This window comes from Haliotis cracherodii, unplaced genomic scaffold (assembly GCF_022045235.1).
Source record: "Haliotis cracherodii isolate W230 unplaced genomic scaffold, xgHalCrac1.p SCAF_5, whole genome shotgun sequence".
Lineage (NCBI taxonomy): Eukaryota > Metazoa > Mollusca > Gastropoda > Lepetellida > Haliotidae > Haliotis > Haliotis cracherodii.
Window position 1 is genome coordinate 49,988,748 of NW_027266308.1, and position 267,661 is coordinate 50,256,408.

Below are 267,661 nucleotides of genomic sequence, written 5' to 3' on the forward strand. Positions count from 1 at the left end.
CACGCTCCTAATTAAGCGCCTTCCCCAGTAGTCACTGTCGCCATCACTAGCGGAAGGGAAATAATCGAAGTAGGTGATGGTCACTGGGGCGGAGAGTGTCTCATAGTGGTTCGGGTGGGCTGAAAATAACCCAAACAAATCTCAATAGTAAGAGGGCACCCTCACACACATATACACGTAAACACAAATGTGTATTTAGGGACTGGTAATATATTATAGGGAGGGACAGCAATGGAAACGTTTTACATGTTTAGGAGTGGGGATGAAAAAATGTTACGTGACATAGTGTTTTTTGGTGTACAAACATTGGCTACACTGTATAGTTTTAATGTCGATGTGATATACCCTGTATATGCAAGAGCTCTCCGTGAAGCTCTAGTCATTAGTTTCAAAGGTAAAAGTTCATCTCCTACTCAATGTACTCTGAAACATTAGGTAACATGTTTACAATAGCTGACCCTTAAGATGGCTCGCCGGGGCATGACGTCTCTCGCTCTTCGCATTCAGCCAGCTACCCCTGAAAAGCCAAGCGGCGGGTCGGTTTGTATGGTCTTGGTCACGTGACAGTATGTATCCGCGAATGTGTAATCACAATCTCCCTGACCTGCGAGTGAACGACAGTATATAGGACGGGCCTCAACGCTAATCTACAGTAAACTGAATACATTCAATGTCGACTCTATTGGGTGTCGATCCATTTACAAGCGCCCCGATTTGTGTGGACATCCTCTGAAGATGTTGAAGGTTTGTGAACAGATCTGGGAACATTTGCAGATGACTTAGATCAGACTGTTAACTTGTATATCAACTGCATGATATGGACAATTACGCTTCAATTACACTGGACTTTCTAGCTGAGCAAAATACATCATCCATGTTGGGTATAAACTTTACAGTTCCATATCGCAAATTGAACTGAAACACGTAGTTTGATAAAACATGTCTCAGCAGACGACATTTGTCCGGCGTTCTTAAACAGACGACACAACCCTAGTTTAACACTTGACACTCCATGCGGATTGTACCTATTTGGATATAGGTTGTGCGTTTGAGTCTCTGATGACAACGGGTATATAGTGTTGTGACGGAGCAGACGACATTGCTCTGATTGCAAACATTTGGAATGATACCCACCCAGACGGCACAGAGTCCCGATATGCCAGGGGAGGGCGGACACCCAGACGAGTGGACGACAGACAGCGAGGACACAGAGGTTGTGACCCCTGGCGAGAATGACAGGAACCCCTTGATAGAGGGCCAACACCCCCATACAGCCAACCCCCAGACCAGACAGCTCCTTAAACAGGAGAAGAAAGAAAAGAAGAAAGTCCGAAACAAGAAGGTAAGTTCCCGTATACAAATACATTATCCATACGTTGTAAACATCGTTATTAGCGGGTGATTTTTCATTTAGGAGTAATTAAAAGAGAGGACCTCCCCAAACCATATATTATCTGTAGTTGTAAACATCATGGTGTGCTTATACAAAAGCATTATCCATTAGGTGTAAACATCATTATTAGCGGGTGATTTTTTCATTTAGGAGTAATTAAAAGAGAGGATCTCCCCAAACCATATATCATCTCTAGTTGTAAACATCATGGTGTGCTTATACAAAAGCATTATCCATGAGTTGTAAACATCATTATTAGCGAGTGATTTTTCATTTAGGAGCAATGAAAAGAGAGGACCTCCCCAAACCATATATCATCTCTAGTTGTAATCATCATTATTAGCGAGTGATTTTTCATTTAGGAGCAATGAAAAGAGTAATAGTATACTTTCGCTATAGTGTATATTGCTACGCAATTCAGTTTATGTGATTTAATTAAACTAGCTATACTGTTTATTTCAGAACAATATTTTAGTATTATGTCAATACTTGTGAAGTATGATATATTTCAGTATGATATATCCTTCAAGCAGCATTGAGTACACACTGATATGCGATGCACAAATGAAAAAATACACAACAAATAATTAGGCACGGAAAAGAAACTGTGTACAGATATAACTTTGACATGAAGTCCACTGACATGAACTTTCGTGAAAGTGAGATATATGGGTCTGAATCTACAGAAGTCCAATCTCTGCAGGGATTTGGGGGGTACGGGTGGCCCAGTCGTCTGAGGCCCCGCAATTTGCTGTGCAGAGTTGCGTCCCTTGTGCACACCAGAAACCTATGATCGTGAGTTTGATCAGTGAGTGAGTGAGTATGGTTTTACGCCGCCTTCAGCAATATCACGACGGGAGGCACCAGAAATGAACTTCACACATTATACTCATGTCGAGAATCGAACCCGGGTCTTCGGCGTGACGAGCGAACGCTTTCACGACTAGGCTACCCCACCGCTCCGAGTTCGATCAGCTCCATGCCTGCACCATCTCGGGCCTTCCATCCACACCAAGCTGACACGCCGTGATATAACTGGAACTGTTAAAAGCGGCGTTAAACCCAACTCACTCTCACACGGAGAACAGACGCGGGAACGATCTCCTATATATACAGGACTGGAGACTTTAAGATTTTGGTTATTGGTTTTGTTTCTTGTTTAACGCCGCACTCAGCAACATTCCAGCTCTATGAAGGCGGTCTGTAAATAATGGAGTCTGGACCAGACGATCCAGTGATTGGCATCATTAGGTTAGCATCGATCTACGCAATTGGCATACGATGACATACATCAACCAAGTCAGCGAACCTGACCACCCGAGTCGCCTCCTACGACATGCAAAGTCGCTTTTAACGGCAAGCATGGGTTGCTGAAGACCCCGGATCGGGGAGTTTCAGAGCGTTCCCTGCATGCATACCTGATTCAAACCTCGGTAATGATTATAATTGTGCATCATGCATACAGCACGCATAACGATTCACATGGAATATAGTCAATACAATGTGGTGATTACACCGTATATATGTGATATATATGTGATGTCGTGCATGCCAAAATAATATTCTGCATTATGGCTATTTTCTAAACAAAATTCCAATTTGCAGTATAAAAGATTGGTTTATGCGCTGATACCTTCTCTTGGTGTATTCAAAATTGTCAAATGAATACAAACAGCATGTTTCCTGATAATTAATACAACACACACAAACCGACAACACGAATGGCTAGTATGCAAGCAATATATCCTTGAAATATATTAATTTGCCGAATTAATATATTTTAAGGATATATTGTTAGCAAATGCTGTCCATTTATCATCGATGACACGCATCAACGGATGCACGTAACTGTGGTAAAGGAATGCAATGTGCTTTGTACTTATGTTATTTGACAATTCAAATAAATTCTCCAATACCAATTAATTAATTAATAATACATGTATAGAAAATTGCTGAACATATTTGACAGACCGATACGCATTAGTTTAATGCAACCCCTAAACAGGAAACAGTTTGACATTCGCAGGGTCAACCGTCACACAGATTTCACTAATGAATGACAAGGGTCGAATATTGAACAGTTTCTGTGAACATTGGCAGTTAATAAAATAACTTATATCATGCTGCTGGAACGCACGCATGTATGGCAACAAGGGCGGATCCAGGCTTCACGAACCCAGGGAGTCCATATTTTTGGATAGTTTACCAGTGTAAAATAACTCTATATTGTTCCAATATTTTCTGTAAATATTAGCGTTTTCTGTATGTAGTTGTATCAACCTGTATCAACTATAAAACACCATAATGTTCTAGTACGTTGTAGGTATATTTACAGAACATGATTTAATGCACATCTGTTAATTTCAGATCAGGAAGCGTATTCGCCGAGTGTTCCGCACCAGCTGGAAGTGGTTTCGACGGGGCTGCATCGGTTTGGCTCCAGCAGTGGCGGGAATAGGAACTGCCTTTGGTCCCGTCATCCGGCCGCACGCCAGCACCGCCACCGGCTATTCCGTGTATGGGGGCCGAGCGTAGGATGGGGGACGACATATTGTGCTCTTGTGTATAGGTTGAGAATGACGCTTGAGTGTTGGCGACAATTGGGTTTGGGGTTCAGACATGACCCGGGACTGAGGTCATGTGAAGGTTGAGCCTGGAAGGTGACTGACGCCATGTCGTGTGGCCAAACACAGGACGGGACTGAGGTCATGTGAAGGTTGAGCCTGGAGTGGGACTGACGCCATGTGGTGTGGCCAAACACAGGACGGGACTGAGGTCATGTGATGATCGAGCACAAACTGGGACTGAGACCACGTTAAGTATATGATGCCAGATTGGAAAAAAAGATTGGCTTCTATACATCCATGTGATCAGACCCTTTGCTCTCTTTGCACGCCAGAAACCTGTGATGGCGGGTTCGAATCCCGGTTCGCCCCTATTATGTTTCTAGGTTTGTCAGCACCATACCCATACTCATGGGTTTCACCGAAGTGGTAGACATCTGAGACCTGCATCACTTAAGGCCTCATACATTAAACTGATATGCCGTGATATAACTGGAATACTGTTAAAAGCGGCCAACTCACTCATCCAAAGGAAAGTTAAGCCCCAACACACCCACACACAAGATCATAACTACAAACACGACTGAGGTTGTTCCAATGACTTGACCAAACTTTCGTCAGTGAATATCATACGCGAGCAGGACAGTATGCTTGACATTTGTTCTACAGATCACGTGCAGTACAATCTAAACACGCATGTGCAGGTGCCCCATGATGCTCGCTCGCTACAGTAACGTTTCGTCTGCCGTTGTCCGAACACATTTTATCATATCATAAACAGTTTTATCAACAGTTGCACATGGAATAAGCGAGGTTTGAAAGACACACATGTGAATTTAACAAGGGGATTTTTTACATGGAACAATGATATCTGCGATATCTTGCAGTTAGTCACGATATGAAGCAGGAACGATATCATCAGGGGAACATCCATGTTAGCACATTCATGATCATGGCCGTGTCCGTCATTCATACTGTGGTAGCCCCTACAGTGCGGTCTCGTTAAGGATATCTGGAAGTGCTACAGATTTACAGAGACCATATAATATGGTCTCTGATATTTATAATGAAATAAAACCGTTTTATGTTTTATGCAAGGTCAAATAAATTGAAATTCGATAATGTGAATAAAATGTATGTATGTGTATCTGCAAACGTTGTTATGTCGAATAATTCCATCACAACTGCACCAATATCGCCAACATCCACTGCGTCTACACCAACACCGCCTGCGCCTAACCTATCGGCTCTGTACCAGACTTCTTGCCCAGGCTCCTGTATTTAAATGCCGCCATGACATGGCTGAATTTGATTGATCGAGTATGGTTTCACCAGCTTTTAGCAATATTCCAGCAATATCACAGCGGGTGACACAAGATATTGGCTTCACACATTGTACCCATATCGGTGTCTCGAACCTGGGTCTTCGGGTGACGAGCGAACGCTTTAACCACTAGGCTACCCGACCGCTCCTGATTGGGCTGGAATATTGCTATCAAGGGTGTTCACTTATTCATGGGTTGAATGTGATGAGCCATGCTCATTTCCTTGTGTTCTCAGTGAGCAACATATTTTAATATGGAACACAGATGTCAAGGACACTACACCTCCTGGTTAACTGGCTGAGCAGAATTGTGTCTCTTAGTCGTGCCATAAACCAATGGTCGGGGGTTCGAATTCCAGATTCGCCCCGATTAAGTTTCTAGGTTTGTCAGCACCAATGTGGTAATATGGTCATAGACCTGCATCACTTCCTTCACACACCAAGCTGGCACACAGTGATGCTTTGTTAACATCACACTCCTCAGTATTCCAGCTGTATGATGGCGGTCTGTAAATGAGCCATCTATGCAATAACATGAATCACCTGATGTTACTGAAATACTCTTTCACAAACCATGCACCAGAGCACATGTACCTTTGACAAGTGTAACAGTATCAAAGTATGTGGTCTTCAGTATGGAGTCTGCTACTACTAGCTGTATGTACGACACTGACCCTTGCATCAGAAAACATGTACCTATGACAAGCAAAGTCCAACAGTGCAATGATATCAAAGTGTGTGGTCTTCAGTATGGAGTCTGCTTCTGTGTACAACACTGACTTACCTGGTGACTAAATGACTATTGACAACCATGACTGCCTGCTTCAGTTCAGGTGGTCAAGCATCAGTACCAACATCGTCCCAGTTCATCAAGCGGTGTTCTCTATGCGACTAAGACCATGTGAAGATGCTGGTCAGGGCGACACACTGACATTCTAACGTTACAGGAAGTCCTACACACTAGATCAACGTGTTGATATATGATATCGTGCTGAAATGCCATCTTGTGCAAGAAATGGAATGAGTCAACAGCACACACTTGGATCTTGGATTCCAGATTCCTGTGCACACACAAAAAATATATATAAAGTAAAGGTCAGTTCTACCCCTAACAGACAGCCTGAACATGATGGTCTCTCCTCGAACCATATTACAACTAATATAGCATCCACCAATCCAATAAACAGTGGTGGGAACAAGAATGTTAAGTTTTAGTTTCATTCTTCCAGAGACTTCTGGGATGACATTTATTGTGCAAAGACATGCATTTGGAGAGAATAAGAACATAGTCAAAGGTCAAGATCAAGATAAACATTAAAAAATGGACGAGGGAGAGAGCAGGAGTGTGTTGAGTCGCAATACTAACTACACATATACCAAATTTCATTATTTTTCAAACAAGAAATGACTTAGTAATGGCCATAAATACCATTGGATTCGAACGTCTTGAAGAAATTGGAATTCCATTATTGGTGGGAATAAGCATGTGACGTTTCAGGCAGGACATCAGCTCACCTGACTCAAAGTATACACAAAGAAAAGAGTTAAGCACACCCTAATATATTTCATCATTGTTTGGTCCCAATATTTGTAACAGTCATAAAAGATATAATTACTGGAAGAATTGTTTTCTCGAGATGATGTAATCAATCAGCGTGACAAAAGCTCACGTGCCATGCATGGTGTGCTCGTGTAGCATGCTACCCTCGAGTGTCTCTAAAAGCAGTTTATCCAAACGTTAAAATTACTTTCTTAAGCTCGGTTTTAAACAGATATTCCATGACATTGTGTGACCATGGCACGAAGGCGATTATCAAACGCCACAAGATGGCAAATAATCGGCATGCATAACGCTGGAATGTCTTGTAATGCCACTGGTCGGAATTAGGGTTATCATCACACTGTCGTAAGCCGTTTAGTCCAGAAACATGCCCAGACAGTGATGTACAGATCCGGAAGACCTCCTGTGACGACACATTGCGAAGACAGTGACCTTCTTCGTCTCATACGCCGAGAACCCTTTTTAACAAGTACTCGTCTGAAACAGCTGTGGTTGCCCAATCGTCGTTTCAGCACCAGAACCGCCAGGAACCGGCAGAAGGCAGCAGGACTAAGGGCTAGACGAGTCATAAAAAGTCCCTTGTTGAGAGATCACCACAAAGCTGCTCGTTTAGCATGGTGTATTGCGCGACAGAACTGGAATCTGAGAACTTGGAGACGAATCCATTGGTAAGACGGAAGTTGCTTTCTGCTCTACGTCACTGATGGAAAAACGAGAGTTTGGAGGCACCGGAACACGGCCTACACCCCAGGAACATTAAACCGACTGTTGCATACGGCGGGGGCTCGGTAATGGTTTGGGGGTGTATGTCTCATGATTGCAGGTTGGATTTGGTCACCATAAGAGGCAATTTAACAGGGGCTCAGTACATCCGGGACGTTTTGGGGCCAGTCGTCGTTCCTCAGTTTGACAACCACCCTCTTGCTACTCGACCTCAGTACATGGATGACAATGCCAGGCCTCATCGTTCGCATGCAGTCGTGGATTACATGAGGGCCAATGTAATAACGACTCTACCCTGGCCAGCAATGAGCCCAGCTTTAAACCCCTTGAACATGTTTTGGATATTCTGGGGCGGCGTAAATCGTGTACAGGCACGAGATCCTCCTGTACACGATTTACGCCAGTTGGAAGCAGCATTGCATCAGGAGTTGTTGTTGTTGGATCAACAGATCCAACGTCTGACTGGAGGCATGAGACGTAGGGTAGAAGGCGTCAACCGGACACGTGGCGGTTATACCCGCTACTGATCTGTTTCACTTGTCATGTGACAAGGAACATTTTCACATGAAACATCAAACGTAACTCGTTTACTTAGTCCTGCAGCTCCATACTTTTTTTAGGTATTGTCTAAGGTCAAAAACAGTACCTGTGTTACCATGATGTTTTTGTCACTAAATTTCAACTACAACTCACCAATATCTTCTTTATTTGTTGTCAAATGTTTGTTCTATCAATGACATTGGTATCGCCCAGCTCCTGTGGTCAGTTATCCCATGCCATGATTTTTGCCATTTGTCATGGTTTAATCTTTATGTATATTTCATTTGTGTAAATAAACAAATATACAAATAAACAGAACTATAGAATTAGCTTTCAAATCTTTATTGTGATACCAGTAAACATTGCATAAATGAGACATAGCATACATGGTGGCTGCTAGAGCTCACTGTACACACATTGTAGCAGTGATATGACCCTCACACAGTACATCCCACCCACCCTGTGATGATCTATCCCCTATCAGACTCCCCATCCCTAGAATCTATCTGAAGTTGACGTTTGCTGCACACAGCATCCCCAACAGCACATAAGCCTCCTAAGCCTGATGCTGTAAACCCCTTGCTGTAAATGACAAGAATATCCAACCCCTTGTATAACAACAATATTCCCCCCTACTCCATCCCATAATACCAACACAAACTGGACAGCAAAACTGCACATACTTCATCTACACACATTCACACACTGTATCACATATAACACTTTGGAACAATGCAAATCAGACTTTCTCAGCAGCTCCAATGGTATTGTTGTCCTAGCAGGGAGGGGTAATATCAAATGTACATGCACCTATATGCAAGACCAAAGAGACAAAACAGATCATGCATCAACAAAGTGTCAATGTGTAAATTTGAGATCACCCCTCAATGTAAATAATGATTATCTTTCGGTCAACCATCAAGCAAAACATAATCACAAATCATGTTATTATATTAACATGGTCCCTATTACATAACAAATTCAACCATGATCAAATTTGGTGTTGTTAATGCCAAATGATATGGTCCGGCAGGACATTTTGGACTCACCTGAACACTAATACTGGCAGTGGTAGTTCCATGACAAAATCCTAACTACATAACTTCTCAAACATTCAGTTCTAATCCCATCTAATCCCTTCTAATTACTGTACAATGTTTCTATAACTAACATAACTAACACCTTACATTCAGATCGGCAACTCACCACAAAACTAAAAATGTGTCCTACAAATTTGCAAACAGAGCTCACATAGCAGGGTGCCGTTGTACAAAGCAATCTTAGCGCAAAGGTAATAGTAACTCTCATATCTTTACATAGACATACGACGGCGCAGTGCTAAGGTTGTTTTGTACAATGGCACCCAGGACATTTGATTTGGTGTTACTTCATGGTTATATACTACTCAAAAAATGTTAAGAACCAACCAACCAACCAACCAACACTTATATTACTATAGTAAATCTGTTATGCCATGTCAAATTACCTATAGTAATATGAAGTAACAGGTGGTCCTTAACAGTCATGAGTAAAATATTTGCAAGTTAAAAACAACAACTATTGCTTAATAAAGGCCGACTGTCGCTGCTGATATCACAGACCATGTAGTTGTTGCTTGTTCAAGGACTGTCACTACATGCCCACACAGAGTTACAGAAGTGGACACAAGGACATGCAAGCATGGCTACCTTCATGAGTTTGCAAGGCTGGTAAAATATGTATAGGAAATTCAATGCTTTTTACGTAAAGTGTAAATAACCCTACCTGACATGCTCACAAGCTGGGCAGTGTTTGTCTACCACTGCTACACAGTGATAATCATATACAGTAAAACCTTGTTAACTCAAACCCTTATCATTTGTTTACTGCTTAGACACCATGTTCCTGGCAAAATCTTTAGATTATTTCACCTAGTCAAATTTGGATGAGTCAATATAGTTGATTCCTTCCCTGCATCAAAATACATAGCAACTTATTGACATCAAACTGAAGTATCCATTCTTAAAACAGGTTGGAATATCTCACGCGCAGTGTACATGGTGCAGTCTGCGCCTAACTATTACGAGTCTACTTAACTCAAATTGGCTTTCGGCATGATTTTCAATAGACTTTTGTGTTATCAAATTGGAGAATTATAAATTTTTAAGTTGCTGGGCCAAAGAGACTGTTACAAGACTTGGGCTTTGGACTAGTGGCTAAAGTCACAGACCTATGGAGTTGATTGCAGGGTAACTAGTCAAGACAGGTACATGAAGTTGATATAGTTGTTTCTGATCAACTGATTGAAGCTGAGTTGACGTCAAGTGACAGAGGACCCAGGTCATCAGCGATGACACTTCCATGTGTGAAATATCCACACACATCTCGTCTTAAAACTAAGGACTGAGTTGACAAGGTTTTCACCAAAACATAATCCTGAAGTCCTCTGGGAATTATACATGTTAAATGCAATGCAAGTAAGAAGATTTTGGCATGACAACGTGGGTAACAGTAGTAACAGTTTGGTGTAATGACCAACAGTCTCAGCTAAGCATCAATGTGTTTGTGGACATGACATTGTTATTGCTGAATTTTCTCAATCTCTTCTTGCAAACTCTATCTCTATTCATGGTTAATACAGGAATGTTCATGAACTTGGTGAAAAAAAATGAACAAGCATTAATTTCTAACAATTTCCCAGTAATTTAACACATAGTGAGTGAATGAGTTGAACAGCATTTCAGTTACTGGTATAGCCTGATGATACTTAAAAGCCCTAAGTGATACAGGTCTTAGACGTTTACAACTTTTTTGCAACCTATGAGCACGGCTATGGTGTTGGCAATCCTGGAAACATTATCAGGCCGAACCAGAAATTCGAACCCTCGATCATCGGTTTCTGTCACACCTAAGGGATGCAACTCTGCACAACAAATTGCAGCAAACAAGGACAACTGGGCCACCCGTTCCCCCAATTTAACATACATGTATAACAATATCTAATAAGGGCATTGCATGCACTGAAATAAAAAGAATATTTGTTTCATACAACTAAAGCAATGGCTTCTGTTTATGTTAAAGCAAAAAAAATAAATCACCTACCACTGCGATAATGATACTTATTCACAAAATTGAAAGACGTTCAAGCACAGCTGACAAATAATTAATCAGTCACCATTGTTTAATAGTGGAACAGGAATAACTTCAATGTGAACACAGAAAATGCAAAATCTCAAGCGTGATAAAATGCTGGTTAGTTATTAACTCCAGGATATCCCTGAAACCTTGTTAAACTTCTCCAACCACTATTACAGTACACATGACTACACATGCACGAGGAATGTAACACCACCCATTGCAAGCATAAGAACACATGTGAGCAATCTCCTTGTTCCCTTCAATGTAAACATGACACTAGACCCCATACAGCAATACAGACACAGGAATAGACAAGGTAAATGGGCAGCATTTCACCCAACCTTTAGCCATGTTACAGCTATACACAATGTAAATTACAATTACTGGGCTTCGCTCATTATGCCCTCGAAGGGCTTCACACACCATACTCATACAGGGAATCAAACCCAAGACTGTAAGTGAACACAACTACTGCACTACTCAACATATACATTTAGAATGATCTATAATTGGTGTGCTAGGATATGAATGTTGAGCATGTTGAGTGGGTCCCAGTTAACTTAGACTAAAGACAGTGGTGATTCTTATCCCAGGGGAAGCAGTAGCAACATAAGATTATTGTAGCTGGCACGAGTAATGAGCAATGTGTGTGAATGAAGACCATGTTCCCAGATTGTGGTCAATGGAATGAAGGCAATTGCATTGTTGACACATGAGGACAGTTACTGCTGGCAGTGATGGACACCAGACGGGAATGATGCGAGTCTCGGCCCATTCCGTGTACGGATCAACTGGTCACCATCTTCTTCGGCAAAGTTTTACAAATGTGTTTTGAGGCTCCACAAATCACATACACAAACACTTTTGTCTCATGTGAGGCGACCTGAATGGCCTGAGCTGACAAACATCGTTGACACTGTTTGTCCTGGTGATAAACTCCCAATCCTCCTATACTGGCCTATAGTCAGTCCTCCGTCATCTCAGGCATCAGGTACTCTCTGTTCTCATATGTCCAGAAATCATTCAGGTCTATGAGGATACTTACAACTGTGTCCCCTTTGCCACTGGGAAAATAAAACATGTTGACAATTAGCAATTACTTAATGACTTACATCATTCATGCTGAACTGATACTACAAAGTCATGATAAATATGTTCAAATATGGGCGGTGCCTGTAATAATCCAATGTGGTCCAGACAATTTATGGACGGATATTATGAGAAATAATGCATGCCTTCGGGGTCACTGAGTCACCAATCATGCGAGTCTCGGTTCATTCCCTGTGCTGATCAACTGGTCTGACAACCCGATCCATTTAGTTGCCTCTTACGATCAGCACAGATTTCTAGCGAACTCGGTATTACTACAGAGTAGAAGAATGTAACGAAATCACTTGTGCAACAAAGTTGAGATCAATACTACACCTAGCATACTTTTTGAGTATTGCAACTGTAAAATTGCAGTGCACCAATCAGATGTCCCTTCATCATGTTCATTTACATTCAATCAAGAAGCAGTGGACTTCGTATGTCAACATGCACAACACTGAATAATCAAAACAAAAATAGAATAGAAAAAAAGCTACATTTGTCAATATACATGACATGCCATTGATGTCATTTGAGAAGATTACATTCACTGTTTTTAAGAGTAATGTACAGTATTTTGGATATTCCTGAACATGTTCCATTAATTTTACTGCTGTTAAAAAAGATTACTTGAACAAAAAACAGCAGATTTGTGCCTACCAGTTGATGAGATCTTGTAGAGACAAGGCCAGGGGGTTGGCTGGTTTGACCATGTCGAACACCTCGTCCTTCACATCCTGGAAAGACACAGGTTCCTGGCCATGTAGTTTCATCTGCTCCTGGATCGCCTGAAACACACACACACATGCACTGCAAGTGAGTACTGATAGGTGTTGGAGAGGATACATTCACACATGGAGAGTGAGTGGGAGTGAATTGAGTTTAATGCCGCTTTGAACAGTACTTCAGTTATATCACGGCGTGCAAACTTAATGTGTGAGGAAAGCTCAAAGTGATGCAGGTCTGAGATGTTAACCACTTTGGTGAAACCCAGAAGCATGGGGATGGTCCTGACAAACCTAGCAACATAATTGGGGTGAAGCGGAATTTAAACCAACAATCACAGGTTTCTGCAGTACCCAAGGGATGCAACTCTGCACAGCTAATTGCGGCGCCTCAGACAACTGGGCTGTGCCCTCCACACTATAGGGAGGTACTGGACATGCATGTATTGTAGAGAGGTACTGGGGGTCACTGTAACATACCATGGTCATATGTTTTAAAGTCATGTGTGTCTGGGTTTGAAAGGTTTCATTTGACACCCATGATTCCCCACATCCCCAAAATAGGGATGCACTCTGATGAAATGTGTTGTATCAATCAAACAATACAAAATTAATTACATGAATTCAAAATAAGATTGACCAACTAGTGGTTTGAATGTTACATGTTCTTGCATGGAACCCTAAGGGATCAAAGGATGAAGAACATTGGTTACAGCTCTTGCTTAGCCTATCAAGCCCTTCAACATCCTACACATGGTAAGGTGATATGAATCAAGACCTACCCTGAAGAAATAGTTGAGAGAGAAGACATTAAGATTGCTCCTATGTTGCACATCAAGAATCCGGAAGAGGTAACGTAGAGCTTGAGGTTCTCGTCTGTTCTCCATGGCCAGCACAAAGTCCAGATATGTCTTGTAGTCCATCTCTCCCTCGTACGTCAAACACTCCTGGAACACCCGATCGAGAAACACGTCTGTCAGGGTCCCTGTACCGTACCTAGATATAACAAAATCAGACAGGGTTTATAGGTCTTGTATACTGCTGCTATATTATATAGGTCTTATATGATCATGCTCCCCTGGAAGTTACGAGTCGAGTGACTATATTGAGGCTATATTTACCAGCATGTTACCAGCACAAACTGAAAGAAAAAATATGTGAAGATGTAGTGTTTAATACACTACTGACCAAGTTCACTGCTAAATAGCAACTAGTGCTGACGATTATTACCTAGATGGTAACCATGTGATCAAAACTCAATGTTTATTGCAAGCAAAAGGGATATTTCTTCAAAAGTTCACTTTGCAATTTTTGTCACTACTGTTAGTAATATTCCTCATTGCGGAATGGTTGTTTTCACTTTGTGAGAATTAGCACACATGCTGCTATCTTTGTTAATTAATCATCACAATGTTCATCACTATTTCAAGTGGCGAGGACAATAGTACATAATCCACACAGACCTCCATAAAAACACAAGAAACACCAAGCATTAATACATCTCTATCATGTAGGTACATGCTTGGGGAATAGAGATTATATTGTAATTCTTTAACCACTGTTTTAATATTGAAAGTATCCACGATACTTTCAATACTGGCACAATGGTTAAAGGATTGCAGCACTGAAAAGACAAAATCAAGTTAGAGTATGACTAGAATACATTTGCTGCCAACTCACCTCGCTAGTTCTTCCTTGCTGAGCATCCCGTTCCTGTCCTTGTCCAGGTTGAGATACTGTCCATAGACTCGCAGTGCTGATGGCGCAGAGAACCAGTTGGATTCTTGCATGTCTTTGGACAAGTCCTCGTCTCGCAACTGTTAGAACAGGAACAACTACAACTCATATCTGTCACTGTACAACAGCAAACATCACAGATTAACAGGTGAGGTGAAATGGGATTTAACGATGCATCAAACATTATTGCACTTACATAGCGGCGTGCATGCACGTGTGGCTGCTTGTACTAGTCCGGACTGAAGCCTTTTTATAAATTATAATGCTTATAGTATACTGACTCCAAGCCGACCAGTCCTTGTTTTAGCCCCTTCAAACCAAGCGCCAGACAGGGTAACAACAAGTACCATCTTTCAACGTCTGTTGGTATGACGCGGTCTGGGATCAAACCCCGGATCTTCTACTCTCCGTGTGGTTGTTCTACCACTAGACCACGGTGCCGGGCTCACAGATTAACAAAAAAATTCAATGCATTTATCTAAGTTTCAATCAAGACTTCAGTTAACACCAAAACATAAAATGCCACGACACTGTAGCTCACATAAATAAGTAGTCAACAGCTGAACATGTCTTAAATGTCAACAAAGACAGCAACTACCAAAATATCATGTCAGCAAATGTTTACAGCATACTGATGACTTAATAAAAATCCTAACGACATGTACAAAATAAATCATTGATAGGAACAAGCATGTGAAGATTGAGATGTATTGGTGCGGTGGTTTCAGAAGGGAAGATTTACTATGGATGATGGATGTTCTTTTTCGCATTTTCCAATATGGCTGCCATATGCCTTGAACAAGCTTGAGCCATGATTAGCATATCAGACTGTAATATATTGGGGGAATAAACAAATCAACAGTATAATCAATATCATCTTTTCATGCTTACCTCCAACAGATCATCTAAGAAACTGCACGCTAGTATATCTTGTATTTTGATTTTGCCAGTTCGCAGAGGGTCCAGGAAAAAGAAGAATTTTCTCACAGCTGTACAGACATAGAATGAGTAGAAAGACTTCTCCAGGCCATTCAGCTGAAAGAGATCAGAGACCATGGTGAATACAATACCATGACATGTCATACAGCAAACAACTTATTCCAAGGCTAGTCATGGAAGAAAACCAAACAAATTAACACATACACACCAGGACAAGTGAGTTTGTGCTAATTTGACCAATAGACCATAAATATCATAGCAGCCATCAACAACATACTAAACACATTTTATTAATTTAAGGAGGAATCAGATGACCTAACACAGGCTCCCTTCCGCTTCTCCCAGCACAACAGATCAATACAAGTAATCTCGTAAGAATTATCTCCCTTACCTGTGGCAGTGTTGGTATCAGTTCCAAGATATAGTTTTCTAAATCCTGAAAAACAAAACCACATCTTATAAGCAAAAGCATGGTATGAATATTTATTAATTCCCTGTACCAGGACAGTCAGAAGAGATATCTGCAGAATAATGGAACCTGTATACAGGGGTTTCATTTGTTTGTTTGTTGTGTAACGCTGCATTCAGCAATATTCCAGCTATATGACGGCGGTCTGTAAATAGCTGAATCTGGACCAGACACTCCAGTGATTAACATCATGAGCATCAATCACGCAATTGGGATACGATGACATGCATCAACCAAGTGAGCAAACTGATCCCGTTAGTCACCTCTTACGACAAACATAGTCGCCTTTTACAGCAAGCATAGGTTCCTGAAGACCCCTGGGCATACAGGGGTTCCAGTAAGTACATCCAGTGTCAGAATGTGGTGAACATACCGACTCCTTCAGATATCCCTGGCCAGCCACATCGTAGAGTGAGAGTCCTATCCGAGTCTGGTGGAGCCACACCTTCCTCATCACATAGTTGAAGAACTGCATGATGGAGATCCGCCCGAATGGATCAGACTGGAGCAGCTTGCTGAATACAGTTGCATGAAAAAATGGTCTGAAACAGAAACAAATATAACTCATGACACAGCTATGAAGCAGGTATTTAGCTGGAGACGCAAAGCAAAAGGGCATTACAACTATTTTGACAGATAATCTTTTTCATAATCATCATGATCATTAGTTCGAACAACACCTGAGATTTGTATTCAGAAACAAACTGACATCGACCTAAAAATGTTAAATGTATCTATATCAAGAATATGATCGCCTGAAGATATTGGATGGAAATATGGGATGCTCAGTCTAATAATCACTATAGAAATGAAACCATCTGTTTCCCATATCTTGTCCATCCTCCAAGTATTATTGTAGTCTTACTTGCACTTTAGTCCTGCCTCCTTCCCGACCAGTAGGAAGTCCTCATAGCTGATCATCTGTTCCTCGCCCAGCAGTGGTGGGGTGTGGTGCTTGTCCAGGAGGAACCACAGTTTCTGTACACAACAACATAGGTACTTCATTCATAATTCATATTCATAGCAAACCCAAACAATGTTAGGGATAAAAACATTTGTGTTTGTATGTTCTGGTTGGCTTTCAAAATTAGGGTCAGTCTTTACCATGTTAAAGCTATTTTGGTGGGCTATCTGCTCATGTTCAGTGATGGGGAAATACTGAGGACAACGGCATAAAGAAACCCATGAGAATTGAGACTGTTAATACGAACCTGTAGCTCATCATTGTCCAGTAACTCCCTGCTTCTCCGTTGTAGAAACACAGCCCTAAAAAGTAAATATGTTGTTCATTGATATTAAAAGTGTGGAATTAAGTAATGTTTGTTCCTTGAATACCCCTTGGACATCCATTTTCATATGTTCCACCTCTATTCCTTTGGACACCCATGTCTATATGTTCCATCCGTATCCCTGGGATACCCATGTCTACATGTTCCACCCCTACCCCCAGGACACCCATGTCTACATGTTCCACCCCTACCCCCAGGACACCCATGTCTACATGTTCCACCCCTACCCCCAGGACACCAATGTCTACATGTTCCATCCATATCCCTGGGATACCCATGTCTACATGTTCCACCCCTACCCCCAGGACACCCATGTCTGTATGTTCCATCCGTATCCCTGGGACACCCATGTCTAAATGTTCCACCCCTACCTCTGGGACACCCATGTCTAAATGTTCCACCCCTACCCCCAGGACACCCATGTCTATATGTTCCACCCCTACCTCCAGGACACCCATGTCTACATGTTCCACCCCTACCTCCAGGACACCCATGTCTACATGTTCCACCCCTACCCCCAGGACACCCATGTCTACATGTTCCACCCCTACCTCCAGGACACCCATGTCTATATGTTCCACCCCTACCCCTGCGACACCCATGTCTATATGTTCCACCCCTACCCCTGCGACATCCATGTCTGAATGTTCCACCCCTACCTCTGCGACACCCATGTCTATATGTTCCACCCCTACCTCTGGGACACCCATGTCTGTATGTTCCACCCCTACCTCTGGGACACCCATGTCTGAATGTTCCACCCCTACCTCTGGGACACCCATGTCTATATGTTCCACCCCTACCTCTGGGACACCCATGTCTGTATGTTCCACCCCTACCTCTGGGACACCCATGTCTGAATGTTCGACCCCTACCTCTGGGACACCCATGTCTATATGTTCCACCCCTACCTCTGGGACACCCATGTCTATATGTTCCACCCCTACCTCTGCGACACCCATGTCTGTATGTTCCACCCCTACCCCTGGGACACCCAGGTCTGTATGTTCCACCCCTACCTCTGGGACACCCAGGTCTGTATGTTCCACCCCTACCCCTGCGACACCCATGTCTATATGTTTCACTCCTACCCCCAGGACACCCATGTCTATATCTTCCACTGCTACCTCCAGCGACACCCATGTCTATATATTCCACACCTACCCCCAGGACACCAATGTATACATGTTCCACCCATATCCCCAGGACAACCATGTCTGAATGTTCCACCCCTACCCCCAGGACACCCATGTCTACATGATCCACCCCTACCCCCAGGACACCAACGTCTGAATGTTCCAGGACAACCATGTCTTTATGATCCACCCATACCCCCAAGACACCCATGTCTGTATGTTCCACCCCTACCTCTTGGGCACCCATGTCTGTATGTTCCACCCCTACCTCTGCGACACCCATGTCTATATGTTGTACCCATACCACCATCACACCCATGTCTGAATGTTCCATGCATATCCACAGGACACCCATGTCTATATATTCCACCCCTACCCATGTCTACATGTTCCACCCCTACCCCCAGGACACCCATGTCTACATGTTACACCCCTACCCCCAGGTCTACATATTCCATCACTACTCCCAGGACACCAATGTCTGTATCTTCCACCACTACCCCCAGGACACCAATGTCTGAATATTCAATCCATATCCACAGGACACCAATGTTGATAATATGTTCCACCCCTACCCACGGGACACCCATGTCTGAATGTTCCATCCATATCCACAGGACACCCATGTCTACATATTCCATCACTACCCCCAGGACACCAATGTCTGAATATTCAATCCATATCCACAGTACACCAACGTTGATTATATGTTCCACCCCTACCCACGGGACACCCATGTCTATATATTCCACCCCTACCCATGGGACACCCATGTCTACGTGTTCCACCCCTACCTCCAGGACAACCTATTTGTTCTACATCTAAGGATATTTAACACAATTGCTATTGCTGCAATTTACCTTGATTCTTCTCTTAGTTTCAACAACAGGGGCTCATCTTCAGAGGGCAACTGAAAAGGAAGATGAAGTGTTAATGTTTACCATCATAATACTATTAACAGTCACGATCAAGTTTATAAGCATACATATCTAATACATGTCACATGACTGTCAAAGCATCATATTCGCTTCATGTTCACTATGCCTTACCTTAGAACTGTTTTCAAATACCTTTATCATAATTTACAATTTGTTTCCTTAAATTAACTATTTGTGGGTGTCAACCTTGGTACCATTTTGTTTTCAGGTCTCATCTGAAATATCCTTCCAGACGTTGAACAACATTATTCAATGGCAGGCAAGAAAATATATATACAGCAATCTACAGATGGCCTGCAACATATTTTTACTTAGGCAAACATTGGGGAAAAAATATGGGAACTTTCCTTCTAACAGACTTCTGTATCATGTGTATTATAGAAAATACTGTAACATGGGAAAGATATCATGAACCATATGAATACTTTACCTTAACATACAGGCTTGGGACATTTCTGTAATTTTCACCAAGTCCCTTCCATTCTTTGTACAGTTTGGTGAACTCTTCTACCTCTTCATTGTTATCTTTAGGAATGGTTCGAACTACAACAAAAAGGCATCAATTTTACTTTCATCTAATACTTATTTTTTGACATTTCTAATTATCTACAAATATGAAGGATATTCAAGAAATGAGTTCATCTTTCAGGAGTCTGTTATGAGATCAATATTATTACACAAAAAGACAAACATATTTTTAAAAATTTAAAACACATCAGTATTTGCTTTTTTCTAATGTCCATGTTGTTGATGATCTGATGATGGAAACAGAATCTTATTATCATTTTTACTGAAAACATTCAAGTCATTATCATATTCATAAAAATGAACAATGTTAACATTGTTGTATTCATTTATGAGTGAATGTTAAACAATATCAATATCATAAGCCTTAGAGTGCTGGGAACCAACTGTAACCTGTGTCTTCATGGGGTCTTGTAGTCATGTTTTTGCCAATTATCATTACTGGGGCATAACAAATTTCAAGAAACAATTGAATACAGAATGGAGATTTATGTTTATTTTATGAGTGGTAATCCAAAGGACATGGAAACAGCTCAAAGAAACAAAACAAATATTCTTGTATTATGGGTTTTCTGACACTTAAAAAGTACAGTTTTCTTACAAATTATATGAATAACTGTATTACATGTCACTCACTTATCATGCTTATAAAAGACCATCTTAAAAACAAGCCATCTTCCTGGTATTTACAATGTCTGTGACGCAACACCCCTCGTGATAAAGTGAGTAATCAAAATAAACATGACTGTCAAAAAACATATGATGCACGAAAATATATGATTTGATGATAAATAAATCTCTTCTTGACTGTTTGGTTACAATAGTTAAACTTAGGGGTAGCCTAGAATTATTGATAACTGAACCCATGTCACACAAGTGCCTCATCTGCTGCACACAGCTCCCTGATGCAACTCAGATCATCAACCATCTCCCTTCTGGTTCTTCCTCGATAATAGTTATATATATAAACTTTTGCTGCAGTTATTGATGAATACCAAGAAATAAAAGTAGAAAAACGTCATTAATATTTGATTTCATAAGCTGCAATTCGCATTTGTTAACACAGGGACGTTAAACTTAAATTTAACGAAATGGATACGCTATGAAAAACTGCTATTGTTACACTTTCATTTGAGGCAAATATTAGTGTTAGTTCACTTTCAAATAAAAACAACACCCTTCGTGACAGATACAACGATAGCATGCCTGCACATATATGCATGATATTTAGGTTGAAAACAAAGCACCGTACCACGTTTAGCACTTAAGAATTTTCGCAGCGTGTTAGACCAGTCCATGTCATGCATTTTATGAAACTTAGTCAGTGTCATTACTGACACATGGAGCTGTACTCGTATTTTTTTTCACCATCCGGTGTCAATGTTTTGAGTCAATCCTCCATCTTTGAAATTTTCTGATCCCGCTCGAACACGATTGGTCAAATGAGTAAGAAGGACACCTAGCGGCAACTCCTGACGGCAAAGGTAGATAAGCTCAGTTGGAGTACAAATTTACATGTCATGACTTGATGAGACAATGGCACGCAAAACAAAATAAAGAATCTCTCCAGTGTCGTGTTTAATCAAAATCGATGTTCAGACTGTTTATCATACATATCTACACATGTTCTATCTATATTAAACATATAGTATAAAGCATAAAAAATAAAACGCGTGGCAAAGTGTGCACCTATATGTTATCAATATATAAATTAGACACAATTTATAGATAACCAATTCTTTATTTACTGTAATAAACATGTTTCGGTATAGATCCTTTTACCGTTGTCAAGCATTGAAACTGTTATCCATAAACTGTGTCTACTTTGTCATCCGCCAACTTCTAAGAAATGCCTATATCAATATATATTAGTCGTGAAATAAAACATGTAGGCCTAAACATGTCTGTGGATTGTAAACGTACCAACTTTACAAATTTTCATGTAACAAGTATAGCCTGTAAGCCCGAAACTCTACTTTTACAAGAGGACTTGAATCTGTCCAAACAATATACCCTTTAGTCAATAAACAATGTGAAAAAGTTGTTCGTATTTTCCGACGAATGTCTAACACTGACAAATATTAGAGTTTGTCACCCTGATAAATAAATATAAGACCGTTTACCTTGGTTACGTATTGATGAGAAACGAAATGAGAAGTGAAAATGTACTAAGATGAACATAATTCAAATATTTAAAAAAAAGTCCTACAGCCGTGTTTCCGTGGCAGCGTTCTGAGTTAAATGAACCAATGAACATGGTAGCAAGCTGAGGTATAAGCACATATACTGATATTCAAGGTTGTCCGATTATTATTTCTCTGAAATATCACTGACATCCCGTGAGGATTCTGGGACGGAATTGGATCCCATGCAGTAACCTGTGATTGTCGTAGGAAGGGACTGAAATGTATGGGGTGATCATGCTAGGTGACTTGGTTGATTGCTCGCCATCCTACCCCGACGACAGGGGGCGTTGTTCCTAACATGAACCACTAGCTTGTGTGGACTGGACTATTATTTAGAGACCGCCGAGATATTAATTACATACTGCTGACTAGCATAAAATAACCCCTCAGTCAATTATTAATGCAGGGTCAGCACCTGAGCTACATCACGACGACAAATAAGTAATCTTGTTTGGGACTGGCAAACGAGTTGTTGACAGCAGGAGCAAGGAGCAACGCCGTCTGGATACGATGACACACAGTTAAGCGCTACGACTATTGTAAGCCTATGTTAAAGTATGGGAGTTAAGATCATTTTAGCGCTAAGATTGCTTTGTGCAAGTGGGCCCTGTGTCACACATTGTAACCAGTACCAAGGACCCAATCATTATAAATTACCTGTAGGACCCCCTGAAGAAAGAGGCGACTAACGGGGTCGGAGGCTCGCTGACTTAGTTGATGCATGTCATCGTGTCCCAATGGTGTAGATCGGTGCTCATGTACATATATAGTATATGCTCTCTGCCCCATAGCATTCATTCACCTGCAATGGATGGATTAAGCATATACTCGGAAACGTTGTGTTCCTCATAATAAAGAAGTTGACATCCATAAATTCTCTTCCGGATGTTCATGATGTCAATCAGTGGATTTTCTGGTCCATTATTTACAGACCGCCGCCAAAGAGCTGGAATATTGCTGAGTGCGGCGTTAAACAACAAAGAAACAATCTTAACATAATTTTACACTAAATGAGTTAATGGGGACCATGCTGCCCTGGAACTACAAATGTTTTCTTGTTCAAGCGTACTTGTATTACTCCGAGGTGGGCGGGTATTTATTTGTACTATTTTATTGCAAAGAGAGTGATGAAACTCCACGGTCACTCAAAGGTTCAGGGGCGGTGGGGTGTGGTTAAAGCGAAGTGTGTGGTTGTGTGGGGGTGGGATGTGGATAAAGCGAAGTGTGTGGTTGTGTGTGGGTGGGGTGTGGTTAAAGCGAAGTGTGTGGTTGTGTGGGGGTGGGATGTGGATAAAGCGAAGTGTGTGGTTGTGTGGGGGTGGGATGTGGGTAAAGCGAAGTGTTTGGTTGTGTGTGGGTGGGATGTGGATAAAGCGAAGTGTGTGGTTGTGTGGGTCTGGGATGTGGATAAAGCGAAGTGTGTGGTTGTGTGGGGGTGGGATGTGGATAAAGCGAAGTGTTTGGTTGTGTGTGGGTGGGATGTGGATAAAGCGAAGTGTGTGGTTGTGTGGGGGTGGGGTGTGGATAAAGCGAAGTGTGTGGTTGTGTGGGTGTGGGGTGTGGATAAAGCGAAGTGTGTGGTTGTGTGTGGGTGGGATGTGGATAAAGCGAAGTGTGTGGTTGTGTGGGTGTGGGGTGTGGATAAAGCGAAGTGTGTGGGTGTGTGGGTCTGGGATGTGGATAAAGCGAAGTGTGTGGTTGTGTGGGGGTGGGATGTGGTTAAAGCGAAGTGTGTGGTTGTGTGGGGGTGGGGTGTGGATAAAGCGAAGTGTGTGGTTGTGTGGGTGTGGGGTGTGGATAAAGCGAAGTGTGTGGGTGTGTGGGTCTGGGATGTGGATAAAGCGAAGTGTGTGTTTGTGTGGGGGTGGGATGTGGTTAAAGCGAAGTGTGTGGTTGTGTGGGGGTGGGGTGTGGATAAAGCGAAGTATGCGGTTGTGTGGGGGTGGGGTGTGGATAAAGCGAAGTGTGTGGTTGTGTGGGGGTGGGATGTGGATAAAGCGAAGTGTGTGGTTGTGTGGGGGTGGGGTGTGGATAAAGCGAAGTGTGTGGTTGTGTGGGGCGTGGGGGTGGGGTGTTGTTAAAGTGTTCGCTCGTCACGCCGAAGACCCTGGTTCAATTCCCGACATGAGTGTAATGTGAAGCCGATTTCGTGGGACCCCCGTCGTGATATTGGTGGAATATTGCTAAAAGCGGCGCAAAATTCACTCAATCCCTTTCACTGTTTGACAAGGCGGATCATTACGCGCCATTCTACAAGATTACATAGCGAAGGATGCCGCTATAACGAATACAATTATTGTCAAATAACGTGTTTATTCCACATCTTTTATACTCAATCTGCCAATTTAAGTTAACTACAACCAGCAAAGTTCTATAACGGAACCTGAACAACTAATTAAAGTTGAGATTAATTGTAAACGGTTTAAAAAATGTAGTTTTAATGATAAATCCCGATACAGCCAGGCAGAAATACGCTTCAGTGTTAAGTTATGGCTTAATATTGATTTCGTGATATTTGATACCGCTGTGTGATAACTGCACATGGCAACAGGGACCCCCTTGGTCTTCGTTTCTATGCTGTTTACAAACACGCCTGTCTACCCATAGCAACGTACCAGGAAGAGAACACTGTTTGTATGCCTTAAATTATGACCTGGTTGTCAGATTTCATTTTGTATCCAGTATGATCCTCGTTTTAGTATACAACGTGCATATATAATACGTGCATCATGTCAATCATGACAACCTCCTGTATAGGATCTCTGCTTTAAAGTACAGGTCGATGTAACCACCATACCAGTCGTAGATGCCTCTTTCACAAGCTGTGTATACAATGTATGGGGCTTCCAGGTTAGCATCGATCAGGCGCAATACTTGCACAATACGCTAGATGTAGTTCCCCATCAAGCTATGCTTGTAAGAGGCGACTAAATGGATCGGTTGGTCAGTCTGGGCGAACTGGTTGACTGCGTATGGGGCGTTTCTTAAAATACCACTGGCACTGGTTTGACCAGACTCGACTGTATACAGGCAACTCCATATAGATTGAATCTTGCCGACTGCGGCTTTCAAGAACACATAAAACCATAAAGAATACATCAATTTTTAATTTGAAAGAAAGATTTTGGCGCTATTCTACAAACAGTATTGTAGAATCATTGGTGATACTATAATAAACCGCTTTGACTTTAGTACCAGTTATGATGGCTCATATTTACAGCTGCACCATTTTGAACCGAAAATGTCTACTGAGAATGTAATCTGTCTTCGCCGAAGTGGCACACGGTTGAAAGGTTCTCAGGTTCCATGCCGACAGATCGTTTCGTGAGAGGTGGGTGGCTATGTTGTGCGTGACAACGTCAGCAGGGGGTGACATAACGCACTTGCCCATCCTGAAATAAGGAGCTGGGGCTAGGACTACCCGTGGTCGTCAAAACGATCCACACCCTGGGCACGATGACACAGGTCATATAGCTGTAGTTATATACCGAAAGTCGGCTCTTTCGTCAATCATGCACAAGACAGTGGAAACATAATCTGCTCCAGTAGTCCTATGGCGTCCCTTTATTGTTTCAGCAATATGAAATATGATGCATATTAGTTGGAAATACAGTACTAAGGAAAATACAGCGGTTGTTCAACATGGCGGTCTGTAAACAATCGAGTCTGGACGATCCAGTGATTGATATCATGAGCATCCATCCACGCAATTCGGATCGATGACATGCATCAACCAAGTCAGCAAGCCTGACCACCCGATACTGTTAGTCGCCTCTTACGACAAGCCTAGTCACCGTTTACAGCAAGCATGGGTTGCTGAGGACCCAAACTACCACAGATCTTGACTAGTCCGAGAGAACAAAAAGCCCTCTCTATTGAAAGACTCAACTGCTACCATAGTTGGATCCAGAGGTGGGGTCCACCCCCACCCACCATAAAACCAAATGTAGTATGATGTAGATAGTAAAACTGACGGAGAGAGGATTTTGATATTTTGGACCCATCCCTTTTGAAAATGCTGGATCCGCCCTTGGCTACTGTCCTCAGTGTCCTAACAGGTTCAGGTGAAGTCTCCACAAAAGACAAAACAGTGTTCAAGTTAAGTATTGATCAATGCCGAGACCATACACTGATATATATTGGTACATGCCTCCGATGGCAATAAAACAGTAGACACTGTCCAGGTACAACATGTACAAGCAATTCCTAAAAATAACTTAGAAACAACAAAACAATAACTTCAAGTAGATATTTATTAAGCAATTTTCAACAAACTGGGAGATGTGTGTCAGTTTAACACCTGCATAATAATAAGACATGCTGCATGAAAGCACATGAAGTATGAAAACCTCTATTTCCACATACAACTGTACCAGTATTTCTTATGCTCTAAATCTGAATTGCAAGATCAAATTCTGTATAAGATTTCTTCACATAACTGAGCACTACTTTTAATCAAATTTTATTACAACATGGCAAAATAGTTACAATTTATTTCTGTTATATGTATTTCATTTGAAACAAAACATAAGCATTCAGGACTTCTGAAAATTATTCACTTGTATTTCAAAACAAGAACATCTAATAACAGTCTTGTAAGGTATCATGTCACTGAAATTATGACAAAGAACCAAATGTTTGAAAACACCAAGAGTTATAATAAAACACTCATTTGTATAGCGCAGTATACACACTTCTGTGTCTGTATGCGCATTTGTTGCGGATAATAATAATAATAATAATAATAATAATAATAATAGGAAGGACAGTGGAGATGAGTTAAAAAATGAGTTGTTGAAAAGTAGAGCTTTCATTTTCTTATTTTCTTCTTGACACTATTCATGACACATATTGTTGACAGGCAGGACTTTGCAGGTTCCCAGAAGCAGACACCAAGAAAACATGTATGAAAAGAAAATGTCAGGGTAAATATCTCCCTAGTAACCATCCTGGTTGAGGAGAGTTTGTTGCGAGACATCTAGCTGATGTCTGAACAGGTGATAGCGACTCCTCTCTCATAGAAGCTGTGGCCAGCTGCAGTCAGCGGTGTCGTTGGATCAAAGTCCAGTGTAAACAGCAGATGCCCCCTGGTGGCATTCAGGTACACTGGCAGAGTTACCTTCCCTTTGGATGGCTCCTTGCCTTCAAGTCTGGAAATAACATGAGCAGGTTAACATTTCACAGCCCTCACAAACGTCTCAATCAAGATCAAAGTCTATGTGGTAATTTCAGATTATCAAAAAAACCCATCAATTGTCTTTCTTATTGAATGATTATCCTCATTACAGTATTACAGTATTCCAGTTACATCACAGCATGTCAGCTTGATGTGGGAGGAAATCCTGAAGTGATGCAGGTGTTAGACATTTACACTTAGAGGAAAGTCACAAACACAAGTATGGTGCTGATAAACCTAGAAACAATCTTGGCGAACTGGGATTCGAACCCATTATCATAGATTTCTGGCAGGCCCAAGGGACGCAACTCTGCACAGCGAATCACGGCGCCTTAAGGGGCATTCACACGGTATGCAATTAGCTGTACGAACTGAAGTTGTATACAACTCGGCATTCACACGGGGGCGAGTTGTATACAACTCGGGTCTCGCGAGATCTGACAGAAAGCTTGTGATGCAACTCTGCACAGCCAATTGTGGCGCCTTACATGACTGAGCCATCCATGTCCCTATGTAACTATTTAACTAGTGCACAGTTAAAATGATCGTAATTTCAGGTCAGATACACATCTATGCAGTTACAGTGACTCCCCAGATCTTGAGGTAGAAGGGATTGAAGAAAAACTCATATTTAGTAATAATTATGTAAGGAAGCATTGACAAGTAAATTTACGTTGGATAATATTTCTACAAGAGGATTTAGCTGATGGCACCAAAATATAACATATGACTGAAGTGTGCATGATGCTGAAGTGAGGAGAGTACCTGATCCAGCGCAGGAGAGTGAGAGGCAGCTCTGTAGAGATGGTGGATGACAGCTCCAGCTTGTTGTCCTTGCACACCGCTCCCTGCAGCTTGAGGCCTGAAGCAAACATCCCATTGTTACCATCACACTACTACCTGGACCTGACCAGCATGTGTTGGTCTTTCACAAGTAATGCTGATGACAGTAAGTGAGCAAGTGTGTCCACATTGAAGGACATGTCAGTTGTATCACGCCTAGACGGCTCAGTGAGGGAGTGAGTGAGTGAGTGAGTGAGTGAGTGAGTGAGTACTGTTTTACGCCGCTTTTAGCAATATTCCAGCAATATCACGGCGGGGGACACAAGAAATGGGCTTCACACATTGTACCCATGTTGGGAATAGAACCCGGGTTTTCGGTGTGACGAGCTAACGCTTTAACCACTAGGCTACCCGACCGCCCCGGCTCAGTGAGGGAGGGAAACCTAACAGGATGTAGATGTTTACCACATTGGAGCAGCCCGTCAGCAATGGCGTGGTGCTGACAAACCAAGGATCATAATCAGGGCATATATGGGATTTGAACCCATGATCCTGGCACTACGAAGGGTGCAACGCTGCACACTGTTGTTTCACGTCACTCAGCAATATTCAAGCTATATGACAGAGATGTGTAAATATTTGACTTTGGACCACACAATGACATCATGAGCATCAGTCCACACAAATGTGATACTTTGACATGCATAATCCAAGTCACCCACTCCCATTAGTCGCCTGTTGTGGCAATTATGGGTTGTTGATGACCCAGATCGTCATACTGTACAGTTAATCGTGGCTACTAGGACCACCTGTAACCAATGCCGATTTCATGACCACAAACAGTCCTGAATGGTTATAACAATGTTTTAGTGTTCATCAGATCAATAAGGAAGACTTGTTGCTGGTGAGAATGTTCTGTTGTAAAAGCATCAGCTCCTACCTATTGCTCCGAAGCTGCACGCATCAAGAGCTCCAGCTTTGCCGGTTACGTTCACCTGAAAGGTAAAAGTGAGAATGTGAGATCCAAGTCTAATTACTAGAGGTGTGCCATACTACCGATATACTACAATTTGAAATACGAATCAAAACATACAATACATTTGGAAAATCCTGGTACATTTTGTTTTTCAAAATCATCTTGGCAAAGTTTACATAAAAGACAAGTCGAATTCAAATTCAAATTAGCAACCGAGTCCTGTGATAGAAAAAGTGAAATTTGTATATTTGTTTAGAAGTCATATCCCAAGCATTTTGGAATCTGTACACAATGTGAAAAGTACTTACATCAAGGTAGAGTTCTTCCAAAGACCATCCATTAGCCTGGGCCACGTACTGCCGTGTAGCCGTGATGTATGCCTCTGGGATGAAGAGTCCACCCAACCAGACATTCAAGTTCTGTAACACACCAAGCAGAACAGTGTGAGAATGTAAGGAAGTGGAATGGTCTAATGTCACTTTGCTTAATGCAACTCTGTACAGTAAGATCACCGAGTCATATTTATGCTGACATAAAAACATTCCAGCTCCATCAAGATTGAGACTTGGCCAGTCCAACCAGAGGTTGATAGCATGACTAACATCCACATTGTCTGTGAAGGATGACATGCAATCAGACAGGTCATACACTGTAACCAGCTGATCTACAGTTTGGTTTCTCCTATGACAAGCATGACGTACTTGGGGCCCACCCTGCCCTGGAATCAACACAGGGTTACACAGCATCATCGCTTTTGTCTTGGACTAACATGACTACCATGGTCTCTTTAGTTCTAACTGCCACACCCACCTTCAGTTCCTTAGCTCCACCAGAGCCTGTTGTCTGCACAATCTTCTGCAGCTGCTTGATACGCTGGCTGAAGTCAGTGATCCACTGGATGACAGTCAAACCATTCGGGATGATGTAGCGGCGCCAGGTCTCGGGGATTATGCCTGCATAGAAAAGAGTTTGCAATACAGCTGTGTAACACAGATACCCTGGACTTGAACATTTGATATATACATTTTTTTTACAACAGTAGAGATTGAAAATGTCTTCTCTTCAAACCAACTGAACCAGCACTAGGGTTTCTGAAATTAACATATGTCTGTTTGTCCAAGACAAGTAAAATTCATGAAGGACCATAGATATTTCCTGGTGGACCAATATTTTTACCATTAGACAGATTGTAACTCTGTAGCAGATAATTATTGTAGAGCAATGAAAATATTAATCAACTTCAGCCATTTAAACAGCAGTTTGACCTAAAAAGTTTAACTATATTTACAGGTAAAAAACTTTTCCCTAGATTTTATTCTTAAATGGTTGTTAGCTTATGATTGCATTACTAGTCCCAGAAATAACAAGAAAACAGAGTCATCCATATACCCCATCCAATCTTAAAGACAATGACATGGGCAATCAAATGTGACATTGTAAATGATCAGTTTGTCCACCTGCTTGTGGAAGAGGTTGAATACAAGGGCTGATGTACAACAACTCCATAAAACTTTGTATAAATATCTGCTCTGGCAAGACTGTAATGATAAGGACTTTCTATATCAAACACTTCGATGGGGCAGGGCATTAACATGAGTGAGTGAGTATGGTTTTACGCCGCTTTAAGCAATATTCCAGCAATATCACGACGGGGGACACCAGAAATAGGCTTCACACATTGTACCCATGTCAGGAATCGAACCCGGATCTTCGGTGTGACGAGCGAACACTTTAACCACTAGGCTGGCATTAAAATGAAACTGTATGGTTTTCATGGCACTTATAGAAATATTCTAGCAATTGCTTTCTATCCATGTTGGGGAATTGAACCCATGTTCTATGCAGGGCGAGCAAACACTTTAACCATTAATCTACCTCACCACGCAAATGCTGAATGCTGTTGATCAGTTGATGTGAAAACTTAGTATTTGTCATGAAATATTTTTCACAATAATTTGTAAGAAAGATTTCCTACCCTTGACAAGGTCAGCCATCATGGATCTGTGGTGATTGGTGGGCTTCTTGTCAGCGTTGCACACTTTCATCACGTCCAGGAGGTCTTGACGTACATCGTTCAGTAGGCGTGCTCCAGCGTTCACTTCGCGCTCAAAGAACCGGAACAGTGGATCCTTGATGTTTTCAACTGTTCGTTTCATGGCGCCCAGCGACTGAAAGGTCAACAAGCATTGAAAGCGGAATTCAAACTTAGATTTCAAAATGTTTAATGTACGACTGAACACAAAACTGTGAAGCTGAGAACAAAAAGTCCACACAGAACATCTGAGTTATGAAACAAAGTTAAGAACAGTTCCTGTGAAGGACGTGTTACAATGAGATTAAGTGTTACAGTCACATACAACAGGGTTAAAACACACATGCGTTACTGTATACAGAATACAAAAAATAGGGAATAGAAAATCTATTCCTGTAAATCTAAAACAATGTCTCACATATGAAATGAAATTAATTTAAAATATTTTAGTTTAAAAAAAAGTCTTCAAAAGAAGGTGCATACTTGTGGGTAATAAATATTGAGGTAAGAAAAAAGGGAAAATGGGTAAAAAATAAACAAAAAATAGGTGCTTCCACACAAGGTTCAAGTGACAGTTGACGGAATGATGGAAATATCAAGATGTAAATGGTAAGTAAAGCTGCTACTTGGGTGCTAGGTATTAGGTATTCCAACAGTTGATGAAAACACTTAGAGTGGCGGACATACAACAAGGCTTTGAAAATGGTGACAAAATAGTTTCATCCTTCACTCTAAATGCTTTCATATACTGTGTGGTGCACAGGGACAAAACACATAAAAGAAAAACTTTCTACTCTATGACTTACAGCAAAAGAAACAAAACCATAACTGAATCCCGAAAAAAACAATCCTCTAGCTACTCCTCTATGCAGCCTCCATCAGTCAGTGTATCTTCATTCTATTAGTAAATACCCTGGACCTATTCAGCACAATAGCTTGTTTTGAGTCAAAATGTCTTGATATGACCAAAAATAGGAGTCCAACAAAACACAGTGCTTACATGATTCAAACATGCAGCGATTTCATTAGCAGTCAAGAATCACCTCACTGTGTTTCCAACAGCTGAAGGATTTCATTTCCCTTCCCAATACTCAGGAAAATACTTTTTACAATAAGAGATAAATTCATAACACCCTTCTGATTTCATTAAATGTATCCAGGGCTTGCCTTTAACAGACCGTGATTTGAAATGTTGATCTATTCCAAACTTTTAGAGGTGTTTAGATTGGTTTTTAATTTCAAGCTCCATTGTGAGAACAAGTAAGAGATGGTGGGTGATGAAAACGAAGCTATGGTGGCAAAAGGGTCCAACATATTTAACCTGATGGGATGAAGATAAAATACACAGGGAAATCAGGGATGTTCCTCAGTACTGCATGTTTCCCATACAATAAACGGCTGTTTTGTTACCACAGGAAGTACATCCTGTTGCCCTATACAGAAACTATCCTCAACCAGCATCTCCAATACTATCCTGGACAAAGCAAAAAATAAACCCTTTCCGTGTGGACAGGAACGGCTACACTCACCACTGCGTCTTCCGGCTGTTCAGGAAAATAATTGTTGGGGTTCATTTGTAAACAAGTTGAATTTCCTTAGAAATGAGATTTGTTTTAATCTTATTGTGTATCTTGTACTTCCTGTACGGACATACAGGATACAGGTTTGTTTGTTTCTTAACACCACAGTCAGCAATGTTACAGCTATGTGATGGCATTATGTAAATAATGAAGACTGGACCAGACAAACCAGGGATTGATATCATGAGCAACGTCCCATGCCATCGGGGTATGATGACATCAAGTCGCCACACTGTCCAACTGATTCATTAAGTTGCGTACGACCAACAGGACGTGGACCAAATCTTTCCCAGAATCCCCGAGATGGATAGAAGAATTGACTAGTTAGTACGTAGGAGCTGTTCAGTGATACAAGAAGTTGGAACAGTTTCCTACAAGAGATTGTGAGATTATTTGAGATTATGAGAGACTTTGTGAAACAGCGAGCACCATCTATTGTGTTAGTGATCACACATCACAGAGTAGGGATGAAAATACATTTAGGATTAAACAAAGATTTGACGTTCCTGCAAGCAATATCTGCAGAGAAGCATTGATCTGCGTTTATATTCATTCAATGTCAAGGGTTATTATTGTGTATATTCATTAATTGTATACCACTGAACTGAAAATATTACAGATACAAATAATTTCCTTAAATACAAGATGTACAAATGACAAAACTGTTTGTTTGTTGTTTAATGCCACACTCAGCAATATTCCAGCTATATGACAGTTGTCTGTAAATAATCGAGTCTGGACAAGACAATTCTTTGATTGACATCATGAGCATCAATCAACGCAATTGGGATACGATGACGTGCATCAACCAAGTCAGCGAGCCTGACCACCCGGTCCTGTTAGTCGCCTCTAACAACAAGAATGGATTGAAGATCAATGCTAACCCCATCTTCACAGGTTATGACAACACTGATGTTTGCGACATGAAATCATCACTTGACAGTCTGCAAGTGGACAAATCTCGGCCTTGTGTAACACTGACCTGTGGCACCAGCTTGAGCCAGGTTCCTACAGACTGGTGGAGGGTCCTCATCCAGGCGGGGCGACCGTCGGCCATTCTGTGATCCTCATGGTCATCGGCCTTAGCGCCGATCACGTCATCTTCCTCCAACAGCTGCATCTTCATCAGCTTGGCAATCATGTCACTACCTGGAACAGTGAATGGAGTACTGAAGAGTGTTTCACATTTAGCAGACTTTGGTGAGCAAACACTTTAACACTACAGTGCTTCTCATCCTAAGGCAACACTGACAAACTGAGTGTTTAGTTTAACGCTGCTTTGAAATATTTCAGTCATGTTAACTGGTTAAGTTGAATGTGAATCCAAGTGAGAGAAAATGTTGTTTTGCACCTCACAATAACAGCCACATTGGGACTTAACAAATCTCAACAAGAGAAAACAGTGGTTGACAGCATGAGAACAAACCATGATAGGGCATGATGACCCATATTTTGTTTCCTCATTCATCCACAGCACTTTGCTTACTGTTGGGATGTCTGAAGGACAGGTGGAGAACGGTTGATGTACATGCTGTCTGTCCTTGCTTACCTCTAGTTGTCAGGAGAACCTTCTCTGCATTGTTGGGCAGCCCCAGCCAGGATGGTGTCTGCCTCTCCTCCATGTTATTCACAAACTGGACAAACTGTTCCCGTCTACAAGAGAACAGATTACAAATAAGAGTGAGTGAGTGAGTTGGGTTTAATGTTGCTTTTAACATTATTCCAGTTATATCACGGCGTGTCAGCTTAATGTGGGAGTAAAGCCCGAAGTGATGCAGGTCTAAGATGTTTGCCACTTCGGTGATACCCACAAGCACGGGTATGGTGCTGACAAACCTAGAAACATAATCGGGGCAAACAAGGATCCGAACCCACAATCATAGATTTCTGGTGTGCCCAAGGGCCACAACTCTGCTCAGCGAATCGCTGCGCCTAAGACGACTGGGCCACCCATGAGCCCTCACAAATAGGAAAGTGTAAAGTTCGCCTCAAGAAATACTGCAGCAGGCAGGACCACTTTAGGTATGGACGGATCAGAGAGTAACATCTTATTCTATACAGTGAATATACTACAAAGACCATGGCTGCTTGATCAATCAGTGTCCTGTGTCCTGTTCCACCGAGTGATCTCATGTCACAGTAGTCTATGTTGGAGTATGGGAGATACCTGAAGGCGTTCACATGAGAGCATACCAGGGTAACATGCTACCTACCTGACTCCATCTGGCATCGAGATATTCTTCCCTGGGACACCATCTACATTAGTAACCAACTTGTAGTCACCCTCAAAACTCTTGGGGGTGAACAGCTTGTCCACAAATGTGCTCAGGAGACGCTGGATGTAGAGGATACAAAGTAGATGATTATAACCTAAAGGTAAATACCAGGGTATGTTTGAATAAGACCTAAACAGTTACAGGGGAGCTAAGTTTGAGTCAACTGGCCGTCCTAGGAAGTGGAAAACCATTATGTCTGCTACATCACATTGTATCATGTGTATAAGCATTAATGGTTACCTTAATTTAACAGAGGCCAAGTCTCGGTACCACACACGGCAAATAGTCTAGGTCTATACTGGAAATGAGTGAGTGAGTGAGTGAGTGAGTGAGTGAGTGAGTTGGGTTTAACGCCCCTTTAACAGTATTCCAGTTATATCACGGCGTGTCAGCTTAATGTGGGAGGAAAGCCCGAAGTGATGCATGTCTCAGACATTTACCACTTTGGTGAAACCCACGAGCACGAGTATGGTGCTGACAAAACTAGAAACATAATCGGGGTGAACCGGGATTTGAATCCACAATCATAGGTTTCTGGCGTGCCTAAGGGACGCAATTCTGCACAGCGAATTGCGCCGCCATAGACAACTGGGCCACCAGTGACCCCTACTGGAAATGAACTATCGAGCCTTGCTCCTCTTAAGTGCTAATTCACATTTGTATAAAACACATGCTATGTTAAATGTGTTACCTGGTCAAAGTCATTATCAATCTTTCCACCATAGATACACTGTGACAGAAGAGTCTTGATGGCATCCCATGGGACCTTCTCTGGGGGCAGGTTGGTACGACCCTGACAAAATAGAATATCAAAATTAGAAAAATCTAAATATTTTTTTACAACTGTAGACTTATCCTGCATTACTCTTTAATGCATTTACTGCTTACTTTTGACAGAAAACGAAGCTACTGAGAAAGAAAGTTGTGTCAATGAAGTGTGAGGCAGGCAGGACCCAGCAAGCCAGACCACGTGACTCGGATGTGACGACATCATGTGAACTTCACATTACTGCTTGTCACCAGACAGATATGAAGCTCAAACAAATTGTCCAGTTTGGGAATAACCTGTGGTCTTTATTGCCATATTTGCATAAATATTAAGGAATAATGCAGGATAAGTAAAAAATTGTGTATTTTCTTCAGAAAAATCATCTTACAGAGTGCATGAGTTTCATTTGAAAGCTGCGTCAAATGGTATGTAAAATATATCACAATGTCAGCTTGATTGGGAGGCAGCTTATGATTTGGAAGCAGTGGTATGTTGACCACTTTGGTGAAACCTATGAGCACAGGACAGCGTTGACAACCCAGAAACTAATCCAACCAAAGGTTTCTGGTACACGTATGGGATGCAACTCTGCACAACAAAAGGCAGTCCCTCAGACAACTCCCTATGCCAGAATATAAGCACAGAAATACATACCAGGGCAACAGAGTCAATCCAGACGTCCAGCATGTCACAAGCAACCTTCAGGTCTGACTCGGTGAACTCGTACTTCTTGGCCCAGCCGAGTGGAGTGTAGCGCATCCGTTCCTGTACGATGGCATGGAACCAGGCCAGGAGGAAGTACAACCGGGCTCTCTCATTCGGCTCCTGCAGTACACAGTACATACATTTTGTGTCAGTGGAATACACAGTGTGCAAAATGACTTTCCTAAAGATAAGACAAGTAATGACAATATTTTTTTAATAGGGCTTTTGATGCTAAGGAGTGAGTGAGTATTGTTTTACGCCGCTTTTAGCAATATTCCAGCAATATCATGACGGGGGACACCAGAAATGGGCTTCACACATTGTACCCATGTCAGGAATCGAACCCGGGTCTTTGGCGTGACGAGCGAACACTTTAACCACTCGGCTACCCGACCGCCCTTGATGCTAAGGAAACAACTATATTTTCAGGGTACTTGCTCAAGTGATACTTGAAGATGATTTGCATGTATTGCAAAAACATGTTTGTGTATTTGTTTCTCCCTTCTCAAACTTTTATTCTTGATTACAGTTTCTATAAAACAAGGAAATGGATAAAAGATGGAAAAGAAATATTTGATATTTATCTGCCACCCAGAAATATTGAGTTAATCTTTTAGGTTTGGGGCTCCAGGAAGATTCTCAATAAGACTGGGGACGCTGTCGAAGGGGAAATTTAACATTGGATCATCTGCTTTGGTCAAACGGTCACAATGATGCAATGATATTCAATTATTTTCATTGGTAACAAGATGCCATATTCTCAGAAGTGATACAAAGGTTAAGGTTCACTGAAACTGAAGACAAGGATCACACTCACCCTGCACATCCTGGATGTCGGTACCGTGCTGAATGTCCGGGTGAGGTTGGCAGCGACACCTGGTGGGGGCTCAAACACAAACACACGACCGGCTCGCAACAGGTTGGAGGGAAGCTACAACAGGAAACATAAGAAACAACTGACAACCATACCATACTATGTTCTTTATCAGTGCATCATGCTGACTATATTGTAGAGTTTGTTTGTTTATTTAGCAGACTCAGCAATATTCCAGCTATATGACATGGTCTGTAAATAATCAAGTCTGGACCAGACTTTCCATGGATTGATATCATGAGCATCGATCTATGCAATTGGGATACGATCACATGCATCAACCAAGTCAGTGAGTCTGATCACCTAATCCAGCTAGTCGCCTCTTACAACAAGCATGGGTTGCTGAAGACCTATTCTAACACGGATCTTCACAGGTTCAATCTTGTAGTGAAATCTGAACAAAATGGTGAGTAGAATCATTGGCTAACAGTTACTCAAGAATAAAAAAAATCCATCCATCCAGGGTTTGAAATCAATTAAAATATATTGCAATGTTGCCAATAAGACCCAGCAATCAATATTCAAGACATCCTCACAGCCTGCATATAATGTCCACCAATCAATATTCAAGACATCCCAACAGCCTGCATATAATGTCCACCAATCAATATTCAAGACATCACCACAGCCTGCATATAATACCCACCAATCAATATTCAAGACATCCTCACAGCCTGCATATAATGCCCACCAATCAATATTCAAGACATCCTCACAGCCTGCATATAATGCCCACCAATCAATATTCAAGACATCCCCACAGCCTGCATATAATGTCCACCAATCAATACACAAGACATCCCCACAGCCTGCATATAATACCCACCAATCAATATTCAAGACATCCCCACAGCCTGCATATAATACCCACAAATCAATATTCAAGACATCCCCCACCGCCTGTTAAAAATGAAACCTGGATCAGATGAACTTGTGGTTGGTAGTATGAGCAACGATCCTCTGCATTAGGGTACGATGATACACAATCAGCCAGGTCATATGTTGTAACCACCTGATCCTCCTCAGTGAGGTCTACTCCGGCCCGATATCCCTACCGGGCTATATGTTTCAGCCTACCTTCGGGTTGATTTCCATGGTGAGGAAGAGCCTGAAGCTGGGATGAGGCGTGAGATTGTGGAGCTTCTTCTCCAGCTGAACCAGCCACTGTGGAGCCAGGTGGACGTTCTTCAGCATCACCCATCTTCCAGACTTGCTGGATGAGTTGATGGCTTTCTCAGCCTGGGTGAAGCCTTCCGCAGAACCTGGTAACAAGCAGTTAAAGAGTGGGGTGAGGTGAGGTGAGGTGAGGTGAGGTGAAATGGGGTTTAACATCGCGTCCAAGATTATTGCACTTGTAAAGCGACAGCTTGCACGTGTATGTGTGTGTGGCTGCTTGTACTAGTCTGGACTGATGCCAATTTATAGTGCTAGCACACTGAGATACCATGCCGCAGTTTAACATGAATACCCCACTCAGACACAGTATACTGACTCCGAGCCGACCAGACCTTGTTTTAGACCCTTAATGCTGAGCGCCAGACAGGGTAACAACAAGTACCATCTTTTAACGTCTTATGATATGATGCGGCTGGGGATCGAACCCCGCACCTTCCGCTCTCCGGGCGGATGCTCTACCACTAGACCACTGAGGCGGTCTCAGTTAAAGAGTGAGGTCAATCAGCATCACATAGATGATGTTTTGTCCTGCCTGGGAGACATGTCGTTATAAAATGCACTTAGAAAGTAAAGCCATTTAATTTAAACTTAAATTTAAGATGATAATCGTTGATTGATAATATGAGTAAATATTAAATTGATCTCACAACTTAGTATTTGTTGTTTTTTATTGTTGTTGTTTAATGCTACACAGCAATATTCCAGCTATATGATGGCAGTCTGTAAATAATAATTGAGTCTGGACCACACAATCCAGTGATTGACATCATGAGCATCGATCTAGGCAATTTGGATACGATGACATGCATCAACCAAGTCAAGCATGGGCTGCTGAAGACCAATTTTAATCTGGATCATCGAAGGTTCACATCATAGTCGTTATCAGTTATGTTTTATGAAAATGGAGAAGTGTGGAAACTAGGAAATCTAAATGAAACAATCCTGCAGTAGTTGATGTAGGGCCCAGCTTACCAATAGCGATGGATGTCAGTGGTTTGTTCAACTCAGCTGCCAGATCATCCACTCTACTGCTGGCATCATAACCAGGGACAGAGCACATCAGCACTGGCGTGTTGGCCTTTATCTGGTCAGCAAACAAAACATGTATTTTTTAAAGTAAAAATATCATTTATTATACTTATCCTGACTCATACTTATTGCTTATCTCTCTCTCTTCCGAATAGGTAGTGGAAACCTCATGTGCTGTTCCCAAAGAACAGAGAAAACAGCTCACCCAAACGCACCCTTATTCCGTGCATGCGCACCGGAACCATGTGACCAAGCCCAGTAACTCATCACTCTCTCTTTTTCGTGCCATCTTGGCTGCTGGAAATTTTTTCTGTGCATCATAATCCAAGCTTTCCATAAAAATTAACCCTTTTTAACAAAATCTTTTGCTTGGATTAATAATAATAATAAGCGATAAGTATGAGTCAGGATAAGATAAAATAAAGGTATTATAAAGGCGACATTTGATCAACAACTAAACACAATCACATACAGACATCAAAACGTGAATTCAGGGATTGTTTATTGAACACAATAATATTCTATTTCGAAAACAAAATGATCTACCCCAACAAATATAAAAAAGTTCACATTAAAAAATCTCATTCATTGTAGTTATTCTTGAAAATCAAGTAGCTCTGATTGCTAAGAAAAGATCAAAACTTACCACATTCTCTACAATCTCTCCCAGGTTGAGTTCCTTTTCTCCACAGTGAACAAACTCAGATGACAGTGCGGTCTCCACAAAGACTCGGGCCATGGCAGTAAGTCTGTCGGGCCGCAGGGACTGGATCACCAGCAGACCATGCACAGCCTTGCCGATAGGACCTACAACAGGAGTAATGGAGAAATAAAGGCTTTTTTCAACACCACAATCAGCAATGCACCAGCTTTATTTGTGAGGCTGTGACTGCTAGGCTGATTGTCCCACGTTGTAACAGTATGCAGACATTGAGCCATACTGGAAACCTATCCTGACTTGGAATTCTCATGGACAATCAAGTCACATGGTACTGAGAAGAACAGGGGATGAACCAGCCAGGAATCCCTCTTGAGGATGTGGTCACAACATATTCCCTGTCATTGATAAGGAGACACCACTCTTCTCTGATCCAATTGTCTGATATGAATGTTTCATGAATGGGCTACTAGCTGTATAAATGGCACTCAGGATACGCAACAACTTACTTAGAGCCTTGTCTTCACTCCACAGCCGAGGCACCGTCTGTTCAGGAGTTGCACTCTCCATCCATGTCTTCACATCCTGGTGGAAAAACAAACCAAACATATTGACAAAAATGTAAAATTTCTGTTCTATCTGAAGTTTGTGTAAAAGACACTAATATTGGAGGTGAGGTGAAATTGTGTTTAACGTCGCGTCCAAGATTATTGCACTTATATAGCGACGTGCATGCACGTGTTTGCGTGGCTGCTTGTACTAGTCCAGACTGATGCCGATTTACAGTGCTAGCTCACTGAGATACCATGCCGCAGTTTAACATGAATACCCCACTCAGACACAGTATACTGACTCCGAGCTGACCAGTTCTTGTTTTAGCCCCTTAATGCCGAGCGCCAGACAGGGTAACAAGTACCATCTTTTAACGTCCTTTGGTATGACGCGGTCGGGGATCGAACCCCGGACCTTCCGCTCTCTGGGCGGACGCTCTACCATTAGACCACGGAGGCGGTCTACCAATATTGGAAGAAATGAACTTTGTAAAGAACAAATCATTGAAAGTTAAGCATGAACAAATTCTGATGACTTACTTTGTTTCCATCCACCTCCTTGACAATGTTCCTGAATGCCGGGAGTTTGCTCAGACGCACCAGGGATGCTTGCTGAAAGGAAATGTAAGATAAATTACTTCAAAATTATGAAAAGTAGTTTACAAAGCAAGATCCATAGATGAATGAATATTACACTTAGACAATTTGTAGTGAGTGAGTATGGTTTTACGCCGCTTTTAGCAATATTCCAGCAATATCACGGCGGGGGACACCAGAAATGGGCTTCACACATTGTGCCCATGTCGGGAATCGAACCCGGGTCTTCGGCGTGCCGAGTGAAAGCCCCACAATGGTAGTGAAATTAATATCAAGTAAATTTCATGCATTTTTACCTTAAATCAGATTTCTTCATGAAATGATCAACAACTCATACATACTTATTCTTATAGCAAATGTGACATCAACGCTATTTTGTCTATGAGGCAAGAGATGTATAAAGTATGCTTCGTATCGTCAGTAAATGGTAAACTATGTCTGGTTCAATATTCACCTGTGATGGTGTAAGACCAGCAATGGCAGCTGCAGGCTTCTCAGTGAGGAGTCCCTCCTGGCTTCTCAGGAAGTGATTGAACTCCTCTGTGTATGTCGACTCTCTGAGAAAGAGTAAACACACTTTACATGCAGTCTGGATTTGGTGAATTGCCATTCATCACAGAAGTATTAATCAATTAAAAATGTAATTACTGAACTGTATACTGCTGTCAGTGTTACAAATGAAAACCGACAACATAATACCAAGGCCGAATTCTTGATGTTCTGGTCAAAACAATGAGCAATATTTGAGAGTAAGTTCTGGCATTCCAAAGTTATTTCCAGCAATAATTTAGCAGGATCATTAAGAAAAGGTTCCCCCACTTATTTGGAAATAAAAAGAGCACTGTGTAAACCCTTTTTTGACCATCGCAGCAATACTGAAGGTAGCAGTGAACATACCCTACAAGGCTTTGCAAGTGGATGCGACAGAGCTGGATAGCGAAGGTGATCCTGTCCTCATGAATCATGCCTCGCCCCACACGGCTGTAGGTTTCCTGGGGATGAAGAACACAACCTCATCATTCGAGGTGAAACGATGCATCAAGGTCACGCAATGAAACGTTACGTTATGTATCGCGATACGCATATTTACGTCAAATCGTGACAAAACTTCTTGACTTTTAATATTTTAGAGCAGGTTCAAAAGGAAAGGCTAGCTATTGACAAATGTTCATAGCAGCTATTTTTAGAAGTGAACTTGAAACGTTAATTACAACACATTTTGCAAGATTTGACTGATAAAAATGCTGGCAGGGTCATTAAACAAGTAGAAAGTACTATATTTTATTTGCACAGTTTTACCCCTAATTATCATATCTGTGTCGTCGGACCAACTACTCCTGGCTCGAACGTAACATGAATATTGCCCACATGTGGCCCTGAAAATAAAAACAGAAGTTTATCCTACCCTAAATAAGTCAGCTGTGATGATAGACAGTCGGGCTGCATATTCCTTCTGGTTCTTGAGTTGGGCACAGTTGAGAGTGGCGTGGAATATCTCCAGGAAGAATTGCAGGGAGTAGCCATACAGGAAGTGAACCTAAAATGTGAACCTATATGTGAAAATACTCCAACATACAGAATATTTTTCAACAGATTTTCTCATGCAATCACTCCCACTGTGATGGGTAAGTCAAAGCCCCCTTCTACTGAACCAGATGGGCCAGTCAATATCAACCCATTGAACTAGGCACACTACACCACTGTGCCCCAGACAGACTAGCATCCCCTCCACTGTGACCCAGACTAGCATCCCCACCACTGTGACCCAGACTAGCATCCCCACCACTGTGATCCAGACTAGCATCCCCCACCACTGTGACCCAGACAGACTAGCATCCCCCACCACTGTGACCCAGACTAGAATCCCCACCACTGTGACCCAGACAGACTAGCATCCCAACCACTGTGACCCAGACTAGCATCCCCCACCACTGTGACCCAGACTAGCATCCCCCACCACTGTGACCCAGACAGACTAGCATCCCCCACCACTGTGACCCAGACTAGAATCCCCACCACTGTGACCCAGACAGACTAGCATCCCCACCACTGTGACCCAGACAGACTAGCATCCCCCACCACTGTGACCCAGACTAGCATCCCCACCACTGTGACCCAGACAGACTAGCATCCCCACCACTGTGACCCAGACAGACTAGCATCCCCACCACTGTGACCCAGACTAGCATCCCCCACCACTGTGACCCAGACAGACTAGCATCCCCCACCACTGTGACCCAGACTAGAATCCCCACCACTGTGACCCAGACAGACTAGCATCCCCACCACTGTGACCCAGACAGAGTAGCATCCCCACCACTGTGACCCAGACAGACTAGCATCCCCCACCACTGTGACCCAGACTAGCATCCCCACCACTGTGACCCAGACAGACTAGCATCCCCACCACTGTGACCCAGACAGACTAGCATCCCCCACCACTGTGACCCAGACAGACTAGCATCCCCACCACTGTGACCCAGACAGACTAGCATCCCCCACCACTGTGACCCAGACAGACTAGCATCCCCCACCACTGTGACCCAGACAGACTAGCATCCCCACCACTGTGACCCAGACTAGCATCCCCCACCACTGTGATCCAGACTAGCATCCCCCACCACTGTGACCCAGACAGACTAGCATCCCCACCACTGTGACCCAGACAGACTAGCATCCCCACCACTGTGACCCAGACAGACTAGCATCCCCACCACTGTGACCCAGACAGACTAGCATCCCCACCACTGTGACCCAGACTAGCATCCCCACCACTGTGACCCAGACAGACTAGCATCCCCACCACTGTGACCCAGACTAGCATCCCCACGACAGTGACCCAGACAAGCATCCCCACCACTGTGACCCAGACTAGCATCCCCCACCACTGTGACCCAGACAAGCATCCCCCACCACTGTGACCCAGACTAGCATCCCCCACCACTGTGACCCAGACAGACTAGCATCCCCACCACTGTGACCCAGACAGACTAGCATCCGCACCATTGTGACCCAGACAAGCATCCCCCACCATTGTGACCCAGACTAGCATCCCCACCACTGTGACCCAGACTAGCATCCCCCACCACTGTGACCCAGACAGACTAGCATCCCCACCACTGTGACCCAGACAGACTAGCATCCCCACCACTGTGACCCAGACAAGCATCCCCACCACTGTGACCCAGACAGACTAGCATCCCCACCACTGTGACCCAGACAGACTAGCATCCCCCACCACTGTGACCCAGACAGACTAGCATCCCCCACCACTGTGACCCAGACAGACTAGCATCCCCACCACTGTGACCCAGACAGACTAGCATCCCCCACCACTGTGACCCAGACAGACTAGCATCCCCACCACTGTGACCCAGACTAGCATCCCCCACCACTGTGACCCAGACTAGCAACCCCACCACTGTGACCCAGACAAGCATCCCCCACCACTGTGACCCAGACTAGCATCCCCACCACTGTGACCCAGACAGACTAGCATCCCCACCACTGTGACCCAGACAAGCATCCCCCACCACTGTGACCCAGACTAGCATCCCCCACCACTGTGACCCAGACAAGCATCCCCACCACTGTGACCCAGACAGACTAGCATCCCCACCACTGTGACCCAGACAGACTAGCATCCCCCACCACTGTGACCCAGACAGACTAGCATCCCCCACCACTGTGACCCAGACTAGCATCCCCCACCACTGTGACCCAGACAGACTAGCATCCCCACCACTGTGACCCAGACAAGCATCCCCACGACAGTGACCCAGACAAGCATCCCCACCACTGTGACCCAGACTAGCATCCCCCACCACTGTGACCCAGACAAGCATCCCCCACCACTGTGACCCAGACTAGCATCCCCCACCACTGTGACCCAGACAGACTAGCATCCCCACCACTGTGACCCAGACAGACTAGCATCCCCCACCACTGTGACCCAGACAGACTAGCATCCCCCACCACTGTGACCCAGACAGACTAGCATCCCCACCACTGTGACCCAGACTAGCATCCCCCACCACTGTGACCCAGACAGACTAGCATCCCCACCACTGTGACCCAGACAGACTAGCATCCCCCACCACTGTGACCCAGACAGACTAGCATCCCCCACCACTGTGACCCAGACAGACTAGCATCCCCACCACTGTGACCCAGACAGACTAGCATCCCCCACCACTGTGACCCAGACAGACTAGCATCCCCCACCACTGTGACCCAGACAGATTAGCATCCCCACCACTGTGACCCAGACTAGCATCCCCCACCACTGTGACCCAGACAGACTAGCATCCCCACCACTGTGACCCAGACAGACTAGCATCCCCCACCACTGTGACCCAGACAGACTAGCATCCCCCACCACTGTGACCCAGACAGACTAGCATCCCCACCACTGTGACCCAGACAGACTAGCATCCCCACCACTGTGATCCAGACTAGCATCCCCCACCACTGTGACCCAGACAGACTAGCATCCCCACCACTGTGACCCAGACTAGCATCCCCACCACTGTGACCCAGACAAGCATCCCCAACCACTGTGACCCAGACAGACTAGCATTCCCACCACTGTGACCCAGACAGACTAGCATCCGCACCATTGTGACCCAGACAGACTAGCATCCCCACCTGTTGCAGAGCCTCCAGTGTGAAGTAGATGCTGCTGCAGGACTGGGCCAGGGGCACGTACTGTTGTGACACAGCCTCAACCTCCGCCATCACAATGTCTGTCTCTTCCACTTTACGAGCAACCTCGGCCGCCTCTGTCTTCAGAGTCTCCAGGTTACTGAGGATACTGTCATCGTCCAGGATCTTCCCCTTGGCGTCATTCAGAGACTGAAGGAGGGACTTCTCAAGCTGCCTCAGTCTCAGCTGGAACTCACCTGATAAAACAACCATGTTTTAGTTTTCTATTTGTACTACTACATCCTTGTCACAGCAAAAATCCAACCTAAAAGCAGCCCCAAACACCATTAAAATAGGGAACATAACTGACAAAGTTCCATCAGTACTGTTTTTGTTGTTGTTTGGTTTTTTGTTTAACGCCGCACTCAGCAATATTCCAGCTATATGACGGCGGTCTGTAATTAATCGAGTCTTGACCAGACAATCCAGTGATTAATATCATGAGCATCGATCCACGCAATTGGGATCGATGACATGCATCAACCAAGTCAGCGAGCCTGACCACCCAATCCTGTTAGTCGCCTCTTACGACAAGCATAGTCACCATTTACGGCAAGCATGGGTTGCTGAAGACCTATTCTACCCGTGAATCTTCACGGGACCCAACAGTACTGACATTAATGACAATACATGATGTTGATTCACAGGTAAATATTGATGGATCTGGAAAAAGGCTACATGTGAGAACAAAACATTGTTCACTTGACCAATGGCATCCAAAAAGAGACATATCTTGCAATCAAGTTGTCCATACCTTGCAGTTTGAGGAGGTCAGATCTCTTCTCGTCAACATCTGGTCTTTCAGCCTTCAACACCTGAAATGAGGAAGTGAGTGGGTATAGTTGGAGCTACAACTACTGCAAGTCCACGTTGAAAGGAGTTATCATTGTCCTGATGCAAAGATTGCTTTGTGGAACAGGGCACTGTTCATTAACAATTTAATCAGTAATGCTAAATCTTCACTGATCACAGTGAAGAGAGTGAACATATCATTACTGCACAACTTAAAATTTAACAACAAATTCTTGACTGAAAACTTGCATTGTAAGCGTTTGGAAAAGATCATTTTCAAACCTCCAAAAAAGTGTAAAAGTAGCTTTAAAATCTTTGGAGTGAGTGAGTGAGTTTGGCTTTACGCCGCTTTTAGCAATATTCCAGCAATATATCACATAGGGGAACACCAGAAATGGGCTTGAAACATAGTACCCATGTGGGGAATTGACCCCATGCCTTCAGTGTAATACTTTACCCACCTGACTAACCAACGGTCCCGAAATGATAAAGTATTCATTGTATCTATCACAGCAACGAATCGATCAGATTGTGTTTGATGGGGAAAACATAGTTTGAATTCCTTTTCGGCTTTCTAAGATTTCTTATTTAAACATTCAAGTAAAATATTATTTCATTTTAATGTTATCTTGTTGAAGTTGTTGTTTTTAGAGGTTTAACATGGCTTGTTCACATGGCATTCAATACAATAGTGTAAAGTTAATCCTCTTCTCTTTCTTGGTGCTATTATCAGTGGAAAACAAATCATCTCAAAGTAACATTAGTTGTACCTATATTTACATGAACTAGGAAATATTAATTCCCATTTGGGAATTTTCATCACAATTGCTGCTAACTTGCGTCCGAATATCAGCCTGGATAAATCCCTGTAGCTGGTAAAACACTTTCTGGCTAGCAACATGTTTTATTTTTGTAACATTTGAAACATGCTAAAATGTGGATGTTTGAGTACTACCCACCTGGTTGAGGCACTGGCTCTGAAGACTGCTGCGGGTGACGGTGAAGTTGACGAATGTGACTCTGGAGCAGATGTCGGGGGGGAATTCCACCTGGGGGATACAGCACCATCCATCAATGGACCTCATCAACAAACTGTTGGACGCTAACACAAACTCACCACACCTAAATACAGCAACATCCATCAATGGACCTCATCAACAAACTATTGGACGCTAACACAAACTCACCACACCTAAATACAGCAACATCCATCAATGGACCTCATCAACAAACTATTGGACGCTAACACAAACTCACCACACCTAAATACAGCACCATCCATCAATGGACCTCATCAACAAACTATTGGACGCTAACACAAACTCACCACACCTAAATACAGCAACATCCATTAATGGACCTCATCAACAAACTGTTGGACGCTAACACAAACTCACCACACCTAAATACAGCACCATCCATCAATGGACCTCATCAACAAACTATTGGACGCTAACACAAACTCACCACACCTAAATACAGCCACATCCATTAATGGACCTCATCAACAAACTATTGGACGCTAACACAAACTCACCACACCTTTGTTGTATATTGTACATTATTCTTCTGGGGTTTTGAATGGACATATTGAAAGATTAACAACTCGCCCCCCTTTACCTATTGTGTCCTGTACTCACATTAGGGTCCCTGGTAGAGAGGAAGATAGTGAAGGATGGGGACAAATCAATGTCCTGGTCTCCCAGGGTGATCAGCACACGGCCGCCTGTCCTCCGCAGTTCTCGGTTCAACACAGGGTTCAATATTGGGTCATAGCTTTCTACATCCTAGAAAACAAAGATGAAAAAATCAGTAACTTTTACTATGATACTGAAGCACAAATATAATTCACAGTTAAGATTTAACATTACAGACTGATTTTGTTTAAAGCTTTGAATAGTATTTGTTTAAGCACAGCATATCAGGTTAAAGTGGGAGGAAAAAACCTAAAGTGACAAAGGTAATAGCTAGGGCAGCCATTGGTAGAAACTCTAAAGGTGAGGTGAAATGGAGTTTAACGTCGCGTTCAAGATTATTGCACTTATATAGCGACGTGCATGCATGTGTGTCTGTGTGTGTGTGGCTGGTTGTACTAGTCTGGATTGATGCCGATTTATAGTGCTAGTCCTCTGGCATACCATGCCGCAGTTTAACATGAACACCCCACTCAGACACAGTATACTGAGCCGACAAGTCCTTGTTTTAGCCACATAATGCCAAACGCCAAACAGGGTAACAACAAGTACCAACTTTCTTCAACGTCTTTTTTGGATGACACTGTTGGGTATTAACCCCAGATCTTCTGCTCTCTGGGAGGACGCTCTACCACAAGACTACGGAGGTGGTCAGAAACTCTGAAGAGTGATTTCACAGGCCACCGGACCACCAATGATCCCAAAGAAGAAACTCCTCTACTCCTATCCTATCAGGCAATGACGCTTAATCTCTCTGGTATCCACACATGATACACTTAGTCCTGACTTTCAAGTGTGACATACCTGCACCAGCAACGGGTTACCGAATCTCAAAGCACTCTCCAAGTTCTTCCTGAAGGCATCGTCCAAGAAGCTGCAATGACAAAAGTAGCATGTTGCTGTAACATTAACACTTTAACATTCTACACTTGTACATAGAACTGATTTATGCACTGTATGTTACGTGAGTGAGTGAGTGAGTGAGTGAGTGAGTGAGTGAGTGAGTGAGCGAGCGAGCATGGTTTTACGCCGCCTTTAGCAACATTCCAGCAATATCACAGCGGGGGGACACCAGAAATGGGCTTCACACATTGTACCCATGTCGGGAATCAAACCTGCGTCTTCAGCAAGACGAGCAAACGCTTTAACCACTTGACTACCCGACCACCCCGAATGTTACATGAACATTGTCTAAGTGCTTGCAAGGAGGGATTGGAAACAGTGAATGAGAAAAGAGAGCAATACTCCAATTTTGATATCGGAAACGTCTGCAATATATTTTTTTTTATATTGCTGCTAGCTTTCCCACTTTCAAGAAGAAATAACATGCCCATGTTGGGTGTTTTTGCTGATATGGTTAAGAACTAATATTTTATAAATGTCAATCCTTTCAGTTTTGAGAGTACCCATTAGTTCCATAAGCTGAGGCAGGATGAATATATATACTACTGAACAGTGGCTAAAGAGCACACCATTGGCTAAAGATGGGTACAGTCAAAAACCCTTGTGTCGAAGGGACCTACATAAATGCTTCGAGTTACCAGAGGTTCGACAACTGATTATGAAAGAAGGGATACACAGGTCCATGTGCTTACTTCGAGACAAGCGTAAGTTCGACACATCAATGTTCGACACAACAGTGTTTGACTGTGTTTTTGGCAAAAAGTCGCGTAGTATATGTACAAATAACAAAGTGAGACATATGGTCAATAAAGCAATAACAGGAACATAAAATGAGGCCTCATTCGCTCAAAGAAACTACAGCTCTAAGGCTAGTGTAGATTCATGTTAAATTAAGGCAACAATAGTCGTGGGCCTAAGACAACTCACCTTGTCTTGGTGATCTTCCTGTCCCTGTACTCGTTCATGATGAACTCCGTGGCCTGGCCTGATGGGTCGATGATGAGTGGGTATCTGTTGAAGCGCTTCAACATGATGGCGTTCTCTGTACAGAGGTCATCAGTGGGCAGGGAGTTGGCCTGCCATCTCAGTCTCTCATCAGCATTCGACAGGTACTATACAGAGAAATAAGGTTCAAACATTATACATTAAGATAAGGTATCGTCAGATCATAGGTTTTCGGACATCATACGTTTTCTGACGACCATGTCTACGTGATCACTGGCGCTATAAGAAGGGGTGAGGTGTCACACGGACATTGTAAATACTCAGATGATGACCTGCTTTTGAGATAAAATCATCTTTTATAAGTGAGTGAGATGTTTTACAGTTTTTTTTGTGATTAGTGTGAAAACTATGCGTGCGAAAACCCATTACACGGGGAAACAATATCACTCTGACGATCAGCAGTACTTCTTCTGTGTACATCAATCTGCTATCTTGAAGACCTTATATCTAAACATACATCATATATCTAAACATATAACATAACTCTGCAATCTTAACAAACTGGAATGACAGGATGCTGTCAGTTTGATGTGGTTGGAAGTCCAAACTGATACAGACCAAAGACATTTAACACTTTGATGGAACTTTGATGGTGCAGATAAACCAAGCTTTACAATAAAAGCAAATATGATATTCAAACTCCTAAATAGCAGATTCTGACACGTCCATGGAATGCAACTCTCATATATGAAACATAGCTTACAGTGAGTGAGTGAGTTGGGTTTATCGTCGCTTTAACAGTATTCCAGTTAATATCAGGGCGTGTCAGCTTAATGTGGGTGGAAAGCCCGAAGTGATGCAGGTCTCAGACATTTACCACTTCGGTGAAACCCACGAGCATGGGTATGGTGCTAAAAACCAAGAAACATAATCGGGCCGAACCGGGATTTGAACCCACAATCATAGGTTTCTGGCGTGCACAAGGGACACAACTCTGCACAGCCAATCGTGGCGCCTTAGACGACTGGGACCAGTGCTACAGATATTGTCATTACCTCATGAGAGTTTACTGATGATGTTTTCATCACACACCTGTTCTATTTACACAACAGTCTCATCAATCATCCCAAGTTTCTATGGTTACCTCTGTTCTGGCCAGGTCATTCCTGAAGAGGATCATGGCCTTCTGTAGATGCGTGCACCACGATGTGAACAGGTTGTGTCTCATGGACTGGTCAAAGTAACCTGGAACAGCAGCAGCATAGCATGATCAACACAGTGAGGGAGGGAGTAAGTTGAGTCTTCAGGGTGTGTGTGTATGTGGGGGCAGAGAGAAGAGAGTCCAAAAGCCTACCCCAAATATCATAAACACCATGTAAACAATTATTAATGCGCATACAAAAAGTCATCAGATGTGAATAAAAGGGAGGTGGATGTCGGGTGTGTGTGACCACACCCAGAACCCCCACGCTGGATCTGCCACTGTGGGTGGCAACAAATCAGATCTGCAACAAATCAGGGTGAATCTGCTATTCCATTCCAAAATCAGCAGATCCAGCATAACTAAGGGGCACAACTCTACAAAATGACTTGAGGCACCTGAGACCCTGAGACCACTTTTATCTGTGCATCCAATCAGCATGGGTAGATCAAATCGTTTCATCAAAAGAAATAAGGTTAAAAGTCTGAACCGTGCTCCACAAAATGATACTGTAAGTCTCTTTAAACATTGAAATTCTGACAATCCTAGGGCTAAGGTTGCTGTGAGGAACAAAGCTGTTTATATCAAGTAGACTTTCTATGAAATTGTTCCAGCTCACCTCCGTATGCCATGAAAGCAGACGACAGGAGAACATCTCCAATAATGGTAGCAATCTGGTTCTTGAAGGTCTCACTGCCTGCCTCCCATCTCTGCTTCTCACTGCTAAGGCTGTTCAGAAGAGCGACAGATCTTTCAACCTGAAACAGTTACATTAATGATCACAAAATGTACATGCAATATTAGTACCTTCTGAAAAAACAATAGCATTGACCGTGACATGGATACTCCACTCAGACACTTAATACCAACTCCGCACTGACAAGTACTTCTTTCATCCCAATAATGCCAAGCTCCAGGCAGGGTAACAACAAATACCATCTTTTTATAACTTCTGGTATGACACAGACGGGGATGACACCACTGACCTTCCACTCTCAAGGCAGATGCTCTATCAGTTAGACCATGGAGGCAGTCTGTTCTTGAGGTGAGGTTTTACGCCATGTGCAAGATTATTGCACATATATAGCGACGTGCATACACGCTGTACTAGTTGGCTGCTTGTACTAGTTGGGACTGATGCCGATTTATAGTGCTAGTCCACCGAGATACAATGCCGCAGTTTAATATGAATACCCCACTCAGACACAGTATACTGAGCCAACCAGTCTTGTTTTAGCCCCTTAATGCCGAGCACCAGACAGGGTAACAACAAGTACCATCTTTTATCATCATTTTTGTATGACGCTGTTGGGTATTAACCCCAGATCTTTCGCTCTCCGGGCAGACGCTCTACCTTGAGACCACGGAGGCAGTCGGTCTATTCTTGAAATGACAAACAGGTGCTAGTACTGACCTTGGCCTCGACAGCAGCGAGGTCTGCCTTGATGGCCTGAGCTTGACTGATGAGCTGGGCGTATTCCTCCTTGTATTTGGAGATGCTGCCCTCCAGGTCGATGATGAGCTTGTTCACCTCCTCGCCCTTCATGCGGTTCTCCTTGGCCTGGTCCTCCAGAGCCTGCAGCTCGTTCCTCAGGGGCTCCACACGCTTCAACATCTCCGCATAGTTGATCTGCAACAGTAATGGATGCATTGCTATGTGAATGAGAGGAAATGTTGGTTTGTTTGTTTGTTGTTTAACACAGCACTCAGCAATATTCCAGCTATATGACGGCGGCCTGTAAATTATCAAGCCTTGGCCAGTCAATCCAGTGGTTGATATCATGAGCATCGATCCTCGCAATGTGGGATCGATGACATGCATCAGTGAGCCTGAACACCCGATCCAGTTAGTCACCTTTTAAGACAGGCATAGTCGTCTTTTACAGCAAGCATGGGTTGCTGAAGATCTATTCTACCCCGGATTTTCACAGGTCTAGTGAGGAAATGTGTCAGATGGGTATTCATGCTGCTCCGCCATTTCACAACATGGACATTGTACACAGTGGAAAGTCTAACCTGGGTCCTCACCATCATGAACCATAGCCTAAACCACAAGGCTACACCACCATCCCTTAGCATTCATTCATTCATTCATGAGTATGGTTTTACGCCGCTTTTAGCAATATTCCAGCAATATCACGGCGGGGGACACCAGAAATGGGCCTCACACATTGTACCCATGTAGGGAATCAAACCCTGGTCTTTGGCATGACGAGCGAACACTTTAACCACTAGGCTACCCGACCGCCCCACGAAAACATCTGGCAATGGATCTTTGAACATGGGAAGAAATGAATACTCAATGTCATTTAGAAAGTGGCCAAATGTAACAAATGTCACATTTGGGATAACACTTTCTTGGTAAAGTAAGGATTCTAGTCCTTTTTTTTAGTTTAGTCCCATCCAGGATTTGAACCAGCACTGCCAGAGTGAGGCATCTCATCGCCAGCACACAAAGTCAGTGATCTAACCCACTCAGCCACCTACGCTTCCACAAAAATGAAAGTCTGACAACTGGTAGTCTGGATCACATATTTTGTGTACTCCTCTGGGACTCAACCCCACTGGAATCTGTTCTTTACTAAGAAAGTGTTATCCCAAATATAACATTTGTTATATTGGGAAAAATTTAAAAAAATTCTAAGGAAATCTTATAATTTTGGTGGCCCAACATATACTTTAAACAAGTACAAATATTTCTACATGTACTTTCTACAAGGCTTCTACCAACTTGCACAGCACTGTTGCTGTTCATGACCCTGAAGGCTCACCTGAGCAATGGCCCATTTAACCATAGGTCCGCAGGCCAAGCTGGCTCTGTTGATCTTCTCATAGTTGTATTCAGGGTTGGCCAGGTACTTGGACTTCATCTTGCTACGGATGTCATCACTACAAGCAAACCGTAAGGCTGTGTATTGGCAAAGATTTGTGTAGCAGTATATCGTGATACAGGTATCTATACTGCAGTACATATTGCGATTTATTACCTACGAGGGCAAACATATCGGGGTTCATGTAAATCATATGTGCCCTTGGGTCATATCACGTCACGGGACAACAGTGTATTGTAACTGTCATCCGGACAGCATTTGTGATGTCATTTGAATTTTATTGTCACGTGAGGTCGGAATGACGTCACACTAGAAATGACATCATAGCTGAAGATTGTTGATGTCATTTGAGAAATTGTGGTTCCGCTTCTGTTGCAACTTGCTGTCCTTATAGGTAAACACTAAAATTTGTCTCTGTATGTAGACATCTTCTTCGGAAATAAATAGAACATTTTGTAGAATTTTCCTATTCGGAATATTCTATAAGTAATACGTTACCACTGTTATACCGAGGCTGTTGTCTCCCACAACTGCTGCTATAGCGAAATCTACCACAGAGATCTCAATTACCTAATGCAGCACGTGCGTAGCCACCTAGCTGCCATGTGACACCCTTCACTCTTGTCTCTTGCGAGAGCAAGTGCTCGGGGGACGGACGGGCGGGCAGCAGCCCAGTGGTAACGTATTACTTATAGAATATTCCGAATAGGAAAATTCTACTAATTACAGTAAGTAATACGTTACCACTGTTATACCGAGGCTGACTACCACAGTAGGCGGTGGGGAGCACCTACAACCCGAATCCTGACTGCTAGCGTTCCTTCCGACCAGCGGAAGTAAACACCAAGGCGGAAGCACTCGATGCGCATGCACCTAGCTAGGCGTTACCCTATAGGAATACCAAAGCACTGTCAAGCGCATACCGTAAGGCTCAATCGTCATTGCCAAAACGATTGGTGACTCCAAACGGCCCCACTGGATAGGTATTTCATCGCCACAGCGGATGAGAACACTGTATCCGCGTGAGCTTAATCATAGATCAGGTTAAACAGTCGAAAAGAGGGAAATTAATTTCATTCAGACCGTATATCCCAGAGCAAGCCTACTTAAAGTATGCATTAGGCGCGTGACCTAATTCCAGTATTTGTAAGCATGCATCACAAGGTTGGGATACACTACAGACAATTAAATACATAATTGTCAAAATACAAATAAGGACAAAGCACACAAAAAGCCGCCCTCACCTGTGGTGTGAGTGCGCTGGTTTGCGGGACCCCAACTCCTGAACCCACGGCAGTGGGAACATTGGAGACGACCCAGATTGACCACCGTGCAAGGTCTGACGCCTGAGGAGTTCGGAATTGCGCTGGGCACACCCCTTAGGTGCCCGCTTGCGCCGCGATCCGCGGGCCAAGACGGTGCACACTCTCCACGACGGCATCAGCGACCTGTTTGAGGTAATGATTGGCAAAAACCGAGTCAGAACGCCAGTAACAACCTCGTAATATTCTGCGAACAGAGATATTCGAGTGTAGGGCAAATGTTGCCGCTAGCGCCCTGATCTCGTGCGGGTTTGACCCCGCTACCGTTAACCCCCGAGACCGGTACGTCAGATTGATGACAGAACGAAGCCACAACGCAATCGAGTTGCGAGTTATGTCAACCGTGCGATTAGGGTTACACGATATGAACAGACGGTCACGCCCTTGTCTACGTTCATTCGAAGCCTTAAGATAATACTTAAGGGCCCTAACCGGACACAGCGCTCTGTCCTCAGTATCAGCAGGATGTAAGATTTCTTTGAGTGATCTTACAGTGAATTCTCTCTCCGTTTGCCCGATTCTCGACGACGAAGCCCATGAGCAGGCCCAGGCGGACCGCTCCTTCGTCACCCCTATCGAATCGTACCTTGGCGACATCGAGTGCATGAATTTCGGATACACGTGCCGCCGTGGCAAAGGAGAGGAGAAATGCTGTTTTCCAAGTCACATGCCGGAACGAAGCACTATGCAAGGGTTCATACGGAGCTTCCGTAAGTGATTGCAACACTAGGGAAAGATCCCAGGCCGGTGCCCGAAGGCGGCCCTTCTTAAGATCGTGCTGTTTGAAACCCTTGATAATACCCCGTATCACCGGCTCTTTGGAGAGACTGGTACCCATAGCAACGTCCTGTACCGTAGCAACGGACGAGACATAGTTGGCAATGGAACCCCCGGAGAGTTTCCGGGTCTCTCGCAAGTGAGACATGTAACGAGCAATATCCTGCACAGATACCTTATCTGGCGAATGAATGTGATGTTTACAACACCACTTCGTGAAAATAACCCAACGTGCATTATACACCTTCTGGGTAGAATCACGATGCATACTAACGTATGCCCGAGACGCCCGGCGAGAAAAACCTTTACTCCTCAGACGCTCGGTGACAACATCCACGCGTGCAGATTGAACTGCCCTGCGTTTGGATGAAGCTGACAGGTGTGAGGGTGGATCAAGAGATCCGGTCTCACAGGCAGTGGAAGTGGCGACTGCGTGACCTGGGTCAGCAAGTCGGGGTACCACGATCTGTTCGGCCACATGGGCGCGATCAGTAACATTCGACAGCGAACTCCTCGGAGCCGGCTTAGAATGTGTGGTATCAACGCTGTTGGCGGATAAGCATAAGCGTCCAAGCCCGTCCAGTCTAACGCGAGAGCATCGTGATCGATGGCCCTCGGGTCCGGGACTGGTGATACAAACAATGGGAGTTGATTGTTGAACCGCGTGGCGAACAGGTCGACCATCGGACGACCCAAACGTTCGCACAGCCACTGAAACACTACTGGGTTCAGCATCCACTCTGTGGGGCTCGGATCCTGAGGCCTCGATAGAGCGTCGGCCAGTACGTTCCGCACACCTGGGATGTGACGGGCGCGTATCTGGCACGGGACACTGTCCACCAGAGCGTAAAACTCGAACGTGAGATCGAGTAGCGAGTGACTGTGGGTTCCCCCCAGTTTGTTCACATAAGACACTACCGTCGTGTTGTCGGTCGCCAGCATGAGCCGGGCGTCGACGAGACGATGCTTCCAGTGATTGACTGCGTTGATCACTGCCTTGAACTCGAGACAATTGATGTGAAGACCTAGTTCGTCTACGCACCACAGCCCCGAGCTCACCTCCCCCTCTAGATGGGCGCCCCAGCCCACTAGAGAGGTGTCTGTATACAGGTTCAACGTGGCCCGGTAGGGCCGCATAGAGACTCCTGATACGACATTGTAAGGGACCGTCCACCACTCCAGATGCGGTCGGAGCCGATCCGGGAGGGCGACGGTCGCACTGTTCACCTCCGTAGCTAACAACTGGATTAAAAACCGTTGCAGCGGGCGGAGTTGGAGCCGACCCCGTTCGGTGCAGGCCTGGGCTGATACAAGTAGCCCTAACAGCTGTTCCCAAAAGTGAACAGTCTGTTGCACCGCTAAGACTTTGGCAATCATCGCCTGAATTTTGTGCCACCGGTCTGGGGGGACAAAGAGGCGATGGGACACCGTGTTGAACCGACCTCCGATGAACTGCAAGTTCTGAGAAGGGGTTAACTCGCTCTTGGGGAGATTGACAATCCACCCCAATTGCTCCAAGAGCCGACGTGCGAAAACGAGATGGCGTGACAGGGTGTCCGTCATTCGATTTGCTACTAGCGAGTCGTCCAGGTACGCGAAGTACCGGACACCCCTCCGGTGGAGGAACCCCACTATGGGGGTGGTTAACCGGGTGAACAGCCAGGGAGCGGATGAAAGACCGAATGGGAGTACAACCCATTCGTAGTGCCTGCCTTGAAAGACAAACCTGAGATACTTGTGATGATCCGGGTGAATCGGAACATGCAGATGAGCATCCTTCAGGTCGATCGAAGCAAGCCAGTCGGCCGGCATGATCAGTGCTTTCAGGTCCTCCAAGCTCAACATTCTGAACTTGGGCGGCTTGCGCAGGTAGAACTCGTTGAACGATTTCACGTTGTGAATCATTCTGAGTTCGGCACTGTCCTTCTTGGGAACTAGAAATATCCTGGAGTAAAACCCCGGTGTTATTTCTGGTAGAGCTAACTCCCGAACTGCCCTCTTCTCCACCAACCTGCCGATGGCATCGGCGAGGAAGGGAAGATCGGTTTCCGAATAGAAACCTGCCGACGGGGCAACTGTGAGCGGCGGATTCGCTTTGAGATCGAGCCGATAGCCGTACCGAATCGTGTTGACCACCCACGGGTCGTCGAACACTTGTTCCCAATTCTCCCAGTAAGTCTGGAGTCTGGCTCCCACTGGGGAAGGAAAGGGGGGCCTGACAGGCTGCGGCAGGCGCAACTGTTCAGGGCCAAGTGACTCGGGTTCGCCTTAGGGCCAACCAAAGTTGGCGCTGTCGGCATACGAACCCCTCCAATGAGAGTCACCTGGAGGGGCCCTTGCCGTCCTTAGACGACTTGGGCTTCCCCCAGTTCCCCGTCTTCCCGCGAAAGGGCAGCTGATTGCCCATACCGGAGCCCTCAGGGCGGGGCTACTTCCCAGAGGAAGAAGAACCCGACCCCTTAGACCTACCGCCGCAGCAGCCTGGGGCGCGCTCCGGTTAGGAGCGGCACCCAGGCGCCTATGCAGGGACCCTATGCAGTCCTCGGCAACGTACTCCAGGGAAGCATTTAAACTGAGCAGGCAGTTGTAAATGCGCTGGTCACGGTCCGTGGGAGAACCTTCGACCAGACTGGCCGCTGCAGCCAAGTAAGTGAGACATGGAGTGCCGAGCGAGGGTGTCCAGCTGGTGCAAGGTAGCTTGCGTTACCGTAGCAGCCGGTGGGGCACGGACACCCAACCGCTCAACATGGGCCTCCGCGGTAGGACCAGCCTCGGGAAAGGCAACGTCATGTACCGGGAATAAACCCTTTCTCCACGACGTCGGAGGCAACGGGAGACCCCGACCGGAGGCCGCCGCGAAGGCGTTCTCCAAGGAAGGCTTGATACCGCGCAGCAAGGTTGATGCGGGGAAAGCCATGTCGGAAGACTCATCGTATACCTCGGAGGAACCCACAGTCATGGATTCCCCGCGGTACCGGCCGGGGCATGTCCTCAAAGAGGTCATAAACCATGGCCACGCGGTCCTTAACCGATAGCGGGAGCAACGGATCAGGGGAAGGACCGGTGACCACGGGAGCCGCCGCCGTACCGGTGGACCCCGCGTCCGACCCCGCGGTCACCAAAGTGGCCAGGGACGGAACAGCCAGCGGCCTATCCTGAGATAAGGCCGCCAGCTTGGAGTCCACAAGTTATGCAAGTAATGCAGCGACGGAATCCCCTGACAGCCCACGGGCCGCCAAGGGATCCGCCGCAGCCGTGGTGGTGGTACCCGCAAGGGGACCCCGACCGGACGAGCCGGCCACCACAGGGGTGGAAACGGACTGCACATACAGCCGGTAGCGCTCGCTTGCGGCACACCCCGCAGCTCCTGGTTGCGGGGGTAGAGGGGGTGGAGGACGGCGAAACATCCATGTCAGACATTTTGTTTGTACTATGAACAAAGAGCAAAACATGGTTACAACACACGCACCACAAATAGTCACAAACGAGTATTTTCACAAGAAAATAAACGAGCAATGGGAATATAGAACATACACATATAACATATAGAGGAATAAGTGATGTAAAAACCCCAAGATCTACTAGAACAGGGGAACGTAAGACGCAACGTGCATACGAGACACCCCGCAAGTATATAGAAAAAAAGGGCGGGAAAAATATTTCCTTTTGGCGGGAAAAATATTTCCAAGCGTAGTTACAGCAAACGCCCCGTAAAAGCACAGTTTATTAGAGAGAATAAACAGTAATAAATATCACCGAATGGTCGGAGAAACAGGAACGCTTGAGCAGTTTATTGTACGTCTTGCTAGAGCAAGCGAAGAGACAAGAGTGAAGGGTGTCACATGGCAGCTAGGTGGCTACGCACGTGCTGCATGAGGTAATTGAGATCTCTGTGGTAGATTTCGCTATAGCAGCAGTTGTGGGAGACAACAGCCTCGGTATAACAGTGGTAACGTATTACTTAATGTAATATATTAGTGTTCATGTCATACCATGTTTACAACACTCGTGCCTAAATTCCAGTATTAGACACTTGTGTCATAAACATAGTATGACATGAACACGAATATAACATCCTCTATATATTGGGAGCTAAAGTGTTTGGCAGTCATTGATATCGTTTGTACATGTAGATCCTATATTCTACATACTACAGTTAATTGCTGTCATTTTGTAGTCATGGATACAGGGGAGATAAAGTGAGAGGGAAAAAAATAATCACTCCAGAGTTTCTGCTGTTTTGTCAATCAATTTTGAAGGGAAACATTGTTTGTGAATGAATTTTTGTTTAGATTTTAGGTTGTTGTCTAATGTTTTCTTGTGTCATTTGAAATCAATTTTGAAGGGAAACATTGTTTGTGAATGAATTTTTGTTTTAGGTTGTTGTCTAATGTCGTCTTGTGTCATTTGAAATCAATTTTGAAGGGAAACATTGTTTGTGAATGAATTTTTGTTTTAGGTTGTTGTCTAATGTCGTCTTGTGTCATTTGAAATCAATTTTGAAGGGAAACATTGTTCATGAATGAAGTTTTGTTTAGTTTTTAGGTTGTTGTCTAATGTCATCTTGTGTCATTTGAAATCAATTTTGAAGGGAAACATTGTTTGTGAATGAATTTTTGTTTAGATTTTAGGTTGTTGTCTAATGTCATCTTGTGTCATTTGAGATCAAAACTATGGACATAATTGTGGCACTTAATCTACCCAAGTCAAGATATACCAGCTTGTGAGTATGGACTTATGCCACTTCAAGCAATATTTCAGTAATATCAGAGTGGGGACACCCAAAAGGGTTTCACACATTGCAGCATAAATGCAGAGAATCAAACTCAAGTCTTCAGTATGACAAGCCGAAGCTTTAACCGCTATGCTAACACAGCACCCTCAATAAATCTGCAGAACTGAGTTTTGTAATGCTATCTGAAACATTCACCAGCCCCTTGATAGGAGATGCACCTGCAATACCTGAAAAAGACTCTCAACACACACAATATCAACAAAGATTCTCAGCAAGAAGAAAGTGAAACTGTGTCAGATGGAATGTACTGTACTAAGTGAATGGATCCTAATATCAGGACATTGTACATGCTTTTTACAACCTTGGTGGTTGTACATGAATACTTTGCGAATTTTACAATTGCCAAAAAAAGGTAACCATTGATTTCAGGGGAGAGTTGGGATGTCAAAAGGTTAAATGTCTGCAGCATGTGATTGTGGGCCAAATCAATTGTTATTTGCCAATTTTGAACACCATTCCACTTGAGACAGAAAAACTGGTAGAAAAATTTGTTTTCCAATTTTGCGAAATGTTTGGAATGACCACACATCTTCCACCTTTATTCAACATGGCTGTTTTTTGGCTTTGATCACTAAACTACAGCTTAGCATGTCTTAGTTTCAGCTTCTTCTCTACAAGAGTCTTGTTTCAACTTACGAGATGTCATCAGTTTTCATGTTGACAATATTTGTGATAAAGCTGTCCTTCATGACCACAGCTCGGATAGCTTTCCAGTCAGTCGTGTTCTCACCCAGCAACAAACAAATACCCTCCAAGGCAAGTTTAACTACTGGCGGTGGGTTGCCCATTGACCTAATCTCCACCAAGTGCTGCTTCTTGATCGATTTCACAGCTACACGCAGCATGGCAAGGGAACAAGGCCATTAGCATAAAGAAATCATGGAGGTAAAAACAGACGAAGACAAAGCAGGGTAAGTCACAATTCTTAAACATACGTAGAAGTCACGTAGCTTCCGACGAGTGTAATTAAGATTAAATCGGTAGCATGTTGTTCAGCTGGTCCACGCCAGCAGCTAAAAATAAATTTTTGGTTCCCTTGTCCATGAAAGTTCTCATAAGAAGCATAAATTAAAATGGAAGATCAGAATTTCAAGGAATAATTTTCTGTTAAAATCTTGAAAATATTGACACACAGAGAACTAAACCAGATTTTTTACCACAACCCCAGCTTGTGGAAATTGAAACTATTTTTTAAACTTGGTTCTTGTGACGTCTGCTGCTTTCATACAGCTCTTTTCAGGACAACCCTGGTTTGTCTTCACCGGTTCTCAGAATATACAATCATTATTTACTCCGTAAATTTGTAACTTACGCCATATCATCTGTGTTGAAGTTTACTACAGTCGATATGAAATTATCTCTCATCAAAATGCTCCTCTGTGCTTTCCAGTCGAGTTCTCCCTCTCCCAATAGAACACAAATGGATTCAACAGCCAACTTGACAGCTGCAGGGGGGTTAGCCAGGGATCGGACCTCAACAAGGTGCTGTTTCTTAATGGATTTCACCGCTAAACGGAAATAAGGAGGGAAGGAATGCAACAAAATGGTGCAAAGCAGGTGAGCTACAATAACCATTAAAAGAACAATGCTCCTTGTAGAGAATTCAGCAATAGAAACCAACATTTTAGTCCACTAGTCCTTATGATAACATGGCAAAACCATTAAAAGGGCAAATTTCTACTTGTCATTGGGTAGTTTCGGTTATAGGACTAGTGCCAATTCTATATCTGTAGTTGATCTTACATTTTGTATCTGAACTTCATGCAATGTTTTCTTTCTAAGACAAAAACACCATCAGTAGCCAGTGGATACTGTTTTATTATATGGTGACATTTAAGCTAGCTAACTCCCATGATTGATCAATAATTGTTTGGTAATTGTTGATCATCACTGTTGGGTTTATAATGCAATGCATAAAGTTTAGACCAAAATGCAATTCTGAATTCTCTGTTTACCACTTTGGTGAAAGCCACAAGCACTGTTATGGCGGTGACCAAACAAGAAACATAATTGGGGCAAACCGGGATTTGAACCATAATCATAGGTTTCTGGCACGCCAAGGGAGGCAACTCTGCACAGCAAATAGCAGAGCCTCAGATGACTAGATGCTTCTAAAGAGTATTTAAATATTGGTCTAGAAGTTGGTCATGGGGGGCTTCCTGGAGGGCACTCACTGGTGTAGGGGTTTTTCATAAACAACTTTTACAAGGAGCACTGTTAAAGACTACATCTTCACCAAACCAAAAATGGCACAGTTAAAAAAAGAGTATTTACAATAAAAACAAACCTTGATAGCCATCTCAAAATGATCAATCTCAATAAAATCAGATCTGAGTTTTCGCTATTGCTAAACAAAGATCTGAAGACATCCCATTACGGGTCATGTCAGAACGACCTTTCATCTGACCAAACAAAGCGTTGCTTACCAGATCATGAAAATGACAGTCAGATTGTGTTTTCTAATCGAGCAATCTCGAAAATGTTAACACAAGGTATTTCGAACGACAGTTACAGCCTGTACGACTGATTCCGTCAAAATTATCGTCTATCTCTCGCATCCGTGGGATAAACATTTGAACAGGGGCAGCGTTGCACAGTACGTGGGAAGCACTGCCATACAATCTTAACCATATATTAGATATTCCGGAATGTTCATTTGTTCAGTTTTCCAAAAAATAATAATCAAGAACTGTGTCGACATATCTTTCAAGCGTAGTCTGAAATGGAAGTCGGCAGGTTGAAACGAGTGCCGTAAAGCTCGAGGAAGCTGCTTACTAATTGGCTGATGTTGACTTCTTGTTAGTCATTTCAAAGTTAGTTGGTCAAAGTTCGCAAAAGGTCTTTCTGACGTGACCTGTAATGGGGTGTCCTCAGATCTTTGTTTAGCGAACTTAGATCTGATGTTAATGAGATTGCAAAATGATTAAAATACTAGAAAATAAATTCCATCTACTACAAACCTCAAAGAAATGCAACATTATGAGAAACACACATAGCACACTCTCAACATTAAATCTACATCATTGTGTCATTAGGAGTGCATATCTTCATAGTAGTACATCACATGCAATAGCCTTGTGGAATATAGTCATACTTTAACACAAGTCATTCAAGAAAACACATACAGTTCTATTAATTTTGAAATAGCTTTCATTCATATTCATCTTTACCATTTTCCTTGTCAAGAGACAAGCCTGACTTCACAAGTCCTTGTCAAGAGACAAGCCTGACTTCACATTTGTTTGCCGAGTCCTTGTCAAGAGACAAGCCTGACTTCACATTTGTTTGCCGAGGTCTTGTCAAGAGACAAGCATGACTTCACACTTGTGTGTCGAGTCCTTGTCAAGAGACAAGCATGACTTCACATTTGTTTGTCGAGTCCTTGTCAAGAGACAAGCCTGACTTCACATTTGTTTGCCGAGTCCTTGTCAAGAGACAAGACTGACTTCACATTCGTTTGTCGAGTCCTTGTCAAGAGACAAGCATGACTTCACATTTGTTTGTCGAGTCCTTGTCAAGAGACAAGCCTGACTTTACATTTGTTTGTCGAGTTCTTGGTTTTTAAATTCAGAAATGGTAAGCTATCCGTTACTGTTACGACATCAACAAGGCTAGTGCACTTCACACACATTACAATACACATGCAAAAGCCCAGGAAGGTGGGTGATAACTGGGCTCATCCACCCAGCACCTAGTTACCAAGGAAGGGTTGTGAGGTTGAGTATACACCAGGGAATATCTAACTTATCAAACCCCACATCCAGATTGGATCAAAATAGGTTACACGTTAAAAACAGGATTAAATTTTCCGTTTTCAAATACAACAAAACTACTCTAATTCAACCCCCCAACCTAATTACGATCCAGATTGGAGCAACACAGGCAACAATTCTTGTTTATCAAAAGTATATATTTGTCTTCAAATTGCTAGAACAAACCCCCACATTAACCTGATTGGAAAAAGAGGCAAGTGTTTTTGTTTAATCAAGAGGATTTAAGTCTTGCCTTTAAGTAGTATACAATCACTTGAGGCACAGTGTCTGCATCCCCCAACCCAGCCCAGCCCACACGATGGCCCCACTTACCCTGCTGGGCCTCAATGACTGCAGGTTCCACCTGGGCTAGATCTTGTTTCACGAAGGTCTTCTTCTCGTTGATGTTCTTGGTCTGCACGATGAGGGCCTGCTGGATCTCCTGGGACGTCACCTTCTTCCGCTCTGCTTCCTGCTGGTCTTTCACCTGTCGGAACATCCCAGCTACGTCAGTATGGAGGTGAGGTGGAATGGGGTTTAATGCAGCGCTCAAGAACATTGCAATGGATGTGAAGGGTATTCACAAGAATTTATTATCATTAGGTGGACCCCCAAACTTAGACAAATGGAACATGATTCAGAATGAATTGGGTCTCGCAGTGTTTTGGTTACAGCGGGAAGGAAGACGATGGCCCTGTACCAACGTTAAGGAACTGGACAAAAGACTTTTGGCACCTAGGTGTGAGTAATGAGAGTTAATGTGTCTTGCCCGATACAGCTTCTTTGTTGTGACCATTACATAATTTTGTCTGGACCAGGGCCCTGTCCAACAAAGTGATCGCAGCGCAACGACAGTCATAAATCTATGTTATAGTATTGGAGTTACGATCATCTTAGCGCTAAGATAGCTTTGTGGAATGGACTCTTGGTTCCGATACCACAAAGTGATCTTAGTGCTAAGATGATCATAACTCCCATGCTTTAACCACAGTTGAAGTCTCTTTATGGAAAAGGGTGCCATTATACAAAACAGCATAAGCACTACGACTGTCGTAAGTCTATGGTAAGTCTTAGTGCTAAGATCGCTTTGTACAATGGCACCCAGGACTGACACAAACAAGTGGCTGGTGACATGAGCCGAGATCCACACATGAGGAAGGGTTGCAGCACAATTAACCAGGTCACAGTTGTAACCATCTGACCCTGCTTTAGTCCAGCACAGTGTATGGAGGACCCTAGGACTCTACTTACCATCTGTTTGAGTTTGGCGTTGGCAGCAGCATTCTTCTCCTCAAGCTCAATACGCTTGATGGACAGGGACTTCTGTAGTTCCTCCACCTGGTCCACAGTTTCACGGATCTTCTGGAGACCCACGTTGAGATGGAGCTGCTGCTCCTCCAGGTCGGACCGCTTCTCCTGGTACAGCTTGGCCTGCAGTCACAAGGGTACAACACAGCAGTCAGCAGCATGACATCACACTGTACCTCACCCAGACAAACAATACTGTTGTTTGTTTGTTTGTTTGTTGTTTAACGCCCCACTCAGCAATATTACAGCTATATGATGGCAGTCTGTAAATAATGGAGTCTGGACAAGACAATCCAATGATTGAGATCATGTGCATCGATCCACACAAAAGGGATACGATGACATGCATCCTTTAGTCGCCTTTTACGGAAAGCATGGGTTACCAAAGACCTTTTCTACACCGGATCTTCACGGGTAATACAATAATGGGTCCACCATATGTAGCAGTCTCCAATGTTCCACATATCACTGTGACTTGTAATAAATGAATGTGGGTAAGGGAAGTTATTGTTTGAGAACATGAGCGACAATCCACAATGTTGAGATGAGATGACAATCAGCCAGGTCACACACTGCAAGCACCTGACCCTAATCCAAGTTGCCTCTGATGACAAGCATGGGATATCAAACACCAATTCTCTTGCAGGAATCGCAATGACAAGACTAAAAGGGAATTAGAAAGAGATAGGGAAAACCAGTTTCCCCATTACTGTCGGCTCTCATACAAGTGGATTCACTACAAGGACCTGTGGTCATTTTGTCCACCCAATCGTTCTTCAGTCACCTATAACAGGGACATGTTAATGAGACCTGTACTAGAGCCTAGGTTGGGAGTACTCACAAAGTGATTGATGAAGTCGAGGTAGTGTCGTGGTGTGATGGCCATGACTCTCCCACCTCTCTTAGCCAGTCTTGTGTTGGCCTGGTGCAGGGAGTTGTGGACGAAGCAGAAGGAGTTGACAACTGCATCACGATGAGACGGAGGCTGAGGCAGCTCCTCACACGCCCAGGGCATCAGGTTAGGAGGCACATACTGAAGATGATAGAAGTACACCGATTCATGATGATACAGTTCAGTTGCATCACACATCACAATACACACTCAATTTTCACATGATGAAATATCTAAATCACTTGGCAACGCCATGTGAAATACTGGTCGAGGCAAATGACCATTTTGAATGTTTGGGAAAGTTTGAGACTCTGATGTCAATGCATACATCTTGACAGTTATAGCAAAAATAAAATGGTTCAATGCAGCTTGTTTTTAGCCAAAGATGATGACATAAGCCGTGTAATGGAGAATGAGTAAAAGTGAAAAGATAGTCAGTCAAACCAAATGTTGGTTTATGCCTGTGTAGAGCTGTGAATGTTTTGCTCAGATCTTAATTTCATAACGGTGATGAGATATCTACTACAGATGATGGTACTCACATTTGCCTTCTCCAGATCAATCTTGTTTGTGAATTCCCGTCCGACTTGGAAGAGAGCACCATTGGACCAGTCACCGAACCAGTTCAAGACACATCTGAAGACAGTGTTGAAAATATTTACAATGCACATTATAACTATAAAAAAAAAAAACAATAAAAATAATCACACTATACACTACTAATATTATTTTGGAGAGTGAAAATGAGTGAGTGGGTGAATTTGGTTTAACACCTCTTTAAACAGTATTCCAGTTACATCACAGAACAACAGCTTAATGTGGGAGGAAAGCTTAAAGTGATGCAGGTTACAGACGTTTACCGCTTTGGTGAATTCCACGAGCCAGGGAATGGCACTGACAAACCTAGAAACATAATCAGTGTGAACTGGGATTCAGGCACATCTAATAGCGATTTAGGCACTGAACTATGCAAAGCAAATTGTGCCGCCTTAGATGACTGGACTAGCCAGAGGGAAGATGAGAATCCTCAGACTCCCAGAGGAGAGAGGGTGAGGATCTGTAAGCAGCACAGTTACCTGTTGAACAGAGCAGGAGAAGTGGAGGCTCGGTCCTTTAGTCCCTCCGATGACGGGTTCATGGTGAACACAACGTGGAGGTTCTTCATCACCTACAGACACACAGGACACATTACATCAGAGACTGGATGAAACTGGATGAAACTGGATGGTGTTGTTGGCAACATTACATATAGATTAAAGTGGACTGCAAAATGACCAAATATGCAAAAGCAATGGTCGATGTTAGCGTTGATCAACAGCTACAACATCAGACAGGTCATAGCTGAAGCCTCCTCTTTTTTAAAATTATGTTATACATTATTACTCTGCACTTATCCAGGTACTTGTATCTGCTCAAATGCGGTTTATTTGTTCCAACCAGTGGATCTGTTGCATTCCAGTTATCATTCTCAACTCCCAGGGGAGTATGCAATCCAAGCTGCCGTCAGGCGCGACAGGGTTTTTACATTGCCTCACATATAACATACAATTTGGCCCAGGGATCCATTCTTCATGAAATTCCCCGCCAGGATTTTCATAACAAATTCTTTTGCAGTCCATAGCATTAATACACACTTTCATTTCTCAAATAAAAGAAACAAATTGTTAAAGTGCCCGCTAGGAATGAAAACGCCGTAAAACTTGCTCCCTGATTTCTCCATCTCCTCACCTGCTGTGTGAACCACTTGTAGAGTTCCTCGGAGGAGTCGAGCATCATGCCCTCTCTCTGAGCTCCCTCCTTGCACTGGGTCATCAGCGTGGTGTACTCGTCTCCCTCAAACAGACCAGGGACCTCGCCGTTGGCCAGCAGGGTGTTCATTCTCTCCAGGAAGCTGGAGTCTAGCACATTCGATTCATCCATAATGAAACAGATCTTCTCATCCTGGCAGGGAAAGAATGGCAATACAGAGTCAGGTAAACAGATGTGGAAGAAGTGGAACACATTGACAAAACATGATCTTACGACAGGATACAATATCACTCTATGAAAAATCAAAATCAGCAAAATCTCGTGAAACTCAAAAGGCTGCTTTCCGGACAACTAATTTCAGGAATGTATATATACTACTCAAAAGAAGTTCAAGAACACCTGATGTTTTCATATAACTATAGTTAAACTGTCCTGTCATCAGATTAACTTTACTCATATGAAAGAATCAGGTGTTCTTTTACTTCTTTTGAGTAGTATATATGTGTAAAGGGGCATTGCATAGAACTATGCTTTGTAAGGAACTTGCCAATCTGGACGACTTCTTAGGGAACGGTACCATCTGGAATAACATGGTTTCTCTACAGGGTAGGGTCAGATTGTCTCATATAAACAGCTGTTGCCAGATCCAATCCACTCCGGTCAGAACGAGTCATCCATTATTATTTGGGCTAGAGACCATATAAAGAACGGAGGTTGCCTAAAGTATTCCATTATTTTCAATCAAAAAGTTTATTTTTCTATACCTTGCATCCTGATCTTCGGAGGCAGATCCTGAGATCTTCATCAAAGTCAAATGCTGTGTACTTGTTGTGGACCTTGATCTGGTACACGGACAAGCCATTCATCCAGGCTACGAACCTTGACAGAGTTGTCTTCCCTGCTCCACTCACACCAATCAGCAGCAGATGACCTTGTGGCTGGCGGAAGATTCGGTCAATCCTGAGAACGTGGTCCAGGACTTCATCGAACAGAACAAGGGGCACATCCAGCTCCTCCTCGTAGAAGATCTGCAGGACAAGGGGAAGGCTTTATCTTACCACATTTCATTTCAATCCAGGTCCAGGGCCCAGTTTCAACAAAGGATCTTGGAGCTGCAACTGTTGCAAGTCCACGTTGAAAGGAGTTATCATTGTCCTGATGCAAAGATTGCTTTGTGGAACAGGGCACTGTTCATTAACAATTTAATCAGTAATGCTAAATCTTCACTGATCAAAGTGAAGAGAGTGAACATATCATTACTGCACAACTTAAAATTTAACAACAAATTCTTGACTGAAAACTTGCATTGTAAGCGTTTGGAAAAGATCATTTTCAAACCTCCAAAAAAGTGTAAAAGTAGCTTTAAAATCTTTGGAGTGAGTGAGCTTGGTTTTTACGCCGTTTTTAGCAATATTCCAGCAATATCACGGCGGGGGACACCAGAAATGGGCTTCACACATTGTACCCATGTCGGGAATCGAACCCGGGTCTATGGCGTGACGAGCGACCACTTTAACCACTAGGCTACCCGACCGCCCTAAAATCTTTTGAAATAAATCATTTTGTTCATCATACATGGTGGTAAGCCATTTAACTACCATCAAATATTTTCCTATCAAAACAGACCACCTTCATATAGCACAGACCTTGAGTCTAGCCTTGGTGTATTCACGGAGAGCCTCCCTGTCAACTGGCACATAGTCCTTGGACAGCCAGTTGCTGAAGAGGATAGGACGTTCAATGGCCTCATCACGGTTAATGTTGGGAAAGTGTTTCAGAGCTACAGCATCTACATTCTGGTCTGTCCACAGTCTCTCTTCATCTTCGATCAATCTGGAAATATTTCACAAAACATTAAATACAAGGCAACCTTGAGAGAATGTCAATAATTAGGTCATCACCAAAATGACTTTCAAATGCTGCCGTAGGGACTATATTTACACTCTGACAAAAACTTCTTTGAGTACTTTTAACTAAAATTAAAAAAGCAGATAAACAATACAGGGTCATCTGCTAATTTTATGCTATGTGCTCTATCTCAAGTCTTATTAGACCAACATCATAGTATACCAACCCAAGTCTGTGCCAAACTCAAACATGTTTCTTTGAATTACTTCAGTAACTTTTAGTCTCAGTATATGGAAGTATCATCTAATCTCAGACTATCAAAAGCAACTTTCTAAACATTGGCTTTGGGCTGATGATAAAGAGTCACAGACTGCTATCTAGACATTAGAAAGGGTCCAATGTGACAAGCTACTTTGTCCAGGATGTTGCAGGATCCCCACTGTCTTTTGTTTTGGTTTGTTTGTTGTTTAACACCGCACTCAGCAATGTTCCAGCTATATGACGGCGGTCTGTAAAATAGAGTCTGGACCAGACAATCCAGTGATTGACATCATGAGCATCGATCCACGCATTTGGGATCGATGAGATGTATCAACCAAGTCAACGTGCCTGACCACCCGATCCCATTAGTCGCCTTTTACGACAAGCATAGTCGCCTTTTACGACAAGCATAGTCGCCTTTTACGACAAGCATAGTCGCCTTTTATGACAAGCATAGTCACCTTTTACGGCAAGTATGGGTTGCTGACCTATTCTACCCCGGAATCGTCATGGGTTCCCCACTTTTAATGAGGGTACAACGGTAATTGGTACCTGTCTTGGAAGAGTCGGAGAGCTTCATGGGCCCAGATCCTGACCAGTCCTTCCACCCCAAGGGTCTCCAGTGGCCGGAGTGCCTCACAGATACCTCGCACCCACCGGGTCATCTCACGGGGGCTGTACACATAGTGGGGCTGCATGTCCTGCGTGAATCTCTCCTGCAATACACACAGGATACTGGGGTACATAGCTGTAGTACACTATACAATACAGACCGATAAGCATTCGTAGATGCTGTACTCTACCAAGTTCACTTGAACTCCTTCCTTACTTGGGACATCATGTTGTAGTCTACCAAACAACGAACACTTGGACAGGAATATGGTAATTTTGTTCCAGTATTAAATGGTATCTGAATATACTATTCAACTACCAAGTTCTCTTAATTTCCTGGGAGGTTACAGGTGGCTTAGTCGTCTAAGGCGCCGCAATTCGATGTGCAGAGTTGTGTCTTTTGGGCACGCCAGAAACCTATGATTGTGGGTTTGAATCCCGGTTCGCCCTATTTGTCAGCACCATACCCATCCTCGTGGGTTTAACCAAAGTGGTAAACTTCTAAGACCTGCATCACTTCAGGCTTTCCTCCCACATTAAGCTGACACGCCGTGATATGACTGGAATATTGTTAAAAGCGGCGTTAAACACAACTCACTCACTCACTTAAACTCCTTCCTTACCTGGGACATCATGTAGAACTCCACCATGGCGTTGGTGAGAGGGTCAGCATATGGCTTCAGGCTGGGGACCAGTCTCAGCATGGCTCGGTTGAAGGTTCCATAGATCTGCTTGAGTGAGGTCTCGCCAGGGTAGTCAACATACACTACTGGCACATGACGCAGGAATCTGCACAGAGAAGTAATTAGAATCTTTTGTTATTACCGTATGTGACATAATAAGCGCCCACAGCGATATTTGGTAATATATTGGCTAGTGAACAATCCCAATTACCTCTCCTTCCGATTTATCATTGTACACAAGACTTATTTATTCGCGTATAATACGCACTCATGTGTTATATGCACCCTTAAGTATGGGGAATTAAATTCTGGAAAAATATATTTGTCGTACATAAACATTTCAGGCTGTCGGCATAAACCACAAAATTTATCTTTCAACTGTTTTTTCCCCACCAAAATAATATTCTAATAGGAGCCCCCTATTTCTAATTCAGAGAGCGCCTTAGGCACTTATTACGTCAAATACGGTAATTCTTGAAGATAAGGATATGCCACTCGAAGCAATACTGCTTACAAATGCCAAAATGAGTTTCACCCTCATAGACATTGGTCGAGAATATTTTGAATTTTGTTTTTTATTAAGTATGATGCAGGAAGTCACAAGTTCGCTTTGTCCTCCAGGCATGAAATAGCTGGCAGTCCCAAACAGCACAAGATGTGCTGTAGTTACAGGACTTCACAACGGCAACTGAACCAATCTGCAGACAAATCCCATCAGCCTGGTATTCCTACAGTGCAGAGTACCCACCTGTGTGAGAGAGGCTTTCTCCCAGGATCAGTGGGAGGGTTGCAGGCACCAACAAACTGGATTCTTTCAAACTTGACCCAAGTCTGGTCGGATGTTCGGAAGAAGCCTCCGTGTTCCATCATTTGGCGGAGGAAGGAGATGACACGCTGAGTACCTGGGAAACAACAATCCTTGCTTCACACTTCCATGGATATCATATTATAGGCAATAAGAGCATTATAAGTTACAAGTGTAGAATGTACATTGTGCTGCAACTTGTTCTCAACAGAGCTATTATTGTAAGGTTGATGCCATCATGGAATGAGTGAGTGAGTGAGTATGGTTTTATGCCACTTTACGCAATATTCCAGCAATAGCATGGCAGGGGACACCAGAAATGGGCTTCACACGTTGTACCCATGTCGGGAATTAAAAATGGGGTTTTCGGCGTGACGAGCGAACGCTTTAACCACTAGGCTACACGACCACCCCTGATACCATCATGGAATCCTAAGTGACACTTGTGTCTTCTAAAATGCATTGGAGGACTTATTGGGTCAAATAAAGCAATTGAAGCGAACCTTGTAAATCTCTCCTTGTATTTTGGGGTATCAAAAGACAAAACATTTTAGATTCAATGAAAATATTTAGTCAGCTCAGACACTGGTGATAATCTACTTGAATAGAATTCCTGAAATGTATTATACAAAACTTACCATATTTGTCCATATCTGGCAAGTTGATTTCATCACAGAAGAGTACAAGCCACTTGTTGAGCTGTACGGGCGACAGAACAACACCATTGGGTGTTCGCCGGAATTCACAGTAATGGTCGAATGTCTTCAGCAGAAGTTCAGGGGTTGTAGCACTGGAGAAATTCAGACCAACAACCTGGACAACCAACATGTTCATTGTTAAAGAATGGCAAAAATACCAGACACATAAATATTCTATAATGAAACATTCCGATAATCTGCTTCCTGACTTTTTTCAGTTTTCTTTTTACCAGGTATCAAAGCATTAAACCACATGGAAACAGCTCAGGAAAAATCTCGCCCAGATGGAAGTGTTTGGTTACAAACATGTGTTGTTTGTGAACAGTTAAATACATATCATTAAATAATGATCATAGCAATATTCCAGCAACATCAGGACAGGGGACACTAGAAATAAGCTTCACACATTGTACCCATGTGGGGAATCGAACCCGGGTCTTCGGCGTGACGAGTGAACGTTTTAACCACTAGGCTACCACACCGTCCTGAACAGTTGTAACAAACTAAGTCCACAGGTCCAGCTGATATTCCTTTTTTTTCAACTGGATATGTTATGAAACTAATGAACTCAGTTTGCTTGACAGTTATACATGTGATATTGTTCAATATTGTCAAGTTTCAAATAATGGTGTTGGCATTTAAAAATAAGATTTGCGAAGTGCGACAGTCACTATTTTCAAGGATATCAACATATATGGATAAATCTCACCTCCATGTCGGGCAGTGCTCGGAGGGCACTGAACAGCGTCATGGTCTTTCCGGAGCCCGGAGGTCCACACAGCACCAGGGGTTTGTGTTCTGCCAGCCATGTGTACAACAAGCTCTCATGACGCACGGTGTCGATGGTTGGGATAACTACATCAGGTGCTGCCACCTTGTGGGTCTCCACTTCAACTTGAGGCACCTTGGACTGCCATGGCACCCACTCTCCTCCAATACCAACCTGTGTCAAACAATCCACGGCTTGGAGTCACACAAACATCAAACATGTCATATGCATTTTGAGGACAAAACTGAATGTACCTTCATAGAGAAACAAAATGTCAACTCTTACAATTACCTAATAACACAAAAAAAATCCAAAAATATAATGATAAATAATGGTCACTTCTGTGACAAGTGAGTGAGTGAGTATGGTTTTACGCCGCTTTTAGCACTATTCCAGCAATATCATGGCGGGGGTCACCAGAAATGGGCTTCACACATTGTACCCATGACGGGAATCGAACCTGGGTCTTCGGCGTGACGAGCGACGCTTTAACCACTAGGCTACCTGACTGCCCCTTAAATGTGAGAAAATGTTATGAATTAATATCCAAGAAGACAATGTTCATTCCCCATTCATTTGTTGCTATCATTAATTATGTAGTCCTATACCTCAAAATCAATGATGGAGCCGGTAGTTGGGGGCAGTGGGATGGTGGTGATTCCTCGGATGAAGTCCCCGAGTTCTTGCCTCATCTTGATCCGTCCGTCCCCGGACATGGACCACAGGAGACTGTACACCAGATACTTGGACAGGTAGTGCTCAAGCTGGTCCGCCTGGGGGAGACATAAGCATCAGCACAATGTAACACTTTGTTGCATTCAACTTAAACATGTCTTAATTCAAGAATGATTCAAGATGATAATTGTTCGTAATATGCCCCTGTTCACCCAGCAGTGAATCGGTACCCAGTAGGATGAGATGATAATGTTACTGATAGCCTCACAGGCAGCTTGGATTGTATACTCTCCAGGGAGCTGAGAATGAATATCCAGTTACACTTATCCATTGACTGGGGTTATAATGTTAGCGCTATGAGCATACCTTGTGTACGGAAACATATAGCACAATAATAATAATGATAATGATGATGATGATGATAATAATAATAATAATAATATTTTTTAGCTCACCTGCATTGGGAAGTCGGCATGATTGTGGTTGTAGGCTAGGACGTTGCGGACACCCTGGTTCAGCATGGAGAACAGGGAGTTTAGGGCCCGGAGCCGGGTGAAGTCCATGATGTGGTCCAGTTTCACAGCAAACTCCAGGCAGCGGCTAGCAAGGCCGTCAGAGGAGAAGTAGGGCTGGAAGATGACTGCTGCATCGTGCTGAACCTGGACGAACGTAAGGTAATAGAATTACACTGGATAACTAAGGAGTGGACGACCAACAGAATCCTCACACTAGAGGCCATAATCATGCTGGGTGCAGATGCTGCACAGTGAGTGAGTGAGGACACTTTTATGCTGCTATTAGCAATATTCGAGTAATATCACAGTGGGGCATCAGAAACGGGCTTCACACATTGCACCTATATGGGTAATTGAACAATGATCTTTGGTGTGACATGTAAACGCCTTAAACACAAGGCTACCCTACCGCCCCTATATCACAAAGGAGTGACGCTAACACTGGTGCAGCCAAGCAGGTAAAAACAGGCCCACATTAGGTTCAAACAAACTTAGTTTGAAGATGTCAGTTTTCTTTCAATGTATAATGAGGTGAGACAAGAACAAAAATGAAAATCTGGTCTAGCACAACACATTCGTAAGGACATAATAAATTAATTGCTAAATTATCATTCCCTCCCGACTCATGGCTAACACCCCACCCCCACGACTAATTCACTTTATTTGCCAGAGTGAAATGTTTAGATCACTGTCACGACATCAGCTGTCAAACGGCCATTTCATGTTTACTACATGCAGTCAGTAAATGGCTAGTTATCCTTGCTGCAAGTTACCTGCATGTTGGGTGAGAGTGTATCGTCCTTCTCTCCTAGTCTGGACTTGTAGGGGTCTTCATCTGACTCCTCCACAGGGACACAGCGCAGCTCTTGCATGAAGTTATCATAGATCATTTCCGTAGACAGCACATCCTCACTGAACCACACCATGCCACATCGACTGACTGTGGCCAGAGTGGCGTACTTCAAGTCTTGAACTTCAAACATTATTCTCACCTGAAGACAGGCAAGATTTTGTTAATATTTGCATGTCATGAATCAGTGTGGTGAAAACTGCTTTTAACAATGCACAACATGATACATATATTTATAAAATTCATTTATTTATTGTGATTTTTTTTCCTTTAATGTGAAAAACAAAAGAAATGACTTGGGTGGAAATGATGCTCTTAAAGGTATTTCAGTCATATCACAGTGTCACGGCTTCATATGGGCCATAACATGATGATAGGTAAGCTACTGTAAGAACATGAATCATAGAACATAAATCCGGGATTAAAACCCATGAATAGTGAATCCTGGCAGAACAATCCGCATTGTGCATGTGTGGCATCTTACGCCACTGGACCACCGGTGCCATGAAGAAAGCGCTAAAAGCAGGCAGCATCAAGTACACACAAGTGAACACCATGTAGATAGATACACTCAATCTCAACTTGTTACAGGATACACACATAGTTGTGTTCTTACATTTGGGGGGATTCCCAGTCGTTCACCATTGGGCAGTGTCAGGAGCTTATTGTCGTCCAGGACGGAGTTGAGATTCTCCACCCACTCGGGGTCCACATCACCATCAAAGATGATCCACTGACGTTTTGCAAGTTCACCACGAACGTTGTCAATGATCCTAGAACATATTCCTGTTTATGAGACTTGAAAAAATACTATCGAGAAAATGCAAGTTCAAGCTTGTAATTTTCGTTTCCACTGTATGGTGTATGCTATGACAACGTGATCATCATAGCTCCAGATAAGCTTTTGGTGTTGTGGGTATTTTACCCATGCATTTTAAAATCATTGGGTATCAGTAATTCTATCTGGGTATTCAAGTTTCTGTTACCCACTAGTTTTTACATATGTGGGTATTTAAGTTAAATATTTAAAAACACTATTCATCTAGTCCCTGAAAACTGGTGTCGTGTGGGTTCGAGAGCTTTATAGGACTAAAAAATACCACGATACTTCCACAAGAGAGTGTGATGGCAAATGATCATGATGTAACTGTCATCGTGGAGTTTGGCAAGGTTGACGGAATGCCCGTTTATAATTTCAAAATAAGTTGCTGATTTGCTAATCGAATATGCAGGGTTACTTCACAATATTTTGATGATACGCGCAAGTTTTATTTTTGCAGCATAACTGTAATGTACGTTGTGTATTTGATACACTTGGATTTTATTTTACTGCATATTTCTGCATTTCTGATGCGTATTTCACGCAGATACGCAGCTTATCTGGAGCTCTGGATCATGTTACTTACTTTCTGAGAATGTGTGTGAAGAGACCGTCCGTCCATTCTCTGGTGTTGGGGTCAAGGTTACCATACAGGGCATCTTTGGAGATAGACTACAAACAGACACAGACACCATTCATAAATCAAAAAAGGCTAGTTCATGTCAGTAAAACTGCCAACTGAACTAGTTTACTTTGTGATGAATATTCCAGATTTTAGTCCCTTTTGCATCATTAGAGAATCTGGAGATCTATCTGTACCAAATTCTTTGAATCTATGTTATTCTAAAACACTGAAAGTTCTCCAGGGGTCTGGGGGACTTTGATTCATGTTTACATTGTAATGGCTTTGTATCACAAAAGTGATCCTTGAAATGAAATCCGCAGAATTTCTTTGAAAATTCTCATCCTTGCATATGGGCCCCGAGAACATTTGTTGGAATTTCCATACATTTTCTTTCATAGTTGAACTGAGCAGGACATCCTCCAACAGGTGAGGTGAAATGGGGTTTAACATCGCGTCCAAGATTATTGCACTTATATAGCGACATGCATGCACGTGTATATGTGTGTGTGTGTGTGGCTGCTTGTTCTAGTCCGGACTGATGCCAATTTATAGTGCTAGCACACTGAGACACCATGCCGCAGTTTAACATGAATACCCAGCTCAGACACAGTATACTGACTTCGAGCCAACCAGTCCTTGTTTTAGCCCCTTAATCCCAAATGCCAGACAGGGTAACAACAAGTAGCATCTTTTAACATCTTTTGGTATGACACGACTGGGGATCGCACCACGGACCTTCTGCTCTCCGGGCGGACGCTCAACCATTAGACCACAGAGGCGGTCTCTCCTCCAACAGGGCTACCAGAACAGGAGTCAAGATCTGAACATGGAGGTTACGCTGAGTGCAGGTTGTCGGCTATTTCAGTGTTGTGCAGTATCACCTACCTTGGGGTCAATGACGTGGGGGACTCCATCCAACCCCTCCATTCTCTCCAGCGCCTTCAGCAGGACGTGCCAGGCCGTGGACTTGCCGCTGCCACTAGGGCCGACCATCATCAGGCCGTGGTGGAGCTGTGTGATCTGGTACAGCTGTAGGACCTACAACACACCAGCAGTGGAGTGTCAAGTCAAGCTTTTTCAATCTATTGCTTACAACCTGTCAGACTTCAGAACACTATCAGAAACAATACATACTGCTGGTGCTGATTTTTTTAAAAACATTTTTATTTTGTTGTAGGGTTGGCTCGTAAAGTACGAAATTGATTCCTTATATATAATAATGATAATACACAAGGGTAATAATCTTTTTATCATATAGCTTTAGAAAAAGTATGAATAAAATGTTGGAGTGAACCTTTTTAATCATATAGTGCCAATGTGAGCCATGTTTGTCTACCTATCTAGCATATTTGGAACATTAGTCACTAGTTTGAGACAGAAGGCATTACATCGATGTACGGAGCTTCAAAGTTAGTCGCCTCTTACGACAAGCATAGTCGCCTCTTACGGCAAGCATGGGTTGCTGAAGAGGTACCTATTCTACACCGGATCTTCACAGTTCTGATACCATGTAGACTGGGTTGGTTTATACATCAATTATAAAAGCTATCATATGATAAATTGAACTAAGTGTTGAGCAAGCTTTGCTCATGTGAGCCATAAACAGTGTCCAGAGGCGTGCTCAGGAGGGCGAGAGTACAGTGAGGCAATATCACGCCTTTCTGAACGGGAGGCGCGTACTCGCTCTTGCGGCACAGCATCCAAAATGGCGTCGCCGGGGATCAAAACAGCCCTGTCCACAAGTGTCACAAGGTTCACACATTTAATTTCATCACAAGATTGATGGGTTCCTACTTTTGATGTTCATGATAACAAAGTGTTTATTTTTATTATTAGTTACATGTCCCTGTGCTGGACCAGACAATCCAGCAATCGACATGAGCATCAGTCTGTGCAATGGGGAAAGTCAGCGAATCTAATCACTCGATAAACATATGGGTTGCGGAAGACCTATTGTCTTCCCTGATCATCACGGGTCAATATATTGAAAATGCAAAAATTACTTTTTGATGGTAGATCTAGTCTAAAAGATAATGCTTTTGACATCGGTTCCATTCTCGTCAAAGGCAAACATTTGTTCAATGTGCGACGCCATCTTGGATTACGAGGCGAACTACCTCTCGGGCTTGATCGCGAGTACACGGATGCTCTTGCGCGGTTAGCCATGATGGCGCATAATATCGCTAGCCCCCGCCCTCCTGAACACGCCTCTGGCTCCAGTACTGACCTTGTCCACCCACTGTGCTCCGAGTTCGTCGTTCTCACCGTATGTCAAGTGCATTTCCTGACAAACTTTCTTGATCTCATTTCTGAGAGGCTTCATCTCGTTGGGTGTGTACTGCACACCAGGGAAGACATCCGACAACAGAGAGTTGAGCAGGGGGATGTCCTCAGCCACAAGCTTGGGCACCATCGTCTCCATCACACTCTGGATGAGGATCTACGACAAACATACACCACATCAACTGGTTATTTATTTCACATATTTCACTTTTTAATATATTATTTTAACTCAAATTCATAACAATATTCAAAATTCAATATTATACAAACCATGGGCGGATACAGAGGGGGGTTGCGGGGGTGCGCACCCCCCCTTTATATTTCGAAAAAAATCTTTATTTCTGTATAAATTACCACCAAAGACAATAAAAAGATCTTAATTGTGCACCCCCCTTTTCAAAAAAGCTGTATCCGCCTCTGCAAATATATATACATATTTATACACAAATAAATCTCATGTTCAATATTTTTGGCCAAAATATATTGCTCCATGTCTCTCACACTTAGTTTCTTTTTCCAAGATGTATGTTAACTTATCAGAAAAACAAACTCTTTGTATTATGACATAAATTTTCTCACTGCAGTTCACACATAGCCAGATATACAGCTATAATAGTTTTGATAGTTTTAGTGAGTGAGTTCGGTTTTATGCTGGTTTTATGCCGCTTTTAGTAATATTCCAGCAATATCACGGCGGAGGACGCCAGAAATGGGCTTCACACACTGTACCTATGTCAGGAATCGTACCCGGGTCTTCGGCGTGATGAGTTAATGCTTAAACCACAAGGCTACCTGACCGCCCCTTTGATAGTTTTAACTATCGTACATTGACTGCTTCATTCTTTCCAGTCATCATAACAATACACTTACCTCCTGTTCTGGTAGATTTTCGGCAATCGATGTTTCATCCACTTGCTCCGACCTCTCAATGAGTCCCTCCTTGACTCGCTGTATCCTCTCACGCTTCACATTGCCCGCGCTCACCAACACGCTCTTCAGGGCTCGCAGACCAAAGTCATAGTGAGACTGGGGCGACAGCTGCTCGTCACAGAGTCTGTAAGAAACATGGTAAAACATGGTAAAACATGGCAAAACAGAGTAAAACATGGAAAAACATTTAACTTCGAACAGGATTTTTTGTTTGTTTGTTTGTTGTCAAACGCCGCACTCAGCAATATTACAGCTATATGACGGCGGTCTGTAAAATAATAGAGTCTGGACAAGACAATCCAGTGATTGACATCATGAGCATCGATCAACGCAATTGGGATCGATGACATGTATCAACCAAGTCAGCGAGCCTGACCCTGTTAATCGCCTTTTAAACTTGATAGTTTATAGTTACTGAAGGCATTCACTTGTCAGTTATCATAATGAAGTTGTTCACTGTCATGATGAAGATGTTCACTTGTCATGAAGGTGTTCACTTGTTATAATGAAGGTGTTCACTTGTAATGGTGTTCACATGTCATGATGATGGTGTTCACATGTCATAATGAAGGTGTTCACTTGTCAGTTATCTTATTGTTTGTTGTTTAACGCCGCTCTCAACAAAATTCCAGCTATATGAAGGTGGTCTGTAAATAATCGAATCCGGACCAGACAATCCAGTGATTGACATCATGAGCATCGATCAACGCAATTGGGATCGATGACATGTATCAACCAAGTCAGCGAGCCTGACCCCGTTAATCGCCTTATACGGCAAGTATGGGTTGCTGAAGACCAATTCTACCCTGGATTCTTCTTGGGCCCCTTCGAACAGGAGGGAGATAACAGGAGGGAAATAGCAACAAAGAAGCCAATTCTAATGGCCTCAAAGTGTTTAATAGCATTATTTGTCACATAGACTAAAGATTTACATGAAAACAAGTGGTCATATAGGTCTTGAGACGAGATTTGACTGTAAATATCAAACATCATGCATGCACTATCAAAACACACAAGATGTTATTGACAGTGATATAAAGTAACTGGCCCATATGTGCATACAGTTATACTATACACTTCTGAGGTGGATGAGTGAGTGAGTGAGTGAGTTTACTGCTGCCTTGACCAGTATTCTAGTTCTATAATGGTGTGTCAGCCTGATGTGGGAGGCCTGAAGTGATGCGGGTCTCTGGCGTTTAACATTATGGTGAAACCCCAAACATGGGTATGGTGCTGTAAATCCTAGAAACATAATTGGGGTGAACTGGGATTTAAACCCATGATAAATTTCTGGGGTGCCCAAGGGACACAACTCTGTACCGCAAATTACGTGACTTAGACGACTGGGCCACGACTGCCCTAAGAGGTGGATGAGTACTGATATTTTATCAAATTACAATGTAACAAAAACATAAAACTTGTCCATCAACTTATGTTTTCAATTCATAAATATTCAGAACATGATTGTTGATTGAGTATGGTTTAACGCTGCTTTTTGCAATATTCCAGCAATAAAATGGCAGTGGGCCACCAGAAATGGGCTTCACACATTGTACCCATGTCGGGAATCGAACCCGGGTCTTTGGCATGACGAGCGAACGCTTTAACCACTAGGCTACCCGACCACCCCTATTCAGAACATGAAATAAATCTCTTACTTGAAGAACGGCACTATCTTGCTGGCCAGCTTCTCAGCCTGCCGGAAGCCCTGGGAGTACAACATGACCTGGGCAATCAGCTGGCGGTCAGGCTTGGTCATGGCCAAGCTTCGGAACAGTTTCTTCAAGTTGTCCGGCAGGTTGGACCTGCCAGCATACCCTGGGTTCATGGTGATGAAGATGGCCATGTCAGGGTTCACCTTCACCTGCTTGCCGATGATCTCCACAATAATCTGAGTTGCTGAGGACAGGAAATTTAATTCAATAAGATTACTTTTTATTGGTTATATATATCATATAACTATCACAAAACATTTCCTGTTTTCGACATAATAAGTGCCACGCTCTAATAAGCGCCCACGGCGATATTTGCTAATATACTGGCTAGTGAACAATCCCAATTGGCACCCCTTCCGATTGATCAATGTACACAAGACTTATTTTGTCGTGCATAATACACACTCATGTGTTATATGCATCCTTAATTATGGGCAATTAAATTCTGGAAAAATATATGTCATACACAAACGTTTCAGGCTGTCAGCATAAACCCCAAAATTTGTCATTCAACTTTTTTCACCAAAATAATATTCTAATAAGAGCCCCCTGTTTCTAATTTTGAGAGCGCCCTGGGCGCTTATTACGTCGAATATGGTACTTATACTTTGCATGTTACTCATCCAATCACCTATGACTGGTAACCCTAATCAATTCTCAGACCAATGTATCCTATAGCTGAATAGAACCTTATCTTTAACAGTTTGTTTAGATTACCCACAACTTCACATATAGGGACTAAAACATAAATATAAATCTTCCTACTGTAATAAAAGTACCGTCAACCAATATGGGAAGGGAGTAACTTCCACTTGTCATTCAAAGAAACACCCCCAGCATTAAATTTAAACTTGAGTCGAGTGCTGACATGAGCTTACCTTTGTCGCTCTTCTTCTCGGGTGTGTTGAGTTCCTTGAGCGCCTCCTGTATAGTCTGGATCTGCTGGGACACAGCTGACAACATCCTCTCCTCCAGTCGATTAAACTCATCAAAGCAGCCCCACGCTCCTACTTGGCACAGACCAACAAAGATACGTCCCATAGCCTGAAAAAAGACAAGCAACAATAGTTTGAGCAACATCTCCGTACTGACGGAGTGAGTTGGGTTGAACACCTCATTCAACAGTATTCCAGTTATATCAAAGTGTATCACTTTAATGTGGGAGGAAAGCCCAAAGTTATGCAGGTCTCAGATGTTACCAGTTTGGTGAAAATCACAAGCATTGGTATGGTGCTGACAAACCTAGAAACATAATCGGGGCGAACCAGGATTTGAACCCACAATCATAGGTTTCTGGCATGTCCAAGGAAGGCAACTCTGCACAGCGAATCGTGGCGCCTTAGACGATTGGGCCACACGTGCCAACGAATATCTGTATTAACTACATACGCAATTACACAAGGACTGGAATAGTACACAATACTCGATAGTATCATGAAATTGAAATGTTCAGCAATCACATTCACAGCAGTTCACTGTACCTGGAAATCGAAGGTTTCGTCACAGTTGAAGACCAACACAAATCGTCCCAGCTGGTTTCCTAGAGCTTTCACAGACTCAGTCTTTCCAGTACCAGCAGGGCCTGAGGGGATGAACAACACTTAGCATTCTCTACACAGAACCGCAGAGTCCCAATGTCATTCATTATGCAAGACGTAAATACAGACCAATTCTTGATGCGCAATGAAATTCAGCATTCGAGGAAGACGATGTTTCATGCTGGTGTCAGTACTGTTACAACTGGAAAGCTGTGTGTCGCAATAACCACCAGCATGACACATTAACTATAGCCATATGAAAAAAATAGGTGTTCTTTAACATCTTTAAAATAGCATATGTACCATCTTCCTGAGGCAAGAGAGTTAACTGACTTTAAAAGTCCAGTTTCCACCCTTGCCGAACTAAGCTGGAATTAACTGGGCTCGATCACAGCACCACCAGTGGCTATTACCAGTTACGTCCCTTTTAAGCCTCTCCTATGAACCAATCACTTGCGTTGGCTTCACACAAAATGGTGGCGCCCAGTCAGGACGATCTGATCAATAATCCAGATCTATATTGTGATCAAACGTCTTACATCGCGAAATGCATCAAATCACGTAAGCACCTTGATTAAAAACATGAAAATATTTGGAAAATATCTGCTGACAATGAGTTAGCGGTGCACATGCTTTGCAAATACTGCAATCGATCGAAATCTGCAACACAGTTTACGAACCGGACTTCGATTTCGGTGCGTGATTTTGATTGGACTATGCATAGACTCGTTCGTTCAGCCAAAATCGAACTCCATAATACGAGCCTAGTTCGGCAAGGGTGGAAACAGGACTTTTATGGTCAGTTAACTCTCTTGCCTCGGGCAGATGCATATGTACTCGCCAGATGACCAAGTTGAATCACATTCAAGAAGGCCACGCTCTTCTCCCACTTCCCCCTGCCTCTTACAATAAATATGTATCTGTTACTGCAGGCAAGAAAAATTCTTGAAATGAGGATCTACTTTGCCTGAAAAAAGTGCAACATTAATATCTGTGAACTGACCAAATGGTGATCCTCCAAGCCTGGCCTCCAAGGCCTGTGTCATGGTGAGGTAGCACCTGTCTGTGAGTGGGGTCTGGACAAGCTTATCTTGCACACCAAGGTACTCAAAGCCGTAGTTGAACTTGGCATTGGCCATCTGAATAGACAGCTGCTGCAGCACGTCGGAGTTCTTGGGGTCAAAGTAGAATCTCATCTGACACAACCAGTCAAAGGACTTGGGCGAGCTCACATTGTGTTTCACCAGCATACGAGTGATGTCTCTCTGGTGAACGAGTTCAGTGATCTGTAGAAAGACATTCAAACTGTACATTTGTACATCAATTCAGAAGACATATAGTAAGGATAGGCCAGTCTATAGGAATTATAAGGTTATTTGGTAATCATCAGTGTCCGAGGCAAGTTTGTAAGGGGAAGTTCCCATATTCATGTGGTAGACATGTTATGATGGTCCAATGACATGTGAAATGTGGATGAATGGAAACTACCTTAGATAATTAAGGAATAACCAATGAGCTGTGAGGAATGAGATTATCTGTCCAGAGTGAATGAATGATGTTGATCCTGATTCTTCGCTAAGGGAATTAGTATCTCCAGAAAGAACGCAGTGAGTTTCAAGACAATTATTCTATATATTACTCATTGACATTTTATGAGAAAATGAATTAACATTTGACCCTACAGAGTGAGTGAGTGAGTATAGTTTTATGCCACTTTTAGCAATATTCCAGCAATATCACGGCGGGGGACACCAGTAACGGGCTTCACACATTGTACCAGTGTCGGGCATTGAACCCGGGTCTTCGGCGTGACGATCTAAGACTTTAACCACTAGGCTACCCGACCGCCCCTGACCCTACAGAGAGACTTTGCTGAAGGCAGCCTATTGTTCAGATGACGTGTTGTTATCAAACTGGATGACGGCATATGTTATTTTCCTCAACAATGAAGCAATGTGATGTCATATGGTTTCAACTGACCAATCAGCATTGAGAATTGCTAAAATACACACGCAAATATCAGAAGGTTATTACACACAATCAGTCTTCGCTTATGGGGAATATTCAAAAGTTTAATACGCTTGATTGGGTAGCAAGGAATGAGCCATGTTAGAGGAATATTGAACACACAAGAATACGAGAAATGACTATCAACAGCTACTGAAGACGAAAGTAGACCAACCAAGCTCTCCAGCTTCTTCCGTCTGACTGGGGGCTGTTCGTACAGGACACAGTCGGCCAGCACGTTGAGAGTGGACTCCACGTTGGCTAACACCTCCTTCACGGGGCCGATGTCAGTCTTGGAGGCCGTCTGTAGGGCATTCTCTACACTCTCTGACCACGAGATCTGGGCTGACAGCACGATCAGTTGGGCCTAGGGGAGAGGGGGCATGTCAAAATGGTGTCTGAATGAACCCAAAATGTATTTAACATTGACTTGTTTGTTGCTTTAAGCTGCACTCAGCAATATTCCAGCTACTAAAGAATCCAGCCAGGAGTAGACAATCTGGAGATTGCATTGATTGATGACGTGCAACATTACAACATAAGTAACATAGAAGACAAAGAATAAACAATTGTCACATTTTACATTATATAAGAAAAATGCAACTGAAAAATATTTTTATTCATAGTGATCCATAAAATGTTGACTGAATAGAGACAAATCTTAAAAGTGAGCAAGTTAAGTTGAATGCTACAACAAACAGACTTTGTTTTATCATCATGTTGTGGGAGGGCAGCCTAAGATTGTGTTCATTTTTCTGGTATAGCACAGGCATAGTGCTGACATAATTGAGATGACTCAAATATGAGTGAGTGAGTGAGTATGGTTTTACGCCGCTTTTGGCAATATTCCAGCAATATCATGGTGGGGGGCACCAGAAATGGGCTTCACACATTGTACCCATGTCGGGAATCGAACCTGGGTCTTCGACGTGATGAGCGAAGCCTCTAACCACTAAGCTACCCAGCCGCCCCTGACTCAAATATGAACCCGTGACCATGAACAGCGGCCCTACCTGGTATTTGTCAGCCCACTGCAGGTACTTCTCGGGGTCGATCTTGCCGGACTTGAAGGCGCTGACATCGCCCACAGAGGCGGCCAGGTTCTTGGCCAGTGTCACTCTCATCTCCTTCTCAGTCAAGGTCAGCCACTCATTGATCTTAGGGTGGGCAGCGATGGACACCGGTGTGACAAATACAACCTGAAAAACAGCAGGGAGTTAGGGTTAAGACCGCTTTGACCTTCCTGGAAAGCACATACTTATAGACAGACCAAGGTTCTCGGCTAACACGAGGCTTTCTCACTGCCCCAGAGTAAATCATTACAGACAAATTCCTTTACACATGAGTGTTCTAAAATACCTGAGCAATTCATAAACATTAGTTGAAGTACATATAGTCGTACACCATAGCGATGTGCTAGGGCCATCTTCAAGCACTTTTATTAACTGTAAGTTGAACGGTGGATGTCCCAATACATACTGAAGAAATGTTTTTAGGGATCACAAATATTTTTTGGGAAATTTTTTGTTGTGAAGGCTGACAATACAATTTCATAATATCCCCAAAAATATTCACGATCCCTAACCTTTTTCTGTTCAGAAACAAACTTCGCCACCATTGAGCAAAGACCATGGCACAGTTTTAACAGCATAGTCAATTAACCAAACTGCCAAACAATATTAGTAAAATCTAAATATTTTTTACATTTGTATACTTATCCTGCATTACTCCTTAATGCGTAGTAATGCAGGATAAGTAAAAAAATTAGTAAAATCTAAATATTTTTTACATTTGTATACTTATCCTGCATTACTCCTTAATGCGTAGTAATGCAGGATAAGTAAAAAAATTAGTAAAATCTAAATATTTTTTACATTTGTATACTTATCCTGCATTACTACACATTAAGGAGTAATGCAGGATAAGTAAAAAAATATACAGTTATCAGCTATCAATACATCACTCGTGGGTTATAGCCCATACCCAAACTCTTGGCAACTTAATCAGAACACATTGGCCTACACTGCTGTGACAGTAACAGTTTGAGTTTCTGATTGTAAGACTTACATCTTCTCCCTCTTTGGATGTGAGACCAATAACTTGGGAGTCATCATCATTGAGGATGATCGATGCAACACCAGCAAACATCTTCTTGAAGTGTTTCTGAAGCCGTGGTATATTCTTGCTGTTACCGATAATCTCCAGGAGATCTTCATCACCAACAAAGTAGAATCTAGGAGAAAACAATTCAAAATAGAGAAATCAAACAATAGTTGCCATTGTTAATAATTCAAAGAATACTACCTCTATTATATCATTGCCAAAATTCCTGTATTTTGGTCTTCATTACTCCATTAAAATTTTCAACAAAAGTCATCTTCACTGACAACTATTCATAGTTAGTTGTGCAAGTAATAGTATCTTTCGACCCAATATGTTGCAAAACATCAATTCTTTCTTGTGTGTGCTATAAATATTTCAGACTTGTCATAGAATACTATATGTTTGTTGCCACATTGTTTTTATTTGTATTTGCTGGTAAGACTAGAGAGTTATTATCTGGCGAAACAGCAATAATGAATAAAACTGATACACCTCAAGAAATCTCCAACTCAATGTGGGTGATATCTAACACAATGAAACACTAACAAACAGGTTCCTAATTTTGTTGACCCTTGAAGATCCGGGTTAGAATAGGTCTTCAGCAACCCATGCTTGCCGTAAAAGGCGACAATGCTTGTCGTAAAAGGCGACTAACAGGATCCGGTGGTCAGGCTTGCTGACTTGGTTGACGCATGTCATCGATCCCAATTGCGTGGATGGATGCTCATGATATCAATCACTGGATTGTCTGGTCCCGATTCGATTATTTACAGACCGCTGCCATATAGCTGCAATATTGCCGAGTGCGGCTATAAACAACAAACCAACCAACCTAATTTTGTTGACTAATATGACAAGCATGGGGTACTGGGGATGTACCCTGGTCCTGATTGCCCTTGAGGTGAAAACAAAAGTGTTCCCATAATCTCACCGTGGGAAAGACGCTCTCTCCCTCTCCAGGTATTCTCCAAGAGCTTTCTGTATCTTCTGTAGCATGTCCGCCAGTCTCTCCAACTGCCGCTGTACGTTGGCGATGTTCAGGACGTCCATCACCAGCGGTGACCTGGTGACCTTCTTCATCAGTGCCAAGAACTCTGTGCTAACACTACAACAGAGAGGTTCAATATCCATCATGTAGCCATCAACTGAATTCATGGTAAAGAAGATATGAACATGACAAAACAAAATATCAACATCAGAGTTTTATGTTAACATAATCATTATACATACATAATCTAAATATTTGAACATTGAAATTCAGAGTCCAAAGGGCGACCAGAAAGTAGGTGTCAAAAATACTACTCAAAAGAAGTTAAAGAACCCCCAATTCTTTCATATTACTACTGTTAATCTGGCATGACAAATCAACTATGGTAATATTACAGCATTGGTGTTGTTTAACTTCGAGTCATGTACAAGCTGCTACTCTATACACTGTATTTTATTCTGACTGTTCAACATATACCTCAGGGATTTACAAGATGTGAAATCCTCCATCATATACACATAAAATTGCAAATGGACTATCCTAGGTAAATCCCTGATAAACCTTCAGTTTCATGCAGTGTAGCTAAGTGAGCCTACGACACATACCCCTGGAATCTAGATGTTTCCACAGGGAGCAGGTGCTTGATGTCAGCACTGCCGGTGAAGATACCTTCCAGGTATACCCAGCGTCTCTGGACATCGATCCACACATCAAACAGTCCATTGATGCGGTTCAGCTTGTCTTCCCAGGCCAGAGCATCCTCCTCAAATTGCTGCAAGAGAAACCATTACATATCAGTTCACTTCTACACACGTTTTATAGTTGTGGGATCTTCTAAAGAAGTACAAAGTATGTACAGCATGCACCAAACTTCTAGCAAAAGAATCTTATGACCATGGACTATGACAGGTGTTCACTAGATATTAATAGAGATGGGTCGAGTCAATTTATTACTCGGGTACCCGACCCTATACGGGTCCCTGCTGTAGGTCTAAAGAGTTGGGTACAAAATTTCCAAATGGTAGCCCCGGCAAAACATATATATATATAAATATACATATATATATATATATATATAAGTGAGAAGAAATGCATACATAGTCGTAGAATGAAATGCGAACAATAGAGACTTAAAATGTAACCATGACATTTTATTGTTACCGTCATTAAACAGTATGTCACATGACTAACCATGGGTCCACGTTGTCCTGTGGATTCCCAGTTCCTACTCAGGACCATCCTGACCTAGTTATCATAAGTTACCCCCATCCTGACCTAGTTATTTTAAGTTACCCCCACCTGCCCTAGTTATTATTGCCTCTGATAAAACCTAAGTAACAAGACAAGAAAGTATCATATTTTGAGGCTGGAAGTGTTTTCAAGATGCTTAGAAATCCCTCGGGGTGCTCTTGTGGTTACCATCTTAAACTTTAAGAAAGCGTGGCCATCAATCTATTATCAGTACATTACCTTTTTTCTGCTAATCAGCTTACTAATGCTATCTGTGTTTTATCTTTGACATGACACCTGGTAAAAGTGAGGTGAGGTGAGGTGAGGTGAAATTTGGTTTAATGTCGCGTCCAAGATTATTGCACTTGTGTGGCTGCTTGTACCAGTCCGGACTGATGACGATTTATTGTGCTAGCCCACTGAGATACCATCCTGCAGTTTAACATGAATACCCCACTCAGACACAGTATACTGACTCCGAGCCGACCAGTCCTTGTTTTAGCCCCTTAATGCCGAGCGCCAGACAGGGTAACAACAAGTACCATCTTTTAACGTCTTTTGGTATGACGCGGCCGGGGATGGAACCCTGGACCGCCGGGGATCGAACCGCTCTCCGGGCGGACGCTCTACCACTAGACCACGGAGGCGGTCTCCTGGTAACAGTACAACATGAACTATGAATGTACACACCTTGAAGTATGGGGACAGCTTCATGGCAGTGACGCTGTTGATGTGTTCCTTGACCTTGGTGAACAGGTCATCCCATCCTCGGATGAGGCGACACTTGTTTTGGTAGTTGATGAGGTCCAGCTCATAGCTTCGCCAAACCTCGCTGACCTGTAAGATGCAAGGTTAAGATGATACTGGCATTTCAACAAACTTTATTCCACATATAAAGAAACTACAATTAAATGAATGGTTAGATTTAGTCTGAGTTAACATGTTCATGGAAAAAATAATCCTCACTGTATTCCTTCAATGAGGTAAAAAATAGGATGCATAATTGGTTTGGTTTAATGGTTTGCATATAACAGGCTAGATTTATGTCAAAATTACTTGTACTTAGTCCCACTGAAAAGTGATGAACAAGTGCTTGTTGTAATATTAAAAACTCCAGTGACTTCAACCATTGTCATTTAGTTCTTTGAAATACCTCATGTGACATCATCCTATCGTATGTCCAAGGGATATTCAAAAGAAAGACCCTTTGTCCCAGAGTGAGTGAGTGAGTGAGTTGGGTTTAACGCTGCTTTTAACAGTATTCCAGTTATATCGCGGCGTGTAAGCTTAATGTGGGTGGAAAGCCCGAAGTGATGCAGGTATCAGACGTTTACCACTTCGGTGAAACCCACAAGCACGGGTATGGTGCTGACAAACCTAGAAACAGAATCGAGGCGAACCGGGATTCGAACCCACAATCATAGGTTTCTGGCGTGCCCAAGGGACTCAACCCTGCGCAGCGAATCGCGGCCCCTTAGGCGACTGGGCCACCCGTGCCCCCCCTTTGTCCCAGAGATTTACTTGGCATTTGAATAAAATACACATGACAATTCTAACTTAGGAAAAGTGAGGAATGATGCAAAATCTAAACAACAAATGTTACTTATATTTCAGTGGGATCGAACCTGTAAGCTTTGTATTTGTAAGCCACATAAATCTCAATTTTGTAAACTCTTGGGGTAAACTCTTGGGGTCAGGTATAGGACCTTCGCCTTGCAGGCTTTTCTCTCTCCACCGTATATACATTTTCAACCAAAGCCTCGTAGTCTTGTTTTATCCTTCACGTATACGTTCCTCTCACCTGTTTCAAGAATTCCTCGAGAGCCATCTCTCCCTGGGCGACGATGATGATGTCCCGGACAATGGACTCATGCTTCTGCAGATCAATATCCCACACATGGCCGAGTGTCAACTCAGACAGAACCCAGTTCACATTCAGCCGTCTCATCAGCTGCTTCCAGTGACGTTCCTTCAGAGCCTCTGACTTTAACTCCACAATAAGCACATTCACCTGTCAAAGAGATGAAAAAGTTAAGTGTGATCTAAACAATGTCGCTACTTCCTTATTCTCATCGGAAGGCATGAAACTTTATCGTACATGTTCGACTACTCTACCCACCTTGGCATAGCTCTGGAGAGTTCTCTTCACATGTTCGTACGATCCGTACGCTCTAAGCCGAGCCGGCAGTTCTTTCATCTGGTTCAACAGGGTGTCCAGCGATTGCCGTAACTGAAAACATTAATGAACATGAGTAATTATGGTTTCCACCTCATAGAAAAAATCAAGTGATTGAGTGAGTGATTGTTATGGTTTTACGCCGCTTTTAGCAATATTCCAGCAATATCACGGCAGGGGATACCAGAAATGGGCTTCACACATTGTACCCATGTCGGGCATCGAACCCGGGTCTTCGGCGTGACGAGTGAAAGAAAGAATCAAGAAAGATACTGGCAGGAAATGGCTTTACACATTTTACAGATATCGGGAATCTATGTTCTTCGGTGTCACATTTTAACCACAAGCAAATCACTGCAATGTAAATATACTCACCAACAAAAGAAACACAAATACCATACATGTTGTTTATTTCATGAAGAATTACTCATATTCAAGAGATATTAGATTAGTTCAATGCACAAAAGAACATCGTGGTATGTTGTATGAATTGACGCTCATTAACGCATGTGATGTCATAGATACATGACTCAAGAAGCACTATTTGTGTCATGCAGGATTAGTGCATAAAGTTTGGAAATCACTTGCAGCATAACGTGATAAGTATAGACACTCTGTTGTAACACTTGACTGATTGTTAGTTTTGTCATTGAGTGGTACACACTGGAAACATCTATCCTTAAAATACATACTTCTCTTACTTTGGTTCGCGTTTCTTTTGGCATCGAGTAGAAGATAGGTATGCAGATAATATAGGAAATAGATGACATATCGATGGGATGCTAAAATGTTGTGATTTTAGGGTGTGTTAGAAACAGATTACAGCACCTGTTCCTGTTATACCACACACATTTTATAACACGCTGTTAGGTAAATAGTATCTGACAGACACCTGGGCCCACTTGCACAAAACGATCTTAGCGCTAAGACTATCGTAAGCCTATGTTAAAGTATGGGAATCAAGACCATCTTAGCACTAAGATCGCTTTATGCAAGTGGGCCCTGTGTAGTAATCTGTTACCCACCTTTCTTGGCGCTACAGACAGCCATGGCTTCTCCTTCAGCTCGTCTATCTGCTCCCAGATCTTGGCCAACTCAGACCACACCCCCTTCAGGTCCTGCAGCTCTTCCAGGGCGACCTGCACACGCTCCTGGCTGGGACTGATGTGACCTGAAAAGGGAACAATGTCTTACAATATGGGTCCTAATCAGTGCTTTCAACACTTTCAGTTACATCACAGTTAATGTTAATTTTAGTCAACAAAAAATTCTAAGAAGTGGGATGTACCTTTTGTGATAGCCATTAGTCTGGGAACGAGAACTCACTGGACTATTCAGAACAATTTCTCTAGATCAGTACAAATTCAACACATTCTACAAGTCCAATAGTCACTACACCGATAAGCTGTGAGAGGGACACAGACTCACACACCTGGTTCAGCTAATTCAAGAGCCTCCTTAGCTCGTGCGACATTGTCCCTCTCTTCCTTCAGACGACAGAACTTTCCTTCGAAGATAGTGAGAGCCTTCAGAGCTGAGTCTGGTCTCAGTTCACCCTGAACACAGCAAAATTAGAATGAGTCAACACACAGGGTATAGCTTGTTTCTCGATAAGGCTAAGAACAACCAGTCCCTAGGCAGACAATAAATAGTGGATATATATAGAGAGATTACTATAACATAACATAAACATTATATATTAGGAATAATTTTTTTTATCATGCAGCCCTTTAGAAACTGACTGACTGATATAGGAGATTTAACGTGCGCTTTCCGACTGTAGCGTATTTCGCACACGGGCCCTTTAATAAGAAGGCATTGAATTGATGTACAGAGCTTGAAAAAGGTTCCTGTAAGGTGACCTCATTTGCATATTCATCACATAATGATACCAAGTTTATTGGATTTGTTTAGTCCATGGAAGCACTGTTATGTGATCAATAACATATCAAACTTATAACCTTCAATGATATTCCGAAAGAACAAGTCCAAAGCAAAGAGAAGGTTAACTGTTCTGGTTTTGACTTCCTAATGTCAGACTACCTGAGACAAGGTTAAATTAATTTGCTCGGTCACAGCTGCTGAGTGGTCTCTGAATGTACTCCAAATGGCCACTCACAATACAGGGTTAATGTGACCCATATTGTCTGGTGTTGTTCCCTGTAGTCCTAGCCCTGCATGTACACAATGGGATGACGGACTCACCTCCACGGGTTTTTCCTTCTCCCAGTCTGTGAGCATGTCACCAGTGCGGGTCTCCACCAGCTTGTCCTCCGACACAATCTTCATCTGCAGACTGGCCACCTGGGTCTGGATGGATGAGTCCTTGCGCTTCATGATGTCGCTGAACGCTCCCCACTCACCCTCGATGTTGTCGATGTATAGCCAGGTGGAAGGGAACTGGAAGCGCTGACGCTCCAGGATACGCTGACCCTCCTTGTACATCTGACAGCAACAAAAGTTTTGATTGTTTGTTTGTTGTTAAACGACGCACTCAGCAATATTCCAGCTATATTCCAGCTTTCAGTAAATAATGGAATCTTGATCAGACAATCCAGTGATGGATATCATGAGCACTGATCCACAAAAGTGAACTGTCATATGTTTGTTTGGTTTGTTGTTTAACACCGCACTCAGCAATATTCCAACTATATGATGGCGGTCTGTAAATAATCGAGTATGGACCACACAATCCAGTGATTGATATCATGAGCATCAATCCACACATTTGGGATCGATGACATGCATGAACCAAGTCAGCGAGTCTGACCACCTGATCCCATTAGTCGCCTCTTACGGCAAGCATAGTCGCCTGTTATGCTTGTTTAATTAACTAACCTGTAGGGATTCCAGGTTAGAATTGGTCCCTAACAACCTATGCTAGTCGTAAGGGGCAATTAATGGATTGTATGTTCAGGTTTGGTGACTTTGTTGATGACATCTGAACACAACCCAACGGTGTGGACCGATGCTCATAATATCAACCACTGAACTGTCTGGTCCAGACTCGATTACTTAGAGACTCATGTCATATAGCTGGAATATTGCAGCGTGAACAACAAACACAATGAAACCTCAACAAAAGGAAACTGTTATATTGGACATATGTTGACAGTTTTGTGTGCTCTATTGATCTCACATGTGAATGTTGTTTCATGTCACCGTCTATGACATGACAAACTTTATATAATTGAGTCTCAGTCTGGCAGAGCATTGGTCCCTGGGTTTGGGGTACGATGACACATTATCGACCACAGTGTAACCACTGGCATTGATCATAGTCAGCTCTTACGACACTCTTGAGGTACTGGGAACCTATCTGCCCTGGAATCCGAACATGGAGATATAAATGGCACTGTTGAGATAAGCAAAGCCTTATTTATACACAGTGATAGTATGTTAAACCACCAGTTGGGCACTTTTTTTCTAGAATGGCTATCTATTGATTTCAGATTCACAGCTTTGCCTGATGTTACATGTAACATATCTTAACCCAGTCCGTTAAATTAAACCATGTGAAAATTCAACTTTCAATTCTAACATCACTCATACTTTCAAGACAATCCATTTCAACAACTACATGTTTGTTTTTTGTTGTTTAATATTCCAGCTATATGACGGCGGTCTTTAAATAATCGAGTCTGGACCAGACAATCCAGTGACTGAGCATCGATCCACGCAATTGGGATACGATTACATGCATCAACCAAGTCAGCGAGCCTGACCACCCAATCCCGTTGGTCGCCTCTTACGACAAGCATATTCGCCTTTTACATGTATCCAGCAAGGTAAGCATCCCAGCATTATCGTGAGGATGCAGCACATCACGTCAGCAAGCTGTGACCTACCTCAACCTGCTTCTCCCAGGAGTTGACCTTGCGTTTGAGAGACTGGACGTGAGTGATGAGTCCAACAGCATCCGATGTGTTGGCAGTGTCGATGGACTGTTGCTCTAGGTCGGAGCGAGACTGGCGAAACAAGGACCATGTTAGTTACTTCCTAATAAGCAACAATACATCTTACCTTAAACAAATCTGAACTAGATTCCTGTAACTGGGGACAGAATATAAGGGACCATGTTCCACAACGTGTTGGTAAATTTGAGTATAGGTCAAGTCATTGTTAGATTTATTTACATTAACATTAAATAACAAACGTTTGACTTGAACCTCATTAACCCCTCAATAGGACATCTATAAAAAACACTGGGCCAAAGGATGAACTCTTATATCCCATTCCTGATCACTGAGCAACTTATGTTTTGAGAAAAAGCAACTATTTTCTGAAAAGAAACGCATGAATACCTTTGAGACGACTGTGTGGAACTCTGCCATCTCATTGCCAAGCATGGAGCCGAACTTGCTGAGCACCTCCTTGTGCCATGAGTCATACTTCAGTGTCACCTTAGACTGCACCTGGACAAGGGACAAAGATGAACAGTCTTTACAACTAAAAAACAAAGTCGATTTTTGTCGAACTTTGATTTTGGATGCTTATGAACTATCATTACCCACATCATGAGCAGAAAGTCACGGCTAACTGACGTAAACACAGGATGATGATGATGATGATGACATTGGAGGAGGGGAAGTGGAAAGGTGTTCATTCTGCACAATTTCTAGCCTTTACTGTTCTACAATGGCACTCATGAAAGCTACAAATGCACGTGAGTGGAACAGATACTTGTTCCTGTGATGCAGAATCATGCCAAAACTCAACTATGTACACCGAATGAATAGGTGTCAAACTTTCTATATGGGTCAGATTTGAGTTGAACATTATATTATCCTGGTGATATTATTGCCAGATATAAAATGATTCATAACCCATCATATTCTCTGAATTCTGCACATCTTATTTGTCTCCCTTTGTTTTTTGTCAGGGTTTAATCTGACAGTATAAAAATCCAAGTCTGATTCCGGGTATTAGGATTCAGTGTGCAATTCTCTACTGACTAACATTGAGAGCATGATTTTCATGCTTGAATCTTACCTTGCCGAACTGAACAACAATGGGCCCAATTTCCTTGGCAGTCTCAGATGTGTCAAAGGTCTTGCGAGAGGATCTGTAATGCAAATGTCAATACTCATATTCGTCACAGATTTAGAGATGTGTCCTATATATTGTAAGTATATGCCACATACAAGACAAACTATGGACTTTGAACTTATCAAATACGTACTTGATTTCTTCCAGTGTGGACATCCACAGTTTGAGGTTGTTTCCAAGACGACCGTACAGGACATCCGGGTTGAGATCCCAGAGGGACTGGTACCTCAGCCACACCTGTAACCAGGGCAACAACATCAGTTGACGTGCAGTAGTGATGAAATTCTTACACAAACAGACATAAGGTTGACAACAGAGACATTGCTTTCAGCATATTTAGTGTCTCCACACAAGAGCAAATGGTTTGTAGCTCATTCTTGCATTAGTGAATGTTAATTTAAGAACATTCCAGACATCATGGCAACCTGGAAATAATCAAAATTAGGCCAGGTAGAACAATGGTTGATAGGTTGAGTGAGTGAGTGAGTTGGGATTAAAGGCCGCTTTTAACAGTATTCCAGTTATATCACGGTGTGTCAGCTTAATGTGGGAGGAAAGCAAGAAGTGATTCAGGTCTCGGACGTTTACCACTTCGGTGAAACCCACGAGCACGGGTATGGTGCTGACAAACCTAGAAACATAATCAGGGCTAACCAAGATTCGAACCCACGATCATAGGTTTCTGGCGTGCCCAGGGGACGCAACTCTGCACAGCAATTGCAGCGCCATAGACGACTGGGCCACCCGTGCCCCGTTGATAGGTTGAGCAACATCTACGACATCAGTGCAGTGTCAGTGCATTGTAGATCCCTCATGACCCTCTGATCCTCATATGTCAACTCTTTCAGCAAGCATTTGATACTGGGGCCCAGGAATTTATCTAGATCTGCTCAGATATCTGCCTAAGTCTGCAGCAAGTGTCAGTCAAAATTCCCAATGTGAAAAAAACACTCCCCAATTCCCCAATTTACAATAATAACGTTAAAAACATCGAATTTTGAACAATACCACAATATTTTCCCAGTTTGCCTGCCAAGGGCACATAGTTTGGAATCCCAGATAAATCCTCAGGGACCATAGTCTTCCTACAAATCTGCCAGAGGGTATTATGTTAAAGGTAGAGGATTCAAGGTAACCGTGGACTCACATTGACATATCCTTGGAAGTCCTGCACGACCTTACTGATGGCGGAGTAGGCCTCCTCTAGGATGAGGGAGCCACCAGGCAGCTTGGTCAGCACGTTCCTGTACGTGGAGTCGGCGTCTGACTCAACTCCCAGACCCACCTGCAACAAGTTCATACAGTGTCATAACACACAGACATACAATAAGGGCACCTTTGCAGGGTTCATACAGATCTGTTGACTCTAAATTTAAGCACTTTTCAAGAAGAACATTTGCTTTCAAGGGCCAAGGCTTAATTACGCTACGTGATCATTGTAAATTTGGCAAGTGAATTCCAAGCACTGAACACACATTATTAGACTTGCAAATTTTGCAAGCAACATTTGGTCCACAAATATTAATATGTACTTAAAGTCTCATAATTTCCACGTACTGATGTTACTATGAACAACTATTTATTAACTGACTAAAATAGCCACTCATAAAGTGTTATTCACATAGCTAGTGGCCTCACCTGGTATCTGGAGTGTTGCAGACGAGGCAGGCTTGTCACAACCGCCTCCCAGCCAAACAGCTCTTGCATGATGTTGAAGCGGGCATCTTCAATTGGCGGGCTGACGTAGATCAGTTGGTTGGTGATCCTCAGCTCATGGACAAGTCGCTGAAGGGAGTGGAAAAGTAAATGAACAATTGTCTTCCATACAAATGTTTTGAGGAAATCAATCTAGAGTATGCTTACCATGTGAGTGCATGTTGTTGTACACTTGAGTCAGCAATAGCAGTGGACTATAACTAATTAACTATACTTGAGTCAGCAATTTCAGTGGACTATAACTAATCAACTATACACTTGAGTCAGCAATAGCAGTGGACTATAATTAAACAACTACACTTGAGTCAGCAATAGCAGTGGACTATAACTAATCAACTACACTTGAGTCAGCAATAGCAGTGGACTATAACTAATCAACTATACTTGAGTCAGCATATCAGTGGACTATAACTAATCAACTACACTTGAGTCAGCAATAGCAGTGGGCTATAACTAATCAACTATACACTTGAGTCAGCAATAGCAGTGGACTATAACTAATCAACTATACACATGAGTCAGCAATATCAGTGGACTATAACTAATCAACTACACTTGAGTCAGCAATAGCAGTGGACTATAACTAATCAACTACACTTGAGTCAGCAATAATACCCATCCTCATATGTTAGATGCACCATGGGTCAAGTCACACATTGTGTCTCCTGATCTTGAGTTAATCAGTTGTTGAGACAATCTAGGGACCAGTTCTGTCCAGCAAGCCGGAGAGTTGAAACCTACTGGTGAGTTGAAAACTGCTTACAAGTCGCGTACAAGGTTATTGCACAATGGTGCAGAACAGACCAATACCAACCAGATACTAACACTACTGAAATATGAACGTGAAATATAAAGACAGGATCAACTGACAGGACAACGGAGACAGGATTATAGGATCTTCTGACAGGACAATGACAGGACAATGACAGGACAGCTGTCAGGATTGTAGGTTCTCATGATGTTGGGTTCTCCGCCAGACTCGTGGGCCTAGGACCTACTGACCTTGATGTTGGGTTCTCCGCCAGACTTGTGGGCCGGCTGTTTCGGCTCGTCGGTGTCCATGGAGTGGTCCACAGCATCCTCCTCCTTTGTGTCCTCCAGCAGGCACTGGGTCCAGGCCATCAGGCCAGCCTCCAGACGCCCAGCCAACTTGTTCTCAACCTGATGGCAACCATAGACAGGCATAATTACCCAAGGACGGATTGAACTATATATGTGCAGAGCTTTCAACAAAGGAATTAATGTTGTGATGGTTGAAACCTGGGATGGATGAACTATTATGAACTGGAGTGAGTGAGTGAGTGAGTGAGTGAGTGAGTGAGTGAGTGAGTGAGTGAGTGAGTGAGTAAGCGAGCGAGCATGGTTTTATGCCACATTTAGCAATATTCCAGCAATATCACGATGGGGACACCAGAAATGGGCTTCACACAGTGTACCCATGTCGGGTATCGAACCGGGTCTTCGGCGTGACGAGCGAACGCTTTAACCACAAGGCTACCTGACTGCCCCTTCTCTTAAATATGCCTCCATACATCAGAGACCCAAGTAACATTTACATCATGGTTATATTCATAAGTGTGCAGGATTCCTCATTTGGGGCAGCTGAGGTGTTATAAGTGGACATGTTCCCTTGAGGGCTATGAACATGATGATGAAATGATTGACTACAAATAAAATTTGCCTTCACAAAACTTTAAGATGGCATGAAATGGACACCAACTGAGTTCCAGGGATAATTCTTGGGTTGGGCCTTGTGCTTTTAGCCCCTAAATTTGAAAAAAAGCACACATTTTCAAATACAATGGGGAATTTTAACATTGTGCTGTATGGGCAAGTGTGGGAGTACCTTGTACCTCTGGAATATTTGAAATTTTCACATAAAGGGGCCATGTCAGAAAATTCCTAGAGTGAACCCTGGAGTTGGAATGTTTTTTACTGTGTTTGTAGGCTAATTAACCATCCATCTGTTGTATCTCATTAGTATTTGAATATTTAAAGAACATGACTTCACTGAACACATGTTACTACATTACAACATTAGCGCCCTGTAGGTCGACTCACCTCCTCGTCCATCTTGGCCACCCACTGTGGCAGGTTGGAGTAGGAGTGCAGACTCAGGTTGTCCACAGCCTTCTGGATGCGGTTCAGGATCTCGCGGAATGTGTTGGCGTTGTAGTTGCACGTCTCCAGCCCCTTCACCTCCAGCTCAATCTCCTCCTCCATAGCCAGGAGGTCATCAACCTGGACAGACAGGGTTTACATATACAGGTGATACACCTGGACAGACAGGGTTTACATATACAGGTGATACACCTGGACAGACAGGGTTTACATATACAGGTGATATACCTGGACAGACAGGGTTTACATATACAGGTGATATACCTGGACAGACAGGGTTTACATATACAGGTGATATACCTGGACAGACAGGGTTTACATATACAGGTGATACACCTGCACAGACAGGGTTTACATATACAGGTGATACACCTGGACAGACAGGGTTTACATACAGGGCACAGGTGATACACCTGGACAGACAGGGTTTACATATAGGACACAGGTGATACACCTGGACAGACAGGGTTTACATATAGGAAACAGGTGATACACCTGGACAGACAGGGTTTACATACAGGAAACAGGTGATACACCTGGACAGACAGGGTTTACATACAGGGCACAGGTGATACACCTGGACAGACAGGGTTTACATACAGGACACAGGTGATACACCTGGACAGACAGGGTTTACATACAGGACACAGGTGATACACCTGGACAGACAGGGTTTACATACAGGACACAGGTGATACACCTGGACAGACAGGGTTTACATATAGGACACAGGTGATACACCTGGACAGACAGGGTTTACATACAGGAAACAGGTGATACACCTGGACAGACAGGGATTACATATACAGGTGATACACCTGGACAGACAGGATTACATATACAGGTGATACACCTGGACAGACAGGGTTTACATACAGGACACAGGTGATACACCTGGACAGACAGGGATTACATATACAGGTGATACACCTGGACAGACAGGGTTTACATACAGGACACAGGTGATACACCTGGACAGACAGGGTTTACATATACAGGTGATACACCTGGACAGACAGGGTTTACATACAGGACACAGGTGGTACACCTGGACAGACAGGGTTTACATATACAGGTGATACACCTGGACAGACAGGGTTTACATACAGGACACAGGTGATACACCTGGACAGACAGGGATTACATATACAGGTGATACACCTGGACAGACAGGGTTTACATACAGGACACAGGTGATACACCTGGACAGACAGGGTTTACATATAGGACACAGGTGATACACCTGGACAGACAGGGTTTACATACAGGACACAGGTGATACACCTGGACAGACAGGGTTTACATATACAGGTGATACACCTGGACAGACAGGGTTTACATATAGGACACAGGTGATACACCTGGACAGACAGGGTTTACATACAGGACACAGGTGATACACCTGGACAGACAGGGTTTACATACAGGACACAGGTGATACACCTGGACAGACAGGGTTTACATACAGGACACAGGTGATACACCTGGACAGACAGGGTTTACATACAGGACACAGGTGGTACACCTGGACAGACAGGGTTTACATATACAGGTGATACACCTGGACAGACAGGGTTTACATATACAGGTGATATACCTGGACAGACAGGGTTTACATATACAGGTGATATACCTGGACAGACAGGGTTTACATACAGGACACAGGTGATACACCTGGACAGACAGGGTTTACATATAGGACACAGGTGATACACCTGGACAGACAGGGTTTACATATACAGGTGATATACCTGGACAGACAGGGTTTACATATACAGGTGATATACCTGGACAGACAGGGTTTACATACAGGACACAGGTGATACACCTGGACAGACAGGGTTTACATATAGGACACAGGTGATACACCTGGACAGACAGGGTTTACATATAGGACACAGGTGATATACCTGGACAGACAGGGTTTACATATAGGACACAGGTGATACACCTGGACAGACAGGGTTTACATACAGGACACAGGTGATACACCTGGACAGACAGGGTTTACATATAGGACACAGGTGATACACCTGGACAGACAGGGTTTACATATAGGACACAGGTGATACACCTGGACAGACAGGGTTTACTTTTAGGACACAGGTGATACACCTGGACAGACAGGGTTTACATACAGGACACAGGTGATACACCTGGACAGACAGGGTTTACATATAGGACACAGGTGATACACCTGGACAGACAGGGTTTACATAAAGGACAAAGGTGATACACCTGGACAGACAGGGTTTACATACAGGACACAGGTGATACACCTGGACAGACAGGGTTTACATACAGGACACAAAATATAGATCATATATTTCACTTTATTTAGTCACAAAAAAAGAAACCTTTTCCTGCTCACAAAGGTCTGGCTTCATAGCTGTAGGAGTTTCAAAGTAACCGCGTCATGTGGAGCTCCAGTAATTACCTCACCATGCTCACATAGAACCAATCACCGGACATCAACCTTACAAATACATGATAACAATGCTAATTGTACCCACCTTCTCCTGGAAGTTGAAGACGATGTCAGCAAGCCTCTGTACATACGGGTCCAGCTTGTACGACTCCCACACCAGGCTGCAGCCCTGGGTAACAAAGTGTACTTGTCAGAGTTACCACAATAACTGCACAATTTGCTCAGCAATGACAAACTTCTATGTCAAACATCTGTATGAATGTCCCTCAAGCTGGATACATACTACATGATACAATGTGTCTTCTATTTATTCAGCATCTTTGAGTACAATATTTTATAAGATCACAAGTTTCAACAGCAGTCTAAAGTGCTTATCTAAATAGCTGACAATATCAATCAACTAGTTCTGCTAGAAAGCACCTTGTCAAAACAGCAGTCAAATCTTTATATCAATTCAGTTTGATGATGGATGGATGGATGGATGGGATGGATGGATGGGATGGATGAATGGGATGGGTGGATGATGATGATGATAATGATGATTATAATCTGTAAAACACATAACTCCATACACAATGTATGCTATAGGCGCTGCATTGTTATCACCACTGTCAAAGGATCAATGTTCACAATGTGCTGACGACACTCCAACGCACCTCAGCAATCAAGTTCTGCACCTCCTTCCTGAGCCCGGCTACCAACAGTGTAATGGATGGCTTGATCTCAATCTGTAAAAATCAAGTACTTGCTGAAAAAGCTGTTGATGATATGAAGGGAGATATTTTCCCCCACTTTGAACACATGCTTAATCAGATCACTCGCAAACAATGGACTGCTACAGATGAGCATTCATCTTATGTGAGATGCCTAGTTAAACATTTAGCAATGTTTTCAGCATATTTGATTAATTTCTGGGTTAGTTATGAGTAATATCTTACCTTGTCCAGTGTCCTCTCATACGTTCTGACACTCTCGATGAGGGAAATGGCAAAGGGGTAGAGCTGGTTGGCCTGGTGAGCTTTGTTCACGATGGCTAGCGGCACCCGGAATCCAAGCCAACGAAGATTACGCACCTAGAAAACAAAATATGTCATCATGGTGTCATATGTAAACAAGCGTATAGTCGACGAAGTCATCTATATCCCCCGCCATTTTAACACGTTATGGTCCCAAACTAGGTAACTGACCGAACATTTCTCTTAGGCAATGTCAAAATAGCTGCAATGGAAATTCTAAAATAAACATTTATAAAACTCCTAAATAGCAAAAGGCACCAGTTCAGTATGTGTCTGGTAAACATGCAATGCTTTGTAAGAGATTATTTAACGGTTTTTGAGTTACGTTCCGGAAACGAACAGCACCCTTATAGAACCTAAGTCCAACTTGTTGCCATGGAAACTTAAAAAATAAAAATGTATAAAATTCCTTAATAGGAAAAGGTACAAGTTCAGCATGAGTCTGATAGACGCACACACGCACGCACGCACGCACGCACGCACGCACGCACGCACGCACGCACGCACGCACGCACGCACGCACGCACGCACGCACGCACGCACGCACGCACGCACGCACGCACGCACGCACGCACGCACGCACGCACGCACGCACGCACGCACGCACGGAACCCATTTCTATATCCCCCGCCAACTTCGTTGGGGCGGGGGATAATAAAATACACCACTTACGCACATTTGATTTGAAACAATCTCATACAACTTATACACTTTTAAGACAAACAAACAGAAGAAAACCAATTGTTTCAAAACTAATGAAATCAATGTTCGGAGACATAAGCAAGGTAACATACCTCCTTGGATAGCTGTATGATCTCAGGCTGGAAGTTGACAGTCAGTCTCAGGACATTACCCTTGACAGCCAGTCTGGTGCTGAGAATGCCAAACACTCGCCCAGTGACATTCAGTTGTCGGTTTTGAACCTGTTGGAAAACAAAAATACCAAGCCATAAGTACATTAGAACATTATACATTAAAAAGGGGGTTGTTTAACCTTTGCTTCTCACACTATACAACTACACTCTAGTGAAACTAGGCAAATTCTCTTCGTATGTAAATCTTCAAAATATGTTCTAAAGCATTTTAACCAAACATATCAAAGAGAGTCCAATTTAAACATCTTAAACCAAGGAAGATACGTCTTTCACTCCATTTTCAACTGATGCAGTTGCCAAAGCAGAAAATTAACATACGACTGGTCACCAAGTGTTACATATGATTACAAGATGAGCTTTATACTATGCCAAATAGAAATATTCTCCAAATTTCAAAGGTTTGTTTACAAGCTGCAGGGGTTTTGACTTCACCCAAAATAATCTTGTCAAAGTTGAAACTGGCCTGGTATATCATAAGAATAAAATTGGTTGGTTGGTTTGTTGTTTAACGCCTTACTCAGCAATATTCCAGCTATATGACGGCGGTCTGTAAAATAACTGGACCAGAGAATCCAGTGATGAATATCATGAGCATCGATCCACGCAATTGGGATCGATGACATGCATCAACCAAGTCAGCGAGCCTGACCACCCGATCACGTTAGTCGTCTCTTACGACAAGTATAGTCGCCTTTATAGCAACCATGGGTTGCTGAAAACCTTTTCTACCCCGGATCTTCACAGCGGCATAAGAATAAAGGAAACAACTGGGAGGTGATAGGTTCCACAACATCACCAGGGCCACAGGTCCTCACATGTACCCACCTTCCTGGTCCACTCGTCAAAGACGTCCTGCGTGCTGAGTTTCTGCCTGAAGCTGTCTCCATCACTCTTGAGCTTCTGACCCTCAACGTGGCTCTCCCAGCCTTTCCCCAGCACATCCTCCACTCGACGCATGTAGGCATTCAGCTGTCGCTCAATCTGAAAGTAGTGACATACAAACCTTGCTTGAACAACACAAGAAATACAAAAATAAGAAGGGAAAAAAGTTTGGTATAGTCTGGTTTTCCATCCAATTTTTTAAGTTCTTCACTCAGGTATAATTCTATGGATGTCATTTGCGGGTACTCAGCCATTGTTAGAAAGGTAAGGTGAAATATCCCATTCAAGATTACTTCACCTGTATAGCGACGTGTGTGTGGTGTGTGGTGTGGTGTGGTGTGTGGTGTGTGGTGTGTGGTGTGTGCTAGTTCGCACTAATTCCGATTTAATAGTGCTAGCCCATTGAGATGTATTAAGAAACAAGAATGCATATATTTTTGCCAACAAACTCATCCCTAGAAAGGAGAGGTGAAATAATGTTTAACATCCCATTCAAGATTATTTCACTTATAAAGCGATGTGCATGGACTTGTGTGCACATGTAGCTGCTTGTACTGGTCTTGAGCCAGTTTTATACTGCTAAAGAACCGAGATACCATGCCACAGTTTAACATGAATACCCCACACAGAGACAATATACTGACTCCGAGTTGACCAGTCCTTGTTTTAGCCCCTTAATGCCTAATGCCAGGCAGGGTAACAACAACTACTACCATTTAATGTCTTTTGGTATGACACAGCCAGGGATCGAACCACCGATGTCGGCTCTCCAGACTCTATCCACTAGACAAGCCTAGAAAGAGATGAAGCTCTTACCTGTCTGGCCCAGATGATAGATCCAGACACTGGGGGCAGATCCCTTACTTTGCTCATTCTGCAAGCCTTGCTTTGGCCATACTGGACCTGAAATATTAGAAATGATGTCAACGTAAACTCAGTTCCTTTTCATTCAGTCTTTTAACTGCTAAAAAGATTAGGAATTTCTGCTATTTCACACATCAGTAACTTTACACCTAGAGTTGGTTGGTTGGTTTGTTGTTTAACGCCGCACTTAGCAATATTCCAGCTTTATGACAGCAGTCTGTAAATAATCGAGTCTGGACCAGACAATCCAGTGATTGATATCATGAGCATCGATCCAAGCAATTGAGATCGATGACATGCATCAACCAAGTCAGCGAGTCTGACCACCCGATCTCGTTAGTCGCCTTTTACGACAAGCATAGTCACCTTTTACGGCAAGCAAGGGTTGCTGAAAACCTATTCTAACCCTGAATCTTCACGGGTCTTACACCTAGAGATGAAGTCACAATGGTCAACCTCTCCCATAGATAATAAGTGAACAGTAATGCTATACAGCAATACACCAACCTTAAACTTCTCGTGAAGGGATTCAATGTCATCTTTCACTCTCTGAATCAGCTGTGTCTGGTACTCTCTGATGGCACCTCGGATGTGAGGCCTCACAAACAGGGCATTGAAGCGGGAGAAGATGCGGAACATCTCATTGGCATTTCTAGCAGTACCCAGTTGATCCCTCAGACGAGCTGTGATCCTCGTTTCAACACGGTCGATTCTCTCATCGTACCTGTTCATTACAAAGCATAACAAAACTTCAGTTTTGTATTCTCTCAAATTTTATTTCATGACCTAAAGCAGGTTGGCAGTGAGTGACGTTTATGCTTCAGTCCTCAATATTACACCAAAATCTGCAGTGCAGCTTCACACATGGACCCCAAGTGGGGAACACACAGGCTTCACACATGGACCCCAAGTGGGGAACAGACACTTCACACATGGACCCCAAGTGGGGAACACACAGGCTTCACACATGGACCCCAAGTGGGGAACAGACACTTCACACATGGACCCCAAGTGGGGAACACACAGGCTTCACACATGGACCCCAAGTGGGGAACAGACACTTCACACATGGACCCCAAGTGGGGAACAGACAGGCTTCACACATGGACCCCAAGTGGGGAACAGACACTTCACACATGGACCCCAAGTGGGGAACACACAGGCTTCACACATGGACCCCAAGTGGGGAACAGACAGGCTTCACACATGGACCCCAAGTGGGGACCACACAGGCTTCACACATGGACCCCAAGTGGGGAACACACAGGCTTCACACATGGACCCCAAGTGGGGACCACACAGGCTTCACACATGGACCCCAAGTGGGGAACACACAGGCTTCACACATGGACCCCAAGTGGGGAACAGACACTTCACACATGGACCCCAAGTGGGGACCACACAGGCTTCACACATGGACCCCAAGTGGGGACCACACAGGCTTCACACATGGACCCCAAGTGGGGACCACACAGGCTTCACACATGGACCCCAAGTGGGGAACAGACAGGCTTCACACATGGACCCCAAAGGCTTCACCCATGGACCCCAAAGGCTTCACCCATGGACCCCAAGTGGGGAACTGGGTGGGCCCTAGATCCAGAGACAATCCAGTGCCTTAAGTATGAGGGTGGCCTATTTCCCAGGACATGCTTCTCAGTATCAACCCCTGTACTACTATCTTTCCATATCATCACAAGCAAGAGGTATTCAGGATGTGTTCCATCCAAAAACATCCAAAGTGTCTTCATTAGAAGTATTGCCTTTAACAGTCAAATGATCCAAACATTATAACTCCAAACCCAAGATTCAGATGTGATATTGTCGAATGCACCAGATAACAATGTGGAGACAAAATGGCAAAACAACTCTTAATGAGAGGTTTGACATGTCATGATGTTGCTAGTAATGAAAAGCTCTATTGGACTATTAACATGTCTACAAGAAAGCAAGGTGCTCCCAGTACCCTCACCTCTTGATGGCGGCCTCCCAGGCATCTGTGCCCTCCTTGGTCACCTCCAGGACATCAACTTCCTTCACATTCTCATACGCAAGGTTAACTTCCTGAGGGAGGAAAACAGGAGGCATACACGTATTACAAGGGGTGTAACTAGATATAAACAGATGGTTTTAGCACTTTGATCACGTTAATCAGCTCAGTGTACTATTCCATATCCCAATTTCTGCTTTCCAAGTGGAAAATATGTCAAAAACATTCTGTTAACAGGTTCTCAAAACATAAAATGCAAGAATGCCAAATGTAACCTTCAAGACTTATATACTACTCAAAAGAACATCCGATTCTGTAGAGATTAGCGGGTATGGTTTTACGCCGCTTTTAGCAATATTCCAAAAATATCATGGCCGGGAACACCAAAAATGGGCTTCACACATTGTACCCATGTTGGGAATCGAACCTGAGTCTTCGGCGTGACGAGTGTACGCTTTAACCACTAGGCTACCTGACTGCCCCTCGGCAGAGATGACAGATTAACTATACCTATGTGAAAGAATCGGGTGTTCTTTAACATCTTTTGAGTAGTATATTCATGTTGTTCAGGAGAAACAAAACAAATTCAAGTTTCTTGTACATGTCTTAGTTTAAAACATCCTGCATAAACTGCATCTTGAAAATAAAACAGGAAAGTGAAAATTTATACCAAGACCATAGCTGGTCATGCAGTTACCTGACCTATCAGGTCACTGTTAACTTTCCTAAAGCTGTGTCTTACCTCGATAGCATTAGCATCAGCAGCCTCATCTACCACTGGCTCAGCCTTTGGTTCAGGCTCCTCGGCCATCGGTGTTCCAGCTCGGCCCTTGGCAGTTGAAGGTCGCAGTACTCGCATGATCACCTGACGAAGCTGCTCGTGCTGGCGTCGGAATCTAACATGGCAGGCATACACTTACTTGATCATTTGTTTCTCTAGAACATGCCTATCATCTTTTTGCATTTTCATGACAAACACTTTCACATCGAATGCTAATTCTTAAAAATGTTGTATCATTGAATAATATACTATTTATGATCTAATGGATCAGAATTTGAAATATTTATTGCTCTCATCAAACTCAAATTAAAGTAGCTTTATACCTTTTAATAGATGCTGAAACTAAATGAAAACACAATCAACTTTAACATGTTTAACTCAAAATCAGAAACAATGTGTTCTTGTGCTCGCATCGAATGGGACCGAACTTGTACAATGACATTGTTGTGTTTGATTATCTCAAGCCTAAATATCCAGAATTTAATTTGATTCGTGTGGCCTTTTTTCTTAAATATTACAAAAAGTCAATATGCATTTTCAAAGTGTCCCAGTAAAGCATGGAAACTCAAAGAGTGACGATTCGGAACATGTCACAAAAATCTGAACAATACTCGAGTTTCCTGACCTTGCCATTTACTTCCATTAGAAGAATGACCTGACATGCATGCGGAAAAACAAAATCAGACCTTCTTGTTGCCTCATCTAAATAAGTGATGCAAAAATATTATAAAATGTTATTTCTGTCTGTTTCCCTGCTAACAACTACTGACGACATTAACATTATCCTCACTTTCTCATATGATCCAGTCTGGCCTGCAGTCTCTTGTGAGCTGGATTGACTCGCCACACCATCCTCAGGTGCTCCTCTCTCTTCTTCTTCACCAGGTCTCGCAACATCCCCTGCAGCTTGTCGTACTCATCGTCCCACGTTCCAAACACATCGAAACATGCACTCAGCACCTGCACATTACAGACATAATAATCATAAACCGCACTCCAGAAGTGGTAAAGTGAGTGAGTGAGTTGGGTTTAATGCCGCTTTTAACAGTATTCCACTTATTAGCGGCGTGTCAGCTTATGTGGAAGGAAAGCCCGAAGTGATGCAGGTCTCTGACGTTTATCACTTCGGTGAAAGCCTAGAGCACGGGTATGGTGCTGACAAACCTAGAAACATAATCGGGGCGAACTGGGATTCGAACCCACAATCATAGGTTTTTGTGTGCCCAAGGGATGCAACACTGCATATATAATTGGTAAATGAGCCACCAGTCTCCCAGAAGTTGTAAAGAATTCCTAGATACTATTTTCATTCAGATGATAATCTAAGTAAGCTCTTACTACTCTTGAACTCAATGTACAATGTAATTTGTTCCATCAGTCCACTTATATACAAAAGGCCATAACTCCTTACCCATGATTTGTTAATCTTATTTATTAATTATTAATTTATTAATCTGGATGATGTTATTCAGAAATTATCCTGCTCGCATCAAAACTTAATAATTTAAAAACAGGTTGAAGCTATTTGTAACGGAAGCTATGTATCTGAAAAAAATTCTTACCTTCTCAAACTCGTCATACGGAATATGCATGAGTCTCCTTGTTCCGAGAACCTAAGATAAGAAACTTGATTAAAACAAAATAATATTTTCACAGAAAACTACAACACATAAATCTGAATACTGACACTGCAGAATCAAATATACTGAACTTAACATTTGGGACCAGTGAACAAACGCGTCGCTCACGTGTAAGTCTGAAAACATCTCGGTAAATTAGTCTGACCTTGAGCAGCTGTGAGCTGAGATCCCTGGAGATGGCCTCCACTAGCCTCAGAGCTCTCTGGATGGGGTACTTGGTAGGTCGGATCTTTCTCAGATGGAGGAATATGCCCTGCAGAGCTGTTCTAATCCGGTCCAGCTCCGTGGCTGACAGAAGGTCATTGATAGGGAAGTCCTTCATCAGCTGGTTGTAGTCATTGACTGTGGCCATTGCCTGCTTCAGACCTGCACAGAATGTTTGTTTGCTTGTTTATTCTGCCCGGGTTTATAACAGGGTGATCATACAAATATTACACTGACTGAGTATGGTTTTACGCCGTTTTTAGCATTATTCCAGCAATATCACAGCGGGGGACACCAGAAAAGGGCTTCACACATTGTACCCATGTCGGGTCTTCGGCGTGACGAGCGAACGCTTTAACCATAAGGCTACCCAACCAATATTACAAAAGATTTTTTTTAAATTTAAAAAGGAAGCAGTTGTTTCTTTCGCCTGAATTTATTCAACTTCAACTTATACCCTCACAGCACGAGATGACGCATATTTTTTCATTCTATGCATGCATTTGTCAACTGCTTATGTGTTAGTTTGTTTAAAGTCGCACTCAGCAATATTCCAACTACATGATGGTACACCGGTGTCCACCACAGTATTAGCCGATATATGTTATCTTGATAAAATTATGTTTGTTGTTAACGCCACACTCAGCAATAGTCCAGCTATTTGACGGCGGTCTACAAATAGCCATTGACATCATGAGCTCTGATCTTTGCAATAGGGGTACAATGACATGCATCAACCAAGTCAGCGCGTCTGACCACCCGATCCCAGTAGTTGCCTCTTACAACAAGCCTGGATTTGCTGAAAACAAATTCTAACCTGGGTCTTCATGTTTAAGTGTGTTGATGATCAAGGTAAAAATGCGAGCGAGCACATCTTCCCAATAGTCTTGTCCGATACAAGACTGTATCACATCAAAGGATATCCTTGTACACTGCTTCACAGGTTTCATGATAATTTGCATTCAGTTATCATTGACAATGTATGAAAATAACTAGAATTTCTCAACATTTTGTGAAAGAGGAACAGTATGAAATGGCCACAACATACCAGTGTCTGAGTCGAAGCTGACTGTGGCATGAAATCTCTTGCCATGCTTGAGGATCTCAAGTGTGAGTACAACCTCAAGACTCTCACGCTTCTCCTGAATCCTCAGCAGTGCCCTCTCCAGGTTCAGCCAGAAACTGATTTCCTGCAGTGCAGTTCCTGAGGCAGGGTCACGATCTAGCTTGGTCACCTAAACATTAAATCAAGGCCATCAATGAAAGTGAATGGAGCAGTAATATACCACTAAAAAAAAGAGTTAAGGAACACCTGATCGTTTCATATTAGGCTTACAAAAATAAAAGAATTTGTTCTCAGGCAATGGCTTTTGAAAATATTGTGTGAGCGGGCGGTGGCCTCTTGAGTGAGTAAGAGAGAGTGAGTAAGAGTGAGTGAGTGAGTAAGAGTGAGTGAGTGAGTAAGAGTGAGTGAGTGAGTAAGAGTGAGTGAGTGAGTGAGTGAGTGAGTGAGTGAGTGAGTGAGTGAGTGAGTGAGTGAGTGAGTGAGTTGTTCAAACAAGTCTGCAACCAATTAAATAGTTGTGTTATCAAATAAACAATTGTGTACAATCAACCTGGGAAAGGGCCTCCGTACATAGATATATACCTTGATGAGTAAAATACTGGATTACAGTATTTGACTGCTGTTGGACTTGGAATATTAAGGACTTTTTCGTTGTTTTTTTTTAAAATGGAGATAAAAACGAAACTTGCTGCAAATTTTATGATGATGCGGGCGGCGCCTGAGAACCAAGGCTTATTTCTTTTAGCCTTACTATAATTAATCTGTCATGGCATTTTCAAGACAGCTGCAATTGGGTAAAACCCCTGAGCACTCTATAGGTGGAAGGAAACGTAAATCTTTACAAGTTAAACAGTGGATAATACACCATGCCATGAATGTTTCAATATTGGACACAAAAATTTGTTTTCAAGAGTCCAAACATCCACTGAAATTTACAGACTTGATACTCATATATCCTAAAGTATTACCACTTGAGAGGGGTCAGGTAAGACACGTTTAGTCACATCAAGGCTAAGTATTAAATGGACGCCTACCTTCTGAATCTCTCGGATCCATCTGTTGACGCCACTCTGGAGACTGTTGAGGAACTGAGCATCTTCCACCTTGTCCCCAAAGTCTTCCACCTTGGCCTTGCGGCTCTCGTCACTGCACTTCTTGATGATGCCAGACACAGTGGGGTTGACCGGCAGTGTAATCTCGGGGATGTCGATGTTCTGCTGCAGATGAAGCAATCCCATCTCCAGCTCTGCGATCTTCTTCTCCACAGTGGGAGCCATCTTGTCACCATCCCTGAGGCGAAAACACAATGAGATAGATAATGCCCATCTCAACCATGTCAACTGTATTTCAATCATATCATCAGTCTCAAAATTCCCGCTAGTCCACAAGACTTCTAAAATATGCTGAGGACATGTTAAAATCCAATAATAGCAGTCCTTTATTAACTTATAGCATAATTCTGTACCAGTTCTCAATGCTTCCATTTTGCTTCAAATTGGAACTAGTAAGTGAGTGAGTGAGTGAGTGAGTGAGTGAGTGAGTATGGTTTTACGTCGCTCTAAGCAATATTCCAGAAATTTCTCAGCGGGGGACAAGACAAATGGGCTTCACACATTGTACTCATGTGGGGAATTGAACCCGGGTCTTCAGCGTTATGAGTGAACACCTTAACCACAAGTCTACCCGACAGCCCCCTAAATTGGAACTAAATATACTTGATATAACATGTGAACATTGTAAACAGTGTCCCGTCTGAATTTCTAAGGTTGTATCATGTGTCAAGTTTGAACGTAGGAAAGTGAAGTTGTCGACTTTTACACATCAGTTAGAATAACTGAATAAAGTGCATGAGCATGAATAAAGTGCTGACATTATCTAGCATTTGAACCCTTGACAAAAGGATCCTTGCAGTCAGATGCAACCATTTAGCAACATGCTGTGCTTTAGGCCACTAGCTATGGAACATCACTATCAAGTTTCTGCCTTTTCCCCTTAATGTATACAATGTTTATAGCATAACAAGAATTTTCTCATCAGAAAATATTTTATTTCATAGTTATTTCAAAATTGTTACAAATAATAAAGTTGATGTTCTTAAATATTAACTACAAACCCTGCATCTCAACAACTTCACATCTATACACATATATACATGACACAAGATCACAGTGAGTGGGTTTTACACCACATTAAGCAATATTCAGGCAATATCCTGACGAGGGACACCAGAAATTGGCTTTACAGATTGTACCATTTGGGGAATCGAACCCAGATCTTCAGTGTGACGAGCGAACACTTTAACCACTAAGCTACACCACTGCTGATACAAGCAACCGATTCTTAATAATCGTAAACTTAGCTAAATCAGAAATTGTCTTCTAAAGATTACCTTTCAGCTTTTCCGGTCTCTTTGATGTAGGACTTGAAGTATGGCCCCACGGCATTGGCCACATAAGCATGAAGAGTCTCGTAAGGGGAACCCTCGCTGAAGTTCATCAGGCGTAGTTGAGATGGGAAACCCTTGTCTCCTTCCACCACTGGACCACGCTTCAGCATCACCACACTGACAAACAACATCATCTACTTAGCAGGATCTGTGTCAAATGTTAGTCACATACATGTGCTGCTATATCAATATCATAAAACCTATTCATTTATCAGGAGTTTATCTCATGAAGAATAACATTAAAATCACAGCAATAATATCATAAGCTTAAAAATATTTTAATATTTTCCAATTCTCAGCAGACCTAAAACAAAAGCATAATATGCAACAGTTAATTTGCAAATTAAAATAATATAATAAAAATATTCATGATACTACCATTGCTAACAGTGTTAGAATCTAAGGATATAGGTCATTTTATGATTTTTGTCATCAAAATTTACAAAAACCATGTTGATCAATTCACTTTGATCTTATATTAATTTACTGATTAAATTAAATTGATGTAGGCTACAGGTAACACCTTCCTTTTGAGGGACAATTTGTTGAAGTTATCATCCGATTAATTGGGAAAATTGACAGCTGATCTGATATATTTTTACCAAGACACCTAAAATAGTTGTTGACTGGATATGGGTCAACAGCTAGTGCTGCACAAGGTAATATTATACATGAACACGATGATATATTGTTTGTTTCTTTATTAATGCCACACTCAGCAATATTCTAGCTATAACATCGGCCTGTAAATAATCAAGCCTGGACCAGACAAACCAGTGATTGATATTGTGAATGATCCACACTCTGAGGGTACAATGACATGCCACCAACCAAGTCACAGAGCCTAACCACCCAATCCATTTGGCTGCCTCTTACGTCCACCAGCAAGGTTGCTGGGGACCAATTCTCATCCAGAATCCCCTTGGAGATACTGCCTTGACTTGTTACATGTGTTAATCATTTTAATATTGGCATTTTACCTGCTCATCTTGGAGCTGCTGAAGCGAACATCATTGGTGATGATGTAGGATGCGTTGCTCTCGCCCTCCCCTTCCCCTCCTCCTTCTGGAACCTCTTCCTCTGCAAGGGCAAGAAACATACATGTGTATCCACTAGAAAAATTCTAGATAGTTTCTATATTTGTTTACTTATCCTGCATTAAACCTTAATGCATATTACTGCTTGTTCTTGACAGAAAAGAGCTGTGTGAAGATCTTGCTTGAAGAAGTTGTTTCAACTAGCTGAGAGGCCAACCCTATCACACAGCCCCCACGTTACCAGGGGAAGTGACGTCACGGATCATCACTTTACTCTTGTCACTTGCTGAGTGAAGACCTGTTTTTTATCTGCTCATAAAACTCACGTGTTTTGCTTCTTGGAATTAATGTTTCTTGTGCTTGTGCTGTGCATTCGGTTTGTATCTTGTACTTTCTATATGTTAATAACTTGTGCATAATGTTTTCTTATCTTGAAGCAAGATCTTCAAACAGATCTTTTCTCTGACAAGAACAAGCAATAATATGCATGAAGAAGTAAAGCAGGATAAGTAAAAAATAGATCACACTCACACTGCAGGATTCCTAACTAAGTGCCCATGGCAGGCAAATTGGGCAAAAATTGTAATGTTCTTATTTTCTTAAATTCAAAGCTGGGCCTTCAATAAAACATCCTATTTTGAGACTGCATTCACTGCAGTAAAATATGACTAAGAATTACAGACTATTCCCATTTATTCGTCCAGCTAGCAGTGAAATAAAGGTTATTTCTACAAAGCCATAAAAGCAGCTATTTGTTGAACATGTAAACTTCAATTATACTTTGGGAATTTTGACTGACATTTGCTGCCGACTTGGGGCTGAATATTGGCCTCAGAGCAGGTCTAGATGAATCCCTGACTCAGCCAAAGTTCCATGGCATTTTATTCATCAATAAAAATGAAAGATAATTTACATATCATCTGAATCAAGATTATCTTAAAATGTGCAATAATAATTAAATAATGAAATCAAGATCAAGTGTAATTTCAATAATATAATGATATGCAAGATTCCATATACATTTGTTCTATTGTCTGTTGCTTAATGCTGCATCCAGCAATATTCCCGCTTTACGACGGATGTTCCACATACATAAAGTCTATACAGAGTGTTTCCTTCTTGGTACAAGCAATCTTATAGAGCTGGGCTCAGTTTAAAAAAGTGACCTTAGCTCTAAGCTGATCATAAATCCCATAAAGGTAGTGCTAAGATCCGTTTGTTGAACAGGGGCCAGAACATCTTCCCAAGGCAAGAGTGTTAACTGACTATTAAAGACTAGTTTCCACCCTTGCTGTACTCGGCTGGAATTCCGCAGTTACATTTTGGCTGGACTAACAAGTCTATGCATAGTCCAATTAAAATTACATAACGAACTAGACATCAGGTTCGTAAACAACATGGATTTCAATTAGCAGATTTCAGTTAACTGCAAGATTTGTAAAGCAGGTGTACTGTCAACTTTGCATCAACAGATATTTTGCAAAACCTTTCATGTTTTTAATGAAGGTGCTCAAGTGATTTGATGCACTTTGTGCGGTAAGGCCCGTTTTACTACAAAATTGGTGGTTGGTTTGTTGTTAAACGCCGCACTCAGCAATATTCCAGCTATATGACGGCGGTCTGTAAATAATCATGTCTGGACCAGAAAATCCAGTGATTGATATCATGAGCATCGATCCACGCAATTGGGATTGATGACATGTATCAACCAAGTCACCAAGACTGACAACCCGATCCCGTTAGTCGCCTTTTACAACAAGCATAGTCACCTTTTACGGCAAGCTTGGGTTGCTGAAGACCTATTCTACCCCGGAATCTTCACGGGTCTAGATCTTGAATATTGATCCGAATGAGTTGACTGGGCACCCCCATTTTGTTTGAAGCAAATGCAGGTGATTTGAGAAATGGAATCTGATTGGTCAACAGGGCCATAGAAGGGATATAACTGGTAATAGCCACTGGTGGCGCTACGATCGAGCCTTAAAATTCCAGCCTTGTTCAGCAACGGTTGAAACTGGACTTCTAAGGTCAGCTAACTCCCTTGCTTCAGGACGATGGGCCCAGAATGATACTTTATAGATTTTCTCCAACACAAATGGCTGTCATTCTGGATTCAGCATTTAGGGTGAAAGTTAAAAGCAGAAACTTTGGGATTAATAAATGTCCCATATGTGTGCTCTTGGAATAAAAAATCCAACCAAGATATTAATCAAATGTAAAATTAGACTGGAGTAACGTTAACTGTTGTGCAATATCATATCTGGACAATGATGGTTTTTAACAGGTGAAAAGAGCTGTATATTAATAACATCTTGTTATCTAGCATTATATCAATGATCAATGAGCTTTCTGACTTGCAGCGACAGAAACTAACACTTGTAGTCCACTAGCCCTTACAATGATAACATATAAAACCCCTTAAAAATGGCAAATGTCGACTAGTCCTTAGGATACCTTAACTATTGGGCTGCTTGGCAAGAACTACAGGACTAGGGCCAATTTCTAACGCTGACTTGCAGCCAGACATGTGACTTGACATTTCGTCACATCTTCCAATGCTGTGACCCAACCCTAAATATTGATAAAATAATGAAAGCGTGTTCAATGTCCATGTTACATTAGTTTAGGTTTCTGAGGTTATCTTTTAGTTTTATGGTACAATTCTACCAAACTGAACAGGAAAACTTATCATGCAGAAATACTTTATTACAGGGCAAATATATCAGGGTTCATAAAAATCAGGTGCTCTAGGGTCATATCACGTCACGAGACGACAGTGTATTGTTTCCATCATCCAGATGGCATTGTTGACGTCATTCGAATCTTATTGTGACGTGATGTTGGAATGACGTCACACTAGAAACGACATTATAGCTGAAGATTGTTTACGTCATTCGACAAATTGTGGTTCTGCTGCTTTTGCGACTTGCTGTCCTTATAGGTAGACATTAAAATTTCTTTCTGTATGTAGACATCTTCTTCGGTAATAAACAGAACATTATATTTGTGTTCATGTCATACTATGTTTACGACACTCCTGCCTAAATTCCAGTATATCACTTGCTCTCGCTCAGGTAATACCGGAATTTAGAGAGAGTGAGTGAATATGCCACTCTTAGCAATATTCCAGCAATATCACGGCGGGGGACACCAGAAATGGGCATCACATATAGTACCCATGTTGGGAATCGAACCCGTGTCTTCAGCTTAATGAGTGAACACTTAAACCACTATGCTATCCGACCACCCCCGGAATTTAGACACATTGATATTGTGCAATGCACATGGGAAAATGATAACACTGAATGTTTCAAACTTCATGCATAGTCCTGATTATTATCTTGTAATAGCTATCCAGGTTGATACTACCTGGCACTTATCTGATGAAGCAAATTAGATATGATAGCAGGGAACTCAAATGGCCTGATAGGATTGTGATATTGTATCATCAGGCAATCATGTGATCTGTCACACATGCTGGTAATTAAATGTGATGTATGAGTGCATTAGGCTTATAGTGTACATACTTGTACTCATGCACATTCAGTTCTGCAAAAACAGAGTTCAAAGATAAATTTTGTGGTTTATGCTGACAGCCTGAAATGTTTATATACGACCGATGTATTTTTCCAGAATTTAATTGCCCATAATTAAGGGTGCATAATTAAGTCTTGTGTACATTGATCAATTGGAAGGGGTGCTAATTGGGATTGTTCACTATATCAATATATTGTTCATATATTAGCAAATATTGCCATGGGTGCTTATTATGTCGAATACGGACCAGTCGGTATTTGGGTCGGTCCTGAGTAGGACTATCCGAACCCGTGGTTAGTCATGTAATATATTGTTAAATTACAATAACAATAAAAGTTGCTTATGTCTGCAATTCTTTCTGACTTTTCTACGTTTGAAGAGAGATATAACTTTAGTCGACTTCATTGTAAGCATGATCTGACCGTTTTAAACGTTAATGTAAAGTGCATAACTCTTTAAAGACCTACAGCAGGTAGGGGTGGGGTCAAGTAATAGGGGGGTTGAGTACCGACTCCAAATGTATAAAATGTGACTAATTCAACAGGTCGTATTGATTATGCAGCCATGTAGTGTGGGCAAATGTCACCAGACAAGAGCAAATCCATAAATTATCATAATGAGTCATCGTCATATCGTGGTCGATGGGAAGCATGCTGGAGCGGCGTTCTAAACAAGCAAACGGCCATACCTTTAATTGCAACTCTTTGCACCAACAATGCTGGTGTTTGGACATCGCTGAGGAACTTCTTGACAATCTCAATGTTATTCTTGTCTTGCACCGCTTTCTGGAGCGAGCGGAGATCTGGGTCATCATCCTCGAGCAAAACAGGCACGACGCGTCGGATGTAGGCGACAAATGTTGATATGTCTGCCACTGACTGGACCGACTGGGGTTCACCCTCAGCCGTCTCAGACATCTTTGGCTCTGGATTCACTTGCACCTGCGAAAATTATAGTCGTCTTCCTCTTGGTGATCTTCCTCAAACCTTGCCAGGATGGCCGACGGAAAATTATCTCATTTCCGGTGTAAAGAGCATTTAGAGTAGTCTCCCTTGGACATTTTCCCCAAGCTGTTCACGTGCGCAACATGCGAGGCACGAGGTTTCTGAAAAAAACAAAACAAATATCAGATAACATGTTTTGACTTCCACAAGTATTTCCACAGTCATTTTTGATTGAGATTCTAGTGCTGCGGCGTTTTGCTCGTATTATAGATCACAAATAAGGTATGCATTTGTGATATAACCAGACACTATTACTTTTACAGTACTTTACAAAAAGAAAATACATCTGTGACAAAATGATTTTTGATAAACCGTCAACACGATTACAATACAAAAGTAATTTGAGTTAATCGGAGTATTGATGCTTAGTTCCGGACAAAGGGGCATTCGTGTGAATAAGATTGTATAATTATTTTACATAAGTATTGAAACCAGCTGGTAACGTTTTGACACAGGGTTTCGAGATTTTATGACATTCACCTCTCCGGAAGGACAATGTAATCTAATGTAAAAATACAAATATTACAAAAAAACCTTTCATTTTTAAAAAAAGGAACAATTTTATTCTTTCGTCTGAATTTATTCAACTTCATCATACACCCTCAGCGCGAGACGACGCACAATTCTTCATTCTATGCATGCATTTATCAACTGCTTATGTGTTTGTTTGGATGTTTGTTGTTTAACGCCGCACTCAGCAACATTCCAGCTCTATGACGGTCGTCTGTAAATAATCGAGACTGGACAACACAATCCTGTGATTGACATCATGAGCATCGACCTACGCAATTGGGATACGAAGACATGCATCAATCGTCAGCGAACCTGACCACCCGATCCCGTTAGAAACACATTTATTTGTAGAAAAGTAATACCTTTAGTGATAACATAAAACTAAATTCTCGATATCAATGAATGTTAAGTATTTATTAATATCACAGAAAATCCTCTTAGATATCTTAAGATGATTATTGTTATCTCTAAATTGATATAAGGATATGATTTGTAGCTATTCGCAAATACAGTATCGTATGTGAATCAATTTTATTTCGTAGCAAATAGAAAGACTTCTTGACATTTCAGCGCAGTAAATATGCTTGTAAATGAATGTTGTTTTACACCGCACCAGTCAGTTATGATCAAGCTACATACACGTACAAAACGGAAGCCCGTCAATACTGCAGTCTGGGCGGGGCAAGCAGGGATTAATAGCACGAGTCTGGGTACACACAATCGTGTAGCATTGTAACAACCTGAACCTAACTTTATAGTTGGCTATTAGAAAATGTCTTCAGCAACCCGTGCTTGTAAAGGGCGGCTGCTTGTCGTAAAAGGCGCCTTACAGGATCGGGCGGTCAGACTCGCTGACTTGGTTGATGCAAGTCATCGTATCCCTTGCAGGTGATGTGAATCACTGGATTGCCTGGTCAAGACGCGATTATTTACAGACCGATATTAATTATGGTGAAACTGATTTGCTCTTGCGTATTCCAGCTATATGACGGCGGTCTGACAATACTCGAGAATGGGACACACAATCCTGTGATTGACATCACGAGAATCGCCCAAGGCAATTGGGATACGATGACATGCAACAACCGAGTCAGCGAGCCTGACCACCCGATCCGGTTAGTCGCCTCTTACAACAAGCATGGGTTGGTGACGACAAATCCGAACCCGGATCTTCACGGGTCCCCTTCGGTTATCACCATTGGTCTGTCAGCACCACACCGTGGTCACTGGTGTCGCCGGGACTGTCCTCCTACAATTAGCTGACACGCCATGATTTAACCGAAATACTGTTCGAAGTGGCGTCAAACCTAACTCACTCACTGTAGACCGCAGTCAACGATTTTGTATATACAAAGTTCGGTCAACTTCGTTACCATACATACATGGTAAGTAAAGTGACACCCGACAGGTCCTGACCATTAATATTCAGCTATTAACGTATCGGATCCTGCCAGAGTGAAAAACCCATCAATATGTATCAACATCTCCCTGACCAGGACTGAGCAGGACCAGGTCAGTGGAATCTTGCGTTAAAGCAGGGTTCAAGTCGGTAACAAATATAGGAATTCTTATAGGTAAGTAAAAATGCCCACAAGTTTCTTGAATAATGGAAGAATGAGGATAAATTTCATGAAACAGTCACCTATAAGGTGAGTGAGTTTGATTTTGCGCCGCCTTTAGCAATATTCCAGCAATAGCACGTCGGGGGACACCAGAAATGGGCTTCACATATTGTACCCATGTCGGAAATCGAACGCGTGACGAGCGAACGCTTTAACCACTAGGCTACCCGACCGCCTCTGTAAGTAAGTATATACTTCGAAACGTTGTGTTCCTCATAATAAAGAAGTTGACATCCATAAATTCTCTTCTTTATGTGTATGGGGGGCACGGGTGGTTCAGTCGTCTAAGGCGCCGCGATTCGCTGTGCAGAGTTGCGTCCCTTGAGCACGCCAAAAAACCTATGATTGTGGGTTCGAATCCCAGTTCGCCCCGATTATGTTTCTAGGTTTGTCAGCACCATACCCGTGTCGTGGGTTTCACCGAAGTGGTAAACGTCCCAGACCTGCATCACTTCGGGCTTTCCTTCCACATTAAGCTGACACGCCGTGATATAACTGGAATAATGTTAAAAGCGGCGTTAAAACCCAACTAGTCCACGTGATCTTGATAAAATACTTAGCGGGTAATAAATCTTTTCGAGGGAGAATAAATCTCTTGTACCACGCCACGAGCAGTACAGTCTGCACGTGAATTTCTGAGAGACAGAATTAATCCCTGCTTCCAGCTCAGCTCAGTCGAACAGCTGTTTTCTTTCAATTTTGAATTTGTGTTAATTCTTACAATGTATGACCGCCTCCGTGGTCTTGTGGTAGAGCGTCCGCCCGGAGAGCGGAAGGTCCAGGGTTCGATCCCGGGCCGCGTCATACAAAAAGACGTTAAAAGATTGTACTTGTTGTTACCCTGTCTGGCGCTCGGCATTAAGGGGCTAAAACAAGGACTGGTCGGCTCGGAGTCAGTATACTGTGTCTGAGTGGGGTATTCATGTTAAACTGCGGCATGGTATCTCAGTGGGCTAGCACTATAAATTGGCATCAGTCCGGACTAGTACAAGCAGCCACACACACACATACACGTGCATGCACGTCGCTATATAAGTGCTATAATCTTGGACGCGACGTTAAACCCAATTTCACCTCACCACCTCTTACAATGTACAATGTCACTTTAAAACATGTCGGTAAGATAAATTCATCGTAGCAGGATAACTCGGGGTACATGGGCTTTAATGCGTCCCTCGTGAGATTGCATAAAACCCCATGTGCTACAACTTATATTGTGTCGTAGTACACTGTGCTTCTATTGTTACGATAAATAGGACAAGCTAAGAAGAAGTGAAGTGCAGACTCCAAATATAAACCGCAATGGCTAACTGAAATGTTTGAAATATTTCTGTCAATTTTATGACTATTAATATCACTACATCACATTCTCAGACGAACATGGACAATTTGACAATATCGAGTACCGTAATTCAAGTCAAATAGTATACAATTTTACGAAGTATTCAACGCCTGAATACATTACACTTTTTATGGATAGTTACTTTTTTGTTGTTCTTTGTCACGACGGCCTCGGGATCGGGTGGTCAGGTTGACGTGGTTGATGCATGTTATCGTATCTCAATTTGCTCTAATCAATCACTGGATTGTCTGGTCCAAACTCGATTATTTACATACCGCCATCATATAACTGGAATAGTGATGAGTGCGGCGTTAAACAACAAACAACAACCAACGTCATATTCTGACAATACAGCTGCTATAATATCTGGGGGTTTTCATACATTAATATGGACTACATTCATGTCTGCATATGTCACTTGTCCAGGATTTAACTCTATTTCCCCACAACAAAGTATTTAGTAATAAACCAAAAACTGGCATGAATGTAGAGATACAGTTATTCAATATAACTAAAAAAAGTGGACTTGCGTTGGCATTTGTGGTAGATTATGCAACCACAGAAACCAATTTGCAAGCCGACATCGTGATACTTCTACCCCCATTTTCAATTCTGTATGAATCCATTTTACATGTCAGCTTGCATCAATGTATTTCACTGAAACAAGTCGGGTATAAAAAAATAACTGTAGTTGGTCTCTGCACGGACTTTTATATAGGTCCGTGGTCTCTGGTAACACAAATATAAAATAGTAGCGAAGTGATGACAAAGAGAAAACATTCTAACTATAGTTAGCTTGGAGAACAGAAATAAATAATATCTAATTTTACAATGCTAAAAATGTTAAGGGAAAAATGCAGCATTAAATTTATAAGAATTAATTTGCTGTATGTACGGAAAGGGGGTAAGGATTTGCCAAGCAAGATGAGACGGTACGTGCACGGACATAATTGGATGGACAGCATTAAGCTCTGTTTAGGGGTCGATGGCCACACGGGGTAAGTAACACATATGGTTGGCATGAGAAAAGAAAGGTTGGTTATTTGGTTTGTTTTGTTGTTTAACGCCGCACTCAGCATTATTACAGCTATTTGACGTCGGTCTGTAAATAATCGAGTCTGGACCAGACAACCCAGTGACCAAAATCATGAGCATCGACCCACGCAATTGGGATCGATGGCATGCATCAACCAAGTCAGCGAGCCTGACCACCCGATGCCGTTAGTCGCATTTTACGACACGCATAGTCACCTTTTACGGCATGCATGGGTTGCTGAAGACCTATTCTACCCCGGAATCTTCAGGGGTCAGACAAGAAAGGATAAGATTATGTGTTGGTTTACATGATAAACTGATAGCGTTTATCATTGGGAAATTTCAAACGTGCCAGTGTACATTATTCTTTAGCAAGTTTTGATTACGGAGGGAAACGCATTGATCGCCATAACAGAAAACGGATATCAGTATTAAAATTAAATAATACTGGTGTAAACTATTTAGAGGGTGGGAAGAAATATAGTGTTCAGTTGTAATTATTTTATTTGTCATGGTAAATAACATTGTCTTGCAAGTCGGTTTTATACACATGCATACACTTACACATATATATATACACACTTATACATATGTGTGACCCGTGAAGATCCGTGTTTTAAAAGGTCTCAAGCAACCCGTGCATTGATGCATTTCATCGTATCCTAAATGCCCGGGTCTAATATGAGGCAGATACCCCCTATATACATATATATATGCCTTCAATTCATACGCTAATATCGCGATTAATATTAAGTGGTCGCACTGAGATATAATACACTTAATTCTCTTTTTTTAGGATAAAGAGCTGCTGAAATCTTTTAGTCGACAAAATATATTTTTAAACGCTGTTGAAAATGAGGTTATTGTGAATTTCAGCTCAAGATTCATCACCAAAGCGACTACTTTGCTTTGTACATATACGTCCAATTGTTATAAAGTAAACATGATGTTTCTGAAGAATAGTGTATTTGCGACATTCAAGAAAGAAGTGTATATTATTTTGTCGTGGATTTCCACACGAGCAGGACAAAGTATCAGATAAGTTTGCTTTGAAAAGATCTGCATTTAGGGAACTGCAAGAGCCTCAGACGTGTCAATAAAATGTTAGCTCTTCCGTTGCGGGTTAAGAAGTATGGAGGTGGAGCTGCAATAGCTGTTTTTATCATCTGTTTAAAAAAACAATTGACAATGATGTTGTACTTCTGTTTTCAGGGGGTAAATCATTCCATAGTTTGATTGAAGAAGGTATAAATGAATGCTTGCATATAGTAGTTCGTACATGCAGAATATTGTTCTTAGTTCGACTCAAGTTGATACTTTGGGCGGTAACATGACGTACATTATTTAGAATATTGAAAATTGTGCAAAGTATTTTGGATTGTCTTCTATTTGATAGTGATCCCAACCTATCTCAAAATATAAAATCTATCTTGAAAAGAATTTAGGGAGATCTGTTACTATGCGAGCTGCTTCTAGTTGAATCATTTTTCGGAGTTTTCTTGACCACAGTTATCCCCTAACTCTAGAGCATATTCTAATACAGGCCTTATGAAGGCTAGATAGATTTGGGACAGGGTTGGTCTATCAAGTAAATATGTAACGATTCTTGACGAACAAAAATTTTGGAAGCTAAGTGACAAATGTTATAAACGTGGGCTGTCCATTTCAAACCCCGAGAGAGAGTGCCTCCCAGATGTTTGTAAGAAATAGATGCGCTAAGTAGTGTTATAAATAATATCTGCAGGTATTCACGTGTGAGACATTTACAGTAATAAATATTCACGTGAGGGATGTATACAGTGAGAAGTATTCACGTGTAGGATGTCTACAGTGGCATGTATTCACGTGTTGGGTGTTTACAGTAATAAGTATTCACGTGTGGGATGTTTACAGTAATAAGTATTCACGTATGGGATGTTTGCAGTAATAAGTATTCACGTGTGGGATGTTTACAGTAATAAGTATTCACGTGTGGGATGTTTACAGTAATAAGTATTCACGTGTGGGATGTGTACAGTAATAAGCCTTCACGTGTGGGATGTGTGCACAGTAATATGTCTTCACACGTTTGGATGTGTACAGTAATAAGGCTTCACGTGTGAGATGTTTACAGTGATAAGTATTCGCGTGTGGGATGTTCACAGTAATAAGTATTCACATGTGGGATGTTTACAGTGAGAAGTATTCACGTGTAGGATGTCTACTGTGGCGTGTATTCACGTGTTGTCTGTTTGCAGTAATAGGTATTGACGTGTGGGATGTTTACAGTAATAAGTATTGACGTGTGGGATGTGTGAAGTAATAAGTATTCACGTGTTGGCTGTTTACAGTGAGAAGTATTCACATGTAGGATGTGTACAGTAATATCTATTCACGTGTAGGACGTTTACAGTAAGATGTATTCACGTGTAGGACGTTTACAGTAATATCTATTCACGTGTAGGACGTTTACAGTAAGATGTATTCACGTGTAGGACGTTTACGGTAAGATGTATTCACGTGTAGGATGTCTACAGTGGCATGTACTAACTTGTTGGGTGTTTAAAGTAATAAGTATTCACGTGTGGGATGTTTACAGTAATAAGTATTCACGTGTGGGATGTTTACAGTAATAAGTATTCACGTGTGGGATGTTTACAGTAATAAGTATTCACGTGTGAGATATTTACAGTTATAAGTATTCACATGGGGGATGTTTACAGTAATAAGTATTCACGTTTTTGATGTTTACAGTGAGAAGTATTCACGTGTGAGATATTTACAGTAATAAGTATTCACATGTGGGATGTTTACAGTAATAAGTATTCACGTGTATGATGTCTACAGTAGCATGTATTCACGTGTTGGGTGTTTACAGTAATAAGTATTCACGTGTGGGATGGTACAGTAATAAGTCGTCACGTGTGGGATGTGTGCACAGTAATATGTCTTCACACGTTTGGATGTGTACAGTAATAAGTCTTCACGTGTGAGATGTTTACAGTGATAAGTATTCACGTGTGGGATGTTTACAGTGAGAAGTATTCACGTGTAGGATGTCTAATGTGGCGTGTATTCACATGTTGTCTGTTTGCAGTAATAGGTATTGACGTGTGGGATGTTTACAGTAATAAGTATTCACGTGTGGGATGTTTAAAGTAATAAGTATTCACGTTTGGGATGTGTACAGTGACAGGTATTCATATGTGGGATGTTTACAGTGACAGGTATTCATATGTGGGATGTTTACAGTGACAGGTATTCATATGTGGGATGTTTACAGTAATATGTATTCACGTGGGGGATGTTAACAGTGACAGGTATTTACATGTGGGATGTTTACAGTGACAGGTATTCATATGTGGGATGTGTACAGTGACAGGTATTCATATGCGGGATGTTTACAGTGACAGGTATTCACATGTGGGATGTTTACAGTGGACGGGTATTCATATGAGGGATGTTTACAGTGACAGGTATTCATATGTGTGATGTTTACTGTGACGGGTATTCATATGGGGGATGTTTACAGTGACAGGTATTCATATGAGGGTTGTTTACAGTAAGATGTATTCATGTGTAGGATGTCTACAGTGGCATGTACTCACTTGTTGGGTGTTTACAGTAATAAGTATTCACGTGTGGGATGTTTACAGTAATGAGTATTCACGTGTGGGATGTTAAGCGGGTAATAAGTATTCACGTGTGAGAGATTTACAGTAATAAGTATTCACGTGTGGGATGTTTACAGTAATAAGTATTCACGTTTTTGATGTTTACAGTGAGAAGTTTTCACGTGTGATATATTTACAGTAATAAGTATTCACATGTGGGATGTTTACAGTAATAAGTATTCACGTGTAGGATGTCTACAGTGGCATGTATTCACGTGTTGGGTGTTTACAGTAATAAGTATTCACGTGTGGGATGGTACAGTAATAAGTCATCGCATGTGGGATGTGTACAGTAATATGTCTTCACACGTTTGGATGTGTACAGTGGTAAGTATTCAAGTGTGGGATGTGTACAGTAATAAGTATTTACGTTTGGGATGTGTACAGTGACAGGTATTCATATGTGGGATGTTTACAGTAATATGTATTCACGTGGGGGATGTTAACAGTGACAGGTACTCATATGTGTGATGTTTACAGTGACAGGTATTCATATGCGGAATGTTTACAGTGACAGGTATTCATATGTGTGATGTTTACTGTGACGGGTATTCATATGGGGGATGTTTACAGTGACAGGTATTCATATGAGGGTTGTTTACAGTGACGGGTATTGATATGTGGGATGTTCACAGTGACAGGTATTCATATGTGGGATGTTTACAGTATTAAGTATTCACATGTTGGGTGTTTACAGAAATAAGTATTCACATGTTGGGTGCTTACAGTACTAAGTATTCACATATTGGGTATTTACAGTAATAAGTATTCACATGTGAGGTGGGGTGAGGTGAGGTGAAATGGGGTTTAATGTCGATCCAAGATTATTGCACTTATATAGCGAAGCGCATGCATGTGTGTGTGTGGCTGCTTGTACTAGTCCAGACTAATGACGATTTATAGTATATTTTGCCATTAAACTAGAAAGGAGAGGTGAAATGAGGTTTAACATCACGACCAAGATTATTTCACTTATTAAGCAAAGTGCATGGACTTGTGTGCACATGTGGCTGCTTGTTGGTTGGTTGGTTGGTTGTTTTATGCCGCACTCAGCAATATTCAAGCTATATGACAGCAGTCTGTAAATAACCGAGTCTGGACCAGACAATCCAGTGATTGATATCATGAACATCGAACCACGTAATTGGGATCGATTACATGCTTCTACCAAGTCAGTTGCCTCTTGGGCAAGCATAGTGACCTTTGTGGCTGCTTGTACTAGTCTGGTCTTAAGCCAGTTTTATACTGCTAAACAACCGAGATACCATGCCACAGTTTAACATGAATACCCCACTCAGAAACAACATACTGACTCCGAGCAGACCAGTCCTTGTTTTAGCCCCTTTATGCCAAGCGCCAGACAGGGTAACTACCACTAGACCACGGAGGCGGTCGTATTCACATGAGGGATTTTAACAGTAATAAGTAGTCATTTGAGGGTTGTTTACAATGGGACATATTCCTGTGTGGGATGTTTACAGCGAGACATATTCCTGTGTGGGATGTTTACAGCGAGACATATTCCTGTGTGGGATGCAAGTAGTCATGTGTGGGATGTTTACCATGACAAGTATTCATGCGTACAATGTTTTATAATAGTACGTATTCACGTGTAGGGTGATATTCAGTTATGATTTACAATCAACAAATGGGCATTGTACCTTCTGTCATATCTGCATGAATTTATCTACCACATGCTTACTTCATTGTGATGAATTACACAGACATTCACTGCAGGCATTAAGAAGGGATCCATGTAACAATACCTATAAGGTGTTGAGACCTTCTAGACTGAAACATTGTGATCTGGGTGATAAACGAGATCTACTGGAAGTGCCTGTTCGGTGTCCAATATATGTAACACCTTGAAATGGGTGTGTGTGTAATCAGTTGCAAAATCCATATCACACACATTTAATCAACAAACCTATTGTTATTTTATTGACTAGAATCAAATATAAATTAGCAAGAAAGCTGCTTGCGATTCTGTAGGTATGCTAACTTAACAAATCTGACCCCCCTCCAGAGAGAGGAAGGTCTGGGGTTCGATTCACGACTGTGTCATACCAAAGCTTTAACTTGTTACCCTGGGTAGCCTGGAGCTCAGCATTAAAGGGGCTAAAACAAGGACTGATCAGCTGGGAGTCAATATACTCACTGCTCAATCATCTGCTTGGTCCCAAGGTTCTCAAATGCACAGATGTAGATACGGTAGTTAGAAGAGGGAGGAGGAAGCAGTTTAAGAAACAACACAAGATATTTCAATTTTATCATTTAATACTTTTCCTTTTACAGACATGACAATCATAATGACATACAAAACGTGACATTCACTTAGTCAAGAATCAACATTGTCTGCAGCCCTAGTAATCTGATGTCTGTCTCCAATCTTTCAAATAACACTTCATAACTACATTTTAGTTACAATAATTTACTGGTGCCTCACACACTTGTAAGCATTACCTCCATGTGGCTTAAAACATCATAGAATTACATTTCTAGTGAACTCCCATCCCAGCCCATTCACATTTTCCAGACTTTCAAGGTACACATGGTGGTGATGGTGGTTACAGAACAGAACTTATGAAGTTCTGATGACAATGACTGAAAAGTAGAATTATTTCATAGTTTTTTTGGGTGCCAGGACTATGGTGATTACTGAATCATTTTTCTCAGAATTCCATTACAGACAATGAAATTAAACTGACTTTTAGTGAAATGTCAACATGGTCAACCCTCACATCATTTACATGGGACCCATTCATAGCATTTACAAGAAATCAAGAATTAATATATGTAAATAAATAATAAATATTTTGAAACCTAACCACTCTAACCTAGGTTACTTACTGTCCCTATACTTACGTGACCTTCAGGCGGGTGATATGAAGGTCATGCCACTCTAAAGGATTCCAGCATCAACACTGCCCCATGAAAAAGCAAAACTAACAGCTAAAATGTGTCACATTTGTAATGATAATCAAAAAGGTTGGCAAAACATTTCAAAAACAGAAAAAAAGATGAAGAAATATTTGGAGGCAAATTTGCTTCCCATACAAAAATAAGAACAAAGAATAATCATTTCATAGTGGAATGTTCCACAACCATCTTTCTCAATCAATGTCAGTTACAAACTATCATGATTATTTCAAATGTGTGATGTTTGGCCAACATTATTGTACAAAATGAGCAAAACTGTACCACAAAATGTGAAAATAATCTAAGTTAACAATAATGCCAAAATCTGGCAAAAAAATTTTGAGTTCTCAGTCCATCTTGGTATCTCTTCTGCCCAGTCTTGACAGGATTAAGAAGTTGTCAGTCACGTCAAAAGTTAATGTTCAACATGTAACCCGTAACACTATCGAAAATGTTACCATGGTTACCACACTGTTATCAATGTATACTCTGTGTCCCTGCAAAGAATAGAGTGTAACTAGCAAATAGGTACTATAACAACATCTACACTTTCTCTTACCTTGTAATCAATAGTGAATAAACTTAAGTAATCTCATAAAAATACTAACCATTGGTAACTGTGAAAATAAAGAGATTGGGATCATCGCTTCTCAACCAATGTCAAAGGTCATTCATTACTGACCTCCCTGAAAAAGAAAAGAGAGAATATGGTTAATATCTCATCAATCGAAACAAGTGAGGGCTGGGAGTGGGGGAATTGAAAGATTAAGATGTGATCTAGCCTAATGCCTTATTGTTTAAAAAACCCAATCATATTTCATCTTACATTGTCTTACAATGGTGATGTCAGGTGGAATGGGGTTTAACGTCACATTCAAGATTATTGCACTTATATAGTGAGGTGCATGCATGTGTCTGTGACTGCTTGTACTATACTGGACTAATGTTGATTTTATAGTGCTAGCCCACTGAGATACCATGCCTCAGTTTACCATAAATACCACACTTAGACACAGTATACTGACCCTGAGCTGACTAGTCCTTGAAACTGCCCTTTAATGCCTGGCACCAGGCTGGGTAACAAGTAGTACCATATCTTAACGTCTTTTGGTATGAATACAACCGGGGATTGAACCCCCACTCTCCGGACAGATGATCTACCACTAGACCACGGAAGTGGCCTTTTATACAATGGATAATCAATTCCCTGAATTCTGACTTGGACAAGTTTATTGTACACATCATAAAATCATGATTTCAATATGGATATTCACTCATGAAGTATTTGACCCAAACTATATACACATTATACAGAAGATGTTTGTCCTTTACATTTTCATCTGAAATTTTCCTTAGGTTTTAACTACTGTTTCTACTGCCAGTAAGGGTGGGGACAGGGAGTGATTACAACATACATCAAACAAAGGAAAGACAACAGCCCATTTCCAACTGAACATACACATGACAGGAATTCATAGCATATCACATAAGGGTTACCTAATATAAATAGTACATTGCAAACATTTTCTAAAATGTAGCATGATGCCTTCTAGGGTCATAATGCATAAGTCCTTGGCATAACTTTGTATGTTGATTATAACACCTGAATTACTGCTGCCCTTCAAAATTGATCTGTTTGGAACACATATGGATAAAATTCATTTCTTTCGTTATTCAATAGGAAATTGGCTGTTTTCTTTTGACTAATGAATCCAATGTAAGAGAAACCGACCATTTATGTCTTATACTACACCGTCAATCCAGAAGTATTGCAACTTCATGTCTAGAGATTGGTCTAGCTTTGAAGGCTGGAAAGGTAAATGACATTGTTTAGTTTATTACCTACACATGTGACATCAACATCAATGCTGGACTTGTGAACAAGTGACTTGTCACAAGCATCGTCGTACTTAACATTTTACACACTCCATCAACCAGGAATACCCATACGACAATCCTCAATAACAAACCACTTATTCTCAAGGCATAACTAATATATACATGATCTTATTTGAAATATTCATATCAAAATAAGGCTGTAACAATTCACTTCTATAAAACGATGCATAATATCGTGCACTGATTCAAGTAAAACATGCACCTTTTCACCCTCTGTATATGAAAATGGGATACATTCAGTCAACTAAATTCAGAATTAGCACATCAGCATTGTGGTTATTAGTGTATTGCTTCAGCCGTAAATGAAAATCTACACTGTACATAAAAATAGGTACATAACATTAAGAGAATGATATTCATTCAATGTCTGTTGATGGTCGGACATAACTGTGATCATCCAAGAATCTTGTTGTGGAGGCCAACTTGTTGCAGGCTGAACAGAACTCAAGAGAAACTTGCTTCCCAGACACATGGAGGCACACACCAGCAATGGTCTGTTGGTTTAAGTGGAACACATCTTCATCTGTCTCAGTAGTGCTGTTACTTATCACCTCCCTCTTTACACTTGGACTGGACTCTGAAGCACTGGGAAGCCGGACGTTACCATCTGTGTTTTCCTTCTCAAAACACAACTTCTTATCTGGACTCAACACACTTTCTGACTCAAACACACACTTACGCTTTGATTTACGTAGACGAGACTTGCAGTTTTCAACATTTTTCTTCTTGCTCTGTGTCTTGGTTGAACATGGAACAGTTTGTTTCCCCAAGGCTGCCCAGGATGATTTCAGTGTGACGTCAGCTGTATTTTGAATGTTCTGCAACAAGGCTGATATGGTTGACTGATTTGCAATAACACTTTGCAAATACTTCACTTGCTCATTTAGTTTCTCTACACTTCCATCTTGACAAGACACTTTCATCTTAAGTGCTGCATTTTCCTCTCGAAGTTGTGCTACTTCTTTTTCGATGTTTTCAACATACTTCTTTCTCTTTTGTCTATTTTCCCTGGCGGCTACAGCATTCTTGTTCATAGATTTTGGTTCCATCTGAGTGATAACAGTATACAATGCTTCAGGTCGCCCTTTACCCTTGGCAGTTATAGGATTACCTACTTTGGAGGAGTCATCCTTTATCGCCGTGTGCATCGGACTGTCGCGAACAGGGTACATTAAAGTGTTACTGTCGGGACAATCTAAATTTAGATTATCCAGGCATTCTAGCTGCTCGGCCGTAGAGCACGATTTCCCACCCCGATTGAGACGTTTCGAGTTCCTGCAGAGATAACCGGTAAGATCATCGATGTCATCGCTAAGTAGACTTTCTGTAATATCTAAACTATCATTGCTTGATGCATTTGAATTTGAACCCAGTAGCTCAGATAACAAGTCAATATCTTCGTCACATCGTTGAAGTGATAACACTGGGCTTATAGATCCCGCCATCTTGCTTCTTGTCCCACGGTGCTTGTAGGAAAGCTAGCCTGTATGTCCGTACAGAATCACTGAATTCCAGATAATTCAGTTCGAGCAAAGGCACTAAAGGCTAAGTTCCATAACTGCACAACACAACAGTGCCCGTGTCATCCGTTTAGCGACAATGAATCGTTGAATCTCAGTTTTGAACAGCGCACACAACCTGCAAACTTTAAATGGCGGCCAATGTCACGTGATCGTCGCATGGTTTGAAAGCATTACTTCCCTTGAATCGCTTATGTTCAGAATAAGTCTAGCCTAAAAAATCACGGATGTACAGATATACAGATTATTGTTTTAAATACATTAAGTGTAAACATTCCAATTCAATGTAGTTTTGTTTAGATGCGTACTTCTATTAATTAAATAAAACATTAAATTGTTGAGTTGGGTAGGTCAGCCCACCCACCTGACTGGATTCCATACAGGATAGCCATAATATTCAGTTCCACAACCTCATCAACATCGTTAAAAAGCCTATAGCTTTGAGGACATTTTATAAATATTTTCGATTTTCAAACGAAACAAAAAGAGCACTAAATCTATAGAAATATTTTGACATTCGGGACCCTGTATTGTTAAATCTCCACTCATCTGTTGTACACAAAACCACACAAAATACAGGTCGGCATTAGTCTATTTATATTTTGTATACATAGATCTTCAAAGCCCTGATTCATTCCCTTTGTTTGGCTTCTTCTGCAGTAATCAGCCGGCAGTCGATTCTACACGCAGATTTATTTACATCCAACTAAAACACTAAATGTGCATTTATGTACTACACAAATACATCATGTACACAACTTTGTTTAATGAATTAGCCTACTTAAAAAGTATCCATTCTTGTTTCCGTTTGAAATCAAACGTAATGAGTGAGTATCGCGTATCAGCCAATCACATTCCATGCAAGTGTTATGACAAATGTTCCATAACAGTTTCTTCTACCTGTTGACGTAGTACCGCTTAGTAACAACGGGAATTTGTCAATTGATAGCAACTGGTGTCTTCAAAATTATGTCAACATGGCTCCGATGAGCGAATGAGTACATATTCATGTACGCCAACAATATTCCTTGTCTATATCACGGCAGCCTTACAATAATGAAATCAATTCCGGGTTGACAACATTAACAACGATCCAATTGCTGCATATTTAGAAACATAAAAATACCACTATCTTCTGTATCTATCTCCCTCTCCTATCCGCTTTTCCATCTAGCTTACTTTTTATACAATTAATGTATATATTCACCTACATATATTTCAAATGATCCCAGCATCCCCTACATGTATCGTGGCTATTTATCTGCTAATACCCCCAACCCCAACCCCCAAAAAGAAAAAAACCCATCCCCACCCCCCTAAAAAGCCCAAACAAAAAAAATAAAAAATAAAAATAAACAAAACAACAACCAAACCAAAAACAACAAAACAAACAAATAAAACAACAAAAACCCACAAAAAACAAAACACACACACAGTCAGCCAAGTCAAACACACAATCAACCAAGTCAAACGCACAATCAGCCACGTCAACACGCACAATCAGCCAAGTCAAACACACAATCAACCAAGTCAAACACACAATCAACGGCGGTCTGTTAATAATCGAGTCTGGACCAGACAATCCAGTGATTGACATCTTGAGCATCGACCCGCGCAATTGGGATACGATGACATGTATCAACCAAGTCAGCAAGCCTGACCACCCGATGCCGTTGATCGCCTCCTACGAGAAGCATGGGTTGCTGAAGACCTATTCTAACCCGGATCTTTACGGGTCGCCACCCATGTAGAGCCCTTACAAACTTATTGAAGAACACCAAATGTTCACCCATCCAGAGCCATGTTTCCGTAGTAAGTATATGAAGAATATTCACAGTGACATTCACATGAAGCTCCTACGAAATAAAGTTAAAATCAGACTTTCTAGGAATACAGATATTGGTTTATTGTTTGAAAATTGCGTTGCCGCATTGACTGCGTGTAAAAAAAGAATTATTTATTCTTCTGATCGACACGTATCGTCACAACATTAGGATACAGTAACACATAGTCCATCAACTCTCCTTTGCTCTAAGTTCGGAATATGGCCCGTATGATGTGACAGACATTGTCTCCAAGATAGTGGAGTTCGTACACAAACTGCACACACTGCGGTGTGCTTGAAGCGATCGTAAAATCTCAAACATAATTCGGTTTTAACACTGCACTCGACGTAGAGCAGCTTAACGCAATGTCCCCAGCGTCACTTCTGATCCTAGTTTCAATATATATAGCCAATTGATGACGTTTTCCATATATGTTTGTATAACAGGATGAACATGGGACGCTGTAAAACATGGCTGCTGCTTCTGGTTGTAACAGTGATGCTGCTTCCACTAACAACGTGTAAAAAACCCAACATTTTGGTGCTGATAGCAGACGACCTGGGTATTGGGGACATCGGCTGCTTTGGCAACACGACCCTAAGGACCCCCAACATTGACAGCATAGCGCGCGATGGGGCGCTGTTGTCGCAACACTTGAGTGCGGCGAGTCTCTGCTCTCCAAGTCGCGCGGCGCTACTTACCGGGCGGTACCCGGCCAGATCAGGTGAGCTTAATGCAAACAGGGATCTGCATGTGACTTTGAATATTTATATATATTTTAAGATTTTATCAAGAGTGACTGTGATTCCATAAGTCATATGAGCAACAAGTGGTAGCGGTTCTATCTGCGTCACTTTGATGCATGTCATCCCACCTGATGCTACTCTTGTGGTTTTCAATAGATGCATTCTGTGACTTCTACGTGGCTTTAAAAGCGATATGTATGACATGCTTGTGTTTAGAAGATTATAGAGTTCGCGTTAACGGATTCACCAGCTAAAAGTCTACAATACACCGTAAATATGTGTTTAGATCCTAAATACAAACCTACTCTTTGTGCCATAATTTTGACATTTTAAGGATTGCGTTTAACAGCTAAACGTGTTTAGGTTGTAAATGTGTGAAAGACCCGAATCCCAACGTGAAATTCATTTTAGGTAATTTGAAAAAGAGACGCTTTCTCTGTGTTTTTTTAAATAGCTGGGATTTTGTATTGAGACCAGATATTTTTCCTCTGCAGATGCAAAACCAGATATGTGCCAAATATCTTTTTCTAAAAAACATAAATTGCAACAATGAAAATTTTATGGCAGACAATTATTTTTTTTCAACATCAGTATGAAGCATAATTATGTTTTTCAAGAATTTCAGGAACAATTTATTTTTACCGATATAATCCCACACATCTAATTTCATTATGTATTTTACGTCTCATCCGTATCTGACTTATTGCCTAATGATGTAGACATTATTTAATCATGTTTAAATGAGTATACAATCGTCATTCTAAACATGTTTAGATTATGTGGGAGGAGTGTTTAGGTTGCGTGTAGGCTGAGAAGATAGCTCATTTCTCGTATTTAGATCCTAGATGTGTTACACACACAAAATCAAAACATATGACAAACAATGTTTAGATCTAAACATGTCTTGTATGCGTTTACAATCTAAACACAATTTTTACAATGTAGCGTTATTTCTCGAATTATTATTGAGTCTTGGCATGTCGTCTAAGGCGCCTCACTCACTCACTCACTCCAAACTTTACGCCCTAATCCAGCACGAGACAAATGTTGCATCCCGAGTCATGGATCTATGACGTCACACGTGATGCGTTCATGAGCGTCGATTCACACAACATACAAGTATGCATCGAACCAATTTAATGTTTCTTGAAAATGAGTAATTCTTCATATATTAACCAACATGTATGGTATTCGCGTTTCTTTTGTCAGTGAATATATTTGGGAGAGTATACACCACCCTTTCACGTATGGCAGACACGTGAAGTCTTCAGCAACCAATGCTTGCCGTAAAAGGCGACAATGCTTGTCGTAAGAGGCGACTAACGGGATCAGGTGGTCAGGCTCGCTGACTTGGTTGATGCATGTCATCGATCCCAATTGCGTGGATCGATGCTCATGATATCAATCACTGGATTGTATGGCTCAGACTCGATTATTTACAGACCGCCGTCATATAGCTGGAATATTGCTGAGTGCGGCGTTAAACAACAAACAAACAAAACGTATGGCAAATTAACGCTAAATGAATTGCCCCGTTTCAGGCATGGCTCCGAACACTATGATCCGTGTGAGCCTCTTCAACGCATGTCCATATGGACTCCCAACTTCAGAAATAACCTTTGCCAAGTTAGCCAAACAGGCGGGCTATAAAACAGGACTCATTGGTAAATGGCACCAAGGCTGGAGCAGGGACAGCTTCAACGACTTTCACCATCACCCGCGTAACCACGGCTTCGACTATTTCTACGGGATTCCACTGACGAATCTTAAAGACTTTGGCGACGATGGCGACAGAGTGCTGTTCAGTTTCCTGTCCCATGCGCTGAATCGCTTTATCACTGTAGTACTGGTGCTAGGCATAAGCACCATATGCCTGCACCGAGCCGGCTATATCGGGATTATGCCATGTTCACTAATCATTTTCCTCCTCGTCCTCATCTCAGGGTCTGTCTACCTTATCATGGATAATTTAAAACTTCTTAACAGTACAATCTACCGAAATTTTGACCTGGTTGAACAGCCGATTGACCTTGAGACCCAGATGGCCAAAGAAGTCGCGGAAGGTCAAGAATTCCTTCAGGCGAGGCGAAATGACGGTGAGCCATTTCTGTTAGTTATGTCGTGGGTGCACGTGCACGTCTTTCTGGCACCTGCGCAGAAGTTCCTTGGTAAAAGTAAGCACGGGAAGTATGGGGATTCCGTTGAAGAAATGGACTGGGCTGTTGGCGAGATGCTAAACTCGCTCCAGCAGTTGGGCTTTGCTGACAACACCCTTGTGTACTTCACGTCCGATCACGGTGGCCATCTTGAAGAGAGGAACGTTCGAGGAGAGTTGGAGGGTGGATATAATGGCATATACAAAGGTGAGAATACCGTTATTGCGGAGGAAAGTAATCTGAAATTGGAAGTGTTTTGTAATTATACAATATACAGTGTAGGATTTGCTATGCGTGTACTTGTATTTAAATTGATTATACTTGAATAGCCGACCAGGTCCGGAGAGGTCAGTTTACAACTTTTTTCACGAGATGGTCGCCTCCATTAGCATTGTATCCGCCCCCCGTGGTCTGGTGGATAGAGGGCCTACCTGGTTGGCCAAAGGTCGGCGGTGCGATCCCAGGCATGAATCAGTGCAATAGGCCTGAGTGGGGTATCCATGTTCAACTGCGGCAGGCATATTATCTCAGTGGGCCAGCACTATGACCCCCCCCCCCCCCCCCCCCCTCCAACCTTAAACGCGAGGTTAAGCCCCATTTCACCTCATCTCTCTAGCCTTTCTATACAAAAGCATGGTAAACGTGAAATGTGTAATTGTTTTGCTATTCTATTCGCAGGGTAGAGAACCATATTTATTATTGTATCTTTAAGATCAATTCGTTATTCCCGATGTTCGTTATTCACATGAACAAAACCAAACCAGTTCTACCCACTTATAATATACAAAGTTGCGTCCATTGGAAATGCCATGGACCTATGATCGTGGGTTCGAATCCCGGTTCGCCTTGACTTTGTTTCTTGGTTTGTCAGCGCAATACCCGTGCTCGTGGCTTTCACCAAAGTATTGAACGTTTGAGGACTGCATCATTTCGGGCTTTCCTCCCACATTAACCAGATCACACACGCCGCGATATGACTGAAATATGGTTCCAGGCGATGTGAAACCAAACTCCATCTACCCAGTTAGAATTGAAATTGTTTATAGCCACCTGTTCATTACACCCGGAGCTGACTATGAATTGAAACTTCCTGCAGGGGGCAAAGGTCACGGTGCAGTGGATGGCGGTATTCGAGTACCGACAGTTATAAAATGGCCAGGTCGGATCCGAGCAGGATCCACCTCAAGCGAACCAACTTCGCAGATGGACGTACTCCCAACTCTCGCCAACGCCATGGGCGTCCCAATCCCCTCCGACAGACGGATCGATGGCCACGACATGCTGCCCCTCCTCACTGGTCAGACCAGCGTCTCCTCACACGACTTTATGTTCCATTACTGCGGGTCTGATGTTCATGCGGTCAGATACAGACCAAGGGGAGGTAAGCCGCTTGGTAGGATTCTTTTTATTGGCATGTTAACTTTGTTGTTAAACCCCGCACTCATCGATATTCTAGCTTTATAACGACGGCCTGTAAATAAACGAGTATGGACCAGTGATTAATTATATGAGCAAAGATTTTGTTTGAGATCAGTAATTATTTTCACTGTGATGGGGCTCAATAATGTTTACGAACATGTATTTTCTTATATTAATAATTTTAATTTCTCTGCAATGCGAAGCATATTCATTTTAAAGTAGAACAGGGACTTTATTATTTTAAGCCCCGAAATATATGTTCCCTTATACAGTTATGTACAGTACATCACTGTTAGTGTTAGGTGACGAATATTCTTTATAAAGCATCATTGTGCAGGCTGGTATGCTAAACTGCACAAGAACTCTGTGTATTTCATTTTTTGTTGCTATTATCAGTAACGTTTCTCGTTGATTTCTTTCTTACAGATTCAATCGTCTGGAAGTTGACTCTGAAAGAACCGAACTATCTTCCCGGCCGTCAGGTGTGTGAGTTCGTGTGTAACTGCGCAGCCGCCATCACTCTTGAGCCTCCTCATTTGTATGACATGACGTCAGATCCGGGCGAGAAACAACCAATGAATGCCACGGACCACCCGCAAGTTTACAAGAAGATGATGCATGCTCTCGAGGAGCACGTGCAGAACGTGAAGCCCGTGCCCAACCAGTACACCTTCAGGAACGTGATGTGGAGACCCTGGCTGCAGATGTGCTGCAACAACAACTACCCCTCCTGTACTTGTCAGGATGACAAGTTCAAGGGCAAATTCTAAACCTGCCTAAACAAGATACAAACAATTCCTAAAATTTTTATATACAATCTTTCCCCATCACCTACTGTCGTCACTTGTCGTAAAGACAGAATATGTCACTGCTGCAAGACACATATTTATTCAGAAAGGAAGAACCATACAATGTGCACATTTTCCTCATTTATTCAGATCATACAGCATGTTCCACCAACAATTTTGTGTGTGGATGTAAAATTGCCGCTCCCTGGTTCTTAGCATTCACCTTGAATATCCGCGGCTTCATTTACCCAGGGAGCACGGGCGGCCCAGTCGTCTAAGGCGCCGCGATTCGCTGTGCAGAGTTACGTCCCTTGGGCACGCCAGCAACCTGTGATTGTGGGTTCGAATCCCGGTTCACCCTGGTTATGTTTCTAGGTTTGTCAGCACCATACCCGTGCTCGTGGGTTTCACCGAAGTGGTGAGACCTGCATCACTTCGGGCTTTCCTCCCACATTAAGCTGCCACGCCGCGATATGACTGGAATACTGTTAAAAGCGGCGTTAAACACAACTCACTCACTCACTCACTCACTCATTTACCCAGAAACTGTTTCACAAGAATATGAAACATATTCCATGTGTTAAGACAAAAAGACACACGTACTTGTCACTTAAGGATTATATTTCTATACGGTACCATATAGCATAATGTATATATTTGTATGTTTCATAGAGTTCTATTTACAACTACTTTGATATATATTTGTTCTTATTTACATATTTGAATATGTGATAGCAAAGCGATCTCAAGACGATGATTCGTATTTACTGTGAGGTTATCAGGGTTTTTAGTTTCTAGTTAGAGCCCATGCTAGTCGACTGGACTGTTGACTATACGTGATCCGGCTTATTGTGGGTCGTACGCAGCCAAGGGTGATAGTTGATCATGCTATCTGATAGTACGGTACACATTCGTTATTATTACTTTTTTGAAATGGTTTGTGCTGTTTCTATAAAAAACTAATCCTGTAACTTAGGTGGAGAAACTTGTTACACTATCCTCTTGTTTATAGCGATGTAACATCTGTCTGTGGTATTAAACAACATTCACACAACCGAGCTGTTCGCTGAAAGTCTGGTCATGTACATACACCAAAAAACAATAATCTTTGTTTGTTGTTCAACGCAGAACTCAGCAATATTCCAGCTGTAAATCATCGAGTACGGACCAAACAACCTAGTGATTGATATCATGAGTATCGAACCACGCAATTGGGATACGATGAAGCATCCACCAAGTCAGCGACCCGATCCCGTTAGCCGCTTCTAACGACAAGCATAGTCGCCTTTTACGACAAGCATAGTCGCCTCTTACGGTAAACATGGGTTGCTGAGGACCTATTCTAACAAGGATCTTCACGGGTGCAAAACATTAAGCTGCAAATGAAGCTAACAGAAATATAAGGGACGGAAAAACTCAGTACAAAGCGAGAAGCAAACAAACACTGTTATCTATGCTATTTTATGGATGTGCATGGTGAATAGCTTACACAATTTCACATAGTCTTTTTTAAAACAAACAAACCAATATGCAAATATTTGTGTGCAATCTAAATGCTTATGTTTATCAGATAATGTAGTATATACAATCTAACTATTATTATTTTTCATTTGTAATTTAAAATGTAATTCTTTATAGTCAGCACTTATTAGGTCCATTGTACCATATGGAAAACGCACCATATGTTTATATTATATTATCGTATTCACCTGTGTACAGTATATGTTTCGTTTTCAATCTACATTGAACACGCGCTATTTGAGTGAGTGAATGAGTATGGTTTGATGTCGCTTTTAGCACTAACAAGGCTGGGACACCAGAAATGGGCTTCACACATGGTACCCATGTGGGGATTCGACCCGGGTCTTCGGCGTGACGAATGAAAGCTTTAACCACTAGGCTACCCCACCGCCCCACGTGTTGTTTGACTTTGTTGTAATTAACCAAGTTTTACTAAAAAATAACCATACGAATAATTGTTTTAAGTTTCGTTCATGCGAAATAATTAAGACGCCATGATTAAGCATAATAAACAATCAATTCACAACACATGATAAAGTCAAATTCTATCATGTTAGCAATTTTATCTTTTCTACAGGGTTACCGATGACACAAACTCTATCACCTCGACCTCGGGAAAAATCCCGTATTCTTCTTAAATATACTAACGAAAATAAATTACTGTGCTTCATAATTCAGTGATTCATAAACACAAGCACAAGATATAGTCGGAATAGTACAATCGACTCTGCTTTGTGCAGACATTTGTATTGGATATGGAAATGATTTTGTCGCTTTATATTCATATAAAGTGGTGTAAATGTTATGGTATCGAAAATAGAATGACCTTTGGTCATTCTTCTGATCAATATTTTATCACAACATTGTCATTAACAAAACCCATACCTGATAACACGCCCTACAACTCGGTTAACAATATCAATGTTGGGTGTGAACGCCATTTGTTTTGATACAGGCGAGGCAGCCACATCACATCGGAGGCATCAAATGATTGAAAAATCAAGGTAGACACAATTTTATGGATAACAACTTCTTTAATACTGTAAAAAGCGACGTTTCGGTATAGATCCTTATACCGTTGTCAAGCATTGCCAATACCGTTGCTCGACAACAGTATAAGGATCTATACTGAAACGTCGCTTTTTACAGTATTAAAGAAGTTGTTATCCAAAAAAATGTGTCTACCTTGTCATCCGTCAACTTCTAAGTAATGCTTATCAAACAATTTAGCGTGTGGCGTCTTGTTTCAAATGTCAACCGAAGATTGGCCGTTACCATCTGATTCTGATCCTGTCGTAGGCGTCGACCTGTCTCATTCCATGCATGTTTTAACAGGTCTGGAGAAACAGTCGGCCATGGCAGTACAGCTTTACCATTCTGCCTGAGTGAGTTTGTTACAACACGTGCAACGTGTGGGCGGGCATCCCCCTGCTGCAACGTGGCGTTACGTTTCTGCATATGCACAAGGGGTAGAACATGATCTCGAACGATGTCATCCCGCAAACGCGTTATTCAAATTTGCATAAACATGAGTTGTGTTGTGTCATTAGTTGTGATGCCACCTCATACCATTACCCTAAACTGACAACGTTGAGTAACGCAAGCGCCGCTAAAAGGTTCTTCTGGGCCCCTGTAGACCCTTGCACGACCATAACATCTGTCCACATAAAAACATGAACTCATCTGTGAACAGTATACTGTCTCAGTCTTGTCTTCTGAACTTCAGTTGCTGTCTACGCCAAACTAGGCGGGCCTGACGGCGATGTTGAAGCTGGTAGTCGGGGCCGAATGCCGTGATCCCTCCACCAGGTGCGTCGTAACTACGGTTTTGCCACTAATTGGTTTCAACCCAGGAATCGTCCTAGCTGTTAATGTGGCAGTTTGGTATCGATTCTGTAGATGCACCAACCGAATATGGTTGTCTTGTTGACGAGACACCACACCTAGACGAACGACCCGTTTCGTTTTGTCACTTTCATTTGATAAATCGAGCTGTAAGGTACACCAAGAATTTGATAAAGTTAGTTTAGTTGGATTTGGGTTCATTTTGGAAAAAAATAAATATATTATCATACTCTGAATAATTCTCAACCCCCACTTAGTGTTTGTCTTTGTTCAGTTGACACTTTGAAACGCTTCGGAACGTTGTTTGGGACAGAATTATTTTGGGGGTTGGGGGAATGTAAATCTTTGTTGTCAAAACTGCTAATCAATCTTCAATTTCTCATTTCAGATGGGGGCGGTCGGGTAGCCTAGTGGTTAAAGCGTTCGCTCGTCACGCCGAAGACCTGGGTTCGATTCCCGACATGGGTACAATGTGTGAAGCCCATTTCTGGTATCCCCCGCCGTGATATTGCTGGAATATTGCTAAAAGCGGCGTAAAACCATACTCACTCACTCACTCACTCATTTCAGATGATACCGATATACTAGTACTTTCATTAAAACTGAAGGCAATAACATCAGAAACACCAATGTGACATTCGCTCAAACACATCAATTCATGAAAATCATCGTCCTGACGAGCGCTCGCCGTGGTTCTCACATCAGTGATGTCATAGGTTAGTTGGGGTCGCCACGGACATGATTAACCTTATGTAGGTCCCTGGGGTCGCTCTATGCACTCGACGCGTCCGCAAGTAACAAACAGATGTTTATGACACCAATTATATTATTTAAAAAAATAAAATAAAAATTCTTTATTAATTTCAAAACCTAGATTATCCCATACGTTTTGATGTAATGTGCACAATCTAAAAGAAATTGTATGAAGATACCGTCCCCATATGACGTTATTTGTATAAGTTGAGGGAATGCCCTAAAGTAGTTTGTATCGCTCCGCTCTATTGATAACCTAATCACGCGACATTCTGACGTTCAGCTTGGGAGTGTTCATCAAGGCCACGTCATCTGTCAATGTCAATATAACTGCATCCAGAACGTACACAGATATCGGATGGAAAATGTCTAAAAACTTCGGAGTGATTCAGTTGGCTATAATGCCATTGTGAATGATAGTTCACGTCGTGTCAGTTTAGTAAGGGAAAAACATCAGGTATAGTTTCACATTTGGTTAAATCCATGATCAGACCCTAGGAACCCGAGGTAGTGATTAAAATAATTAAATTGTATATCTTTTTACTGCCAGTCAATACTCTCAATACATTAAACTATATGTAGGGAAGGATGTTTGATAGTAAACAGGCACGTGCTTTAATTTTTTGGATTAGAACTTCGAATAACTCTTGTCAGACACTTCATAATCGGTGTCAATCTGGAAATCAAACGCTGCGAACGGATCCTGACATTCATACGGGAGGCAACCCATCTAAGCGAGTTATTGCCTCGGAAGGGAAGTGAGACAATTCCAACCAGTAGCAAGCAGCTAAAATAAACTGACGGGCAAAAGAAACAATACCAACATTGATTTGGTGTTGACAACATTATCAAATATATCACAAAAATATAGTGTTGCGAGTTGGAAAGAAAATTTATCTGACAATGTTGGGTTCGATTCCCGACATGGGTACAATGTGTGAAGCCCATTTCTGGTATCCCCCGCCGTGATATTGCTGGAATATTGCTAAAAGCGGCGTAAAACCATACTCACTCACTCACTCACTCATTTCAGATGATACCGATATACTAGTACTTTCATTAAAACTGAAGGCAATAACATCAGAAACACCAATGTGACATTCGCTCAAACACATCAATTCATGAAAATCATCGTCCTGACGAGCGCTCGCCATGGTTCTCACATCAGTGATGTCATAGGTTAGTTGGGGTCGCCACGGACATGATTAACCTTATGTAGGTCCCTGGGGTCGCTCTATGCACTCGACGCGTCCGCAAGTAACAAACAGATGTTTATGACACCAATTATATTATTTAAAAAAATAAAATAAAAATTCTTTATTAATTTCAAAACCTAGATTATCCCATACGTTTTGATGTAATGTGCACAATCTAAAAGAAATTGTATGAAGATACCGTCCCCATATGACGTTATTTGTATAAGTTGAGGGAATGCCCTAAAGTAGTTTGTATCGCTCCGCTCTATTGATAACCTAATCACGCGACATTCTGACGTTCAGCTTGGGAGTGTTCATCAAGGCCACGTCATCTGTCAATGTCAATATAACTGCATCCAGAACGTACACAGATATCGGATGGAAAATGTCTAAAAACTTCGGAGTGATTCAGTTGGCTATAATGCCATTGTGAATGATAGTTCACGTCGTGTCAGTTTAGTAAGGGAAAAACATCAGGTATAGTTTCACATTTGGTTAAATCCATGATCAGACCCTAGGAACCCGAGGTAGTGATTAAAATAATTAAATTGTATATCTTTTTACTGCCAGTCAATACTCTCAATACATTAAACTATATGTAGGGAAGGATGTTTGATAGTAAACAGGCACGTGCTTTAATTATTTGGATTAGAACTTCGAATAACTCTGGTCAGACACTTCATAATCGGTGTCAATCTGGAAATCAAACGCTGCGAACGGATCCTGACATTCATACGGGAGGCAACCCATCTAAGCGAGTTATTGCCTCGGAAGGGAAGTGAGACAATTCCAACCACTAGCAAGCAGCTAAAATAAACTGACGGGCAAAAGAAACAATACCAACATTGATTTGGTGTTGACAACATTATCAAATATATCACAAAAATATAGTGTTGCGAGTTGGAAAGAAAATTTATCTGACAATGTTCTGATTCAAATTCTACAAAGGTGGCATTTACAGGAACTTCAATATCAGGAAAGGAATGACACAGGGGGTAAATGTCAATTTGCAAAATAAACAAATCATCTGAACGAAAACAGAAAACGCATTTTTTTTCACAAATGCATTACTGTCAGTATCTTGTATGGCCTCCATTGCTCTGAATACAGGCTTGGATACGTCGCCGCACGGAGTTTACAAGATCCCTGATGACGTCATTGGGGATGGCTCACCATTCTTCCAACAGTGCCTGAATCAATGTTTGACGACTAGACGGAGGGGGATTTCTTTCCCTTTTTTGTCTGCCCAGATAGTCCCACAAGTGCTCAATGGGTGTTAAGTCAGGCGATCTTACTGGCCATTGCAAAAGGTTTACATTATTTGCAGTTAGGAAGTCTCTGGTGATCCTGAAGGTGTGGGGGCGAGCGTTGTTCTGTTGGAAGATTCCTCTGGAGGAAGGGAAGCACCACAGGACTCAATACATGGTCGATGTAGACTTGAGCATTTAAATTACGGTCAAGACAACCAGGTCTGTTGTACGGTCCCTGCAAATCCCACCCCAGACCATGACGCTTCCACCACCGAATGGCACGGTCTCCTGAACACAACATTGGGCTGTTCTCTCTCCTCTCCGACGATACACACGCACACGGCCATCAGCTCGATACAACTGGAACCTGCTTTCATCAGAAAATAGAATTCGTTGCCAGTTCCTGTTTTGCCACCGCTGTACCATTCTTGCCCAATGGAGGCGGTTACGTTGGTCACGACGGCTCAAGGTCATCCCGCGAAAGGGCCGGTAGGCCCGAATACCGTGTTGTCGAAGACGCCTGGCAACTGTCCTTCTGCTGACCACATGATGTAAGGCTGTGGCTGCCGATGACGTCACAGTGACGAAACGATTGCGTAGATGTAAGATGCGGAGGTACCGATCTTCATTGGCGGTTGTGACCCTGGGTCTTCCACTTCTTGGCCTGTCATCTGTACGACCTGTTTGTGTGAGTCGTGTCTGCAGCCTCGTTATCGTTGTTCTGGTGCAGTTGAAGATGCGAGCAACATGGGCATGGCGTGCTCCCAACTGCAACATCCCAATTGCTCTCTCTCGCTCTTGTGCGGTCAGTCTCGGCATGTCAGCTGTTGTGGTCGGTACGATTGTGGTGTAAAACATACAGATAGGCGGATTTTATACCGTTCCGAGCCATTTTGTCATGATGCACCTGCATCCCATTTTGAATGAAAAAAGTTCGATAAAGTCCATATTCGCGAAGAAGCAGGATTTTTAAACTCAGTAATGATGAAGCTGCGTTCATGCGATTTTGTTTGACAATGAAATCTCCAGTTCAGTGCTGATGTGATATTTTTTAAATAAAAAATACTTTGGTACAGTTTCTTTTGCCCGTCAGTTCCGTTCCGTTCGTTTGTTGTTTAACGCCGCACTCAGCAATATTCCAGCGGTCTGTAAATAATCGAGTCTGGACCAGACAATCCAGTGATTAATATCATGAGCATCGATCCACGCAATTGGGATCGATGACATGCATCAACCAAGTCAGCGAGCCTGACCACCCGATCCCGTTAGTCTTTGCCCGTCAGTTTATAATGAATTAAATGGTCATTATACAGAATACATAAACTATTATTCAGCCCTATGCTGCTCCACCGGAATTATACATTGTCACTAGGCGTGTCCACATCTGGAAGTAGGCACAGGTTGTTGCTTACCCGTGTAGATCCTGAGTAAAATAGGACTTCAGCAACCCATGCCTGCCGTAAGAGGCGACCAACAGGATACGGGAGGCTTGGTGAACTTGGTTGATGCATGTCATTGTATCCCAACTGCGTGGACTGATGCTCATGATGTCAATCACTGTGGCCCAGACTCGACTATTTATAGACCGCTGAAATATTGCTGAACAAAAACAACAGCAAAAAAACGCCCAACAAACAAAGCAAACAAACCGGTCCTTGCTTATTTCGGAACCGAACCAAACCAGCGTCTCGTGACATGAGGGGTGTAGCGGTCACCAGCAAATTGCGATGCCTTAAATCTACCATCATTATAAGGCAAACCTATCCAGCCATGATAAAATCAGATTCAGTCACAAGTAGATAAGACAGTGTTAGCTGTTATGAATACCACAGATTGCAATGAACTTTGACATCGTATCAGTGTAGGTCAGTGATGAAAGCGTATCACTTCTTCCTATGTGGATACTTATACATAACAACATCCACGCCCACAGTAACGACATCCAAACATGGCCAACGCGGCGGTGTACCTGTGTTTCTTAATGCTGTCTCTGTCAGTAGCATCTGGTAAGTGTTTACATTTTGTATATTTAATTTGTATACACACGCCCGCACACACACACACACACACACACACACACACACACACACACACACACACACACACACACACACACACACACACACACACACACACACACACACACATATCCAGTCTCTATACACTATCCCAGCAGCTTCGTATATCCCTGGCGCTCCGCGTAAAGGGGATAAAACAAGGACTGGTCGGGTCGGTCAGTGTAATGTGTCTGAATGGATATCGATGGAACTCAATGGACTGGCGCTGTAAATCGGCATAGTACAAGCCGTCACACACACACACACACACACACACACACACACACACACACACACACACACACACACACACACACACACACACACATACACACACACCACACACACACACCACACACACACACACACACACACACACACACACACACACACACACACACACACACACACACACACACACACACACACACACACACACACACACACACACACACACTTGTCAGGTATTGATGAAATATTTCCGGCCATACAATCCTTATTGGGCCTCATGTTCGCAATGTTTCGGCGATGGTTTGCAGCCGAGTAACGTTCTGATTTATAATATATTTTGTCAAATCCAATTTTTAGTGTTAACTTTCTTTTGCCCGGCAGCTCAGCTGAGTCACTGCTGGATAATGCTAATCGACGTATACATACCCACCCATATACTTATCAAGCAAGCTGGTTTTGATAAGATTGTCTGCGATAGATAGATTTGGAAAATACGTCAGCGTTATAGCTTTATCGGTAGGCTTTATTAATATACTTGCATGGGATGTTCACTGAGGACAATGACATGAATATTATACGGCTTGAGGAACAAATCCGATCCTAAGTTAGTGATATGTGAACACGTATTTATCCAACGAATTAATAAATCTATATTTTGTATTTATTTGATCTTTTAACAATAACATTATTAATCAAACGAATAGCACATGCCATTTTCACACGAGTATATACACTAGCCACATAAAGAAAGTGTGCACGGAGAAAATATATTCTGGATTGAAATACAACACAACAAGAACACAATGATGCAGACGCTGTAGCAGCTGAATGATCGGACCATAAGAAAATGTCAACGGGACCTGAACAACATCTGTTACGATGACGTCATAAGATCAAAATGGAGTAGGGGGTCAAACGACAAAGTCACAAAGTCAGTAACGGGTATGACCACCCTGTGCGTGAATCACAGCAGTGCATCGGCGACGCATGGAGTCCACCAAATGGGCATGGAAGGCCAGGGGAATGGCCTGCCATATCTTCCTCAAATCCTGTGCGAAGTCACGGACGTTATCTGGAAGATGTGGAAGACGACGCAGACGGCGCTCCATTTCATCCCACACATGCTCTATTGGGGAGAGATCTGGAGAATTTCCAGGCCATGGCAGTAACATGACATTGTTATGGTGAAGGAAATCCATTGCGACCCTAGCCGTGTGAGGACGAGCGTTGTCCTGTTGAAATGTCAATCACTGGCCATGACGTTGCAGGAAAGGAATGACCACAGGCCTCAGAATCTGATCTCTGTAGCCAACACCGGTGAGATTGCCCTGAACAACCACCAAAGGGGTTCGGTGCCGTGCTGTTATCCCACCCCAAATCATCACAGAGCCACCTCCAAAACGATTCCTCTCCACAATACAGTTGCGTGCATAACGTTCTCCCAAACGCTGGTAGACACGTTGGCGCCCGTCACTGTGGGAAATGTTGAACCTCGATTCATCTGTAAAGACAACATTTCTCCACCATATTCGAGGTTGGCGAACATGATTTCGACACCATCTTAGACGGTTGACTCGATGACGGTGTGTCAGGATGGGACGTATGGCAGGGCGTCGTGGTCGAATCCCGTACTGACGTAAACGATTCCTGACAGTGTTGGGATGGATACGGCGCACTCCAGGAATTGTCTGGGACGTCGTTACTGCCGTTTGGAACCTGTGTCGGAGATGTGTAACTCGAATCCATCTGTCCTGTCTTGGCGTCGTTACTCGGGGACGTACTGAACGTGGGTGGTCGGCAACGTCATTTGTGTTCTGATAACGCCTCACCAATGCCGATATCGTGTTACGATGGCATTGGAAATGTGTTGCCACCTGTTGTTGCCTCATTCCCGCTCGGATCATTCCAATGGCTTCATGACGCTGTGCAGCTGTCAATCTTAGCATGATTTGCTTGTGATATGCTTGTGTCTGCGCCTGAGAAGTTTTGAATTTTTGAATGACCACAGATCATGCTTTCCAAAGTGACAGCGAATTTTGAGTTGCACATGCTGTGTACAGCTGCACAGAATGCAAGTGCAGTAACACATTGCACGTCCATAGGCCCCCATCAATGACGTCATATCGCATGGCACGTGCATGAGCGTTTGAATGTCTCCAATAATTGCTGTGTTCAAACCTATATTTCATATATGGACGGTGTGCCCTTATATCTATATTTTCTCCGTGCACAGTTTCATTATGTGGCTAGTATATCATAATATTGATACGCCGTGTTGACCATCAGCAATATCTGGGATACTAAAATAAATGTGATGGTCATAGTCGTAGTACATCGACGACACGGATCATTGTTCTTAATATCAATCACATGTTTGACTGGCACAGTCTCGATTATTTACAGGCTGCCGTCATATAGCTGGAATATTGCTGAGAGCTGCGTTAAATCAAACACAAGTATATATGCATATGCAGTAACCATATTGGATCCCCGATCCCAATTTCATTTGCCTGTGACAAGCATGGCGACTGTTTCCCCTTGGCTTCCGTTGGGTGGGTGTTCAAATGGTAAGTATGTTCTTTGGGAGTTGTACGTGAGGTGGTGGAAAAGTTCTGAACCTAACTACGAAGGCAACATCGTACACCTGAACTGTTTGAACCAAGTACACAACCAGGCAGCACACTTCTGCAGGCATCAAAGTGACTAGATATTATCTATTGATGAAATGGTGAGTGAGTGAATGAGTATGGTTTTACGTCGCTTTTAGCAATATTCCAGCAATATCACGACGGGGGACACCAGAAATGGGCTTCACACATTGTACCCATGTCGGGAATCGAACCCAGGTCTTCGGCGTGACGAGCGAACGCTTTAACCACTAGGCTACCCGACCGCCCCTCAGTGATGAAATGGATAAAATTGGCTACCGCCACGTCATCAATGATGCTCCTTCCTGCACCACTGTTAAGCGGTGGGCAGCGGAGGTCAAGAGCCTCGATGATGACCCTCGACCAGGAAGACCTTCAACTGACCCCTCATCAGGGAAATGTTGATATGTAATTTACCACTCGTCACACAACCAATACAGAAGAAATCTATCTTAAGAGGAGATGAGAATTCTAGGAATGATCTGGACATGACAAACTTTTCAGCATGCTGGGCTCCATGGCTTCTGGCTGCTGTTGACCCAGCTGATGAAGCAGACCAAGCTGATGTAGTTGAGCTATCTGTAACTATTGATGAGTCTTTGGTTCACCACTATCAGCCAAAGGCTAAACACCAGCAGTGGAAACATATAATGCCTCCTCTGAAGAAGACAAAGTCTGTCCATCAGCTTGCAAGGTGATGACTTCGGTTTTCTGGGATTCCTACTGGTGGACTACTTAGATCATTTACATATAATTTACACATGATTAATTATCAGTATTATGGTAACCTGCTTAGGCAACTGAGTGAGAATATCAAGGCCAGACGTCGCGGGGAAGCTCACTAAAGGTGTGTTGTTTCACCAGGACAATAAGCACATGTGCTGTTGTCATGTCTGCAATGCACGACTGGTTTGAACCCGTATTCGACAGATTTGGCACCGTAAGATTTCCACCTCTTCAAAAACGTGGAGAAAGCGATGTCTGGCATGCATTATGCAAATGCTGATGACATCATTTCTGCTGTGGAGGACATTTTACACCACGAGAAGGCAGCCTGCTACACCAGTGGGATCCAGCCACCCCAGCGTCGTCGGCAGAAGTGTTTGGAACGCGCAGGGGAAACATGTTTAAAGTAATTACCAACCCTCTCGACCAATGCAGTCCATCATAATTAGGTTCTGAATGGACCATCCACCTCGTAGTTCCAGTCAACAGTTCCTATGTAATTATTTTATAACATATTGAGGGCGTTGGGTAGCCTAGTGGTTAAAGCGTTCGCTCGTCACGCCGAAGACCCGTTTTCGATTCCCGACATGGGTACAATATGTGAAGCCCATTTCTGGTGTCCCCCGCCGTGATATTGCTGGGATATTGCTAAAAGCGGCGCCAAACCATACTCACTCACTCACTCACTATAACATATTGTTGCGGACAGATCACAATGAGTACATCAAGCGATACAAAGATTACATCCAGTCTGTGTCCAACAACGCCACCTACGTCAGCATGATGAAAGCACAAGAGGAACATCAGCGCCAACTCAAGGCATGTACAGTGTAGTGTTGCCCTTTTCCCAGATAAAGCTGTATTATAAAGTGATAAGGGAGAAGAGGCACCCAACCCAGTTACTAGATACCACTTGAACTGCACATTAAGCCATGCATTCAATATTTGGTCAAATGTGGGGATTATATATATTTTAGCTGTGATTCGACAGACATAGAATCATCTATTATTACTTAATAAAAATAGTGCAGACAAAGAAGTATTCATATTCAGATATATCGCTGCCATGCTAACACTTTCTGGTATTAACTCCTCGCCGGTGTTTTCCCAACGCTTATGTCTTATTCTTTCGCCTACAGGACACAGTCGTGTTTTTATTTCAGTCTGCGATATAATCCGCAGATTCAATGTTTGTTTTCAAGTCACCAATATACTTGTACAGGTAGCGGGCGCCCCCTTCCCCTGTACCGTGTACCCCCCGTCTCCGACTGTACCCACATCAGGTAATGTGTTCTTGTGTTCTACCGACATATTAACTCTTAATTTGGGGAACAAATATATATTTATTAAAATGAATTGGATCTGGTGCTCCATAAGGCAGTAACGATGCATTTCGTTGCAATAGGATGTCTTGATATTCAAGTCGCGATGCAACCCATAGTGGTTGTTCTGAATACAAACTGTAGTTTGTTCTGAATACTGACTGTAGTTTGTTCTGAATACTGACTGGAGTTTGTTCTGAATACTGACTGTAGTTTGTTCTGAATTCTGACTGTAGTTTGTTTTGAATACTGACTGTAGTTTGTTCTGAATACTGACTGGAGTTTGTTCTGAAAACTAACCTTAGTGGTTGTTCTGAATACTTACTGTAGTTTGTTTTGAATACTGACTGTAGTTTGTTCTGAATACTGACTGTAGTTTGTTCTGAATACTGACTGTAGTTTGTTCTGAAAACTAACCTTGGTGGTTGTTGTGAATACTGACTGTAGTTTGTTGTAAATACTGACTGTAGTTTGTTGTGAATACTGACTGTAGCTTGTTGTGAATACTGACTGTAGTTTGTTCTGAATACTAACTGTAGTTTGTTCTGAACACTGACTGTAGTTTGTTCTGAAAACTAACCTTGGTGGTTGTTCTGAATACTGACTGTAGTTTGTTCTGAACACTGACTGTAGTTTGTTCTGAAAACTAACCTTGGTGGTTGTTCTGAATACTGACTGTAGTTTGTTCTGAATACTGTCTGAAGTTTGTTCTGAAAACTAACCTTAGTGGTTGTTTTGAATACTGACCATAGTTTCAACTCACCGATGTTTCAGTTCACGCTCTGCGGCCGGGGGACGTGAAGGTCGTTGGAGCCTTGGGAGACTCCATCACGGTGAGCTGTGCCGTTCAGGACAAAAATCCCCCCCCCCCCTCCCCCCTTACACCTTAGGGAAGATAAGTGCAAGAACACGAATCTGTATTCATTTAAACATTTCATTAATCGCTCCTTAAAAACTATAACCACCAAAACTGTTCCATTGAGAATACTGTATGCATTGTGAGGACAAACAAGTCCAGAAATATTGCTAAAGCGATACTCTAGGACTGGAAGAACTTAATTAACACGTGACATAATTACGTCACAATGGACTTCCCTTTCTGCACAATATACCAATGTTATAACTACCACTAAAGTTTAATGTGTAGCAAAACCCAGTGATGCTAAAGATAAAATGATAATGTAAGCCTCATTTGGGGATCAAGCAGAGAAAAACTTTTGCAATAGTTAAGAGACATTCTACCGTAACCAAATATAACATTGTCATGTACCAACTATTGGCACTTACCTACATCTAAAAATCAAAGACATGTTTAGGAAAATATTAAAATAAACCCTTTTGTCACATTATAACCTCTGTAAAAGATATCACAAGTAACCTATAACTCATAATTGTTGAGGAGAGAAGAAATCCGAGAGAGATGTTTCACAGTACCACACAATGACCTGTCCTTATATTCTAGGCGGCCCTCGGGGCGGACGCCAGCAACATATTCGGGGTCCTCACCGAGTACCGGGGACTCTCTTGGAGGTGAGGCTTTCGGCCATTGGTCACACACCTTTAGTCCTCAACACTTGATATAGAACTTGGAAATATCGCGATTATTAATTAAGGATGATAGCTGCATATGTGCTAATTCTTATAAAGTGAACACAAGCCATTCCGTCGATAAGGAACTATATTACTTACAGTAAAGACAAAAATTGTAAAGTGCTGTCAGATGTGTAAAGCTGTTTGGGGTTTAAGCCATGGCGACCTTATGTGTCGCTTGTTATATCTGTCGTTAGCAAACTCCACAGGTATGGTGCTGGTATGTTGCTGGTATGGTGCTGGTATGGTATTACATAGATTGGTATGGTGTGGTGCTTGTAGACAAGAGATCATCATTTGAGATTTGAATCAACGACCGGCAGATCCTGGAACAGATAAGGGTCGTAACTCTGCACATAGAATCGTGAGATACAATTAAGATATGTAATCGGTCATCTCCCAAATGACTTTGCATAAAAAATGTGTACATTGTATATGTGTATCGGTAGTCTTTTCAATCCTGCTATCAAGAAAGTTGAATAAAGATAATTGTGATTTGGAAATTAGATCATGTGGAAGTTTTGCAGTTTATTGGATAAACAAGAGAGCCATCTGATCCTAATCGATATTAAATTGTCGTTTACTCTCGTTTTAAATATCGACCAACCGTAGTCAAATTACCCCAAAACAAAAATAATACTACCTGCTCGCTCTATGCAAGATATATATTACTCAAAGAAGTTAAAGAACACCCGATTTTTTTCATGACATGACATTTAACAAAAACGGAAGTACAAAAAGTAGCTAACCAATTGTTGAAAATGTATAAAATGCACTGACGTATTGCCTGATTTGTAACTATTATGATGGCGAATAATTTAAAAGTTATGTTATATCCACCCGACTGTGTTATTTTTCATTTTGAATGACGTTATTATGATGGCCAAGAAGTGACATCGCTTTCGATATATCGCTTTCTCAGCTCATGATATCGCTTTCTCGTCTCGTGCCATCGCTTTCTCGTCTCATGGTATCACTCTCTCGCTTTCTCGCGGCTGTAATTGAAGGCGAGAAACCGATGTCCCCTCTCGACCACGGCACGTTATGTGGGTCTTGCGGTTTACATTTTTCCATGTGTACGGGTTGGTGTTTCAGCATTGGCGGAGACGGAACCTATGAGGACCAGGAAACACTACCGAGTGAGTAGCATGCTGTCCGAGGCCGGGCATTATAGTTTTAGTCTGTGAAGTTTGGATATTCGGTTGGAGTGTTTGTTTGTTTGTTTGTTGTTTGACGCCGCACTTAGCAATATTCCATCTGTTTGACGGCGGTCTGTAAATATCGAGTCTGAACCATATACCAGACAGTCCAGTGACATTACGAGCATCGATCTTCATAATTGGGATACGATGACATGCATCAACCAAGTCAGCGAGTCTGACCACCCTATCTCGTTAGTCGCCTTTTACGACATGCACTGGTTGCTGTAACCAGTTCTATTCCGGATCTTCACGGGTGTTCCGACTTAATCATATACATAAAGTATTACTTCATCTCAACCAGTCTGAAAATAATCGAGTCTGGACAGGTCAAATCTCTTATTGATCGGCGGTACTGTAGTTACTGTAGTCGGTGGTAGGGTGTCGATAAACGACATGCAATGGAAAAAATGTTTTACTGATTTCCTCTAAACGAAATGTTCATCCTTGGTTGTTTTCAGACATCCTCAAGAGATACAATCCCAACTTAAAGGGGTACTCCGTTGGTAAAGGAGACAGCGAGGACAAGGCTCACCTGAACGTTGCCGATACTGGTAGCGTCGCGGCGTATGTAGAAACACCTCGTCTTTGTGGACAGTAGACATATTCGAGTAGGGCATGTAATATGTTTGTTTAACGCCGTACTCAGCAATATTCTAGCTATATGACGGCGGTCTGTAAATAATCGAGTCTGGACCAGACAATCCAGTGATTGACATCATGAGCGTCGATCAGCGACCATGACCACCCGATCCTATTATGACAAGCATGTGTTGCCGAAGACTAATTCTAACCCGTATCCTCACGAGTACGACATGCAATAAAGTTTCGTAAGAGGTGGCCAAATGGATCGGGTGGTCAGGCTTGGGGACTTGGTTGATTGCATGTCATCGTGCCCTGAATGCGCGGGCCGTTGTTCATGATATCAATCAACGGATTGTCTGGTCCACACTTGGTTATCTACATCCCTCCCTTATATACCTGGAATATTGGGGTGCGGCGTTAAATAACAAACACTCATGTAATAAAGTCACTTGGTGATATACCGAACGCCATTCGACCCTATTACATTGCCAAATACGATGTTCCTTACACAAGCGTTTGTACTGCTTACAAAACAAATAAATCTCACCTTACACCACATATAATTTGCAGAAGACATGTATTTGATAGGTGTGTAAAAAAATAGTTGTACAGGTGGTATATGTGAGATGTCTTCGTGTTGTCATCATAGGGATCTCCCGAAGCAGGCAAGACTTTTGATAGACCGGATGAACAATGACGCTGAGATAGACGTTCAGAATGACTGGAAGGTCATCACGATCATGACTGGTGGGAACGACATCTGTGATGTCTGCACTGATGCGGTGAGTCTGGTAGCCACACCAGGACACTTTTTATCAGACGTCTCTTTCCTCTTTTATGAATGTTCACACTCACCTCCGTTTTTGATATTCGTATTTTCATTATTAGCCCCAATTATGAGCCTTGGTTTGTCGGAGAGGTGACGGGCGTCTCAGTCGTCTACGGCGCCGCGATTCGCTGTGCAGAGTTGCGTCTCTTGGGCACGCCAGAAACCTATGATTGTGGGTTCGAATCCTGGTTTGCCCCGATTATGTTTCTAGGTTTATCAGCACTATACCGTGCTTGTGGGTTTCACCGAAGTGGTAAACGTCTGAGACCTGCATCACTTCGGGCTTTCCTCCCACATTTAGCTGACACGCCGTGATATGACTTGAATAATGTTAAAAGCGGCATTAAACTCAACTCACTCACTCACTTGGTTTCTCGGAATGATACCAGTGTTCGTCGTCAAAAAGATAAATATAGAATCTTACCCTTGTACCTTTTGATATCAAATATATCAACAAGAATTAATGAAAGTTTAAAACTCCGAGGCTTGCCGACTTTTATCGACGAGTGCTGACGAGTGCGGACGAGTGTTGACGAGTGCTGACGAGTGTTGACGAGTGCTGACATAAAAAAACACAAGGGCGAGCATTTATTTATCATCCTAAACTAGCTTTCATGGGAGACATCACATGAGAGATCCGGAAATATTCCCTTGGGGTATCTGAAAGTATGTACAATATATAATAGTAATCGAAAGTTAGATTACACATATCAGAATACATTATATACTATCAATACCTAGTTAATTATATTCATTAAATGCATTTGTTCAGGATTGAATCAATAAAGGAAACGAAATAGCTTTAACGATGACGTAACTTGGAGGCTGCTAACCGGAGTCCTCCGAGTTAAACTTTTGTTGACTCGCGGCGATATATTTGATATCAAAAGACATTCGCGTTATATTCTCTATTTATCATCCACAATCTTTCTTTTTCAGTTAGTACTGTTATAGAAGTGAATTATCATGATGTCAATCTCTGAATTGTCTCGTTCAGACTCGATTATTTACAGACCGCCGTCATATTGCTGAGTGCGGCGTTAAACCAGAGGCGGACCAATCAGTGAATTAAGTGTACAAGGTGCAGCTTATCAGTCACAGCGGCAGGGAGATTAGTGAAGTCATTTAATTGTGGCGTCATGATTATGTATGACGTCACAATTTTCTCAAAGCATTGGAATGGAATTATATTTTTATTATAGCTCGATATCAGTTTTGGATGATAAATAGAGGTTATTATACCAGCACGTGTGTGTCATACTGATTGTACGAAACGAGTGTCTTGTTTTCTTGTATTTCCCGAGTGAGAGTTTCGTACAAGCAGTATGACACGCATGCGGGTGTAGTAATTTCTTATTACTCATTATTTCTCAATCATTTTGAGATCACCTTTGGAAAAATGCAGAGATCGCGACCACCGTCTTAGAAAAACACAATTTTGGAATGGCGTCAACAATCTTCAGCTATAACGTCGTTTCTAGCGTCACGTCATTTCGGCCTTACGTCAGATTTCGAATCACATTAACAATGCCGACCGGATGACGTTAACAATACACTAATTCCCATGAAGTGATATTTGCGCCAGTACGATGTTTAGGAACTCGGTTATTTCCAGCCCTGTGGGCAATAAACGTGTTTATCCTGCTCATCTATGGGCTTCCCTCAAGACATAACCGACGCTGTGGTACTAAAATGCTGTTGGTAGTGGCGTTGAACCCAAGTAATTTTTTACAATCTTCTAATAATATCATGGCGCACTACATGACTTGCAATTCCTGAGGTGGCATATATCATACATTAATTCATTAACTTAGGATGCACAAACCAGAATGAAAACACTTTATGTTATATATCCTCAGGAAGGGCATAGCCCCGATCGTTATATCGAGTCTGTGATCGCCGCTCTGGACCTGCTTCAAACAGAGGTACCCAGGGTGTTAGTCAACCTGGTAGAGACGATCAACGTGGAGATCGCTAAAGATCTCAACAAGGGATTGCTCTGTACTGTCCTACACGTGTGAGTCCATGACCAATGCACTTGTCAGTTATGTTTCATGTGAACGAATAATTATGAATGATAATTACGCTGTCTTCTGTGCAACGTCCCCCCTTTCGCATAGCCGTGAATAGGCTAGCACTGCCTATCTGTGACAATGATATACATTTTGCGTGTCCGTGGATTCAGTAATAGAGAAATCTTGAGAATCTGTTGATTCCCGGAATCAACAGATTCGAGTGATTTCTCCGACTCAAACGACCGCCTCCGTGGTCTAATGGTAGAGCGTCCGCCCGGAGAGCGGAAAGTTCGGGGTTCGATCCCCGGCCGCGTCATACCAAAAGACGCTAAAAGATGATACTTGTTGTTCCCCTGTCTGGCGCTCAGCATTAAGGGGCTAAAACAAGGACTGGTCGGCCCGGAGTCAGTATACTGTGTCTGAGTGGGGTATTCATGTTAAACTGCGGCATGGTATCTCAGTGTGCTAGCACTATAAATCGGCATCAGTCCGGACTAGTACAAACAGACACACAAACACACTCACGTACATGCACGTTGCTATATAAGTGCAATAATCTTGGACGCGACGTTAAACCCCATTTCACCTCACCTCACCGACTCTAACCATGCTATGGTTGATATATAATTTCTCTATAATTTTGCATAGTCACATGTTCTATAGTTATGTTTTCCTTGTGTAAAATGCACTTTCAGAATGGACTATTAATTTCTGGCTCAAAATCAACTGCACCAACAGTAACGTTAGGTCATTATAATGGTTTAATATATCGCATTGCTTGTCCGTGAATATGCTATTCATATTGCGTGGAGAGTTGGTGAATATAATGTTAATAATGCCCCGCGTGTCCATGAATGGGATACTTCTGTTGACATTGCTTGTCCGTGAATATGATTTTGATATTGGCAGGGCGTGCCGGTGTGCGGCGTTCCCTGACGGCGCGGAGGGGGAGGAGCTGATTGTCCAGACGACCAATGGGTACCACTCTCAGACAGAGCAGCTGGTCAGTACTGGCCGTTACGACATCAAGGACGACTTCACTGTAGTAGTGCAACCATTCCTCAAGGAAACATTCCTGCCAAGAACGGTAGGGCGAAACAGGAAGTACAGTGGTCTCACACACTAATATGAAATGAAAGATGATGGAAGCTATCGAGCGATACCCATTGGCTGGAAGACCTACAGTATCATGTGACCTTAAAACTTAACAATGAAATTTTCTTTCTGTACGGTAACCAGTGTTCTACAGGCTAATCATTACTTATGTTTAGAAATCAGCAGATCAGTGTATGTTTAGTTTGAGCATTAGGCAACTGTTTAAAATATGCATGACCGCAGTAACGCTGTTCTGTTTGTTTGTTATTTAACGCCTCACTTAGATGTAATAATAATAATGATGATGATGATGATGATGATGATGATAATGATGATGATTTTTTTCCCCAGATTCCATGTTAGAGATGTACGGAGTTATGTAAATAATAATGTAGGGTGTTTCTCCTCCAGGCTGACGGCAAACCTGACTTCAGCTTCTTCGCGCCGGACTGTTTCCACTTAAGCAGGAAGGGCCAAGCTGCTGCTGCCAATAGTCTATGGGACAACATGGTGAGTGAATGTTGTTTTGCGCCCTACATATATATAAAGTATCACTTTCGTCCCTACCATGACCAACTGGGTAACCTATAATAATATACAGTAATATACACCGCCTCCGTGGTCTAGTGGATAGAGCTTCTGCCAAGAGAGCGGAAGGTCGGTGATTCTATCGCCATACCAGAAGAAGTAAAAATATGATTTTTGTTGTTTCCCTACCTGACACTCGGAATAATGGGGGAAAACAAGGCTCCGAGCCGCTATGATGTCCCTGAGTATGGTATCCATGTTAAACACACACACACACGCACGCACGCGCATACACACACGCACGCACGCACGCACGCACGCACGCACGCACACACACACACACACGTGCACGTCGCTCTATAAATAAATACACTTTGAACGCAAAGTTACCACCCGTTCTACCTCACCCCACATACTAACATAACAACACTACTCACGTATCGTCGAGCATTTTGCCTGGCGAACAAAGAACTAGAGGACAAAATAAAACTCACCCGGGTCTTATTAAATGCATTTGTTGTTTGTTACTGTTATATGTGTATCCCTAGCATTTGTAGAGCAGTGTATCCAACCGCGCATAACTGTAGACACGTGAATGTTTTGTTACAGATCGAGAGGGAAGGAGGCAAGCGGGTCAGCTGGACTCCCGGCCAACCTATTGAATGTCCATCTGAGGTGATGACAGCTTCTCCTCTTACATATGTTAGATCCCATAGTCAAACAGTTTTGACCTTTATACATTATGTTTCCTACGGTGGCCCATAATATTTGTACCGCGGTGGATATAGTTTTATCTGGTTTCATTTTAGTTTCTGACATTTTTTCGTTTTGGTTTTTGACATTTTCGTTTTAGTTTTTGACATTTTCATTTTAGTTTTTGACATTTTCGTTTTGGTTTTTGACATTTTCATTTTAGTTTTTGACATTTTTGCTTCACATTTCAGCGATTCAATAGCTACTTGAAAGTACATTTTCCATGTTTTCTGTTGTTTTTATACACGATGTATCACACAAAAGGTTACGATGAAAGTATGTGAAATATCAAAATATTGAAAAACAGACTCCATGTCCCTTATGGGCCACCGTAGTTTCCATTGGATAAGACAATTGACAATTGACTCAATTCAAGAAGTGGTCGTGGTTGTACATGTTTCATGTTTTTGCGCTTGAGCACATTCGAACGTTGTACAGTCAAACACCGTTGTGTCGAAGTTGAAGGGGCCTACGTGAATACTTCTCAGAAGTTCGACAAAATCGAAACATGAACTCGGCATACATTTACCGATTGGTTTGAAGAACGAATCACACGAGACATATCCGACAAACAAACGAGAAAATGAAATAAATGTCGACTTATCAAAGTAAGTTTGTGCTGGAAGTTCATGTTTAATACTGGAAAAAGACTTCGACACAACCGTGACTTCGACACAACTGATTTGACACATCAGAGGTTAACTAATGATGATTATAGAAGGAATACCCTGAGGTCAAACTCTTATTCGAGACAGCCGTAACTTCGACACAACTGATTTGACATATCAAAGTTTAAATAATGATGAATAAAGGAGGGACCCAGGGCCAAAACCTTATTCGAGACAACCGTAACTTCGACACAACTGATTTGACATATCAAAGTTTAAATAATGATGAATAAAGAAGGGACCCAGGGCCAAAACCTTATTCGAGACAACCGTAACTTCGACACAACTGATTTGACATATGAAAGGTTAAATAATGATGAATAAAGAAGGGACCCAGGGCCAAAACCTTATTCGAGACAACCGTAACTTCGACACATCAAAGTTCGACACAACAGTGTTTGACTGTATATATGTATTTCCAGGCCTCTCCGTTCTTCTTTACCCGTAAGAACAGCAACGCAACTGCAGGTGGGGTGAGAAGAGACGGCCCGATGCTGACTGGCGACGTGAAGGGGGACTCTACGAATGAGGAGGAGATTAATGGCACCAACAACGGGGGCTCAGAGGACCACACAGTCGCCATCGGTGCGTCGCTGATACTGCTGGGGGTGAAATAGTGTAGTGAGCCGTACCATCAGTGGGTGGTTGTTTCATCATCCTCGATTAGCCAGTATATTTTATCTTAATTCTATCGTGAGAATTAACATGGACCCAATCGCTACCAAATCTGATACCGATTCGATTGCCACGTCGCTTACAAATGCCGTTCAATCAAATAACTCTCATGTATGGAATCACTTCCAGGATTCCATACTATGGGCGAGCTATATTTTGGGGCTGCGAGATTGGACAGACGGAGATGGTGACGTCACTTCCAATGGAAGCTATAGCAGCAAATGGGTCTAGGTTATTCATCATGATAAACTGGAGATAAAAAACACTTGATGATCGAGGATGGGTTTTTGTTGGTAGGGTTGGTTGTAGTGTTTGTCGTAGTTGCTGGCTGTGGTATTAGTGTTTAAATTAAGAGTAAAGTTGGTTGGTTATTATCGGTAAGGCAGGATACACTCACCCTCTGGGTAACAGCTGATATTGTCACTAAATGGCATTGATTCATCGTTATGAAACGTTGACCTCAGAGAACAAACCATATCACATTAACCCTAGGGAACAATCAGTCTCGATTATCTGGCGAAACAGATTCCACTGTCCAAGCCAAAAGCCAAAGTAGTGAAAATAATGTGAATCGATAACTAAAAATCAGCGTTAGCACCAGGTGGTCGAGAAAAGGGTAAACATATCCTGCTGATGACCTAGTCGGAATCGTACAACGGATATTTCTTATGTTTATTGAAAGGGTTTCTGTCGCTATTATTTACTAGTATTTGTTTGATTGGTCGTTGTTTGACGCCGCGCATAGCAATATTCCAGCGATATGACGGCGGTCTGTAAATAAACGAATCTGGACCAGACAATCCAGTGATTGGGCTGTTATTTATTGAAGCGATGGTAAGGGTGTTATTAATTGTTGTAGTAGTTGTGGTGGGAGTAGTGGGAGTTGTAGTAGTAGTTGTGATACAGTCTTTGATGTGCATTTAGAAGTTGGGAGAACATAAACAAGACAAGAATAAAATAAGTTGCTGTCCATTAAAAAGTGTTGTTGTGATAGTGGTAGTTAATGTTATTGTAGAATTGGTGGCTGTAGTATTAGTGGTAGTGGACACAAGAATTAGTTTAGTAGGATGTGATAGGTAAGTATTGATATTTAGTGGTAGTAGCGCATTCACCTGCAGAATTGGACTTGATGATTCTAAAGATATCGCTAATGTATAGGGTTTCCCCATTTGTCAAGAGGTGCTGAACTGAGTTATGTATTGTGTTATATCTATGCCGTATGAAGCAGTTACCGACAATATATTGTGTCTGAGGACACCAGTCACACCAATGCATTGTTATAAAGAACATCAAACATTGGTGGCAGGTGCGACAATGTCTGCTGAGAGTGGTTATACAGGATCATCACCCACCTGGGAGGTGTCTGTTACCATGGTGATATATCATGGCGTTGCCAGGTGGTGTATTTTGCTGCTCCAGTGCTAGGGTTGATCTGCATCGTTGTGCATTGCATTTCTTGAACTGTAGTGTATATATACGACTCAAAAGAAGTTAAATGACACACGATTCTTTTATATTAATGTAGTTAATCTGTCATGCCACGCCAGATTTACAATAGTAATATGAATGAATCTGGTGTTCTTTAACTTCTTTTGAGTAGTATGGACATGAACAGTATGTGGAACCGCATCCTCAAATCGCCATCGTCATGATTCACGTCAACCAAGTGATGAACCCACGTTGACGATACTGATAAACTCCCAGGGACAATGCCTTTCATCTGCCAAGGTTGTGTTCTGTGTCGTTGAGGAGCTGTCGGGTAGCCTAGTGGTTAAAGCGTTCGCTCGTCACGCCGAAGACCTGGGTTCGAATCCCGACATGGGTACAATGTGTGAAGCCCATTTCTGGCCGTGATATTGCTGGAATATTGCTAAAAGCTTTGTAAAACCAAACTCACTCACTCACCTGTGTCGCTGATGTGGCGGTTGTTTATTTCAGGAACGTCGTTTCTCGTATTGGTGGGGGTTGGGTTCATACTGACGCTGTTGTGGACAATAAAGAGACGCCGAGGTCCTGGTGCCAACAAGTACCAGACAATGGATGAGGAGACGGTCTGGGAGAAACACAGCCCTGCGACCAAAATCGTCAAGCAGCACTCCATCAAGCGAGACATACAGTCGTGATATTTTTACATGCTGTAAATAGTGACCAATAAATCTGAATCGGCCACAGAGACGTATTTCCTTTCTAAAGGCCTTATTCCATGAAGTGGAAGGGGGATATAGAAATGGTGCTGTCGGTCCGTCCTTCCGTCCTTCCGTCCATACGTCCGTCCGTCACGTTTCGTTTCGGGGCAGAACTAAAAAACATCTTATCTTAACCAAACTTGGCACATAGATAGGTCTAGTGGTGAAATGGTGCCTTTTGATGTTTTGAGATTTTAGAAAAAAATATTTTTCGAGTTTCCATGGCAACGATTTTCACTTAGACTGAACATAAAGGTAGTGCTTCTTTCCGGAGCAGATCTTCTTTCCATGCACACAACCGGATATGGCATATTGGCGGGGGATATGAGTATTTCATGCTTGTTAATGTTAAAAGACTTCGATATGGTCTATCAGAATATAAACGTTCCTAACACGAACTTTCAAGTTAAGTTGGACGATGTGTCCCGGTTTGTCAGCACCATACATATACACGTCTTCGTGAAACGTACCAACGTGGCAGACCTGCATCACCTCGGGCTTTCCTCCCACACTGAGCTACCACGCCCTGATATAACTGGAATGTAACTCATTCACTTCACCTAATGCCAGATTAAAGAACAATTGACAAACACAGGCAGGATACATCGAAAGGCTTCAGCGGATATTTCATACCAACTAAAATGTAATAAACGCCAACGGGTCTCATAACAAAACATAAAGCCAAACACAATACGGGAACCATTCCTTATCAAAGTACGTTTGTGCTGGAAGTATATTTTTATACTGGAAAATGACTTCGAGACAACCGTAACTTCGACACAACTGATTTGACACACCAAAGGTTAAATAATGATGAATAAGGAAGGAATACCCAGTGGCCAAACTTTTATTCGAGACAACCGTAACGTCGACACATCAAAGTTCGACACACAGTGTTTAACAGGAATCATTCAGCAAAACTGTCAAATAGTGAGAGATATATATGAAAAGCTGACTGTCTCTTTAAGGAAACATCATTTACCGGAGTTATCATTGCTAGTAAAGTATATTGACCATGAAGACGTTGGGTGGGATTCGGTCAGTTCCTGTTCCATCAGTTGTAAGGAACATATCGCAACCTACACGTCTGTGCCATATCAAAGTATGGTTAATAAATGTGAACGGATGTATCGCTTCATGCGTTTTGACCTGTTGTAGCCTTACTTACTTGCTATGATATTTACAACGGGAAATAATAATAATAATAATAATAATAATAATAATAATTAAAGCTGCAAGCAGCAATGGCGGGCTCCAAGAAACACTGTGCCCAAACATCCCTGTTCGAATCCTCAAACGGTTTCCTTGAACCAAATCCGTCAAATGTAGGCACCACTTGCAGGGTATCGTCGCAAGGAAATTGGCGTGTGCCAGGGTGTCCAGGTCTGTTCTAAAACCATTTCCGACTTCGAACATGTTCGAATCCATAATAGGTTGGCTTGTTCCAACTCAAAAGATAGTCACCGGAAATCGCCGCTACGAAATTGGCGTGTTCCAGGGGTGTCCCAAATATAAATCAAATATTACCACCATGCGGTGTTACTTTTAGCATACAACCAATAACAATAAATTAGATGCATATTGCACACTAACTTCATGTAAACTTGCAATAGTTTCTGTGGAGAACCTTACAAAATGTCGTTGAAAAAATGATCAAAATCAAAATTCAATACGTCCGTAACTAAAAAAGAATTCCAAAATCGGCTATTAAAGTTTGATGTGTTATGTATGGAGACAATTATCAAAAAGTTTGAAAGCATTTCATGCTGTGGACTCGGAGTTGTTTGCGTTTAAAGACAGGTACCCAATAAACACTGCGGAAACCTTGAATCCATAATGGCTGCCAAACCACGAGACCAATGACCAAAGTCAAAGAACAAAAAATGTCAAGCAGCTCAAGCAGCAGATACATGCAAGGTTTCAAAGTAATCGGATAAGCGGTTGCTGAGCAATAGGGCGAAATACATCTTCAAAATATTCTGTTCTTTTAGTTATCTGCCCTTGGCTTTTGGGCCTACGGCCTTGGATTTTTGGCGGGCACTAGTACCCAAAGGTCCACATACACACACAAAATGTGAACAAAATCGAGCCAGTGGTTATTTTTCTAGCTCTGGTACAAAAATCAGCGGAATAATAATAATATTAAATCAAACGCTAACACTGGGACTCTTCAGCCTTTCGGCTTGGTGACTCTTTAACAGGCCGTAACTTCTTTGTCAGTTGGGCTCCAGTCAAACGGATTAGCGTTCTGCGTTCGTCCGGGCCCCGGGTTCCTGTCGCATTGCTGAGATAAAGTGCTAAATCTGTTTCCCACCTCGTTCATATATTCGAATCCTCAAAGGGTTTACCTGTACCAACGCCGTCAAATGTAAAGAACCTCTTGTGAGACATCACCACTACTAAATTGACCTGGGTGTCCCAGGATGTTTTAACCAATTTCCAACTTCGACCATGTTCGAATCCTGAAATGGTTTGTTAGTACAAACGCCATCAAATGTAATGAACCGCTTGTGAGACATCGCCACATGTGTCTTAGTGTGTTCTTAACCCATGTTTGACTTCGACCATGTTCGAATCCGCATATGGTTTGTTTGTACCAACGCCATCAAATGTAATGAACCGCTTGTGAGACATCACCACACGTGTCCCAGTGTGTTCTTAACCCATGTTTGACTTCGACCATGTTCGAATCCCCAAATGGTTTGCTTGTACCAACGCCATCAAATGTAAAGAACCTCTTGTGAGACATCACCTCTACTAAATTGACCTGGGTGTCCCAGGATGTTTTGACCAATTTCCAACTTCGACCATGTTCGAATCCTCAAATGGTTTGTTTGTTCAACCACCATCAAATGTAAGGAACCACTTGCAAGACATCGCCACATGTGTCCCAATGTGTTCTTAACCCATGTTTGACTTCGACCATGTTCGAATCCGCATATGGTTTGCTTGTACCAACGCCATCAAAAGATAGTCACCGTTTGCAGGACATTACCAAATTGGCGTGTGCCACAGTTTCCCAGAGTGTACTAAACCAATTTCCGACCTCGACCATATTCTAATCCGCAAATGGTTTGCTTTAAACAACGCCGTCAAAAATAAGGTACCCTAGCAATTGGCAATTGAGAAAAGAAGAATCAAGCCAGCCAGTCTGACCACCCAATCGGATTTGTCGCCTCCTGTGACAAGCATAGTTGCCTCTTGAGACAAGCATCGGTTGAAAAAGGCCAATTCTGATCCTGGTCGTCAAGGGTAGTACACACAATATTGAACAAGGCTGTGGAGAACGCTTGGATATCTGCAAAGCCAGTGAATGGGGGTGTATGGTAGATTTATGAGGCGCTTCCTTCAGTATTTGTACTCAAGTCTGATTTTTTTACTTAAATCAAATAATACCACACCAAGCAGTGGTGCTTGCAGTATGCAACCCAGCACAAAATGAGCTACATATTGTCTCAAAACTTCATGCAATCTTTCAATAGTTTCTGTTAAGAACCTTACAAGCTATGATCTTAAAGGTAAAATTTCGGTGAAAAAAATGATAAAAATCAAAATCCAATATGGCCGCAACTACAAAAGATATCGAAAAACGGCTATGCTGATTTGTTGTGTTCTGTATGGAGACAATTCTCAGAAAGTTTGAAAGCATTTCGTGCAGTGGATTCAGAGGAGATAGTATTTGAAGACAGGTACCCAATACACCCTTTGAAAACCTTGAATCCAATATGGTTGCCTAACCACGTGTCCAATGACCAAAGTCAAAGAACATAACATGTCAAGCAGCTCAAGCATCAGATACATGCAAGGTTTCAAAGTAAACGGACAAACGGTTGTGGAGCAACAGGGCAAAATATATCGTCAAAAAATACTTGTTTTTCAGTTATCTGCCCTTGGTCTTTGGGCCTATGGTCTTGGCTTTTTGGCGGGCACTAGTACCCAACGGTCTACAAACACGCACAAAATTTGAACAAAATCGAGCTAGTGGTTATTTTGCTAGGGCAGGTACAAAAATCGGCGGAATAATAAATAATAATAATAATAATAATAATAAATAATAATAATAATAATAATAAATCGAACGATTACAATAGGGCTCTACAGCCTTTCGGCTTGGAGCCCTAATAATTAAAAAAAAAAGTACAACGGGAAGTGCAAGATGACCCGCGCGATAGTATCACGAAAAGATAATAAGTTAGCTTTACCTTTAAACCTTGTTTCATTTGTTTCAGGTGAGCTACAGAACTACGTGGTTAATTTTGAATTACTATTAGCACCGTTTTCTAATGAAATTGTGAAAATTAATTAATTCATTAATATTGATTTTTCATGAACTATGAACAGAAGCGCAAAGTAAACTTTTCTAGGTGTTTATTCAAGAGTGAGTGAGTGAGTTGGGTTTAACGCCGCTTTTAACAGTATTCCAGTTATATCGCGGCGTGTCAACTTAATGTGAGAGGAGAGCCCGAAGTGATGCAGGTCTCAGACGTTTACCACTTCGGTGAAACCCAAGAGCACGGGTATGGTGCGGACAAACCTAGAAACATAATCGGGGCGAACCGGGATTCGAACCCACAATCAAAGGTTTCTTGCGTTCCCAAGGGACGCATTTATATTCAAGAACAGAACTACGTGTCGTCATCATGATAGACAAAAGCAGTGGCGATAGGTTAAAAAAAATATCACATTCAGCTTACTCCACAGATATCACTCTATTTATCAATCACACTTGATTACACAAGAGATCACATGAGCTGTAGTCTTTGGTCACGTGACCAACAAAACGCGGAGAAGAAACCAAGACTTATCTAAGCTGTCGGACTAATCATGACGGTCACATCAACCCTGATACTCGTAGGGCTTCTGTCAGGTAATAACGTCTTGTTTGTTTCCTTCATTGTAACATTGTAACGACACCCTGTGGGGATTCTCGGCTGGATCTGATCACCAGCAATCTATGCTGGTCGTCAGAGGTGAGTGAGTGAGTGAGTGAGTATGGTTTTACTCCGCTTTTAGCAATATTCCAGCAATATCACGGCGGGGACACCAGAAATGGGCTTCACACATTGTACCTATGTCGGGAATCGAACCCGGGTCTTCGGCGTGACGAGCGAACGCTTTAACCACTAGGCTACCCGACCGCCCCTCGTCAGAGGTGAGCGTATGGACCGGGGGTCAGGCTCGGTTGATAGCGTGTCATGATATCCCGACGTTGTGGATCGTTGCGCATAATATCAAACACTGGATTGTCTGATCCAGACTAATCGATTATTTACAGTCCGAAAGGGGTGCACGGGTGTCCCAGTCGTCTAAGGCGCCGCGATTCGCTGTGCTGTGTTGCGTCCCTTGGCACGCAAGACACCTATGATTACGGGTTCGAATCCCGGTTCGCCCCGATTATGTTTCTAGGTTTGTCCGCACCATACCAGTGCTCGTGGGTTTCACCGATGTGGTAAACGTCCTAGACCTGCATCACTTCGGGCTTTCCTCCCACATTAAGCTGACACACCGCGATATAACTGGAATAATGTTACAACCCAACTCACTCACTAAAGTCCGAAAACATATAGCTAGAATATTGCTATGTGCTGCATTTGCCCTGTAATCTGTAATCATGTGTGTGTTAATGTCAAGCATAGACTGTAGAGAGACTGTAGGGGTAAATTCGTAGTTCATATGTTGATGCTGTGTAATGTCGCACCAACCAATTGTCCAGCTATGTTACGGCCGCCTGTTTATAATCAAGTCTGTGTCAGACAAACAAAAGGTTGATATCACGACTAACGGTCTATGGCGTCTGGTAAGATGACAAGCAATCAAACCGTCACCGAACCTGACCACCTGATCCTTTTAGTCATTTTATATACAAATGATTTTTTTTAGTTAGATTGCATATACTACATTATCTGATATACATAAGCATTTATATTGCACACAAAAATGTGCATATTGTTGTTTCTTTTTAAAAAATGTGAAATTGTGTAAGCTATTCACCATGCACATCTATAAAATAGCATAGGTAACAGTGTTTGTTTGCTTCTCGCTCTGCACTGAGGTTTTCCGTCCTGTACATTTCTGTTAGCTTCATTTGCAGCCTAATGTTTTGCACCCGTAAAGATCCGGGGTAGAATAGGTCTTCAGCAACCCATGCTTGTCGTAAAGGCGACTATACATGTCGTAAGAAGCGGCTAACGGGATCGGGTGGTCAGGCTCGCTGACTTAGTTGGTGGATGTCATCGTATCCCCGTTGTGTGGATCGATGCTCATGATATCAATCACTGGATTGTCTGGCCCAGACTCGATTATTTACAGACGCTGTCATATAGCCGGAATATTGCGTAGTGCGGCGTTCAACAACAAACAAACATACCAATGCATATAAAAACATACGAGCACCGAGAGCCTGAGGCAGACATTCCCTATGTACATATATATACATATCTTTTTTTTTAGGATAAAAAGTTACTAAAATCCTTTAGTCGACAATATATATATTTGAACGCTTTTGAACAAACAAACATGCACACTTAAGTGGTAAGGTCTAATACCTGCATCACTTCGGGCTTTCCTTCCACATTAAGCTGCCAACCTGTAATAAAACTGAACTACTGTTCAGGCGACATTAAACAAAGCTCACTCTCTCATATGAAAACGGACCTCCAAAGGTCGTACACGTTTACCAGTGGTTGTTATACGGGCAAGGCGCGCGAGTAGGGTGCTGACGGATCAGCTGTCAGGAGACATCTAAGGGAGGCAACTCTTCATACCATTGGCCCATCAGTGAAACACATCTGGCCGCAGTCCCTGTAATAGTGATTATTTTACGACCTGCCGATTTCAGGCAGGTATCCCGTGGTACAGTTCGTCGTATCTCAGTGGGACCTCTTAAACCCTCTTGAACACTGTCACCATCGAGTTTTACTGATAATTAGATAATGTCAATCAGGTTTGAACTTGACACGTATTTCGCAAGCTTTGGAAGTTTAATATGCATATATCTAGAGATGACACGTTAATTAAATTTAAATAACAACAATAACAACAGTAACAATAATAATTATCATATCACATAAGGCCACAAGGTTGCGCTGAACTCAGTATCTCGTTTGCCCGCCCCGTTAGCAATCGCGGCTCTGCATCTCCTCGGCACTGACTTTATAAGTGTACGAATTCTGCCCTGCGGAATTCTGCACCATTCTGATTGTAACGCGTTGGCCAGTTATGGGAGTGTCTGCGGCGTGTTCTAACGTTGACGTACACGTCGATCGAGTTCATCCCAGAAGTGTTCGATTGGGTTGAGATCTGGAGATCTCGACGGCCAGGGCAAGTCGTTGATTTTGGCATTATGAAGGTAGTCTACCGTGACACGAGCTGTGTGCGGTGGAGCGTTGTACTGTTGAAACAGCTCCCTCTAGCGGTCAATGATTGGAAGACGGGGAGGTTGAAGAATTTGATTCATGCAGCGATTTGCTGTCAAATTTCCCTGAACCACAATCAAGTCAGATGTCGTGGTGTGGGATATGGCCCCCAACACCATGACACTACCACCACCGAAATTGCCGAATTGACGTACACAATGTGGGGCAAAACGACGACGACGATAAACACGTTGGTTTCCACCTCGCCCGTGAAGAAGAAATCGTGATTCGTCGCTAAACCGTACTCGTCTCCAGTTTCTCAAATTCCAAGGCTGTAAGGTATGGCACCAACGCAAGCGTCGCTGTCGATGGATCTGTTGCAAAACAGGGACGATAACTGGTCTTCTGGGTCGGATTCCAGCCTCGCGAAGATGGTTCCTGACAGTCTGGTCCGATATTCTCCTCAAACCAGAGATGCGTCCTGCAGTCTCCGTAGCTGCGGCATCGCGATGAGTAGTTGGAACAGTCGAATGTAGCGATCCTGTGCAGGGGTGGTAACTCTTGGTCGGCCGGTCGGCCGGTGGGCCGGTTCTCAGACGGACTGCAGTGGAATTGAACCGTGTGTAACGGTCCCAAAGGCGGCAAATGGTGCTGTGTTGGACGTTGAAGTGGCGTGCAACAGAAGATTGCGATTCCCCTCTTTGGATACGTCCTATGGCGATGCTCCGGTCGGCAGCGCTGAGTCTTGAATTACAAATTATTGGCTTATGCTTCCCTTTTTATAGCCACTACAACAAGTTACGAATGCCATAACCTGCACGTGCATTTTGTTTTACTGTTTTCATCCATGCCATTTTTGAACACGTGTGAAAACAATGCCATGTAAGACATTGCAAATCGACAATGGTTGCGTTTTGACGCACCGTTTATCGAATATCAGGCCACCAACATTTTCCAATAACATATATCCAATTTATATACCGGATTTTTTGTGTTGTCAGATTTAATGAACTACATACTACCTGTGCGTTTCCTTTTTTGAAGGGTGTATATTGTTACCACCCCGCTCCCAGTATAGTTTTATTGCAACGTGCAAGACAACAGCACAGTCATAACGGCGTCGTGTCCAGCTTAATTAGGAACTAATTTCAACAAACAGGGCTGTGAATTATGTACCGTCCAAAATGATTCTTAATCGCTACAGAAATATGCAAGTTATTGGAATATTGAGATTCCGTTACCATTCTACAGGCACATGTATCTGCTTTCTAGCATGTGCTATTCACGAACTGTGTGTTTGTTTGTTGTTTAGCGCTGCACTCAGCTGTTTTCCAGCTATATGACGGCTGTCTGTAAATAATCGAGTCTGGACCAGACAATCCAGTGATTGATATCATGAGCATCGACCCACGCAACTGGGCTTCGACGGCATGCATCAACCGTCGCTAGTCGCCTCTTACAAGCATGGGTTGCTTAAGACGTATTCTACCCCGGGTCTTCACGGATAATAGGTATAGGCATAATAAGGTGTAGTGAAATGGGTTAAAGATAAATGCACTTATAATATGAGAAATGTGTGTGTGGCTGCTTGTACATGTCCGGTCTTATAGTGCTAGCCCACTGTAAATAGTCTGGACCAGACAATGCAGTGATCAATACTGTGAGCGCCTGTCCAACCAAATCATCGAAATTGACAACCGATCCTTTAACGACCAGCACCAGCTCTAACTTGGAATCCACAAGAGTAGGCAATGCACTGAATACACCCGACACTAACGTTTCACTAAGCGACTTAAAACTTTTGTTTAAAGCTTTACAGTTGAAATTATTCTGCAAAATATTATTATACTTTTCTCTACTTTTTCCTTCAGTATGTTTGACTATTCCAGCGTGTCACGGCAGCTATGACGACTACAGGGCGTGGCTCTCCCAGGCTGCCAACAACGTCACCCCACAGAGAGACTATAATAAACACCTACATCTCTTCAGGGATGACATGCCGGTAATACGCCCGGTAACTACGACTACGACGACTACTACGACTACAACGACTACTATGACTACTACTGAGACTACTACTATATATAATGCTCATTTATCATCATCATCATCATCATCATCCCCATATAAGAGTTGATCGTGCATATTGCACTGAAAGAATGCGTGTTCAATATTACCCCGACAACTAAACACATAAGGTTGTTATTAAACTATTGAGGCCATTGAATCAGTCAGTCCGTTTAACACAATCACTGTGGCGAAATCTATGTATGTGTAGAATACGCATGCTTACTGGACAACCGTAGAAACAGCATCGGCCCCTGAATATCAAACGATCACCGGTGACAAAGGACAAGGATGTATCTTTCAAACCATCCGTTCTGAAATTTAACGATCTAGGGTCAACATTAAACATATCCGGTTGCACGAGGAAGTATGGTTTGAGGATAGACAAGTATGTTGTACTATATTGGATCAACCTTCGGGTTCCCTCGGAATACTGCTGCGCTATTTTATGTCCATGACAGATTGTAGTTTCCGCGGATACACGCATGTACATTGTATGAATGGTTGGTGTTGACAGTTACGGAGGGTTGACATAAAGTGCCCAGTGCTAACGTGGCGTGTTTCTGTTTGCAGGATGATGGCCACTTTCATGGTACTCCATTTCCCTGTACTATCTACCCGCCGTCACCAACTACACCAGTATCAGGTAGGTACTATCTACCCGCCGTCACTAACTATACCCGTATCAGGTAGGTACTATCTACCCGCCGTCACCAACTACACCCGTATCAGGTAGGTGCATCTACCCGTCGTCACCAACTACACCCGTATCAGGTATGTACATCTACCCGACGGCGCCAACTACACCCGCATCAGGTAGGTACTATCTACACGCCGTCACCAACTACACCTGTATCATGTAGGTACATCTACCCGCCGTCACCAACTACACCAGTATCAGGTATGTACATCTACCTGCCGTCACCAACTACACCCGTATCAGGTAGGTACTATCTACCCGCCGTCACCAACTACACCCGTATCATGTAGGTACTATCTACCCGCCGCCACCAACTTCACCCGTATCAGGTATGTACATCTACCCGCCGTCACCAACTACACCCGTATCAGGTATGTACATCTACCCGCCGTCACTAACTACACCCGTATCAGGTATGTACATTTACCCGCCGTCACCAACTACACCCGTATCAGATAGGTACTATCTACCCTCCGTCACTAACTACACCGGCATCAGGAACGTACATCTACCCGTCGTCACCAACTACACCGGCATCAGGTAGGTACATCTACCCGCCGTCACCAACTACACCCGTATCATGCATGTACATCTACCCGCCGTCACCAACTACACCCGTATCAGGTATGTACATCTACCCGCCGTCACCAACTACACCCGTATCATGTAGGTACATCTACCCGCCGTCACCAACTACACCGGCATCAGGTATGTACATCTACCCGCCGTCACCAACTACACCCGTATCAGGTATGTACATCTACCCGGCGTCACCAACTACACCCGTATCATGTATGTACATCTACCCGCCGCCACCAACTACACCCGTATCATGTATGTACATCTACCCGCCGTCACCAACTACACCGGCATCAGGTAGGTACATCTACCCGCCGTCACCAACTACACCCGTATCAGGTATGTACATCTACCCACCGTCACCAACTACACCCGTATCATGTAGGTACATCTACCCGCCGTCACCAACTACACCGGCATCGGGTAGGTACATCTACCTGCCGTCACCAACTACACCCGTATCATGTAGGTACATCTACCCGCCGTCACCAACTACACCCGTATCATGTAGGTACATCTACCCGTCGTCACCAACTACACCCGTATCAGGTATGTACATCTACCCGCCGTCACCAACTACACCGGCATCAAGTATGTACATCCACCCGCCGTCACCAACTACACCCGTATCATGTAGGTACATCTACCCGCCGTCACCAACTATACCCGTATCATGTAGGTACATCCACCCGCCGTCACCAACTACACCGGCATCTTGTAGGTTCTATCTACCCGTCGTCACCAACTACACCGGCATCAGGTAGGTACCATCTACCCGTCGTCACCAACTACACTCGTAGCAGATAGGTACGAAAACCCGCCGTCACTAACTTCACCCGTATCATGTATGTACATCTACCCGCCGTCACCAACTACACCGGCATCAGGTATGTACATCTACCCGCCGCCACCAACTACACCAGTATCAGGTAGGTACTATCTACCCGTCGTCACTAACTACGCCGTATCAGATAGGTGCCGTATACCTGTCACTAACTACGCCCTATCAGGTACAGAAACCACGACGAAACCTCAGGATTGTTTGTTGCACACAATGGTCTATACATTGCACATTAGAGCTGCACCAACTGCAACAACAACATGCTCCTCTCCATCCCTTCCATCATATCGACCATGTGTTGCAGTTCACCGCTTGAGGCCCGGCGACATCCAGGTAGTGGCAGCGATGGGGGACTCCATCACAGTAAGTCTAACAAGTTTGATAGTTCCGTGCGGTCAGATGAGACAACCTTATGGTATCTCGCTGCAAACTAATCTTCCTAATGGAACCCGTCACGACATGGCTGAAATATTGCCGATGTGACGTTAAATATTAACTCACTCACTCCTAATGGAACCTTATTTCACTTGCAGGCCGGAAATGGCATCACAGCGACAACGATCATGGACATGCGCAGACAGGACCGTGGCCTTTCATGGAGGTTGTTACTTATATTAAACGCCAATGAAACGAGACAAATCTTGCATATATTTCGTATGCATTATCCTGGAAGTAGAATGATCTCTTGAATTACAAGAAAACACATTTAAGGTTTTAACCTTCATTGTATTTTTTTTTGCAGCATCGGCGGAGATGGCGAATACCGCCAACAGCCAACAATCCCAAGTAAGATGTCATAATCTTTAACTCCTTCGATTTGAGAAAAAATGAAAACCAAATATATTGATACGATTATTCAAAATAGTTAATGTTTTTTTTTTTCATAAAAGCCTTTCAATGTTCAACCTTGATTTCTTTTCCATTGATCTACATTATTATAACATGTAGATATGTTGAAGAAATACAACCCCTGGCTGAGAGGATTCGCTCTTAAAAGTGGCAACGTGTGGAGTAAGAATGCTCATCTTGATGTAGCTGAACCAGGGGCAGAATCCGTGTAAGGAGTTTGCTTGAGGACAATATTGTTTCATTGTGCTTTCGTACGAAGGTTGATCGATAAGGTCTGAGCCTCACATATAATAGAAAAACTTGACCTAAAGACATAAAAATGATATATTTTTCGACATAAACCCCTTCCACATTAATACACTTTTGGCAACGATGTTGGAGCGGTCGTATCCCAGTTTCGTAGACGTTCTTCTCCTAGCTGGCCAACAGGCTAACCACAGGTGCCATGACGTCATCGTTCGAGTCTAAATGGGTTCCAGCTAGATCTTTCTTCATATTCAAGATCAGATAGACGTCTGAAGGAGAAGATGGCGGGTGCTGAAGGAGTTCAAAACCTCACCTCATCCATACTCACAAATCATTGCAACAACCTTTTCCGGATCAGCTTCAAACAGAGATACATTATCACGAGTTATGTTATGTCTAGGGCGTTTTTGATCAGATATCAGAAGCTTTGGAGCCCAGAGTTGAAACTTTCTTCATTACCAAAGTTCCTGCGATAATGCAATGTACTCCCTCCTAGGAAATACCCACTGAACTAACAATATAACGATCAGTCATCAGTCATGGATTCTCTGGATCATTTCTGGTGTTGTTGACGTGAAAGTCCTTCCGGCGGTCGTCTTCAAGGCTCTCCCTCCAATGCTTAAACTTCTGAATCATTTCTGGTGTTGTTGACGTGAAATTCCTTCCGGCGGTCGTCTTCAAGGCTCTCCCTCCAATGCTTAAACTTCTGAATCATTTCTGGTGTTGTTGACGTGAAAGTTCTTCCGGCGGTCGTCTTCAAGGCTCTCCCTCCAATGCTTAAACTTCTGGATCATTTCTGGTGTTGTTGACGTGAAAGTTCTTCCGGCGGTCGTCTTCAAGGCTCTCCCTCCAATGCTTAAACTTCTGGATCATTCTGGTGTTGTTGACGTGAAAGTCCTTCCGGCGGTCGTCTTCACGGCTCTCCCTCCAATGCTTAAACTTCTGGATCATTTCTGGTGTTGTTGACGTGAAAGTTCTTCCGGCGGTCGTCTTCAAGGCTCTCCCTCCAATGCTTAAACTTCTGGATCATTCTGGTGTTGTTGACGTGAAAGTTCTTCCGGCGGTCGTCTTCAAGGCTCTCCCTCCAATGCTTAAACTTCTGGATCATTCTGGTGTTGTTGACGTGAAAGTTCTTCCGGCGGTCGTCTTCACGGCTCTCCCTCCAATGCTTAAACTTCTGGATCATTTCTGGTGTTGTTGACGTGAAAGTCCTTCCGGCGGTCGTCTCAACGGCTCTCCCTCCAATGCTTAAACTTCTGGATCATTTCTGGTGTTGTTGACGTGAAAGTCCTTCCGGCGGTCGTCTTCAAGGCTCTCCCTCCAATGCTTAAACTTCTGGATCATTTCTGGTGTTGTTGACGTGAAAGTCCTTCCGGCGGTCGTCTTCAAGGCTCTCCCTCCAATGCTTAAACTCTCCCCCACCTTTTTACGGTGGCATAGGAAGGGACACCCTCCCCTCGTGCTGTACTTATATTGTCATTGCTGACTTTTGAAATTTAGCCCTTATTCTGCAAGTACTTGATCACTACACGTTCCCCAAGGCTGTCCATTTTCCAAAACAAAGGTCCCGGCCTTTTTTTACTGACTTGTCATAGCAAAATATCTGACACAAGTTTTTTACATATGTACCTCCATGACATCATGTAATGTCCACAACAACAGATTTCACTATTACGCAGTTTCTCCTATGTGCGGCCCAGAACGTATCAATCAACTCTCGTAGTTCTCAATGTGTATCCAGCAATACAAATACAACTGGACGGGCGAAAATAATAAAATCCGAGGCCCTTACCATCCCGAGCGAAATGTTTTAGTAACAAATCTGAAAGTATTGATGTCATCATTTAACATTAAAATACACAGACCAGTAACAATGGAAGATAATGTTGCTATGTGAAATAGAACTCGAAATCGGATTAATAAATTGTCGAAGATAAAACATTTGTAACACCAAAAATAGTTTAAAATGCACATTTATTAATTTTACTTCCGCCTTCACCTCAGTGGTTCATTACATTGTGTTTCTTTTAAGTCTCATCTTTGGAAATGGTCGCTTGTTTATTGTGGTGTTTAAGATCAGTTCCTTATTGAACTAAACCATGTTCTGCAGTGCCATGGTCAAACAGGCAGAGTTGTTGATAAAGAGGATGAAGACAGAAATAGGTGTAGACTTTAGAAACGACTGGAAACTTATTACCATCTTCATCGGGGGTGATGACTTGTGCGACTATTGCAAAGACATGGTGAGTAGACGGAAATCAGTTTCATGAGATTTGAGGTGAGGTGAAATGGGGTTTAACGTCGCGTCCAAGATTATTGCACTTATTTAGCGACGTGTGTGTGTGTGTGTGTGTGTGTGTGTGTGCGTGTGTGCGTGTGTGTACAATTTAAATATACATAAGTATAATATATAAGTGTAAACACTTACCAGATGCTACTGTCAGAGACAGCATTGAGAAACACAGGTACACCGCCGCGTTGGCCATGTTGGGATGTCGTTACTGTGGGCGCGGATGTTGATAAGAGGTTTATCACGTATATCATGTTATCATAAGAGCCCGTTTGATGAGGCCCTTCTTATGTGATTCTAGAAAAGATTACATGCATCATATAGAAACTTCACTTGATTAATTGTGATTAGGTTAGTTGTTAAATCTTCACTGTGTTCACCCCAAGATATTATTTCTTAGAAAGCGTTAGAATCTTAGAAGTCTTTTTCTTTTTGTTATGTCTGTTATTTTGCTGTCATTATTCACCTGGGAATACTGGGTATGATTGGTATACTTAAGACCTTTGACAAGTTACAAGCTCAACACAACATCCTCACACTCGCACACCCTACCCCAATACAACCCAAACCCACAACCCTTCCCCAATACAACCCAAACCCACAACCCTTTCCTTATATAACCCAAACCCACAACCCTTCCCTTATATAACCCAAACCTACATCCCTTCCCCAGTACAACCCAAACCCACAACCCTTCCCCTATATAACCCAAACCCACAACCCATCCCCAATACAACCCAAACCCAAAACCCATCCCCAATACAACCCAAACCCACAACCCATCCCTAATACAACCCAAACCGACATCCCTTCCCCAATACAACCCAAACCCACAACCCATCCCCAATACAACCAAAACCCACAACAGTTTCCCCAATACAATCCAAACCCACAACCCACCCCCAATACAATCCAAACCCCCAACCCTTCCCCAATACAACCCAAACTCACACACCCGTCCCTAATGCAAAGGGGGGCACGGGTGGCCCAGTCGTCTAAGGCGCCGCAATTCGCTGTGCAGGGTTGCGTCCCTTGGGCACGCCAGAAACCCGATTATGTTTCTAGGTTTGTCAGCACCATACCTGTGCTCGTAGGTTTCACCGAAGTGGTAAACATCTGTGACCTGCATCACTTCGGGCTTTCCCCCCACATTAAGCTGACACGCCGCGATATAACTGGAATACTGTTAAAGGCGGCGTTAAACCAAACTCACTCACTCTCTCACTCCCTAATGCAATGCTATTTTCGTTTTAACGAACAGGAGATTTCAAAGAACAAAAAGTTAATTCATTGTGGCCTTAGTTCTGTTCAAATCACACGCTGATGTCTTCTCCTGTAGCGGCACAACAACGCCAGCAACTACGTCCAACGTGTACAGCAGGCCCTCGACATCCTCCACGCCGGCATCCCCCGCGCCTTCGTCAACCTGGTGGAGGTGAACCACGTGGACGTGATGCAGGGGCTGAACGTCGGCCATATCTGCTCTATAGTTCACCAGTAAGCTCCATCCAGATCCAGGGACCAAGCTTAGTGGACAACCAAGCTGGTTTGAAAGGGGTTGGGGTTGGGGTTGGGGTTAGGGGTTAGGGGTTAGTGGTGGGGGTGGGGGTGGTGGAGAGGTTTCTGTGTGTGCGTGCGTTCGCGCGAGCGCACGTGTTTCCAGTGTAGTGGGCAGCCAAGTTGGTTTAAGTTCGGTCTATGTCCAGACGTTTTAGTAAGTGATTTGCCTTTGCATGTGTTTGTGACGGATGCCACCAGTTGGACAAGATACGTTCACCCTTTCGCGAACACCTGTTATCATCACTATTTGATACTGATTCATAAACACATGCTTGTGATATAGTCGAAATCGTACGATGGACGCTGTTTTTTTTGCAGAGATTTCTTATCTTTGTATAAATGGTTTTGTCGCTATATTTTGTCAAACTGAGACCGTGTATGTCTGTCATATTGAACAAAATATGTTTTAATCGTGTCGTTTTGAGTTTTGTGTGAAACTGTACGCTCTTTGCATGGTGAGAAGTACATTTATTGTTTAAACTATGGTTTGTATCAACTATTTGGCCTTATTACAGCCATGGATATTTCATGTTGAAATTGGCGCTGGGACGGTGAGCTTAAAACGCAATAGACATGACGTGACTGATATCATCTATGAACATCGATAGGCACGACATCCAGCAACACCTACGACATCGACCTGTGTTTCCGTGTACAGGTTGTACTGTCCGTGTGGCGCCTATCCCCGGAACGACGAGGACGTCCTGCTGCTACACCAGGCTGCCGACGACTACAACGACGGCCTGGAGAAGCTGGTGAACAGTGGGAGATACGACGACAGGGACGACTTTACAGTTGTCCTACAGCCGTTCTTCAGAGACACCAAGCTACCTATGAAAGTATGGTAACCATTTCGTACTACTACTACTAGTACTACTACTACTACTACTAGTACTACTACTACTACTACTATTCCGGGATAGAATAGGTCTTCAGCAACCCATACTTGTCGTAAAAGGCGATGTTCATGATATTAATCACTGGATTGTCTGGTCCAGACTGGATTATTTACAGACCGCCGTCATATAGCTGGAATATTACTGAGTGCCGCGTTAAACAACCAACAACCAACCAACCAACTACTACTCCTACTGCTGCTGCTGCTGCTTCTTCTACTTTTACACGACCGCCTCCGTGGTTTAGTGGTAGAGCGTCCGCCCGGGGAGCGACAGGTCCTGGGTTCGATCCCCAGCCGCGTCATATCAAAAGACGCTAAAAGATTGTACTTGTTACCCTTTCTGGCGCTCGGCATTAAGGGGCTAAAACAAGGAATTGTCGGCTCGGAGTCAGTATACTGTGTCTGAGTGGGGTATTCATGTTAAACTGCGGCGTGGTATCTCAGTAGGCTAGCACTATCAATCGGCAATCATATAAGTGAAATAATCTTGGATGCACCGTTAAATTCCATTTCACTACCACCCCTACTTATTATGATATTATTTTTATTATTATATAAAGTCATAAGTATTTAATTAAACTCTCCTTTAATTTTCAGGAGAACAAACCAGACTTGTCCTACTTTTCGCCGGATTGTTTTCATTTTAGTCGGAAAGGTCATGCCATTGCTGCCACATCGCTCTGGAATAACATGGTACGTGTTGGTGTGTACTTTTAAGCAGGGACTTTCATTTTGATTTCAAGAAGTCGTACATCATTAAAACATTTGAAATATTAGAGTAGAAATTATCAGACATCTTGACATTTTACTTTCTTACAGTGCCAGTTTTGGACTTCTGGTATGTTCAGATACTTAGGAATGGCTAAAATTAGTGAAAAAAGGCCGATTTTATCAACGTTATGAGATAATCTAACTATGAGCTAGTCCAACAAGATGAATTGTTTACCATATTTTTGTACTGTCGTTTTCTCAGTCTTGTCTACACATTAGCCTTGTCCGTATATTTACTGTTATTACAAATAGAGAATCTCACCCGAGTGTCTTTTGATATCAAATGAGTTGATAAAAGTGGAAAAACTCCGAGGCTTGCCGAGGATTTTTTCCACATTTATCAACGAGAGAATAATTTCAACATATTTCTTAACTTCTTCTAATATTGAGGGAAAAGGGGCCCATATGCCGCCTTGTCATTCATAATCCCAGGAAGTGATATTCAACTTTTGAATTTTGATTTTGGAATAACAAATTGATACATCGAATTGAAACTAAAGGTTTCCTCGGAGTATGACAGGGAGTTGAATGTGTGTATTTGTGTTATTATCAGATCCAGCCTGTTGGGTACAAAAAAACCTCTGTAGTTCCCGGGGAAACCCTGGAGTGCCCAAGTGAGGTAAGGGCGTAGTTTTATTACCAAGCCTTATCATATTCAACGTGTCCTTGGGAATAAATACATCCATGTGGAGTATCGAGGCAAAGGAGTTAACTGACCGTGAAAATCCAGGTTTTACCCTTGCCTAACTAGGCTGGATTTATGGAGTTATATTCTGGCTCGACTAATGAGTCCGCGCATAGTCAAATCAAAACCGCGTAACGAAATCGATATCCGCTTCGTAAATTGCCGTGCAGATTTCGGTCGATTGCAGGATGTGGAAAGTATTTGTACCGCCAACTCGACCTCAACAGATATTTTCCAAATCTTCTCATGTTTTAAATCAATGTGCTCAGGTGATGTGATGCACTTCGCTAAGTAAGACTCGTTTTATTACAATATAGATTTTGATTATCGATCATATCGTCTTCACTGGGCGCCGCCATTTTTTTTTTATGCAAATACAAGTGATAAGAGAGGTAGAATCTAATTGGTCAATGGGAGGGTCATAAGGGAGATAACTCGTTATAGCCACTGGTGGCGCTACGGTCGAGCCCTGAAATTCCATCCTAGTTCGGCCAGGGTGGAAAGTGGACTTTAAGAGTCAGTTAACTCCCTTGCCTCGTGGAAATGATCCACACCCAAATGTTGCAAAAATGGCGAAAATAATATTAAAATCATTCATAATGTCACTTTATGAACTTACCCCTAAACAGATTAAATATATTGTTATACATATATTTTGCATAGGTCGCAAAAATCACTGTTGCGTCCCTTAGGATCGGAAGTTAGCATCACAGTTTCGTCCTGGTTTATGATCCTTTGTTTATCAGCAACATCATCGTGTTCGTGGTTTTCTTCAAAGCCTAACAGCTGCATCACGTCCGGCTCTCTTCAAGCTGACACACTGTGATATTGGTGAATTGGAACGCAGCCGGGTAAAAACCAACTCGGTCAAGCACATACACGTTTTGTGTATGAATCAGATCCGAATAAAAACTTCTTTCTACCTGTGACGTACGGGGCGGTGGGGCAGCCTGGTGGTTAAAGCGTTCGCTCATCACGCCGAAATCCGGGTTCGATTCCCCACATGGGTACAATGTGTGAAGCCCATTTCTGGTGTCCCCGGTCGTGATATTGCTGGAATATTGCTAAAAGTGACGTAACATACAACTCACTCACTCCTGTGACGTACAAGTAATTTCTCTTCCAGCTGAACCCATACTTCTTCACGAACAAGAACAGTGTTAATTATCAAAGGTAAGAATGTGTGTTTAAATGTGTACAATACAGAAGTCTAATGAAAATTTATATGCACATATCAGCATGGACCAAGAGAGCTGTGAAGATTGTCTGCATCCGTTACCTGAGACATGAGACCCGTGAAGATCCGGGAAAGAATAGGTCTTCAGCAACCCATGCTTGCCGTAAAATGTGACTCTGCTTGTCGTAAAAGGCGACTAACGGGATCGGGTGGTCAGGCTCGCTGACTTGGTTGATGCATGTCATTGATCCCAATTGCTTGGATCGATGCTCATGATGTCAATCCCTGGATTGTCTGGTCCAGACACGATTATTTACAGACCGCCGTCATATATCTGGAATATTGCTGACTGCGGCGTTAAAAACAACAAACAAACAAACAAACAAACAAACAAACAAACAAAATATCCTAACTTGTCATCGGTACATGTTATCGGGCCATGAACAATTGCAGTGCATTCATATAATCATGTCGGAGGTTGAACAGTCGTTACACCTCTAACCATATCCATGTATGTCAATGTACAAGTCAGTTTATCTGTATAAAGTCACTTTGTATTTCAGACGTGATGCTGACGGTTACAGATTCTTGCTGCGTATATCAATTGGGTTATGACGAAAGTCTGATGTCCTGACAGAGTCATCGGTTGATGGAGACTGACACACAATGTATATCTGTATCAGATAACACGTATAATGGTTCGATGGTTATACAAGCACAGTTACTTGCATGGTCGGTGCCTTTTGGGTAATTTAGAAGAAAGACCGTTCGTCATAGAAAATTCAAGATTGACGCTAATGTCCGTTTCTAATTTCCATTCTTTGCCGATAAGTTAATGATTATGTGTTTAGTTTTACTGTTTTAATGTGTTTTTAAATGCTTGTCCCGTTGCCGAATCTAGTTCTATTATGAAATGATCTGAAATTACTGAAAACCGTAGACGGACAGCATATGTCTAGATGCGGGAACCGCATCTCTAAGCTGCTTCTATAAACACTGTTGATTTTGACTTGTCGCCACGTAGTGTTTTCCAAATAGATTCCCATTCGGAACAACCCTGCCGCCATGTCCGTGAATCGTAACTCCACGAAAACTGAATCACAGTTCGCTTCCGAAAACACTTGCCTTTTAATATGTTTACTTCTATTTTCGATCATGCAACTTTATATGTATTTGTAGCGTTGTTATCAAGAGGGCGCGAACAACTGATGCAAATTATTTAAGGGTCCGGTTTTCTACTCGATGAGTAAATTATGTTGCACGATTAAAAATATAAGTACAGTAAAGTACGGTTATAACGAACTCAAGGGGACTACTAATTTTAGTTCGTTATAACCGTAGTTCGTTATAAGTATATATACAGCATAACTACAGCAAATAGTCGGGACCAAAAAAGTAAGTTCGTTATATCCGTCAGTTCGTTATAAGCGTGTTCGTTATAACCGTAGTTTACTGTACTCCTATTATAATTTCGCATTTGTCGTTATATCACAGTGCATGGACTTTGTTGAAGTTTATGTAGTGCGATGCAGATTTGGATCGGAGATCTAGGAGGAAGACACTACGGGGCAGCCCTAAGCTCCGTGTAGCGACAAAATCATCGTCAAAATCTTTTGTCCCAAGAGAGCAACGCAGAGATAGGTTACGTTAGCTACCATTTGCAGTTTAAACGCGTCTCATGTTACACATAGATCAATATAAAACTCATAACACCCATTCGGCACCACTCGCCCCTTTCCGTTGCAAGAAGAGTATTCGGCTTGTCCCGGAATAACACGAGTTGGTCACGAATGTAATCATTCGTGACCAACTCGTGTTATTCCGGGACAAGCCGAATAGCGACTCGTGCCCCTCTCGTGGCCATTTTTGTGACCGGGTTCCGTCTTAGCGTAAACGGGCATACCTAAAACAATTGTCAACTCGTTGTGTAATGGTTCAGTTTTATTTCCCATATATTATATATATTTTAGATGCAATTTAAAGCACATCGGGACATGCGGAATTATATATGATTGAACACATTTAACTGTGTCTTGGGTATATTTTTAGATGCAAGACATATGTAAAATCAAAAATTATTTCTGAGGGATTCTTTGACGAAGAACTTGAAATCATACGCGCATTCTGATTGGTTTGTCGTATTTTCGCACATAACATTCATCGATAGGGGGACGAGTCTTCTTGCAGGTTACGGAAAGGGGCGAGTGGTGACGAATGGAATGTAATAACACCACAAATTATGAAGACAAATTGCATCCATCCATCCACGTTTACAATTAATGTTGGAGGAAAAGATTTGGTCCTACATGTTCACAACTGTTGCAATACTTTGAGATCAACATTAAGCCGGCTTTATGTGTGAAACCGGCAAACAGATATACACTTCCGGGCAAAAGAAAGTATACACTTGAAAATTTGATTTGGTCCAAAAGTTACAAACGTTATCAAAACGTTACAAGGCTTAAAACAGCAACCGAAACACTGCACGGTACAAAACACAACTATGATACCCGTATCAAATACATCACCACCTAAGAACCATGTCTTTAATTTGTTTAATTATCAGCCACTAACGATCATGGGTGTATACTTTCCTTTGTGGGCAGCTTATGTTAATACTTCAAATTGTTAGTCGCCTTTCACTTATAACTGTATAGTATTTCGTACATAAATATATCTTTTGGCACGATTGTGTTATTTATCCTTTGAGATTGGCCGTACACATTAACCTCCAGTTTCAAGTGGAGTTAAGAATAGGAGTTGTCTCCCATACCGCACGGGGTTGTGCGTAGGAATACAGTTTATTTCACGGGGTGACGCGTTCGGATTCAAGTAAACCTCCCATATATCACACATGGTGACACGAATGGGTACATTTAAACCTCCCATATCACACGGGATGACGCAAAGGGATACATTTAACCTCCCATATCAAACATGGTGACACGAATGGGTACATATAAACCTCCAATATCACACGAATGACGCAAAGGGGTACTTTTACACCTCCCATATCACACGGGATGACGCAATGGGAGACATTTAACCTCACATGTCATACTTGATGATGCATTAGGGTACATTTAAACCTCCCATATCACACGGTATGACGTAAAGAGATACACTTAAACCTCCCATATCACACGATGTGACGTAAAGGGATACATTTAAACCTCCCATATCACACGAGGTGACGTAAAGAGATACACTTAAACCTCCCATATCACACAAGGTGACGTAAAGAGATACACTTAAACCTCCCATATCGCACGAGGTGACGTAAAGAGATACACTTAAACCTCCCATATCACACGAGGTGACGTAAAGAGATACATTTAAACCTCCCATATCACACAAGGTGACGTAAAGAGATACATTTAAACCTCCCATATCACACGAGGTGGCGTAAAGGGATACACTTAAACCTCCCATATCACACGATGTGACGTAAAGGGATACATTTAAACCTCCCATATCACACGAGGTGACGTAAAGAGATACACTTAAACCTCCCATATCACCCGCGGTGACGTAAAGAGATACACTTAAACCTCCCATATCGCACGAGGCGACGTAAAGAGATACACTTAAACCTCCCATATCACACGAGGTGACGTAAAGAGATCTGTGCCACCGTCTGTATGGGTTACTTACTTTCATGAACTTTTAAATCCTGAACAAGTTTCTGATAATGAGTTTGATAAATCTGTGGCAGATTTTATCAGACATCATGATCCTCTGAATTGTGAGAAATGTAACGATACTGAGGTGCTTTCAGATATGATAACAGATGAGGAAATAAAACAAGTATTGAAAACTTTAAAATTAGGTAAGGCGCCTGGATCGGATGGAATACCACCCGAGTTTTATAAATATTGCATGAATATCGTCCCATACTTAAATATACTTTTCAATGCCATTTTAAAGACAGGGACTTTCCCTTGTGCCTGGAATATTGGCCTTATAATTCCTTTGTATAAATCTGGTGAGTCAACAAATCCTAACAATTATAGAGGAATATCCCTCTTAAATATAATGGGTAAAATATTTACTTCTGTTGTTGAACATAGACTTAGATACTGGGCTGAAATCAATGAGATGTTATCGGAATCCCAAGCTGGTTTTAGAGAGGATCATTCAACAACTGATAATATTTTTGTTTTGCAGGCGTTGTGTCAAAAGTATTTAAGAAAACCAAAACATCGCTTTTATGCCGCCTTTATAGATTTTAGAAAGGCGTTCGATTTTGTTGATAGAAAGAAACTATTGTTTGTACTTCTCCAAAAAGGCGTTCATGGTAAAATGTATAAAGTTATTGAAAATATGTATAAAAATGTTTGTGCATGTGTGAAGATAAGTAATAGCAGATCGGATGTTTTTAACACCTCTTGTGGTGTAAGACAGGGCTGTATGTTGAGCCCATTATTGTTTATCCTCTTTATTAATCAATTAGTGTCTGAAATTGAGGCAAGTGAATGCCGGGGCATTTTTGTAAATGAAGTTATTGAAACAATTAAGCTGCTGCTCTTTGCAGATGATGTTGTCCTACTTGCAGACTCTGTGATAGAATTGCAAAGAAAATTAGATATATTAGAATTATTTTGCAATAAATGGGCAATGGAGGTAAATATGGAAAAATCAAATATTATTGTTTTCAGAAACGGGGGGTATCTAAAAAAAGTGGAAAAATGGTTTTATAAATCTATGGAAATGCAAGCAACTTCACATTATAAATACCTGGGCATTATATTTTCTTCCAGGTTAATCTGGTCTAAAGCTTGTGAGACTATTTCATTACAAGCTAGAAAGTCATGTTTTCCGTTATTTCAACTTATGAAAACTTATCCAGATATATCTTTGAAGACAATTGTTGCTTTGTTTGATTCAAAAATTGCACCCATTCTATATTATGGCAGTGAAATTTGGGGATATACATACAGAGGATCTATAGAAAGAGTACAAAGTTTATATTTTAAAAGATTTTTGAAACTGGGAAAACAAGCGTCTTCAAGTGCCGTTTTGGGCGAAGTTGGCCGTTATAACCTATGTATAAATTATTTTAGCAGGTGTCTAAAATATTGGTGTAGACTTATTCGTATGAATCCGAAGCGTTACCCCTATGCCTGTTATAAAATGTTACAGTCACACGATGCGATTGGGGCTTTGAACTGGGTTTCACATGTCAGGATGTTGTTATTTCAAACAGGTTTTGGTTATGTCTGGATTGCTCAGGATTGTGGAAACACGAAGGGTTTCATAACTATGTTTAAACAGAGATGTGTAGATATGGAGATACAGAAATGGTTTCAAAAGATTACCAGCTCACATTTCCTGTCACATTATAATTCATACAAGTCATTACTAGCGCCAGAGATGTATATCACATCGGGTGTTTTAGATAAAGACTTGATCTGTGTATTAGCTAAGTTCCGCACTCTTTCGCATAGTTTGAAAATACAAAAACTGCGTTATAGTAAAAATAATGCGAAAACAAATGTTGATCAGCTGATGCTATACTGTGACCAGTGCGATGAATTAGTTGTAGAGGACGAGTACCATTTTGTACTACTCTGTTCATACTATAAGCAAAGTAGAAACACATTTATTCCACAGTATTACCATAAACATCCTTCTCGTCAAAAATTAATTGAACTAATGTCCTCTACAACACATTCAACAATCAAAGGTCTTGCTTTGTACCTAAAGAGAAATTTGAAAAACACAAGAAACAAACAAACATAATTATGTAGTATGTATTACGTCACATATTATGGAAACATTGTAAATCAACTGTGTGAGATCCACAAATAAGTTAGATATAAATGTATTGTACTCTGGGCCACGAAGCCTCCAATACTGAAATAAAGAATCTTGAATCTTGAATCTTGTAAAGAGATACATTTAAACCTCCAATATCACACGAGGCGACGTAAAGAGATACACTTAAACCTCCCATATCACACGAGGTGACGTAAAGAGATACATTTAAACCTCCCATATCACACGGTATGACGTAAAGAGATACATTTAAACCTCCCATATCACACGAGGTGACGTAAAGAGATACATTTAAACCTCCCATATCACACGGTATGACGTAAAGAGATACATTTAAACCTCCCATATCACACGAGGTGACGTAAAGAGATACATTTAAACCTCCCATATCACACGGTATGACGTAAAGAGATACACTTAAACCTCCCATATCACACGAGGCGACGTAAAGAGATACACTTAAACCTCCCATATCACACGAGGTGACGTAAAGAGATACATTTAAACCTCCCATATCACACGGTATGACGTAAAGAGATACATTTAAACCTCCCATATCACACGAGGTGACGTAAAGAGATACATTTAAACCTCCCATATCACACGGTATGACGTAAAGAGATACATTTAAACCTCCCATATCACACGAGGCGACGTAAAGAGATACACTTAAACCTCCCATATCACTCGGTATGACGTAAAGAGATACACTTAAACCTCCCATATCACACGAGGCGACGTAAAGAGATACACTTAAACCTCCCATATCACACGAGGTGACGTAAAGAGATACATTTAAACCTCCTATATCACTCGGTATGACGTAAAGAGATACATTTAAACCTCCCATATCACACGAGGCGACGTAAAGAGATACACTTAAACCTCCCATATCACACGAGGTGACGTAAAGAGATACATTTAAACCTCCCATATCACTCGGTATGACGTAAAGAGATACACTTAAACCTCCCATATCACACGAGGCGACGTAAAGGGATACATTTAAACCTCCCATATCACACGAGGTGACGTAAAGAGATACACTTAAACCTCCCATATCACACGAGGTGACGTAAAGAGATACATTTAAACCTCCCATATCACACGAGGCGACGTAAAGAGATACACTTAAACCTCCCATATCACACGAGATGACGTATTAGGTACATTTAAACCATTTCACTACATAACCAAAATATGCTCGGTGTATTCAAAATATCACAACACTTTTAGCTGTTCCCTTATTTGTTTCACTGAGTATATCCTGTATCGGGACCACGAGACAAGTGTAATTACATGCCCCGGACAACATTCTGCACTCGCACTATGACTGGATATATTTATAGACATGATAGCGGACAAAACGTGCCCGCCACTCTCCTCATCATAGAGGACCCAAGTACAGCAGTGAAATCAGCTGATCCACGTGAGGTGAAAGGGTATCAGTAGACACATGTGTCGCATATGTCATTATCTCTATGACAGCTGTCATATTTACGGCAGATGTTTGTTTTCGGGTCAATGTGTTGTATAACCGGAAATAATCAGTTATTTATCTTAAACGAATTTAGCTGATTTTGTCGCGACCCTTAATTCTGCAGCAATGGAAAACTATCCCCAACAATTCTGTCAACGAAAACTTTCAGACACTAAATGTCTATTATCATTATTGATTGTTTCATTGGTGCTATGATTATCAAGGTAATGAATGTGATTATAATTAGCATAATAATTATCATTACAATCAAGGTAGTAGATAAAAGTGTTAGCATAGAATAGAATGATGAGTGTTTTAAACCAAAAAATAAGTGTTTAGTCTTGCTTGACAGGGGTATAAGGATCTATACCGAAACGTCGCCTTTACAGCATTAAAGTTGTTGTAATCCATACATTGTCTGCTTAAAAATTAAGTACCGAGAAAGAGTTCGTTGGTTGTACATTCAGCCGTCGGTTTGTCTAGCTCAGACTCGATCACGCATAGGCCGTCGTGTTGTAGCTGAAACTTGCTGATTCTAAGCGTAAAACAACATTCACTCACTCACTCACTACTTGTGGATATAAAGTATCGCTTAGAATCACTTCCACCATTAGCCGCGTGATGACACAACATGAAGAACATAAAAGGCCATTTTCTTTTCCACGAAAGCGTACCTTTCGTTTGTAACAGGCAGATTTTGAAAATAATGAGTTCAGGACGATTAGGATATTTTTTAAGTTATATCAGGGCGCATGAGGCGGCGGTGTAGCCTCGTGGTTACAGCGTTCACTTGTCTCGCTAAAGGCCTGGGTTCGTTACCATATGGGTACAATATGAAAGGTGGCCCAGTCGTCTGAGGCGCTGCGATTCGCTGTGCAGAGTTGCGTCCCTTGGGCACGCCAGAAACCTATGGTTGTGGGTTCGAATCCCTGTTCGCTCCGATTATGTTTCACCATACACGTGCTCGTGGGTTAATACTGTTAAAAGCTGCGTTAAGCCCAACTCACTCACTCACTCACTCACTCACTCACAATATGTAAAGCCCATTTCTGGTGTCCCCCCACCGTGACATTGCTGGAATATTGCCAAATCGACGTAGAACCATACTCTCTCACACAGTGAGCTTATTGTTGAGCTCGAAGCGACACAATCTCGAAATCGGGTATGGTGCTTACTGGTGAAAGGTTGCAAACCAACCAGCGGATGTTTAATATACATGGCTATTAAAACACTATCCACGTCTAACAAACAGAAGACCATGTCAATAAAAGGACCGTTCGTTGAATACGGTGAGGTGGGGGTGAAAACAGTGCTCTTTGTATATACATTACAATTACAACAATAAACATATACAATATACGCACACACGCACTCGCAAATTTGAAACACGTGTATAATTAATTATGCCCATTGTGCGGCATTGTTATTAGCGTAGTGCTATAGTTATCATATATCATATCGTATGGAGCAGGTAAGTTATATATGACATGAACACCACACGTGTTGCCAACCTGATCACGTGGAAGATGCATCGGTTTTCAAACTAATTATACCAGTACAGTCAACGGTAACAAAAAGCCAGTTTCACGTTTAAGTATCGCTGCCGTGTTGTAAATGACACTTTACGCAACGCATGCCATACCAGGTGCTCTCGCCCTGGTGATCACCGCATTCAAACGCATTCGTCAGGACATCCGACGGATCACATGATTTAGGCTGACAGGTCATGTGATCTTGACACCGTTGTTTTGTCAATACAACCACCTTGTTCAACAGTGGTCCTGGTGTGGATGTGGGGACTCGGCTGATGATGACACCAACATATATCCTCCTAGCAGCCGGACTTGTGGCAGGTAATCAATGACTAATACGTCGTTCTTATTGTCTTATCATTTTCATATTTAAAAACGTATCTGTACCTGTTCCGGGGTGTCTCGTGACAAAATATAGAACAGTCGCGGAACGCTAGCTTTAAATATCACCGCTCGCGTAGTTTGATGTTTGTTTGTTTGTATTTTAATCGGGACCTATTTGTTTATTTCTGCCCTACTGACCGACAAATTACGCGGGTAACCTTGAGTGTTTGTGGGCCATGAGATAAGCATGACCGAGTGATGTTACCGGGTTATATATAGACGTGATCTTTGTTCGGGTGCTGCTGTCAGCGGGGGTTGCCTTTTCGGGAGACAACTCCTGGACAGTGTACACCCTACTGCCTGTACACATCCACTGTACACCCAGGACTAAATGAAAATAACTGTATACCATTGTTCACAAACAGATAAAACAGTACAAATATCACTGTACCAACAACAAAAACTGTACACCGCCACTGTACACCCTCGGCCAAAACTGAACACCGCCACTGTACACCCTCGGCCAAAACTGAATACCGCCACTGTATACACTCGGCCAAAACTGAACACCGCCACTGTATACCCTCAGCTAAAACAGTACACCGCCACTGTATACCCTCACCTAAAACTGTACACCGCCACTGTATACTATCAGCTAAAACTGTACACCGCCACTGTATGCTCTTGGCAAAAGCAACACACCGCCACTGTATGCTCTCGGCAAAATCCGTACACCACCACGGCACACCCACAGCAGAAATCTGTACACATCCACTGTACACTCTCGGCAAAAAACTGTACGCCGCCACTGTACACTCTTGGCCAAAACTGTACACCACCACTGTACACTGTTGGCTAAACTGTACACCACCACTGTACACTCTTGGCTAAAACTGTACATCACCACTGTACACCCTTGGCCAAAACCGTACACCACCACTGTACACTCTTGGCAAAAACTGTACGCCGCCACTGTACACCCTCGGCCAAAACTGAACACCGCCACTGTACACCCTAGGCCAAAACTAAACACCGCCACTGTACACACTCGGCCAAAACTGAACACCGCCACTGTACACCCTCAGCGAAAACTGTACACCACCACTGTACACTCTTGGCAAAAGCAATACACCGCCACTGTATGCTCTTGGCGAAATCTGTACACCACCACGGCACACCAACAGCAGAAATCTGTACACCGCCACTGTACACTCTTGGCAAAAGCAATACACCGCCACTGTATGCTCTCGGTAAAAATCTGTACACCACCACGGAACTCCTACACCAGAATTCTGTACACCGCCACTGTATACCCTCGGCAAAAACTGAACACCGCCACTCTACACTCTCGGCTAAAACTGTACACCGTCACTGTACACCCTCGGCCAAAACTGAATACCGCCACTGTTCACCCTCGGCCAAAACTGAACACCGCCACTGTACACCCCCGGCCAAAACTGAATACCGCCACTGTACACACTCGGCCAAAACTGAACACCGCCACTGTATACCCTCAGCTAAAACAGTACACCGCCACTGTATACCCTCAGCTAAAACTGAACACCGCCACTGTATGCTCTCGGCAAAATCTTTACACCACCACGGCACACCCACACCAGAAATCTGTACTCCGCCACTGTACACTCTTGGCAAAAACTGTACACCGCCACTGTACACTCTTGGCAAAAACTGTACACCGCCACTGTACACTCTTGGCCAAAAAACTGTACACCGCCACTGTACTTTCTTGGCAAAAACTGTACGCCGCCACTGTACACTCTTGGCAAAAGCAATACACCGCCACTGTACACTCTTGGCAAAAGCAATACACCGCCACTGTATGCTCTCGGCAAAAACTGTACACCACCACAGCACACCCACACCTGAAAACTGCACACTGCCACTGTTCACTCTCGGCAAAAAACTGTACACCGCCACTGTATACCCTCGGCCAGAACTGTACACTGCCACTGTACACTCTTGGCCAAAACCGTACACCACCAATGTACACTCTTGGCCAAACCGTACACCACCACTGTACACTCTGGCAAAAACTGAACACCGCCACTGTACACCCTCGGCCAAAACTGAACACCGCTACTGTATACCCTCGGCAAAAACTGTACACCACCCCTGTACACTCTTGGCAACTCGACAGAAAACTGTGCATACCACTGTACAACATCGGCAGATTAATGTTCACCACCACTGTACAATCACGGCAAAAAACTGCTTTCTTCTACTGTACACCCACGGGAAAGTCACGAGGGCGAGATGAAGCTTGGTATTCCCTCTGAATCTTAATGACACTCGTGGCTGTAATGAATACGGTGACAGGTGGGCCAGTGCGACACCGACTCGGGATAGAATGTACGCGGTGTTGATATGCTGTAAAAACAGACATTTTATTGCCCTCAGATGTGTGATTAGCGATGGGATTTACCAGAGTTGACAGGCTCACTATTTGGTAATTCGGTCCATTCAAGAGTAACCCTATGATCAGCAGACATTGACCACTCAGGGGATTCGCCAGAGTAGGTCCCAAGAACCCCTAGTCTTTAGAGCCCTTCAAAATGAGGGTAGGGTGTACACAACGTATGAATTGCAAAGGTGTGTATTATCGTATCACGTTGTTCATGCTATCCAGAGTCGATTACCTACCCGCCGCGGTATAAAGTGGAATAATGCTTCGTAGACATTCACTCAGTCAGCGGCCATTTTGGCCACACGATCCCATTGTCAGTCGGTGCTGAAGGCCTTATTTCACGAATAAGGATACATATTACATGCATTCCAACCGCTGAAAGACCCTGAACCCTTTCAAACCTGTTGCTTTTTCCAGCATGTCACGGCAGCTATGACGACTACAGGGCGTGGCTCTCCCAGGCTGCCAACAACGTCACCCTACAGAGAGACTTCAGTAAACACCTTCATCTCTTCAGGGATGACAATCAGGTGACTTGAACTAAACACGCTTCACTGCCAGTATGTACATAAGAGTTATATGTATGTTCTAGTAAGCCAGGGTCAGTTCATTTGTGACCTGACAGTTCCGTATGACTAATATGAGGTCTGCCCATTGGCGTGTACCATTGTGAAGAAAGGGGTGAGGATGGTCCGCGACAAGTTTTTTTGTTTGTTTGTTGTTTAACGCCGCACTCCATTTCTTGTTTGTTTCATTTTTAGCCACCACGTTTCTTTTGCCCGTCAGTATATACTAGATATGCACAAGCCTAACGTGATATTTACGTGTAAGTTTTTTTTTGTTTTTTTCTTTAACGCCGCACTCAGCAATATTGTAGTTATATGACGGCGGTCTGAAAATAATTGAGTCTGGACCAGACAATCCAGTGATTGACATCATGAGCATCCATCCACGCAATTGGGATACAATGACATGTATCAACCAAGTCAGCGAGCCTGACCACCCGTTTCCGTTAGTCGCCTCTTACGACAAGCATAGTCGCCTTTTACGGCAAGCATGGGTTGCTGAAGACCTGTAGTACGAGGTCCTGTCTCGGCTAACAACGAATTCGGGTGGCGAGTTCAATAGCACATAATATACGTGAGGATGTGAGGTACCCGATGACTGTGAAAAGGGTGACACTAAATTTGAAAAGATAACCACAATTGAGAAGTTTCGTGACAATGAAGGGAATTCATTTGCTGTAGAAATGGAATGACCTGATGCGCTTTAGCTTAGATACAGACAGACGGTTGGTAAGGCTAGGTTTTGACAATTCTTGAGATTTACTTGTACAATCATTCTCCGTGAAATGTATGACATTATAGGCCAATTCTCGAGCCTGATTTGGCCATGCTTACCTGGCGCGGTTGGGTAGCCTAGTGGTTAAAGCGTTCACTCGTCACGCCGAAGACCCGGGTTCGATTCCCGACATGGGTACAATGTGTGAAGCCCATTTCTGGTGTCCCCCGCCGTGATATTGCTGGAATATTGCCGAAGGCGGCGTAAAACCATACTCACTCACTCACCCATGCTTACCTAGCTTTGACATGTTTATTTGTTTGTAAACGTCTTTCAGAGAATTCTGGTATCGACTTGTCAAACCGACCTCTTAAAAGTTTTATGAGCAACACGTGTATCCATGGGAGCGTAGTCAATTTCATCGTCATGACCTGCACGTGCACACCATGCGTACACACTCTCTACCTGTGACCAACCAAATATGTTTGAACAAAGTTTGTGCACTGCACACCTGTCTCAAGCGAGTTTTACTTATCCTGGGTTGCCGGTAGAAAGTTTTCGATTTGAAATATTGATTATATGAATTGGATTATCAACTATGTTTTTATTTTGCAGCATTATGGCTCACCACCGTTTCCGTGTAACCCTGCCCCACGGTCAGATGCCACGCCCACTTCAGGTAAGGTGTAACAAAGCCCCGCCCACTTTGAGTAAGGTATAGCTAAACCCCGCCCACTTCAAGTTTTAGTACAGCAAAACTCCGCCCACTTCAGGTAATGTATAGCAGAACTCCACCCACTTCAGGTAAGGTGTAGCAGAACTCCACCCACTTCAGGTAAGGTATATTGTAACGTTACCACTTCAGGTTAGGTATAGCAAGACTTCACTCACTTCAGGTAAAGTAGAACAAACTCCACCCACTTCAGATAAGCTATAAAAAACTCGACCCACTTCAGGTAGAGTATAAAAAAACTCCATCTACTTCAGGCGAGGTATAACAAAACTCCACCCACTTCAGGTAAGGTATATATATAAAAAACAACCTCCACCCACCTACAGCAAAACTCCACCTACTTTAGGTAAGGTATAACAAAAAAAAACAACGTCCCACTTTTCGACTTCACGCCCACTCCGGGTAAGGTCATCTTCCCGAGGCAAGGGCGTTATCTGACTATGAAAGTCCAGTTTCCACTAGACTTTTATAGTCAGTTCACTTCCTTGCCTCGGTAAGATGGGTAAGGTAGAACGGTTCATTCCCATACTGACTACTAAAAGAAGGGTTTAAAATGAGCCTACTTGTAGAATAATGGACTACGCCGCCATCTGCACTCTACACATATATACATGAACAATGTCTAATGAGCGATGTTGTCATCTTCGACGTAGTATTTGTTCTTCTCATCTTCCCCAAAATCACAGAGATTACCTTACCGAGGAACCTGTTAGGGTATTCACAATAACAATAAAATGTTCTCGGAGAGGCCACAAAAGCTATGTTTGCCTTATTTACAATTTCTAGAAGCTGCAACTGGTCTTCGTTACTCAGCATCAAATGTCATGGCCTAGAGTGACTGTATTCGGACATGTATAAACACATTATGATAATTATTTTGGCGTAAAATTTCAACTAAGAAGGAAATACCCAAATTAACATTTTATACCAGTTTATCATTCTTAATGGACCACATATTGCAGCTAAACTGCCATTGATTTATTTTGTGAAAATAGATACGTAATATTAAACGAATTTATTTTTACACAAAATTACTGAGCCACAGATTACTTTTCCCAAATTGTTGCAGGAATGAGTAATGGTTCAATAGAAAATGTTATTTCACAACAGTTTTTTTCAATTTCTAATTATATCAAAAAGCCTCGGTATACTTTCTTTTGCCCCTCAATTAATATGGATTTCTAAAGATAAAATCACGTTTATTACAATATGTATCCATGTTTGTCAGTTCACGGACTGAGGCCCGCTGACATCCAAGTGGTCGCTGCCTTGGGGGACTCTATCACGGTATGTCAACATGTCAGTCTTATATCTTGACCATGCAGGACACTGAATGGGACGGAACAGTCCAGAGTGACGTAGGTCACCTGCAGACCATAATCAAGGATTGTCTGGGATTTGAACCAACGATCAGCGGATCCTGTAGGGGCGAAACTTTTCACAGCGAGCTTCGTGTCTCGACCACTGGGTCATTTTCTATACTAGATTCTGATTTATTTAAATTGGCTATATGAAACTCGGCCTTGTTCTTCGAAGTGACAATTATATCGAAAGTCTATACAATAACAATACATAGACGATACCCACATTATTTGTTTATTGATTTACGTCGCAATCGGCAACATTCCAGCTGTATGACGGCGATCTGTAAATAATCGAATCTGGACCAGACAATCAAGTGACTGACATCATGAACATCGATCAACGCAAATTTGGATACGATGACATGCATCAACCAAGTCAGCGCGTCTCACCACACGATCCCGTTAGTCGCCACTTACGACACGCACTGTCGCATTTTACAGCAAGCATGGGTTGCTGAAGACCTATTCTACCCCGGATCTTCACGAGTCTAAATATGAACTGAAAGATATGGACAGATGGATGTTGACTATTCTATTGCTGATATATACCATGTTGGCAATACCCTTGAGTGAGTAAACTCCCATATCAGATTGGGGCGCGTGCGTTCTGGAAGTGTGGGAATCAAACACGTGACGGTCAAAAGCATTAACCACTCGGCTACCAAACCACCCCTCGGTATAGCAAGAATGACTGTTGAATAACTCCGGTATGCCGGTGCTGTGTGACGTCATATGCTTCCAGTGATACGCCGCATTCTGTGTTCCAGGCGGGTACAGGGATTACAGCCTGCACCATTGTTGGTCTCCTCTGGCAGGACCGGGGACTGTCTTGGAGGTAGGAACACTTCACCAATATATTTTTTATTCGATTCCCGGTTTCTGTTTCCATTCCCTGTCCCGTTCCTGAAAATAGAAACAAACTAACTTGTTTACCATATCTTTTCTTCTCCGAACCTACCCGACATCGCCAAAATTGTGAAAATAATAATCCTAGTAGTAACAAGTCTTTGAATGGCATTTAGAAATGATACACATAAGCAAGATAATTAAAGAACATATATTTACCTTATATATAGCTTATTACTTTTGTTTTTCTTATAAAAAGGTACAATTATATTTTAACTGCTTCAAAGCATTCATTCACCTGAAGAAGGAGTAAGTATATACTCCGAAACGTTGTGATCCTCTTAATAAAGAAATTGACATCCATTAGTTCTCTTCTTTGTAGTAACGTTCATTTAAAATGTTTAATGTCTGAATGACCCCCCCCCCCACGACATATGTTGTAACCATATTAAATGCAAACCAGTCAATCCATACTTTAGTCAGAAGGAGTCCGTTTCATGTTGGATCCCTCCTTTAGGGAGCCGTGTTTACTCACTTGTTGTGCTGAACATCCCAGGCCGAGATTTGTAATGCATAAATGGCGACGTAGACATAGTGTACCTAATGAATAATCCTATACAATGTGTTGTTGGTGTTTCTATTGTAGCATTGGCGGCGATGGCGACTTCAGCTACCAACCCACCATTCCAAGTAAGACATCTTCTCGGTCAGAAAACACACTGAATTACAGGGTTGTTCATAAGATGGCAGTAACATTTCATGTATTCTACTTAGAATTTGCTTAGGGTAAATTTTGTGGATATGTAGTTCAAGTTATACTTAAGCCCCCATTACACTATCAAAAACTTTGATAAAAAACGTGGTCAAAGAAAAGCCCGATTCTGCACAGCGAATCGCGGCGCCTTAGACGACTGTAATACGATGTGTAAAAATGTTGTATGTTGTACAACAGTAGACAATGTACAGTGGTATACAATTTAAAACAACTTACTTTGCTTCTACTCTTATAATTTCATTTAACGTATTCTTCAGATATTTTAAGAAAGTTCAATCCGAACTTGAAAGGGTTCTCCTTGAAGAGCGGATCAGTGCGGAGTAAGAACGCCCACCTGGACCTGGCTGTACCAGGGGCCAAATCAGAGTAAGACTCAGAAACACATGCGTGCATTTTTTCTTGGCCTGACATTGGTATCAGTGTGAGTGAGTGAGTGAGTTGAGTTTAACGCCACTTTTAACAGTATTCCAGTTATATCGCGGCGTCTCAGCTTAATGTGGGAGGAAAGCCCGATGTGATGCAGATCTCAGACGTTTACCACTTCGGTGAAACCCACGAGCACGGGAAATAATTTATGTAAACGGTACATCAATACACAGCATTATTAACACAACACGTATACAGTTCTAATGGCGTATACCATGGGAGTTTATATTCAGTAAGTTTGTGTCTATAGGGATATGGTAGAGCAGGCGGAGTCACTCATAGAACGGCTTAAGTCGGAACCAGGGGTGGACTTCAAGAACGACTGGAAGCTCATCACCATCTTCATCGGCGGCAATGATCTATGCGACTACTGTGATGATGAGGTGAGTAAACCTTTCAGGCTATTTACCGAGTTAGTGAATGAAATTTTACGCCGCAGTCAACAATATTCCATACAGATCACGGCGCCCTGTAAATAATGGCGTCTGAGCAAGGCAAGCGAAACAGTAGTTGATAGAACGATCAGGATAGAACGTGGTCAGGATACTATGACACACCATAAGAAACATTTCCATCACCCGATCCACATCGGCTTTTACAAGCGTTGGCCGTTGGCAGGAGCTATATGTCTTAATGTCCCTGCAGGGGCGGTGGGGTAGCCTAGTGGTTAAAGCGTTCGCTCGTCATGCCGAAGACCTGGGTTTGATTCCCCACATGGGTACAATGTGTGAAGCCCATTTCTGGTGTTCCCCCGGCGGGATATTGATGGAGTATTGCTCAATCTCATTAAAATCAGATCTTAGTTCTCGCTACTGCTAAACAAAGATCTGAGGACATCCCATTACGGGTCTTGAACCCTCCATACCAATTACTATGACATTTAATTGAATTGAATTTCCAGGTTGAGATAGGTTGCTTTGTCTTCCACAGGGACGCTACAACTCCAGCAACTACGTCCAACGTGTACAGAAGGCACTCGACATCCTCCACGCCGGCATTCCCCGCGCCTTCGTCAACCTGGTTGAGGTGAATCACGTCGACGAAATGAAGAATCTCAACGTTGGCCTTGTCTGTTCCGTAGCTCACCTGTAAGAAAATGGAAAAAGATCCGGTTACACCTTTACGATTATTTTCAAATACATTTTTTTTAAATGTCAAGGTGTTTGTTTGTATGTGTAGCCTCAGTATTGGGCACCGTTGTAGCATTCGTGTGACAGTGTATATATAGAATTGGCGTCACGTATAAAGTAGCCAAGTCCCGTTAATCCGACAAGGTTGTTTGCATATGATTATGTCAGATTAACGAGTAAGTCGGATAAACGAAATCGAGTAGTATCGACGTTCGTGATCGAAAATCGGACAACTACGCGTTATATTTCGATACAAACATGTAATAAAGAAAATGAAAAAAAGAAATATTCATATAATGCTTCTTTGTTAACGAGTGTCGGATTAACGAGTCTTGACTGTATACAGTTCCTAGTTTGATGGTAACTGCTACCAGAGAATATCCAGTATGCCCCACTGAACCTTTTCTGTATTCCAGGTTTATCTGCCGTTGTGGCGCCTACCCAGGCAGCGACGAGGCATCTAAACAACTACATCAAGCAACAGACGACTACGACATCGGCCTGGAGAAGCTGGTGGCCAGTGGGAGATACGACGACAGGGACGACTTTACAGTTGTCCTACAGCCGTTCTTCAGAGAAACAAAGCTACCCTTGAAGGTACAGTACTGGAATCTTGAATTTATACATACTCTAAACAATACCCACCAAGATATGTTAGTCTGGTTATGATGATTGTTTCCTTGTCAAACAAAGCAATGCAACAAAAAGACAGTCGTGTCATTTACAATTTTGACGAAGCCACGGGCAGAGTTCAAGTACTGACAAATCAAGGATCACAACTGATGTCGCAACTAGTTAATCTTGCATCTGAATTATACCCCGTTCACATGCACCTCTTTACATATACATATATACATATACATATATCTGCACACGTATGTTGATATACATACGTGAGTACACTTGTAAGGTGAACGCGTTTACTCATGTATGCATATTTACACCAAGGTGCAAATTTGCTCTATGTCTGGAGCAGGTGCAAATATGCGCTGGATGTATATGTTGTCATGGGAAGGTTTGTGCCAATGCCAGGGGATGCTCTAAATCATATATCTGTTTGTTTGCCAACACCAAACAAATCTGCCACACTTGTGTATTCTGAAGTTGACGCTGTACAGTACACAGCAGTACCGACTTTTATGGGACATTCAGAGCTGGGTGGACTGTGTTTCCTTTGGGTTTCAAGGAGTGAAAAATTTATGTACAGATTAAATCAACCACATGTTGCTTCATGCGAATATTTCTGTGAAGTAACTCTCTTCTCATTTGACTTTTGGGGAAAACAACCTGTTTTGTGTTGATAGTCGTGAACAGACCGACGAATAGGTGTGCCTTACACGATTTACATACTTTATTTACACACATTAATTAATTTTCATGTGAACGCATAGTACATTTACATATACACACGTATGTATAGTTACACATGTGTACAAAATTACTTACGTTAGTAAATGTTGTGCATGTGTACGGGGTGTAAGAGACGCAACACTGCACATCGATTTGTGCTCTCTGTTAGTCTATCATGTTTAAATAAAATGTTCGTGTGGAAGGCGAAGTGAATGCTTCTTTCTTCGGCCTGATGAACGTTGTAAACAACAGTCTTCTAGATCAAAGACCGGGTTTATCATGCCAGTGTTCTGTTGTGTGCGATTGACATAATTGGTTACAAGGACGAAGTGGAAGTGGGATATAGGAATGGGTGCTGTCCGTCCGTCGTTTCCGAAGCAGAACTCAAAATCCTTGGGAGATATCTTACCAAATCATGCCTGTGAACTGGTGCCTTTTGATAGTTTGGGATTTTTGAAATTTTATTTTTCGTGTTTCCATGGCAACGACTTTGATTAGACTGAAAATGGTGGTAGTGTTCCTTGCCGGAGCAGATTTTGAAAACCGTACAATATTTCTTCACCAAACGTGGAACATACATAGGTCCAGGGGTAAACTGGTGCCTTTTGATAGTTTGGGATTTTTGAAAAATGTATATTTCGAATTTCCATGGCAACGACTTTGACAATGGAGGTAGTGCTCGTTTCCGGGGGTGATCTTGAAAACCGTAAAATATTTCTTGCCTTGCACACAATCGGACATGTCATATTAGTGGGGGATATGAGTATTTCATGCTTGTTCATGTCTTGTTAATTGCTGTCCATGTTGTTTCCAGGACGGCAAGCCGGATCTCACCTTCTTCTCGCCGGACTGTTTCCACTTCAGCAGGCGTGCTCACTCCGCCGCTGCCATCGCGTTGTGGAATAACATGGTACCCCTACCCATGGTTTAAATTTGTTTGTTTGTTGTTTAACGCAATATTCTAGCTGTCAGTGAATAATGGAGTCGGACAATCAAGTGATTGACATCATGAGCATCGATCCACGCAGTTGGGATGGTTACATGCATCAACAAAATCAGCGAGTCTTACCACCCGATTCCGATAGCCACCTCTTATGGCATGACTTAAAGAGGACATGCACCAATCAGAATGCTCCTATATGAGCAAGGGGGTAATTTGGTGAATACATGCCATTCAAATTTCATGCTCGCCATTTTTTAAACGTGTATTAAACCATGAAGGTATTTTCAGAGACTAACGCTTAGATCTGAAAACTCCTACTTTTGAAAGACACATATACATTTAAATTGAAAAGGAGCCCAATGTAATTGGAGATTCAGAATATGTGACAAATATAGACTTGCTTCATTTAGGGCTATAGCATTACAGTAAGGACTGGGTGGAAACTAATATGGTTAAGGGAATGTGAGACAGACTTAGTACTTTCAGTAATCAACAAGTTCTCAATGCTGACTCAGCCATAGCTGTAATTGCTCACTTTGTTTGTTCTCAGATCCAGCCAGTCGGTGAGAAGAGAACGAGCTGGTCGCCTGGTCAGTCGCCGGACTGTCCGACTGAGGTAGATGACTGCCACACCCTACTTATGTTGTTAATGAGTGATTTCAGTCTCGACATTTCAGTTTATGGTGGGAGGAAAGCATAAAGTACGACCGATCGTTGACGTTTGCCAGTACAGTAAACTACGGCTATAACGAACATGCTTATAACGAACTGACGGATATAACGAACTAACTTTTTAGTCCCGACTATTTGCTGTAGTTATGCTGTATATATGCTTATAAGGAACTACGGTTATAACGAACTAAAAATAGTTGTCCCTTTGAGTTCGTTATAACCGTAGTTTACTGTATAGTGTAATCAGCGAGCTCGGGTTAACATTTATTATTTTATTTATTTACATATAAAAAAACCCCACAATTCTGGAACATCGTGGATTCGAACCCATGAACCCTGGCAGTTAAGGGGCGCAACTCTGCATTAAGGCGCTTTGGACTATTTGGCTGTCCATAGTTATCGGGCCATAGTGAAGGGGTTCACAAAAATAATAAACGTAGGCGAACTGCGTCATTTGGCCTCTCCACCACGTCAAGCTGACAGACAAAGGTATGGCGGAAATATTGTGTTAAGCGGCGTTCAGACCAAACTCGTTTGTTCGGGGGAGTGGTTCAAAGAGTGAGTAGGTTTAACGCCGTTTTGAACAGTATTTGAGTTACATCACGGCGTGACAGCTTAATGTGGGAGGAAAGCCGATGTGATGCTGATCTCCGACGTTTCCCACTTCGGTGAAACCCACGATCACGGATATGGTGCTGACAAACCTAGAAACATAATCATAGTGAACCGGGATCATTGTATTCTCGCGTGCCCAAGGGAGGTCACTCTGCACAGCGTCCATCCTTTCGAGTGTTTTAAAGTAACAGGTATCTTTAATGTGATGTATTGCTATTTCAGGACAATCCCTATTTGTTCACGAACAAGAACAGCAGAAGGTGAGGGTCTGAACCCACCCCTACCAGTCTCTTGGACCCGGTGTCACTGCACAGAATACCTATTCACCTTATGTCGTCAGGCGTCTCGTGCACCAAATATGTACAATCATTGATTACAACCCATGTCCCCACTGTGCCTTACCACAAGACGTCTGACATGTGCACAACCCACCACAACGAACAGTATCTCGATTTGTTACATACCTACCCTTCAACATCCACGTGTGATCCCGCCAAACAGTCGCGCCCACTCGTAATCATTCCGGCACAAGTAGCGTCATTCGTGTCCAACTCGTGTTTTTCCGGGACAAGCCGAATAGCGAGTTTTTGAAGGTTACGGAAAGGGGCGAGTGGTGACGAATGCGCATACATGTATATACAAGACAACTTCACCACAGCGTCACGTGTTCAGTAAAACCACAGAAATCATAACGAACCGTCTTTCAACACAATTCAGCATTTCTCAATTGTCGTCGACTGAAAAGGGTTTATCAAACACAAGTTATTTGAAACACTCGAGGATCTTTGTAAATCGTGCCACTATGTATTTATTTGAGTGTGACATATTCCCAATATCATGTCAGTGACTCAAAACCCATGTGCCCTCCAAGCAGGATATGAATTTATGCAAAGAACCACAAAACATGTTGTACGTTTTTACTTTTCTCAGCATGGCATGACTATCATTACTTCATCATGAATACCGATATTGTCTTGATGAACCCTCGTGTGTTGTGAATCTACCTCACACCAGATGGTACTTGATGTGTTTGATTAGGACTGTGACATGCTCAATCTAATTAAAATCAGATCTTAGTTCTCGCTACTGCTAAGCAAAGATCTGAGAGCGACCTTTCGCGAATTTTGACCGACCAATGAAATGACGCACCAGAAATCGACATTAGCCAATCAGAAGGCAGCTTTCTCGAGCTTTACGACACTAGTTTCAAACTGGCGACTACGCTTCGAAACATATTTTGACGTATTCTCGATTAAAAAAACTAATAAGAAGAACATTCTGGAATGGCTCATAGATGGCCTAGATTGTAGGGATATAATCATAAAACCCGTAACTGTCGTTCGGAATACCCCGTGTTAAATATTTCGTGGTTGCATGATTAGAAAACACATTCCGACAGCCACTTTCTTAATCTGGTAAACGACGCTCTGATTGGTTGGATGAAAGGTCGCTCTGACGTGACCGACCCTTAATGGGATGTCCTCAGATCTTTGTTTTAGCGATAACGAGAACTAAGATTTAATTTTAACGAGATTGTGACATGCTCAGCCAGCAATGATTCGGATTTCTTTTGTCCGATGGCTGGTCTAGTCAAATGAACATTGATTTGTTGTTGTTTTATGTTTAAATTAAACCTGTTTATAACTATAAATTGTTATGAAAGTATGAATCGTTATTAAATTATTTATGTACGATAGTCGCTTTATTCGTTTGTACAATATCGATTTCTGTCGGCCTTCATTGTTAAAGAATAGTTTCAGTTGCACTGTCACAAAGCTAACGGCTCTAATGGTTTACCGACCCGTGAAGATCCGGGGTAGAATAGGTCTTCAACAACCCATGCTTGCCGTAAAAGGCGACTATGTTTGTCGTAAGAGGCGACTAACGAGATCGGATGGTCAGGCTCGCTGACTTGGTCATCATACATGTCATCATCTCAGTTGCGTGGATGGATGCACATGATGTCAATCACTGAATTGTCTGGTCCAGACTCGATCATTTTAAGACCGCCGTCATATAGCTGGAACATTTCTGAATGCGGCGTTAAACAACAAACAAACAAACAAATCTAATGGTTTATCATCACACTTTCAGCCTATGATAACGGTGCATGTATATTGCCGATACTCGGTGTCAATTAGTCAATCGATAGATCAATCATTCAATAAATAAGTAGTTTTCGTAAAAGGACTTGGGCCACATACAAATTAAAGGAATACATTATTTGGAAGAGATATGATGGAAAGTCTTATGAACGTAAAGAGTTGCTACTTACACGGATCACCCGTGAACATCCAGGCAGAGTAGGTCTTCAGCAACCCCATGCTTGCCTTAAGGGGCGACTAACGGGATCGGGTGGTAAGGCTCGCTGACTTGGTTGCCTGTCATTGTATCCCAATTGCTTGGATCGATGCTCATGATGTCACTCACTGGATTGTCTGGTCCAGACTGTGTTATTTAAAGACAACCTTCATATGGATGGAATGATACTAACGACGAACATGATAGATATGATAATCATCAGTATCGTCGTCGACGTCAAGCAACTCACTGGTCAGCCGAGCACGCGATCTCGACATGTGAACTGTCAGCCATCTTATGCGTAGAACGATGCTCATGATGTCAGTCACCGGATTATCTGGTCCAGACTCAGTTATTTACAGACCACCGTCATATCACTAGAATATTGCTGAGTGCGGCGTTAAAGAAAAAAACACAAAATGTAAAACCTATGTTGTATGTGTATTTCTTCCCTTCTAACAATATTTACATCAAGGTAACTCACTGGTTCTGTGAAAAGTAATTCTAGGCCTTGATTCTTTAAACTCTCTGTTTTACAAATAAGGTTCAAGACTTGCTTGGTGATACCCGGTATCACACTACTGATACTTGGTATAACACGACTGATACCCGGTATAACAATAATGAGTACGGCGTTACCCCCCCCAAAAAAACAACAACAAAACAACAAAAAACAAAAACAACAACAAAACAAAACAAAAACAAACAAACAAACAAACAAACAAACAAACTACTGATACCCGGTATAACACTGATACTCGATACTACACCACTGATACTCGGTTTACACGACTGATACTCGATATAACACTACTGATAATCAGTATAGCGCTGATAGTATGACACTACTGATACTCGGTATAGCGCTGATGGTGGGTATAACACTATTGATACTCGGTATAGCGCTTATAGTCAGTATGACACTACTGATACTCGGTATAGCGCTGATAATCGGTGTAACTCTATTGATACTCGGTATAGCGCTGATAATCGGTGTATCACAACTGACCTGATATAACTCTATTTCAGCACTCAACAAACTGGGTTTAGGTTGTCGCTGCGCGTCAACATTGGACACTGATTAAAAGCATGTGATGAGCAAACCTGTCAGCAGACATGTCCAGGATATCAAGGGACAGTAATACCGTTAAACTGGGTTCCGGCCGAGACATGGTGGATGCATGTGTCACACGTGCTGTCACAATCCCAGAACAAGTCTCTGTATTCTCAGGACGTTGTGGTGGTTCCTACCCTAGTCAATACACATGTAGGCGACATCACGGCGAGGAACACTTGACCTCGACTATTGGATAAGAGTGAGTGAGTGAGTTGGGTTATATCACGGCGTGTAAGCTTGATGTGGGAGGAAATCCCAGAGTGATGCAGGTCTCAGACGTTTACCACCGTTTATTTTTTAACAGCACAGCTTTAACGTCCCCACTGGTCGTACTCTTTCAGTCAGGACAATCTGACTCAACTTTACGTTTTATAGCATTCGTGGATAAGCGGAACAGCGACTCGCGGCCCTCTCGTGGTCATTTAGCGACTGGGTTCCGTCTGAGTGCAAACGGCATGGCTTAAAGAATTGTCAACTCGCTGCGTAATGATTCAAGTATATGCCCCCCATATGTCATATATATTCCAAAAGCTATATAAAACACGGTCTTAGAGTGTTTTTTTTCAGTTTGATTGAACATAGTTAACTGTATTTAGGGTATATTTGTAGGTGCAAGACATATGTAAAATTAAATAAATTATTCGTGAGGGATTCTTTGATCTTCTTGATCTGTATTCAAAATAGTGAATGAACTTTTTGGGATTAGCGGTGTATAATTTACGATCCATTCCCAATCTATTAAGGGATAATGTCCTAAGAGTAGAGTCACGCTTGTCGTACCCATCGTACCCATAGGAATCCCCGAGACACACTTGAGATAGATTTCAATATAGGATGTCTTTCAGTATAACCGGTATGTACCGACATAAGATTTGTCCCTCGGTACAAAGGGTACGTACCAACATAGGATTAGTCCCTCCGTATAACTGGCTTGTACCAACACAAGCTCCTTCCCAGCGAGTGCCACCTTTGTTAATACTTTTGTTATATGTTTTTGGGAATGCCATCATATTTCATTTTGAAAAGGTTTACGACTGGCTATGTTTTCCAGGTGAATTTACTTTGTTTTTTTAATGACATGATAGATTTAATGAAATAGAAATTCAAATTGGCAAACGAAGAAAGTAATTTAGCAGGGGTAAGTGTGTTCGGCGTCGCGACAGTCGTCACTTGTTTATAAACATAACGGTCATTCGGTTCAACTCCAAGAATGGTTGTGGCCACCTGTCACAGTGGGGAGATTTGACCGGTGGCAGCGATTGTATAGAGAGCTCAGCGAACGGGCTATCGCTGTGAGGAGCTTGGTACCAACATGGGATTAGTCCCTCGGTATAACTGACATGTACCAACATAGGATTAGTCCCTGTATAACTGGCATGTACCAACATAGGATTTGTCCCTCGGTATAACTGGCATGTACCAACATAGGATTTGTCCCTCAGTATAACTGGCATGTACCAACATAGGATTAGTCCCTCTGTATAACTGACATGTACCAACATAGGATTTGTCCATCAGTTTAACTGGCATGTACCAACATAGGATTAGTCCCTCAGTATAACTGGCATGTACCAACATAGGATTAGTCCCTCGGTATAACTGGCATGTACCAACACAGGATTAGTCCCTCTGTATAACTGGTATGTACCAACATAGGATTTGTCCCTCAGTATAACTGGCATGTACCAACATAGGATTAGTCCCTCTGTATAACTGACATGTACCAACATAGGATTAGTCCCTCTGTATAACTGGCATGTACCAACATACGATTAGTCCCTCGGTATAACTGGCATGTACCAACATAGGATTAGTCCCTCAGTATAACTGACATGTACCAACATAGGATTTGTCCCTCTGTATAACTGGCATGTACCAACATAGGATTTGTCCCTCAGTATAACTGGCATGTACCTACATAGGATTTGTCCCTCTGTATAACTGGCATGTACCAACATAGAATTTGTCCCTCTGTATAACTGGCATGTACCAACATAGGATTAGTCCCTCAGTATAACTGACATGTACCAACATAGAATTTGTCCCTCTGTATAACTGACATGTACCGACATAGGATTAGTCCCTCGGTATAACTGACATGTACCAACATAGGATTTGTCCCTCTGTATAACTGACATGTACCAACATAGAATTTGTCCCTCTGTATAACTGGCATGTACCAACATAGAATTTGTCCCTCTGTATAACTGGTATGTACCAACATGGGATTAGTCCCTCAGTATAACTGACATGTACCAACATAGGATTTGTCCCTGTATAACTGGCATGTACCAACATAGGATTAGTCCCTCGGTATAACTGACATGTACCAACATAGGATTAGTCCCTGTATAACTGGCATGTACCAACATAGGATTTGTCCCTCTGTATAACTGACATGTACCAACATAGGATTTGTCCCTCGGTATAACTGGTATGTACCAACATAGGATTAGTCCCTCGGTATAACTGACATGTACCAACATAGGATTAGTCCCTGCATAACTGGCATGTACCAACATAGGATTTGTCCCTCTGTATAACTGACATGTACCAACATAGGATTAGTCCCTCGGTATAACTGGCATGTACCAACATAAGATTTGTCCTTCTGCCCACAAGGCTATCTCCCCTAAATGACACAAAAACAGAGAACACAGTCCACTACAAATATCATGTTTAATAATGCCTCAGGGATGCCTGGATTACATTTGTAAAAATAGAAAACAGTATTCAATGAAGCTAACATTAATTTATGACAATCCTGAAGAAACACAGAACAATAAAAGGGCCTTGTGACTACACTGTATCTGACCTGCAACATCAGTACGGTGACATCTTCTTCCATTTAGCAGGATGATGATCCTCATCACCTAACTCCATATTTCTTGTACTTGAGATTGTTTGTCACGGAAAAAAAATCTAACAATGGACATACTTTTTGTATTTTTAGAAAAAAAACTGCAATTACCACACACCTACAAGATTCATGTAATCACTTACAATACCACTGCACCTGATTTGGATAAAAATTAAAACCAGTTTTATTTCTTTGAAAGGCATTTAGAAGTGATACACATAAGGAAGAGAATTTATGGATGTAAACTTCTTTATTATGAGGAACACAACGTTTCGGAGTATATGCTTTTGTATTAGTTTTTATTTCATTGATTACATCTATCATTAACTACAGACCAGATTATGTGAAACAATATTAATCCATACTTAAACAATAATGTTCAATAAAAATAACCCCATTCTTGCAATTTATGCATAATCATAGTATTACTGAGCTCATTAATAAACAAACATATTTTAAAATATTCAGCATTTCAGCATGAAAAGAAAACCTTCACACAACTAGAATTACAAGTCCAGGTTCTTTAATGCCACTGCATCAATGATATAGTTAAATAAAAACAAGCAGAGACAAAACTTGATACACACAGCCCAAATTTAAAATACCAAAGAAATAGCTGCATATAAATATATTTTCATATACTGGACACACTTTAAGATTGTGTTGTCTTTATGAGTTCTTCTCAAGGCATTACTGAACAGTATTTCTGTTGTGGTATGGTCAACAGGCAGAGGCAAGACCAATTGACAAAGGTCATGTCTGCTAATCCCTTTGCTGAAACCCACAAGCAAAGGTCACAATCAGGGTACATTTGGGAATCCAAGCCACAAGCAGGGCATCTAAGCAAGACTTTGCGACTCAACTCGTTGCACAGCGAATTGCAGTGCTTTAGTTAAGGCCAACCCAGTTCCATTCTGTGTCATGTCATGTAATTTTTTGTTGTTTAACACCACACTCAGCATTATTCCATCCATATGAAGGTTGTCTGTAAATAACACAGTCTGGACCAGACAATCCAGTGAGTGACATCATGAGCATCGATCCATGCAATTGGGATACAATGACATGCAACCAAGTCAGCGAGTCTGACCACCAGATCCTATTAGTTGCCTCTTACGGCAAGCTTAGGTTGCTGAAGACCTATTCTAACCTGGATCTTTACAGGTCTCATATCATTTATGCCTGAAATAAGTCACACCATGACACAATTTGCCATAAAAAAACAACAGAGAGGACTAAAATCATAGTTACTTATTGTCACTTAAAGTTGTTTTTAATTGGCATTGCTTTCATTGTTACAACATATATTTGAAACAAAATACCAAGGTAGTATCATTCTCAGAAACGCTGCTGTTGTTTGAACTTGCTGGCTTGTTTGTGTGAAATGTTGTCTGCAGTAGTAATAAATAATTACTGTTCTGTTACAGAACTGTCATAGCTTTGTCGTTGTCTGGATATGTCTATTGATAAATAGAACTGCATTGCATATATTACATACATTTTCCAAGTAATACAAGTATTAAAGCAGCAAGTTTATGTGTGTTTTTTTCTTACTACCATAGTAGCTGTGACCAAAAAGGTAATTAACTGAAAAAACAACATGAGACTAGCCTGTCACTGCTTACCCTATTGAGATATCATTTTGCAAACGAAGAAAATGGAAAAAAAATGAAGACAACTCTTATTGAAAGACTATCTCTAGCAGAGACAGTACACAATTCTCTGCACACGAGTCTTGTGTAGGGTTACATAAATTAACTTATGGACATAAATACATCATTAAAATACAAATAGTGTCAGATTTAACAAAACATCAAATGTCAAAACACATTCCTGAAAATGCTTTTGATAAAGACACAATGTTTAGTGTACTGAAGGCTGATAATAAGAATGTGTTAAAAACAAGACATACATTATTGTTGTATATTTTCCTTAATTGTTCATATCATGTAAATAAGTTGTAGTTTTTCATAGCTTGTGATTCTGGATTAAACTGGTCTTATTACCTGGCTTAGGTATTCATCAACCCAAATTTCACAATGATGGACAATGGTGGCACAAACAACTTGTTTTCATTGGGCAGATTTAGTTAGAAAACAAATTTTGATAATAAGAAAAAGTACCCCAAAACTTAAAATGGGAAGGGACATAACTCTTTGACTTTTCATTCAAGGAAACAGTTCCACAAGCACATTTTGTAACATACCATCCTACCAACCACAAACTAACAATAGTCTTTTCTCTCAATTGAATTTGTATTAATATTTTGAAAATGAAAATATATGTCAAAATAGGGTGTTAAGGCCTTATACTCACATCAAATATTTTCTCAACCTCAGCATTAATAGGGTAATACAGACACAACAATCCCAAACAACTGCTAACAACACAACATGTTGCTAAAATAACTGATCAATGTAACCATGTGCGGCCTGCTCAGTCTGACAACACCGTCCTGTCAGTACAGACCCACAGTCCTCCCTGTCAGTAGAGACCCACAGCCCTCCCTGTCAGTAGAGACCCACAGTCATCCAGGCTCATCCCTGGCTAAGTCAGAGTCCAACACATCAGAGTCATATCACAATCAACATGCATTCAGCATGTACACTTGTCTGAACTATGTTGTACAAATTAGTGTGTGAAGTGGTTCTCCGGGCAGTAGTTCCCCTGTGGTACTTTACTGAAAGCTCCATTCCAGTGTGTGTCACCTTCATTACACTCCCAGTATAATCGCTACAACCAGTGTGGCTGCATCTATTATAATGAACTTGAAATTTCTTTCAAACCCAAAATGTGTATGGGCGTATATCATATTACTTATGTGAATTGTAGTGAGTAGTAGTGTCCTTACAACCACTGATCACACCATGTTCTGGAAAACGCATCATGTAAAACACATCCACACAGACAGCAGTCACACAGTGAAGAGTAGGGACTGGTTGCAGCGAGAGTACAGAGAGCTCCAGGAACGATCACTGTGAGGAGCTAGGTACTATTGGTCTTCTCTGCCCAGAGAGTAGTGTCCTTACAACCACTGATCACACCATGTTCTGGACAACGCATCATGTAAAACACATCCACACAGACAGCAGTAACACAGTGAAGATCAAGAGGCCTTGATGCCGTCTGTGTTGGTGGCACTGAAACAGGAGAGCAGATAGTTTCCACACTGCAATATAGACCTTATATATATATAACACCTTATATATTCACAAAATTAATGCCCCCTTTAGGTATCTAGACTAATAACATTCTGGACAAACCCTGGTTCCATATGAAGATTAATTTACTTATATAATGAACAGTCAAAAACATAAAAGCTCAAATCACTTAAGTTTAAATGAATATAACTGTAAAGAACCCCCCAAAATAAAGTCCTGTCATCATATTATTGGCATGAAAAAGTTTGCTATTTGTGTCAGAATTCTTATTTTTTCCCAAAACAAAATGCAGGCAAAAAGTATACGTTACTGATTGCTATTGGATGAGTGGTTTTAAGTCTTATAAAGGCATCCTTTACTGTCATCCTGACAACGAAGTATGACGTGTCACACCACTTTGGCCAAGCTCTGACCTACCTCCCCTGCTCCACCTTGCCTGCCTTCCAGGTCAGCTTGTCTTTGCTTGGCAGGGCTGGGTGAAAGAAAGGGCATGCTGCCTTCTTGGCACAGCTCAACCCATATCTACAAGGCTGCAACACAACACACACTCTGTCAACATGGTCAGACATGTGAACTCATGCTTCTGTTATCATGGTTATTGTGTTGCAAAGGAATAATCTATTTGTCTCCATGTGAAACGGGCATGCAACTCACAACAAAGAGGGTACTTACATTGACTTTCAATAGTATCAGCCCCAACGACACACATACAGAGACACCATTCATAACCCATCATCACCCTGTGCCAAATCAGAGTAAGACTCAGAAACACATGTGTGCATTTTTTCTTGGCCTGACATTGGTATCTGTGTGAGTGAGTGAGTTGGGTTTAACGCCGCTTTTAACAGTATTCCAGTTATATCACAGTGTGTCAGCTTAATGTGGGAGGAAAGCCTGAAGTGATGCAGGTCTCAGACGTTTACCACTTCAGTGAAACCCACGAGCACGGGTATGGTGCTGACAAACCTAGAAACATAACCGGGATTCGAACCCACAATCATAGGTTTCTGGCGTGCCCAAGGGACGCAACTCTGCACAGTGAATTGTGGTGCCTAAGACGACTGGGCCACCCGTGCTCCCCATGATGAAAAGGATCTGTAAAACACTAAGTAATGTAGAGCCAATATTAACCTACCTTTGGATGTTTAAATGGACATTTCATGTTGTGGCAATTTGGGAAGAATCTACAGGTGATCTGCCGAGGATGTGTTGATGCGGCAGGTACAGCCGCCATGGGGGCAGCCAGTATCACCTTGGGCTGGGGAATGGCAATAACTGCAACAGTCAAACGTGAAAAATGAACATGATGAATACACTGACACATGCGTTTTTTCTACTTATCACATACACCCAAGGGCAAATAATTTCCAGAATGTGTTCTTTGTTTGTAGTTTAACAATAATCAGCAATATTCCTGCTATATGACGACCGACCGTCTGTAAATACTTAGAATAAGTTCGTCATATCCGCAGTTCGTTATAAGCATGTTTGTTATAAACGTAGTATACTGTAAGTGGCGTAAAACCTTACTCAAAGTGAGTTGGCAAACATGAAAATCTGATGGTGAGTTTAGGCATTGTGCAATGCAGTGTAAACCATGGCCTTACCTTGGGGAGGGGATGTAGCCATAGGTTTCCTTCTACTTGCATGTGTGAATGGACAATCTGTTTTTGTACACCGGGCATCATATTTACAATTTGGGTGAATATACAAACATTTATCTCCAAACTTGCAGCTGGGGAATGTTCTGTAAAGAGATAAAACAGTCAACAATACATCAATGTTATCTAGTCACCAAAGTAGATGCTTTTATTACCAGAATGAGGTACATGACAAGAGTGAGACTAGAATTAAGGCTTCATAATAAACTGCCTCACTGCACGAGCTGTTACCTGTGCAAGGGAGACCACTGTGCCATGTTTCAACATTTTTGTTTGTTTGTTGTTTAAAACCACACTCAGCAATATTTCAGCTATATGTCGGCTGTAAATAATCAAGTCTGGACCAGACAATCAGGTGATTGACATCATTAACATTGATCTATGCAATTGGGAAACAATGACATGCTTTAACCAAGTCAGCGACCCTGACCACACGATCCCTTAAGTCGCCTCTTACAACAAGTATAGTTGCCTTTTAAGACAAGCATGGGTTGCTGAAGACCTATTCCAAACCAGATCTTCCCGGTCATCAAGTGGTCCTGACCAAAAAGTGTTTATAACAATTATTGAAATAGAAATGTCCTCAGATTTTTGGTGTAGCGGTAGCGAGAACCAAGATCAGATTTGAATGAGATTGGTCATGGCACCCCCCATTCGACTGTGTGTAAGAAGACAATGATTGTAAACTCACTTGCAAGTGACTGTGGGATGGTGGTATTCACATGCATTGCCATTAACACATGCTGGCCAAAATCGACACTTTTCTGCCATTTTTGCCTTTTTCAGAGGGGTAATAGAAGGATCTTCTTCATCTGAAAGCAAACATTTCGGCAATTAAGATGATGATATCTATCGGCATGACTGATGGGATGTATATTGGTGCTGTGGGTTTTTTATACATCATGTGTTTATACCAACTATTAACAACTACCAGACTACTGATACTTATATTACTCTCTCACCAAGATGATAAACACAGAACCTAACATGTCTGAAATACAAACAAAACAATAACTACATTATCTGCATTGATATGTACCATATTTCTTCTATTAGACACCCGGGCAATTTTGTGCAAGCCGTTGGTCTAGCGTCTGTTGGCACAGTCACAACTCTGGCAAAGTCACAACTCACTATGTTACTGAATCCTAAATTCTAAAGCCATACAAAGGGTAGATTTGCAGGAAACAGTCATTATTAACCACCAACATATTACAGTAGTGGAGGCAGGGCTTCTATTCTTGTAAAAGAGCATATGACCTGGAGTCAATGAGAGGCCTGTGTGTATTGGTGGTCTGGCATCTAATAGAGAAAATACGGTATATATAACAATAGAAACAAACAATGCCTGGTCAGTCAACAATGAACAATAAAATGTACATTTGCAGTATGGGATATTGTCACACATCAAAGAGTTGTAATAGAATTTTGTCAGATTTTTGTGACACCTCAATTCGCAATGTTTACAAAATCCATCAAAGGTATGTGCTCACCATCTGAGTCCTTGAGGTTGATGGAGAAAGGTTTTATTCTGGGAGGAGCCACGCGGGACATCATCTCCATAACCCGTGTAGAGTCGGCGGCCGCATCGTCCATGTCCACCTCCATGCTGTCGTACTGGTCAGGATCCACACCATCAAGGGTCACAATAAACTTGGTGTTCTTGGAACTGTAGGAAGAAGGTAGAATATTGATGCACTAAGGTACACACTGGTACAGCAAGTCAAGATGATAAAAAGGTGATGACTGCTGTGTATGGGGCAGTAGTCTTCAACACAACCACTACACTTATATACTACTCAACATTTGCTAAGGAACAAAATAGTCATTTTTAGTCAAAGGTGTAGGCTTAGCAACTGGTGTGTAGTATGTCAGAGTCCACTTCTTTATCGTCTGGTAAGCTGTCAGTGTCACTAGCTTACGAAAGTTTAAGACAGGTTATTTCAATCCAGCAAGACATTGAGAGCAAAAATAGTGAGTGAATGAGTTGGGTTTAACGCCGCTTTTAACACTATTCCAGTTACATCACAGCGTGTCACCTCAATGTGAGAGGAAAGCCCGAAGTGATGCAGGTCTGAGACGTTTACCACTTCGGTGAAACCCACGAGCACGGGTATGTTGCTGACAAACCTAGAAACATAATTAGGGCGAACCAGGATTTGAACCTACAATCATAGGTTTCTGGTGTGCCCAAGGGGCGCAACTCTGCACAGTGAATCGTGGCGCCTTAGTCGACTGGGCCACCCATGCCCCCCAGAGCAAAAATAACACGATCAAGTTTTCAATATCATCACTGTAGTCGGCAATATCTATTTTAAGCAAATTAAAAGTAATTTGGTATCTGAATAATAAACAGTAGGTCACAAATGCATACATGTACAATTTAAAAGACAAAACGACTTTTCTTGTCGGACTTACTTGTCTTTGACAACCCTGGAGTTGCCGTCACCCACCTCCTCTTCCATCACTTCCTGCTGCTGCTGCAGCCTGCCCTGAACCTGACTCACAGCACCCACTTCCGTGTCCAGAACATGGCGGAACTCATCTGACGCCTCTTCCTCCAGGATAACAGGTATAGCCACTGCCTCTTGCTCCGTCTCCTCCTCCTCTACCCCCCCACCTACTCCATCCTCTTCCTCCACCACCGTCTCCACCTCTACCCCAGGGTCAGAGTCAGATGCCCCAGCCACTGCTTCTGGACTGGACACTCCCTGCTCCTGCTCCTCCTCCTCCTCCTCTGGGTCCACCTCCACCACCCGGTTGTCGGGCACTAGCTCCTCCTCTGCAGACAAGTTATTCATGCATGTAGTTATGTCACCTGCACAAGATCAAAGCAATGATGGACTTTCATGGAACCAGTCTTGATTTCTTTCTCTCAGCACCTTACTGCTGTTATATTATTATATTCCCTAACTGTTGATAATTGCTACAATGGGCTAGATTACTTTTGCAAAGGATGGGAGGGATTGAGTTTGGTTTTAATGTCACTTTGCACAGTATTTCAATTATATCACTGCCTGTTAGTTTGGTGTGCGAGGAAAGCTTGAAGTGATGACTTTTGCAAAGACCATTAACTGCCTTAATTCATCCTGAGAAAAAAGGAGGCAGTGAGTGAGTGAGTGAGTGAGTGAGTGAGTTGGGTTTAACACTGCTTTTAACAGTAATCCAGTTATATCACAGTGCGCCAGCTTAATGTGGAAGTGATGTAGGTCTGAGACGTTTACCACTTTGGTGAAACCAAAGAGCACAGGTATGGTGCTGACAAACCTAGAAACATAATCAGGGCGAACCAGGATTCGAACCAACAAGCATAGGTTTCTGGAGTGCCAGACACAAGATAGGGACACAACTCTGCACAGCAAATTGTGGTGCCTTAGACGACTGGGCCACCCATGCCTCCAGGCAGCAGACTAATTTTTTGTTTGCTTGTATAAAATTCATTCATAGTGGTGATAATGATTAGCTACCTCTTATTTGCCATTATTAGCCATGTTCCTGTATCAAATACATTTAATAAAAAAAATTCTAAACAGAAACTTTCCATTTTTGGACATGTTGAAAATGCCTACATTTATTCATTCAGCAAAGCTTTTAATTTATCAGAAAACCTACCAGAGCCTGGTTCCTCGGGTGAATCCTGAGGTGACTCGACCTCGATGGTGTACTTCATTCTCCTCATGATCTCCTCCTTCTTGGACCGGGACACCAGGCTAGGCCGAGTGGGGTTGTAGGACCGTGTCACGTTGTTATCTGCTGGTACTGTTCCCCTACTGCTGTTGTACTGAGAGCGCTGCTGGCCTCGCTCTGACAAAGGAAGCCAAAGAGAAACTCAGAAATGAGCTGCCTGTCTCGAACTATTGTTATGTGGCAGCATATGTTGTAAATATGTTTCTGATGATTGTTAGTGAAGCAAATCAAACACACATGTAAAATAGAGTGACCTCCCTTATTGTTTACAGTCCAAGCTCCATACCAGTCCTTCACATCTTCATTACCCTTCCAGTATAGAGAGCTCCACTGTGAGGAGCTTGTTTAAATTAAAGGCTTATTTACAAGGGTAATACTACATGGTTTGAGGCATTTCTAGAAAGCTGGCTGTACCTACACAAGAGCAATTTGAGGCCCTCTTCTACTATCTGATTAGCGACTAATCTACTTCCACAATACAGATGATACCTATCGGAAAACATCAACAATTTACCTGCTTCCAATATGGTATCTCTGCTTCAAAGCAGAGCATGTGCCTCCCTCAAGACAAGGACAAATTCTGGACATTCATAAGTGCACAGACAGGAAATAAATCCTATTATATTTTGCTGCTGCCACATATTTGACCAATTGTATTGCGATTTATTGTAAAGCAACGTGTGTGTTCTTCAATATATTTTGTTGATTGTACATTGATCTTGTGTGGCCATTTACTGATTTCACAAAATTATGCAATGAACAATACGATAAATTTAAGACTGCATGGCTGGGGTAGGGCAGTTCACCATATATTACGTATCAAGTTTCGTGTAGAATGTACTTGGCTGATCTACATGGAAGGAATGACGTGTTCATTTATACTTGAATGAATATTCGCGAGGGATCTATAAGGGTTATGTAGTCGTGGGTTTTACCTCTTATTTTAATGTTGGATTGTATGGGTTGTTATCAAGGGGGCAACATGTCTCCCTTCAGTTTCATTGGTGCAGTTGTTTTGCAGTTAAAAAAAAAAAAAACAGTCACAAAGGAAACAGTTAACAAAGTTGAGTTTCCAACATTTGAAAACAAGAACTACTTAGGACAGAAGCTGATGTGTTCCTGCGACATAACCACATACCTTGTCTGGTGTCGGCTACTGTGACTGATCGCTTGCCAGTGGTGGTGACAGATTTCTCTGCATCTGTCATAGCCTTCATCAGCAGCATCTTGTTGGCCTGGAGAGATCGGGGTACACTAGACCTGGGATAAAGATACACGACATACAGTTAGTGAGGCGAGGTGAAATTGGGTTTAACGTCGCGTCCAAGATTATTGCACTTATATAGCGACGTGCATGCACGTGTATGTGTTTGTGTGGCTGCTTGTACTAGTCCGGACTGATGCCGATTTATAGTGCTAGCCCACTGAGATACCATGCCGCAGTTTAACATGAATACCCCACTCAGACACAGTATACTGACTCCGAGCCGACCAGTCCTTGTTTTAGCCCCTTAATGCCGAGCATCAGACAGGGTAACAACAAGTACCATCTTTTAACTTCTTTTGGTATGATGCGGCCGGGGATCGAACCCCGGACTGTCCGCTCTCCGGGCGGACGCTCTACCACTAGACCACGGAGGCTGTCCATACAGTTAGTTGCTTCATGTCTGACAAGAGCAGTCTGCAGCCACATCTCATTATGTCCACCGTAGGTGAAACGTGTATTTCTAAGATTTTAAATGAAGTGCCTTAGGCAAGCAGACTGGGAAAAACTCAATTGTGAAGTTCCTATTTACTCAAATTTGAAGGCATTTTAACATTACATTCAGTATAATAGTGTAACACTAAGCACTAAAGCTTTTTTTCAATGCTCTTTATTGGTCCAGTTCAGTTGTGTCCTTGGGTACTATATCACTAAAACAAATGCTTAACATAAGGTTTGACCAGTGGGGATTCTGGGTAAGAATATAGGCCCCAGCTTGCTTGTCATACTCTCTCTTGTCCATACTCGATTAACAGACTGATGTTATATCGCTGAAATAAAGGTGTGTGGTGTTACACAACAAACAAACAAACAAACAAACAATGCAACAGGGTTATGACCTACTTCCCGAGGCAAGGGTGTTAACTGACGATAAAAGTCCAGTTTCCACCCTTGCTGAAATAGGCTGGAATTTCTAGGCTTGACTGTAGTTAGAAGTGGCTATTACGAGTTATGTACCTTCTATGTCCCTCCTACTGACCAATCAGATTCCACCTCTTGTATCACTTGCATTTGCTTCAAACAAAATGGCAGCACCCAGTCAAGAGGATCTGATCGATCATTGAGATCCATATTGTAAAAAAACAAACAGATCCTACCTCACAAAGTGCATCAAATCACTTGAGCACCTTGATCAAAAACATAAAAAGATTTGCAAAATATCTGTTGATGCCCAGTTGGCGGTACACATGCTTTGCAAACCCTTCAGTCGACTGAAATCTGCACGTTTATGAACATGTTGTTAACATACTGGATATCTGGTTTATTATGCGATTTAGATTGGACTATGCATACCTAGACTCGTATATCCAGCCAAAACGTAACTCCGGAATTCCAGCCTAGTTCTGCAAGGGTGCAAACTGAACTTTTATCATGTTTATATTCAGTTAATGCCCTTGCCTCGGGAAGATGGGTTATGAGAAGGACATCTTGGTTTAATGTCAGCTTTTGAACAGTGATTGAAGCTCAAGCATGGAAGAGGAATAACATTCTGAAGCCTTTCAGCCTCCGAGCAGCACTCCAGCCATATCAGGTCAGGGGACACCATGACTTCACACATTCAGATGAAGGGAAACCTGTGAAGGGACACTTTAATCACTTGGCAAATTGAAAGCAAGCTGTAAGCTAACAGACTCACTTCCTTGCAGTGACTCGCACTACACTGGCAACGCTGCCCACCGAGGGATTGTGAGGGTCGTACTCTTCCTCCTCCTCGACAGGACTGGACATGGGCTTCACTACAGAACTAGGGGCTTTCCGCTTCAAAGCTATACTGGAAGACTTCATAACCATTGTCTGTAAAACATTAACAGTAAACAAGGTAGAAGCATTCACTTGGTGGTTTTGAAGTGAAAACAAAACAAGAAAACAGTGTTATCACTATTCTCCGCCATGGGGCACATTAGAATTTTGTTTGTTCATATAGTAGTGAGAGTCCTATAAAGCCTTAAGAAGAAATAGTCACTTGGGCCGTTTAATGTCATCAGAAAAAATTATTAAATATGAAATTAATACACACAAACATGACAAAAGGTCCCTTCTCTGGAAAAATAACTCAGTCTCTAAGTATCTCTTAGATCTAGCTTCATCACTTTCCACCTGTAAAATAACATGGATCACTGATTTCCCCAAATATCCCAAAACATATTAGGCCACTTCTTTTAAGTTACTAAAAGAAAAAAGAAAATTAGTGAAGGAAACACAGAAACTGCCCCTACATGCCACGATCTACCCTACTAGTGTCCAAACAGTATCAGAAAATCCCTTATGAATTTTCAGACCAGGGCTAGCAGGCTAGGGTGGGTGGCATGTGTTGCCACTATGGAAATAAACAGTGATGTAATCATTATTTCCAAACCATATCAATTATTTTGTGATTTTAGCTGACTACTCAAAAGCCCAAGTCTGGTAAAACATTTCTTGTCTTGTAAGATCAGCTTATTCCTGTCCATATACTGTAAATCTAGAAATTAAGGCAAGTGTGAATTTAATGCGAAAAATGCGAGTGGTCTTTGTTCGCATTAATGAAACTTCGCATTTATGTCTCACAAATGACTATCAACAATAAGACTGCCTCACTGCACACTTTGGATACCAACTTGAATATTATCACAAACACGGTTTACTGAGCAGCAGTTGTAAAAGGGTGAATGTAACCATGTCTTTCAAAGAATAGGAATTACACAAGAGGCATCCGGTGAGTTATCACTGCTGGGGTCAAGAGTTCTACCCACTCACGTCAAACTAGGCAACATTGACCACGCCAGCAGTCCAGAGAGACGCCACCCACGTGACACTTCGTCAAAGGCCGACACGACCCAGCGCGCACCGATAGGCTTCACTACACTCCTCAGATCTAACAGCCTTTGTCTTGTCATTTGCCTTCAAGTTTGTTAACACCTCCGCATATCTATCAGTGAACTGTTGTTGGTTCAATTACTTTGTTGCCCTTGAGCTTCATTAATACCAGTCAACAGAATAAACAAATAAACTGTGGCTTGTTTTTAGGAAAACACTGTTTATTGTTTTTACTGAAGTGCTCTACTCAGCGCGGTGCTATTTGCTGTTTGTTTGGATTAAGGTAAGATTGGATTAAGATAAGGATATGTATCATTCCACTGGGGATGGGGTGGGGGGAGTCGCATTTTTGGCTAGGGGTCAGCAGTTATATTAATTTGGAGACACATTAATTTCAAGATTTACCGTTCATGTACAAAAGACTAAAATCTACTGAAAATAATGCCAAAATACATGTTCATGCTTGTAGTATTTGGCCCAGACAGAAATAAAAGCAGCAAGCAGTGGTACCCGGCAGAGACTCACCCTTCTGACTACTGTAGGTGGTTTGTCTGAAGACACAACGGACCTCCCATCCCGCCGGGCCTCTGGTCGTGCAACAGGCTTTCTGTCACTTAGTCGAGACACAGCACTAACTGCAGGTCGTACCACAGGTGGCTCCCTCACTACCGTCACAGGAGCTGGTGGGGGAGTGGCGACTACGGCCTTAGGGGTGGCGATTACTACTGGGGGAGCTGTGGTAGTGGGCTGACTGGGGACTCTCTTTGCCTCTGCCTGTTTTTCAATCTCTTTCATTTCTTCACTGAACTCATCTGAAATAATACATGCATATATAAATATATTTATATAGATCGACAAAGCGAACGGAGCCCTGCATCATTGCTCTTTCAAAAATACAACCGACATCTGATTCTGACCAATATCGAGCTCTGGTCCTACATAACTGAAACCTGTCTATCGTCTTCACAGGTTTAGTGAGGTGGTGAGGTGAAATGCGTTTTAATGTCGCGTTCAAGGTTATTGCACTTATATAGCGATGTGCATGCGTGTGTGTGGCTGCTTGTTCTAGTCCGGACTGATGCCGATTTATAGTGCTAGCACACTGAGATACCATGCCGCAGTTTAACATGAATACCCCACTCAGACACAGATTACTGACTCCGAGCCAACCAGTCCTTGTTTTAGCCTTTTAATGCCGAGCGCCAGACAGTGTAACAACAAGTACCATCTTTTAATGTCTTTCGGTATGACGCGGCCGGGGATCGAACCGCGGACCTACCGCTCTCTGGGCGGACGCTCTACCACTAGACCATGGAGGCGGTCCACAGACTGTCCTCACACTGATTCTGAGTATCATACAATATAGAATGGTTATAACAGATCAGTAATGTCTCTAAGTCTAAACACTTAGAGAGTATCATGTATATCTACATCATGATAACAGCTCTACTGAGTGAGAGAGTATAGTTTTATGTCTCCTATGGTATGTTATGCTTAAAATATCAGTCTACAACTATATCTACTAGTCCGACCCCGAGTCTAGTAAAATGTCTTCTGGCCTATATATTAAGTGAAAAATCAGCTGAAAATAATGCCAAATTTCTGACGAGTAGTTCTAAAAGATATGTTTGGTGGGAGGAGAGCAGATTAGAGCTGTACATCTTGTACCTACTTGGGAAATGAAGCTGGGCCTTAAACAACTAAGTCATCCTACTTCTACTGCTGCCTCACCTGTATCTGCCCTGACAGTAAACTCCGGTTCTTCAGGCTCTGGTGCAGGTGAGGGCTCCTTCTGTACAACTACCTCTTTCAACTTGATGGCTTTAGGCTTCACCGTCTCCTTCTGGACTGCAGGTGCCTTCTCAACCTTCTTAACAGGCACTGCCACCGGTACATCTATTGTGGCAAATTTCTTCTTTTCCGTGGATTTCTTCCTCTCCTTCTCCTTCTTTTCTTTCTCCTTGTCGTCTGATACTGTTTCTGAAAGATCATTTATTGTCTCAAGCAACTACTGGTACATTCATCCTCCATCATGTGAGCTAATTTTTAGTTGGCAACAATTTGCTGATTGTGAGTTTTCTTTCGGTTTTATGTTAATCAGGTGTTGGTCTTATACCATCACTTATTCCTTTCAATCATTATCAGACTTTCATCATGCTCATGCTTTCCCCTTTCAAGTTTTCAAAATCTTCAAGTTTCATATGTGTTGAATTACTATTCTGATTGTGAATCTGTGAAAGGTTCAATATTTTCCAGAAACCACTATGAGACTTCTTCGCGAGGCAAGGGAGCCAACAGACTTGTAAACGTCCAGCTTCTACACTTGCCAAACTAGGCTGGAATTTCGTGGCTCGATTGTAGCGCCACCAGTTGCTATTACGAGTTACATCCCTTTGACTATTGACTAATCAGATTCCACCTATTATATTACTTGCATTTGCTTCAAACAAAATGGTGGCACCCAGTCAAGACGATCTGATCGATAATCAAGATCTAGAGCATGAGATTACTTGAACATCTTCATTTAAAACATGAAAAGATATGGAAAATATCTGTCGTCGCCTAGTTGCAGGTACAAAAGATATGCAAATCCCGCAATCGACCTAACCCTGCCTGACAGTTTACGAACCGGAGGTCAAATTTTGTCACATGATTTTGATTGGACTCCATACTTCCAGCTTAGTGTGGCAAGTGAGTGAGTGAGTATGTTTTACGCCGCTTTTAGCAATATTCCAGCAATATCACGGCGGGGGACACCAGAAATGGGCTTCACACATTATACCCATGTCGGGAATTGAACCCGGGTCTTCGGCGTGACGAGCGAACGCTTTAATCACTAGGCTACCCGACCGCCCCTAGTGCGGCAAGGGTGGAAACTGGACTTACATAGTCAGTAAACTGCCTTGCCTTGGGAAGCTGCTATAAATATGATAACTGAATGCTGGACAAAATAATTTCTGTTCACAATGTAGCTCTCCTCCTTTAGATGGTCGTGTCACCACACTATTTGAAGATGTTTTGTTGAAATTGTCACAGTTATCTTTCACTCTAGCCATAGGACATTTCTTACCACTTGAGATAGACTGCAACTTGTTGATGAGGTTGTGGAGCCTGTAAACAAAGAATTAATATGAGGCTGTAATCTCTTTATAAAGGTCAGCTTAATAAATGTACTGGCAAGAAACACTAAATTCAATACTCACACACAATTAGAGTTTATTTGACACAATACACATGGGTAGACTGACTTGATCAGATGAGTGAGTGAGTGAGTATGGTATTACATCGCTTTTAGCAATAATCCAGCAATATCACGGCGGGGGACACCAGAAATGGGCTTCACACATTGTACCCATGTCGGAACCCGGGTCTTTGGTGTGACGAGCCAACGCTTTAACTACTAGGCTACCCGACTGTCCCTGATCAAGACGAAAACACTACAGTGAGACCGAATTATACTTTGTCTTACAATTTTCAAATATTGGGAAATCCATATTTTGAAAACTACAGCATGAAGTGTTCTCGACATCAGATCATTATAGAAATACTTAACAATGTTTAATGGATGAAAAACACAAAACATGCTGCCATTAGCATGATTAGCAACAGTATGACCCTATTCATGTTCACCAGAAATAAATCAATATTAAAGAAAACAAGATTACCATGTGGTGAACTTTTCTGTGTTCCCACCAAGGAAGAGATTGAGGTCCTCTTTCATTTGTAAACTGTTCTTCTTGTTGGCCACCATCACCATGATGTAGTCTGGTAGTTCTTCATCTACATTACAAACACACAGTATAAACTTTGAAACATGACAAACCAAACAGAGATCTCCTCATACAGCAAAGAGTCATTGTGATTACAAGTTTATCTAAATAACAAAATATTTATTTTGATAATCATATACATGATATATGTAAACTATTTCATTCATCTATTCATTTTTTACTATGCTTGATTTAAGTTACCATGGTTTAAAAAATATTATAATAATTATCCACATTATCATGTTTTTACATACATTCAGTCCCTGTCAACATGATCAACATAGTAAAGTTAAAAAACCCAGTGGAATTACATACCTACATAGGCTCCAAGTTCGACCAGTTTTGCCTTAATAGCAGACTGCAAAAAAACAAACAGACATGTCTCCAGTCATTAAAGTACCTCATAAGCATGATAACTCTAAACATGCTGAATTGAGGTTAGACAAAGATTAATACCAAGGAAACGGATGCTGGAAGGATCATAACCCAAGGTCTATGTTCAGACATTGAATTGAGGGCAAAAGTGAGACATACAGAAATATACTACAGACACATGCACACAGAAGCCAAAGTGGGTGCACCTATAGGGGAACTCACTATCAAATGTTTAGCAAATCAAAATGTGCACTTTCTCATTTGTGGGACAAGTACCATCAAATGGATTGGGTCGCAATGAGTGCTGGGAGCGGCAGACCTAAAAAATGACATCAAGACATGATCGTCTCATTACGTGACTTGCACTTCATAATAGATCCAAAAATGCTGCTGTTATCAACAGAGAATTAAGTGCATAAACAGGAGGCTGTATTTCAACATCTACCATTAAAAAAAAAAGACTCTATGCAGCCCACCAGCCAGGAGTTCTGTGAACATGGTGAAGGGATGTGTCGATAACAACTCACCATAGGCAGCAAAGATTGGAGTGGGCTATTATCGTTATTTATCAGAAGGGAGATCCTTACCCTTACACAACAAAAACAAAATTGAAGAGGCACGCGAAATCGGCGAAGCCAGAGGCACAGTCGGCAACCTGAGCTAATAGGCGCTATATTAGCTGTCCCCAATAAACTGCATTGTTGCCAAACATTTTCCTACATGCTAGTGATTCCTTGAATTTGAAATAAATATATCATACTCAACTCTAGAAATCATACTCATCATCAACTGTTAACAGTCCACACATTAGAGCCTGGGTTTGCGAAAATGTGCATATATTGGTCAACACGAACATGAACAGCTGATGAACCGTCTAGTGTCGTTCAACGACTACACGAAACAAGCTTAGTGTTGTTAATTTTCACCAACCATCACAACACAAAAATGTGATTAAGATAGTGTAGTTTCATAACTGACATACCAACAGTCTTGTTCGGTACTACGGTGACTGACAACTGTGTGGCCAGTGCATTAGCTGGACACCCAAAGGCAAGTAAATGTATCACGAAATTAGGGTACACCGAATAGCTTTTTATTGAACGCCATTGACATTGGATTCATGTTGTGGTGCATGTTTAATCTACTATGCATATAGTGCTAGAATCTTACCCGGATCTTGTGACTGATTTCAGATCCAATTTCCATCGTCATTCATTAAAATGAACCAATGTTTACAATCTGCAAAAGAAGCAACTTTTCTTCATGCGGACGACGTCTTGTCGTTTGCGCCACCTCTTCCAAAGGGAAATAACTCGAGGTTGGCTGGCCGCTAATCATTTGGAATGCGCTTCTACTTTTCTTGACTAACATTATCGCCACTATTTGCATTCAAGGATCCACGGGCTAAGGGTAGAATTAGAATAACCCTGACCCTAACACAATTACTTTAAGGATGCTGTATTTTTGAGTGCATTAAATTATATTTTAATATATAATATTATAACACAGAAAATCATTTCATTTTCATAGACTAAACGAATCAGCATAGCTTTTATCCGTGGAATTTTACAACACATGTAAAGATTCCTATCAATCATCATTTACATGCCACCGTAATTTTTTCTGTCAGGAAAAATTACTGCCCCAGCCTGTCTCTAAGCAACTTACACGCATTTTCAAACCTCACATCTTTTCGAGCACCAATGTAAACGCTGCTATGTTGGTATGATACTTCATGTATTCGAACTGCAGGAAGTACTTTTGTTGGCTTCAGTAGGAACAGTAGAATGATTGTGTTAAATACTTTAAAATTATGTTAATTATCAAGTTTCAAGAGTATTGACCCAAAAAATAAAGTGTTGATACTTTGAATATTACAAAAAATGGATATTATGCCGGGTCACAAACTATTTTCATTCAGAATGTAATCCTATGTTTTGTATTATTAAGTGTTACTAACTCCTTGAACATTTTTTCGATTCATGCTTACTCTGGGACACAAACGGATTGCAGGGAAACAGCTAACACATTGAAATGATAGAGTTTTAGAAAATACTTTTAGACTTCTCTCACACTTCAACTTTTATTGTGGAAACATGTAATAAGTATAATATTGATCGCTCTATACTGTATTTTAATAAATCTTACCAAAATTTACATATGTGTGTGGTTCTAGTAAAATAACGCACGGTTCCGGTGTCAGTGAGCATGAAGCTGGGGAACAAGAGCATTAATAGAGCGGAGAATATCTAGGGAATAGCTTCATTTTCATCCTGAGACGGAAGACATTTAGACTTACCCAAATATTTTAGTCTTAGTTGGGTTTCATGACAACATGACGCAGCGAATAAGAATGGGGTGTCTCCTTAATCTATCACAATAGTGTAAATTGTTACATAAAATCCCTTATCAAAACCTTTTACCGATATACATGTACAGAATAGAAATCGGAGATAGTCATAAACATGCTGTGTAAGTACAGCGCCAAGGAGTCTCATATATACACTCCCACCCTGATACGAGCTTGTAATGCTATTGATAGTGTACATGTGAACTACGGAGGAAGACTGGCCCCACTGCATAGAGTCAGTCTACCCTATATGGACTGACGTTCGAGTTGGTACCTTACCTATTGTTTGTTTGTTGTTTAACGCCGCATTCAGCAATATTCCAGTTCTATGACGGCGGGCTGAAAATAATCGAGTCTGGACCAGACAATCCAGTGATCGATATCATGAGCATTGATCTACGCAAATGGGATACAATGACAATCACCAACCACGTCAGCGAGCCTGACCACCCGACCCCGTTCGTCGCCTCATACGACAAGCTTGGGTTGCTGAAGACCAATTCTTCCCCGGATCTTCAGGGGTCGGTACCGGTGTAGGAGCGTACTGAAGATGGTGCGAAAGGGATGATGTTTTCGCCTTTCTGGAAACTGTGAATTTATTGTTACCTTGGTGCCGTCCAAATACTCGTATTGAGAGCAAGAAAATCCAGTGAGCATACCTGATTACTTTCTTAAGAAGGTTCTGACAATTTTCCCATATTTTCAAATTAAGCATATCAGGTTGTTGTAAAAATAATGCCCTAATCGTACCCCATCGTAAAATTCCATACGTGAACGAGATGCAATGCATTGTTCTGGTCAAATCATCTGATTTGAAGTAACATCACATGATAGGGTATTATAATAGTGTGTGTGAGTGAGTGGATGTGTGTGTGTGTGTGTGTGTGTGTGTGTGTGTGTGTGTGTGTGTGTGTGTGTGTGTGTGTGTGTGTGTGTGTGTGTGTGTGTGTGTGTGTGTGTGGTTCTCAAGTGCCTATCTGATACCAACTGTTGTACTACTAAGTCTTGCCACGACTAACTGAAACACAAGGAAACAACGAACAACGTCTGCTATAAAGGCAGCCGCTGTCGTGTGTGGCCTGCTTAGCCTACATTAAACAAGTAACACCCTTCCTTCAGTATGGGTCCTTGGTTGGGACCCCTATCTTATCCAGGACCCCCGCAGGCTAGGGAGATTACAGCGGTCAGCTGCGACGTGTATTACACGAGACCACAGAGTGTAGACAAGATAATATGTGATTTGCCACCGTCAGATGTAAGGAAGGATCCAATCTTATTAAAATCAGATAATTTACTCCGAGAATCGGACCACCATCTCTAGAGTTTGGTACCAGCAGCGTGACACGTCACTTCACCAACAACACTCCCTTACCACCGTAACAATTTCCGTTTTGCGAAGGGCACAGAGTGTGGAAACGCCTTCGTTCCGTCTCAGAGGGGGCTCTGGCCCATCATAGTTGGTGTTTTGATGCAACGACATCGTCAACGGCGACGTCAACACTTTGAACATGTGCTATACAGGCAGTGCTTGAACTTAATGGTGGACACACAATATACTGTATTCTGAGGACCTTGACCATTGTTATCTTTTTGTCCAGTGCAATATGTCATCACCCATCATGTATTCAGATGCACAGCAGGTCTGGTTATGCGTTTCTTTTTCTGAGCAGTATATACGCGATAAGGATGACAATGTTGAATACCAAACGAAAAACATGTTTGTATTTTTGCAGCTAATGTTCAAGACATCAAACTATTCTTCAACTAAATACACAAGCGTTATAATTCATTATTAGTTGGGATCTTATATTTGAGATGTCCTACAACAAAGCGAGACATTTTCAATATAAATACAAACGAAACGTCAATATCATACAATATTAATTATTTTTCTTTTCACCACAACACATATCAATCACAAATGAAAATTGACTGTTCCTCCGTTACTGGCGTCTGTCTTGCCCTTAAGGAACTGGAGCCCGGCGTTGATGACGGCCGCAGTGTCCTCGTCAGCATCAGACGACTCCTGCTTGTACTGCCACCCCCACGCCCCAGCATACCCGTAGTAGTAGGCGTGGTTAAACTGCTTGCTCGCCGTCCACCCGTCCCCCTTCTTCTGACTGAACTCGGCGATTACAAGGGGCTTATCCAGGCCATAGTCACTCTTGTGATGCTGGAAGACACGTGAATAGTTTATTAATTTGTAGTTTCACTCAGCAATATTCCAGCTGTATAGGGGCGGTCGGGTAGCCTAGTGGTTAAAGCGTTTGCTCGTCACGTCGAAGACCCGGGTTCGATTCCCGACATGGGTACAATGTGTGAAACCCATTTCTGGCCGTGATATTGCTGGAATATTGCTCAAAGCGGCGTAAAACCATACACACTCACACACTCCAGCTGTATGACGGCGGCCTGTAAACAATCCAGTGATCATGATCAACGTTCTACGCCTACAATACAAGTTACCACCCTGTCAATTACATGTAGGTCGCCTCTTACAAGCATATATGTTGCTGGGGACCAATTCTGACCCGAAATTCCCTTGAGGAATCAAGGTAAAAGTGGCTTACCTGTGACTGAAGCAGCTACCTGTATCTTAGTGCGGTTATCAAATTCCTTTGTTCGTTCATTGTTTATTATCACCTTTCTCTAATTGCCACTACTGGGATTTATAGGTGCGCTGTAGATTTACAGCAGATGGCGGGGAGCCATAAATTACAAATATTTACAGAAACTTTATACATTGCTCTTCCTTTGGTCACCAAATATACGAACATCGGCAGCTGTTTTGGAAAACAAGATGGTGGCCCAACGCTTCCGGTTGCAAGTTGATTATTGAGTCAAATTTTCGGTACTTGTACATATCCATATACTAGTAATTCCCACATATCGGGGGGAGAATAAGTGATGTTGTGTGTATACTCTATCGTCGGCATATTACTATTTTTACTATTGCAGTAGCATTGTGTAATGTTTCATAGCGTCAACAGGTGTGACGTCAATACTTACCCCAGCTCCGTGAAAGGGTGAGATGTTGTCATAGTGACACTGACACGTATCTGCCTTGGCGTAGGTGTGGGTAGAGTAGAAGGAAAGGACCCCCTGTGTCCAGCAACAGAAACACAAAAAGTGAGTGAAGATTGTTTTACGTCGCAGTCTATATCATGCTTACATACTTAAATCTGGGACAGGCAAATCAGAGGTTGGTAGTGTGAGCAACTATACATGACAAAGAGTTACTGTCACTGTTGTTCGCTCGTCACGACGCATCTTCCTAGGCAAGGGAGTTAATAACTGACTGTAAAAGTCCAGTTTCCAACCTTGTCGAACTAGGCTGAAATTAAGGAGTTATATTTTGGCAGGACTAATGAGTCTATGCAATAAAATCGCGTAACGAAATCGACATCCTGTTCGGAAACAACACGGGTTTCAACCTGCAGATTTCGCCTTTGTGCGGAAAAGTACAAGCAGCCACACACATATGCATGCTCGTCGCTCTATAATTACAATAATATTGAACGGTTTAACCTCATTCCACCTCGTGGCAATACGCCATGTCATGATAATAGTGTTAAAAGCGGCGTAAAATCATACTCACATTCACCAACCACTGTCAGTTTAAACGAAGGAACTAGGAATATATTGGGAAGATCATTGTCAATACATACGGAAATAGTAAACAGTCTACATCGTATCGTGATAGCGCGTTTGATGCAAGGTATGGGCGATCCATGGTCAAAAGCGCCGTATTTTCTTGTGCACAGTTCCGTCCCTTAACCGTGCTTTTATTCGATGGTTGAGACATGGATAGCATTACGCGTTCAGGGCTATAGAATTTAATTTCAGATTTGACCTGATGGGTGATATGTTGTATAAAGCTGTGTACAACCCAATTCAACCTAACCTGTTGTTTTCCACCTGCATTGCGGAGACAGCTATCATTGTACAGGTTTTGAGAACCAAACATGTCCGTGTTGGATATTGGGTTCCATGACCCGGATGTGATCAGCGCAGCACTGTCTGCCTGCTTGATACCATTGGCCAGGTGGTTCAGAAACCTAAAGGGGAAGACAAGACATCTCAAACGAAACACCTTCTTTCAATTACATCCTTCAGCAAGATGCTTTTAAAGAACGAATGGGCAGAGGGGTAGCCTATTTGTTAAAGCGTTGATTCCACTTCCCTCGACGATGATCGGGGTTTGGGTCCTCAAGCCCGTTATAAGTATCCCCCTCTGTGATATGGTTGGATTATTGCCAAGAACGGCGTACAATGGTACACACTCACGGTATATATGAAAGTACTCGGGTGTTAACAAAAAAGTCTATTGGTTGCAATAAACTAAGCTGTGTGTACACTTCCAAAGGATATGAAATGCCAGCCTTAACAGGGAAATCTGAAAGAACGAGTGACGCTATAAACAGGCTAACCTTTCGCCATTATCTGAAAGAGTGAGGGACGCTATAAACACAATGCTACTCCTTTGCCATAATCAGAAATAAAGATGTTGACCATGTGCCAAATTATTTGGAAGTTGAAATTGAAACATTACTCTTACCGAACCAAAAGAAAAACCAGCACATATATGACGCTTCACAGGATGGCACTACTCAAATATAAATAAATATCATGAATCAGTGGGATTTCTTGTGCTGTTTCCGGTTCACCTTTGTAGATCCTGAGCGCTGTAGGTTGCCCCAGCAAAACCCGCCCCGGAGTTGAGTAAGAAGCTGGTATCAAAGCAGCTGTCTCCTGCATGAGCCTCGACCTTAATGATACCCTCCATCTCGTTCATGATGTCCCAGCCTCCGAGGGCCTTGTGGTTACCCAGGGCCTTCACCATAGGCTGCAGGGCCTTCTCGATGTACTTCTGTCTCTTGTTGTCGTCTGTGATGATGCCCTGGAGCTTCCAGTGGTCGGTCTTCTTCTGGGCACCGTTGAAGAGAGCAAAGAAGACGAGGACATTGTTAGTTTCGGCAACGTCAAGGATCTTCTTGAGGTCACTGATGAGCGTTCCAGATTTGTCCGGGCCTTGGGTGATACCGTTGGAGTCTATGTCTGGCGTAGTCTCACAGTTGTCATGGACGAAGATACCTGGGGTAAGGGAGAGAGCTGATGTTGTTTGACGCCGAAGTCAGTAATGTTACATCTATATATCACGTGAATATGGACCAGGATATATATTTTGTAGGAAGAAACACATTGCAACAATGTATATTTTGCGCCAGACAAGTCACTCGTAATCAACAGTCTGAAGCATATTTATTGATTTCAAGAATTTTAAGGGACAATTTATCTTTTTGCATTAAATCCCAGACTTTTACACTCTCATTTTGACCATAACGAAAGTAATCAGGGGCTGACAAAAATTGAAGCCATAATTCTTTTTAATATGTCTGTTATTTTCCTATAACATTGAAATATAAATATTCTGTAGGCGAACGAAATGAATGTCATTACATGTGCTGATCTGTCTTGTAGATGTGATGTGTTTGTAATTATAAATGTTACTTCAGCCAAGGCTGTAGTGGTGATATAAGGATATAATATGAAGAAGGGACTCACGTATGGAGTTTCCTCCGTTGGAGTGAACCTGTTTGATGTAGTCGGTGTATTTGGAGAGCCTGTAGTTGTCAAGCTGGTTGTTACCGAAGTCGGTGCCGAGGTAGACCCAAGCAGCGTTGACACCGCTGAGGAAGACCCTCGTGCTGCCCTCGTAGAAGTGATCCCCGCTGATACTCAGGCGACATACTGCAGTGTAACACGAACACACATCCATTAGTAAGGTAAGGTAAGGTGAGGTGAGGTGAGGTGAGGTGAGGTGAGGTGAGGTGAGGGCAGGGCAGGGCAGGGCAGGGCAGGGCAGGGCAGGGTACAAAAAGTTAAACCAAAGCAAAAATTTCGAGTTATCGGTAGTACGAGACAAAGGGAGTGTCTGTTTACAGACAAGGTGTTATCTGAAATGATGTCTCGAGTTTTTGGGTTCGCGTTAACATGGGTACATCGTAAATATTGTTTATGAGTAAAGAATAGGGATTTAACATGAAATGTCCGATAATTTGTTGTGGTATGGGCGGCGGGTTGTTATACAACGTACCACCTATTCAATGAATGTTGAGATCATACAAGCGACGAAACCCCCTCCGCATTCATAAGAAATATCCACCCAAAGCAGAGTCGATTGTAAAGAGTTAATCACAGTGAAAAGTCAGCATAACATTTCATCGTCCCTGTCGTAATAGAAGACGTCAACATTGACTCACCGACACCTACAATTTCGATTAACCTAACATAAGCATACAAGTCTCATTCATACATAGTGTTGGTAATGTTAGCCATATCTTGTCTGTATTTGGACAAAGATGTATTGATTTTGAGCAACAAATATGGTTGGAAAATTTGAAACAGTTTTCCAAATTAGAAGTGTATAGGTCGCTGAAGTCTGATGTCCTATTTGAAATGTAGGCGTCAACTATTTCAGTAAACAATTATCGTATTGCAGTGTTCATCCACTGTAATAGTGAGTGAGTGAGTTGGGTTTAACGCCGATTTTAACAGTATTCCAGTCATATCACGGCGTGTCAGCTTAATGTGGGAGGAAAGCCCGAAGTGATGCAGGTCTCAGACGTTTACCACTTCGGTGAAACCCACGAGCAGGGGTATGGTGCTGACACACCTAGAAACATAATCGGGGCGAACCGGGACTCGGATATGTGGCCTAATCATTTAATAAACCTTGATGTGTCTGAATGTCGCACGCGTATCAATGTGATAAAACCATACGTACCAACAGTGTGTGCTGAGAGACACAAGACCGCCAGCAAGAATACCTTCATTTCCTGGAAGACCAACATAAACATGCGTTTTACATGTTATAAAGTATGTTCGATAATTAGACGTTTCTGTAATATTTGAAACACGACTCAAAAGTTTTGGTTGAAAATGTAAAATCTCGAGCGAGGGAAAAACCCGAGGTATCGAGCTCGAGGTTTTGCACTTTCAAGCAAAACCGAGGAGTGTTTAACCAATTTATGAACCTTCTAAATTAAGAAATACCAGAAACCAGAAATACCAGAAACAAGACGAAGACTACCTTATAGTGGAACCATATAGTAGTCGCGGTATAAAACGAATTCGATGGTAGTTGGCAAGGACCACTTGTAGCATGCAGACAACTGAAGTCATGCCATGTAAGATTGAAACCCTTTCATCACCTGCCCCGGTGGTTCAGTGGGAAAACAGTAGTTTACTATACTAAACATGACTTGTGAGGTTGCAGGTCCGAATGACCCAAATAATTTATTCTGGTCATATTAGTATGTAAAAGAATGCCGCTTCCGTGATGTATTGGACAGGGCGGGTGACAGGTCTGTGTTTTAATCCCCTCGTTATGCCAAAATATTAATATTACTGACGATGATTTAGACATCTTGTTCAGCACAGAATTCAAGTAAATTACAATATGTGATGAATCTAAAAACCATGTAGGTTCCAAATAGAATATGCAACATTCTCCTCATTCCAAGGATAAAGTAGGGATATTTTTCGTTAAAACCTTTGTGTAGATTTCTCTTCACCATCAGTGGTACTGGCCCCATTTGAAACTACTGAGGTAGTCATTACACCAGTGTTGCGAGGACTATTCTGTTCTACCTGAAACTTTCAACGCAGTTAAAGGTAAAATCATGATTCTGGGTGACTTTAATATTCACGATGGCGATTTACAGAGGACGAATGTTAAGAAATGTATTGAGCGTTTTTTTGTCCAGCATGTTACAAGTGAAAACACATTGGAGGCCACACCATCGACTGGATAGTATCTGGAGAATTAGACCATCGTATTGGATCGCTGGATGGCACGAATGAATTATTTTTATTTACAGATTAAAATTAAAAAAGCGTCAAGGGTTTGGGTGATCCTGGCACAGTCAGGCTGGTAAGGCTCATCATCAGCTCAGGGCCCTTGCCCCCTCTATACGCAGCCCAGACAGCGAATGGGACTTCCCCCAGGAAGCGATGCCTAGTCAAACCTACCCAGATTGTCAGAAGGGCTGTATTCCTGGTAGCAAACCCGGATACTCTCCCAATTTCAGTCAACAGATTGGGAGGTACCAAACCTAAGGCACTGAGAACTATGGGTAGTCGGACAACTTGGCACAAGGGAGGTCTGCATATTTGCCACGTTTTTTCCTGAATCTTGTCAATCAAATTAGTGTCAAATGTCCAATTAGTGGGAAGTGACTGGTCTTGGGCAGCAAACAGAAAGCCTCTGGTTTCACTTTTCAGGCCAGTCAGCCAAGCGAAGAACTCTGCCGCAGGTATCTTCTCAACACACTGCACATAAACGCGATGCAGTGGTCGTTCAGATAGCCTCTCCCTAAAAACTGAGTCTGGGCCGATTTGATATGGCACTTCGCGTGGTTCACACTCATTTGTTTAAGTCCAGCAGCACAGAACCACCCACAACATCAACACCGACATTGAGATTATCTCCCACATCCTTGGCTCCTTTAAGAAACTGTGAAATGCCTTTTTTATCATGAGTCTTGACATGTTCATCAGACAAATACATGTGTGCAAAAGTGCACAAAACAATTCTATCATGAGGAGCCTCCACGTTAATCAAACCATGCCCTCCAATTTATAATTGGTAAATATAAACGATTGTGGAAAGAGCGAGGGTGGTGGGATCTATTGTCTGACATAATTCTTCGTGTGAGGGTGGTAATATTTCTTGTTTCGTCTATTATTTATTGCGAGCGTTCAATTCTGAACAGATTTTCTTAAGTCTACATTTGTACTCTGCCAGACGTTTTTCCTTGATATGGGCATTCTAGAGTTTGTCCCTAACCTGCATCCCTAAGTACGTACGACATGGTCAGTAACTCCCCCACCAAGTAAATAGAGGTTATCACGCGAGTGTGTTTGGGGATGGTAAATATCCTGCAGTAGGAATAAACATTGTATTTAGCGAGCCTTGGCGAGCTAAATACATAGTGTTTATTCCTACTGCAGGATATTTACCATCCCCAAACACACAAGCGTGATAACCTCTTTATCATATAATGTCATTCTTTAATTCTGTGTTTCAAAATCGCTTTCCCTCTCTCACAAACATTACTGAAACATTGCGAGTTTTCCTGGAATGCGCGCATTAATATTTATTACGTCACAGGGTAAGTGATGTGTCAGTCGGACAGTGACAGTAGCCAGTATAGTTCCAACTAAAATCTGTTTCTTATACAGTGGCGAAGCAACATATACGCAAAACAACAGTTGTTTTAAATTGCCTTTCGCGGCAATCCATCGGTCTATTCGCTAGAGTAACTGCCCTTTGTCAATGGGAAACTACTCTAAACCTAGTCTATGAGACGTCACGGCCACAGTCAGATGTTGTTGACAGTCGGTCTGTTCTGTCATAACGTTAAGAAGTGTAGTCAGATGTACACACGGCGACAAAACGAAACAAGGTAACAATTCAAACATATTTCGGCCAAATACAACTATTTTAATTTGGGGAGAAGGTTTCAAGCCGCAGAGGTCTACAAGCACAGATATGGCTACTGATGCCCTCGCAAAATTGTTTCGAAATTTATATCTCCAAAGTTGCCAAAACTTATAAAATGCCTTAGCTACGTCACAGTTAGACACTGATTTTCAGTATGTTAGACTGTTTTTTTTATAATGATAGCAATTATCCCTGTAGTTTATCCAGATTCCCGATGGTTAATTCTGACTCGATCGCCGAATGACGAGGGCGACCCCATGTCTGTTTATAAACAGTGAAAGTAGTCCTACTTGACCTTTGATATTTGCATCTCTATCCGCATATGACCCCAACGGATATCGTTTTTATCCGTTTGCCTTATCCTGTCGAGAAACCTACCCATTATATGATAAACTGAATTATCCTTCCTCTTCTGCATTGTAACGTTTCAGATGAAGAATGTTGCATTTGTCGATATGACCCTGTCTGGCGCTCGGCATCAACGTGACAAAAGAGGGACTGGTCAGCTCGGGAGTTGGTACACTCTGATGGGAGAGTCTATGTTAAATTGCAGCATGGTACCTAGTGGGCTAGCACTATAAAACCGGCATACGTCAGGACTAGTAAAGACAACCAAACACACATGTGCAGGCACGTCACTATATAAGTTACGTAGATCCGTAGACCTTAATGCAGAGAGGTGTCGTATCGGAGTAACATATCTGATTTGAATGAGAATGTACTTTAACACAGAAGACGCACAACACTCGTAGCGCTAAGATCGCTTCATGGAACTGGGACACGAACCGTGTTTACAGCATTACAGTGAAAATATATCTAAAATACTTTTCGAAGTGGCGCTAAATCCAACTCGCACAAATCAGATATGACCTTCCTACGAAAATATTATTGTATGTCGCAAGTACGCATTTGTTCCCCCGAAAAAACCGCTTACATTACCTTAAAATATTCCTTGATATCTGGTGCAAGATTTTCAGTGTCTGTTATATGTACGCTCTATAATTAGTACAAGATAACCATTGGTGTCAAAATTAAACATAGTCTTATCTGGTTGCGGGCACCTCGTTCTTCAAAGAGATAATTCGTGCCATGCGTCTAAAGTCTACCTCAAGACAATATGGCATCATTTCTTAGCCGTTGCACCTAACGAAATGAAATTAAACATAAAGCGGTCATTGTTTGTGCTGTCACTTCCAATTTCAAAATAAATAAGATCAAGTCAACATATTTGAAGATATAAGGTTTATTCACTATAACATTGATTCAGCAATGATTATCGATGTAAACTTAACTGGTATGATTCAACAGGACTTATTTGAATAGGTTACTATCATACATCAGATTTATTGTCATTGTAGCAGCAATACAATTACCAAGTCCCGTGATGGTACTCGAACCGGTGACCTTCTGATCCAAGGTCGCGCTTGTCCTCATGGCCAAAAGCTTTAACCCCGTCGGCAAGCTGACTCGGTAAGGGAGACATCCTTTAGATGAGTCCAAGCCCTGCTTCATTATGTTAACATTGAATAGTTTCTCTACGTTTATTAAGATTAAGGACATTTGCCGTCGGTTGAAACGTTAATACATCGCTTCTGACTTTACATCCGTTTCCATCACACGTGGGACGTTCTGGCGTGAAGACGGGTGACTAGTGCGGGCCTCCCCGCACGTACTCATAGGTGATGGTCTGGCCGTTCTTTGGGACGTAGGAACTCGAACCTGGAAAATAAACACCCACTTCGTATATTCTTTTTACCTCTATATCTATAATGTAATATAAAACCTCAACGCTAGAGAATAACCAGTCTCCATTAACTACCGAAACAGATTCCATGGGGCGTAAAGGTGTTGAAAATTATATGAATGGATCACTTACAATAATTGATGACACCAGGTGTCCGCGAAAAGGGTATGCATGTGAACAAATTCGAAAGATAGTGAAATCGTGCACTACTACAAGGTGGAAATCAGAACCTGTTCTGGGGACGACCATTATGCATATGAATCAGATTTGGATACACTTAAACTTTGATTGTAAATAGCGACAAATTGAATAGGGTGTGGTCAGGTTCAGTGACTTGGTTGATTGCCTGTCATCGCACCCGACGTAGTGTTATGTTTCTGATAATATCAAGCACTGGTTCGTCTGGAACATTCCATTAATTAGTCTGGTAAGTCCATTTACCACCATCGATCAAACTGGAATCTTGCAACCCGTTCTGCTACTTTATAATCCTCTACTCACCTAGGGGTAGAGACTCATTATTCTGATCTATAATGTGCCACCAAGTCTCATCCACAAAGTAGTTGCTGTCCAGTCCATTGATGGTGTCGATGAAGTAGCCCCACTGTCCGTACGTTGCGGTGAACCTGAACAGGAAGTTTGTTTTTAGGGCCCTGTGAACTTTATTTCAGTCATGTCACGAGGTTTCAGCTTGATGCCTGTGCGTGCGTGCGTGCGTGCGTGTGTGAGTGCGTGCGTGTCTGTTTTAAGAGATGTCATTCCACCTGTCGTTACTGATTTAAATACTACGATGACACGTCCCGTGAAGATCCGGGATAGAGTAGGTCTTCAGCAACGAGATCGGGTGGTCAGGCTCGCTGACTTGGTTGATGCATGTCATCGTATCCCAATCGCGTAGATCGATGCGCATGATTTCAATCACTGGATTGTCTGTTCCAGACTAGATTATTTACGGACCGCTGTGACATAGCAGGAATATTGCTGAACAAACCAACTACGATGACACAGACATTAAACAAGGATTTTCCGTCGACTGTGCATCTGATGTTCTACTCGGAAGGTGTTTCCATCCATTCTAATGTAATATTAAGTTTTCATGTATTTAGGTAGTTTAAATCATGTTTCAACTCATTTTAATTTATTTATACGATTTCACTCATCATAGATGAGACTAGGTATTGAGGTGAAGTTTGGTCATGCATGCTGCAAGCATGTTTGACACACATTATGTAATGGTTAAATCGTCAAAGCGTCTGTTCTTTCCCTCCGTTACAAGGCCGTGTCAACGGTCACAAAATTACATGATAACAATGAAGGAAATATTTTTCTTCCGACAAAACTGGAATGTTTTAGTTAGGTCAATGATTATTATTAGATAATAACCAACTTTCTTCGTATGAATGTGTGTTTAATGGTAAATAATTGTGAAAATCCGAGTGCCTAAATGATGATTGACAGTCTATAGTGTAATTGACAACGTCTTTAATGACAGACTGAGAAACGCGCGGCGGTAGTGCAACACTGTTCAGACGTGTGCCCACCTGCAACATGTCTCTGGCAACTAAACGTTTAGCACGCTGCAAACGTCGCATGATCAATGCTGTTGCTTCCTTAATGATTAAATGTACTTTAATAAAGTGTCTTTGAGCGTTTGGTCCATTTACAATGGTAAATCTGGCATTCCGCCTCTTGCACGTACCGCCCTAGGTCACGAGTTTCATGACTTTCATAATGTTGTTTGGAGTTTGACGTCTTCGGAAATGTTCTTGCGAAATTAATCACTTACTTTTATTGCCAGGCATTGGTGCATTGTCCTATAGTTACACCTCAAACAAAATATTGCATACATTTTCTGCATTGTATATTATAACACCAAGAGAAGCATCATATTAAAACATCTACTAGAGCATCGTATTGAGTAACCTGACCCAGATTTTCATAACCTTTAAATAACTAGGCACATGGGAACCTTTCCACAATTATCATGTACCCTTGTGTGCTAGAAAGGATAACATTTTATCCACATTTAGAGAATTAGTACAGTGCTGAGTACAGCAATGTTTGCTGTACTGTTCTAATGGAAGAGCCAACAGAGATGACGATGGCAGCGTAATGATGTGGGAGGTTTTCTCCCAAACCTGTAGAACAAACCTTGTGCCAGGTGCCCAAACTCATTAAAATCAGATCTAAGTTCTCGCTGCCGCTAAACAAAGAACGACCTTTCGCGAACTTTGACCGACCACTGAAATGACTAACAAGAAGTCGACATCAGCCCAAAAGGAAGCAGCTTTCTCGAGCTTTTCGGCACTTGTTTCAACCTGGCGACTTCCATTTCAGACTACGCTTGAAAATTATTTTGACACAGTTCTCGATTAATTTTTTTGAAAACTGAATAAACCAACATTCCGGAATATCTATTATATGGTTGAGATTGTATGGCAGTGCTTCCCATGTGCCGTGCAACGCCTACTTCCTTCAAATGTTTATCCAACGGATGCGAGAGATAGACGATAATTTTGACGGAATCAGTTGCACGGGCTGTAACTGCCATTCGAAATACCCCGGTCATTCTGAATGTCCCAAGTTAACATTTTCGAGGTTGCACGATAAGAAAACACACTCCGACTGTCACTTTCATGCTTTGATTGGTCGGATGAAAGGTCGTTCTGACGTGACCCTTATAATTGGATCTAAGATCTGATTTTAATGAGATTGGCCAGTTGCCTTGACAACCAAAAGTCATTCTGGTGAAATCCGAAGGCCTACATGTTCTCATGACCTTGACATTGATACATTCCGCGTAATGTCTTCCTATTGGACATGTGCCCACTGTTGTCCATCTTCCCGAGGCCAGTGAGTTAACTGACTATAAAAGTTCAGTTTCCACCCTTGCCGAACTAGGCTGGTATTATGGAGTTACATTTTGGCGGGACTAACGGGTCTATGCATAGTCCAATCAAAATCGCGCACCGAAATAGAAATCCGGTTCGTAAAGTGTCATGCAGATTTCGGTCGACTGCAGGATTTGCAAAGCATGTGCACCGCTAACTCGTTGTCAACAGATATTTTCTAAATCTTTTCATGTTTTTTAATCAAGGTGCTCACGTGATTTGATGAACTTCGCGATGTAAGACAATACAGATCTTGATTATCGATCAGATCGTCTTGACTGGGCGCCACCGTTTTGTTTGAAGCAAATGCAAGTGATACGAGAGGTTGAATCTGATTGGTCAATAGGAGAGGCATAGAAAGGACATAACTCCTAGTAGGCATTGGTGGTGCTCCAATCGAGCCCAGGAATTCCAGCCTAGTTTAGCGAGGGTCGAAACTGGACTTTTAAAGTCAGTTAACTCTCTTGCCTCGGGAAGATGACTGTTGTCCTGTTTCACCGTTGCACTATGTCATCTCTCATCAAACGTTTGGGTGTGCAAGGAATGCGTTACTCAACACACGCCCATACCTCTTTCTAAGAGTTTATATTGATTTGACATTTGACAATAAACTGAACTGTTGTTAACTGATGTATGATTTTACATCACGAATATAAATAGCTTCTCGAACACAACAGCGCATTCTGTAAGCCTAATATGTAGGATTCGGCGATAATTACACGTTTCTAATTACTCCAGTTGGTCAGATGCGGTCGGGTAGCCTAGTGGTTAAAGCGTTCGCTCTTCACGCCGAGGACCCGGGTTCGATTCCCGAAATGGGTACAATGTGTGAAGCCCATTTCTCTTGTCCCCCGCCGTGATATTGCTAAAAGCGGCGTAAAACCAAACTCACTCCTTCAGTTGCTCAGTCGTCTCGCAAGTGAATAACAAAAAACACATTTTGCGACAACAATTGAGCTACGGTTAGATAAAGGGTGCCTTCGTGCTTGCTTGTTCAGTATATGGACTTATGAGTGCGTGTATCTAACTTACTTCCCGCTCTCTTATTATGAGAGATGATCAGTATGAACCTACCTATCCGCTTTCCTCAATTTCTCAAATTGGGACTGAGCAATCTAGCCATATTTCTACGTCGCTGTATCGCCATTTTGCCGTATTGCGTTACCATATCGCCATGTCATGTCGTGCTATCGCCATGTCGTGTCGTGCTATCGCCATGTCATGTCCTGCTATTGCCATGTCGTGTCGTGCTATCGCCATGTCATGTCCTGCTATCGCCATGTCGTGTCGTCCTATCGCCATGTCATGTCCTGCTATTGCCATGTCATGTCCTGCTATTGCCATGTCGTGTCGAGCTATTGCCATGTCGTGTCGTGCTATCGCCATGTCGTGTCGTGCTATCGCCATGTCGTGTCGTCCTATCGCCATGTCGTGTCGTGCTATCGCCATGTCGTGTCGTACTATCGCCATGTCGTGTCGTGCTATCGCCATGTCATGTCCTGCTATCGCCATGTCATGTCCTGCTATCGCCATGTCGTGTCGTGCTATCGCCATGTCGTGTCGTCCTATCGCCATGTCGTGTCGTCCTATCGCCATGTCATGTCCTGCTATCGCCATGTCATGTCCTGCTATCGCCATGTCGTGTCGTGCTATCGCCATGTCATGTCCTGCTATCGCCATGTCATGTCCTGCTATTGCCATGTCATGTCCTGCTATTGCCATGTCGTGTCGTGCTATCGCCATGTCGTGTCGTGCTATCGCCATGTCGTGTCGTGCTATCGCCATATCATGTCGTGCTATCGCCATGTCATGTCCTGCTATTGCCATTTCGTTGCGTGTTATCGCATCTTCATATTTGGCTGTTTCGCAATATCGTTATATCGTGTTGTACTATCGCATTGTCGTGATATCACGTGGATTTCTAAGGGCGATATGGCGATGGCCCTAATCAGCCACCATAACAGTCATATACGTTGCTTTCACTATCTTGTAAATAGTATCGAGGCACTTTGAGCAAAGTTGGGACTGAGTTGAATTCACCTTTCGAAAACTCACTGCATTCAACAATTACCTGAACTCCTCCCGTATATCTGCCGCCTTCTCCAGGAAGAAGATGAGCTGTCGTTGTCTCATGCCTTTGATCTCGACAGTGTGTCTGAAGTACGGCTTGACGAGGGAGTTCCGTACACACAGCGTCACGTCAATCTTACGACCACACAGCCCACATGGTGTGAGTTTATTGCCACTGAAAAACGTTTATACAATGCAACCACTTTAACTCGACACGCACGGGATGGGTCGTCAGGGCATGATGTTAACGCTATTCTTAGCAACATCCCGGGCATATCAAGGCGGGGTAGAAAGGCTTCGATCATTGCAACCACGTGGAAAATCCATCCCAGGATGATGGGCAAATGGTTTTACCACTGGGCTATCCAACCGTCCCTGTCGGACTTTAAGGGGGCGCGGGTGGCCCAGTCGTCTAAATTTCATGTGCAGAGCTGCGTCCTTTGGGGTCGAATGCAGGTTCGCTCCGATTATGTTTCTAGGTTTCAGCACCATACCCGTCCTCCTGGGTTTCATCGAAGTGGTAAACGTCTGGGACCTGCCTCACTTCGGGCTTTCCTCCCACATTAATCTGACAAGCCATGATTTAACTGGAATACTGTTAAGAGGCGTTAAACCCAACTATTCATTCTGGGAATTAAACATAGGTCATCAGCGTGACGAGAGAAACTTTAACAACTTGGGCGAAGATAATATACCGGACATACATTTTACAAGTAGTTAGTTTTAAACGCCATTTCTTTACTGTCCAGATTTACAGGATGTAACTGTATTGTAATTCTGCCACAATATGTCACAGTAGCACCTATAATGCTGCATGTGTCTGAGTGGGTTTGAAGATGATTCTTACCCTGGTGCCGTTGCCGGAGTTCTTACCGCAGTCGATGTGGTGACTTGCAAAGTTGCACACATGCCTATTGCCACAAGGATAACATACCGAGTAGCAGCCATTTTACACTGACAAGTGTCTAGTTACAATGTCTTCTGTGGTTGTTTATGGCATTTATATAGGTGTATCTTCCTGCTATGACATCATCGCATGGCTTATTCAACGTGCATTGTAATAAATAGGGAATGGGTGGGTCTTCGAGCTGTTCAGCACATCATACCGCAGACTAAAATCTTTTCTCCGTGCAATTAATCGTCATGCGCGTGCAGCAATTCTGATTGGTGGCCTAAACTGGATGAGACCGCTTTGGACTGGCGTTGCCAGCAGACGTGTATGTCATATGTTTTAGAAGTCGAATGTGTGTCCACCCTGTGCTCTGGTGCTTCCAATATCTGGAATTATGGCTCCGAGGACTGCATACATGGTAGAAATGATATTGTTGCATACACATGTGTATTATTTCAAGGAGGTAGTTGAGATTCGGAGAATCACATTAGATAGTAGGTTGGGTTCTGTGAAATAGAATCGCAACATCGTACATTGCAACATGATATTGTAAAATCGCGGTATAACATTGTATCCCCTCACGCTGCACCGTAGGGTGGATCGCATCGCACCGCACCTTCGTCTTACATCAAGGACCCCTCAACCATTATAATGTAGTCTATGTCAGTAAGGCCGGGAGAAGGTAACATTTAAAAACTGCACTTATGAAACCAAATGTGCTCCAATGACAAATCCACATTGAACAGGGTCGTGCCATGACGTCATCACGTCATATGACAAATGACTAACAAATGAGAACTTCCCACTGTTATATGCCAGTGTATTTTATTGTTTAACAGTGATTGTAGCTGTGTTGCATTGTTTCTGCTGGGAGTCGATATGCGCTCATTGCGTTGTGTTTGGACAGTGATCAGTCGTCAGGAAGTTACTATATTTAAATGCTAGTGTGCTGTGTAAACTGCTTGTCCGGTATACCGCGGACGGTGATAGTGTGTTTTGGAAATTTCTTTAATGTTTTAGTGCCGACTGATTGGTGAGGGCACTGTGCGGAACATTCCAGTGGCTGGGTAGGGTGTATTTAAGGAGACAGTAACGTGTTATTTGCATTGTCATCACATCAGAACCAGCTTTCATGTGAGGATCGCTCATTATCCCTGATTCCCTGCCAAGCGCATCACGGAAGCTTGACCACTGTCGCCGTTGAGTGAATATATATTATTATCAATGACTTTTGCTATCATCACTGTATTTTGGTATTTGATACTGACCACTGCCATCATGTTATACGATGTCATTGAAAATTGTATTACCTCTCTATTGTGTACTTATATTATAATTGCTGTACAGTACATTGTGTTAATGTGTAAACCTAGTTAATTTTGTAATACATTTGTTGATTGTATAGCACCTGTTGGTTGTTTGATGGTTTCACACTAAGCTCAATTACGTACAGGTTTCTGTGTTAACAAATTGTTTAAATTTGGATATCTACACGCAACACTACTGTAATATAGCTTTCTCGCTAGTATAACGAACAAGTGTTTTAGTAAAGTCAATGTGTTGTATCTTAATATAATTCCATCATTTGCCATTATTGAATAAAATGTCAAACGAATAGCTAAACCATAGGTTCATTATTCAATACCTAAGTTTTCGCGCGCCTTTGGGTGCAGACAATAACACAATACACCACTTCCCAAATCGTTCCTCATCAATTATTATATATACACAATGTGAATGTAATCTAGTCATATGGGAACAACAGACATAGCTGAAAATATTATAAAAACAAAACTGCAAAAGTATGAATGAGAACATCTTTCAACATGGTTACGCAGGCAGCCGTGCCAAGCTAATACTTTCCAAGCAACCAGTAATATTCGGTGATGTAAAAAGTTGTTCGTTTCATTCAACGTATAAATAATCCTGAAGAAAAACATATTTTGACCATTTTGACAGGTTTAACAGTGTACACATATACGTCATCAATAAATGTTTGACTGGAGTGATATCAGATGTCAAGATATATTGCTGTATTTTTAAATATAGAATATTACAATTTGATCAATATAAATCTTAGAGTGGACAACGACAAGTGTTTCCACTCTTAACTTGAGTGTTTAGGATATCTTTCTGACATTCTGATTTATGACTTCCAAGTTTTAAGTTTGAGAATTTATTTATAGAGGACAAATAATATATTTATTGGACCCCGTATTTACTTTCGAGAGTGAACAAAAGATTAGAAACACGTCTGGGTAAAGTAAATCTGTCCGCTGTTATACAGTCACGATTCAGAACCAATGGTTGATAAGCATTCAAATTTAGAGACCTATCATTTGAAATTCTGTGTGTCTGATTTTGCAAATTACAAATTGTTTGTTTGGCATGATGGATGTGGTGAAAAAAAGATCTATTGTAGAAATTGTTCGGCTCTTCACTTCAGAAATAAATGGTTTGTTTTGAATCAACCAAATATGCTAAGGTCTTCCTTGGACCCACTATTCTACCACTCCTTGCGGTCAACCTAGTACCTCTGCTACAGGTCGGGATGATGTGATGTTTATCGTCCATTTCAGTTATATAATATAGATGAAAGCAGCGTTAGGGCTCCAAGCTACACTCCTTCGACTCTATTATCACGGCTGACATGCATGGATGTCCATTCGCAAGGTCTCACCTTTGGTTCATCAGTAGCAATGATCCAATGCTCTTCATCGTTTTTGCTCACTTAGATAACCTTAAGGTGTAAGTATGTCATGCCAACATATAACAGGTATTTCAGTAAATATGTGGCTGAATTGTTTTGAAGGCAGATAAAAAGTCAATAAAAAGACCAGGCAAACCAGTGACTGAAGGCATGAGCAACATTTTATTTCACGCCATCGGGACACAGTGACCCAATCACTCAAGTCACTGTGTCTGACCACCCGAGCCCTTTAAGTCGACTCTAACGTACAAGCATGGCAGTCTGAGGCCGAGACATATCAGTGTGATATTATCAGGTCGATGTCCCACGCTGTCGGGGGACGCTGACACGCAGCAGGTCACCGAGGATCTGTTACAAACAGGAATCCCCATGTGGTTATGCACTTTTAAATGATAAGCTGTGGACAACGTGATAGAAGGAAATCGACTTTTATTATACATTTTAAATAAAAATCCATTGTACAATAGTTTTTTTGTCTAAAAAGTGTCCAAATAGATATAAATTTGAACTTGGGACTGAAAATGTTGACACTTACTATATCACTGGTTTATACACTTTGCCCATTTGATATAACGGCCATTATCTTCAATACTGCACGCCTTCCTCTTATCCACCGGTGAATACATACAGAAGCTTTGTCATGTGGTATCTATTCTTAACCAACGAATCACGCCAAGGCTATATTCAAACCAAAAGGAACTGACCAATGAGCGATCAGGCTACATCGGCAATATGTGATATTGCCATACAGCCTCTACTCTACACATTGCTCTCAATGTCAAGGCAGCGGTAGGGTTCGCGCAAGGTTAATGCAGGGAGTAGGGCTCATTGGAATTCCGCGTGTTTTATTCCATTAAAGACCAGTTCAAAAGATCGATGACGGGTTTGGGACATAACCCACCACCCCCCACCCCCCACCCCCACCCTCCTCACGCAATACGTAATCCTGAAATTGTTGAATTCCTGAGTTTTGTGGCCTCTTTTGCCACACATTCTCGTGTTTTAATTGCCTGTTTTCTTATTCTGACAAAACCCTATCTTGTGCAAAAACCGAAACCTTGACATTAAACCCCCTCACCCTAAACTTAAGGAATTCAGACTTTTATCCGCCATGGAACCTTTGAACTGGACCCTAACATGACTTAAAATAGATATACATCACTATTGCGCCGTATTTATTTAATGGTGACGGGGCAACTTGTACATATACACATGCGTGAAGTTTTCACGACGAGCCACCATGCATGCTTCACGCTGAAATCATATTCATCTACGCCGACTGGTAAGACCGGTGACTTAATGATCGCCGCTCTGCATGAAGGTGAAGATGAGGGTCTCCCGATGCTGAGGGATGTAGGAACTCACACCTGCAAAACATGCACTCAACTCGTATATTCCACTCCATTTTTGTTTAAAACAATCTAGCCAAAGGGTATACGGAACGGGAACACAATGGAACCTTTCAACTGTGGAACCTTGTCACGGATTAGCAGAGAATTATGAATATGAAAATAGAATTGGTTTTGTCACTCCTCTTTCGCCGTAAAGCTGGTGGCCGATTGTGTCTGGCCTGAATGAATAGAAACTAAAATGTTTTGGAAGAATGTGAGAACATAGCCTGTTAGATCCTCAATTTGAAATCTCACGTGGCCCGTTCGTCACATGTCTACAATGTGTGAACTTATGTTTTACTGCGGTCATAGTGCTGCAATATTGATCTCCATAGTGTAGAACAACAGTGATACCAGACTGCTGTAACCGTGAAACTACACTCACAAAACTATACAGACGCCATACTGCTGTAACCACGCCCCCCTCCCCAAACTACGCTGACACCAGACTGCTGTAACCGCAAAACAACACTTACAAAACTATACAGACGCCAAACTGCTGTACCCCCCCCTACCCCCCCACCCCAAACTAGGATGACACCAGACTGCTGTAACCAAGCAGAGACGAAATGTAGGGGGTTGTCGGTATGTATTTAATCTTTTTTAGTTTAAATTATTTTATTATTTTTAGAATTTCATTTGAGCGTTTACTAGAAAAACAAGGAATATATTTGAACTGAACATTACCGTACGGGACCTTAGTTCAAAAAATGCCCTTATTCAAGCTTCTGTGTATTGTCCGGCAATATCTGTATTATCTGTAAGATAAAGACGTTTTACCTTCGCTGAGAGACACCATGTCTTGATCTGAGATTTTCCACCATGTCTTGTTAAGGCTGTAGTCTGCTTTCAGGCCATTGATGGTGTCCACAAGAAATCCATAGGTTCCGTAGTTTCCGGCAAACCTACACAATTCAAACAGTTTGCATAAGAACAGATCAATACGGATTATTTCTTTAAAATCATACTGCAATGTATCGAGAGAATAACAGAGCAATACATAATCTCATCAGGTGTGTATAAACCAACAGCTTCTATTGTGACACCTTTCATTGTCCTAGTTTTCCAATGCGAAGGTGTTGACTACACTTACTGCAATTCATATACATTGCCACCTTCCTTGTGTTACTGTCGATATCCACATTTAAGTTTTTTTTAAATCCGGTTCTAGGAGCTGTACGCAATAGCGAAACAGCATCGGTCATCATATCCCATAACAGCTTTGTATGGTGGACCAGTTGTCAAAACTGCCATCATTCGATGTCAAGAGTTCTGTCCCTTAGAAGAACAGGATCCGCCAGCGTGGGTTCGAATTACAGATTCGTTCTGATTATGATCCTTGGTTTGTGAGTAAGACATCACCAAAATGATGAGCATTTACCACCTGCGTCACTTTAGGTTTTATACCCATTTAAGTTCACATGCACTGACATCGGGTCACACTGTCGATCAAAAGAATGTATACACTTGGAAATTGTCTATGATCAACACATTACTAAAGTTATTTAATCGTTACTAGGGTGAAACACTGCAGGTCTAAAACACAATTATGATATCCGTATAAAAAAACATCACACTTTGAATAACCATTTCTTGTCGGTTTCAGTTTAAGCCGCCATCAAACATGGGTGTATACTTTATTTTTCCCAGTTTACATAACTGATACACTATTCTAACCGTTGTTAAAACAACTCACTCACTCAGGGACCCACACACCCACCAACCCACCCACTCACCCACTCACTCACTCACTCACTCACTCAAACCCAATGGATAAGGCAACATGGAGTGATCGCGTTGCATACATATGCAACATATCATGAGACCCGTGAAGTTTCGGGGTAGAATAGGTCTTCAGCAACCAATGCTTGCCATAAAAGGCGACTATGCTTGTCGTCAAAGGCGACTAACGGGATCGGGTGGTCAGGCCCGCTGACTTAGTTGATGCATGTCATCGATCCCAGTTGTGTTGATCAATACACTGGATTGTCTGGTCCAGACTCGATTATTTAGAGACCACCGTCATATAGCTGGAATATTGCTGAGTGCGGCGTTAAACAACAAACAAACAAACAACATATCATGACCCACACTGACATCAAACACTTACCTGAATTCCTTTTGCTTTTTTGCTGCATTCTCCAAGAAGAAGATGAGCTCTCGTCGTCTCATACCAAACAGTTCAATTGTATGATTGAAGAAGGGCTCCACTATGTAGTTCTGTATGGTCACCCCAACGTCGATCTCGGGACCACAGAACCCACATGGCGTCTGGTAGATGTTTCTGAAACAGACAAGGGGTGAATTGATCTCATCTTTTTCGGAAAATACAAACACTATGATGAGTCTTTGACTGGCATTTAGTTGTGAAGGGAACATAAACGCATAAAACTTTATGGAACCTTTCATGACTTCTCAATAACATTTCAGGACATTTGAGAGAGGATCTCCGAAGAGGTGGCTCCGATACTTCAATAAACCTTTGAAAGGGCAAAATGTAGCCATGAAACGTTACTAAAACGACGAAGGGGCATGAAACGTTAACCTGAGGAAGGGAGGGGCAAGAGATAGCAATGAAACGTTGTTGACCTGTTGAATGGGTATGAGATAACAATGAAACGTTGTCGACCTGTTGAATGGGTATGCGATAACAATGAAACGTTGTTGACCTGTTGAATGGGTATGAGATAACAATGAAACGTTGTTGACCTGTTGAATTGGGTTGAGATAACATTGAAACGTTGTTGACCCGTTGAATGGGCAAGGAATAACAATGAAACGTTGTTGCCCTGTTGAATTGGGATGAGATAACAATGAAACGTTGTTGACCTGATGAATTGGGTTGAGGTAACATTGAAACGTTGTTGCCCTGTTGAATGGACAAGGGATAACAATGAAACGCTGTTGACCCGTTGAATGGATATATGATAACAATGAAACGTTGTTGACTTGTTGAATTGGGTTGAGATAACAATAAAACGCCATTGACCTGTTGAATGGGCAAGGGATAACAATGAAACGTTGTTGACCCGTTGAATGGATATGAGATAACAATGAAACATTGTTGACCTGTTAAATGGGTATGAGATAACAATGAAACGTTGTTGACCTGTTGAATTGGGTTGAGATAACATTGAAACGTTGTTGACCTGTTGAATGGGCAAGGGATAACAATGAAACGGTGTTGACCCGTTGAATGGATATGAGATAACAATGAAACGTTGTTGTCCTGTTGAATGGGCAAGAGAGAACAATGAAACGTTGTTGACCTGTTGAATGGGCGGGCAAGGGATAACAGTGAAACGTTGTTGACCTGTTGAATTTGGATGAGATAACAATGAAACGGTGTTGACCCGTTGAATGGATATGAGATAACAATGAAACGTTGTTGACCTGTTGAATGGGCAAGAGATAACAATGAAACGTTGTTGACCCGTTGAATGGATATGAGATAACAATGAAACGTTGTTGACCTGTTGAATGGGTATGAGATAACAATGAAACGTTGTTGACCTGTTGAATTGGGATGATATAACAACGAAACGTTGTTGACCTGTTGAATGGGCGGGCAAGGGATAACAGTGAAACGTTGTTGACCTGTTGAATTGGGATGAGATAACAATGAAACGTTGTTGACCTGTTGAATGGGCAAGAGATAACAATGTAACGTTGTTGACCTGTTGAATGGGCAAGAGATAACAATGAAACGTTGTTGACCTGCTCAATGGGTAAGAGATAACAATGAAACGTTGTTGACCTGTTGAATGGGCAAGAGATAACAATATAACGTTGTTGACCTGTTGAATTTGGATGAGATAACAATGGAACGTTGTTGACCTGTTGAATGGGCAAGAGATAACAATGACACGATGTTGACCTGTTGAATGGGTATGAGATAACAATGACACGATGTTGACCTGTTGAATGGACAAGAGATAACAATGACACGATGTTGACCTGTTGAATGGGTATGAGATAACAATGATACGATGTTGACCTGTTGAATGGGCAAGAGATAACAATGACACGTTGCTGACCTGACGATGATGTAAGGGGAAGCGATGAAACGTTATTAGGACGATTTGGGAACACAATCTAGGCCTGAAACACACTCAACCAGAATGATGTTCAACTCAAATACATCTAACTTGAAGAACGTGAGACTAAAATTCCATTGCACATTCCCTCAAATGACTTGCGATGGAAAGGCTGATAGTAACTTGAGTTGATGTGAAAGATATGGTTTTCTTTGCCTTGGTGTACTTGACATCCTGTACATATATATTACCTACATCTTATTTACTCGGTAGTTTTAAACTTCCTGATCGTGCGTAGCCAATCACGGCAGAGTAAACAGTCGTGAAATGTGTGCATGTATCTACCTCAGGTCACCAGACACGGCTATATCACATCGCGTGCACTGGATGGTCTGTGTTTATTCACCCGCGGCACAGCATTGTTAGATCGTCTGCATTCCGTGTCTACACATAAACAGATCTCCATAGCAAGAAGTCTGGCGAATGTTCTATCAAATATATCCTAAAAAACGCTACAGAGCCAAGCAATTACTGAAATACGATTAACATCTATTTCCGTCATCTGGAGATAACAATTAAACAGATGACACACAAAATCGTTGTATACCTCAAAATACGGATAACTCGAAATGTGTTCCATGTCCCACAGAACTTCAAGTTTACGAGGTTTCCCTGTACATAGATCAGAAAATTGCGAGTTAACCTGTGTTTGTATATTACAGTTTTAAGTTTACACTGAAGCAAATTAGTTTGAATTACGAGAGAAATCAGTTATCAGGTATAACATTGCAAAATGTTAAACGCATTGAAGGGCTGGGAAAGTATTAAAATATCTGCCTATTTAATTGCACATGTATAGAAATAATGTTGTTATGTGCTATTTCAAATGATGTTGCTGTGCATAATACTACTAGTTTCCTTGCATTTAGCAATTAGTTCCACTGGCGATGAGGCTATATTACTAAACAAAATGCAACGACATTTGGATAACTCCAATGCTGAAGCGAACTCAAAGCAAGAAGCATGACATCACTGAGAGACACGGGATGGATTGGGTGACGCTCGTCTTACCCTGTTGTTGTGGACGGAGTGGTTGATCTTGTGGTGACGGTGGTGTTCCCGTTGCTGCCGCTACCAGTTGTGGTGACATACAGAGTAGCTCCGAGGCCAACAGCCAAAAAGATGGACGCGATCACGCTCACCGCGATGCCAACGTTGCACGCAGTTTGGGCCATGTTGCGACAGACGGGCTTCACAATGTCCTACCTATACCTTCAAACAAGCAATGCAGGTGGTCCTGCTCTCCGTGAGAAGGACCACGTGACAAATACTAAGGCGTACTATGCATGGCTAACTTCTTTGATAGGCATTTAGAGTACTATGTAAGGATAAGAATTTATGGATGAACAACTTCTTTATTACAGTTAAGAGCAACGTTTCGGTGTAGGCTCACTTGCTTGATAAACGGTGTTAGAACCTTCAACGAAATGTCGCTCTTAATTGTAATACAGAAGTTGTTTTTCCATACATTCTTATCCTTACTATGCATGGCTAGTTTTGCGTCGTCTGTCTATTCATTTCGCGAAGCTATGTATTTCAGACGCGAGTTTGACTTGGTTCGAGTGGAAGATGTCCAGACAGACATCTCAGTTATTACGTGTTTCCTAAGATGTCTATGCATGTGCAGGTAAAGATGTTTATTCAGTGAAGAGATGCCACTGGCACATAGTTCACAATGACCATGTCATTACATATGTGCATGTAAAATTTTACGGTACATCAACATAGTTTGTATTTCACTACAATTTGGGCGTTAAACGCCACCTCACGCTTCGTTAAGGGTGATTTAATTAGCAGCATCAGGCATGACGTCACGTTTAAAATAGCTCGCCAGCGGTAGCGAGAACGATGTAGACTACAGGTGCAAGAATGTTTGTTATTACAAAACCTGTTCCCTGGACGCAAAGAGTCACGTGACATTGTTTTGACTGGCCCCATTCGTGACCAACTCGTGTTACGGAAAGGTGCGAGTGGTGACGAATGGACTGGCCCTCTACAGTTCACCCGAGAACAGACAACAGGCCAGTCTCTTTGCCTCCAGGAAACAGGTTTTGTAACAACGAGAAATTAATCACACAGTCAAAGACGTTTCCTTTCTTATTTCCCTCAAGCCATTAGAACACCTTCAAGGTTCACTCAACAGTACGCAGGGGATTTAGTATACACAACACAACTCATTTGGTATATATTTGAGTGAACAAGGATGTGTGTTAGGATAATAGTATACAGACGAATTAGCGCATTCGCATTGCACTAATCGGATGCTCAACATCCCACAAACCATGATATGGCCACAATGCTCGTTATGCAGATCCAAGTACCACTTGTTTTGATCTAAGACGGCACCAAGGCGACATCTATTCGCATAACCCTAATGACTCTTTAATTATTTATACGTTTGATTACACTAATAATCAGCTGACACAGAAGAGACACATTGATAGCACCGTGGTTTAATGTGGAATGTCGCCATACATGCATGTCGGTGTTTCTCGAATTAATTATGTAAGACGCCATTCTCCGGATGTGTACGATATTTTCCGAATGTACAGGAACTCGTGGGATAACTCTAAGTTTGTTTTCTGTCGTCTGCTATTTATAGATGAATGTGAAAAATGAATGCGTGATTGAGTTGGGTTTAACGCCGCTTTTAACAGTATTCCACGGCGTGTCAGCTTAATGTGGGAGGAAAGCGTAAAGGGGGGCAGGTCTCAGCCGTTTACCACTTTAGTGCAACCCACGAAAACGGGTATGGTGCTGACAAACCTAAAAACATAATCGGGGTGAACGGGGATTCGAACCCACAGTCATAGGTTTCTTGCGTGCCCAAGGGACGCGGCGTCTTAGACGACTGGGCCACCCGTGCCCCCTGTGAAAAATATTTGATTGATTGATTGTTGTTTTACGCCGCACTCAGCAATATTCCAGCTATATGACGGCGGTCTGTAAATGATCGAGTCTGGACCAGACAATCCAGTGATTGATATCATGAGCATCGATCCACGCAATTGGGATCGATGACATGCATCAACCAAGTCAGCGAGCCTGACCACCCGATCCCGTTAGTCGCCTTTTACGACAAGCATAGTCCTCCTCAACGGCAAGCATGGGTTGCTGAAGACCTATTCTACCCCGGATCTTCACGGGTCTATGAAATGTGAACGAAGTGCATCTGTGCCAACTGTCGTATTCTCACTGAGTTGGACTAAAGCATGCATATATAAGCCCTACCTGCAATATAATTAGGTGTGGTAAAATAACGTCGTTGTCCACCGGTCCCTTGGATGACATGGGTTCATGTTAGTTTAAAAATAACATAGAGGGTACTTGAACCCATGGACTCCAAGAGACCAAACTATAATAATATAATGTACTCCTTCATAGCGGCAAACGCGATCATCTGTTTCTAGCATGAAGCTTTGCTATTTCGATGTGCAGATCATGTTTGTGTCGTCGTGTTGGCATATTCCTTAAGATTAAACTAACCCTACCATATATACATGTAATGTATATATGATGGTTAATGCCGCTTGTTTCGAATCGTAGCCAGTGCCGTAGCCAGTCGGGGGTGGGGGGTGGGGGAAAATCAAGTTTGGGACAAGTGATACTTGTACAAATATTCGCACCCACCCACCCCCACCCCTCCCCTGTCACTACAGCCTTGGTATCGGTGCGTCTATGAATTTCGCCCAGAGGTCAGTGAGATAGCCAAGGTCCCGACAGTGTACTTGCTGATGTAAGTGACGCACCTGTCCATACCCCCGGGAAGGGTCGGGGACCGTTATCTCGCCTAGTGCACCACGTGGGTGGGCCGTCCACGACCACGTCGTATGGAAGACACGAGTGAGACCTGACGTTCAGGACATGGTTACAAATAGGAATGAATATGCAGAGAGTTAATTTGGCTTTACGCTGCCTTTGGCAGTATTCCAGCAACATCACAACGGGGAACGTCAACTGTGGGCCCTGTGGACTGTACCGTGTGGAGATTCAAACCCGGGTTTTCGGTGTAAGGAGTAAACGCTTTAACCACTAGGCTACCCCGCCATCCTTTGTTCATTACAGACGCATGACTAGTACACCGTAGATTGTAAAAAGTGTACAATCAGGAAGAAATGGGCTAAAAATTGATAACACACTTACCCCTGATAGATTGTGTAAGTGGGTATGGTTTTACGCCGCGTTTATCAATATTCCAGCAATATTGGTACCTGGGACTCCAGAAATGGGCTTCGCACAATTTAACCATTTGGATACTCTTAAACCACTAGGGTATCCCACCACCCCTACCTGTAAGAGTGTGAGTGAGTGAGTATGGTTTTACGCCGCTTTTAGCAATATTCCAGCAAAATCACGGCGGGGGACACCAGAAATGGGCTTCACACATTGTACCCATGTCGGGACTCGAACCCGGGTCTTCGGCGTGACGAGCGAACGCTTTAACCACTAGGCTACCCGACCACCCTCCCTTACCTGTAAGAGAAAACATCAGTTTCAAGATAACTTACATGCAATCTCCACGTGTCGCAATAACCAAGACAATAGAGTGAATGAATGATGTTTTATGCCGCACTGCGCTGTACGATGACATCCAATCAGCCACTTCCTGACATTTGACCTTTATGATAACTACAACAGCAACTATGTTTCTTATGACGTTGTTCACATTCGTAATTTTACATATGCTAAGTATGAAAAAGAACGTATTTATTGTCCTAACCCTATAGGATAAAATGTTATATCTTATTTGAAAACTTTATTGATTAGGTAATAAAGTGTTATTCGCCTCCTTGCGTCTTAATCCTCTCACTCCAACGCTACACGTTATCTTGTGACAGGACCACGGATATTATCGCTGCCTATCAGGAGACAGGGGCCATCTCAGGTATTTAGTCTGTGGTTATAATACCTGACACTGACACCATGAGGGGGATATTCACCTCTCCATTTCAGCTAATATTAAAAATATTGATCCCTTGGAGGTCTTATTCTGATCAACAAACTTTACCCCCCGACACACGGAGCCTATAATCCATGCAGTGCAAAGGTTGACATTAAGGTGCTGAATGTTTGCTTGATGTTTAACGCCGTACTCGGCAATATTCCAGCTATGAGAGTGCGACCTATAAATGCTCGAGTCTCGACCAGACAATTCAGTGATTGATATTTTGAAAAACGATCCACGCGGTCTGGGTACAATGACACGCAATCAACCAAGTCCCCGAGCCTGACCACCCGATCCTTTTCATAACCTGGTAAGACAAGCAGAGGTTACTGGGGTCCAGTTCTAACCCGGAATCCCCAGGGTGAATTTGTTAAATGAACAGAGAAGATGATCGCATTGTCACTTTGTTTTCACATTACAGACTTGTCTCCCTTACCAGTGCCTAGATCCAGGGTTCGAATGCCAGTTTATTGCTCAGCTTCATACTCGTGGATTTCGGGGATTGAAACGACTGCGACCTTCGTAACTTTGGTATATCCTTTATGGTGTAATAGTGGGTACAGTCTGATGATTGTATTGGGTATAGCTTCGTGGTTGTATTGGATATAGTGTGATGGTTGTATTGGATACATTCTGATAGTTGTATTTGGTACAATACAATAGGTGAAATGGGGTTTAACGTCGCGTCCAAGATTATTGTACTTATATAGCGATGTGCATGTACGTGTGTGTGTTTGTGTGGCTGCTTGTACTAGTCCGAACAGATGCCGATTTATAGTGCTAGCTCACTGAGAAACCATGCCGCAGTTTAACATGAATACCCCACTCAGACACAGTATACTGACTCCGAGCCGACCAGTCCTTGTTTTAGCCCCTTAATGCCGAGCGCCAGACAGGGTAACAACAAGTACCATCTTTTAACGTCTTTTGGTATGACGCGGCCGGGGATCGAACCCCGGACCTTCCGCTCTCCGACTCACTAGACCACGGAGGCGGTCCTGGTACAATATGATGGTTGTTTTGGGTATAGTCTGATAGTTGTATTGGGCACAGTTTCCAACGGCTATTACAATGGGAAATGGCTTCCATTTGTGAGGACAGTGTCAGTGATATGCTCTAACCTAATGCGCCACCTACATCACGCTGGATAGAAACTGATGCGTCACTTACATCACACTGGATAGAACCTGATGCGTCACTTATTATGCACTTAAAAGAACCTGATGCGCCACTTACATCACGCTGGATAGAACCTGATGCGTCACTTACATCACACTGGATAGAACCTGATGCGTCACTTACATCACACTGGATATAACCTGATGCTTAACGCACACCACGCTGGATAGAACCTGATGCGTCACTTACACCACACAGGAA

General features: G+C 42.3%; 12 protein-coding genes and 1 pseudogene across 16 annotated transcripts; 6 read left to right on the top strand and 7 right to left on the bottom strand.

Annotated features, from left to right (window-relative positions):
* Nucleotides 1-573: 573 nt before the first annotated feature.
* On the top strand, nucleotides 574-4,515 carry LOC139443211 (uncharacterized). The gene is made up of 2 exons (XM_071224183.1): nucleotides 574-1,342; nucleotides 3,761-4,515. The coding sequence occupies exons 1-2, from the start codon at nucleotides 1,124-1,126 to the stop codon at nucleotides 3,926-3,928; spliced, it is 387 nt and encodes a 128-aa protein (XP_071080284.1). The 5' UTR covers nucleotides 574-1,123; the 3' UTR covers nucleotides 3,929-4,515.
* A 3,930-nt stretch (nucleotides 4,516-8,445) lies between these two features.
* LOC139443010 (serine/threonine-protein phosphatase 2A regulatory subunit B'' subunit gamma-like) lies at nucleotides 8,446-21,480 on the bottom strand. Its single transcript, XM_071223934.1, has 12 exons — nucleotides 21,322-21,480; nucleotides 19,975-20,087; nucleotides 19,467-19,516; nucleotides 17,393-17,447; nucleotides 17,047-17,159; nucleotides 16,555-16,723; nucleotides 16,104-16,148; nucleotides 15,665-15,808; nucleotides 14,717-14,853; nucleotides 13,819-14,032; nucleotides 12,972-13,099; nucleotides 8,446-12,286 (listed from the first exon to the last, which is right to left on the bottom strand). Exons 1-12 carry the CDS (start codon nucleotides 21,398-21,400, stop codon nucleotides 12,187-12,189), a joined length of 1,347 nt encoding a protein of 448 aa, XP_071080035.1. The 5' UTR covers nucleotides 21,401-21,480; the 3' UTR covers nucleotides 8,446-12,186.
* A 5,151-nt stretch (nucleotides 21,481-26,631) lies between these two features.
* On the bottom strand, nucleotides 26,632-121,879 carry LOC139442383 (cytoplasmic dynein 1 heavy chain 1-like). 4 transcript variants are annotated; one of them, XM_071223185.1, is made up of 93 exons: nucleotides 121,574-121,879; nucleotides 117,292-117,391; nucleotides 116,255-116,428; nucleotides 114,900-115,155; nucleotides 113,848-114,034; nucleotides 112,741-112,961; nucleotides 112,518-112,568; nucleotides 111,746-111,915; nucleotides 110,917-111,070; nucleotides 110,157-110,248; nucleotides 108,692-108,908; nucleotides 108,137-108,223; nucleotides 107,264-107,419; nucleotides 106,358-106,486; nucleotides 105,486-105,620; nucleotides 105,204-105,275; nucleotides 104,633-104,716; nucleotides 102,060-102,239; nucleotides 101,001-101,159; nucleotides 99,921-100,067; nucleotides 99,430-99,567; nucleotides 98,416-98,519; nucleotides 98,226-98,298; nucleotides 97,538-97,648; nucleotides 97,082-97,201; nucleotides 95,439-95,678; nucleotides 94,666-94,789; nucleotides 94,259-94,404; nucleotides 93,177-93,287; nucleotides 92,859-93,068; nucleotides 91,748-91,894; nucleotides 90,433-90,599; nucleotides 89,771-89,944; nucleotides 88,804-88,969; nucleotides 87,750-87,935; nucleotides 86,912-87,103; nucleotides 85,733-86,015; nucleotides 84,673-84,773; nucleotides 84,070-84,235; nucleotides 83,135-83,375; nucleotides 81,417-81,600; nucleotides 80,491-80,703; nucleotides 79,149-79,301; nucleotides 78,225-78,310; nucleotides 77,435-77,591; nucleotides 76,742-76,960; nucleotides 75,909-76,112; nucleotides 75,387-75,551; nucleotides 74,719-74,952; nucleotides 73,950-74,124; nucleotides 73,255-73,408; nucleotides 72,447-72,612; nucleotides 71,764-71,927; nucleotides 70,749-70,935; nucleotides 69,867-70,130; nucleotides 69,082-69,294; nucleotides 68,430-68,521; nucleotides 67,896-67,989; nucleotides 67,303-67,494; nucleotides 66,405-66,584; nucleotides 65,487-65,640; nucleotides 62,038-62,233; nucleotides 54,448-54,565; nucleotides 53,091-53,306; nucleotides 52,296-52,434; nucleotides 51,620-51,720; nucleotides 50,458-50,642; nucleotides 49,432-49,501; nucleotides 48,574-48,720; nucleotides 47,893-47,982; nucleotides 46,896-46,956; nucleotides 46,085-46,338; nucleotides 42,843-42,974; nucleotides 42,335-42,429; nucleotides 41,892-41,994; nucleotides 41,381-41,452; nucleotides 40,799-40,874; nucleotides 40,278-40,438; nucleotides 39,575-39,686; nucleotides 38,504-38,688; nucleotides 37,370-37,483; nucleotides 36,502-36,672; nucleotides 35,770-35,871; nucleotides 35,016-35,137; nucleotides 34,352-34,455; nucleotides 33,785-33,951; nucleotides 32,752-32,766; nucleotides 31,166-31,358; nucleotides 30,001-30,143; nucleotides 29,499-29,609; nucleotides 29,155-29,209; nucleotides 28,197-28,293; nucleotides 26,632-27,405 (listed from the first exon to the last, which is right to left on the bottom strand). In XM_071223185.1, the coding sequence occupies exons 1-93, from the start codon at nucleotides 121,800-121,802 to the stop codon at nucleotides 27,234-27,236; spliced, it is 13,929 nt and encodes a 4,642-aa protein (XP_071079286.1). In that variant the 5' UTR covers nucleotides 121,803-121,879; the 3' UTR covers nucleotides 26,632-27,233. The 4 variants fall into 4 exon arrangements, with proteins under 4 accessions (XP_071079286.1, XP_071079285.1, XP_071079288.1 ...); XM_071223184.1 differs by lacking the exon at nucleotides 62,038-62,233 and adding an exon at nucleotides 62,714-62,909; XM_071223187.1 differs by lacking the exon at nucleotides 32,752-32,766.
* A 4,472-nt stretch (nucleotides 121,880-126,351) lies between these two features.
* Nucleotides 126,352-129,872, top strand: LOC139443727 (uncharacterized; annotated as a pseudogene).
* Nucleotides 129,873-132,319: 2,447 nt separating this feature from the next.
* Nucleotides 132,320-136,522, bottom strand: LOC139442491 (uncharacterized). Of its 2 annotated transcripts, none has more exons than XM_071223301.1 (2): nucleotides 133,582-136,522; nucleotides 132,320-132,978 (listed from the first exon to the last, which is right to left on the bottom strand). In XM_071223301.1, the coding sequence occupies exon 1, from the start codon at nucleotides 136,315-136,317 to the stop codon at nucleotides 135,229-135,231; it is 1,089 nt and encodes a 362-aa protein (XP_071079402.1). In that variant the 5' UTR covers nucleotides 136,318-136,522; the 3' UTR covers nucleotides 132,320-132,978; nucleotides 133,582-135,228. The 2 variants fall into 2 exon arrangements, with proteins under 2 accessions (XP_071079402.1, XP_071079401.1); XM_071223300.1 differs by having other exon boundaries at nucleotides 132,320-133,470.
* On the top strand, nucleotides 136,089-143,879 carry LOC139442490 (steryl-sulfatase-like). Its single transcript, XM_071223299.1, has 5 exons — nucleotides 136,089-136,162; nucleotides 138,665-138,942; nucleotides 140,506-141,327; nucleotides 142,217-142,501; nucleotides 142,966-143,879. The coding sequence occupies exons 2-5, from the start codon at nucleotides 138,666-138,668 to the stop codon at nucleotides 143,307-143,309; spliced, it is 1,728 nt and encodes a 575-aa protein (XP_071079400.1). The 5' UTR covers nucleotides 136,089-136,162; nucleotide 138,665; the 3' UTR covers nucleotides 143,310-143,879.
* Nucleotides 143,880-156,375: 12,496 nt separating this feature from the next.
* Nucleotides 156,376-168,975, top strand: LOC139443728 (phospholipase B1, membrane-associated-like). Its single transcript, XM_071224658.1, has 13 exons — nucleotides 156,376-156,384; nucleotides 156,777-156,837; nucleotides 157,651-157,709; nucleotides 158,339-158,406; nucleotides 159,562-159,605; nucleotides 160,127-160,232; nucleotides 160,900-161,032; nucleotides 162,939-163,096; nucleotides 164,004-164,181; nucleotides 164,601-164,699; nucleotides 165,327-165,392; nucleotides 166,561-166,723; nucleotides 168,752-168,975. The coding sequence occupies exons 1-13, from the start codon at nucleotides 156,376-156,378 to the stop codon at nucleotides 168,934-168,936; spliced, it is 1,329 nt and encodes a 442-aa protein (XP_071080759.1). The 3' UTR covers nucleotides 168,937-168,975.
* Nucleotides 168,976-173,823: 4,848 nt separating this feature from the next.
* Nucleotides 173,824-190,808, top strand: LOC139443730 (phospholipase B1, membrane-associated-like). The gene is made up of 14 exons (XM_071224659.1): nucleotides 173,824-173,866; nucleotides 178,244-178,356; nucleotides 178,995-179,067; nucleotides 180,846-180,904; nucleotides 181,075-181,142; nucleotides 181,284-181,327; nucleotides 181,490-181,598; nucleotides 183,747-183,879; nucleotides 185,266-185,423; nucleotides 186,145-186,325; nucleotides 186,982-187,077; nucleotides 187,709-187,774; nucleotides 188,967-189,013; nucleotides 189,581-190,808. The coding sequence occupies exons 1-14, from the start codon at nucleotides 173,824-173,826 to the stop codon at nucleotides 189,630-189,632; spliced, it is 1,242 nt and encodes a 413-aa protein (XP_071080760.1). The 3' UTR covers nucleotides 189,633-190,808.
* A 7,088-nt stretch (nucleotides 190,809-197,896) lies between these two features.
* On the top strand, nucleotides 197,897-211,929 carry LOC139443028 (phospholipase B1, membrane-associated-like). Its single transcript, XM_071223950.1, has 13 exons — nucleotides 197,897-198,128; nucleotides 200,974-201,086; nucleotides 202,453-202,516; nucleotides 203,799-203,857; nucleotides 204,702-204,769; nucleotides 205,427-205,470; nucleotides 205,813-205,921; nucleotides 206,232-206,364; nucleotides 206,912-207,069; nucleotides 207,528-207,708; nucleotides 209,276-209,371; nucleotides 209,955-210,020; nucleotides 210,914-211,929. The coding sequence occupies exons 1-13, from the start codon at nucleotides 198,083-198,085 to the stop codon at nucleotides 210,953-210,955; spliced, it is 1,179 nt and encodes a 392-aa protein (XP_071080051.1). The 5' UTR covers nucleotides 197,897-198,082; the 3' UTR covers nucleotides 210,956-211,929.
* Nucleotides 211,930-216,792: 4,863 nt separating this feature from the next.
* On the bottom strand, nucleotides 216,793-234,963 carry LOC139443955 (zinc finger CCCH domain-containing protein 14-like). The gene is made up of 16 exons (XM_071224842.1): nucleotides 234,854-234,963; nucleotides 233,624-233,666; nucleotides 233,204-233,318; nucleotides 232,609-232,649; nucleotides 231,270-231,518; nucleotides 230,064-230,350; nucleotides 228,379-228,536; nucleotides 226,617-226,738; nucleotides 225,404-225,595; nucleotides 224,210-224,573; nucleotides 223,285-223,460; nucleotides 222,483-222,603; nucleotides 221,738-221,877; nucleotides 221,266-221,405; nucleotides 220,548-220,660; nucleotides 216,793-220,109 (listed from the first exon to the last, which is right to left on the bottom strand). Exons 1-16 carry the CDS (start codon nucleotides 234,893-234,895, stop codon nucleotides 220,076-220,078), a joined length of 2,337 nt encoding a protein of 778 aa, XP_071080943.1. The 5' UTR covers nucleotides 234,896-234,963; the 3' UTR covers nucleotides 216,793-220,075.
* Nucleotides 234,964-237,901: 2,938 nt separating this feature from the next.
* LOC139442541 (mannan endo-1,4-beta-mannosidase-like) lies at nucleotides 237,902-246,558 on the bottom strand. Its single transcript, XM_071223361.1, has 7 exons — nucleotides 246,481-246,558; nucleotides 242,821-242,872; nucleotides 241,599-241,784; nucleotides 240,701-241,127; nucleotides 239,938-240,091; nucleotides 239,043-239,135; nucleotides 237,902-238,206 (listed from the first exon to the last, which is right to left on the bottom strand). Exons 2-7 carry the CDS (start codon nucleotides 242,867-242,869, stop codon nucleotides 237,949-237,951), a joined length of 1,167 nt encoding a protein of 388 aa, XP_071079462.1. The 5' UTR covers nucleotides 242,870-242,872; nucleotides 246,481-246,558; the 3' UTR covers nucleotides 237,902-237,948.
* Nucleotides 246,559-247,043: 485 nt separating this feature from the next.
* On the bottom strand, nucleotides 247,044-253,194 carry LOC139444224 (uncharacterized). The gene is made up of 4 exons (XM_071225146.1): nucleotides 253,094-253,194; nucleotides 252,248-252,421; nucleotides 247,787-247,911; nucleotides 247,044-247,260 (listed from the first exon to the last, which is right to left on the bottom strand). The coding sequence occupies exons 1-4, from the start codon at nucleotides 253,192-253,194 to the stop codon at nucleotides 247,190-247,192; spliced, it is 471 nt and encodes a 156-aa protein (XP_071081247.1). The 3' UTR covers nucleotides 247,044-247,189.
* Nucleotides 253,195-256,771: 3,577 nt separating this feature from the next.
* On the bottom strand, nucleotides 256,772-262,706 carry LOC139442580 (cobalamin binding intrinsic factor-like). Its single transcript, XM_071223420.1, has 4 exons — nucleotides 262,348-262,706; nucleotides 259,350-259,523; nucleotides 258,020-258,144; nucleotides 256,772-257,215 (listed from the first exon to the last, which is right to left on the bottom strand). The coding sequence occupies exons 1-4, from the start codon at nucleotides 262,509-262,511 to the stop codon at nucleotides 257,145-257,147; spliced, it is 534 nt and encodes a 177-aa protein (XP_071079521.1). The 5' UTR covers nucleotides 262,512-262,706; the 3' UTR covers nucleotides 256,772-257,144.
* Between the last annotated feature and the right edge of the window lie 4,955 nt (nucleotides 262,707-267,661).

Bases quoted from the DNA above. Each gene is read 5' to 3' on its own strand.
- LOC139443010 (XM_071223934.1), bottom strand. From the start codon at position 21,400: ATGACACTGACTAAGTTTCATAAAATGCATGACATGGACTGGTCTAAC. The intron at 20,088-21,321 runs GTACGGTGCTTT...TTTTTGTTGTAG, and splicing joins ATTCTTAAGTGCTAAACGTG to TTCGAACCATTCCTAAAGAT. The intron at 16,724-17,046 runs GTAAGACTACAA...TTTCTGTTTCAG, and splicing joins GAGGCAGGACTAAAGTGCAA to ACCATTTTTTCATGCAACTG.
- LOC139444224 (XM_071225146.1), bottom strand. From the start codon at position 253,194: ATGGCTGCTACTCGGTATGTTATCCTTGTGGCAATAGGCATGTGTGCA. The intron at 247,912-252,247 runs GTAATTGTTGAA...CTTCCTGTTCAG, and splicing joins GATATACGGGAGGAGTTCAG to GTTCACCGCAACGTACGGAC. The intron at 247,261-247,786 runs GTGAGTAGAGGA...TTTATTTTCCAG, and splicing joins TAATGAGTCTCTACCCCTAG to GTTCGAGTTCCTACGTCCCA.
- LOC139443730 (XM_071224659.1), top strand. From the start codon at position 173,824: ATGACGGTCACATCAACCCTGATACTCGTAGGGCTTCTGTCAG. The intron at 179,068-180,845 runs GTAGGTACTATC...CATGTGTTGCAG, and splicing joins ACCAACTACACCAGTATCAG to TTCACCGCTTGAGGCCCGGC. The intron at 181,143-181,283 runs GTTGTTACTTAT...TTTTTTTTGCAG, and splicing joins GACCGTGGCCTTTCATGGAG to CATCGGCGGAGATGGCGAAT.
- LOC139442541 (XM_071223361.1), bottom strand. From the start codon at position 242,869: ATGAAGGTATTCTTGCTGGCGGTCTTGTGTCTCTCAGCACACACTGTT. The intron at 241,785-242,820 runs GTACGTATGGTT...GTTACACTGCAG, and splicing joins TCTCTCAGCACACACTGTTG to TATGTCGCCTGAGTATCAGC. The intron at 241,128-241,598 runs GTGAGTCCCTTC...CCCTTACCCCAG, and splicing joins CAACGGAGGAAACTCCATAC to GTATCTTCGTCCATGACAAC.
- LOC139442580 (XM_071223420.1), bottom strand. From the start codon at position 262,511: ATGGCCCAAACTGCGTGCAACGTTGGCATCGCGGTGAGCGTGATCGCG. The intron at 259,524-262,347 runs GTAAGACGAGCG...TGTCTGTTTCAG, and splicing joins ACTCCGTCCACAACAACAGG to AAACATCTACCAGACGCCAT. The intron at 257,216-258,019 runs GTAAAACGTCTT...CATGTTTTGCAG, and splicing joins CATGGTGTCTCTCAGCGAAG to GTGTGAGTTCCTACATCCCT.
- LOC139442383 (XM_071223185.1), bottom strand. From the start codon at position 121,802: ATGTCTGAGACGGCTGAGGGTGAACCCCAGTCGGTCCAGTCAGTGGCA. The intron at 87,936-88,803 runs GTAAGTCTTACA...GCTGTTTTTCAG, and splicing joins CATCCAAAGAGGGAGAAGAT to GTTGTATTTGTCACACCGGT. The intron at 47,983-48,573 runs GTGAGTACAGGA...TGTATCCCCCAG, and splicing joins TCTCTACCAGGGACCCTAAT to GTGGAATTCCCCCCCGACAT.
- LOC139443028 (XM_071223950.1), top strand. From the start codon at position 198,083: ATGATGACACCAACATATATCCTCCTAGCAGCCGGACTTGTGGCAG. The intron at 206,365-206,911 runs GTGAGTAAACCT...TGTCTTCCACAG, and splicing joins GCGACTACTGTGATGATGAG to GGACGCTACAACTCCAGCAA. The intron at 210,021-210,913 runs GTAGATGACTGC...TTGCTATTTCAG, and splicing joins CGCCGGACTGTCCGACTGAG to GACAATCCCTATTTGTTCAC.
- LOC139442490 (XM_071223299.1), top strand. From the start codon at position 138,666: ATGAACATGGGACGCTGTAAAACATGGCTGCTGCTTCTGGTTGTAACA. The intron at 138,943-140,505 runs GTGAGCTTAATG...GCCCCGTTTCAG, and splicing joins GCGGTACCCGGCCAGATCAG to GCATGGCTCCGAACACTATG. The intron at 142,502-142,965 runs GTAAGCCGCTTG...TCTTTCTTACAG, and splicing joins CAGATACAGACCAAGGGGAG to ATTCAATCGTCTGGAAGTTG.
- LOC139443955 (XM_071224842.1), bottom strand. From the start codon at position 234,895: ATGACGATGGAAATTGGATCTGAAATCAGTCACAAGATCCGG. The intron at 231,519-232,608 runs GTAAGAAATGTC...ATGATCTTTCAG, and splicing joins GTTGCAGTCTATCTCAAGTG to AAACAGTATCAGACGACAAG. The intron at 228,537-230,063 runs GTGAGTCTCTGC...AATGTTTTACAG, and splicing joins CACCTACAGTAGTCAGAAGG to ACAATGGTTATGAAGTCTTC.
- LOC139443211 (XM_071224183.1), top strand. From the start codon at position 1,124: ATGATACCCACCCAGACGGCACAGAGTCCCGATATGCCAGGGGAGGGC. The intron at 1,343-3,760 runs GTAAGTTCCCGT...TGTTAATTTCAG, and splicing joins AGAAAGTCCGAAACAAGAAG to ATCAGGAAGCGTATTCGCCG.
- LOC139442491 (XM_071223301.1), bottom strand. From the start codon at position 136,317: ATGGCGGGATCTATAAGCCCAGTGTTATCACTTCAACGATGTGACGAA.
- LOC139443728 (XM_071224658.1), top strand. The intron at 159,606-160,126 runs GTGAGTAGCATG...GGTTGTTTTCAG, and splicing joins GGACCAGGAAACACTACCGA to ACATCCTCAAGAGATACAAT. The intron at 161,033-162,938 runs GTGAGTCTGGTA...ATATATCCTCAG, and splicing joins GTGATGTCTGCACTGATGCG to GAAGGGCATAGCCCCGATCG.